General features: G+C 45.2%; 2 protein-coding genes across 5 annotated transcripts in view; one reads left to right on the top strand and one right to left on the bottom strand.

Moving 5' to 3' along the window:
- The first annotated feature begins 9,132 nt into the window (after nt 1–9,132).
- NSG1 (neuronal vesicle trafficking associated 1) lies at nt 9,133–174,201 on the top strand. 4 transcript variants are annotated; one of them, XM_068277356.1, is made up of 7 exons: nt 9,133–9,379; nt 25,883–25,915; nt 53,136–53,243; nt 74,380–74,533; nt 104,504–104,620; nt 149,984–150,094; nt 169,490–174,201. In XM_068277356.1, exons 4-7 carry the CDS (start codon nt 74,405–74,407, stop codon nt 169,688–169,690), a joined length of 558 nt encoding a protein of 185 aa, XP_068133457.1. In that variant the 5' UTR covers nt 9,133–9,379; nt 25,883–25,915; nt 53,136–53,243; nt 74,380–74,404; the 3' UTR covers nt 169,691–174,201. The 4 variants fall into 4 exon arrangements, with proteins under 4 accessions (XP_068133457.1, XP_068133467.1, XP_068133476.1 ...); XM_068277366.1 differs by lacking the exons at nt 9,133–9,379; nt 25,883–25,915 and having other exon boundaries at nt 53,135–53,243; XM_068277375.1 differs by lacking the exons at nt 9,133–9,379; nt 25,883–25,915; nt 53,136–53,243 and adding an exon at nt 59,536–59,580.
- Nucleotides 174,202–187,089: 12,888 nt separating this feature from the next.
- STX18 (syntaxin 18) overlaps nt 187,090–230,163 on the bottom strand; it is a 205,193-nt gene continuing 162,119 nt past the window's right edge. The window contains exons 8-11 of the mRNA XM_068277321.1: nt 215,116–215,174; nt 202,799–202,868; nt 192,616–192,696; nt 187,090–187,443 (exon numbers count right to left, since the gene is read on the bottom strand). Coding sequence (XP_068133422.1) covers nt 187,348–187,443; nt 192,616–192,696; nt 202,799–202,868; nt 215,116–215,174 — 306 coding nt within the window. The 3' untranslated portion in view covers nt 187,090–187,347. The remainder of the gene's footprint in view (nt 187,444–192,615; nt 192,697–202,798; nt 202,869–215,115; nt 215,175–230,163) is intronic.

Below are 230,163 nucleotides of genomic sequence, written 5' to 3'. Positions count from 1 at the left end.
TGGTCACAGATGAGGGGGAATTAGACAGGTTAAACTCTCTAAGTAAATACAAGGTGCATTTATCTATGTTTTCCTTCTGTCCAGTGCAAGAGTTCAGGTCCACTTTAAAGGGAACCAGAGGTGAAAGTGATAAGGAGGCTGCCATATTTATTCCCTTTAAGGGCCCGTTTCCACTATCGCGAATCTGCAAGCGTTTCCTGCATGCAGATTCGCACAGCCAATACAAGTGGATGGGTCTGTTTCCACTTGTCAGTTTTCCTGAGCGTTTTTCTGTGCAGGATTTTTCTGCACGGTAGAGCCCTCAGAATTCACCTGCGTGTGGAATGCATGCGAATCGCCGCTAATGTATTTAATAGGGAAATCGCCTGCGGCTTTGGCATGCGAATTCGCATGGAAATCAATGGAAAAGCACACGGGCACTGCCATGGTTAAATCCGCATACAGTGTCATCCATGCGAATTTTCATGCGAATTCGCACAAAAATTCGCATACAACCGCATGCGAGATTCGCATCCGCATGCGAATTTTTACCGCGGCGATTCGCACCGTACAAGTGGAAACGGGCCCTAAAACAATTTCAGTTGCATGACAGTCCTATTGATCTTCTTGCATCAGTAGTGTCTGAGTCACAACCCAGAAACAAGCATGTGGATAATCCAGTCCGACTTGAATCAACTTATCTATAAGCTTATTCATGGTCTATGGATAAAGGCTCGTACACACGCTTGATTTTATGGAACGATGGGTCCGTCAGACCCTCCCGCTAGGCGGGCGTTCCAGCGACAGTCCGGCCTGTGTACAGTCTGTCTGGCAGACTGATAAGGCTGTTTCTGAATGATCCGCGCATTCCAGCATTCCGGATCGATAAAAATCATTAAAAACGGGAAATCCAATTGGATTTTTCAGTGTAATGAAAAAAAAGCTTTCAATTTTTCGGGAGATCCGATCATATTTATCAAATTGCTGTAAAATCGGATCATTTTATTGTATCGTGTGTGTGGCCACCTTTAGGCTGGGTTCACAAATGACATAGCATGAAAGACTGCATTTTATGTCATGGTTTATGTTAATTTTCTGGGCTTTTATTTAGCGTTTTTATTGTGTTTTTGGTGCGTTTGCAATGCATTTTGTATGCGTTTTTCATGCGTTTTTATATTTCCATTTAGGCGATTAACTTGGAAGGCTACAAGAACCGAACATAGAGCAAAACATTTTTTTTTTAGAAAAACGCATACCATTGCGTTCCCATTGACTGCGTTTTGGCAGTGTTCCTGCATAATATGCAACAAAACCAGCATTTTTAAAACTCATAGAAAACGTATATGCGTTTTTATATGCGTTATTTCCTTTAGCCCATAGACTTTCATTTAAGGCAAAATGCAGTGTTTTCCGCAACACTAGCGTTTCTGCTATGTGTGCATATTGAAAAGGAAATCTATATGGCAGCCCCCGTATCCCTCTTACCTCAGGTTCCTTTACAACAAAAAACTTGGAGATGTCTCAGTGGTATATGTGTCATGCTGTAGTGTATTGTTGTAATGTTATTAAAACCTCTTTCAATCTCAGTTTTCAATGCAAACTCTCTGAATAGTATACCAGGGAAATGTAATTGCAAGATGTGGGCCTAAGGACAGCCATTTTAAGGTACAATTTAAAAGTGTACTTTAGTGTTTTTGCTGATTCCCCCCTCCTCGAATCAGTTATATGCGAAGGGGTGTAACTATCGCCCACAGTGGTGAATTAATATTGATGTGAGCTAAATAGGTCACCAGTTGTACTGTATACCAGATAGATTCAAAATAGGTTCCATACAGCACAATTTCTGAAGGTTCCACCCTCAAGAGTGAGCAGAAGTTTCTGGGCCCCACACTGGGCAAACCTATTGACCCACCCTCATGCCAAATCACAATCGGTGGAAAAAAGCTCTTCAAAGGCCTGAACACACGGGCACGCTTGTGTCCACTTTTCATCATCTGTAACATTGATGTGTTGCTGAAAAGCAACCTCACTCAGCACACGTCAGTAAGGGCAGCCAGAGCCAGACAGGCACCAGTTCGCTGGGCCCATGGCAGGTTCTATACTTTTTGCTGCCTGAAGCAAATATTATAGTAGGCGCCCTATCTATATATATATATATATATATATATATATATATATATATATATATATATATATATATACAGAGTTCCCAGCCAGCTTTCAGGCTTTTTGCATGCTCTGTGATGCGCATGGACATATCAAGCTTTTATATTACCATGTTTCCCCGAAAATAAGACACTGTCTTATATTAATTTTTAACTCAAAATATGTGCTATGGCTTATTTTCAGTGAGGTCTTATATTTTGTGGGGGTAGCCAGATCCCCTTTTAGTATTTAGCCAGATTCCCTCTGTATACAGGCTGATCCCTCTGTATATAGGCAGATTCCCCCTATATATGGCCAGACCCCCCTGTATATAGCCTGATCCTTATGTATATGGCCAGATCCCCCTGTTTATACCGGTAGGCAGATTCCCGCTGTATATGGCCAGATCCCCCTGTATATGGCCAGATCCCCTGTTTATAGGCAGATTCCCCCTGTATGTGGCCAGATCCCCTGTTTATAGGCAGATTCCCCTGTATATGGCCAGATCCCCTGTATATAGGCTGATTCCCCTGTCCGCTCGCCCGCCCGACCGCTTTACCTCATCTGTACCGGCTGCTGGCTCCCTCGTTAAAAAGTCGGATCCCCCCGCTATTCATGCCCAGCATAATTAAAGCCGCTGATCAGCGGTGAAGGCAGCTAATGCAGTCCAGTAAGCACTGCCATATACAGGAATTGATCTTTGTTTACTTCCTGTACAGGGCTGCGCTGTTACTGGACTGCATTAGCTGCCTCTTACTGCTGATCAGCGGTTAGAATTATGCCAGGCATGAACAGCGTGGGGATCCGACTTTTTAACGAGGGTGCCAGCAGCCGGCACAGATGAGGTAGCATGCGAGTGAGTGGGGGTGGGGAGGGGGGTGGTGAAGTGAGCAGGACCCCAGCGCTGACCATGTCCCCACCTGGTCCACAGCCACTGGGCTTATTTTAGGAGGATGTCTTATATTTCAAGTATACTCGAAATATTAGCTAGGTCTTATTTTCAGGGGATGATTTAAATTCAGGGAAACACGGTAACCTGCATTTCTATCCACTGCATTACCACATGACAAGGCACATTTTTACAGATGACACACTTATCTCTTGTGTTTCTGGGCTGTTTGCAACTGAAAATGAGTTCCTTTTTTCAAGAGTACAATGGCACTGGGAGAGTCTCAAAACACCCGAGGGACAATGCATTGGCATGTGCATTACAAGTGTGCAAAAACAGCACAGTCATCTGTACATACTGTACAGAGCACACAAAATGCAAACACACATACTGCATGCATTTGCATACATCACACATGCCAGTATCTCTCACTCATTTTCTCCCTGACCTGTCTAATTCCTTTTCATCTCTGAATTCCTTATCAGCTTGGTTCAGAGCAGTAGACAGCAAGGAGGAGCAGATCACTTTTCAGTTTACTATGCACTCCCTTAGTTTGGACCCCATTGTCAATCTCTACACACTGGTAGAATCACATATACAAATGTAAACAGGAGGTACAAGCAGAGAGCTTACTATCTGCCAACAGTCTCAGCACTGCATTTGGGGAACGGAGGCGACTCAAATGAATAATGATGAGAAGATGCACTTGCACAACATTGGGGTCCAGAGAGGCCCGTGTGAGAGACTTCTACTATTGAATGACATTTAGAATCTATATTACACCAGCAAACACCCCCCTCAAAACTTGCAGCTTTAGTCGAGTGTCTGAAAAGTGCCTTCATGTGCTTCACTTTGCTTCATGGTAGGGACCCCCTGGCCAGGCCCCAGAATCCCAGCAGCCCTGAGTGCGTGATACAGGTGGTTGACCTTCGCAAAGTACAGAAGTAGCCAATAGCAGTACTCTGCTTGCATGTGCAAGCACGCTTAAGTATATGCATCTCCCACACTGCTGAAACCAGGGGTGTTTCTAGGGTCCTTGGAGATCGGGGGCACCTGTGGGCACCAGGCGGGGAGGTGCGCGCGCCGCAGCAAAAAAAAAAAAAGCGTGGCCATGAGGTGAGTGGGCGTGGCCATGGGTGGGGCCAAATGTACATGAACTTAGCAGCGGTGTAAGCTACAGATAACGGGCCTGCCCATCGAAATATTGGATGGAGCCCCGTGTCCTTTATTTAGATAATTTACAATCCGTATAAGCATAGATCAGAGATGTATACGCACATACAATTTTGATTGGTCAATCACTGACCCCCAATTTTACCACCCCCGCCGTGCAGTAAGTGGGCCAACAGACAATGAATTTTATGAACAGAGCTAAAATTGGCTAATCAAAATTGTATGTGTGTACCAGGCTTCACAGCTAATACTGTACATACTGAAAGTAGCAGGGATCAGCATACAATATAGCTGGTTTACAATCAGTAAAGGCACAGAGTAACACCTTACACTGTACACACTGGAGGTAAATCAGCACACAGTGCAGGCACTAGAGAACAGCGTATACTGTACATACTGTAGGCAGCAGAATTCAGCACACTGCAGCTTGCGTGCCAAAAATATGAGGATCACGTTGTGCAGCGTGCTTATCGCGCCGCACCGAAAAATGGGTGGGCCATGGACCAGAATATAGGTGTGGTAACGGGTGGAGACAAATTTACATGAACCTAGCAATGGTGGGACATTAGATTATGACAGTGGTGGCGAACCTTTTGGAGGCCGAGTGCCCAAACTGCAACCCAAAAGTCACTTATCTATCGCAAAGTGGCAACAGCAATTTAAACTAAATACTGTACAAACGTTTTAACTCATACATGAACATTATGGAAAATCCAAGTTGAAAATAAACTGTGAAGATAAACAAATTTCATCCATCCTACTCCTGAAAAATGTATTCAATTTTTTAGAACCTCCCAGTTTTATTTTCTGTTTTAAAAAGCTTAAAAAGTAGGTTTAATGCTATTGTCTCATATTCCCATAGTCTCGCAGTTAGCAATCATGTGACCCCCAACAAGACAAATTCAGCAATCATGAGGCCCCCAACAAATCATGAGGCCCCCAACAAGACAAATTCAGCAATCATGAGGCCTCCAACAAGACAAATTCAGCAATCATGAGGCCCCCAACAAATCATGAGGCCCCCAACAAGACAAATTCAGCAATCATGAGGCCCCCAACAAATCATAAGGCTTCCAACAAGACAAATTCAGCAGTCATGAGGCACATAAATAGACAGCATTTCACATAAATAGGCAGAATGCCCCCTTAATATGGTAGCCCCCCAAGTTAGGTAGTGAGTGACAGGGACCCCCAGGTTAGCTAGTAAGTGACAGGCGCCTCCAGTTAGGTAGTGAGTGACAGGGACCCCGATAGTGAGTGCCAGGGAGCCCCTTCAGGCAGTGAGTGAGTGCCAGGGAGCCCCTTCAGGCAGTGAGTGAGTGACAGGGAGGCCCTTTAGGTAGTGAGTGAGTGACAGGGAGGCCCTTTAGGTAGTGAGTGAGTGCCAGGGAGCCCCTTCAGGCAGTGAGTGAGTGCCAGGGAGCCCCTTTAGGCAGTGAGTGAGTGACAGGGAGCCCCTTTAGGTAGTGAGTGAGTGCCAGGGAGCCCCTTTAGGCAGTGAGTGAGTGCCAGGGAGCCCCTTTAGGCAGTGAGTGAGTGCCAGGGAGCCCCTTTAGGCAGTGAGTGAGTGCCAGGGAGCCCCTTTAGGGAGTGAGTGAGTGCCAGGGAGCCCCTTTAGGGAGTGAGTGAGTGCCAGGGAGCCCCTTTAGGGAGTGAGTGAGTGCCAGGGAGCCCCTTTAGGGAGTGAGTGAGTGCCAGGGAGCCCCTTTAGGGAGTGAGTGCCAGGGAGCCCCTTTAGGCAGTGAGTGAGTGCCAGGGAGCCCCTTTAGGCAGTGAGTGAGTGCCAGGGAGCCCCTTTAGGCAGTGAGTGAGTGCCAGGGAGCCCCTTTAGGCAGTGAGTGAGTGACAGGGAGCCCCTTTACGCAGTGAGTGAGTGACAGGGAGGCCCTTGAGTGAGTGAGTGACAGGGAGCCCCTTTAGGGAGTGAGTGAGTGCCAGGGAGCCCCTTTAGGCAGTGGGTGCCAGGGAGACCCTTTAGGCAGTGAGTGAGTGCCAGGGAGCCCCTTTAGGCAGTGAGTGAGTGAGTGACAGGGAGCCCCTTTAGGGAGTGAGTGAGTGACAGAGAGCCCCTTTAGGGAGTGAGTGAGTGACAGGGAGCCCCTTTAGGGAGTGAGTGAGTGAGTGACAGGGAGCCCCTTTAGGGAGTGAGTGAGTGACAGGGAGGCCCTTTAGGGAGTGAGTGACAGGGAGGCCCTTTAGGGAGTGAGTGAGTGACAGGGAGGCCCTTTAGGGAGTGAGTGAGTGACAGGGAGGCCCTTGAGTGAGTGAGTGACAGGGAGCCCCTTTAGGGAGTGAGTGAGTGACAGGGAGCCCCTTTAGGGAGTGAGTGAGTGACAGGGAGCCCCTTTAGGAAGTGAGTGAGTGACAGGGAGCCCCTTTAGGAAGTGAGTGAGTGACAGGGAGGCCCTTTAGGGAGTGAGTGAGTGCCAGGGAGCCCCTTTAGGGAGTGAGTGAGTGCCAGGGAGCCCCTTTAGGCAGTGAGTGAGTGACAGGGAGCCCCTTTAGGTAGTGAGTGAGTGACAGGGAGCCCCTTTAGGCAGTGAGTGAGTGCCAGGGAGCCCCTTTAGGCAGTGAGTGAGTGCCAGGGAGCCCCTTTAGGGAGTGAGTGAGTGCCAGGGAGCCCCTTTAGGCAGTGAGTGAGTGCCAGGGAGCCCCTGTAGGCAGTGAGTGAGTGCCAGGGAGCCCCTTTAGGCAGTGAGTGCCAGGGAGCCCCTTTAGGCAGTGAGTGAGTGCCAGGGAGCCCCTTTAGGCAGTGAGTGAGTGACAGGGAGCCCCTTTACGCAGTGAGTGAGTGACAGGGAGGCCCTTTAGGGAGTGAGTGAGTGACAGGGAGCCCCTTTAGGGAGTGAGTGAGTGCCAGGGAGCCCCTTTAGGGAGTTAATGAGTGACAGGGAGCCCCTTTAGGGAGTGAGTGAGTGACAGGGAGCCCCTTTAGGGAGTGAGTGAGTGACAGGGAGCCCCTTTAGGAAGTGAGTGAGTGACAGGGAGCCCCTTTAGGAAGTGAGTGAGTGACAGGGAGGCCCTTTAGGGAGTGAGTGAGTGCCAGGGAGCCCCTTTAGGGAGTGAGTGAGTGCCAGGGAGCCCCTTTAGGCAGTGAGTGAGTGCCAGGGAGCCCCTTTAGGCAGTGAGTGAGTGCCAGGGAGCCCCTTTAGGCAGTGAGTGAGTGCCAGGGAGCCCCTTTAGGCAGTGAGTGAGTGACAGGGAGCCCCTTTACGCAGTGAGTGAGTGACAGGGAGGCCCTTTAGGGAGTGAGTGAGTGACAGGGAGCCCCTTTAGGGAGTGAGTGAGTGCCAGGGAGCCCCTTTAGGGAGTTAATGAGTGACAGGGAGCCCCTTTAGGGAGTGAGTGAGTGACAGGGAGCCCCTTTAGGGAGTGAGTGAGTGACAGGGAGGCCCTTTAGGGAGTGAGTGAGTGACAGGGAGGCCCTTTAGGGAGTGAGTGAGTGACAGGGAGGCCCTTGAGTGAGTGAGTGACAGGGAGGCCCTTTAGGGAGTGAGTGAGTGACAGGGAGGCCCTTTAGGGAGTGAGTGAGTGACAGGGAGGCCCTTTAGTGAGTGAGTGAGTGCCAGGGAGCCCCTTTAGGGAGTGAGTGAGTGCCAGGGAGCCCCTTTAGGCAGTGAGTGAGTGCCAGGGAGCCCCTTTAAGTAGTGAGTGAGTGCCAGGGAGCCCCTTTAGGCAGTGAGTGAGTGACAGGGAGGCCCTTTAGGTAGTGAGTGAGTGACAGGGAGCCCCTTTAGGGAGTGAGTGAGTGACAGGGAGGCCCTTGAGTGAGTGAGTGACAGGGAGGCCCTTTAGGTAGTGAGTGAGTGACAGGGAGGCCCTTTAGGTAGTGAGTGAGTGACAGGGAGGCCCTTTAGGTAGTGAGTGATTGACAGGGAGGCTCCCCCTCTAGCCGCCGCCATCGCTCCCCCCTCACCTGGCAGACCTCAGGATCAGCGGCGACCCGACCAGTACCAGCGGGCGCCGGACGCACCCGCTCGATATGCGGAAGTGATGTCACTTCCACATATCAGTGCGGGCGCTGGGTCCTAGCGGCCGCACGATTGGTCACCGGCTCGCCGCTTGATCCTGAGGTCTGAGTGACGCGGTGGCGGCGGCTGGAGGGAGCCGCTGACAGAGCGGCCGGGCAGAGATCCGTGGCACCCCAGGACAGATTGGGGGCACGTGCCACCCCAAAATAGGGCTAGCGACGCCCCTGGCTGAAACCTATCAATCAACTAATAGACAGCTATCAATTAATTTGCCATAGGAGAGCTACAGGGTGCAAAATATAGACAGGAACTCTGAAAAAACTTCTACATGTTTCACCCTGAAGGGCTTTGTCAGGAAGTTCAATATACAGTGTACAGTGGTAACAAATATTTACATCACCCCCACCACATTATACAAAACAAAAGTTTGCTTTCTTAAAACAGAAAGAATTTGCGATAATTCAGGTTGGAGTGAGCTTGAGATGTCTCCCAGTGCATCACTGCTGAATATATGCAAATTAACCATTAATGCCCTTAGAAGCTAAACACACCTCCAGATCTGCTGGAAGGCAATGATGTGTCAGTTTGTTAATTTGCACAGAGCCATAATAATCCAACATGCATACGGACTGGTTCAGATTGTTTGATCCTCATCAGTGCATGGCATGGATTAATTTGGCTCTATACTCCAATGAGTTCTGGTTCACCATGAGCTTGCTGGCTAGTCCGTATCACATTATACAAAAAGTGTCACCATATTTTGGTGATATGATATATGGGGGCTTTGCTATTAACCGCTGAAGTTGGCATAAAATTACACAAAAATTAAGTAAAATTGTCTCCGGGTTGTGTCACTTCTATCTCCACAACAAAATACAAATTTACCTAACTCCCGACATCGTCAAACTCCTGGCCTATGCTCTGGTCACCTCCCCCAGAATTACCGGTAAACTTAAACTGCTCCGCCTGGCCTACAAATCCATCCACCCCTTCATACATCTCCGATTCTGTCCAGAGATACTAACCATTCTGCTCTCTTTCTGCTTCTCCAACACTCTATGGATGTCCACCCCGATATTCTGGCACCTGCTGATAATTTGGCCTAAAGCAATCCCTGCAAAATCACAGGTTAGGGCACATGGCGCCTAATCTTCTCAACAGTGTGCGCTGGAGCCTCCTGCTTCCACATTCCCTGCCCTGGGGATTGAGACGACCTTGACAGGTGAGTTTTAGGCAAAACTAAATCAGAGTTTTTACTTTGGCTCCCTAAACTTTCCCTACCTTTCGCACAATACAGATATTCCTGGCTGTGGAGTGGATAATTAATTTGATCAAGTGCTTCTGATAAAATGAGATACGCAGCTCCCCTCACAGCTAATTTCTCCTAGTGTTCTCTGACACGGCCATTTATTAGAGCTTCCCAGTAGACGGAGATAGGAATTATGCATATATCATCCGCTCATTTGCAAGCAATTTAAGTATTTATGTGTACCTGTAGGAAGAGAGATGATGGATGAATTTAATGCAAAATAATGAAATGCTTTGTGTAGATATACTATCCCCTTAGCATAGAAAAAGTTACCTCTTTACTAAAAATTCTCACTTAAATTGGCAGCCAGGGCATCATCTGCATGGCATTTGTAGGTTCTTCCTGTGCCTGTGTGGATTTCCTCCAGGCACTCCCGTTTCCTCCCACATACCAAAAGCATACAGATAAGTTAATTGGCTAAAAATTGGCCCTACAAATATAATGGACACATGACTAAGGTATGGATTAGATTGTGAGCTTCTCTGAGGGACAGTAAGGCCCCATTCACACCTAAAACCGCAAAACGCCGGCGATTACCGCTAGCGTTTTGCGGGAGTGATTTTTCCACGATTAACACGGAAAAATCACTGGACACTGCAGCGTTTTGGGAGCGATCCCGATTAGCGGTGCTATGCATGCTAATAGCGAATCGCCAGCAAAACGCTGCATGTTACGCGTTTGCGGTTAACGCTAACCGCAAATGCGGCAGTGAGAACACTGCCATAGGCTTACATGGGCTAGTGGTTTTTTACAAACTGCTAGCATTTTGCGGTTTCCGCTCAAGTGTGAATGGGCCCTTAGATGACTATATACAGGATCTTCTCAAAAAATTAGCATATTGTGATAAAGTTCATTAGTTTCTGTAATGTACTGATAAACATTAGACTTTCATATATTTTAGATTCAAATACACACAACTGAAGTAGTTCAAGCCTTTTATTGTTTTAATATTGATGATTTTGGCATACAGCTCATGAAAACCCAAATTTCCTATCTCAAAAAATTAGCATATTTCATCCGACCAATAAAAGAAAGGTGTTTTTAATACAAAAAAAGTCAACCTTCAAATAATTATGTTCAGTTATGCACTCAATACTTGGTCGGGAATCCTTTTGCAGAAATGACTGCTTCAATGTGGCGCGGCATGGAGGCAATCAGCCTGTGGCACTGCTCAGGTGTTATGGAGGCCCAGGATGCTTCGATAGCGGCCTTAAGCTCATCCAGAGTGTTGGGTCTTGCATCTCTCAACTTTCTCTTCACAATATCCCACAGATTCTCTATGGGGTTCAGGTCAGAAGAGTAGGCAGGCCAATTGAGCACAGTAATACCATGGTCAGTAAACCATTTACCGGTGATTTTGGCACTGTGAGCAGGTGCCAGGTCGTGCTGAAAAATGAAATCTTCATCTCCATAAAGCTTTTCAGCAGATGGAAGCATGAACCCACTTTTGAACCAGAAACAGCGGCAGAAGCGCCTGACTTGGGCTACAGAGAAGCAGCACTGGACTGTTGCTCAGTGGTCCAAAGTACTCTTTTCGGATGAAAGCAACTTTTACATGTCATTCGGAAATCAAGGTGCCAGAGTCTGGAGCAAGACTGGGGAGAGGGAAATGCCAAAATGCCTGAAGTCCAGTGTCAAGTACCCACAGTCAGTGATGGTCTGGGGTGCCATGTCAGTTGCTGACGTTGGTCCACTGTGTTTTATCAAGGGCAGGGTCAATGCAGCTAGCTATCAGGAGATTTTGGAGCACTTCATGCTTCCATCTGCTGAAAAGCTTTATGGAGATGAAGATTTCATTTTCAGCACGACCTGGCACCTGCTCACAGTGCCATAACCACTGGTAAATGGTTTACTGACCATGGTATTACTGTGCTCAATTGGCCTGCCAACTCTTCTGACCTGAACCCCATAGAGAATCTGTGGGATATTGTGAAGAGAAAGTTGAGAGACGCAAGACCCAACACTCTGGATGAGCTTAAGGCCGCTATCGAAGCATCCTGGGCCTCCATAACACCTGATCAGTGCCACAGGCTGATTGCCTCCATGCCACGCCGCATTGAAGCAGTCATTTCTGCAAAAGGATTCCCGACCAAGTATTGAGTGCATAACTGAACATAATTATTTGAAGGTTGACCTTTTTTTGTTTTAAAAACACTTTTCTTTTATTGGTCGGATGAAATATGCTAATTTTTTGAGATAGGAATTTTGGGTTTTCATGAGCTGTATACCAAAATCATCAATATTAAAACAATAAAAGGCTTGAACTACTTCAGTTGTGTGTATTTAAATCTAAAATATATGAAAGTTTAATGTTTATCAGTACATTACAAAAAATAATGAACTTTATCACAATATGCTAATTTTTTGAGAAGATCCTGTATACTACGTAAGAGCATTGGAAGATGTCAGCACTATATAAATACTAAATAATAATAACAACAAATATTTAATCAACCTCTTGAGCTCCAGAGGTTTATAACCCCCTAGTGACCAGGCCATTTTTTTACAATTCGGCACTTCACAGCTTTAACCACTTAACGACCAGCGCTGTTTTGTATGATCTGTGCTGGGTGGGCTCTTCAGCCCCCAGCACAGATCAGGTGGCAGGCAGGGCGATCAGACTCCCCCCCCCCCCCCTTTTTTTTCCCACTATGGGGATGTCCTGTTGGGGGAGTCTGATCGCCGCCGCCTAGCTGTGCCTAGCGGGGGGGGGGCTCCTCAAAGCCCCCCTCCGCAGCGATATTCCCCCTTTCCCTCTCCTTCCCTCCCTCCCCTTCTCAATATAGGCGGTACAGGACAGCGATCCATCCTGTACCGCCTCAGATAGGCTTCAGCGTATCAGATGGCAGCAATCCTCGGCCGATCAGAGGCTGGGGATCGCCGATCTCCTTTACGGCGCTGCTGTGACAGCAGCGCCGTAAAATGTAAACACTGGGGATTAAGTCCCCGGGTGTTTACGTTTAGCCTGCGAGCCGCGATCGGAGGCTCGCAGGCTGTTCACAGAGCACCCCGCCGTGAACTGACAAGAAACGGCTATGGAAACACAGGTGGAACCAGCCGCGGCGGTGGCTGGTTGTTAAGTGGTTAAAGCCTCTTTCACAGTAGGACGTTGTGTTTCAGTGCGACGTTAAGGTCGCACAATGCGGCCCTAACGCAACACATATAGACTTTAACTTGGATGTTTTCTTTATGCGTCTCTTGGTGCGCCGTTTTCGCCACACAGTGATGGAATGAAAACGGCGCATACGTTACTTTTTTTTTTTTTAAACAGTACTGAGCATGTGCAACACAAATAACGCAGCAGATTCATTGCTAAACGCACAGCATGCAGCCCTTTCTAATGACGCTACACGTTACACACAAACGCAACGTGTGCACTGTGAATGTCGCACAGACTTAGTATTGCTTGCGTTAGTCTGCATTGAAACATTTTCTAACGTGCAACTTTAACGACGCACTGTGAAAGAGGCCTAACAGTTTATTGCTCGGTCATACAACTTAGCACCCAAATTAATGTACCTCCTTCTCACAAATACAGCTTTCTTTTGGAGGTATTTGATTGCTGCCACTATTTTAAGTTTTGTTTTATATTAATTAAAAAAGACTGCAATTTTGTAAAAAAAAACATACAGATAAGTTAATTGGCTTCCCCTTAAATTGGCCCTAGACTACAATACATGCACTACACGATATATACATAGACATACAGGGGCAAATCCAGGATTTTCAAGGGGGGGATTCCTAAAAGCGGCATGTGGGCGTGGCCAAAACATGATGTGCGTGGAGCCAAATACTAGCAGTTTCTAGGCTAAATTGCACCCAGGGGAGGGCATAAAATGTGCCCCAATGTGGAGACAGGTATAGGTGCCCACAGTATAGGTAGCCAGCCGAGTATAGGTAGCCCATATAGTTGCCCCCAGTATAGGTTAGATAGGTATATGGCTCCAGTATAGGTTAGATAGGTATATGCCACAGTATAGATTAGCTAGGTATATGCCCCAGTATAGATTAGCTAGGTAAATGCCCCAGTATAGATTAGATAGGTATATGACTCCAGTATAGGTTAGAAAGGTATATGGCTCCAGTATAGGTTAGATAGGTATATGGCTCCAGTATAGGTTAGATAAGTATATGTCCCCCAGTACATATTAGATAGGTATATGTCCCCCAGTATAGATTAGATAGGTATATGTCCCCCAGTATAGGTTAGATAGGTATATGCCCCCCAGTATAGATTAGATAGGTATATGCCCCCCAGTATAGGTTAGATAGGTATATGACCCTCAGTATAGCTTAGATAGGTATATGCCCCAGTATAGATTAGATAGGTATATGACTCCAGTATAGGTTAGAAAGGTATATGGCTCCAGTATAGGTTAGATAGGTATATGGCTCCAGTATAGGTTAGATAAGTATATGTCCCCCAGTACATATTAGATAGGTATATGTCCCCCAGTATAGATTAGATAGGTATATGTCCCCCAGTATAGGTTAGATAGGTATATGCCCCCCAGTATAGATTAGATAGGTATATGCCCCCCAGTATAGGTTAGATAGGTATATGACCCTCAGTATAGCTTAGATAGGTATATGCCCCAGTATAGATTAGATAGGTATATGCCCCAGTATAGGTTAGATAGGTATATGCCCCAGTATAGATTAGCTAGGTATATGCCTCTCAGTATAGCTTAGATAGGTATATGCCCCAGTATAGATTAGCTAGGTATATGCCCCTCAGTATAGCTTACATAGGTATATGCCCCAGTATAGGTTAGATAGGTATATGCCCCCCAGTATAGATTAGATAGGTATATGTCCCCCAGTATAGATTAGATAGGTATATGCCCCCCAGTATAGATTAGATAGGTATATGCCCCTCAGTATAGCTTAGATAGGTATATGCCCCTCAGTATAGCTTAGATAGGTATATGCCCCAGTACAGGTTTGATAGGTATATTCCCCAGTATAGGTTAGATAGGTAGGCGGGGGGAGGGGGAGTGGGGAGAGAGGAGTTTTCACTTACCTGCCTTCATCCTGCACGCAGCTTCTACCTTCTGCTTGTCCCGGCGCGCATCGCATCGGTAAGAGCCCCCCCCTGTGATGACATGCGGTACGTCATCACAGGGGGCGCTGTTACCATAGCGACAGACGCCGGGACAGGAAGTACATGGAAGGCGCGCAGGATCCAGGCACCGTAAGTGTAAAGTCTTCTCTCCCCGCAGCTCTGCCTTACGCCCGCCGCCAGCAGCAACCGAGGCCCTCGCAGCGCCTCACACATATCCTTCTGGTCGCGGGGGGGGGGGTGTCCCAGACACCCGGAATACCCCCTTCGGTGCGCCAGTGACATATGCCTATGGTAGGGAATTAGGGATTAGATTGTGAGCCCCTCCGAGAGACAGTTAGTGACAAAACAATATACTCTGTAAATCGCTGCAGAATATGTCAGCGCTGTGTAAATACTAAATTAAACAGCCAGCGCCGATCATTGGCTGGCAGGGTGAATGCTGGGGATCGCTGCCTACACTGATGGGAGTTCATGCGAGCACGAGCTCCCATCAAATCTCGTTCCTTGCGAGATGACGCATATATGTGTCGTGGAGGAACAACAGAGCTGCAGACCCGCCGCCATTCTGCATTAGGTGGTCGGAAAGGGGTTAATTGTGCCCCTCATTTATTACATATTTTCAGCTTATACAAGTACCTTATACTGATCAGGCAAAATAGAACCATCTGCTTAATATTTAGCCAGTCCACCTCCTGCCACCAAAAACAGCTATGATCTATCGAGTCATCCGTGGACTCCATAGCATCTGTGAAGGTGTCCTGGAATATATGGCACCAAAGCATTAACAGCAGACCCTGTAATTTGTAAGGTGTGTCCTTTGTATATTGGACTTATTTTTCTAGCACATCCCATAGATGTTTGTTCAGAAATACTTAGCTCTCTATATTTGGAGAACTTCACAAGACCTCCATTGACTGCCAGTTACCCAAAGGATTCAGATCAAACTCCTAACCCTATCATGCAAAGCCCAAACAAATCCAGAAAGTCCGCACACTCCAACGTTACAAATCCATGTTTATTCAAAAGTCGTGACACATATCCATTCTATAACCAATGATTTGTTTCGGGGCCACAGAGGGTCCCCTTTGTCAAGGTAACAATACATAATTCGTTTCAGGATTTGTTTGGACTTTTGCAACTGGTCCTGCACCTCACCAGTGGTGTGCGACTCTTACTCTGCATATGGACCTATCATGCAAAGCTCTCCATAAGCTGTGTCCTCCATACTGCCCTTATTAATCTCCAGATTCCATCCCAGGCAGAACCTTCGCTTCTCCCATGAAACCTTCCTGCCCTCTAGCCTTGTTCGCCTCCTCTCACTCTTGCATCCAAGACTTCTCTCCACAGCTTGTTCATCATGCTCTGACCTCTTTTATGTAATCAGTAGTGTGAAGCTGAAGATAAATAAAGGGAAACCATAGTGCAAATATGAGTAATGTATTCCCCAATAATGCATGCGAAGTCCCAGAGACCCCTAAAGTGTGTCGCACTATTCCACTATCCTCGAACAGTATGTTGCAGCTTTGTCACAAAATGTGATGGATCTGGGCTGCATAGTAAATAACAGGCTAGCACTTTCACCTTGAAGAATCTATCTGCATGGGGTTGGTATGTGTTCTTTGTGTTCACGTGAGTTAAGTCCAAGCACTTTGGTTTTCTCCCACTCCCCCAAAACTGACCCTAGACTTTGATAGGGACAAAAGATGTATTCAATGGTGTCTGGAAAGTGCAGTAGAAACGTCAGCACGATATACTGTACGCTGTAAATGCAAACTAGTAGTAAAAATAGTAACAAATATAACTAGCGATGTTGCTACAGACTAGACTATGGCTGAAGCATTTAATAGATCATATTTAAAATAATTTATTTAGTGCAATTAGTGGGTCATTTTAGCTGGTCGCCCTGCAGAAGCTAATTTGTTTTTCCATGGCAACCAGCTGAAAAAAAGAACAAAGGTCGCAACCGCAGTTTATTGTCTTTCTTCTGAAATTGTATTTTTCTTGCAAAAGGATATTTTGAGGTTACTGGGATGCAAAGAAAAGGAGGGAGGAGGTGAAAAACACTTACGCTTTTTGTAAGTCCAGGCAGCAAAACATTTTCTCTATTATAGCCGGAGTAAACTCTGTTTTTCAAATGATAAAAAAATGAATTCTACATTGATTAACCACTTAAAGAGTAATTGTTAGGCAAAAAAAGCTAATTTAAATCTCTATTCTCCTGTGTTAAACAGTTTGGAAGGAAGCCAAAAAGGCAATACTGTAGTTAGAAAGCTATCTTACTTTTTTGTTGGCTGAATAGCAATCCTATTAATTGAATCCAACACGAGCTGTCTAAAATTACTACTCTTTTATTCAGGATACATACATTTGCAGAATTACATCCAAACCACAATTGATTAATTGATCAGTTCCACCTACATTCATACCACATTCAGACACATACCATAGAAGGGCCCTTCTAAAATAAAAACAAAAGTTGTTCCAATTAGATTGGGTTAAAAATGATTGAAGGTACAAGGATCCTGCTAAAGAAACCTCATCACAGTAGTCTCATATAGAGAGCCTCACATGAGGCGAATTCCGTCCTATTAGACCTCTTAGACCAATGTTCCGTATTTTGGAAATTCAAGTAGAGCCAATTTGCATGCCAGGGATAAGTTTACTCACAGTTCACCACAACTGTCTCCGTGCAGTCCTTTAGTTCCTGTCAGTAATCCTAGCTTCCACCACGATAGCGGGACCTTATACTGTCAGCCGCTCACTCGATCAGTCCACGCTGGCTCTCCAGTACGGTGTACGTCACTTCCGTGTACAGGTTACAGTGACCCACTAGCCGCACTTCCGCTCAGCCTGTTCTAGTTCGTATTGGTTGATGTAGGTGACGTCACCACTTCAAAGGACCTCTGGAACTCTGTTTACAGGTGCCCGCTAAGCGCTTCCACGGTACACCTTTCGTCCACGGCCTTCACCATATACCAATGCTCAATAAAGAAGAGAAACCTCAACGCGTTTCTGCCATTAAACGATGGCCTTTTTCAGGAGGGATTTTTTGCTGATCTAGTGCTGCAATCCTGGTCACTTCCTATATACTCATCCTCGGAGCGTCCAACCCCCTTATTAATGGGGTCATAGTTCATAGGACCATGTCTCATTTTAATTCAGATTAAGACCGTATATTGGTAATAACCTAATTTTTCCTGTATCCACTCAGTCTCTCTAGTAATACTCCATATAAGGACAAATAGTACAAGAAAATGGGGCACAAGTTAAAAAATAAAAACAAATAAAATCAGATACCTATATTAAGCGTCATCCTTCAAACATACACACACACTCTGCTCACAAATGATATTTCCCCCCAATATTAATAAGTAATGGTTCAACTTCAGTACCCATAATCTTGGGGAGGGGGGCAATCAGTCTCCATATCCTCATGGTGTCACACTCCAAGTTCCAGAGATCAAATTTTATAGTCCCCGCTTACTACCTCTATCTCCAATTTCATTCAAAAAAAGCAAACATCTCCATTTCACTATTTAGACCCTTTGGGATGATTGTGTTCAACTGCAAAATCCACTTTGATTCATTACGTGACATTTTCTTTATGTAATCCCCCCCTCTCCCACATTGTTCAATGACTTCAAGACCAAAGAATATTGTCCCCCTTATATTCCCCCCATGTTCCTCTTTGTAGTGTTTAGATAGCGGGTGACCCACACATTTCTTCTTTATATTATTAAAATGTTCCCCCACCCTACTTTGGAGAGACCTCTTAGTTCTCCCAATGTATCTCTTCTGACAGGGGCACTGAATGCAGTAAATGACCCCCTTCGTAGTACATGTTATAGGGTCCTTAATTCTGTATTTCACTGCATCCAGTGCCTCAATTTCTATTATTCTGCCCGGATTACTGGTCCTCCTGCAGTTCAGGCATATCCCACATCTGGTGAACCCTGCTGCCCCCCTCCCTCCCCCACCATTGGTACCCCTATTCTCATTCGCTGCTGTTGCAATAGAGAGCCCTAAATTAGGTGCCTTTTTGAAGACCACCTTAGGGACACACGGTAGTTTGTCACCTATAATCTTGTCTTCCTTCAATACGTCCCAATGTTTACGTATAATATTTGTAACTTTATTTGATTGGGACGTATATTGCAGGACAACACTAAAATCATTATGCTCCCATTTTTGTTCCAATCTTGGACCCAATAGACTGTCCCTCTCTCTCTGTCTAATTGCTGTCCTGGATTCATCAACGTGTTCCTCTGGATATCCCTTTTCTAAGAGGCTGTTCACGAGTTGTTCCGCCTCCCGGTCGTAATCCACTATATTGGTACAATTCCGGCGGAGTCTCGTGAACTGTCCCTTGGGGATATTGTTCAACCATCTCGGTAGGTGGCAGCTGGTATATAGTATATAACTATAGTATTTAACATCCACCGGTTTGTGGAATGTTCTAGTCTTCAAAGTGCCATCCTCCACATACAATTCTAGGTCTAGAAAACTTACAGTGAGCACACTAATTTCCACAGTGAATGCTATCTTCCAATCATTCCTGTTAATGCTCTCAATGAATCTGTGCAATGATGGGGCATCACCCTTCCATATCATCAACACATCGTCGATGAAACGGCGCCATAGGACCAGGTCCGCACCCGGGACATGTTCTCCAAAAACATAACTCTCCTCCCATCGTGACATAAATTAATTTGCATAGGCGGGTGCGAACCTGGTCCCCATCGCCGTTCCACCGACCTGTAGGTACCAATTTTCATCAAATTGAAAATAATTATGTTGTAATATAAATTGAATCAATTTCAGAATATATTCCTTCTGGATAGTATCCAAGGTCTCGTCTTTCTCCAAATAAAAGCCCACCGCCCCCAATCCCCTTTCATGGTCAATTATGGTATATAGGGACGTGGCGTCCCAATGTGCACATAATCCATCCCTCCTCCCACTGTAGATCACCCAAGGTATTGATGACTTGCTTAGTATCTGCGATATAAGCTCTTGTGTTCTTCACAGATCTTTGTAGAAACATGTCCACGTATCTGGAGAGGTTCGCTGTCAGCGAATCCACCCCAGACACTATAGGTCTACCAGGGGGATTAATCAGACCCTTATGAATCTTTGGCAGATGGTAAAACAATGGCCTGCGTGAGAATTTTATGCTCAAAAACTCGTATTCCTTCATGGTCAGGATTCCACAACTAAGTCCCTCATCCAATATTATTTTTAATTGCTTTGCAAAATCGATTGTTGGATCATGGCCCAAGACGCGATAAGTCTCTGGGTCATTCAGCAGTCTATACGCTTCAGCTTTATAGGCTTCTGTGTCCTGTATCACAATCCCCCCACCCTTTCCTGCCGGTCGTATGGTGATACTCAAATCGCCTCGTAATTCTTTCAAGGCTTTCCTTTCGGCACTTGTTAGATTGTCATTTGCAAATTTGTTGGTTTTTATACGTCTGATGTCTTTCTCTACCAGATTCTCAAATGTCATTGCATCACTATACTCCGTTTGCGGAAAAAAGGTGGAGGGATTCTTCAGAGAGGTGTGTCTAAACCTCGAGTTTTCACTCTCCCTCTGTATGGGATTTTTTAAGAAAAATGTCTTTAGACAGAGTTTCCTCAGGTGTAAGTCATTGCCCCCCCCCCCCCCCCCAATAATTAGTACACAGTCAGAAGAATGTACCTGAGTGAACCTGAGAAAGAGGAAGTTGTTTTTTCGTTGATTGCAATTTTGGAACAGTTTTGGAGCAACTGTGTTTTTCAGGCAGGAGTGAGCTCAAGATGGATGCTCACCCAAGATGAATAGAAAGAAGAGAAAAGTATTAGCTGCATCTTTGTTTCTGGTGTGATTCAGACACTACTGCAAATAGATCAGCAGGGCTGCCAGGCAACTGGTATTGTTTAAAAGGAAATAAATATGGCAGCCTCCATACGCTTCTCACTTCATGTTCCCTTTAACCACTTCATCACTGAAAGGTTTTTCCCCTTATAGACCAGAGCAATTTTCACCTGTCAGGGAGGGTGGGGGAGGTAAGGAGTTAATTTAGGTATGTGTAGGTGATTGTATGTATTGAAATGTATGTAGGTGTAATTTTACTGTTTGGCCACAAGATGTCCTCACACTTTTTCTTCCTGCCGCATACTGTTACCATGTAAACAGGAAGTAATGTGTGCATGTGGGCGGAGCTACAGGCGTACTAGGCTGGCGAGGAAGAGCTCTGTTTGATACATGCTTGATTTTACTTTTTACATGTGAGTGCACTACTTTTATGTTCTTAATAAATGTAAATGGTTTTACGCTATGTCAAGTCCTTTAGTTGATAGGCTGACATGAGGAATCTGCTCTAATGGAGTAATACCGTTTGGGAGACTTGCTGGGGACGTTTCGTTTGAGACACTGAGCGCTGTTGCTGTCTTATAATCTGGACAGCCAGGAGTGAGGTGAGAGGCCACGCATGATCTGGTGGATACCTGCATGCTCTGGGAGAGTGTTTATGGTGCTGGTTTGCTGTCTGTAATTCGGCAGTCATTTCAGAGGACCTGTATAACCCTATGAGTCGTGGTGAATGTGTATGGGATAAAGGCTGCAGCACTGGGTGGTGTGAAAAACAAACTGAGTGAAGCAGTATCACACTATGTTTTGTTTCCTTTGCCTTTTCTCTTTTTCTTTGAGCGATTCAATATGAGAAGATTTGAGGCACATGGGAGCGCAGCATTTTGAAAAAGGAATCTGATTACATCATATGCTTGGTGACTGATGCAGCGATCCATGGACACATAACTAATCTGTTTGGACTTTGGTGTGCGTACGTCAAATAAGGGCGTTGGGAAAAAAGGGCGCCTGGTGTAAACCTTATCAGCAAATAACGTTTAACAAAAATTAAAACCTATTTTGACGATTAATTATAAAGTTTATTCAAATTAAATCATTAATTTATGTTTATCGGTTTTCATTTGCTGGAAACGCTATTTATCGATTGTTGTACTGAAGTATGTGTTTCTTAGTAATTCTTGTAGAATTTTTTTTTTCACAATTACAATGTAGAGGATTTGAAAAGATAATATGCAAAAAAAGGTTTAGTACGTTAACAATACTACAATGATAGGCAAAAGCCATAACTGTATCATGTATGAGTACACTGTCAACTAGTCAGCCATTGAAGAGGTCTTTTGTGAAAGTGAGTCATGTTAGTATTTGGAATATCAGGCCACACATACAGTTACATTGTCATAGATGTTTAAGTTCTGGGTAACACAGAGGAGAAGAATGTAATTATGTAAAAAAGTAGGTTTGAATTTGACACAAAAATGGGAGGTGTACATGTATGCTATAAAGGGAGATATAAGGACATGAATTAGAGTAACCAGGATAAACTGACATTACACAATAATAGAGTCCAAAAATTATTAGGAGGATAAAACAAATAGTAACAAGTGACAAAAGGAGCACAAAGGTTTACATACAAGATGAACACTGAAGAAACACAACTACAAAAGGGGTACTAAAACGAGGGACATAAGGTGAAGTAACATTATGAAATTGAAAAGTAAAAAAGCTGCAATACATGGAAAAAAAATTACACACAAAAATGAAATCGACAGAGTTAAAGATGAAAATATTTATAACAAGAGTGGAAAATAAATGTGTCACAAGAAGAGTGGGCACTGAAAATTAAAAGTTTAGGAAAAAATTTTATCACAACTAATATACCACGTATTTCGTACATTATATAATATTGGATTTGTAATTTTGTAAAAAAATTGTACTTACAAAACTTAGATAACGATTTATTATAAATTATTCTTCATACATCGATTAGTAGCGTACATTTGTGCAATAGTGATTTATTGTAAATATGAAAATGAAAATTAATTGGTGGACAGATTTTGAAAATGTTCATATAATGATTAAACAGATATAGTATATAAACGCTAAAATAGGTATGTAGTTAAACATATATGTAAATTTGCAATAGTAAATGAGAAATAGGGTGTAAAAATGTATGAAATACTATTTAAGGTTTATTAGTTGTAGAAACTCTATATTAACATCTGCACCCTTTTTTCATGGTTGAAATGAAAAAATTAAGGTTTATGAAAATAATGCTTATGAACTGATTTATAAGGTGTTTTTTAAATCATTAACTGAATATTTGTTAATATGCATGAAAACAGTAATGTATATGTTTGTACACCTAAAAAGAGGATTAGTGTATGTATAAAACCTATATTAACACGGGCGCCCTAATTTCCCCTTAGGTGCCAGATAAACGCTAATTAATATGGCCGTCTATGGCGGCGCCCTTTTTGTCCACTAGCCCCATGCGCCCAAATTTCCCAGCTCCCTTTGGTGTATGGACTATTACATGTTTGCTTAGGTTTAAATATACGTTGAGAAGTGAGCGCACAGTACAAGGTTTTTTCATGTGTAACTTAGTTTGTTACAATGACCGCAGGCATGTCATTGGTGCCGACGATCATTGACACGGGGACACTGCATTCCCATTCACTGATCTCCCTACTAACCGGCAGCGACAAGAACGATCGGCGGGGAGCGTGCACAGCGGCGGGAGGCATATATCTATGCCTCTGGAACGGAAACAGTCCTCCCGCTGGGCGTAGATATACTGCCTGAAAATGTGATTAACTTCCCGATCCTGATCCAAAACTGCATGAGGCTGATCAAATTCAAAACCAGAAGGTGCATTGCTGATAGCTGATTAAAGGACTGACCTGAGAAGGGATATGGAGGCTGACATATTTATTTCCTTTAAATAATACCAGTTACCCGGCTGTCCTGCTGATCTTTCATGCATTAGTAGTGTCTGAATGATGTAATGGGTAAGGGCTCTGCCTCTGACGCAGGAGACCAGGGTTTGAATCTCGGCTCTGCCTGTTCAGTAAGCCAGCACCTATTCCGTAAGGAGACCTTAGGCAAGTCTCCCTAACACTGCTACTGCCTACAGAGTGCGTCCTAGTGGCTGCTGCTCTGGTGCTTTGAGTCCGCCAGGAGAAAAGCGCAATATAAATGTTATTTGTCTTGTCTGAATAACCCACCTGAGACAAGCATGTGGCAAATGCAATCAAACTTAAAGAGGAACTTTATCCCAGGATTGACCTTCATCCCGATCAGTTTCTCATAAGAAATCTTTACCTTTTCTCGAATCGATTATCAGGAACATCTGTACGGCTGATATTGTATTGTGGTGAAACACTGTGATGTCAGGGCCATGGCACTGACAGTTTGCTGTCTGTGAACCTGGTTGCATTGTGCAGCACGGTGGCATAGTGGTTAGCGCTCTTGCCTTGCAGCGCTGGGTCCCCGGTTCGAATCCCAGCTGGGTGCAAGGAGTTTGTATGTTTTCCCTGGGTCTGTGTGGATTTACTCCGGTTTCTTCCCACACCCCAAAAACATACAGATAAGTTAATTGGCTTCCCCCTAAATTGGCCCTAGACTACAATATATACACTACACAATATAGGCATAGGACTATGGTAGGGACTAGATTGTGAGCTCCTTCGAGGGACAGTCAGTGACAAGAATATATACAGCATACTCTGTATAGTGCTGTGGAAGATGTCGGCGCTATATAAATACATAATAATAATAATTGTGGGAAAAAAATGTCTTTTTCCAACTGCCAAGCAATATCTCCCTTTGTGTAAACTCCGCGTAATAGCTTGGTAAATTATCAATGAACTGCCATACAGCCACACCATACAGATTTCTACTTCATGTGGTATCTCATTCTATATTTTAAAAGGCCACTAAAGACTGAAAAAAATGTGTTTTACTTACCTGGGGCTTCTACCAGCCCCCTGCAGCTGTCCCGTGCCCATGCAGTCTCACTCGGATCCTCCTGTCCCCGCCGGCAGCTACTTCCAGTTTCAGCGACAGGCCCAACAGGCCTGAGAACGCGAGTGATTCTTCACGTTCCTGGCATAGCAGTATAGAGGGCGCTATTGCGGCCAGGAACACAAAAAATCACTCGCGTTCCCAGGCCTGTCGCCGAATCCAGAAGTAGCTGCCGGCAAGGACTGGAGGATCCGAGTGAGACTGCGTGGGCACCAGAAAGCTGCAGGGGGCTGGTAGAAGCCCCTGGTGAGTAAAACTCTTTTTTTTTTTTCAGCCTTAAGCGACCCTTTAAGGAATCATTATCGTAAGAGAACAGAGGCGCCAGCAGGATAAAAGGTAATAAAAATTTTAAAACTTGCTGGGAGGCAGTGGTGGACTTACCTCCGGAAAGCAGACTCAAAATACTGTCTGAATTAAACAAATAAATTTATTATTGGTACCCCAAAAGATGCAACGCGTTTCGCAGGCACAGCCCGCTTCATCAGGCAATAAGATAGGGGACAAACAGTAGAGGTGCCATTCGTGCTACTGACGAGCTACTGTTTGTCCCCTATCTTATTGCCTGATGAAGCGGGCTGTGCCTGCGAAACGCGTTGCATCTTTTGGGGTACCAATAATAAATTTATTTGTTTAATTCAGACAGTATTTTGAGTCTGCTTTCCGGAGGTAAGTCCACCACTGCCTCCCAGCAAATTTTAAAGTTTTTATTACCTTTTATCCTGCTGGCGCCTCTGTTCTCTTACGATAATACTGTGTCCACCCCTGGTGGAGGGGTGACCTACCCCCACTTTCCTGATCTACAGAGAGCGACATCTTAATCCTGAGTGAGGACAGGTCTAATCTCCTCACCTGCATCTACAGTGGTTGCCTAAGAGGTAACCCATGTTTGTGAGTATATTCATCTCACACTTACATTTATCCACGGTTTCCAATACATACTACACTATATTGGGCTCTCGGTGTCTCCTATTTATCTCTCTTTAAGGAATCATGTGGTACTTCATTCAGCATTTGTAGAATTATTGCAGTACATTGAAACTGAAAGCCAGATCTGATACAGAAAGCATCTTTTATTATACTGACAAGTGCAAGTTCAAGTTGCATAAAATTAGAATTACATTTTCATCAGCTCAACAAATGCATAATATTTTAAATAGCGTCACAATAAAGTTGTGGTTTACAACACATTGAAAAATTGCGCGCCAGAAATCACTTGCGTTTCCTGATAATACAAGTGTGAACCCTTCCTCTGCCCAATGGCTTAGGTCCCGTTCATATTACCAAACGCAGATGGCTGTGCGATCGGAACGCAATGCGCCTTCCGCACGCGTTGCCGAAACATGAACGTCAATGCGTGCAATGTGAACAGGGTCTAACTGCCTAAAATAATAGCAAGGGTTTACACACAAGGGTTTACACACAAGGGTTATCTTATGTGTTATATTGAGTAATGGAAGATTGTTTTTAATTCTGTCTACAGTGCAGACTGCTCTTCCAGAAAGTACTACCTGAGGTGAGTTCTTTTATTACTTTTATGGCCACTAGGTGTCACCATTTTCCCCAAAGTGCTTCATCTCCTAGCACTGGGGAACCGTGCAGAGCACAGCATTACAGAGCCAGAAAGCATATTTCATCATTTTTCACTCTACCCACAAAGTAAGTAAAACATAGCTCCCAACTGTTCCTCTTTCAGAGGGACAGTCCCTCTTTTTAAGCCCTTTTCCTTCTTTCCTCCTCATTTGTCCCTCTTTCTATGTTAAATATATATATTTTTGTAGAAAAAAATGTGTTTGACTCTAAACTTTATTCCCATCCTTTAAATTGATATATTACTAATTTTAAAATGTTAATATGAAGGAAAATGAACCAGGATAGAAAGGAACAGTGTGGTTTGAATTATAAAACAACATATTTTTCTTATTAAATCTTTATCGTATGCATGACTAGGGGCGTGTTGGGGGTGTGATTAGGGGTGTGGCAGAGGTGTGGCTTAAGTGTCCCTCTTTCTCATCTCAAAAAGTTGGGAGGTATAAGTAAAAGGTTGAGAGTGACTTAAAAATGTTAGTTTACTCAAAATGAAGCATGCTTAATATGTATGCAGGGCTTGGCAGTCTTACTAGTCTGGATGGCGAAGACGGGTGGCGTATAATGATCTCCCTAGTCCCTAGGTTATCCATTCAGGCTGGTTGCAGCGCGTTATAGTCGCAGTGCAGCCATTAATAAAATAAAATGTAAAAATTAAGACAAGAAGGGTTTTCTCCCGGGAATGGGAGGTTAATATACTGCAGCTTCTGCGTTACCCTGCGACGTCCGGAGCAGTTGGCGTCACTCCACATGAACTGTGGCCTGTCAATGTTAGAGACTAATGGCCACTGTAACGAGCTTCATTGGGACAGAGTACCACGATGCCACATGTGTGGCAGGGGCCTTAGGGCCCTTTTACACTTAATCAGTTGCTCTCAGTTAAAACGGAAAGAAAACTGATTTTCAAAGTAATGCCCATGTTTTCCTATGGCTTTCACACTTAACACGTTTTAACTGAAATCTTTGTCACAATGCACTGCTATGGAAGAAACGCGTACTAATGCATACCAAGGAGTACTAACGCACACCAACTGATTAAGTGTAAATGGGCCCTTAGGGATTTGTTTATGTCCTGATGTGGGCTTGAATCGCATTGTGATTTAACAAGGGAAAAAGGTGTGCTTTCACGCACATCCGAGCAAAAAAAAAAAAAAAACCTGATCTACATACCGGGGGCTTCCTCCAGCTCCTGGCAGTCCAATGGAGGGATCCTGGGAGCTGCGGCGAAGGCACTGCCAGGGGCTGGATGAAGCCCCAGGTAAGTAGATCTGTTTTTCTTTTTGCTCGGACGTATCCTTTAAGTGGGGCAAGGCTTTCAGAGGCTTCTTTGGTGGTGGCAAATTTGGGTAGGATGCACCAACCTCAGTACAAATCACCAACCTCAGTACAGATCACCCCCTAGAACAGGACTCTAGCTATCCTGTTGGCTGCCTATGTGGGAGTGACTAAGAGGAAAGTTCATGCAATGTTTTAGTATGATTGGTACCTGGTACTAGCCTCCAGTGCAAATTGGGCAAAAACTGTGCTGGAAATGTGGGCGCTGCAATAGAACATAATTAATGTTGATATGAATTAGGGCTAAAGCGGTGCTCAGTGAGTATTTGGGCGCCATCAAAAGACAGAGCCCAAATTACAATATAAACAGCGTAATTCAGCCGCCAGCAATACCTGGCAGCCAAATTGAATCTTACCCCAATGGCGGCCTGTAGGGGGAATAGTAATTGATGCCGCCAGGACTTTTGCAGGAACAGGGTTCACCCTGCGCCCAAATTTCCCGCTACCTTAATTACATGTATGCCTCCAGGGATCTTCCCCTAGTTGACCTTTAGGCATTGGGTCACACTGCAGGCGTTTTGCCACAAAGCGAAAACAGAAGCAATGCTTTCCTATGGGGCCTATACGTTTTTCTTATTGACAGTGTGTGAAAGTATTGTGGGCCAGATTTATCAAAGCATTACCCACAGTTTTTTCTTCTTAAACTATTCTAGCTAGCAGATGAACTGTTCTGCATAATAATAAGAAACTTCTCAAATCCTACATAATATCAGCAGTTTAGCATAGATTTCTAGAACTGCACTACAGCTAAGAAAAGTGCAAATCCATCCTTAACTGTTGCAGATTAAGACGTGCTTAATAGCAGTTCTGCAGCAGTGCAGGCTAGACATGATGTGTGAAGTGCTCACCCTCCTCCCCCCAGGTGCCAGGTGTCCTGTGAAGCTGTTCTGTGTTCAACCCTTCCAGTGCTGGGCATTGATGCAATACAGCAGAGGTATTGGTCACCTCAGCAACAGCAATTTCCCTCTCACACTGCACTGTCTGAGAGACCTTCCTAACTCCTCCTATTCCTAACAGTTTAAGAAGGAATCTGCACTATTTAGTGATTTCTTAGGATGTCTGAGACAGTTCTGCACGGATTTCTAAAAACCTACTAATATTATGTCTCCCACTCTTGATAAATTTCCGCGTGAGTGGTGTGTCAGCTTACAGGCCAGAAGCATTTGTTTAGTTTCCAAAAGCAAATAGCATTTGCAGTAGCACGGCCCAGAGTGTACTCGGCAGTTTCTGCCAAAGCCCCAAGTGGGTCCGTGCTACTGTGCACGCACAATGCAGCCGCCCTCTGAGGTATCAATGCTGGAACAGCCCGGAGTGAGCTATCTGCGTGTGTGCAGCAGCACAGACTCGATCGGGCTTGGCTTTCTCCTCCAAAGCCAGAGTGGGTTCTTGCTACTGCACAGGCACAGTGCTGAGTGCAGCCGTGCTGGTGGAGGACGACGGGAATAGCCTCTGGAGGATCCCTCTGCTGAGGTAAGCATTGTTATTTTATGACAGATATTAGATTGTAGTCTGTTGATATGACTACAAATAACCAATTCTAATGTCAGTGCAAGGCTTCATTGACGGTACTTCCAGCTCCGTTCAATGCACAAATTCAAATATACCATGTAGGCTGTAGCAGCTATGCAATCAAAGTGCATCATTTTTTTCTGTTCCTGTAAGGGAGGTTCCTGCACAATATGTGTGTTGTGTGCATTTTAACATATGTATTTTTTGCTGTGATTTCAATGACAAAAAGAAGTGTGTGCGGAAAAGTTGTGTAGGTTGTAACTTTTTTTTTTAACGCTATGCAGAATCGCAGCTGCCGTCTGAAAACAAAGCGGCCCCATAGACAATCATTACATGCACTTTCGTATTCATTTTTGAGCTGTGGAAAAACACTGCAGATTTTCCCAAGTGTGACCCCTGCCTAAAATGAGGTTTCTGCAGCTTAAAGTGGGATTGTCAGTCATAAAGTAAACCAGAGACGTATTCAAGTAAAGCTTGATACTTACCCGGGGCTTTCTCCCGCCCGATAAGCACGTCTGAGCCCCTCGCTGTCCTCCCGCGGTCTGCTGATCAGCCGCAATCAGTCCCGGGAACTGGCTCAGTTGCGTCAGTGGACGTCAGTGGCTGGATAGCGTAATGGTTAAGGGCTCTGCCTCTGACACAGGAGACTTGGGTTCAAATCTCGGCTCTGCCTGTTCAGTAAGCCTGCACCTATTTCAGTAAGGAGTTTCTTGGGCAAGTCTCCTTAACACTGCTACTGCCTACTGAGTGCGCTCTAGTGGCTGCCTCGCAAGCGCTTTGAGTCTGACAGGAGAAAGGCGCTATACAAATACTGCTATTATTATTATGCATATACGCGGACCTCCGGCACATGCGCAGAAGACCCCGACTGATGCGACTGAGTACTTAAATGCATCTCTGGTACACTTTAAAATCAAATTCAATTTACCCACTGCTCTATGTTTATTATGCAGTCTGCATTGCAAGCTTTCCAATATAATCATAAATGTTTTTGCTGTAATAAATCTTATTTCAGTCAGATACTCTATTCTGGTATGTTGCCGGTAGAAGGAGGCTTGTTATCTCCCCTTCCATATTTCTGCTCCTCACTGTTTGGCTGAGGGCAGTTCACTGTGACAGGAGGCTGAGAAGGGAAATATACCTCACCCCTCTGCAGAAGCTGCTGAAATACGATCTATGCTTTGCTCACATGTGTTTACAAAGCAAGCTAGATATCACAGTGCAATTTCTACAGAGCTCAGTGGGGAGGAGGGCTGGCAATGCATACGCTAGACAGAGGCAGAGGGAATCAGTACAGTAAAGAAATCAAAAGCGCACAGCCTGCAGCTCTGTAAGCCAGTGCTTACAGGAAATGGCTTGAGAGGGGGCTCTTGACCAGGCACTTTGAAGATGCTGAAAAGTTCATAGCCACATATGAACAAGCTGAGCTTCTTAGAGGCCTGGAGTTGTTTTAAGTTACCTGCACTGAGACAATGAGGCCTCTGAGCCATTATTAACAAGGTCCTGCTTGCTTGGAACAGCTCCTGGTAAATCAGTACAAATAAGGTGGCTGTATTTGTTTCCACAGGTCTGCGTTTCTCTCATGTCACTCTGATAGGGCATTGCATAAGTCGCTGCGTGCTTCTGTGCTGAGAGGATCTCTCTGGGGAGATGACTTTATTAAAACCATGAAACTCAAAGGAAGATGAGTTAGCTGATTAACTGCCTGGGATGAGCTGGAGCGGCAGAATACAAGGGAAGGGCAATTAGTAGGAAATTGTATGCCAGACATGCTTTAAACTGGCACGAGTGCTTTGTATTCACACTTTGCCTTCCATTATCAGTCGGTAGCACAAACCACATTATTGCGTGACTTGCTTTAGTCACAGAGAGCTGTTTAACTAACTGCAATGTGCTATTTCTGAACACCTCCTAAACAATGTGTCATTCTCTCCAGCCAATCCTCCTGTTATTCCAAGAGCTGTATATACCCCAGCCAAGCACAACATAATCACAAGGGGGTCGATTCAGGATTACTAACGTGCTGACATAGCTCGAGTAATCTCAGCTTCCGTGCACTAATAAATTACTGCTACTTAATGATCCCCCAGCACGCTATGTGCGCTAGTGGCAGCGTAGCGTGCGTTCCTAAGCAACGGACGATACTTTCAATAGACACGTGGTAGTGGCGTTTCGCTATCGTTATAATTTTCCAGCGCAGCTGTAGCGGCCACATCAGTGAAGTGTCACGGTAGCGATAAGTCACTACTACGTGGCTATTGAAAGTATCGGCCGTTGCTTAGGAACGCACGCTACACTGCCACTAGAGTGCGTAGCGCGCCGGGGGGATCGTTAAGTTGCGCTTATTTATTAGGACGCAGAAGAGGAAATTTCTTGCGCTATGTCAGTGCATTAGTAATCATAATTCAACCCCAAGGCAGTGGCATAACAACAGGGGGTGCAGAGGTTTTGGCCTGCACCAGGGCCCTTGGGCCAGAGGGGGCCCGAGACGCCCTCCCTCAACCACAGTATTAGCTCTTTATTGGTCCTGTGCTGGTAATAATCACTTCTGTAGATGCTTTGAGCAGTAGTAATCATTAACAAACTGTTCCCCGTCCTCTTCTTCCACCTCTGACACTTTGGTTGTCCTCGGCAGGTTTTGGTGCGCCGTATCGGTTGTTATGTATAGAGTGCTTGTGGGGCCCAATGTAAAACTCGCACTGGGGCCCACAGCTCCTTAGCTACGCCACTGTCCCAAGGACACTCATGCTCATATGCAATTCACTTCTTAGTTTTCTCCTAGGAGAGAATTTTTCATCTTCAGCTTAAAATAACTTTTCAGCACTTTCTCAACATTTTATTAGTATGTACCCCTTTTAAAAACCTGTATTTCACCAAGTACCCCCTTCACCAAGTACCCCCTAGCATAGTAAACATTATCACAACAAGTACCCCCTGACAAATATATATGTAATCCTAGTACATGATAATTGGTTCCAAACCATTTCCAAGCATTTACTATTGCTTTTAATTAGCTAAAACACTAATTTGGTGTTGTTTAACCATTTCAGCCGCCCAGACGTGAAGCACATGTCCGGGCGGCTGCTGTGCTGCGCTCCCGCTGTTCGGCGCGATCGCGGGCACGCCCCCGTGTCCCCGTGGTGTCCGGCGCTAGCCCTGGGATCAGTGAAAGGGAACATGGTTCCCGATCACTGATCCCTGTCCCCGCAGAAAAACCAAAGCGCTCACGCGTGAGGCTTCAGTTGTTCTGCCCGGAACAATTTCCGCATCCCCCTTGTACTTCCGCTTAGCGAGAAGTACAAGGAGGGAAAACAGAAATGAAGGTGGCCATCTTCTGGCCAAATAGTAAAACTACAACTACACATGTTTTACATTACACTCTACACATTTTAACCACTTAAGGACTGCAGTCATAAAACCCTTTAAAGAGAATCTGTATTGTTAAAATCGCACAAAAGTAAACATACCAGTGCGTTAGGGGACATCTCCTATTACCCTCTGTCACAATTTCGCCGCTCCTCGCCACATTAAAAGTGGTTAAAAACAGTTTTTAAAAGTTTGTTTATAAACAAACAAAATGGCCACCAAAACAGGAAGTAGGTTGATGTACAGTATGTCCACACATAGAAAATACATTCATACACAAGCAGGCTGTATACACCCTTCCTTTTGAATCTCAAGAGATGGTTTCTTTCCCCCTGCAGCTATCTTCCACTGAAGTGTCAGGCTGTTTCTTCCTGCAGAGTGCAGACAGCTCTGCCTGTATGTAATTCCTCAGTATGTGAAAGCCCAGCCAGCTCAGAGGAGGATTTATCCAGCTTGTAAAAGATAAGAGAGAAGAGAGAAGCTGCCCTAATCTAAATAATACACAGGCAGTGTGCAGAGAGGGGCCTGGAAGGGGGAGTTCATAGCAGAACCACAACACTGAAGAACTTGGCAGCCTTCCAGACACAGGCTGACAAGTCTGACAAGAGAGAGATAAATTGATTTATTACAGAGATGGTGATAGTAGAACGTGCTGCAGTAAGCCAGAACACATTAGAATAGCTTTTGGAACTTGTAGGATGATAAAAAACAGGATGTAATTTTTGTTACGGAGTCTCTTTAAGGACCAGAGCCTTTTTTTCCATTCAGACCACTGCAGCTTTAACGGTTTATTGCTCGGTCATACAACCTACCACCTAAATGAATTTTACCTCCTTTTCTTGTCACTAATACAGCTTTCTTTTGGTGCGATTTGATTGCTGCTGTGAGTTTTACTTTTTATTATATTCATCAAAAAAGACATGAATTTTGTCAAAAAAATGACTTTTTTTACTTTCTGTGCTGACATTTTTCAAATAAAGTAAAATTTCCTATACATTTGAGCGCGAAAGTTATTCTGCTACATGTCTTTGATAAAAAAAAACCAGTGTGTATATTTATTGGTTTGGGTAAAAGTTATAGCGTTTACAAACTATGGTGCAAAAAGTGAATTTTCCCATTTTGAAGCATCTCTGAATTTTCTGACCCCCTGTCATGTTTCATGAGGTGCTAAAATTCCAGGATAGTATAAATACCCCCCAAATGACCCCATTTTGGAAAGAAGACATCCCAAAGTATTCACTGAGAGGCATGGTGAGTTCATAGAAGATTTTATTTTTTGTCACAAGTTAGCGGAAAATGACACTTTGTGACAAAAAAAAAGGGAAAAAAAAGTTTCTATTTCTTCTAACTTGCGACAAAAAAAATTAAATCTGCCACGGACTCACCATGCCCCTCTCTGAATACCTTGAAGTGTCTACTTTCCAAAATGGGGTCATTTGTGGGGTGTGGAAAAGAGAAGAACCGAGAGCCCAATATGGTGTAGTATGTCAAGTTAATTGGATAATTAGAAAGAGTATGAATTATATACTCACAAACCTTTGCCAAATGCTCCTTTGCAAGGTAGACCACCTGCACATCCACAACCCCACCCAGTACCACTAATGAGCCTCACCATACCTCCACCCCCCACTAGATATCCACCCCCGCCGTTTTTTCCACCACCACCGGTCCCACTACCAACCAACACACCTAATATCACCCCCACTCCAATTATCACTAATACAACAGCGATAATCACAGCTAAGAAATTCACGGCTTCCACACCCCCTCCGAACAGTTTCAATTACAACACAGGACCAACAACATCAGCGAAACCACCACGTCAAAATAAAAAACCAACCACTACCAGCACACACCCCAAACAAAACAAGTCAATTACCTCGACCCCCCGTACTGGAGGTGACAAACCAGTCACTCGGATACCTCTAATGAATCCAAACTTCAACTTCTCCGGAAAAAATGCTCCATTGTCCTTGTTACCCACAAATTCATCCAAAACAGTTGAACCCAGGATGAGTGACAATCCCTCCCCTACTATACTAGAATCAGAGCATAATTCACCAATCCGACCTTCACAGTTAAGCATATACGACTCCGAACCTACCACTCCCATCCCCTCCTTAAGCAACAGTCCCCGACTAATCCCAATGACTAATCAAGCTCCTATAACCCCTCACATTGAAAACAACAACAGTTCAGAACAACCAACTACATTTACTCAAACTTCCATTGAAACCTATTTTCAACCCAACATGAATGGCCCCACCACCCCACACACCACCAACACCAATGCTGAGACTACCCTAACATCCTCTTTTTTAGACCTACCTACCACACTATCTGGACATACTGCTGGTAAGTGAATCCTTTTTGATGCTTGTTTCATTATGTTTTTTCTCTAGTTTGCTCTGCATGTCTTCCTTAGACACCCAGTACACTGGCTCTATCCCTGAACTCCTTTGCACTATTTTATATAGGTGAACCGCTCTTAATACACATATGTGTGTGTATATATATGAATTATGATACTGTTTACTGTGTGTTAGGATAGTGTCTCGCCACATGCTTGAGATCAACGTTTTATTTTATTTATGAATATTAATGTTACGTTTTTTTATTTATATTTAATGCAAAAAATTACCATTATTTTTCTTCCCCCTAAAACAAACTCTCCCCCCTCCCTCTTTTTTCCTCCCCCCCCCCCCCATTTCCCAATCTCCAATCTTTATTATCACTCCCCTTTCCCCACCCCCCCAGCCCTCCGCAAACCAAACCTCCCCCCCCTTCCCCCCCCCTTCCCCCCCCCTCTTTTTTCCTTCCACCCCCCAAAATATAACAACTAGCCACCTTTTTTCCCGTTAACTTAAATTACACCAATGAATTCCCTCACACAAATATTTATGTTTAGTTATATGCAGTATGTTCAGGAATTGTACAAATGTGTTGCCTCTTACCCCCAGTTGTGTGCTCCTTCCTGTAATTGCCTGATGAAGCGGGTTTGACCTGCGAAACGCGTTGCAATCTTTTTTGGAGTATACCAATAAATGTCCCTTTTGTGAATACACAGTTGTTGTCTGCTTGTGGGAGGTGAGTCCACCACTGCCTCCTAAGCAATAATTTTAAAACTTTTAAATATTGTTTTTATCCTTTTGACGCCTCTGTTCTCTATCATAATACCATTTGTGGGGTGTGTTTACTGTCCTGGCATTTTGGGGGGTGCTAAATTGTAAGCACCCCTGTAAAGCCTAAAGGTGCTCATTGGACTTAGGGCCCCTTAGCGCAGTTAGGCTGCAAAAAAGTGCCACACATGTGGTATTGCCGTACTCAGGAGAAGTAGTATAATGTGTTTTGGGGTGTATTTTTACACATACCCATGCTGGGTGGGAGAAATATCTCTGTAAATGACAATTTTTTTTATTTGTTTTACACACAATTGTCCATTTACAGAGATATTTCTCCCACTCAGCATGGGTATGTGTAAAAATACACCCCAAAACACATTATACTACTTCTCCTGAGTATGGCGATACCACATGTGTGGCACTTTTTTGCACCCTAACTGCGCTAAGGGGCCCAAAGTCCAATGAGTACCTTTAGGATTTCACAGGTCATTTTGCGACATTTGGTTTCAAGACTACTCCTCATGGTTTAGGGCCCCTAAAATGCCAGGGCAGTATAGGAACCCTACAAATGACCCCATTTTAGAAAGAAGACACCCCAAGGTATTCCGTTAGGAGTATGGTGAGTTCATAGAAGATTTTATTTTTTGTCACAAGTAAGCGAAAATTGATTTTAATTGTTTTTTTTCACAAAGTGTCATTTTCCGCTAACTTGTGACAAAAAATAAAATCTTCTATGAACTCACCATACTCCTAACGGAATACCTTGGGGTGTCTTCTTTCTAAAATGGGGTCATTTGTAGGGTTCCTATACTGCCCTGGCATTTTAGGGGCCCTAAACCGTGAGGAGTAGTCTTGAAACCAAATGTCGCAAAATGACCTGTGAAATCCTAAAGGTACTCATTGGACTTTGGGCCCCTTAGCGCAGTTAGGGTGCAAAAAAGTGCCACACATGTGGTATCGCCATACTCAGGAGAAGTAGTATAATGTGTTTTGGGGTGTATTTTTACACATACCCATGCTGAGTGGGAGAAATATCTCTGTAAATGGACAATTGTGTGTAAAACAAATCAAAAAATTGTCATTTACAGAGATATTTCTCCCACCCAGCATGGGTATGTGTAAAAATACACCCCAAAACACATTATACTACTTCTCCTGAGTACGGCAATACCACATGTGTGGCACTTTTTTGCAGCCTAACTGCGCTAAGGGGCCCTAAGTCCAATGAGCACCTTTAGGCTTTACAGGGGTGCTTACAATTTAGCACCCCCCAAAATGCCAGGACAGTAAACACACCCCACAAATGGTATTATGATAGAGAACAGAGGCGCCAAAAGGATAAAAACAATATTTAAAAGTTTTAAAATTATTGCTTAGGAGGCAGTGGTGGACTCACCTCCCACAAGCAGACAACAACTGTGTATTCACAAAAGGGACATTTATTGGTATACTCCAAAAAAGATCGCAACGCGTTTTGCAGGTCAAACCCGCTTCATCAGGCAATTACAGGAAGGAGCACACAACTGGGGGTAAGAGGCAACACATTTGTACAATTCCTGAACATACTGCATATAACTAAACATAAATATTTGTGTGAGGGAATTCATTGGTGTAATTTAAGTTAACGGGAAAAAGGTGGCTAGTTGTTATATTTTGGGGGGTGGAAGGAAAAAAGAGGGGGGGGGGGAAGGGGGGGGGACTTTGGGCCCCTTAGCGCAGTTAGGGTGCAAAAAAGTGCCACACATGTGGTATCGCCATACTCAGGAGAAGTAGTATATTGTGTTTTGGGGTGTATTTTTACACATACCTATGCTGAGTGGGAGAAATATCTCTGTAAATGGACAATTGTGTGTAAAAAGAATCAAAAAATTGTCATTTACAGAGATATTTCTCCCACCCAGCATGGGTATTTGTAAAAATACACCCCAAAACACATTATACTACTTCTCCTGAGTAGGGCAATACCACATGTGTGGCACTTTTTTGCAACCTAGGTGTGCTAAGGGGCCTAACATCCTATTCACAGGTCATTTTGAGACATTTGGATTCTAGACTACTCCTCACGGTTTAGGGCCCCTAAAATGCCAGGGCAGTATAGGAACCCCACAAGTGACCCCATTTTAGAAAGAAGACACCCCAAGGTATTCTGTTAGGAGTATGGTGAGTTCATAGAAGATTTTTTTTTTGTCACAAGTTAGCGGAAATTGACACTTTGTGAAAAAAAAAACAATATAAATCAAGTTCCGCTAACTTGTGACAAAAAATAAAATCTTCTATGAACTCACCATACTCCTAACGGAATACCTTGGGGTGTCTTCTTTCTAAAATGGGGTCACTTGTGGGGTTCCTATACTGCCCTGGCATTTTAGGGGCCCTAAACCGTGAGGAGTAGTCTTAAACCCAAATGTCGCAAAATGACCTGTGAAATCCTAAAGGTACTCATTGGACTTTGGGCCCTTTAGCGCAGTTAGGCTGCAAAAAAGTGCCACACATGTGGTACTGCCGTGCTCAGAAGAAGTAGTATAATGTGTTTTGGGGTGTATTTTTACATATACCCATGCTGGGTGGGAGAAATATCTCTGTAAATGACATATATTAGATTTTTTTTTACACACAATTGTCCATTTACAGAGAGATTTCTCCCACCCAGCATGGGTATGTGTAAAAATACACCCCAAAACACATTATACTACTTCTCCTGAGTACGGCGATACGACATGTGTGACACTTTTTGCAGCCTAGGTGCTCTAAGGGGCCCAACGTCCTATTCACAGGTCATTTTGAGGCATTTGTTTTCTAGACTACTCCTCACGGTTTAGGGACCCTAAAATGCCAGGGCAGTATAGGAACGCCACAAGTGACCCCATTTTAGAAAGAAGACACCCCAAGGTATTCCGTTATGTGTATGGTGAGTTCATAGAAGATCTTATTTTTTGTCACAAGTTAGTGAAAAATGAAACTTTGTGAAAAAACAATAAAAATCAATTTCCGCTAACTTTTGACAAAAAATAAAAATCTTCTATGAACGCTTCATACACCTAACAGAATACCTTGGGGTGTCTTTTTTCTAAAAAGGGGTCACTTGTGGAGTTCCTATACTGCCCTGGCATTTTACGGGCCCAAAATCGTGAGTAGTCTGGAAACCAAATGTCTCAAAATGACTGTTCAGGGGTATAAGCATCTGCAAATTTTGATGGCAGGTGGCCTATGAGGGGGCGAATTTTGTGGAACCGGCCATAAGCAGGGTGGCCTCTTACATGACAGGTTGTATTGGGCCTGATCTGATGGATAGGAGTGCTAGGGGGGTGACAGGAGGTGATTGATGGGTGTCTCAGGGGGTGGTTAGAGGGGAAAATAGATGCAATCAATGCACTGGGGAGGTGATCGGAAGGGGGTCTGAGGGGGATCTGAGGGTTTGGCCGAGTGATCAGGAGCCCACACGGGGCAAATTAGGGCCTGATTTGATGGGTAGGTGTGTTAGGGGGTGACAGGTGGTGACAGGAGGTGATTGATGGGTGTCTCAAGGTGTGATTAGTGGGGGGAATAGATGCAAGCAATGCACTGGCGAGGTGATCAGGGCTGGGGTCTGAGGGCGTTCTGAGGGTGTGGGCGGGTGATTGGGTGCCCTAGGGGCAGATAGGGGTCTAATCTGATGGGTAGCAGTGACAGGGGCTGATTGATGGGTGATCAGTGGGTGATTAGATGGCAGAACAGATGTAAACAATGCACTTTGGAGGTGATCTGATGTCGGATCTGCGGGCAATCTATTGGTGTGGGTGGGTGATCAGATTGCCCGCAAGGGGCAGGTTAGGGGCTGATTGATGGGTGGCAGTGACAGGGGGTGATTGATGGGTGGCAGTGACAGGGGTTGATTGATGGGTGATTGATAGGTGATTGACAGGTGATCAGTGGGTTATTACAGGGAAGAACAGATGTAAATATTGCACTGGCGAATTGATAAGGGGGGGTCTGAGGGCAATCTGAGCGTGTGGGGCGGGTGATTTGGTGCCCGCAAGGGGCAGATTAAGGTCTATTCTGATGGGTAACAGTGACAGGTGGTGATAGGGGGTGATTGATGGGTAATTAGTGGGTGTTTACAGGAGAGAATAGATGTAAACACTGCACTTGGGAGGTGATCTGACGTCGGATCTGCGGGCGATCTATTGGTGTGGGTGGGTGATCAGATTGCCCGCAAGGGGCAGGTTAGGAGCTGATTGATGGGTGGCAGTGACAGGGGGTGATTGATGGGTGGCAGTGACAGGGGGTGATTGACAGGTGATCAGTGGGTTATTACAGGGAAGAACGGATGTTGGAAGAACGAATGCACTGGCGAATTGATAAGGGGGGGTCTGAGGGCAATCTGAGCGTGTGGGCGGGTGATTGGGTGCCCGCAAGGGGCAGATTAGGGTCTAATCTGATGGGTGGTGATAGGGGGTGATTGATGGGTGATTTATGGGTAATTAGTGGGTGTTTAGAGTAGAGAACAGATGTAAACACTGCACTTGGGAGGGGATCTAATGTCGGATCTGCGGGCGATCTATTGGTGTGGGTGGGTGATCAGATTGCCCGCAAGGGGCAGATTAGGGTCTGATTGATGGGTGATTGACAGGTGATCAGGGAGGATAGATGCATACAGTACACAGGGGGGGGGTCTGGGGGGGTTTGGTGGAGAATCTGAGGGGTGGGGGGTTGATCAGGAGTACCCAGGGGGCAGTTTAGGGACTAAAAAAAAAATAGTGTTGATAGATAGTGTCAGGGAGTGATTGATGGGTGATTAGGGGGGTGATTGTGTGCAAACAGTGGTCTGGGGGGTGGGCAGGGGGGGTCTGAGGGGTGCTGTGGGCGATCAGGGGGCAGATCAGTGTGTTTGGGTGCAGACTAGGCTGGCTGCAGCCTGCCCTGGTGGTCCCTCGGACACTGGGACCACCAGGGCAGGAGGCAGCCTGTATAATACACTTTGTAAACATTACAAAGCGTATTATACGCTTCCTATCCGGCGATCGTCTGGTTAACAACCCGCCGGCGCTTCAGATTGGCTGGCGGGTTGACGTCGCGGGTGGGCGGAGCCTATTGCCGGCGGATGCGCGCGCATCCCAGCGCGCGATCCCCGGCAAAACAGTGCCCCAGGACCTGACGCCATTCTGCGTTACGTGGTCCTGGGGCTGCCACTTTGCCGCCGCCAATATGAAGTAGGCGGTCAGCAAGTGGTTAAAACATTAAACATGACCTGTTTATGTCCCACACCAAAATATTACCCAAATAAATTTTTAAATGGAAAAAAAGAAAAAAATACAATAAAAAAAACAAAAAAAACCATAAATAGTTACCTAAGGGTCTGAACTTTTTAAATATGCATTTGAAGGGGTATACTACAAACATTTTTTAAATTATAAGCTTGTAAATAGTGATGGACGCAACAAGGAAACAATGCACCTTTATTTCCAAATAAAATATTGGCGCCATAAATTGTGATAGGGACAAAATTTAAATGGTATAATAACTGAGACATATGGGCAAATAAAATACATAGGTTTTAATTAGGGTAGCGTAGATTATTTTAAAGCTATAATGGCCGAAACCTGAGAAATAATGAATTTTTTTCATTTTTCTTCTTATTAATCCTGTTAAAATGCATTTATAAATAAATACTTCTTAGCAAAATGTACCACCCAAAGAAAGCCTAATTAGTCTAATTAGTGGCGGAAAAAACAAGATGTAGATCAATAAATTGTGATAAGTAGTGATAAAGTTATTAGTGAATGAATGGGAGGTGAAAATTGCTAGTGATGCATAAGGTGAAAAATCCTAGCGGGCTGAAATGGTTAAATAAGATTTATCATTTTCTAAAACTCCAAATTCGTTATTCTTGGTTAAGCTTAACATGCCTGAGTACCCCCTGGAACCATCAGACGTACCCCCTGGGGTATGCGTACCACACGTTGAGAACCTAGGACTTAAAAGGCATTATATTAACAAAGACTGAAAATAACACTTAGGGGAAAACTCAGGAGAAAAAGTGAATTGCATATGGGCCCCATTCTGCAGACTGCACTGAGATAGGGTGACCAGAGGACCTCCAAAAGGAGGATGCGTCCTCTTTTTGGCCCCTTTCACAGAGGTGTGTTGCGGCAGAGGCATATCTAGGGAAAACCGTGCCTATGACCAACACTGAAATCCACCCCGGGGCACCATCTAAAAAATGTAAGGTGTAGTTTCAGTTGAATTGGTTGTATTCAAGTTGAAGTGAAGCAAGGCCTGTAAGAGTGAAGTATGGCAATAGATCAGCCTGTACGTATCCCCAATTAAAAATTAGGCAGCTTTTCCCCCCAAATAATGTAACTACTGTAGGCGGCAGGATTTCCCAGATAAAAAGTAGACTCTGTATGGAGAATGCCAAGGATGCTACGGAGCAGCGCCCCCAGTACGAGGCGCCCATGGCACATGCCATACCTGCACCCCTGTATATATGCCTCTGCGTCGCTGCATGGTGTAACGGCCGCTTTGTATTGTGGCTCACTGCACTGCAATGCACCACCTATGCAACATTCACAGTGCAGTGGGTGTGTTGCGGTATGGTAATTCACTGGTAAACACACGCATTAAGAGTAGAAGTGAACCATACTTTCATTGACTGCATGCTTCCCTGTATGCAACGAATGCAGCTGTAATGTGCAGTCAGATTTTTTTTTTCATTGTGATGCGTTCCTGTTATACAGGGAACACAATCCAACGTTCCTCTCTGAACGTTGGCTTTTAACATGGTTTCCTTCATCCTCCAAAATTTGTGAAAATGATCTCCTTTTCATTGAATCACTAACAGAGGTGATCATTACATAACAGAGGTGACTAATTACATATGATATATACCAGGCATGGGCAAACTTGGCCCCCCAGCTGTTAAGGAACTACAAGTCCCACAATGCATTGCAGGAGTCTGACGGCCACAGTCATGACTCAGAAAGGCAAATGCATTGTTGGACTTGTAGTTCCGTAACAGCTGGAGGGCCGAGTTTGCCCATGCCTGAAATATACTGAGATTAAGAAGCCTTTGGCCTCTCTCGGTTCATCCGTGTGACATTACGTTATTTTATTTATTGCCAACATATTATGCACTAGCACGTTATCAATAATGATGTCATCAAGTAGTGAGCGAGGCAACACAGTTTTATTGTCTAGTTCCGCCTGTCAGGGGTGTTTCTACCATTGGGCGCAGGGGGGCGAGGCGCACCGGGTGACTGACAGCCAGGGGGGGTGTTGCCATGACCCCCCATGGTGGCAGAGCAGGAGGGGAAGCAGCGCAAGAAAGAGAGGACAGCAGCGGGGAGGGAGACAGATCCTTCCTCCCTCACCTGGGTCCCCTCCTTCTGCACACTCCTCCTTCAAAATGTGGCGGCAAACAGGCAGGGCGGGTGGGAGGAGACTAACTCACCTCACTTCCGCATTCCAGCCGCTGGAACACTGTGTCGCCATCACGTGCCACTTCTGCGCCTTCAATGCCGGTCACTGTGCTTCTGCTCATAAGGAAGCACAGTGACCGGCAGCATTGAAGGCGCAGAAGTGGCACGTGATGGCGACGCAGCGTTCCAGCGGCTGGAATGCGGAAGTGAGGTGAGTTATTCTCCTCCCACCCGCCCTGCCTGTTTGCCGCCGCATTTTGGAGGGGGAGACTGCTGAAGGAGGGGACCCCTGCTGCCTCTCCTTCTTGCGCTGCCCACCCCTCCTGGGGTCACTATACTAGCTACACTGGGGGCCACTATACTGGGGCCACTATACTAGCTATACTGGGGGCCACTATACTAGCTACACTGGGGGCAGCTACACTGGGGGCCACTATACTAGCTACACTAGGGGCAGCTATACTGGGGCCACTATATTAGCTATACTGGGGGCCACTATACTAGCTACACTGGGGGCAGCTACACTGGGGGCCACTATACTACTTACACTGGGGGCCACTATAGTACCTATACTGGGGGCCATTATATTAGCTATACTGGGGGCCACTATACTAGCTACACTGGGGGCAGCTACACTGGGGGCCACTATACTACCTACACTGGGGGCAGCTATACTGGGGCCACTATATTAGCTATACTGGGGGCCACTATACTAGCTACACTGGGGCAGCTACACTGGGGGCCACTATACTAGCTACACTGGGGGCAGCTATACTGGGGCCACTATATTAGCTATACTGGGGGCCACTATATTAGCTACACTGGGGGCAGCTATACTGGGGGTCACTATACTACTTACACTGGGGGCCACTATAGTACCTATACTGGGGGCCATTATACTACCTATACTGGGGGCCATTATACTACCTATACTGGGGGCCATTATACTACCTATACTGGGGGCCACTATACTAGCTATACTGGGGGCCACTATACTAGCTACACTGGGGGCAGCACCTATACTACCTACACTGGTGGCAGCAGCTATACTACCTAAACTGAGAGCAGCTATGCTACCTACATTGGGGGCAGCAGCTATGCTACCTACATTGGGGGCAGAAGCTATACTAGCTATACTGGAGGCAACTATACTAGCTACACTGGGGGCAACGATACTACCTACACTCGGGTAACTCTACTAGCTATATTGATGGCAACTATACTACCTTCACTGGGGGCAACTAGCTACCTATACTGGGGGCAACTATGCTAGCTACCTATACTGGGGTCAACTTTATTGCATACACTGGGGCAACTATATTACCTAAACAGGGTGCAGAGGGCACCTATAACTGGCATTACCCGCCGTGGCGCGCTTAGTATGCCACACTCGCTCCTTTCCTTTTTTTTCTGAGGGGGGTGGTGGTCTTATAATACCCAGCACCGGGTGTCAAATGCCCTAGGTATGCCACTGCCGCCCGTGGCCCAACAGCTCGATGGGCAGAGGTTAGCGTTTAATTGTCTAAAAAAAGGCTTTGCCACACAGAAGACAGTGCTCTTTAGGCCTGGAACCCACTACAAATCGCAAATCGCTAGCGCAATCGCTATTTTTTTTTTTACAGTTTGCAGTAATTTAAAATTGCACACAAATCGCTATGCCAGCGATTTGCCAGTGCTTCAATACTTTACACTGAAACCCAAACGCTCCCAAAATGCTGCATGCCCTGCGACTGCGATTTTGCTAATCGCAATCGCTACTGTGGAATTTGTTACATTTATTTACATTGACAAAGCGTTTAGGGAAATTGCTAGTTATTTAAGCGATCCCTAAACGCTCAAAAAAGTGCTCTAGTGGGTTCCGGCCCTAAATGTTTGTATTTTAAGGGAGGAGGTAGTTATTAAATGTATTTACAAAAACATATATAATTTGGTACAGTACAGTATGTATATAATTAAGCAGAAGAAAGTGCACACACTGAGTATATTGCACATACACTGAGTAGTTTCCTCAGGACAATCCATCAGAATTATTGTCAATTCTCACAAAAGGAGACACAATTTGGTTGTGGATTATTTGCAATTGGGCAACTTCTCAAATTCTTTTCTCATTTTGCTTTTTTTCCCCCTACTTCTTCAGAAATTGAACAAGTGTTACCTTGTGTTCCTAAGACACCTGGCAAATAAGAAACGAGCGGTTTCAAACAGTCTGTGTTGCCAACAAAAATCAATTGCATTTCTCCAATTCCCAAAGCAGTGTGGACTGTCCGAGACAATTTTCTTCAGGCACTGCCCTAAATGAGGCTAATTTTGTAATGAATTGTATTTTAGTGAACCTGTCATTGTAGTAGGTGCTGCAAGGACAACTCTCCCGATCTCCTCAGTGCAGGCTATGCCAGCTACATTCACTGTGCAGAAAATGAGGCTGGTGGGTGAAATTTGGGTTTCCATAATCCAGCAACTGCTCAGGATTAGTTACAATTAAAGATGAGGAAAGGCCTGTTTTGATCAAAGTGATTGCATTGACCAGAAAAATCAATATGTGTATGGCCTGCTTTAATCTGACATGAGGGATCATTGACTGTATTGCACTGCATCGAGTGGGTTGATTGATTCGAGATGGGGACCATATCCTTCAGTCCCTGTACATTCACAACGTAGCCTTGGCCTGGTTTTCCTCCTACCTCTCCAATTGCTCCTTCAAGAACGCCTTCAACAGCTCCTCCTCCACCCCTTCATCCCCCAGGGCTTTGTTCTTGGCCCCCTATTGTTCTCAATATACACCTCCTTCATTGTCAAAGTCATCTCATACCTGGGCTTCAAAAACCACCTGTATGCTGTTGACACCCAGATATTTCCGCCACCACCATGGACAAGGTCTCCTCCTGCCTCTCAACTAGATTCCTGGAGCTAAACCTAGACAAAATGTCACTCCTGTTTTGTTTTTTTTGTTTTTTTTTTGGGGGGGGGGGGGCCCGCGCAAAATCCTTCCTCACAGATATTTACTTCAGGGTTGACAACACGACCATTCGCCCTATCTCCCAAGCCTGCTGCCTGGGTGTCACCCTGGACTCTGAACTCTACTTTGCATCCCACATCCAAAATGTTACCCAATCCTGAATCTCCCATCTCCAAGATCCGCCCCTTCCTGACCCTGGACACCTCCAAACTCCTCATTCATGCCCTTATCATCTCCCGCTTCGACTATTGCAACTTCCTCCTTCTGTCAGGCCTCTCTTTGAACCACATCACCCCCCTTACAGTCTGTCATGAATGTGAAAGCCAAACTCATTTGTTCCTCTCATCGTTCCCCTCCACAACTCCCCTCTGCAAATCTGGATCAGTTTAAGTGTCTGTGCCTGACTTTTAAATCTGTACACAAGACCTGCCTGACTTACATCTCTGAACTAGTCCACAACTAGCGCCCGATCCTGCAAACAACGACCTGCGCCTGACCTTCCTACGCATTTCTTACTCTCATGTGTGACCTAAAGACTTCTTTAGAGCTGCCCCCACTACTCACCCTCTGGAACACCCTTCTACCACCCATCAGATGCACCCATTCCTTCAACACCTTCGAACAAGCCCTCAAAATGCCAGGGCTGTGGAGTCATCCGACTCCGATTCCTCATTTTATGAAACCTCCGACTCCAGGTACCCAAAATTGCTCCAACTCTGACTCCACAGCCCTGCAAAACGCACTTTTTTAAGATTGCCTACCCCCACATCAATGCCCTAACTTACTATAATGCAGTTGTTGGGGCCCCATGTAAAACTCACACTAGGGCCCCAAGCTCCTCCGCTACATCACTGGCCCACGGTGTCAGCTTCATGAAGAAAAGGTCTGTTTGTATGTAAATCAAGACCTCATCAGTGTTATTCATTACGATTGAATTAGTGGTAGGGATGGTCGGAAATGCCGTTTTACGATTCTGCAGAAATTCCGATTACCACCAGTGCCGGTTACCGATTCCGGGGATTTCCGAATTCGGATTTCTGAGTAGTGGTTTTTTTTTTTGTGCTTTTTTGGTAAATTTTTTGCATTCTCTGATTAGCCAAATCCTTCCGATTTGTTTCTGCATTCTCTGATTGGTCCAATGCTTCCGAGTTCTGTAATTGGGCTAAAATTACAGAGTTGCGGTAATGCAGTATTTCCGCAGAAATCAGATTTCCGAGTTTCGCTTCCGAGTTCTGATCGAAAATTCGGATTTCCGATCAGAAATTTGGAAATTTCACTTCCGCAAAAACCAGAATGAGCAATTGAACCGACAAAGGAAATATTTTTTGTATTTTTATGCAACGCGGAGTGAAACAATTAATGGCTGTGGTATATTGAGAACTACGCTATATCATCCTCACAAATACATCGAGGCATTGAGAGTTCACATGTTGTCAGTTCATAAAATCTCAGCTTGCACTGCTATGCATGGCACTGAGTTATGCTAGGTACATACCATACAATTTCCTGTTAGATTTTCTGTTAGATATACCTGTCAGATAGATTTTTTTCCAAGTTTTTCCATGATTAACATGTTGGAAAAAATCTATCTGGCAGGTAAATCTAACAGAAAATTGTATGGTGTGTACCTAGCAGCCTTTGATAAATTGATGCCACACCATACAATTTTCTGTTAGATATACCTGCCAGATAGATTTTTTCCAAGTTTTTCCATGATTAACATGTTGGAAAAAATCTATATGGCAGGTAAATCTAACAAAAAATTGTATGGTGTGGCATCAACTCATCAAAGGCTGCTAGGTACACACTATACAATTTTCTGTTAGATTTACCTGCCAGATAGATTTTTTCCAACATGTTAATCATGGAAAAACTTGGAAAAAATCTATCTGGCAGGTAAATCTAACAGAACATTGTTTGGTGTGTACCTAGCATTAGAGTCGCCACTCATCACCTAGAAAGTTGATGTGGTTGATGAGCATTAATATTTCATGAACTGAGACCATTCACACAAAGGGCTTGATTCACAAGACAAATAGCATGCCTTATCAGAGATAAAACGCCTTAGTAACGTTAACACGCCTTATCAGAGTAGCATAGCGAGCGCTACGAACCCGCAGGGGCTTAGGGCAGGATGAGTGGAGTTGCCAGTTAGCAGGCATAAGTTTGTAGCGCTCACTGTGCTACTCAGATAAGGCGTGTTAACTTTGATAAGGCGTGTTATTTCTGATAAGGCATGCTATTTGTCTTAAGGTGCGTACACACGTCTGATTTTTCCAAACGACTGGTAGTTCAGCCCGGTCGTTTGGACGTCAAGTCAGTCGTGTGTACAAACCATGGTTCAGCTGATAAGACTGTCGGTCAAAACCAGTCTTATCAGCTGAACGATCGTCCAAACGACCAGTCTGAATGACCGGTCATTTGGAAAAATCAGACGTGTGTATGTACCTTTAGTGAATCAAGCCCTATGCCTGTTGTGGACTTGCTGTATAACTTAATGTTTAACCGCGTAACCATGTGTTGTAATGATTTCACAACCAAATCAGTGCTGGAGTCCCGAGTTCATCCTTCAGACAGAACACTGTCTGCATGGAGTTTGTATGATTTTATCTAACAATCCAGAATCCTACAGATTGGTTAACTGGCTCCCCATAACCCTTACCTCCCAACTTTTTGAGATAATAAAGAGGGACACGTTAAGAAGCACCCCTAATCACGCCCCCACCACAACCCTAGCCACTGAAACCACAAAGAATTCAGAAGGAAAAGACAAAGTTTTACAATTCAGACCACACTGGTCCTCTCTACCATCATTTGTTGGTAAATTAAATTAAACACATTTTTTTCAGTAGAATACACATATTTACATAGATCTGTACGAGACCTGAAAAAGGGACAAAGGCATTTAGTTCCCAAAGAGGGACTGTCCCTCCAAAAAAGGACCAGTTGGGAAATATGCCTGCCCAAAACAATGACCCCAACATTAGGAAGATTAGAGTGTGAGCTTCACTGGGAAATAGCTATGCCACTTGTTACTTGCTGTCTGCAATATACAGTAGAGTCTCATTATGGTAAACTCTGATAAAATAAACCTCTGGCTATAGTAAACTTATGCTAGGTAGACACCATACAATTTTCTGTTTTGCTGGGAATACACAATGTGTTTTTTTTGGCAGATAGATGGTTTGATAAATAATTTTCAACATGTCGCATTAACTGATGCTAAACAAAAATACTTTGCTGCCTTGATCGGATCCCAAGCCTCCAACCCTCGGCGCCTCTTCGCCACCTTCAACTCCCTCCTTAACCCCACCACTCCTCCCCCCACCTCCGCCCTCTCAGCCACTGATCTGTCCACCCACTTTACCGACAAAATAGCCAGCATCCGACGGGAAATCTCATGCCTCCACTCCACCACCTCTTCCTCCCCCACCAATACCTATTCCCCACCCCACCCTCCACTCACTGCCTTTACTCCTATCACAGAGGACCAAGTCAGCTGTCTCCTAGCCACTTCTCCTGCCACCTCCAGCCCCCTAGACCCTGTGCCATCCAAATGCCTCCGTCCTCACTTCCCTGTTCTGGCTCCTGTCCTCACCACTCTGTTTAACCTCTCCCTCTCCACGGGTACCTTCCCCTCTGACTTCAAACAGGCCACTGTACTTCCCCTACTTAAAAAACCCTCACTAGACCCCTCACTTCCATCCAGCTACCGTCCTATCTCCTTACTCCCTTTTGCATCTAAACTCCTAGAGCGTTTAGTCCACCAACGCATGACCCATTACCTTGACTCCAACTTCCTATTTGATCCCCTACAATCAGGATTTCGGGCAGGCCACTCCACCGAGACTGCCCTCACCAAGGTCGTCAATGACCTCACTCTTGCCAAGACTGAAGGAAAATACACTATCCTTCTCCTCCTAGACCTCTCATCAGCATTCGACACTGTTGATCACTCCCTGCTACTCCAGTCCCTGCAATCTGTGGGTATCCAAGACCGTGCCCTAGCATGGTTTTCCTCCTACCTCTCAAATCGCTCCTTCAAGACCTCCTTCAATGGTTCCTCCTCAACCTCCTTCCCACTTTCAGTTGGGGTCCCCCAAGGCTCTGTTCTTGGTCCCCTGCTGTTCTCCATTTACACCGCCTCCATCGGAAAACTCATCTCCTCTCTGGGTTTCAACTATCACCCATATGCAGATGACACCCAGATTTACCTCCATACCACTGACCTCTCCACCACCACCATGGAGAAGGTATCCTCTGGTCTCTCAGCTATTTCATCGTCGATGTCTGCCAGGTTCCTAAAATTAAACCTGGATAAGACTGAGCTCCTAATCTTCCCGCCCCGTGCTGCTTCACCCCCCACTGACCTCTATGTCACTGTCAATGGCACAATCATTCATCCAACCACACAAGCCCGCTGCCTGGGTGTCACCCTAGACTCGGCCCTCTCCTTCACCTCACACATCCAAACCGTAGCTAGAGCCTGCTATTTCCACTTACGCAACATCTCCAAGATCCGGCCTTTCCTGACCCCAGACACTACCAAACTCCTTGTCCATGCCCTCATCATCTCCCGCCTGGACTACTGCAACTCCCTCTTGTCAGGCCTTCCTCAAAACCGCATCGCCCCCCTAAAATCCATCATGAACGCAGCAGCCAGACTCATCTACTCCTCCCACCGCGCTGTCTCCACAACTCCCCTACGCAAATCCCTTCATTGGCTTCCAATTCACTGCAGAATCAGCTTCAAGATCCTATGTTTGGCATACAAATCCTTACACAAGTCCTGCCCAACCTACATCTCTGACCTGGTCAGCAGATATACACCTGGCCGCCCACTTCGCTCCTCCAACGACCTCCTCTTAACCACCCCACGCATCTCGCACTCCCATGCCAGACTGCAGGACTTCACTTGAGCTGCCCCTATCCTGTGGAACTCTCTCCCGCTGCCCATCAGGCTCGCTCCCACCTTCAACACCTTCAAAAAAGCACTCAAAACTCACTTCTTCAAGGAGGCCTACATCAACTCAACACTACCCTAATCCTTTCTACCAATAACTTCTTGATGCACCCCCTCCTTTTGTGTCACCAGCCCCTCCCTCTAGATTGTAAGCCTTTGGCAGGGCCCTCTTTCCTTGTGTATCATACTTGACTGTGTGCACTTTACCCAGAATTTGGAACTGGTAATTTTTTACCACTACCATTACAGTTTATGATCTGGCATTGTACTATTATCTGCATTGTGTTGTGTATCTTATTGCTATTACCTGTATTGTTGTATCTATGGTCTGTTACCTGTATTGTTCTGTCAACCCTGTTATCATTGTCTGTAATCCTATTTATTGTACAGCGCTGCGTAATATGTTGGCGCTATATAAATCTAATAAATAATAATAAATAATAATAATGTCCGATCTTACTTTTGATCGATTTACCGCTCGATTTCTCATAGAAGAAAAGATAAGAGAATCGAGCGGGAAATCGAGCGGAATAACAAATCGAAAATCGATTGAATGAAAACATCTTTCTGGCAGGTAAATCTAACAGAAAATGGTATGGTGTGGCATCAAATCATCAAAGGCTGCTAGGTACACACTATACAATTTTCTGTTAGATTTACCTGTCGGAAAAAATAACATGTCGGAAAAAAATCTATCTAGCAGGTAAATCTAACAGAAAATCTCGTGCTAGGTACACACTTTGAGATTTTCTGGCACATTTTCTGTCAGATCGATTATTTCCAACATGTCCGATCTCATTTCCGATAGCCGTGATTGGAAAACAGCCGGAAATCGTTTGGAAAATGATTGGAAATCGATCAAAAATCAGATCGAACATGTTGGAAATATTTGATCTGACAGTAAATCTGCCAGAAAACCTCATAGTTAACAGAAAATTGTATGGTGTGTACCTAGCATTAGTCCCCATGACCTGCCCATGCACCTGTATAAATATATGACCAAATGTGATATAGTAAACTTCTGATATAGTAAACTACTTGACCTGGTCCTTTGATGTTTACTACAGTGTAAGGGGATTTTATAATGTACTGCAGAAAAAGTGTCTTTCCTACATACAGTAAATGTCTACTAATAATTTATAAAGATGTGACAATTTCTGTTTAATAAAAGGCAATGCGGGATCTGTGGGGCTAAGAGTGACATTTCCAGACAAGTGCAATGTGACAGTAACTGCAAATGGCTCATTGATTCTCTGAGGTTGTAGCCCAAGGCATGCTCAAATCATGTTGTAGAAGAAGTAGTAATTGAGATGGAGAGACTATACTGCAGATATTCATGTAGGTTAGGTTAGAGGGCGCTTTGTACTTAACATTGCAATGTACAGATCAGTTATATATCCAATGTACCTCAATTTGTAACATTTTGGCAAGTAACACTACTGGAATCTCACTAATCACCCTACAGTTTTCAGAGTGACTTGAAATGACTCTGTATTTGACCTATGCTGTCTCCTCTCCACTCCACATAGACAGCATGAGTCATGAGAAGGGGAGGGACGAGGACTGATCATGTGAGAGTCAGCAAATCAATTATCTTAAAGCAAACCTGTAACTCTCATGGAGGGACAAGTCAGATGCGTACCTCAGTAGAGGGAAGCGTGTAGATACCAGAAACAGTGAAATACCGACAAATTGTAGCACATACTCGCCTGCAACCGCCGTCCGTGCCGCACGTCGGGAGTCACAGGCCACCCACTCTTCTGTCTCTGTTTCTGTGAGCCGGTCAGGAGCCGCTTTTATTGGCTTCTGACCGTGTCTATCAATCTAAGCCAATGGGAGCTGCTTACATTGGTAGACAGGGTCAGGAGCCAATGAAATCAGCTCCTGAGCCACTCACAGGGCTCTGTCGTTATAGAGATGGCAGAGTGAGTGAGCTGCGGCAGGGAGATGGCGACGAGATAGGCGGGAGCGACAACTAAGTCATTGAGTTGAAGTCTTTGCCCTGGCAACCACAGCAGCATCAAAACAGGGCGTACTTTTCAATTAGTGCCGTCCTTAAATGGTTTAAACAAAAACATTTCTTTGTTACAGCTGATACAAATCCTGCAATAAATCTGCAATGTGTCTACTTCCTGCTTTCATGGAGGCAGACATAGGGTTACCACGTTTACAAATTAGCTGCTCTGTCGAGACAGTCAGCTGACACAGCTTAGAGATGGTGGTGATTAGTCACAGATCAGGGGGAATTTGACAGGCTAAACTCTCTAAAAACACATAGGGTGCATTTCTCTCTGTTTTCCTTCTGTCCTGTGCAAGAGTTCAGGTCCACTTTAAACAGTATCTAGATTCTCCAGATTTGGGGAGTTGTGTTGCTGAGTTTTAGTTCTTTTGCTTCTTCCTCCTCTTCTTGGTTTGTAGGAGAGGACTAAGTTACGGTGACTTACTGGTTATGCAATGTGCTGACTGAGGCGTTCTCTTTTGTTCTAATCTTTTAATCACAGAGGAATTTTGTCATGGGGACAGAAATCTGCAGAATTCTCCTGGGGAGGAAATAGAGAGAGTAATTGCGTAAATGTGGAGACCAATCTCGCTGAAACATAATCATCCAGGTAATTATGGAACTTGTGTTGCAAACTCTGCCTTTCCTAGAGGATTTGTGGAAGGAGATGTTCGGTAATGAGGTGGCCTGTTTGCCAGCATAGCGAGCTTGCACTGCATTTTTCTGGGGCAAGCAAACTGTTCTATCTTAATTGTATTATCTGGTATTTTAATGATTCTCTTCTCCGCGGTGTTCGATTCCTGTACACTGAACACACACAAAATTCACATTAGGTCTAACAACTTGGTGAAAATCATTGGACGGCTTCCCAGACATCCCAACTTTTTGAGATAATAATGAGGGACACTTTAAGACACGCCCCTTTTACACATCTAGCCACGCCCCCACCACACCCCTAGTCACACATACCAAAAAGAGTTCAGAACCAAAAGATGCAGTTTTATCGTTCAAACCACACGGGTCCTTTTTTTTTATTATCATTAGTTTTTCTTCATTTAAAAAAAAAAAAAAAAAAATCAATTTAATTGATGAGATTAAATTTGCAAATACAATTGATCTCGTATAGTCATTCGTAATTTCGTGTAAAATTTCACGCAATTTTTGCATAATTGCGTGCCGAATTTAGCAGTGAATAGCAAAGACCCCATACATGCGATTTACACCAAAATTGCTATATATGGTAAGGAGAATAGTGGGTATAAGTCAAAAAAGAATTTTCAAAAAAGACCTTGTAGTTTTTGAGAAAATCGATTTTAAAAATGCAAAGAAAAAATGTTTTTTAAACTCAGAAAAATGACAGTTTAATAAACATTTTTCTTAGCATTTTTAACTGTTTGCCGACCGCGTCACGCCAATGAGAGTGGCCGCGGCTGCAGCCCCAGGACCACCAAACGCCGATCGGCTTAAGGTCCTTGGGGCTCGCTTTGCAGGAGATCGTGCGCGCCGATGTGCGCGCATCTGCACTAGGTAGGCGGAGCTCTGCTCCACCTTCAGCCTCCCAGCGGCAGTCGCCGCTCGGAGACTGTTAGAGGGTGAAACCGCCGTCTAATTACCTTGTACTGCACTGCGATCTATAGCAGCGCTGTACTGGTGACAGCCGTGTGACACGGCTGTCCCCCCCAGGGGAGCAGAGGTGATCGGCTGTCATAGGCTGAAGCCTATGACAGCCAATCACAGTGATTGGCTGGCGGGTGTGTGTGTGTGGGGGGGGGGGATAAGGACATTTATTTAAAAATAAATACAATAAATATTTATAAAAAACAAACAAACACTGGGTGAGCGATCAGACCCCACCAACAGAGAGCTCTGTTGGTGGGGAAAAAAGAGGGGGGAATCGCTTGTGTGCTGTGTTGTGCGGCCCTGCAGCGAGGCCTTAAAGCTGCAGTGACCCTTTTTAAGCAAAATGGCCTGGTCTTTAGGGGGGTTTAACACCGTGGTCCTCAAGAGGTTAAATCGATTTTCTCAAAAACGACAAAGTCGTTTTGGAAAATTATTTATCTGACTTGTACCACTATTCTCCTTAACATAGGTGGCAATTTTGGTGTAAATAGCATGTATGGGGTCTGTGCTATTAACTGCTAAAGTCAGCACGAAATTATGCGAAATTTCACTAAAATTTACATTAAATTATTTACTATTACTATTACATATAAAATTAATTTCGATTTTCTCTGAAATTTCGCATTACGATTACGATGCGTAATTGCACATTTCGATGCCAGCCCACCACTGCTGGAGCCCGACACCTGTGCCAAAGAGGGACTGTCCCTCCAAAAGCGGGACAGTTGGAAGGTATGCGGTTTCCACCTAATGTGGAAAATTGCGTGTGTTTGTGACCAGGAAAAAATGTTGTGCCTGCAGCATTTTCTTGGACAACACGTGCATTCCTCCAAAGAGGAACATAGATAGCACCACCCTCCACAACATGCATATGCTGAGATGTAAGCATGAGTCATCTGTAATGCCGCATCACATTCAGACCGCCCCTAGTGCAGTGCTGTCCAACTTCATGGACATGGAGGGCGAAGCTCCTGGGAGTCTTGGTAAGGAGGGTGCAGTGCAGGGAAAAGAATAGTAAGCCTGGCAACAAACACGGAGAGGCAATGAATTCCAGCTGGTGGCGGTTCCTGTGAGCAGATTGTAGCTGGAGGTGGAGCCGAGCAGACCACGGAACCATGCAGCGGTGTTGGTGCGGTGAAAAAGGCAATGACCTGGCCAGGGGCGTAACTACAGGGGAGCAGCCCCTGCGACTGCCGGGGGTCCAGATTTGCGGGGGGCCTCAACTACTAACCTTCTCTCTCTCCGATACTCCAGGTCAGGTGTTTTGGGGCTACACATGTAATGGGTTTGAAGATCCTGGTGGCCACACTTGTGTTATGATCGTTGTAAGGTTGGACCCCATGCTTTGAGGGTAGGCAAGGAATGGGGTGTAAACATTAAGGGGGGCCCCATGAAAGTTTTGCTGGAAGTCCCACGATTTGTAGTTAGTTACGCCCCTGGTCCTGGCTTTGGGGGCTGAAGTGAGTGGAGAGAAAGAGGTTGGCCTGGCAGAAGTAATGAGAGAGGGGCAGTGACACAGCAAACAGATGAGCCGTAGCAAGAGCTGACAGTTGCCCACTACCTTAGTGTAAATTCGCCCTATAGGAAAGAAAAAAACCTGCTTTTGGCACTTACCCTAAAATTGCTTTCTCTATTTTGAAAACAAAACAATATGGTTCAATACCCCAGCAGATCATTACAGCCATCTTGCAGCTCAGTGATGAGTCCCACTAATGGCCTGAAGCCTTGTACGCACGCTAGATGAATCTGTCAAGGTGGTCGGTGGTAGCCTCTGCTGAGAATCTAGAATGTGTAGCGCAGCCCATGACCTCCCTTGGCATCTTGGCCAGTGATTACTCTGATAGGTCTACTCAGCTGAGTGCTCACTGGGGACATTGTTCTCCCCACTCACCCCACCCGCTATGTGCACTCCATTGTGAGCAATCCAGCCAGTGACAGACTTTAACAGGGCTAATAGCAGCACAATGGAGGGGATCCGGAAAACACTGAGGGAGCTGTAAGACTATGGGTGATAGAAGAAGCCCCGGGTTAGAAAAAGACAACTTTTTCCCCCATCTCAGGTACTCTTTAAGTCGTCATTAAAATTATTTCAGTGGCCATAGTAGAAAGAGGTTTAGACAGCAAGAAACATGACCAATTCTGCATATAAACTCCTTCAGGCAGTGAGTGCCCTGGGCACTCACCTATTTTACCCCCATCCTAATCCCCACCATATAGATGTTTCAATAATAAAAGTCCTAGACTGTGGTGAACACTATTAAACTCTGTCCAATATTACTCCACTTTATAGTTGCTCTGTAAAGTGGATCTAAACTCAGAACTTCAGCTTTAAAAGATTACGCACAGCATGATAACCATTGGGATAAAAAAACATTTGTTTATTACAATTTCCGAAAAAAGCCTAAAAACCTGTGAAGATTTAACTGGATTCATTTTCAGGGAGCACAGAAAGGGTTAAAGTCATTTCTGTAAGGGCAGAGCCACATCTACTGATAAGACTAATTACACTCTGTTTTAGGCACAGTGCACACCAAAACCGCTAGCAGATCCTCAAAACGCTAGAGGTTTCTGAAGGAGATTTTCAAAACGATTCTAGGTATGTTTAGAGAGGTTTTCTAAACATGCCTAGCGTTTTCTGGAGCGTTTTTGTGTAGCAGATTTCATAAATTGTTACAGTAAAGCTGTTACTGAACAGCTTCTGTAACAAAAATGCCTGGAAAACCACTCTGATCTAGCATTTTTCAGAGCGGGTTGCGTTTTTCCTATACTTTACATTGAGGCAGAAACGCTTCTGCAAACCGCAAAAGTGCTGCAGGACCCACATTTGCGGTTTGCTAAAAACCGCAAACCGCTGGTGTGCACCATCCCATTGAAATACATTAGCCAAGCGTTTTCACAGGCAGAAGCGGTTTGCGGAACGCTTCAAAAACCGCTCGGTGTGCACAAGGCCTTATACATACTGTCATTAAAGTGAACCTCCGGACTAAAAATCGACTCAGCGGCACTGAAAAGGCTTGGTGTTTCTTTAACAGTTTCACAGCATCAGAACTTTGTTTCTCTTATCCAAGCCTCATTTTTAGCTGCACAGAAGAAAACTGCCCGGGCTTTTTTCCCCTGATGCTGTGCAAAGCATGATGGGATTTCTGATGTTGTTGCTCTCGTTCTGCTGTTTTGGTGCAATTTTTTTTTTTTTTTACATTTTGAATTTGACATTTGAAGCCTAGCACGTGCAGCTGGGAGGGGTTATCAGGACACAGGACAGTTGGAACGGTGTCTCCTGCTCCTTGTCACCTCCCTTCAACCTAAAAGATGGCTGCCCCCATGACAAAGATGGCAGCCCCCATGAATCACAAACATTTGCCTGTTCTTTTAAAACAGGGTGGGTAAAAAATTATATTACCTATCTATTCTAATTAACATAACTAATGTAACTTAATGACAATATGTTTGTTTAGGCTGAAGTTCCCCTTTAAGTTACATTAGTTATGTTAATTAAAATAGATAGGTAATATAATCTCTTACCCACCCTGTTTTAAAAAAACAGGCAAATGTTTGATTTCATGAGGGCAGCCATCTTTTTGGTTGAAAGGAGGTGACAGGGAGCATGAGACACAGTTCCAACTGTCCTGTGTGCTGATCACCCCTCCCAGTTGCTAGGCACTGTGAATAACAACATCAGAAATCCCATCATGCTTTGCACAGCATCAGGGGGAAAAAGCCCGGGCAGTTTTCTTTGATGGGTCGAGCTTAGCTAAAAATGCAGCTAAAAATGATACTTTGGTAAGAAAAACAAAGTTCTGATGCTGTGAAACTGTTAAAGAAACACCAAGCCTTTTCAATTCTGCTGAGTAGATTTTTAGTCCGGAGGTTCACTTTAAATATAATCTATATTACTTAATTTCATTGGAGTTGATTCACAAAATTGCAGTAATACCGCCGCATAGCACGACCGTTGCTAAGGTAATGCACGCTATTAATGAGCATTAGCATTAGTAACTCTTGCAACGTTTGCGCTACTCAACTAACTCAGGTCGCACTAATAGCGTAAATCGCAGTATTTGTAGCCAGAAATAAGGGTAATACTGCCTTCCGCTGTCTGTGCACGGCAGTATAATCGCGATTTTGTGAATCAACCCTATTGTGTGAAATGGTGAAGATGGTACATTATCTATAAATGATCATATCCCGGGACCCATGATGTGATCATGATCAGACTGCTCTGGCTTCACTTCAAGCAATCTATTTATACACAGTTCTGATTCCAAAAATGAGCCGAAGGTAATTTTCCCTGCAACTGACTTTCCTGGACACTAGAGCAAATGGCAGATCAATAAAGGTAATTTTCCAAGTGTGCAATTAATCCAGAAGACAGCTATTTGCTACAGAGGCCATCAAGTGCTGGACTCACAAACAGAACATATCCCCTGATTATAGCATCAGCACTCCCTTCCCGCAGCACGCCTGGTGTAACAACAGCTGTTAGATTGAGCGGGTCTTACTGTCCTGTTAATGGAAGGCCAGTAAAGTACTGCAGGGTTCCATTAGAGGAGGCAGAGAGGGGAAACGGTGTATCGAAGGAAAAATAGTGTCTATCGTAATCACTGGAATTTCAATACAAAAATAAACCACACAGAGTATGTAGTTCTATGCACTATGGTGAAAAGTGGGTATAGTTAGACTTCCTTGACTTCCGGCATCTGGCCCTGCTTCCGTTTCTCCCCGCAAGAGAGGGAAGGCGAGGCCAGGCGCAAGAAGTGGAGTGATGCGGGGTCTTCGGGACGGCTCCATGGGACAAGACATCGCAGGTATATATAACTTTTCTTTACAGCAAGGCTGCAGGATATTGTTAATTAGGATGGAGATCCGCTTAAAAGAACCACCATCACATCTGTATGTAGCCTAGTCATTTGTTATCGGTGCCTGCAAAACTAATTGATGTAGGCCAGTGACATAACAATAAGAGCTGCCGCCCCTGCCCCTGCGCCCCAGGGCCGTTTTGGGGGGCAAGAGAGGTCGCAGCATGAGGGGAGAGCATGCCCACCTACATCGGCGGGGAGGGGCCACACCCCCCCCTCACCTCGGGCTCTCCCCTCAGCGCTCCCCCTCCAGCATTAATAGGTGGCAGCAGCGGTGGGCAGGAACACAGGCATACCTCTGTGTTTTACCGCTGGAAGTTCCGCTCTCTAAGCGTCTGCTGCTACTTCCTGTTTGTCAGGAAGTAGCATGTGGCACTAAGAGATCAGACCTCCGTGGTGAAACACAGAGGTATGCCTGTGTTTCTGCCCATCGCTGCTGCCACCTATTAATGCTGGAGGGAGAGTCCTGAGGTGAGAGCCCGAGATGAGGGGGGAGTGGCCACCCCCCTCCCCGCCGATTTAGGTGGGCATGCTCTCCCCACATGCTGCAACTCCTCCTACCCCATCCAAATTTTCGCAGGAGGTCCCTAAGATTTATACTTACGCTGGTGATGTAGGCTACAATTCCTTTTCACAAGATTGGGAGAGGAAAAAGGTGCCTTGCCTGTGGCACCACAATGGCCAGAAATGGCCCCAAACCAACCAATAAACCACTCCTTTTCCTCTTGTTACACCTCTTACAAAGTGGTTGTCCTTGAAAAGGTGGTCATGGTGGTCTGTATCATGTGACTACTATAAATGCAGAGCTGGGGGGGTGGGGGGCTGTGTAGTATTATCCCGAGAGCCCATGGTTCTGCAGCCTGCACCACTGATAGTGCTACATAACAAACGGAGACGGAGTTATTAATAAGCAGGTCGAGGTGACCGTCCACCAGCACAGTGCACACAAAGTGAGATGCTATATTGATGCTGCCCTGCCTGCCTCCTGACAAGATGCCAAATGAATGCGTCTGGCTCTCTGAGAGTAAAAATCACCCGCCTCAGAAGGAGAAGACATCTGGTGTACATGCAAATCTCAGAGCGCATGCTGAATGGCTACATGCCAGATATTCCACCGTATCAGATTAAAGGTTGATTCTTGGATGGCTAGTATTATTCAAGACAAATGACAAACTCGCTACAAAAAGCAGCTGATACATAAAAGGTAGTGATTGCTATGTACTGTTCCCATTCATCAGGACAGCAGGCTGCTGAGAGGAGCGATGGAGAGGGGGGGGGGGGGGGAAGGTAGAATGAGAATTACACAGAGGTCTCCGCTATGCCACTTGAATGCACAAACAGTGCCGACAGGTTGCTGCCAGCGCTCCGCACGGCGGCTGTGATGGCGCTTTAACCCCCACAGTGACAATGACAATGAAGGGTGTGTGAAGTCTTCTCCTGCGTTACATCACGACGCTGTGCAGAGCAGGCTCCTTCCTGGCTTGTATTATTTTTTTTTTAAACTTTTGTTTTTAGGGAGGAAGCCAAGGTGACTGCATGACAAAGTAAACCGTTTTTTTCGCTGAAGAGAACCGGTTAGAAACATTGTATGTATTTTCAACAACCTAAGGCCTAGTTTACACGACAAAGTGCAGGCCATAATCACTTTTGTGATCCATTTTGTGAAGCTGCTTCTGGCAATTTTCGAGGGATTTACATTTTTTTGCAAGCACTTTTATATGCGTTTTTTTGTTTTGCAATGTTGTGTGTGTAGCCAAACAGTTAGTGCACTCTTTGACCTGGAACTGATTGTCTTTTAAAGCAAATTTGCTTGAAAAAATGCTCACAAAATTGCTGTTCAAAGAGCTATTAAAGAAAAACTGTAACCAAGAATTGAACTTCATCCCAATCAGTAGCTGAAACAAACTTTCCCATGAGAAATCTTTTCCTTTTCTCAAATGGATCATCAGGGGGCTCTGTATTGCTGATATTGTGGTGAAACCCCTCCCACAGTGTGATGTCAGGACCATAGTCTTGACAGTTTCCTGTCTGTGAACCTCACTGCATTGTGGGAAATAGCTGTTTACAGCTGTTTCCAACTGTCAAAAAAGCAAGCAGCATCTCCTTCCAGTGACCTCACCAGCTAGCAGTAAAAATGTCACCATGTGATAAATGTCAGAATGTAAATCAGAGAGAAGAAAGATTTTAAAATGGGCAAACACTGACTAAAACATTTATACATAATTATTGTAAAAATGAAGCACTTTTTTATTAAATTTTCACTGGAGTTCCTCTTTAAAGCAATTTGCAATTTTTCATATACCTTGCATGGAAGTGCAATCATCCAGAAAATGGTGCAGGACCCACGTTTGTGATGGAAAAAAAAAGCTCATCGCTCATATGAGAACACACATAGGATTTCATTACACAAGCGCTCTTAGGCCTGGTGCACACCAAAAACCGCTAGCAGATCCGCAAAATGCTAGCAGATTTTGAAACGCTTTTTCTTATTTTTCTGTAGCGTTTCAGCTAGCATTTTGCGGTTTTGTGAAGCGTTTTTGGTGTAGTAGATTTCTGATATTGTTACAGTAAAGCTGTTACTGAACAGCTTCTGTAACAAAAACGCCTGCAAAACCGCTCTGAACTGCCGTTTTTCAGAGCGGTTTGCGGTTTTCCTATACTTTACATTGGAGGCAGAAACGCCGCCGCAATCCAAAATCTGCAGCAGCCCGGGAGTATGCGTTTCTGCAAAACGCCTCCCGCTCTGGTGTGCACCACCCCATTGAAATACATTACCCTAGCGTTAACACATCTGCAATCAGATCTGAAAACGCTGCCGAACCGCTCTGGTGTGCACTAGGCCTAACAGAGCTTTTAGAAATGCTAGCGATTAAAAAAAAATGCAAAGTGCTCTACACATAAGAATTGATAAGGAGCATCAAAACCTGCTAAGGGCAGCTGCAGTGTCAGAGAGGTGTATGCTGGGGAGAAGAACAGTCTATTAATGGTGACATTAGAGATGATCATTACCGGCTTAGCACCAATAACAAGCTCGTAAAGCATTTCAAGAAGGGCCCCTACTGGGCCTCTCTGGTCAATGGGCCCTGGTGTGGTCACTACCTCTGCTTCCCCTATTGCTATGCCACTAGCTTCATCATCAGTCTGTGTGTCCATACCATATTTACCTTTATACATAATTTGTTGACATCAGCAGAAGGCTTATTGGGTTTCATCTATTAGCTGGAACTGGAGAGAAAAAAAAATGTCTTTTGAAACCATATCACTTCTTGACTAGCTGATGTGGGGAGATCCTTTTTTTATTCTAGGCTTCATTGACCATTAGCCAGTATGTAGACCGACAACATGGCCATCGGGAATGAGCACAATGTCTTTTTATGCTTAACCAAATTAGCATTATGAAGACTTGAGTCACTTGCAGCTGAGGGCCATTGTCACCTCAGCAATCTGTGTACTGAGCTGCACGGCACTGATTGCTTCAGCTGGGATCTGTAGCTGTGAATGGTTGCTACAACAATGGTAACCCTGTGATCCCGGCAACCAGTTCTCACATCCTTACTGATCATTTAAGGACCATGTATTGCTGTGATGTTACTGATAATCTATGCCTGGCATATTTCAGGCTAGATGTTTGGCCAATTCCTGCACACACACACACCACATTCCATTTCTTCCTGTGTTACACAAGATAGATTGTAGGGCCAGGCAGCTGTTCCAAAGAAAAAGATACTGCATGCAGTGTACAGGTTGCAGCAACTGCATATGTATGGATGGGCTGTAGTGTTTTATTGCAGTGGTCTATAGAGTTCACTGTGAAGGGGTGGTATAAGCAGGGCCTGTGCTGCCATTAAGGCAAAGGGGGCAATTGCCCCAGAGCCCCTAACAGCTACCGGGTACCTCTGTGCCACTGGAACTCCAGGTGGTCACCCCGCCGGACTGCTCCCACGACCCCTACAATGTAAATGCTGGGGATGCGTAGGCTACATGATGCGTCCACAATTCAGCCCCTTGAATCGCCTACTGCTCATACCAAGTGACTGCTCATTGGCCAGGAGCTGTCACCTGGTATGAGCCATAGGCAATGCAATGGATTGTGGGGTTAGTAGTGCATTCATGTGTGGCTTCCGCATCCCCTACACAGCGCTGCAAGTGTATTGCAACTGCTGTAGTGGATGTGCAGCAACCAGATTGGGGCCCCAGGGGATAACCTTGGTGTTGGGGGGTCCCAGGTTACCTCTGCCCTGGGGCCCCTGAGCATCATAAACCAGCCCTGGGTTTGAGAGCTGCCTCATAGCCATTAGAAGCCAGCTTGCAAATGCCTGGAAAGTTTTCCAGTTGTTTTACAGCTTAAGGACACCATGCAATTTTCCTGTCAGAGCGATAGATCGAACAAAACAATGATTTCGGGGGGGGGGGGGGGGGGATTTAGGGTCAGGCAGGTAGTGTGTGTGTGTGTGTGTGTGTGTGGGGGGGGGGGGGTTAGAATTAGGTATTGAGTAAGTAATTGGCGGGGGGAGGGGTAGGTGTCAGGGGAGAGGGTTCTTTGTGGGAGTAGGGTTAGGTTTAGCCATCGTGTAATATCGGTATTAAATACCAATATTTTACTATAGCCATTACTGGGTGCCCAAAATTCCATGCACCTTTTTTTGATGTACGCATTGGAGGTAGAAGTGGAGTTAGGAAATGAAAGTATTAAGAAAATTGGGACTTTAGGACTGTGAAAAAAATGAGAAAGGGAAATATGATTGGCTGCCTCCAGAGCCAACCTTACCTGATGTATGGGATGTATGGTCATCTCAGACCTGTGTAAGGGATTCCATTTGTTTCTGCTGTGTTATGCATACCTCACATTAACACACAGTGGCGTAGTTACAGATCATGGGACCCCATAGCAAAACTTTCAGTGCCCTCAGATGTAGGCACTCATAAGCAATGCCACCTGCCCCGCCCCCTATGGATATGAGTTAATTGGGCAATTTACATTCACATCCAATCAACACTGCGTATAGTTCATGGGCACTGAGACACAGTCAGAGGGTGGAGAACACAAGAAAGTTAATAGTGAATACATTAACCATTTCAGCCCACGGGTATTTTTCACCTTATGGACGAGAGGAATTTTCACATTTCAGGGCTCCTCCCATTCATTCCCCAATAACTTTATCACTACTTATCACAATCTCCCCCTGCTCCCTGTAACAGCGTGATCGCAGACATCTGCCCGCACAATCACCTGCAAACCCCCCAAACTGCAGGGACGTGACTAGCGCATCCCTGCGGCTCTAGCAGCTGCCACTGTGGACGTGAAGCTCATGTCCGCGTGGCATAAATAGTTAATGGACACCCAAAGCAAAATTAACTAACTAATGAAATAAATGATTTTTTTCTATCTTCCTTCTGCTAAAAATGACTTTTTAAGACATTCCACAGTTTTATTTTATGTTTAAGGCCTTTTTCACAGTGGGACGTTTGATGCGACGTTAAGGTCGCATAACATGCCCCTAACGCAACGCATTGAAAGATATAACTTGGACGTTATTGTGATAGAACGAAAATGGCGCATGCCTTAAAAAAAAAAGAAAAAAGAAAACATTACTGAGCATGTGCAAACAGTCTAACGCAGCTAAAAACGTGTATAACGCATAGCATGCAGCACTTTCATTTAACGTGCAGCGTTAGACACCAACTCTGAACAGCCCATTGATTTTTCATTGCTGTAAATTATTATTCGTTACATGTTGTAACGTGCGACTTTAACATTGCACTGTGAAAGAGCCCTAAATCTACTTTTTAAGTTTTAACAGTTTTATTGTTTTTGCTCAATGACACATTCATTGAAGTATGCCAGAGCTAAAATCTATGAACTATTGACCCTTTTTATCTCTTTCCTGCTCTCAGAAGACATTTTTCGCTAGGAAAGTGTTTTATAGTTGGAATTTCTTATCAGTGAGGGTAAACTGTAGTCACTTCCTGTCTCAGTCAGGACTGAGTCAGCCACTTACATACCTGATATTTAACTCTTTCAGGCAGAGGAAGGAAAAAAGAAACACAGCTTAGTTATTTGTGTGCTAAGCACAGTACATACCCATGTCTATCTCATCATGTCACCTCGGGTATCCTTAAGTACCATCTGGGACCCCTATGCTTCAGGGCCCCATAGCACCTGCTATGGGTGCTATGGATACTGCTAGGCCCCTGTTAACGCACTAATCACCGCCTGTCCTCTCCTTCTCCCACATTTGCTTAAGATTCAGCTTAATTGCTAGTGCATGCTCTCATCATATCCCAACATGATTAGTTCAACGTCTTTCTCTGTGACCTACCAGTGAACCCATTAGAACAATGTCAGTCCAGTCTTGACTCTGCTGCTTGACCCCATTCACCCCTCCTTTCTATCTGCTAAAATATTGCTCTCTACCCAATCACTCACCCCGCTGGCTGACTATCACACAAATGATTGAATTCTACTTAGGAAGACAGGAAGTGGACACACTGCAGATTTATTGCAGGAATTTGTATCAGCTGTAACAAATATTTTTTCTTTAAAGGTTATTATGCTATTGCTTATCCTTCAGAGTAGAGAGGAAGTTCTGAATTCAGGCCCGCTTTAAAAGAAGGAAAAGGGGGGAGGGGGGGGGGGGTTGCGCATCCCTTAAAACATGCTGCAATTGACTGGTTAATCGCTCAGGCTTGCACCACCTCTATTAGGCTAAAAATGCATGCCCTGCGTCCAAAACAAATGCTACATTTATTATGCTATGGAGGAACTTTGGCTCCCACTATAGTTTGCATGCAAAGTATAATATACTGGACACTTGCACCACGGTGAGGTAGACCTCCGGGCAAGTGGCCTTTAACCAGTCCATTGCAGCATGTTTTAAGGGATGTGCAACCCCCCCCCCCCCCCTTTTTTTTCCTTATTTTGCTAGTATGTAAGCTGCTCCCAGCCCCTACTTCTGAGTTTCCTGTTTGCATAGTAAGTAATAGTAGTTATGCATATGTTTTGCATCTGAATTGAATGCATATTGTGCAGATAGCTTATTAGAGGTGCTGCACATGTGAGCTGTTGGTCATTTCAGATGCAGCCTGTTGTGGTATGCGCTGGCCCTCCCCCCGCTTTAAAAGAAACCCGAGGCGAGAGCCATATTAATTTCCTTTTAAACAATACACATTGCCTGGCTATCCTGCTGATCCTCTGCCTCTAATACTTGTAGCCATAGATCCTGAACAAGCATGCAGATGAGATCAGAAATCTGACAAGATTAGCTGCATGCTTGTTTTAGGTGTGTGATTTAGACACTACTGACCAGAAAGATCAACAGGACTGCCAGTCAATGTGCATTGTTTAAAAGGAAAAAAATATGTCAGCCTCCATAAGTCTCTCACCTCTCTTTACACCATCCGATACTTAACTGCCAATCTCAGATCAATATTTTCCATTAATCCACTCTAGTCACCTCTCCTCACTGCTGCACACTGGAATTTTCTGTTTTGGGGTACCCAGTTAAACTACAATGAGCCTAAGTCAAAAGTATTTTCTATAGTGTGTTCATTGCTCAAAAGAATATTATTATATATTTGTTGTATATAGCATGACATCTTCTTTAGCACTTTATAGTCCATAGTCTGGACCTCTAGTGTTAAAATAACCCACACTATTAGCACGGGCAGCAGGAAAAAATGTGATGACTTGTGCCATGAAATCCAGGTTTTGTTGATTAGCTGTGCCCCCTTTCTGAAAAACTGCCATGGCAGTTTTCTGCCAGTGCAAAGACTGCTAAGAGACGGTGTCATTTGTGGGTGGGAGGAGCCTCATAGTGTGGCCTGAGGGGTACTCTGCTTCTACCTGTGCCACTGAGAAATCCTTTCAAAGAGAAGAGGGGTGAATAGATAAGTAGTGCAGTATCAGGCCAATCAGAGTTGTCACAGGGCTTTCCTGCTGCTTAATAAAGTAGTCAGCCATTGCTGCAGTAGGTAAAGAAAAGAAGAGGAACAGTCTAAAGGTCGCCATTGATGATACAATCACGCAAGCAATCAATTGTTTCCAGTTGCAGCAGTAATCAATCAAAAACAATTGGTGGTGCTCATTAATGGTTAAATTCTCGCTAACTAACGTGATGGGATCAATAAAAAAAATTGATTGTTTACATTAATCTGATCGAATTGGTAAGCGGGAATTCCTCTGGGCACAACTGATCCTTTCCGGAAACAATCGATCAATTGTATCGTATGGGATTGTATCGTTAATGGCCACCTATGGTAAGTTCAATTCTGGCTCTTTTTCACTTTAACATTTTCCATCGGAGGTCCACTTTAATCATCCCTCACTCAGAGGGGATTACATTCTATTGCCTTCTGTGGGCTATTAAATGTCCCTAACCTAGTCAAGCAAATTTTGGAGGGAACCTTATCAGTCTGTTTTGGGAATGTGGGGTGAAATCAGAGTTCACAGAGAAAACCCACACAAAGTCATACAATATCCAAGCAGATGGTATTCTCCTGGCTGTGGTGGTGTTTTTCGTAGTGCTTTACCTGCAGAGACAGGTCCTTTTTAAAGTGGTCCTGAACCAGGGGGCATAACAATAGACCCTGCAAGGGATGCAGCCGCAGGGGGCCCAGAGGGGAGAAGCTTCCTTTTCCTTTCCTGAGAGACTGACAACTAAGGGCACGGAGGCACTGCTCTCTGCCCAATTTTTTTAATGACTGCATCTGCTCTGCCACTGATAAGGAATCATACAAAGTTTTGACGACAAAGATTTGTAGGCAGTCCTTATTTAGTGTTCAGCCAGTGCTGGGCCGAAATTACGCATTAGCGTAATTACGCATCGTAATTCACTACAAATGCACCGTAAGCATTACGTGTAAGGTTACGGTATTACACGTAATTAATTACGCGTAGACCGTAGGTGACGTTATTACGCGTAACAAATTACGCGTAAGACCGTAAACTCCTATTGAAATTACACAGTCTGCCGTAATCGCGTAATATTACGCTCCCGTATAATATAAAAAAGACGCCGACTTTAAGGGTTAATAGCAAAGCCCCCTTAAGTGCTAAGAGCCTCAAATTTGGAGAATATATTAAGGAGATCAGAAGGAATAAGAGGAAAACAATTTTTTTCAAAAAGACCTTATAGTTTTTGAGAAAATCGATGTTAAAGTTTCAAAGGAAAAATATATACATTTAAAAACCCGCCGACTTTAACGGTTAATAGCAAAGCCTGCTTAAAATTTAGGAACACCAAATTCCCAGGGTATATTAAGGGGATCAGTGGGAATAAGAGGAATTTTTTTTTTTCAAAAAGACCTTATAGTTTTTGAGAAAATCGATTTTTAACTTTCAAGGGCAAAAATGTCTTTTAAATGCGGAAAATGTCAGTTTTTTTTGCACAGGTAACAATAGTGCATTATTTTTATAGATTCCCCCAAATGGGAAGAGTTTTACTCACTTCGTTCTGAGTGTGGGAAATATAAAAAAAAAAACGACGTGGGGTACCCCCCTCCCAGACCTCTTTAACCCCTTGTCCCCCATGCAGGCTGGGATAGCCAGAATGCGGAGCACCGGCCGCGTGGGGCTCCGTACCCTGACTATACCAGCCCGCATGGTCCATGGATTGGGGGGTCTCGGAAGGGGAGGAGCAGCCAAGCTTTCCCCTCCCCCTCCGAGCCCTTGTCCAATCCAAGGACAAGGGGCTCTTCTCCACCTCCGATGGGCGGTGGAGGTGGAGGCCGCGATTTCCTGGGTGGGGGGGGTTCATGGTGGCATCTGGGAGTCCCCTTTAAAAAGGGGTCCCCCAGATGCCCACCCCCCTCCCAGGAGAAATGAGTATAGGGGTACTTGTACCTCTTACCCATTTCCTTTAACCTCCTGAGCGGTCTGGACGAGCTCAGCTCGTCCATCACCGCCGGAGGCTGCCGCTCAGGCCCTGCTGGGCCGATTTTTATCAAATAAAGTGCAGCACACGCAGCCGGCACTTTGCCAGCCGCGTGTGCTGCCTGATCGCCGCCGCTCTGCGGCGATTCGCCGCGAGCAGCGGGCGAAAGAGGGCCCCCCTAGCCGCCTGAGCCCTGCGCAGCCGGAACAAAAAGTTCCGGCCAGCGCTAAGGGCTGGATCGGAGGCGGCTGACGTCAGGACGTCGGCTGACGTCGATGACGTCACTCCGCTCGTCGCTATGGCGACGATATAAGCAAAACAAGGAAGGCCGCTCATTGCGGCCTTCCTTGTTTATTCTGGGCGCCGGAGGCGATCGGAAGATCGCCTCCGGAGCGCCCTCTAGTGGGCTTTCATGCAGCCAACTTTCAGTTGGCTGCATGAAATAGTTTTTTTTTTATTTAAAAAAAACCCTCCCGCAGCCACCCTGGCGATTTAATCAGAACGCCAGGGTGGTTAAGAGTTAAAAGTAAATAAACACACAAACACTTAGAAAAAGTATTTTAATTGAACAAAAAACATAACCACGAAAAAAGTCCTTTAATATTGGAGGACAGCGGGAGCCGGCGCGGACTTAGCGTCCTGCACGGACGCGTAAGTGTATGCGGCGGCTGAGCGGCGAGTGACGTCGGGTGCAGCGTAGTTACAATGTAACAAAGTTGTTACATTGTAATAACTTTGTTACATTGTAACTGATAGAACATTTCCGAGGCTATTGCGAGGGATCATTTATTTAAAGGGACAGGTAAGTATTAATGGTTAAGGGCTCGTTTCCACTGTTGCGACGCGATTTCGCCGGCCTTCCCACGCTTGTAAAAACGCATGCGGATGCGTTTCAGCATGAGTTTTTACACGCGATTTCGCGTGCGATTTTGCATGGCAGGGTGCCATGCGAAATTAACCATGACACTGCCAGGGCAAAATAACATTGAAAAAGGTGCGAAATCGCATGCGAATCGCGGGTAAAAACGCATGTAAAAACGCATGCGTTTTACTATTAAATACATTAGCGGCGATTCGCACGGATTCCCGACGCAGGCGAATTCGGTGGGTCCCGTCGTGCAGATTTGGCCCGCCGCCAAATCGCTCCCGCATGCCGCACATGTGGAAACAGCCCCGGCCACTTCAGTGTACCAAGCGAATCCGCATCTCGTTGCCGCATGCGGATTCGCTATGGTGGAAACGAGCCCTAATTAAGAATATTAAAGGACTTTTTTCGTGGTTATGTTTTTTGTTCAATTAAAATACTTTTTCTAAGTGTTTGTGTGTTTATTTACTTTTAACTCTTAGGCTAATTTCACACCAGGACGTTGCGTTAGAGGGGGCGTTAAGGTCGCATAACGTCCCCCTGACTCAACGCCTGGTGGTGCTGGATCTGGACGTCAGAGTGAGCCGCGTTGTGCAGCTCACTCTGGCGTCAGTGATGCCGTGATGCGCACTCTTGTGCGCATGCGGCATCACGTGGTCCCGCCGGCCAATCGCCGCACAGAGCGGCTGCTCCAGGAAGTAAACACTGCACGTCATAACGTGCAGTGCATATTAATTAGCCATGTGCCTGGCCGCTCTCCGCTCCTCCCCAACATTACTGAGCATGTGCAAGCAGTCTAACGCGGCTCAGCCGCGTCCAAAGAACTGCATGCAGTACGTTGTCTTGTGACGCAGCGTTACAATGTAACGCAACGTCCGCACTGTGAACAGCCCCATTGATTTTTCATTACTGTGCGGTGGGCTGCGTTACAGGCTGCTCTAACGTGCGCCTGTAACGTCCCACTGTGAAACCAGCCTTAAAGGAAATGGGTAAGAGGTACAAGTACCCCTATACTCATTTCTCCTGGGAGGGGGGGTGGGCATCTGGGGGACCCCTTTTTAAAGGGGACTCCCAGATGCCACCATGAACCCCCCCCAGGAAATCGCAGCCTCCACCTCCACCGCCCATTGGAGGTGGAGAAGAGCCCCTTGTCCTTGGATGAGACAAGGGCTCGGAGGGGGAGGGGACAGCTTGGCTGCCCCTCCCCTTCCGAGACCCCCCAATCCATGGACCATGCGGGCTGGTATAGTCAGGGTGCGGAGCCCCACGCGGCCGGTGCTCCGCATTTTGGCTATCCCAGCCTGCATGGAGGACAAGGGGTTAAAGAGGTCTGGGAGGGGGTACCCCACGTCGTTTTTTTTTTTATATTTCCCACACTCAGAACGAAGTAAGTAAAACTCTTCCCACTTGGGGGAATCTATAAAAATAATACACTATTGTTACCTGTGCAAAAAAACCTGACATTTTCCGCATTTAAAAGACATTTTTGCCCTTGAAACTTAAAAATCGATTTTCTCAAAAACTATAAGGTCTTTTTGAAAAAAAAATGTTTTCCTCTTATTCCCACTGATCCCCTTAATATACCCTGGGAATTTGGTGTTCCTAAATTTTAAGCAGGCTTTGCTATTAACCGTTAAATTCGGCGGGTTTTTAAATGTATATATTTTTCCTTTGAAATTTTAACATCGATTTTCTCAAAAACTATAAGGTCTTTTTGAAAAAAAAAATTTCCCTCTTATTCCTTCTGATCTCCTTAATATATTCTCCAAATTTGAGGCTCTCAGCAATTAAGGGGGCTTTGCTATTAACCCTTAAAGTCGGCGGCTACCTAACATTGATCCATGCGTCAACTTTTTCGCTTGGGAGCATTGCCTTACGCATTAATTGCTAGTAAGAAATTATGCGTAAGCCAATAATGTAAAAACCTGCATTATGGTATTCTTACGCGTAATTGCGTAAGGGCCATGCGTAATTACAGACATGAACCGTAGATAAATGTCTACGCCGTAAGCGTAATTCCGTAATGCGTAATAGCGTAAAATTACGCGTAATGATCCGTAAGCGTAGTTTTTTTCCATTACGCCCAGCACTATGTTCAGCAGAGTCTTGTGTACAGCGCTGCTCTACCCCCAGCCTTTCTACCCCTCCCCAAGTGCTGTGTACCGTAGTGATGCTTGAGGAATCTGGGCATGGAGAGCAAAAGCTTTCTGCTCTCTGCACAATTGTTCTAATGACTGCATCTGCTCAGCCACTGATAACGAATCATACAAAGTTTTGTAGACAAAGATTTGTAGACTGTCCCTATTCAGTGTGCAGCAAGCTCTTGTGTACAGCGCCAAGCCAGCAACCTCTCTACCCCTCCCCAAGTGCTGTGTACTGTAGTGATGCTGGAGGAGTCTGCAGAGCCAGTTCTGCTCCAACAGAAATGGACAGAGGGAGTGTAATAAGCTGAGGCTGGAAGCACACACATTTATCGGTTTTCTGTATGCGTTTTCTGCACGCCATGTGTGTCTGTATGTGTGAAAACATGCATGGTTTATTACAGATGCTAATGTAATTGATAGAGAAAATGTCTGCAGTGCTTCACTGCTGTCTGTTCAATATGTCTGTTTCCATGAAAGCAGGAAGTAAACACACGGCAGATTTATTGCAGAATTTGTATCAGCTGTAAAAAAAAAGATGTTTTTCTTTAAGGGTTATTATGCTGTTGCTTATCTTAAAGAGCAGAGAGGAAATTCCGAGTTCAGGTCCTCTATTAAACCCCCTCTGCCAGTAATTGCAGTGAGTGTTTTGACCAATCTGATTATCCTAGCAGATAGTCATTCTTGCCTATAGTTAGAGAAGAACGGAAGATGTAATCAGTCCACTTGTGCAGTGATCATATCCCACTGTCAGAAATGATCAGTTTGTTATGGCTATTACCATAAATGGTCTGCCGCTAACTAGTCCTGATGTTAAAGGCTGGACATTCTCTGTTAAGCGCTGTGAAATATGATACAGTAATAAAAAAGAAAGAAAAAAAAAAGAAGTAATGGCAACCAGGATAAAAAGATTGACGGCATCAGAGCTGAAGGGGTTAAATTAATGGATTCCCATAGCCAGAAAGCCCCCAGCCTGGCCACAATCTGGCCATGAAGCTTGCAGAACAAGGTGCTGAGGAGGTAGGAGATGGCTGGGGATGGTTTTGCACCAGATACCAGGGAGGGACAGGAGGAGGGGAGGAGTTGATGGTGGCCTCCAGGGGGCTTCTTTGTGTTGGATTCAGTAGCAGCAGCAGCATCAGTAGCAGCCTCCAAGCTGCAAACCCATGGGTCCATGCAAATCCAGCTATCATTAGGTGTCAAGCCCTGCACCCTTCCGTCTCCTGCTCAGCATCCCCTGTACTCAGAGACTGCGTCAAACAGATCCCTCCACTCCACTGCTGTGCAGACCTCACACAGAGACATTCAATAATCCATTTACACCAAGAGGGCTCCGAGAGCCCCTAACACCCCTCTCAGCCGCTCTCTGCCTTCCTGGAGAAGAACAAGAGGAGGGGGTCTGTGTGGAGCAGCGCAGGTACCAGCAGCAAACCTTCCTTTTGGTAAGTGAAGCAGTAAAGCCTCCATTTACTACCGTAGTGGTGATGCAAGTGATTGGGGAGGCAGAGGAATAAGTGCTTAGCATTTAATCAATAGGAAATGCATTATCTGAAGGTAGATCTATCAGTTACAATCTGTCCTGCTGATAAAAAGGGCTTTGAATTATTAAAATCTGCATCATATCCAGTGCTCAGGAAGGGCTTGCTCCCAGCGCCAAAGCACTAGCTCTGTTTTGTGGGATCACAAGAAAAATCGGTACCCCGTGTCCCTTTTATACACCTCCGGTCTGGTAATGACCGCTGGACTCTTGTAATAGGCTTAGATTACCTCTGTGCTATGTAACTGTACAGGACAGGATGCTGGGCACTGAATGACACTGGCAGGTGGATATAGGAGGAATATCAATATTTAGTAGTTCTAATTATTGCATTGGCATCGCTGTTGCGTTTCAGTGTTCCAGCTACAGAATTGGGGTCAGCTGGAAACTGCTGCTTACTCCCTGCTGCTACCACGCTCACAAAGGAGATCAGAGTAGGCAGAAGGTGATAATGGGGTGCAGGTCCTTTCCATACCACCGCATCTCCCCCATTCACACCGTACCAATCAGAAAAGGGTATTGGCCCATACAGAGCTGCGGCCAGCTTGCTGCTTGTGTCCTGGGTGTGAAAATTCTGAAAGATCGATATGAAAAGAATTTGAAAGGAGCTTTGGAGTGCTTAGTTGTGAGTCTTGCAGCAGATGGCGTACAGGGAAGCCAGTTTTTATGTTTCTCCAGAATACGTGTGATCAGGTCCCCCCCCCCCACCTCCTTCTGATGCGAGTGTTACTGCTTTTGTTCAGCATCTGGGAGCTCCTCATTAGTGTAATTCATTGTACACATCCCTAGTGGCAGAGGGAGGAGGAGCCGCTTCTCGCATCTCTGGATGATCGTGTGGCTTTTTTTGCTTTGCAGGGGTACTCAGCGGTAGTCCGGCAGAATGGTGAAACTGGGCAATAATTTCAGCGAGAAGGGGGCAAAGCCCCCCCTGTGCGAAGATGGATTTGATACCATCCCCCTGATGACCCCTCTGGACGTCAACCAGCTTCAGTTCCCGCCGCCAGACAAGGTATGTACAAATGATGGGTGGGGAGACTGGCAGCATGGCACAATGCTGGGCACTGCCGCTGGGCTGCTTATATACAACTTTTAAGCTATGAGGATTTTTTTTAAGCTCACAGCTGTTGGTAAGAACAGGTACAAACTATGATTATTTTTAATCAAATAAATGTAATGCATGCTAGAGAATTTATATGAGCCAGCTTCATACAATAAATTCAAGGGGCTCTTATTTGACATGTATTTCAATTAATTGAGTTGTTTGAAATAAGGGGGTTGTTTTGCAATGCTTGCTAATTTTCCGCCTTAACTGTAAGGGCCCGTTTCCACTGGCGATTAGGATGCGAGGCGATCGCTGCATCACCTCGCAACCCTTCGCAGGTACTTCCGGTTGTCTTCCGTCATGCGGCTTCCCATTGGCAGCTATGGGGACTCGGATGTGTGCTGCAGAAAACTGCAGCATGCTATCCATAATTTCCCAGCGTCGCATTGCGCCGGATCATGTAGGTAAATTTGCGTCAATGGAAACTACTCCATTGACGTGAATTGGTTGCAGTTTCCTTGCGATGCGGAGCGGTTTCTACATTGCAACACGTCTAGTGGAAACGGGTCCTAAGTAGAGCTATTGCATGAGATAAACAAATAAGAAGAGATAGTTCGTGAGATAAACAGAAAAGAAGAGATAATTCATGAGATAAACAGATAAGGAGAGAATTCAAGAGCTAGCCAGATCTTGAGTTCAGTCAGATAAGGAGAGATAGACCATGAGTTAAAGGGGAACTTCAGCCTAAACAACCGGGAACAACAACATCAGAAATCCCATCATGCTTTGCACAGCATCAGGGGAAAAATGCCCAGGCAGTTTTCTTCTGTGTAGCTTAAAATGAGTCTTGGGTAAGAAAAACAAAGCTCTGATGCTGTGAAACTGTTAAAGAAACACCAAGCCTTTTCAGTGCTGCTGAGTAGATTTTTAGTCTGGAGGTTCACTTTAAGATAGTTAAGGAGAGATAAAGCATGAGTTAAGCAATTTACACATTTCACTCCACAGGCTGTTTTACTCTTCCCGCCAAGAACAAGTTTCCACTTTCATTGCTTCTCCAATTCATTCATAACTTTATCACTGCTTATCACACCTAAATGATCTATATCTTATTTTTTTTTCTGCCACAAATTATGCTTTTTGGGGTGATATGTGTGTTCAGTAATTACTTTACTTGGGGAAAAACAAGGAAACAAATAAAATTCTCCAATTCCATCACCTATAGTTTTAAAATAAATAATTCTAATGTAGATAAAACCTACACATTTTATCTGCCTATTTGTCTTGGTTATTGCAAAATTTTAATTATACCCCTCGTACAAATTATGGTGACAAGGCCATTTTTTTTCCACCAAATTAAATAGTGTCATTCTTTCTTATCAAAGTCCCTGCAATGTCCATACAAGTCATAAATGTCACCATTCTGAAAACTAGAGACCCAGGCTTATTCAGATATTAGTATTTTGTAACATTTGCAGTTTTGCTGAAATTTGACCATAACTTTAAAATTGGCATTTGTTTTACAGTTTTTTTTACTGCTTGTCATTAAAAAGAATTCACATGACATAGGCCTCAGACCTAAAACACCCCAAATGTTATTCTCTTCACCATATACATAATCAGAAAGCTTTTGGGGCACACAGCCGCCTGTTAACCATGAGTATCACCAAAGGCTTTTCAAGGCCACTTTTTTCACCAAAAGTAATGGTGATTCTTTCTTAGCAAAGCCCCTGGAGCAGACGTCTAAACATTGAAAACTAGAGACCTAGGCCTACTCAGGTAGCTGTATTTTGTAACATTTGGAGGTTGGATTGACAGCAATCTGAGGTGATAGATGAGCTGGGAGAGAGAAAAACACATTTATTTACAAACTTTTCTGAGAATAATCATTGTTACTGGTTTATACCAATAATCATTCCTTATACTAACGCTGGATTGGCTCAGGGAACACATGTTCCCGTTCACCAATCACAGATGAGTTAGTCCCGGCAGGAGCAGGCGTGCACGGTGCTAACAGCGAGCAACGCATTAAAATGTCCTGTTTGCAGCAAGGAGGGGCAAACGGGATGTTTTAATGCATCCGCATTGCAGCAACGGGTTAAGGAGAGCATTAATTAAGAAGTAAGGTAAAATAATTAAACAAAAAAGCTTTGTGAATCAGCCCCAATGTGAGTTATACAGGTGTATTAAGGATGCTGAAATGTGGGGAGACGAAATATTACTAAAGCATGAAGGTCTTGGGAGTCTCCTAAACTTAGTAAATCTTTTGTTAGCATAAAGCACTGAGATTTGATACGTCTGATATTCACTGAGATTTGGCGCACTCTATGACCTATAAAGATGTGTGTACACATGCAGAAGTAATGTCAATCAGGACTCCATCCACTGGGCGACAGTTCAGAGCCGAGTTCTGTACAGAGTGATGCGTACTGTTGCTATGGAGCAGAAAGTTGGGATATTGCATGGCGCATGATGGAGTGTGAGGGGTAAGGAGGTGAACAGTGCCTTTGTCCTTGTCTGAGATGATCCAGTACTCCAGATCTCTCGGCAACATATCAGGAGGGACTGGGGGTGCTGTATACACAATAGTTTCCTGGCTGTTAGTGACAAGACTATATGTATACTCTGTATAGAGCTGCGGAAGATGTTGGCTATGGTAGCAATAATTCCCCTCAGTATAAGTAGCCATAATTTCCCCCATTATATGTAGCCATATCCCCCCTCCCCGGTATGGGTAACCCTAACCCCCCTCAGGATAGATAGCTTAGTTTCCCCTCATTATAGGTTGCCAAGTGTCCACTCAGTATAGGGGGCAGTGGTGGTGGCGGTCCTGTACCTAAAGTATGCAGAAAGCACAGTGGAGCCTTATTATACATTACTTGCACCCGGCGATTGAGTCTCCTCTACATCCTGGTTAGTTAGTAAGTGCTGAATCTGCCTGGTGATTGGCTGGCTGCACGGCACTTGCTAACTAACCAGGAAGTGGAGGAGATGTGATCGGCAGGAGCAGGTAATGTATAATAATGCTTCTGCTGCACTTTCTGCATTATTACATTGGGGGGCCTGCCGACTGCTGTGTGGGCCAGTAAAGTGCAATACTTAGCGAAGTTGCGCACTACTGCACATGCACTGGCCCGGTGGCACACTCCATGATTGTGCTCTCGAGGCCAGGAGAATTTTGTGCATTTTTGGATACGAGTCTTAACATCCTGCTCATGTGCAGAATGCTCCCAAGCATGACGGTTCCATCAAGGAGGCACGCTGCTGGGCCATGCATGCGCAGTAGTGCGCAATTTAGCTAAGCCATGCACTTTACCAGGCCGCACAGAGGATCAAGGAAGAGGACCGGGAGGAAAGCGAGGGACCTACAAGACTACGGGGATTGGAAGAAGCCCCAGGTAAGTAAAAGAACAGTCTATAGTTTCAACTCGGGTATCCTTAACCACCTTAGTGTTGTGGACGAGCTGAGCTCGTCCAGAGACGCCGGAGGTCACCGCTCAGGCCCCGCTGGGCCGATTTGAATAATTTTTTTTTAAAAAACACGCAGCAAGTACTTTGCTTGCTGCGTGTCCTACCTGATCGCCGCCGATCCGCCGCTACCCGCCGCGATACAGCCCCCACCCCCCCCCCCCGAGATCCCGCGCGCTGCCTGGCCAATCAGTGCCAGGCAGCACTGAGGGGTGGATCGGGACTCCCTGTGACGTCACAACGTCGATGACTTCACTCCGTTCGTCGCCATGGCGACGGGGAAGCCCTGAAGGAAATCCCATTCAGAACGGGATTTCCGGACGGGTCTTTGCGCCGGACCACTTGGACCACAAATCTGGTGTAAAATGAATACGTTTATCCTATAGCTCTCTTTAGAATCCAGTAAATATTTCCTACCATTAGGATGTGTGCACTTTAAGTGTTCAAACACAGGTCAGATTTTAACAACTTGGAAGTAAAGATTTAAACCAGTAAAGCACACACACAAAAAGTTAAATCTCAAGATTTGCGGCTTTACCTCTCATATTCAACTAAGCTCTAAAATCCACAATTTAACATTCATACTGCAAATTAAGAACTATCATCCAGTCCATTTTAGAAGAAGCAGGATTTACCCATAAGAATATTTCACTGCATTAAATACGTGGCTGCAAGTTCAATATCATTGCTGGCCCATCACATTGAGTGTCTTCAGCTGTGGATATGTTAATAGCTGGCTTGTTACTGGCGGTTTTCAGGCTGGCACTGTGTAAAAACATCTAACATAGTCTATATATAAAAAAAACAAGCCTATTGGATTGTTAGGGGGTGTGGTTATAGATAATGGCAGTTGGCGCTGTCTGTTTTTTTGTTCAGGTCTGCCAGTAGTAAAGATGATTACATGCAGGCTGATTGTGGATCAAACAATATGTACAAATTACATGACGAATATTAATCATTTCTTGACCTCTCTTTTATTTATTAACTTCTCACTTTGCAATGTATTGATTTATTTTTTTCCCTAAAGTCCCTCTTTAATGCTGGGAATACATGATGAGATTTTTCAGTCGATTTACTGTCCGATCTTATTTTTGATTGATTTTCTGTTCGATTTTCTGTTCGATTTTCTTATCTTTTCTTATCAATTTCCATTCACTTCTATGTAAAATCGATCAGAAAAACAATCGAAAATAAGATGGGACATGTTAGAAATTATCTATCGAACCATCTATCTGCTGAAAAAACTTATGGTGTATTCCCAGCATAAGGTTAGGCGTGGGGGTTCGGTAAGGTTAGGCATCAGGTAGTGTGTTTGCACAGTGAGGTGGTTAGGGGTCAGGGGGGAGGGTTCTGTGTGAGAGTAGGGTTAGGATTAGCTATAGTAAAATATTGGTATTTAATACTGATATTTTACGATCCTTCTTTACACTTTAATAGTAGAATATCGGTAAATTTGCCGATATTCTACTATCCTCTTTCCTGGGCGCCCAAATTTCCAGGTGCCCTGTTATTAGGTATGTACCAATCACAGGTAATTTTGGCTGCTTGGCATGTCTAGACAAATGAAAGGATATTACCAATTAGCTATTGTTTTGTATGATGCACAGTTGCTCAGTGCTGTTAATAAATGGCTCTTGAAGTCAACATTCAGTTCTTCTGAAATATTTGTTGTATCTGATAAGTGCACAGCATTTGGACTTACAGGTACACCTGATTCTATGCCATATTTATTTCTGTTAAAACAATACTTGTTGTCTGGCAACCTTGCTGGTCCTCTGCCTCTAATTCATTCAGCCATAGACCCTAAACACATATGCAGCAAATCCAGTCAGTCATCAGTCAAACATCTGATCAGCATGTTTGTTCAGGGTCTATGGCTAAAAGTATGAGGGTCCTTTCACACCAGGGTGGCGTGGTGCAGTATTTTTACCGCACCCACCACCAGGCAATGAAAAACTATTTAGACTTTTATACTGCCACGTGTACTTGCATTGCTCTGTGTCGAACTGGAAGTCATGTTACTCTATGGTGACGCGGGGATTTTAAAAGTAGTGTCGTTGCGGCGCGCATGTGCAGAAGTGTATTTTAACTATACGCTTCTGTCCACTTTCCTATACCCGAAGCAGGAAGTGAGGGCAAGCGCGCGTCACTTCCTGCTTGGCTGGTGGCCAGACAGGGAACATTTTGTAGTAACGCGGTGTTTCCTGAAGGCCTGTTTCTGGTGGTGTGATGCTGTGCGGCGGGCGAGCGTGATTATCGCTGCCGCCAGTTTGCGGTGTGAACCCGGCCTTTGAGGCAGAGGACCAGCAGGGCAACTGGGCAATCTAGACATGCTATAAATATGTCAGGACTTGGTCCTCCAGAACCCACCAAAGTGTGCCCCCCCCCATCCCTCCTGCCCCAGCCGTCACACACTGATTACTATTAGACTAAGAGGTGCCCCAGGGCCCCAACACCGTAATCTCTAGTTGTCCGGCTTGCAGTCACTGCCATGTATCTCCTTTTCTTATTTCTTTCTGCTTCATGCACAACAGGGGAATGATAGCTGAGTGACTTGTAGACACCCTCCTACACTGCGCCTTGAGGCTGGAGCCTCTCTCGCCTCTGCCTCTGCTCGTCCCTGGTCTCCAGGACCTTCTCAGTTCAGGTGTACTTTTATTAATGCACTACAGACATTAGCCAAAACCTATGCCAAAAATCAGCTTTGTGATCTCAGACCTAGGAACTTGAATGTCTCTGCATGCATGTTTTACATTGGTGCTAGTGTGTAACTGGGAGGCCTGAATTCAGCTTACTGAAATAGCAACTTGTTAAAGGACAACTGAAGTGAGAGGGATATGGAAACTGCCATATTTGTTTCCTTTTAAACAATGCCAGTTGCCTGGCATCCTCGCTTCAGTTGTCCTTGAAAGTGAAACTCCACTTTTGCTATTGCTAAAGAAAAGGTAATCCCCTTCAGTTCAGCTACACACTGCAGGGACTAATGACAAAAAGGGGTGGACGAACTTGTTCTCTGGAGAATAACGACAGTTCGCCATTATTTTTTACAGCAAATTTTCACGTCCAAAATCTGTAGTGGCAATGGCATTTAACATTGAAGTCAATGCCTGCTGACTAGCGGTTAATGGCAAAGCCTCTGTACACATGCCAGGATCACCAAATTCGGAGGGTGTGTTAAGGAGAGCAGTAGGAATAAGAGGGCATTTTTTTCCCAAAATACTTCAAAGAAAATGTTTTTTAATGTCAGCAAAATGACACTGTGCAGCAGAATTCAGTGGTCTGGGGTTTGCGCTACTTAGAAAAACAAGTCCGGGGCTGGGAATGGGATCGACGTGTGCGGTGCTGTTTGTCAGTCCCCATGGCATTGATCGACACGTGGTGTTCTACGCTGTTTGTCGGGTATTGAGGGTATATGGCGCTGGATTATTTCTGAGGATACTGCCGTGGGAGTAACGAAAGGTAAGTATTTAGGTAGTAAAGGACCTTTTCCGTGGTTGCGTCTTTAATTTGTGGGGAAAAGGGTAAGGGGTACATTAATACCCCTATACTCATTTCACCTGGGGAGAGGGCAGGTATCTGGGGGTCCCCTTCTTAAAGGGGACTCCCAGATGTCACCATGATCCCCCTCCCCAGGTTGACGATGCCCCAATCTCCTCCTGGGCACTGGAGGTGGAAAAGAGTCCATGGATTGGGCAAAGGCTCTGGGGGAGAGGGGAAGGCTTGGCCACCCCTCTCTTTCAGAGCCCCTCCCCCATACCATGGGCCATGTGGGCTGGTATAAGTCAGGCTGCAAGCCCCACACGTTCTAGCCTCCACAATCTGGCTATCCCAGCCTGCATGGTTAACAAGGGGGTTCGGGAGGGGGACTTTAAAACAAAAAAAAATCGAATCACGGTTAAATACAAAAAAATGATGTGGGGAATCTAATGGGAAGGGGGGGGGGGGGGGTACGTGAGGTAGGCAAAGATTAAGTGTCTAATGTGGCCACAAACACTTTAGCAGCACCCCTGCTCACGTCATGTTAGGCAGCACAGAACAGGTGGAGCTCCCATCCCGGGACTCAGAACACTGATCACATTCTACATTGAGGAGGTTGTCTTCCTCTGGGGAAGTCGGTGAGCCTCACACATCCGGGTGCTGAGATTGGACCATGGTGGGCTCACCCTTGAAACAATAGATCTTACAAGTGAAGGTGTCCTATGGCCCAACAAGAAGCTGGATTCCCCAGCAGTGTATGCTTTGTATGCGACTGTGGTCACGTTGTTGGTTAGTTAGCACATAACTGTGATTGGAATGGAAACGGACGGACTTTGGCATATGTCTCTACAGCAGCTGCTACTAAGTTGCAGCATATAAGGTGGCCTGATACTGCTGTATTTCAGTTACTATGTACTGTACAGCATAAGCAGCAATAGGTGAGAAAGAAGGACAGCTTTGTGGCTGGTTGCTGCTGGCAACTGATAGATTTCTTCTTTTTCTTCCATTTCAGCACTGATAGTATCATACCAATATTTCCTACTGTTTTTCTGTTTATTGTAATTAAATACTATTGAATGTGTTTGCCAGCTCTAGCTCCTGTGTAGTGTGAATGTCATGCAGTGATAGTGGATTCCCTTTTGCCTCTATGTATGCTGATGATGAGTTGATGTCGGGAACCTGTACATTATAAGCTGTTATCACTGCCTTCTCCAGCGGCCACAATAGCATTACTGTATGATCAGGCTATTGCAGCTGAAATGCAGTCCTGGCAGGGTCCGCTCACTTATTTATAACCTTGGTGATGTCACCCAGTGCACTCACCACAGCCTGTGCATTTCAATGGGCAGCGCAGTCACTGCTGCAACTGAATGAAGCACACGGCCGTGGGATGATGGGATACCACGGTCTATTGTTTCTGCTGTGGGATGATGGGATACCACAGTCTATTGTTTCTGCAGATCTGTTCACCCTCGCCTGTGATCACTTCAAATACCAAAACTACGTTTGGGTGACAGTTCTGGAATTTTATTCCCACAACTGAGATGAGGCAGCACAGGTGACAGTGTAAAATACCTCTATAGTAAATTAGATCTATTGCATTGGCTGTACAGTAGTGTGATGATAACAGCATATTTATAGGATGTGTACTTTTTTTATCTTAACATTTAGGACCCTTTTCCACTGCAAAACGCAACTGCAAACGCATGTTTGCGTTTTTGCCAATTTTGATGTGCGCTTTTTGTGCGTTTTCTATGCGTTTGGGTTTTCCGGTTTTCTGACTGGCAAGTGGCAAGTGTTGTCTTGAAAATAGATACTAGTGGTTAAATCAATACAAAATGCAAAATGCGTTTTTCATGCGTTCCTATACTTTACATTGAAACGCAAAATGCATCATAATCGCACAGACATGCGTTTGCGTTTTTAAAAAAATCGGAATGCAGCAGTGGAAAAGGCCACCTAAAATTCTTATTTTAAACAGGCTGGTCTTCAGAATCAACAAATGTTTACGTTTTCCATGCATAAGTAATGAGGTAGGTAGGAACCCACATCCTACAGCCTATTGCCAAGGTATCAGGTACATACAGCATAATATATATATATGTATATATATATATATATATATGTATATGTGTATATATATATGTGTGTATATATATATACATGTGTGTATATATATATATATATATATATATATATATATATATATATATATATATATATATATATATATATATATGTGTGTGTGTGTGTGTGTGTGTGTGTGTGTGTGTGTGTGTGTGTGTGTATGTATATGTATATATTTATATATAGACCTCTATATATACAGTATATATATATATATATATATATATATATATATATATATATATATATATATATTAGAATGCAGTTTATTATTCAAGATACCCACTTTTACATTAAATATTCTGATTTCAGCATCAGAAACAGTTCCTGTAGCTATATATTAACAATATTATTTCTATATTGCTGTATATTGGTATGTAGTCCCGCCCTCCCACTAAAGCTTAACCTAGGGGCTTTTCATTATGTGGAATTCTCCGACCCCCCCCCCCCCCCTTCCCCAGCATTTGGGAAACCACAGATCTTTCCTACCGACTTTAGAACTCTCAGTAAACAAACATTCCACAGAGATCACCTGCCAGTACTAAAGACGTTGTCGTCTGTGATAAGTTTCAGAAAGTAAATTAGGTAATGGTAAGATTTTACAATGGGCAAACAATGGCTAAATAATCTATAAATTAATATTGTAAAAAATAAGCAATTTTATTTGTTATTTTGGCTACAGTTCCTCTTTAAAGAGAGTTCGAGGTGGGCTCAAAAAATAAAAAAAGCAGGCTACCTGATCCTGGGAGCTAAGCGGATCAGGTCGCCGAAAAAAACGCTGCTCCCCGCCGCTGCTGTGGTCCGCACTGGCCCACTTTCACTTGCGTGACCTATAGGTCACGACGCTGCACGGGGAGACTGTGTGTCTCTGGCAGCGTGCAGGGAGGCGGGGGAGCAGCAGGGGGCATGGCCGGGAGAGAGAGCTGCCCTGTGTTTACCTCCGAGATAGCGACAAATATTGACGCTGATCTCGGGGGGCTATAGCGCGTTGGGGGGGGGGGGGGGGGCAGAGAGCGGCAGTGTGGGGACACAGAAGCATGTCATGAGGCAGAGAACATGCCTCTGTGTCCCATTTGCCCCCAATCTGCCCACCTCCGGTTCTCTTTAATAAACTGGTAGTCTTTATTTAATCCAACTTGTTTTAAAGAGGAACTCCAGTGAAAATAATGTAATAAAAAAAGTGCTTCATTTTTACAATAATTATGTATAAATGATTTAGTCAGTGTTTGCCCATTGTGAAATCTTTTAAATCCCTGATTTATATTCTGACATTTATCACATGGTGACATTTTTACTGTGGGCAGGTGATGTAGCTGCTGCTTGCTGTTTTGGCAGTTGGAAACAGCTGTAAACAGCTATTTCCCACAATGCAACAGGGTTCACATACAGGAAACTGCCAAGAGTACGTACTCAGAATTTCTTTGTGGGAGGGGTTTCACCACAATATCAGCCATACAGCGCCCCCTGATGGTCTGTTTGTGAAAAGGAATAGATTTCTCATGTAAAAGGGGTATCAGCTACTGATTGGGATAAAGTTCAATTCTTGACTGGCGTCTGCTGACCAAATAAAGGCAGGAGATTGCTCTAGCTGGTAGTTAGCAATTGTGTTTGTTGCAGTTAGCATTGAGTTTAGAGGTGGTGGGGGTGAGTTCCCTGGAGGTGAGAGGTCCAGGGCTTGCCCACACTTCCCTTTAGGTATTGCATGGTGGTTTTGGGGCCCCAGCTAGTAAGAGAGACCTGGGGTCCCCGGCTGTCGTGTGAACCAGTGTTTGTGATTTTAAAGTTCAATTCTTGGTCGGGGTTTCTCTAAGTCTCTGGCCATCTCCTATTTTTAATTTTATTAGCCAGGAAGGCTAGGAAGAAGAAGTTCATCCCCTCCTGCTATTCTTTACTGCTAAATCCATATCTTCAGAGATCCCCCTTGAAATGTCTGCACAAATGGTGGCAAGATCTAGATGAGTTATCAGATGATGAATGGAGGGAAATATTGCAATCAGTACCTTCTCTACTAATGCATCTCAAAAACAATTCCAGCTTTAGTATCTTACATAGGAGCCGCCTGACCCCAAAACAGGAGGGAGGGCTGGTGCACACCGAGCGGCTTTTTGGGCGTTTTCAGATCCGCTTGCGGCTGCGGATCTGCTTGGTCAATGTATCTCAATGGGGTGGTGCACACCAGAGCGGCAGGCGTTTTGCAGAAACGAAAAATGCCTGGGTGAGGCATTTTTTGGATTGCGGATGCGTTTCTGCCTCAATGTTAAGTATAGGAAAAACGCAAACCGCTCTGAAAAACGGCACTTCAGAGCGGTTTTGCAGGCGTTTTTGTTACAGAAGCTGTTCAGTAACAGCTTTACTGTAACAATATATGAAATCTACTATACTGAAAACCGCAGCAGCAATCCGCAAAACGCTAGCAAAACGCCTCATAAAAATAAAAAAAAGCGTTTAAAAATCTGCTAGCGTTTTGCGGATCTGCTAGCGGGTTTTGGTGTGCACCAGCCCGGAGAGAGGATTTAGCCATTTATGTAAGCAGACTTGCAATGTACCCAATGGGATCACTTTAACTGAAATTCTTTGATAAATAACGGGCCAAATAGTCATCCCTGACTGGGAAGGCTGCACTAAAACAATTTAAAAGTGGTGATTCAGGCTATAGTCAATGCCAATCCCTTGTGGTTCTATTTAAAGGACAACTGACCATAGGGTAGGAACTCACTAGGCGGAAACGCTAGCGTTGCAAAAAATGCTAGCATTATTGCGTATAATGTAAGTCAAAGGGCCAGATGAAAAAATGCATGTGTTTGCGTTCTGCAGTGTGCATTTTTAACCACTTGAGGACCGTGGAGTTAAACCCCCCTAAAGACCAGGCCATATTTCTGAAATTGGGCCACTGCAGCTTTAAGGGCTTGCTGCAGGGCCGTACAACTCAGCACACAAGTGATTCTTCCCCCTTCCCCCTTTTCTGCCCACCAACAGAGCTTTCTGATGGTGGGGTCTGATCGCTCCCCCCATGTTTGTTTTTTTGCCAGATATTTTTCTTATTTATTTTTTAATAAAAATTCATATTTCTTAAATAATTTCCCCTCCCTCCCCTATCACTGCGATCAGCTGTGATAGGCTTCAGCCTATCACTGCCGATCGCTTCTGTGTCCCCCAGGCGGACAGCCGTGTCACACGGCTGTCCCCAGTAAAGCACTGCCTTAGATCGCAGCGATGTACATGTATATTATACTGAAGGTGGAGCCTTCCAAGTGGAGATGCGTGCGCGCTGATGCATGTGCACTCTTCTGCTAGCCCCATAGAAGGCCATTCACGCCACTTGGCGTGGAACGGTCGGCAAGAAGTTAAAAACGCTGAACTTGCTGTACATTTTTCCAAAACGCATCTAAATGGCACATAAGGTATGTCAATGATAATGCAGAGGTATAGCGTTTAATTGCGGTTTTTATGCATTTAAAAAAAAAACAAAAAAAAAAACAAGTTTGATGATGTATCTCTGCTTCCTGTTGACTTCCTAGTGATGAGCATAAAATGCAGATAAAATACGCATACAAAACACACAAAAATGCACTTGCAATTTATATGTGTGAAATGCAAACACATTAAAATGCAAGCAAAACGCATGTATGAAACGCAAATGTAGTATTTAAAGCACAGGGATATATTGCACAATTTTAAGAATTTTATACTCACAAACACAGGTTACCGCAAAGGCAACCACTGTAATCGCAGATGGGGAGAATTATAACCTGACCCCACTCAGGTTTAAGAAGTGGCTCTCTGTAGATAGGAAGGAAGATGGGGTAGCACAATTTCTGAAAAGAGGTGTCAAAATAGGATAAAACGTCTAAAAACCGTTTAAAAGGGGGGGAAGCGGTGGACTTACCTCCCTCATGATTAAACAGACAGGGATTCGTTATTTAAATTAAAAATAACATTTATTGTACATACACTCCACTTTGCAACGCGTTTCGCGGGCACATTCACGCTTCATCAGGCAATAAACGGAGAAACTTCAAAATGTCTGTAGCGTGTAGAGCGCCTCTGTCTTGATACTCTCTTGATCATGCTCACATCGCTGGGAGCATTCTGCGCATGTGCTCATTTCTAAAGCATGAATCCCGCATGCACAGAACACTGATGGCAATGGGAGTGCGATCAAGATGATGGGTGCGGATGGGGCTGCGCATGCACAGTCACTGTGACTGCCACTCAGATTGTTCATCTTATAGAGCTGCCAGCATGAGAACAGAGGTGATCCGGAGGACGCAGAGGGACATCACGGACTAAGGGGGGCTGGAAGAAGCTTACATAAATAAACTAGTGCAGATTTCAATCCAGTTCAGGGTTCCTTTAATAATTCCACACTGCACTGTAAATATTGTCAATAAAAGTGCCATTTGGGAATTTTAATTCCCCCCACTGCTTTTCAGCCTAATAGGGAGGCCAGACATGATGAAAACAAAGGAATACTCAGGTCTGGATTTATATCACAGGAGCCTATAGGCACAAATGTCCTGGCACCCTAGACTTCACCCTCCATAAACCTACAAACCCCCACCTAACCGCACGGCAAGTGTGCTGGCTGTCCCAGCTGTCACTTCTCCCTTACTTCCCTTGCCCATCATAGGTAGCTACAGGTGTCCCTTAGTATTTAGTAGACAGAAGTACCCTGAATATTAAAGAGACTCTGAAGCGAGAATAAATCTCGCTTCAGAGCTCATATTTAGCAGGGGGACGTGTGCCCCTGCTAAACCGCCGCATACGTGCCGCTAACCGGGCGGCCCTTCACCCCCAAACCCCCCACTTCGACACTTGGTCGCAGGCTTGGTCGCTCCTGGAGGCAGGGCTAACGGCTGCAGCCCTGCCTCCATTCGCGTCTATCAGCCGCGCATCGCCGTCTCTCCCCGCCCCTCTCAGTGAAGGAAGACTGAGAGGGGCGGGGGAGAGGCGGAGATACGTGCTGACAGACGCGCGTGGGGCAGGGCTGCGGCGGTTAGCCCTGCCCCAACCAGGAAGCGCTCCCCCGCATTACGGAGGGGAGTTGGGGGACAGGGACTCCCGTTAAGCCGCGGGATAGCGGCGGTTTAGCAGGGGCACACGTGCCCCTGCTCTATATGAGGTTTAGAGGGGTGCAGGCATAGCTCATGCCATGGGCGCCACAGCACCATGGTTGCCATGTCTGCCCCTGTGCTGTGCCTCATGCCTGCCCCTGTGCTGTGCCTCATGCCTGCCCCTGTGCTGCGCCTCATGCCTGCCCCTGTGCTGCACCGCATGCCTGCCGCTGTGCTGCGCCTCATGCCTGCCCCTGTGCTGCGCCTCATGCCTGCCCCTGTGCTGCGCCTCATGCCTGCCCCTGTGCTGCACCTCATGCCTGCCGCTGTGCTACGCCCCATGTCTCCCTGTCACTCAGAACTAAGATCAATCCTGTTATCTGGAGAACATGGCTACTTAATTTATGTATGTAGGGCTCACTTGGCTTAGTGTAAAGAGGACAGAGAGGAAATACAAGATATTACTAAAAAAGTAACTTCAGCAATATCCGAGCCAAAAAACAAAGGCAACCATAACACATGGACACAAGAGAGGATGCAGCTTTTGGAGGGAAAGGGGGCTCCAACCAGGGGTGGGGGCACAATTTCAGTGTTTGCCATAGGCTCTATATTACCCAGATACGCCCCTGATGAGGTCTGAAGCGAGATTTATTCTCGCTTCAGACTCTCTTTAAGTAGCTAGAGGTGCCCCCAGTTGAAGGGAGATCTCATCAGTGGAATGCTGAGTCGGGTGAGTAACCTTTCATTTACACTGACCTTGGGACTCTATAGGGAAGAAGGGAGGGAGGCACTTAGGAAGGGGAGTGAGCCACCTTTCCATCATTAGGCGCCTGTAGGCACGTGCCTATAGTGTAGAGTGACCAGACGTCCCGGATTCGGGTCCGCTGTCCCAGGCAGCATGAGATCCCGGGAAACGTCCCACTTTCAGCAGCGGGACGTCCCAGCCTCGGGACTCTGGCCACTCTATCCTCATGAACTGGCAGCGGCGTCTATAGACGCCGTGCCAGTTCATTGCCCGCAGCCCCGCTCCAGCCTACTTCTTCCGGTGTCTGTTCCGACACCGGCAGGTGAGCAGGACTACGGCAAGATGGCTGCCGGAGCCCTGTACTGGAGACTATTTGTGTCTCCAGTACAGGGCTTTGGGCGCCATCTTGCCGTAGCCCTGTCAGCGCGGGAGAGAAGATCAGCAGCAAGATGGTTCCGGGAGCAGCGCGCCAGAGGCCGGAGACTTCTGCCAGGTGAGTACGGTAAATGCTTTCTTTTCCAGGTGAAATGTTTGCCCGCATTGCGTTTTTTTTTCCAGGTGAAATGTTTGCCCGCATTGCGTTTTTTTTTCCAGGTGAAATGTTCGGCCGTATTGCGTTAATTTTCTGGTGAAATGTTTGCCCGCATTGCGTTAATTTTCTGGTGAAATGTTTGCCCGCATTGCGTTAATTTTGTACTGACATGTTGACCGCATTGCTTTTATTTTGTACTGACATGTTTGCCCGCATTGCGTTTATTTTGTACTGACATGTATGCCCGCATTGCGTTTTTTTCCAGGTGAAATGTTTGCCCGCATTGCGTTTTTTTTTCCAGGTGAAATGTTTGCCTGCATTGCGTTTCTTTTCTGGTGAACTGTTTGCCCGCATTGCGTTTCTTTTTTCTGGTGAAATGTTTGCCCGCATTGCATTAATTTTCTGGTGAAATGTTTGCCCGCATTGCGTTTATTTTGTACTGACATGTTGGCCGCATTGCGTTTATTTTGTACTGACATGTTTGCCCGCATTGCGTTTATTTTGTGCTCACATGTTTGTCCGCATTGTGTTTATTTTCTGGTGAAATGTTTGCCCGCATTGCGTTAATTTTCTGGTGAAATGTTTGCCCGCATTGCGTTAATTTTGTACTGACATGTTGCCCACATTGCGTTAATTTTGTACTGACAGGTTGCCCGCATTGCGTTTATTTTGTACCAACATGTTTGCCCGCATTGCGTTTATTTTGTTCTGATATGTTTGCCCGCATTGCGTTTATTTTGTACTGATATGTTTGCCCGCATTGCGTTTATTTTGTACTGACATGTTTGCCCGCATTGCGTTTATTTTGTACTGACATGTTGCCCGCATTGCATTTATTTTATACTGACATGTTGCCCGCATTGCGTTTATTTTGTGCTGACATGTTGCCCATTGCGTTTATTTTCTGGTGTCCGGGGTAAATGTTACTGCATTTATTATTTAATGGTCATAGATGGCTATGTTTGCTGCTTTGTGGTTACGGTATACTATTAGCATCACACAGTTTCTGCACACCCATGATGCAAAGTCTCGTTTGTCCACATCATGGCGTAAACACTGCGTTCTTATGCCTCGCTGTTACATCATTACGTTAGCTCCGCCCATACAATGTCATGGCCACGCCCATTTCTCGCCACGGCGCGCTGCGCGTGCCGCCCCCCTCTCCCCCTTCCCCATCCCAGGTTGGACCCACAAAAATCTGCTCACTCTACTATAGTGCCTTATGGTAAATCCGGCCCTTGGAATACTGCATGACAATGGGGGAAGGGGGCGGAGCAATAAGTTCACTATTAGCCTATCAAAACTTCTTATAAGGTAAACAGCAATAAGTGCTACACTAGCCATTTTGTCATTTCCATTTCAGCTGTAAATTTCATTTGTGTTGAGAAAAAAGCAAGTTATTAATACAGTGACTTTGCTCTGTGTTGAGCTGCCTTCTTGATTCGACCTTGTGTTTCGGGAAGTATTCTCCAGAGTTTGAAAATAGTCACATCTCCAATATCCTTCACATTCCACATACAGAAGCACTATGCGTGTATCTAATGATGTCACTTCCCTACAATATATCACTGGCTGTAGTGTGATGTCACCACTGCTAACATAATTGCTCATTGACATAAGCCTGTAACTGTCAGCTAAAGAGCTTGTGAAACCAAACGTGATGATCTCACTTCTGTGTCACTTCGGATAACTCTTTTAGCGTCTTATATGCCTGGATGTGCATCATAGCTGCCAGCTGTGACCTGAGATGTCAGGGGCGGTCCTATCTTATTAAAGAGGAACTGTAACCAAGGATTGAGCTTCATCCCGATCAGTAGCTGATACCCCCTTTCCCACGAGAAATCTTTAGCTAAATAAATATCAGGGGGGTCTGTATGGCTGATATTTCCTCAGTGTGATGTCATGACCATCGCCAAGACCATCTTGCTGTCTGTGACCCTTGTTACATTGTGGGAAATAACGGCCTTTTTCAACTGCCTAGCAACCCTCTGTGCATAGAACTCTCAGTAACAAATATTCTGTAAAGATCACCTGGCAGGACGTAGGGTCCATTCACACTGAATTAGTTGCTGTCAGTTATAACTGAACGGACAACTAATTAGCAAGGCAATGTCTGTGTTTCCCTATGTCTCGGTTCACATTAGATGATTGTAACTATCTATGACCACGTCACGCCAATGGGTGCGCTGTATCAATTGTCATGTATAGAGTGCTTGGGGGGGAAGGGGGCACAGTGTAAATATTGCATCGGGGCACATAGCTCCTTAGCTACGCCACTGTGTAGCATACATTTTAAATCGGCGCCGGTAGACTTGGGCGCAGGATACAGCCAGTATATGGCTGATCCTGCTTCTGCACAAGTCCGGGCCGTGTTAATTACTATTCCCCCTCCAGGCCGCCATGGATAGTGGGGGAATGATGTAAATCGGCTTCCAGCGATTGCTGGAGGTCGAATTATTGTGTTTTTAAAGCAACCTCGGCTCCGTCTTCTGACAGCGCCGACGTTACTCATTGAGCACTGCTCAGTTGTGATTCCTATTGTAGCCTATGGTGGGGCCGGCTGCGCCCAAATCTAGCAGCGCTGAAAAGCACTGCTCCAACTGTGTATGTGTTCTGTCCCCTCCAGGGTTCATGGCGAATGCCGCATGTTCACTTGTAACGCTGGTGCGAATCCTCCCCTCCCCTGGTGTCTTTTTCAACACTCCCTCTGGGGGCGGAAGCAGCTCCAACCCGCAGGACAATAGATTTCATGCTAAATTCTATTGAAAATCTGCCTGTGGTGTGTGGGCAGGCAATAGATCCCTCTCTGATCAGATCTGATCAGTGATGGATCTATCTATCCGATGGTCAATCTGGTGGCTGATCTACAGGTGTATGGCCACCCTAATACAGGGATATTTTACTGGTGAGACCTGTGGCTTCACCCTCCATTGGATCACTTATATGCTTCACATTATGGATTTGGCAACAAGAGAAATGAGACTGCTGAAGAAAAAGGGTTGAGAATCCATAGTGGGAAGAGACAATTCCATGACCTCTGGGGTTTTTGTTTTACCACTAAAATGTCCTAGATATATGGAAATTCAAAGGGCGATTCAGGGCACCAGTAATAGATCATTACTTAATTAAGGTTTTTGTGTGGACCGACCTCAAAGTAATACATTCTTACATGTTGATTGGGGTAAATTAGAAGTATTACCTTTGAAAACTGAAATAAGAAAACCCCATTTCGACAGACTCCGCCAACCTTGTAGTGAGATGAATATGGAAGAACGTTGTCAGGGGCGTAACAAAATCCCCTGCAAGGGATGCAGCCACAGGGGGGCCCAGAAGCAACAAGGGGCCCCGTGGGGGGCGAAGTTTCTTTTCCCTGTCCTGAAAGACTGACAAATAATTGCATGGACTTTCTGTTCTCTGCATAATTGATGACTAATGATGATTAATGACTGTGTCTGCTCAGCCACTGATAAGGAATCATGCAAAGTTTTGTAGACAAAGATTTGTAGATAGTCCCTATTCAGTGTGCAGCAGGCTCTTGTGTACAGCGCCCAGCCCCCAACCTCTCAACCCCTCCCCAAGTGCTCTGTACTGTAGTGATGCCTAAGGAATCTGCAGAGCCGGAATTCTGCTCCATCAGAGGTGGACAGAGTGAGTGTAATAAGCTGAGGCTGGGAGCATTGTCTATGTGCGCTTTTCTGTATGCATTTTCTGCACATTATGGGCTTCACTCACTAAGACAAATGGCACCCTTATCAAATAACGCGCTTTATCAACATTAACGCACCTTATCAGAGTAGCATACCGAACTTATGCCTGCTAATGACGAGAGCTCCACTTGTCCTGCCCTGAGCCCCTGAAGGTTCGTAGCGCTCGCTATGCTCCTCTGATAAGGCGTGATAACTTTGATAAGGCGTGCTAACTTTGATAAGGCATGCTATTTGTCTTAGTGAATCAAGCCCTATGTGTGTCAGTATGTGGGAAAACCTTTTAGTTTTATCACAGAAGCTAATGTAATTAAAATTTGCATCTGTCTGTAAAGTATGCGAATTTAACCATGTGAGTGCCTGTGTGCTTTTACATTGATTTTAGGCGAAAACGTATGCGAATTCGCATGGAAAATTGGCATAGCGAAAACGCAGGCGAATTTCCTATTAAATACATTACAGGCGAATTGCACACTAGCCTTGCGGTGTGCGAATTCTGATGACTCTGCTGTGCAGATTTTTTTCTGCACAGCCCACCGCACAGAATTTCTGACAAGTGGAAACAGGCCCATTGATTTATATTGGTTATGCGAATCTGCATGCAGATTCACTCTAGTGGAAACGGGCCCTCAAGGTCTGAAGAAGGCTTACTAGCTGAAAGCTTACTGTCTTTCTTTTAAATTAGCCAATAAATGGCATTATCCTGATTCAAAACTTCCTGTCTGTAAAATATAAGCTTCAGTCTCCAGCAATGATTAGCTACTAAGATATGGAATTACACACACTACAGTGTTTCTCTTCCTCCTGCCTCTCCCCACTTCCCTTGCTTGTAGAGTCATCAGACACACGCTGGGGCTGGAATGATTTGTCTGTCATCTGTCCACGCGGGCAGCTTGGACATATGCTAGCAAGTAAGGATTAAAACCAGGGCTGGTTGTAGATTTTTTTGCCGCCTGAGGCAAACTTGTGAGGAAGCTGGTACCCCCCCCCCCCCCATAGGTAGTATAATTGCCCCAGTATAGGAAGCCTGAAGGTAGAGTGACCAGACGTCCCGGATTGCCCGGGACGCGTCCCGGATTCGGGGTCCGCTGTCCCAGGCCGCATGAGGTCCCGGGAAACGTCCCGCTTTCAGCAGCGGGACGTCCCGGCCTCGGGACTCTAGCCACTCTCTCCGCATGAACTGGCAGCGGCGTCTATAGACGCCGTGCCAGTTCATTGCCCGCAGCCCCGCTCCAGCCTCCTCTTCCGGTGTTCCGACACCGGCAAGCGAGCAGGGCTACGGCAAGATGGCTGCCGAAGCCCTGTACTGGAGACTATGTGTCTCCAGTACAGGGCTTCGGGCACCATCTTGCCGTAGCCCTGTCAGCGCGGGAGACCAGAGCAGGAGGAACAAGACGGTCCTTGCCTGGTGAAATGTTTGCCCGCATTGCGTTTCTTGCCTGGTGAAATGTTTGCCCGCATTGCATTTCTTGCCTGCTGAAATGTTTGCCCGCATTGCATTTCTTGCCTGGTGAAATGTTTGCCCGCATTACGTTTCTTGCCTGGTGAAATGTTTGCCCGCATTACGTTTCTTGCCTGGTGAAATGTTTGCCCGCATTGCGTTTCCTTTCTGGTGAAATAATTGCCCGCATTGCGTTTCTTACCTGGTGAAATGTTTGCCCGCAGTGCGTTTCTTACCTGGTGAAATATTTGCCCGCAGTGCGTTTCTTGCCTGGTGAAATGTTTGCCCGCAGTGCGTTTCTTGCCTGGTGAAATGTTTGCCCGCAGTGCGTTTCTTGCCTGGTGAAATGTTTGCCCGCAGTGCGTTTCTTGCCTGGTGAAATGTTTGCCCGCAGTGCGTTTCTTGCCTGGTGAAATGTTTGCCCGCAGTGCGTTTCTTGCCTAGTGAAATGTTTGCCCGCATTACGTTTCTTGCCTGGTGAAATGTTTTCCCGCAGTGCGTTTCTTGCCTGGTGAAATGTTTGCCCGCAGTGCGTTTCTTGCCTGGTGAAATGTTTGCCCGCAGTGCATTTCTTGCCTGGTGAAATGTTTGCCCGCATTGCGTTTCTTTTCTGGTGAAATGTTTGCCCGCATTGCGTTTATTTTGTACTGACATGTTGCCCGCATTGCGTTTATTTTGTACTGACATGTTTGCCCACATTGCGTTTATTTTGTACTGACATGCTTGCCCGCATTGCGTTTATTTTGTACTGACATGTTTGCCCGCATTGCATTTATTTTATACTGACATGTTTGCCCGCATTGCATTTATTTTATACTGACATGTTTGCCCGCATTGCATTTATTTTATACTGACATGTTGCCCGCATTGCGGTTATTTTGTGCTGACATGTTACCTATTGCGTTTATTTTCTGGTGTCCGGGGTAACTGTTACTGCATTTATTATTTAATGGTCATAGATGGCTATGTTTGCTGCTTTGTGGTTACGGTATACTATTAGCATCACACAGTTTCTGCACACCCATGATGCAAAGTCTCGTTTGTCCACATCATGGCGTAAACACTGCTTTCTTATGCCTCGCTGTTACTTCATTACGTTAGCTCCGCCCATACAATGTCATGGCCACGCCCATTTTTCGCCGCGGCACGCGCCGCAGCCCCCCGCCCCCGGTCTTCGGCGCTGCGCGCTCCTCAGTCCTCCCCACTTTTCGCCGCGGCGCGCTGAGCGCGCTGCCCCCCCCCCCCCACGCCCCCCTCCCCGTCCCAGGTTGGACTCACAAAAATCTGGTCACTCTACTGAAGGGCGTAACAGCCAGGAAGGGGGGCAGCGGGCACAGCTGTGGGGAGGGGGGGTCGGATCCCCCCCACTCACCTGGGTCCCCCCGTCCACTCTCTCCCTCCAGCTATGAGCACAGCGTGTCCCAGTGTGTCAGGCAGCGGGTGGGTGAAGTAATTAATCACCTCTTCCTCACTTCCTGCAATGCCGCCCAATGTGCAGTGGGCAGCACTGCAGTAAGTGAACGAGCGGTGGTACGCACGCTGGAACGCGGAAGGAAGAGGTGATTAATTACTTCACCCACCCCCTGCCTGACACACTGGGACACGCTGCACTCATAGCTGGAGAGCGGACGGGGGGACCCAGGTGAGTGAGGGGGGGTCCGAACTCCCTACCCACTGCTGTGCCTGCTGCCCCCTTTCCTGGCTTCTACCCCCTCCAGCTCGCCCCTCCCCCACACCCACAGCCAGGTGGGAGCCCCCCCCCCCCACTTCCGCCGCCTGAGGAACCTGCCTCACCCCGCCTCATGGGTGGCCCGAGGCTGATTAAAACATGCTAGCCAACTAGTTAAGTACATATGCAGGTAACTTTTCTTCCATAATAGCACCATCATTTGGACAATCTGCTCTGCTCAAAAGTCTGTTTATGATATTTATATTTGGTTCCTACCATTGCGGAACTAGTTAGTGTTCATTTTATCACCTGAGCTAGGCAGAAAATATCTAAAGCTTGCCATACAAATACCGATTTTGATCACCTAGATGTGCCCCGCCAGCCAGCCATTGTGCCCCCTTTTGCCCCTCCCCCCCAAATGTGAAGCTGGAGCTGCTGCCACTAGTTTGATGGCTTTTAGTGGAGAAGAGCAGTGTTAATTTAATGTTTAGGTGAAGGAAAGCTCTAATGTCATGATAATTTAGCCTTACCATATGATATGCGTCTCTCTCTCTCTCTCTCTCTCTCTCTCTCTCTCTCTCTCTCTCTCTCTCTCTCTCTCTCTCTCTCTCTCTCTCTCTCTCTCTCTCTCTCTCTCTCTCTCTCTCTCTCTCTCTCTCTCTCTCTCTCTCTCTCTCTCCTAGTTTTTGTTAACAAATTAAAATGTGATAGATAGCAGCCGATTCCTGGCAGAAGTGCAGCTCTTACCGATAATTCCTTCCTACGTGATGCGCATCTTTGGCACCAGGAAGTGCGGATGGACTGCATGGCTTGTGTGAGGACTCCGAGGAGAAGGCTTGTGAGAGGAGAAGGCTTGTGTGAGGAGAAGGCTTGTGATAGGAAAAGGCTTGTGAGAGGAGAAGGCTTGTGAGAGGAGAAGGCTTGTGAGAGGAGAAGGCTTGTGAGAGGAGAAGGCTTGTGAGAGGAGAAGGCTTGTGAGAGGAAAAGGCTTGTGAGAGGAGAAGGCTTGTGAGAGGAGAAGGCTTGTGAGAGGAGAAGGCTTGTGAGAGGAGAAGGCTTGTGAGAGGAGACGGCTTGTGAGAGGAGACGGCTTGTGAGAGGAGACGGCTTGTGAGAGGAGACGGCTTGTGAGAGGAGAAGGCTTGTGAGAGGAGAAGGCTTGTGAGAGGAGACGGCAGGCTTGTGTGAGGAGAAGGCTTGTGTGAGGAGAAGGCTGTTTAGTAAAAAATGAGCACAATGAGGAAATGTCAAATGGAAAGATGGACGGAAGCACTGATTGTTGAATTTCTGCTGCAGATGAGGCATAATAACGTGGCAGGACATTGGCCTCAATTCACTAAGCTTCTCTCCTGTCTAATAATGTTTCTGAGTTGTTTCTAGTGTTATCGCCATGGTGATAAGGCATGTAGTATTCACTAAACAATATACCTCAGGCAAACCTAAACTTAACTCTTCTGTCATTAAAGGAAATCAGAGATGAATGCTTTGGCACAACATAAGCATATCCCCCGATAGATTTTACAAAATAAATATTATACCTGGTATTTTCGCCGCTCTGCTGTGCCTTTTTTGCGTTTTTTACTAAAACTCCATGCAAAACACAGTTCATCAGACAAGCATATTATTTAGTGGTTAAGCAAAGGTGGGGGGAAAGGCTGCGCATTGGTGGTCATTTCAGATGCAGCCTTAGTGGTATGCGCTGGCGTTCTCCTCGCTGTTCAACAAAATGTAAGTTACACATTTTTTTTGCTTAGCTGCTCCCAAGGTTTTAAATTTAGGTTAGGTCACTTGCCCGGAGGTTTGCCTCACCGTGGCGCAAGTGTCTAGTATAATATACTTTGCATGCAAACCATATTGGAAGCTAAAGTTCCTCCTAGCTTAATAAATATTAGCACTTGTCTTGGATGCAGGGCATGCAATTTTCAGTCTGACAGAGGCGGTGTATGCCTATGCGATTAACCATTCAATTGCAACATGTGTTTAGGGATGCGCAGCCTTTCCCCCCACCTTTTCTTAACTTTGTAACTGTATAACTATCAGGTTAGCTGCTCCCAGCCCCTCCTCCTGAGTTTCCTGTTTGCATAATAAGTAGTAGCAGATTTGCATATGATTTGCATCTGAATTGAATGCGAAGTGTGCTGAAAATCTATTTAGGTGCTTCACACTGAGCTGGTGGTCATTTCAGATGTAGCCTTAAAGGGAACCTTAACTGAGAGTGATATGGATGTTTCCTGTTAAACAATACCAGTTGCCTGGCAGTCCAGCTGATTTCTGTGACTGCAATAGTGGCTGAATCACATCCTGAAACAAGCATGCAGCTAATCCAGTCTGACTTCAGTCAGAGCACCTGATCTGCATGCTTGTTCAGGGGCGTTGGCTAAAAGTATTAGAGACACAGGATCAGCAGGCGATTCAGGCAACTGGTATTATTTTAAAAGGAAAAATCCATATCCTTGTCAGTTTAGGTTCCCTTTAATGGTATGCGCTGGCGTTCTCCTCGATATTATTTAGTGGGCTGTGTGCAAAATGAAATCACCATTTCTAAAAACCTCTTATGACTAACAATTATAGATAAAAAAAAAACATTTTTCATAGCTCCTTCCTCCATACCAGCAGCTCCTCCCATCTCATCACAGCTCTCTGTAATGCTGCAAATATACAGAACAGGAAAGCAGAGCCAGAAGGGGGCAGGCTTGGGCTTGAAAAGACATCAGAGAAACAGACTCAGCTATAATGATTCCTGCGCAAAGCCAGACTGATAGCTCAGACATTGCTGCGGCGACATCGGGACGTGGTTGTGGTGGTGGTGTGAGGAGCATAGCGGCTGAGCCCTAGCACCGTTTTTCAACAGGCGGGCTTAGTTCTAGTTATAATAATACTTTGTCCACCCCAAATTTTCTTGTGGTTCAACCCCCATGTACAGTACAGCAGACACCCTTGCATTCTGTGTGTACAGCAGACACCCTTACATTCTGTGTGTACAGCAGACACCCTTACATTCTGTGTGTACAGCAGACACCCTTACATTCTGTGTGTACAGCAGACACCCTTACATTCTGTGTGTACAGCAGACACCCTTACATTCTGTGTGTACAGCAGACACCCTTACATTCGGTGTGTACAGCAGACACCCTTACATTCGGTGTGTACAGCAGACACCCTTACATTCTGTGTGTACAGCAGACACCCTCACATTCTGTGTGTACAGCAGACACCCTTACATTCTGTGTGTACAGCAGATCCCCTCACATTCTGTGTGTACAGCAGACACCCTCACATTCTGTGTGTACAGCAGACCCCCTCACATTCTGTGTGTACAGCAGACACCCTCACATTCTGTGTGTACAGCAGACACCCTCACATTCTATGTGTACAGCAGACCCCCTCACACTCTGTGTGCACTACCCCCTGTTCGTTTGGCTTAGTCCTCTGTTTCCTTTGCAGCACCTCCCATCTTCCACGTGTAGCTCCCTATTGGCAGCCTCCCTTTTTTCATTTGCAGCAACCCATCTTCCATGTCCAGCCACCACACTGGGTAGCAGCTGCTCTGACCCTAGCCTGTCCAATAATCCTGCCTTGCCCTTGAGCAATAATCATTACTCTTGGCCATACTGAAGAAGTCCTGAACTCTCTGGTATTATACTTCTGGTCTTGGTAGATGCCTTTTTTTGCCAAGAATTTGGGTATGGCCGACCTAGAATGAAGAATGTGGACATAGCAGACATCTCTTGGTCCGCTGTCCCCAGTGTCATTGGCATACCCTTCAGTTATCCATTGTGTTGGATCCCACTCGGCCTACCCTTATTGCAGTTCCATTGTAGTTCCCACAGCAGGAGCCCTCCTGTTTCTTCTCCCCTTCTCTCTCCATAGAGCATAATAGGCTGCTTTGCAGATAGGAGAGCAGCAAGTCTGTACAGCCAGAGCAGGATCATCCACAAGGCAACCTAGGCAGGTGCCTGGGCCCCAGTAAGAGTCAGGGGGCCCAACTGCCATTTTGTCTGACGCTTCTCTCATCTTAGATTACCAACAACCATAAGGAGGAACCAATGCTACTACCTTGCCTAGGGACCCCTGTCATCCTTATCCAGCTCTATGTAGGCCCAATGCAATGTGTGTGACCGTTATAAATTACTGAGCCTTTGTAGTTTGGATATTACTCTGTTAATTTACTGAGTTTATCTGTAGCTCTCTTATACCCCCAAGCCTGCTGTTTTTACTTCAGTGCATCAGCTGGTTTATCAAAACACTATCAGTGGGAACCAAATGCGCAGCGTCGCACGCGCACACCAAGCACTTCAGCTGTGTACGCATCTAACATTCCTGTTGCCTGAAAACATCCATCTGTTAAAACCATTCATAGATACATTCACTTAGGTGTCCAGGGGTTTAAATCAAGAACATTTAGCTGTGTATATAGCGATTTTATTTTCAATTGGTAGATGCCGAAATGCATCCATCTGTGGAAGTAGATATTCCTGTGCTTATCATTGTTAACCCATAGAACAGAACACCCATGCTGCACACTATTACTATCCTCAGGTCATCTTTATCCGGGAGCCCCCTCCCCCGATACTCATATATAGGATGACACCTAATTTCAGACCCGCTTGCCCCTTCTACTTTATGGATATTCTGAATCTTCATGCACGCCTACTTGCAATTATCTGCCTCTGAAGAAGTAGCTGAATTAGTTGCGAGACGTGAGTTTGAGTTAGGCTACACATTGTATAGCTGTACTGACATGATGAGGCAATTGTGTTTTTACTGATGACTGTATACCTGACTTTTATATCCTAATCATTGAAAGTTATGTTTTATACATATGTGATGGACTTTGACTAGGCCCTGAAACCCTACTTACTTTCTTTCTTTCTTTGCTCTGGTTTGAGAACACCCATGTGTTTGATACCTGAGGAAAATGGACTTAGGCCTGGTCCTATGTAGTGTTGATCGAACAGTGCTCGGCACTGTTCGTTATTTCCCGAACATTGGCGTGGCAGGCAGCCAATAATCGGCGACGATGCTTTTTCCACAGCTATGGTCACAGCCTAGCTGGCTTTGACCATAGCTGTGATTGGCCGAGCGGGTCACGTGTTCAGGTATATAAATACCCGAACGTGCAGCTGGCTCCGCCATTCGCATTGGGGTTTAGCTTGGGGTAGGTAGGACTAGGAGACAGAGCTAGCGGTTAGGTGCCAGCACTGCCAGCCAGGCCAGCCACAGTGCCCCAGCCTCACCACCACTGCCAGCAGCAGCCACAGTGCCCCAGCCTGACCACTGCCAGCAGCAGCCACAGAGCCCCTGCCTCACCACTGCCAGCAGCAGCCACAGAGCCCCTGCCTCACCACTGCCAGGCATTGGCATTTTGCAGCAGCCACAGTGCCCCAGCCTCACCACTGCCAGCAGCAGCCACAAAGCCCCAGCCTCGCCACTGCCAGCAGCAGCCACAGAGCCCCTGCCTCACCACTGCCAGGCATTGGCAGCAGCCACAGTGCCCCAGCCTCACCACTGGCAGCAGCCACAGTGCCCCTGCCTCACCACTGCCAGCAGGCACTGCCAGCCCACTGCCAGCAGCCACTGCACCCATTTTTTTTGTTGCCAGGTCAGCCACAGTGCACCTGCCTCACCACTGCCAGCAGGCACTGCCAACAGCCACCGTGCCAATCATATTTGGTCCCAGGACAACCACTGTCAGCGTGTTGGTGCCAGGACACTGGGAGCAGCCTTTTTCCCAGCTGCCAACTGCAAAAACTTGTGCCCATCATAAAAAGCACAGTTTATTGCATTTTACGGTTACTTTGTGTTGTTAAAAAAAACAGTACTTTCAGTGCCAGCTGTGAAAACTAAAAAAAAAATGTGTTTTATTGGCAGTCAAGTATAATTGGCGCACTGCTCTGCTCTGTCCGTTGTATGTCTGTTGCAGTGTTGTCCAGTTTGGTCCGCTGCATACAAATATGGCCAGGATTGCATTTCCAGATAGTGGACTGCATTGCTATTCATCCAATAGCGGTAGACCCTGCAATGAACCTGAGGGTGGTATAGCGCATCCATGCAAAATAGATAGCCGTACCTAAAATGCAACAATTAATAATACCGATTTTGCAATACAACTTTTGCATTAATAGACAAAGTTAATGGCGTTTGAAGGTAAAATGACAAAATATTTCTTCTTGGCACCAAGGTGTGAAATGCCATTTGGCATTTTCCATGAATGTGTATGCACCTTTAGTTTCCATAGAGACGGGGGTTACCTGTGTTTGGCGAGCTCACCATTCTCTAAAGAAGACCATGCAATGATGGCAAGGGCAACAAATTTTGCATGTTTTTAAAAATACAGTAACATGGTATGATTCATATTACGGTTTATAAAAAACAGGCAACAGAGTTTCAGGCACTTATAATGGAAGCAGGAAATGTGGGCACCTGCGGCAAATAGACTATTTGGACCCCCATAGGCGCTAATGAAAAATATCGGTTATTGAGTGCCAAAGGCAGAAATTTAGGCGCCCGATTAATGGTGGACACCAAGCCCATCCAACGGAAATTTTTTATTTGAAGAATTATTGGTTTGAAAATTATAATTTTGAAATTCATTTTGAGAATTATCATTTTGTAAATTATCATTTTTAAATCTGTTGTAGACATGCATCGTTTTTCGAATTAACATTATTTGGTGCAGAGGGAGGGGGTTTTAAAGTTAGGTGTCAGAAAGGGGAGTTTAGGGATAGACATCAGAAAGCGGGGGGTCAGGGGTCAGGAATGGGGGATTTAGGGTTCTGCATCAGGAAGATGTATTTTAGGGTTAGGCATCAGAAAGGGAGGTTTTAGGGTTAGGCATCAGGAAGGCGGGGTCTTAGGGTTAGGTGTCAGGAATGGGTGGGGCGGGGGAAGTCTTAGGGTTAGGCATCAGGAAGGAGAGTCTTAGTGTTAAGTATCGAAGGGGGGAGGGTTCTAAGTGAGAGTAGGGTTAGTAGAAAAATATTGGTGATACATTGGGATGCGAAAGTTGGGGCAACCTTGTTAATCGTCATGATTTTCCTGTATAAATCGTTGGTTGTTACGATAAAAAAAGTCAGTTAATATATCATATAGGAGACACGCACAGTGATATTTGAGAAGTGAAATTAAGTTTATTGGATTTACAAAAAGTGCGCAATAATTGTTTAAACAAAATTAGGCAGGGGCATAATATTGGGCAACACAAAAAAGAAATGAGATCAATATTTAGTAGATCCTCCTTTTGCACAGCATGATTAACAAGATTGCCCAAACGTTCGCATCCCACTGTATATACCAGTATTTTACAATCCTCATTACCACGGTAAATATTTTTTGTGTTAATTTATCACCCAAAATACAACAGTATTTATCATTTACACTGATTTCAACTTCACCCCACACCCTTTTAATAATGTTATTTTACCATATTTATTAGTCTAACAAGATATTCACAAAAAAATGAGAAAAAACATTGTTGTATAAGCTATTTTGCAATTTTGGCTTCACCCCGCTCCCTTTTAACACCGCTATTTTAACATATCTATTATATCTAATGGAGATAAAGATGAAGAAACCATGAAAAACATTGTTATAAGCCATATTTTGAAATTTCAGCACCACCCCACGTCCTTTTTTCCTCGCACCCTTATTTAATGTATGCCTTATAACAGCAGATCCACTTTATTTCGTGATGCAGATTAATCATTTTTTTCCCTTTTTACAGGTTGTGGTGAAAACAAAGACGGAGTATGAACGAGATCACAAGAAAGGGAAATTCCGTCCTCCGAAGATCGCAGAGTTCACGATCAGCATCAGTGAGGGGGTGTCTGAAAGGTTCAAGGTAAGCAATATTATTTTAAATAGATACTAAAGTTTCTCAGCACCCCTAAAACTGTCAGAATGCGTGATGGCCTCAGACAGACATCTGCTAGACAAGAGTTACAGCCGTTCCCCTAAACAGCCATATGCTGCAGCGCATTCTCCAATTATTATATGCAAATGGGGCATCTGATTATGGGTAGATGTGCTAATCTCTGCTTCGGCAGAGATGTGCTGCAGTTTGAATCTTTGGGGTTTAGGAGTTTGGGTTAGCTTTAATCGGACCTTGAATTTAAAAGATTACACTTAACAAACAAACAAACACAGAACATTTATATCGCGCTTTTCTCCTGGCGGACTCAAAGCGCCAGAGCTGCAGCCACTAGGACGCGCTCTATAGGCAGTAGCAGTGTTAGGGAGTCTTGCCCAAGGTCCTCTACTGATTAGGTACTGGCTTACTGAACAGGCAGAGCCGAGATTTGAACCCAGGTCTCCTGTGTCAGAGGCAGGGCCCTTAACCATTACACTATCCAGCCAATTACCTGGGGCTTCTTCCAGCTCAGGGTAGGCGGCAAGGTCCCGCGGTGTCCTCCTGGCTTGTCGGCGTCACCCGGCGACACCTGGGCCTGGTGTCGGCCGACTCTTCCTGATTAATGACGCTATGCGTCATCATGCCGGCCGCTTCGCGTCATCATGGCAGCCAACGTGACAGGTCTGCGCATGCGTGGGTTTTCCAGGTGACTCCGATAACGGGGGGGGGGGGGGGGGGCGGGCGGCGGAGGCACAAGGAGAGGAGCCAGGAGGACGCCACGGGACCTCGCCGCCTACGGTGAGTTTTTATTAGTCACAGATCAGGGAGAATTGGACAGGCTAAACTCTCTAAATACATCAAGGGTGCATTTTTCTATGTTTTCTTTCTGTCCTGTGCAAGAATTTAGGTCTGCTTTAAAGGGGAAGCATGCTTTCAGTTTATTGTTGTGTATTGAATATATTTACCGTATAACAAACATTATTTCAGTTTGCGTACGCTCCCTTCATGTGCCTATACAACATGGCCAATTAAAAAGTGTGTCTAGCGAAACTTCCAGAAGGGTTTGTCACAGCCTGCTGTGTGTGTCAAAACTTGCTGCCTCAGATGTGCAAAGAGAATAATAAGGCTTATAGGCTTGCTCTGCAGTGTGCGCAGTGTTGTGAGTGACTGCATTGCTGCAGTATGTACAGAACTGTCATGTGTCGTATTATTTGCAGAGGTCGGTTGTTCACTGTGAATTGTTCGTATGCAAGGGTGATCCTGGGGTGCATGGCACCTGGGTGCAAGATTTTCTCTGGCGCCTATGGGAGTGGTTAAATTAACCACGCCTAACCACACCCATGTCCTGCCTAATCACACCCAAACCTTCCACCTCTTTACGCATGCATGCGATACCCCATTCCTACCCCTCTTCCATGGGCTTGCTCCTGGCTGGCTTTGGCTGCCTGCAAGTCTGCTAGTCTCTGGACTGACTCAGGCTGAGAGGCTCTGCGAGTGCAACGCAGTCACACACTGCGTATTTATGGCTGCCTGCGGCCACCCTACTCTTGCTCGCTGTCGTCAGCTCCTCCCCCCCCCAAGCCCAAGCGTGAGGTGGGCTGCCTGTATCTTTCCCGTTGCGCCGCACAGCCTGCCAGTGTTGCCAACCTTTCAAGTTACTTTTTACTGACAATTACCTAAAAATTTACTGACAAAAGATTTTTACTGACAACATTTCCCCACTAAATGCACATAAGAGACAGCGTTTCACCAGTAAATGCACGTAATGACAGACAATCTTTCATCAGTAAATGCACATAATGAGAGACAGCTTTTCACCAGTAAATGCACATAAGAGACCGTTTTTTTCACCAGTAAATGCACATAACAAGAGACCGCTTTTCACCAGTAAATGCACATAATAAGAGACATCTTTTCACCAGTAAATGCACATAATAAGAGACAGCTTTTCACCAGTAAATGCACATAAGAGACCGCTTTTCACCAGTAAATGCACATAATAAGAGACAGCTTTTCACCAGTAAATGCACATAATAAGAGGCCGCTTTTCACCAGCAAATGCACATAATAAGAGGCCGCTTTTTACCAGCAAATGCACATAATAAGACACAGCTTTTCACCAGTAAATGCACATAATAAGAGACAGCTTTTCACCAGCAAATGCACATAATGACACACAGCCAGTGTCCCCAGTATATGTAGCCAGGGAGTATATGTGCCCAGTATATGTAGCCAGGGGGTATATGTGCCCAGTAGATGTAGCCAGGGGGTATATGTGCCCAGTAGATGTAGCCAGGGGGTATATGTGCCCAGTAGATGTAGCCAGGGGGTATGTGTGCCATATTCACCAGTAAATGCACGTAATGACAGACAATCTTTCATCAGTAAATGCACATAATGAGAGACAGCTTTTCACCAGTAAATGCACATAAGAGACCGTTTTTTTCACCAGTAAATGCACATAACAAGAGACCGCTTTTCACCAGTAAATGCACATAAGAGACAACTTTTCACCTGTAAATGCACATAATAAGAGACAGCTTTTCACCAGTAAATGCACATAATAAGAGACAGCTTTTCACCAGTAAATGCACATAAGAGACCGCTTTTCACCAGTAAATGCACATAATAAGAGACAGCTTTTCACCAGTAAATGCACATAATAAGAGGCCGCTTTTCACCAGCAAATGCACATAATAAGAGGCCGCTTTTCACCAGCAAATGCACATAATAAGACACAGCTTTTCACCAGTAAATGCACATAATAAGAGACAGATTTTCACCAGTACATGCACATAATGACAAACAGCCAGTGTCCCCAGTATATGTAGCCAGGGGGTATATGTGCCCAGTATATGTAGCCAGGGGGTATATGTGCCCAGTATATGTAGCCAGGGGGTATATGTGCCCAGTAGATGTAGCCAGGGGGTATATGTGCCCAGTAGATGTAGCCAGGGGGTATATGTGCCCAGTAGATGTAGCCAGGGGGTATATGTGCCCAGTAGATGTAGCCAGGGGGTATATGTGCCCAGTAGATGTAGCCAGGGGGTATATGTGCCCAGTAGATGTAGCCAGGGATTATATGTGCCCAGTAGATGTAGCCAGGGGGTATATGTGCCCAGTAGATGTAGCCAGGGGGTATATGTGCCCAGTAGATGTAGCCAGGGGGTATATATGCCCAGTAGATGTAGTGAGTGACAGGGACTCCCTTTAGTTAGTGACACCCTCCCTCCCTCCCTCTCCTCCTCTAGCCGCCGCCGCTCCCCCCCCCCTCACCTTGCAGCAGCGTTAGACCTCGATCAGTGGGCGACCCGACCAGTAAGAGGGCGCCGGACGCACCCGCTCTATATGCGGAAGTGATGTCACTTCCGCATATCAGTGCGGCGGGCTAGGTCCTAGCGCTCGCACTATTGGTCGCTGCCTGATCGAGGTCTGACGCGGCGCCGGCGGCTAGAGGGAGAGAGAGATTGGCGGCCACAGGGGGAGAGCGGCGGCTGGGCGGCACCTCTCAGAGGCAGGCGCCTTGGTGCCTTGCACCCGCAGCACCCGCCCAGGCTCGGCCCTGTTCGTATGCAACAACTTTTACCTAATCTATGTACTTAGCTTAAATTACAAAGCTTGCAGTGTTCCTACTTCCTAACACCCCCATAACTAATTTCAGATACCATGTAAACCAATCTCATACATTTCTATATTTCCTCTATCAGTGTTCTCCAACCCTGTCCTCAAGGCCCACCAACAGTGCATGTTTTGTGGAAATCCACAGAGGCAGTTAATCAGCTCTGCTGAGACACTAATTACCTCACCTGTGCATGTTTGTGGTTTCCTGCAACATGTACTGTTGGTGAGCCTTGAGGAAAGGGTTGGGATACTCTGCTCTAGAATACCCTTCTATGGACCCATTCACCTATGTATGATTTTAGCATGTCCAGTTTTGTCTGTAGTGTTACCACAATGGACAACCCCAACACAGCTGTGATTTTCTCCAGAGAGAATGTACAGGTGTGGGGGTGGTCAAATGACCCCCTGGAGGGAAAAACAAACACAGAGACAGCGGAAACCCAGATGGTGCAGTAAGTCACGACAGAAAAAGTATTAAGCAAAAAACTAAATGTATACTCACAAAAGAGGGTTGCAGAAGGGCAAGCAACCACTGTAGACAGGTGGAAATTTATAAGCCACTCGGGTGTCCAGGCAAGCTGGGTGTGGTCGTGCTCTTGGTGAAAAAAAGAACCGGATGGGCGTAAAGGTAGCTAGGCTATGTAAAACCCTTTGTGTCTTTCAGAGAGCGTACGTGTGAGATCAACAGGTTCTAATAATCTAGTCATACCCAGAGTCCACTTGGAAACTTTTGGTCCCAGAGCCTTCTGTCATGCTGCCCCTACGTTTTTGGAACTCCTTACCTCAACAGATCAGGACAGCTCCATCCCTGGACATGTTTAAATCCAGACTGAAAACCCACCTGTTCAGTTTGGCATTTGCAGAAATATAACTTTTGTTGTGTGAACACTTCATCCTACTAATTACTGAATCTGAGAGAGCCTAAGAGCTTTGAGTCCTATGGGAGAAAAGCGCTATAGAAATGTTATTGTATTGTATTGTATTGTATTGATAAAGTGGCACACATCTGCTCAATCAAGTGAGGGAAGTAAACATAAAGTGTACTTGAAGGTATAAAAGTGCACCAAATGGATGCTTATCTCAGTAGAGTGAAGCCTCTGGATAATCCCAAGGCTCCCCCACCCCCCTCTCCTCCACCAATCCAGGGACAGGACCCCAGTGCCTCTTCGCTTGTCAAGGAGTGCACATGACCGGGCTCCTGTCTGTGAACGAGCACAGCCACACTGCACAGGATGCTTATTCTGCTGAGCTTGAGCGACTCAATGCCACTGCGCAGGTGCATGACATTCTGCACTGTGTGGCCTTGCTTGTTCCCAAACTTCCAGAGGGTCCCAGCGCGGAATCCGTGGTCTGGAGGAGGATGTGGCTTACTTAATTGATTGCACTGTAGAAACAGTAGATGGTTGAACTGTGTTAGTAAAAGCAAGAAGTTTTGAATCAGAATGATACAATTTATTGGCTGACTTAGAGATAAACAAAAACCCAGGACTGAAAGGTAAGAGTGCTGTCCACTACGCCATTTCCGTGGTGCCCAGTATGACATATAATATGAGCAGTGATTGGAGCTAAAGACAGGTGCGATTAAAAATGAAGGTATTATCCAGTTCAATCAAGAAGTTGTGAATCAGGATGATACCATTTATTGGCTAACTTAGAGTTAAATACAAAGTAAGCTTTTGGCTAATAATAAGCCTTCATCGGACTTGGTTCCTGCATATACTGACAAGATTTAAAAAAAAACACAGCTTATATACATTGGACATAAAGAGGAGAAATATTATTTTGCAAACATAAATAAATGTAATTAGATGCCTTAATTGCTAATTCAGGAGTGTTTTGCAGGCTTCATTCGGAGTCGGTTGTATGTTATGCTTAGGTAACTGGTGATCTTATCTATTTAGCTAGAATGCCTGTGAAACACTCCTGAATGAGCAATTAAGGCATCTAATAACATTTATTTATGTTTGCAAAAGAATATTTCTCCTTTGTATATCTAATGTATACAAGCTGTGCTTTTTTAAATCTTGTCAGTATATGCAGGAATCAAGTCCGATGAAGGCTTATTAGCCGAAAGCTTACTTTTTATTTACCTCTAAGTTAGCCAATAAATGGTATCATCCCGATTCAAACCTTCTTGATTGCACTAGATAACATCTTCAATATTGCTTCATTTTTAATTGCACCTGTCCTTAGCTCCATTCACTGCTCATAGTATATGTCATACTGGGCACCACTGAGGTGGCGTAGTGGACAGCACTCTTACCTTCCAGCACTGGGTCCCTGGTACAAATCTGGGCAAGGACACAATGTGCATGTAGATTGTACTGTATCTTCCACCCGTGTTGTGTGGGTTTCCTTTGGGCTCTCCCATTTCCTATCACATCCCAGAAACCTATAGACAAGTTAACTACCCCCTTCACTCCCTTTACCACTAAAATTGGCCTTATGGTAGCCATACACTAGCAGATGGCCACCGGATTTAACCAACAGATAATTTTTTTAATAGGTTTCATCTTGAAATGTAATAAAAATCTAATAAACCACCTGTAACTGCTGGGCCCCCAGGTCTCCCCTCATCCAGTGCTTCCCTAGGGCCCCTGCAGGGTGTTGGCAGTGGTGTGCTCTCATTTGTCCGCTGGAGCGCTGCCTCCAGTGTCCTGTCTCCATCCTGCCTCTTCCCCGTGATCCGGTGGCATTTCTGTAGTCACGTAACGTACATGCTGATGTCTCACAGAGGACGGGACAGAGACAGGACACCAAAGGGAGCTTGTGGTGGATTGGTGCTCTACTGCAAACACTGCAGGGGGAGCACGATCTTAGTTAGGGGAGTACCTGAGGGGAGGTCCATCGGTGGGTCATCAGTCTACTGCCACACCCTCTTTCAGGCAAAACCTTTCCTAAAATGATTGGTCATTTTGCTCAATTTCAGCCACAGATTGATTGAAATTACAATCGGGCAGCCATATTGGGGCATCAATATCTGGCAGATTGAATCACAGTGCTTGAATCTCCCAGGGACAATCAATAAGTGTTTAAGCACCCCTAGACTATGATAGAGGCAATACACAATGATTGTTTAGGACTGTTTAGGATTTAGGACTCGTCTATGCAGAGATGGATTATTTAAGATGTAATGGGGTCCTAGACAAGGTAGTAGATTTGGCCCCCTTGTGGTCTTTTTGGTAAAGAGTTGGAAAAGCTGAAGTCATCCATGTGTGTTAGGTACAAACTAATTTATAAATAATACATTTTGTTGACAAAACTGCGAGACTTCACAGGCCTTTTTACTGTAACCTGCGTATGGAATGCAGAGGACTTATTGCTTTCCCAGAATGCAGTGCACCAAATGAGGGAAGACTGCTGACCACAGACAATTGACAGATATATATTTCTGTGTATCCTCAGGGGGGATAGAAGAGTCTGGTAATTACAGGGATATCACACTCGCTGAAATCATCACTTCCGGCAATATCCAGGTCAGCCGAACAAAAGAAGCCCCCACACACACGTCAGCCCCGTGTATAAGGCCATTTGCAGCATTAGCTAATATACTTTTCCGTGAAATGGCATATTTGATCGGGTGCCCCCAGACATTTGTGTCACTTGATTTCTGGCTGCAGATTTGTCAGCATCCTATAATTTACTGCACAAAAGGCTTGTGATATTGATTTGCCGAGGAGGGAAGGAAACAGCCGGGGATGTAGTTATTAAGTAACATGGCTGATCATCTACATCTCAGGTATATTTTCCATCTTAATACAATACTTTAAGCCCGATGTGGCATATTTAGCACATGACAGTAAAGTATCCATATGCAGATAGCACCGGGGCCGGTGACATGAAAGATAGTGCAACTTGTAATATTTTGCAACTTGCTATACAGCGCATGGGGGGGGGGGGGGAGGGTTATTAGTTGCACACCATATCAATTTTGTTGCTGGTCTCTGCACCTGCTCTAAAACTGCAATATCTTTCCTGTAATGTGGTGCCCAGAACTGAATTCCAGTTGTGGCCTTACTAGAGAGTTAAACAGGGGCAATATTATGCTAGCATCTCGAGTTTTTATTTCCCTTTCAATGCATCACAAAATTTTATTCGCTTTAGCTGCAGCGGCTTGGCATTGAGTATGATTATTTAACTTGTTGACGATGAGCACTCCTAAGTCCTTCTCCAAGTTTGATGTCCCCATCTATATCCCGTTTATTTTGTATGGTGCTAGACCATTGGTACAACCAAATTGCAGGTCTTTACATTTTTTAACATTGAATTTTAGCTGCCATTTATGTGCCCATATAGCCATCCTATCCAGATCCCGTTGCAATATATCACTATCTTCCAGAGAGTTGATGATTCTGCACAATTTTGTATCATCTACAAAAATAGCAACATTGCTTACTACTGCATCTACTAAGACATTAATAAATAAATTGAAGAGCACTGGACCCAGTACAGATCCCTGTGGGACCCCACTGCTAACAGTCTCCCATTTTGAAGAAGTTTCATTGACCACAACTTTTTGTTTTCTGTCCATTAGCCAGTTCCCTATTCATGCATTATCCATGTATTATCACCCTGCATCATTCCATTTTGATCAGATTTCATTAGAAATCTAATCAAACATTGATGAAACCACTACCACTCAAGGCAGTTGAGTAGAAAGTTATGCAACCATTGATCTCCTGTCACTCCACGTCCGCTTGACATAAATGTACCACCACACCTGATTACAAGCAAACAGGAAGAAAATCCGGGCACCAGCTCTGCAGTGAAGTATACACCTTTGTTGCATCCCCAGCATCCCCATACACAAAAGCGAAAGTAAGCCTGACAGCTGTTTCGCAGGCTCAAAGACCCGCTTCTTTAGAGGCTCTGAAGAAGCAGGTCTTTGAGCCTGCAAAACAGCTGTCAGGCTTACTTTCACTTTTGTGTATGGGGATGCAATAAAGGTGTATACTTCAATGCAGAGCTGGTGCCCGGATCTTCTTCTTGTTTGCTTTAAATCAGTTATCCTTTCATCTGGGGGCACAGTTCTATCACTGGATACCCCCGGAGCCATCTGGCATCTAGTGCCGATCCACTCTTCTTTGGAATTACACCTGATTATACTGGTTAAACTTTTGTCCTAAATACATTGGAAGTTTATCGATCAGCTACATGGGGGTCATTAGATTACTGGCAGATTGGACTATATTACTTGAATCTGCCAAAAAGTCTCAGCCTGCAAATGTCCACCTTATAAGCAAATCATTTTTAATGAATTCTGGACAGATTTGCTGGATCACTTATGTCCTCCAGGCTGATACAGCGTAAGCAGGAAATTTGGGCGCATGATGCAAGTGGACAAAAATGGTGCCGCCCTTCACTCCCATAATAAATATCGTTTGATGGGCGACGAACAGGAAAAAAGGGCGCCCTGAGATTATTAACGTTTTCCAACTGCGCTTGTGATCATTTAAGTTTACAAAATGCACCCGTGATGAATAACGTCTACAAATACACTAAACATATCTATCGTTTTTAACTAAATCGTTATTTAAAAATGTATCACTCGCTGTTTGTAAAATATTATTATCCACCTAATAAAGTGATCAGTAAGTAAATTGTAATATATTTTGTCAGTCACTATTTGTAAACATTATTATTCACACAATAAAGCGATCACTAAGGGAGGTCTTAGGGTTAGGCATCACCAGGGGGGATTTAGGGTTAGGCACCACCAGGGGGGTCTTAGGGTTGGGCACCACCAGGGGGTCTAAAGGCTCATACACACGGGGTATGGCCGTCACCGCAACCACGTGGCATGCGCGTGTTGCGGCGACAGGTTGCCCGTGTGTATAACGCGCGTGCCCCGAACCGTCGCCCGTCGGAGCTGTCGCCAGGCGATTGACATGTTCAATCGCCGGCTACAGCTGTCGCCGCAACTTCGCCGGAACTGTCGTTAGTCGCGCATGTGTATGCGGGCTAGCGACAGGAAACCTACGCGAGTGAAATGAGCATCCGGCCAGGGGATGCTCCATTCACAAACAGCTTCCGCCGCGTCTCTGCCTTTCTGGCGAAACGTGTGGACAGCTGTCGCCGGCAGGCGCGCATGCCGTGCGCGCATGCAACAGGGGGACAATTGTTCCCCGTGTGTATGTAGCTTAAGGGTCAGGCACCACCAGGGGGGTTGTCAAAAACCTGAGCAGTTCTTGCCTTTTTCATGATTGCTAACTCAGTAAAGGACCAGCCCTTAAAGCGTTGCTATCATATAAATCCAGCATAGCGAGGTCTGAACCCTCTATAACAGTAATTATAGATTGATGGTATACCTTGAAATGAATCCGAGCACTCAGTATATGATTTTATATAAAAAATTGTATTTGCTTATCATACAGCATATATACAAAATATGAACAGTTCCAAGTAGTGTTTCCTTCTAACCAGTGGTGCTCAAATACCCCTTTTTAAAATTCGAGTTTGGTCGAATTCGAATAGTAAATTATTCGAGGTCAGTCGAATATTCGAGTCGAATAAATTTTACTATTCGATTCGACCTCGGACTTCGAGCTCACTATTCGAGTCGGTATTCGAGCTCATTATTCGAGCTGACTATTCGAATTGGCCTTAAAGTGGATCCGAGATGAACTTTTACTCATTGCATAATTGTGTTCCTTACATATAGTTTATAGGGCATTCCTCAAGCCAAATACTTGTTTTGTTTTGTTTTAGTACCCTAATTTCCTATAAACTAAATAAGCCACACCCACAGCTTCTCCAGAGTGCCTTGGCGCTTGCAAGGGATTGTGGGATTTCAGTCTGGGCAGGTGAAAAAGGTGTTACTAGCTATAGATTTCAGAGGCAGAGTTTTCACAATCTGAGAGCTGCAGTGCAGATACAGATCAGTTGCCTGTGTAATGGAGGAGATAAGAGTGGAGTTTTCACAGAATATGCAGATTAGCATGCCTAGATACAGATAAGCTTGCCTGTGTGTGTGATTGTGTAATAGTGACAAGCAGAAAACATGTCTGCTCCCATTGTATCACAGGAAAAAATATTAATATACTGTTGAAGCTGTTTGAAGATAGATTTGCTGTGTAAACTACCTAAACTTTAGATAAGATATATAGACAAGTCACTTGTTATATTTAGTTTTTCATCTCGGATCCGCTTTAAATAGCTTCCCAACACTTGTTTTGAGGGTGAATGATGCAAGAAACATATTTTTTTCCAAGTAACAACAGCAAGTGATTATGTGGGGATGTTCCTTTAAAAAAAAAAAGGTGAAAAGAGAAGTTGTGTCCAGAATTTTGTTCAGTACTGTATATACTTCTTCTTCTTCTTCTTCTTCTTTATCTTCTATATCTTCTTCTTCTTCTTCTTCTATATCTTCTTCTTCTTCTTCTATATTGTCTTCTTCTTCTTCTTCTTCATCTTCTTCTTCATCTTCTTCATCTTCATCTTCTTCATCTTCTTCATCTTCTTCTTCATCTTCTTCATCTTCTTCATCTTCTTCTTCTTCATCTTCTTCATCTTCTTCTTCATCTTCATCTTCTTCATCTTCTTCTTCTTCTTCTTCTTCTTCTTCTTCTTCTTCTTCTTCATCTTCTTCTTCTTCATCTTCTTCATCTTCATCTTCTTCTTCTTCTTCTTCTTCTTCATCTTCTTCATCATCTTCATCTTCTTCTTCTTCTTCTTCTTCTTCTTCTTCTTCTTCTTCTTCTTCTTCTTCTTCTTCTTCTTCTTCTTCTTCTTCTTCTTCTTCTTCTTCTTCTTCTTCTTCTTCTTCTTCTTCTTCTTCTTCTTCATCTTCTTCTTCTTCTTCTTCTTCTTCTTCTTCTTCTTCTTCTTCTTCTTCTTCATCTTCTTCTTCTTCATCTTCTTCTTCTTCATCTTCTTCTTCTTCATCTTCTCCTATATCGTCTTCTTCTTCTTCACTTATTTTTTTTTTTAAAGAAATGCAGCTATTTTTGAGCGTAACAACAAATAGCTGGTGGCGCACGCATGTTGGAAGCGCCATTGTATGTGCTCCCTTGGCAGTGGAAACACACAGACAGCAGGAGGTAAATTCAGCAGCAGGAGGAGGAGGATGAGTGTGTGGCAGCATGCAGTCAATGAGGCAGGCAGCGTGACATAATAGCCCTGGTACCTAGCGGTGATACCAGGGCTGTAAATAAACACAACAGGAGGTCCCAGACAGCGGTCGTGCAGCCCACATTGTGTCCAATACACAACTGGGACAACACAGTTTTCAACCCGGGCACCTCAGAAAAATTAAACCTTTTTTTGTAATGGTTTTGTAGTTTTGGTTTTACAACCAATTACACAGATATATAGCTATTTTTTGACATAATAGCTGGTGGCAGAGTGGCAGCAGAAGGTAAATCTGTGTACCCTGGCGGTGGGAAACACAGACAGACAGCAGCAGCAGCAGGAGGAGGAATGGAGGAGTAATTATGTGAGCAGCTATTGTTTGACGTAATAGCTGGTGGCAGTGTCGCAGCAGAAGGTAATTCTGTGTACCCTGGCAGTGGGAAACACAGACAGACAGCAGCAGCAGGAGTAATGGAGGAGTAGTGTGAGTGTGGCAGCAGGTAGACAGCGTGACATAATAGCCCTGGTACCTAGCGGTGATACCAGGCCGTAAATAAACACAACAGGAGGTCCCAGACAGCGGTCGTGCAGCCCACATTGTGTCCAATACACAACTGGGACAACACAGTTTTCAACCCGGGCACCTCAGAAAAATTAAACCTTTTTTTTTAATGGTTTTTTGGTTTTGTTTGTAAAAGAAATTACACAGATATATAGCTATTGTTTGACGTAATAGCTGGTGGCAGAGTGGCAGCAGAAGGTAAATCTGTGTACCCTGGCGGTGGGAAACACAGACAGACAGCAGCAGCAGCACACAGCAGCCCACTGTAGGTGTAAAATGTGTGGCTGCAGGCGACGTAATAGTCAAAGTGAACCAGGCTGGCTTAGTGAGCAGGAGCCAGGAGGTGGTAAAGGGTGGTAAGGCACATTAACGATGGTTCTTAGCCAGTTCATGTCCCCCTCTCGCCGACAACAGGGGCCAGGAACTCGCCTTCCACCCACGCCTGGTTCATCTTGAGAAACGTCAGTCTGTCCACAGACTTGTGAGACAGACGTGAGCGTTTCTCGGTGACCACGCCACCAGCTGCACTGAAGCAGCGCTCGGACAGCACGCTGGAAGGGGGGCAGGACAGCACTTCCAGGGCGTACTGCGCCAGCTCGCTCCAGATCTCCAGGCGCTTGACCCAATACTCCATGGGATCAACAGGGGCATCGCTGTCAAGCCCGCTGTAGGACCCCATGTAGTCAGCCACCATGCGGGTCAGGCGCTGGCTGTGACCGGAGGAGGATGCTGCTGCATGCACCTCCTCTCTAGTCACTGCTGCCGGAGCCTCTACAGTCCTGTAGAGCTCGTGGCTGAGAGACAGCAGGTCTGTGGGGCGCTTGCTGCTGCTGGATGCAGGCACCTGCTGCTGCCTCTGTGCTGGCTGCTGGACAGTGGGGGTGGAAGGCTGGGGGAAGGCTTCCTCCAAGCGCTCAACAAGGGCCTGCTGCAAGCTCCTTATTTGTTGCGCTGGGTCTCCTCCTGCAGGCGGCAGGAACTGGCTCAACTTCCCCTTGAGGCGTGGGTCCAACATCATGCTGATCCAGATGTCCTCCCTCTGCTTCATCTGGATCACCCTGGGGTCCCTGCGCAGGCACGTCAGCATGTGCGCTGCCATTGGGAAGAGGCGGGCCACGTCTGCTGGCACATCGACGGCAGTGCTGCTGTCCTCATCCTCCTCCTCTGCCTCGTCAGCCTCATCCTCTCTCCACCCCCGCACCAACTCAGCTGCACTGTGCTGCTCCCCCTCATCAGCAGCAAGGTCAGGGACCTCCACCAAGTCCTCCTCCTCCTCCCCCTCAGAGGTGGACTGTGCAGCTGCTTGCCGCTCCTGCTGGTCCAAGGCTGCCGCTCCCTGTTCCAGCAAAGCATTGAGGGCCCTGTTCAGCAGACAAACCAGGGGCACCCACTTGCAGACCATAGCATGGTCCCTGCTCACCATGTTAGTGGCCTGCAGAAAGGGAGCCAGCACTAAGCACACCTGCTGCATATGCCTCCAGTCATCATCGGGGACGATGGACGGGATGTTGCTGGTCTTGTCCCTTCTCTGAGCGGCGGAAACAGTGGCCAGGGCAAGGTACTGGTTGACAGCGTGCTTCTGTTCAACCAGACGCTCCAACATCGCCAGGGTGGAGTTCCAGCGAGTCGGAACGTCAAGGATCAGCCGATGGCGTGGCAGATCCAGCTCCTTTTGCACGTCTTCCAGGCTCGCACAGGCTGCAGCCGAGCACCGGAAGTGACGCACAACGTTCCTTGCCGTTTCCAGCAGTTCGCCCATCCCCTGGTAGGTGCGCAAGAACTTTTGCACCACCAGGTTCAGCACATGGGCAAGACAGGGGATGTGGGTCAGGTTTCCCCTGTCTATTGCGGCAACCAAATTGGCCCCATTGTCGGCCACCACCTTTCCGACTCTGAGGCCTCTGGGGGTCAGCCAAATCCTCTCCTGCTCCTGGAGTTTGGCCAACACATGGGTTGCCGTCAGCTTGGTCTTCCCAAGGCTGACCAAGTGCAGCAGCGCTTGGCAGTGGCGGGCCTTCACGCTGCTGCTGAGGCGGGGGGTTTGGCCAGGTGTGCCGGAGGATGGCAGAGGATCGGAGGAACCTGCTGCAGTTCCCCTGACCCTGCGGGGTGGCACCACCCACTGTGTTGCTGCTGCTGCTGTGCCCGCTGCTGCTCTCCCATCCTCACCCCCTTCCACCAAGCTGACCCAGTGGACAGTGAAGGACAGGTAGCGGCCTGTCCCGAAGCGGCTGCTCCAGGAGTCCATGGTGACGTGGACCCTTTCACCAACCGCGTGCTCCAGCCCTCTCTCCACATTGGCCATCACAAAGCGGTGCAGTGCAGAAATGGCCTTGCGGGAGAAAAAGTGTCTGCTGGGGAGCTGCCAGTCTGGGGCTGCGCAAGCAAGCAGCGCACGAATGTCGCTCCCCTCCTGCACGAGCGTGTACGGCAGGAGTTGGGAGCACATGGCCCGTGCCAGCAAGCCGTTCAGCTGCCGCACGCGACGGCTGCTGGGAGGCAGAGCCCTAACCACCCCCTGGAAGGACTCGCTCAAAAGGCTCTGGCGTGGCCTTTTGCTGGCACGGGAATCAGCAGACACAGCGGAGGAGGCCACTGAGGACTGGCTGCCAGAACAGGCCTCAGTGTCGGCGGCAGGAGTTGCAGAGGGGGGAGGAGCAGTGCGTTTCCGCACTCCTGCTGGTGCTGCTGGAGGAGCAGGAGGGCGGGTGGCTGCTGTTGCTGCTGCTGCTGCTGCTGAAGGCTGTGCAGTGATGGGTGTGGTGCCACTGCCAGCACCAGATGCCTTCAGCCTCTGGAACTCCTCATGCTGGTGGAAATGTTTCGCAGCAAGGTGGTTGATGAGCGAGCTGGTGCTGAACTTTAAGGGGTCTGCACCTCTGCTCAACTTCCGCTGACAGTGGTTGCAAGTGGCGTACTTGCTGTACACAGTGGGCATGGTGAAATATCGCCAGATTGGTGACAGAAACATCCCCCTACGGCATGGAAGCGCTGCTGCCTGTCTCCCTGTGGTGGTTGGGGGGGGGGCTTGGGTGCGGCTGGTGGTGGTACTGGCAGATGCTGCTGCTGCTGCTGCTGAGCCTGAGACACCAGCTGGCTGTGGGACCTGCCTACTGCTGCCAATGCTTGCAATGATGCGCCTCCTTGCAAGGCCCACAAGCGCATCCTCCTCCTCCTCCTCAGAGCTGCTGAGGACGACATCCCCTGGAGGTGGTGGCACCCAGTCTCTGTCTGTCACCGGGTCATCATCATCCTCCCCCTCCTGAAACATGTCCTGCTGGGATGATGACCCCCCAAACTCCTCTCCTGATGCATGGATGGGCTGCTTGACTGTCGCCACAGTCTTGCTGTCCAATCCCTCATCCCCCAAAGTGCCCATCAGCATCTCCTCCTCAAGATCGCCAACAACAGCAGACAATTTACTCATGATGCCTGGGGTCAAAAGACTGCTGAATGACAGGTCGGCGAGTGACGGTGAACTGGCCTCCTCCCCAGACCCTGCTGGGCGGCTGCTGCGAACAGGGGTGGTGGTGGTGGTGGTGAGGGTGGAGGCCTCGGATGCAGAGCTGATGGCGGGCTGCTCATCCTCCGTCATGAGTTGCACCACAGTGTCTGCATGCTTTTCCTCAATGGGACGTTTCCGACCCGGCTGGAGGAAAATCGGAGCAGGTGCTACACGCTGCTGCTGCTGTGTCTCTGCAGCGTGAGTTGCAGATGCTCCTGCTGGGCGGCGCCCAAGGCGTCCACGGCCAGTGGCTATGGGAGGAATGTTAGCCACTGACGCTGCTGCTGCTGCTGCGGAACTGTGCATGGTGGCGCGGCCGCGGCCTGCCACAATGCTGCTCCCTCTCCTCCTGATTCCCTTGCTGCCCTTCCCCTTGCCCAAACCGCGCTGGCTGCCACTTCCAGACATCTTCGATGTTTTGGGCGTATAGACAAAAGTTTTTTAAAAGGGCGGGTGAAAAGTGGGGTACTTTAATGGAGTGGGTTGGTGGGTGAGGTGACTGAGTGAGTGTCCCTAGTACAGTAAGTAAGTAGTAACAGTCAGGAAGTACAACTAACTAATTACAATAAGCAATCAGTTATCAGAAGGAAATAGAGTGTGTGTAGTGTGTGTACACAGACAGTGAGTGCACACACGCAGGAGCTAGTAGCCTATGAACAGTGACTGAGTGTCCTAGACTCCTAGTACAGTAAGAGTAACAAGTAGTAACAGTAAGTAACTAACTAATTACAATAATCAATCAGTAATCAGAAGGAAATAGAGTGTGTGTAGTGTGTACTCAGACAGTGAGTGCACACACGCAGGAGCTAGTAGCCTATGAACAGTGACTGAGTGTCCTAGACTCCTAGTACAGTAAGAGTAACAAGTAGTAACAGTAAGTAACTAACTAATTACAATAATCAATCAGTAATCAGAAGGAAATAGAGTGTGTGTAGTGTGTACTCAGACAGTGAGTGCACACACGCAGGAGCTAGTAGCCTATGAACAGTGACTGAGTGTCCTAGACTCCTAGTACAGTAAGAGTAACAAGTAGTAACAGTAAGTAACTAACTAATTACAATAATCAATCAGTAATCAGAAGGAAATAGAGTGTGTGTAGTGTGTACTCAGACAGTGAGTGCACACACGCAGGAGCTAGTAGCCTATGAACAGTGACTGAGTGTCCTAGACTCCTAGTACAGTAAGAGTAACAAGTAGTAACAGTAAGTAACTAACTAATTACAATAATCAATCAGTAATCAGAAGGAAATAGAGTGTGTGTAGTGTGTACTCAGACAGTGAGTGCACACACGCAGGAGCTAGTAGCCTATGAACAGTGACTGAGTGTCCTAGACTCCTAGTACAGTAAGAGTAACAAGTAGTAACAGTAAGTAACTAACTAATTACAATAATCAATCAGTAATCAGAAGGAAATAGAGTGTGTGTAGTGTGTACTCAGACAGTGAGTGCACACACGCAGGAGCTAGTAGCCTATGAACAGTGACTGAGTGTCCTAGACTCCTAGTACAGTAAGAGTAACAAGTAGTAACAGTAAGTAACTAACTAATTACAATAATCAATCAGTAATCAGAAGGAAATAGAGTGTGTGTAGTGTGTACTCAGACAGTGAGTGCACACACGCAGGAGCTAGTAGCCTATGAACAGTGACTGAGTGTCCTAGACTCCTAGTACAGTAAGAGTAACAAGTAGTAACAGTAAGTAACTAACTAATTACAATAATCAATCAGTAATCAGAAGGAAATAGAGTGTGTGTAGTGTGTACTCAGACAGTGAGTGCACACACGCAGGAGCTAGTAGCCTATGAACAGTGACTGAGTGTCCTAGACTCCTAGTACAGTAAGAGTAACAAGTAGTAACAGTAAGTAACTAACTAATTACAATAATCAATCAGTAATCAGAAGGAAATAGAGTGTGTGTAGTGTGTACTCAGACAGTGAGTGCACACACGCAGGAGCTAGTAGCCTATGAACAGTGACTGAGTGTCCTAGACTCCTAGTACAGTAAGAGTAACAAGTAGTAACAGTAAGTAACTAACTAATTACAATAATCAATCAGTAATCAGAAGGAAATAGAGTGTGTGTAGTGTGTACTCAGACACTGAGTGCACACACGCAGGAGCTAGTAGCCGATGAACAGTGACTGAGTGTCCTAGACTCCTAGTACAGTAAGAGTAACAAGTAGTAACAGTAAGTAACTAACTAATTACAATAATCAATCACTAATCAGAAGGAAATAGAGTGTGTGTAGTGTGTACTCAGACAGTGAGTGCACACACGCAGGAGCTAGTAGCCTATGAACAGTGACTGAGTGTCCTAGACTCCTAGTACACTAAGAGTAACAAGTAGTAACAGTAAGTAACTAACTAATTACAATAATCAATCAGTAATCAGAAGGAAATAGAATGTGTGTAGTGTGTAATCAGACACTGAGTGCACACACGCAGGAGCTAGTAGCCGATGAACAGTGACTGAGTGTCCTAGACTCCTAGTACAGTAAGAGTAACAAGTAGTAACAGTAAGTAACTAACTAATTACAATAATCAATCACTAATCAGAAGGAAATAGAGTGTGTGTGTACAAGACTGTGAGTGCACACACGCAGGAGCTAGTAGCCTTAGCCTTAGCCTATGAACAGTGACAGTGAGTGTCCTAGGCTAGCCTAACTACAATACTAAATACAGAATCAATCAGTAGTAAAGGACAGCAGCAGAAATACTGGTATAGATTAGAGAAATATACTAACAGAGGACAGGAGAGAACAGCTGCCCACACAGGCAGGCCCTGAGGCCTAAAGCTGTGTAAGCCTGCAGCAGCTGTGTCTCTGTCTATGTAACACAAAAGCTACTAACTAAAATACAAAGTCTATCTAACTAACAACAATATAGGTGTATATAGGAGGTGTATGTGAGCAAAAACGCTAGGTAAATGACCACAATAGAGCTCTTGCTAAGCCAAAGCACAAAGGAGCAACTCTCTCTCTGTACAAGTCTCAGGCAAGCACGGAGAAACCTAACATGGCGGCCGCTATTTATAGGGTAGGGGCTGGCCAGGGTCCCCCTCTGTGATTGGCTGCCGTCAGAGGGCCTGGGAGCCCTCTGATTGGCTCTAAGGACATCAATCTGGGCTATGACGCTATTCGAGCTCGGTACCGAGCTCGAATAGCGCCGTTTTGCTCGAATAGCTCGAATAGTGAATGGGCTATTCGAGTGTACTCGAATACCCCATTCGAATAGCTCTAGCTATTCGGAGCTCGAATACCGAGCTCGAATAGCTGAGAAAGAGCTCGAATATTCGAGCTACTCGAATATTCGAGCTCTGCTGAGCACCACTGCTTCTAACAGTATTCCATCTCATTAAGGCTTTATTGCCAAGCAATCATCAATCTTCTAAGTACATTCAAAAAAGAATATAACGGTTGTGTTATGTAGAATAAGATCAAAAGTAGTCTCATCTCTATCAATAGCTGTGTATCTAGTAGCTGTGTAAAACTTGTAGTAATCTTCTCAAAGAAATAGCATAAAAAATAGCTTCTAAAAAAACTTCTTGCTAATATCTTAACAAAACTTACTGCTGAAAAATGAATAAAGTAAATCACCAGAATATTAAGCAGATTACCCCTTCTCTGTCATCTCTTCAGCATCTAGAACCACTTGTGGGAAGGTAGCTTCTGCCTCATGTGTCTTCTCAGGAGATTGTTGGGCTTCTGCAAACTATGAGCTTTCAGTTCCTACTTTTATAGGGATAGGAAGCAATATGGCTGCCTAATCTGGAATGTCCCTAATTCCCAGGTTCTGAATGGCTAAAGCTTCCATGCGTAGCTCGCTATCTTTGTTTTGAATACTGTAAATAGTTGACATTTAAAATAACCATAACATTTTTGTTTATAAATTCTGATTAGGTAATTTCTGACGCAGTTAATTAAAAATGGATGTCACCAGCCATCTTATCTGCTGGCTGACTTTTTTGCCCCAGACATTGAGACTAAACAATGTCATTCATGACGCATTTCTGATAAAGTGTTCTCTGCTAATTAGGTTGGAATGTCTCTGTACTTTCCCAGACCTAAGATTGGTCAGGTTGACACTGTAACCAGACCTGTGAGAGTCTTCAGCAATTTAGGGCTTATTGAAACATACAGGGCTTCTAATATACTTATTTCAGTATAAAGCTTATTATATAATTCTTAAAACAATTAATCATATAAGAAATAATTGCATATTAAATCTCAATAATATAAAATCATGTTCTATATATTTGTCTTTCTTATGAATAAATATAATGACTTCAACCGGCAGAGGTCATGATCTCATCATAAATAACAATCTATAACAATCTATTTATAATATTGTAACGATCGGTGTAACACAGAGAGGGTCTGATTACCGGTGAACTGCAGTCTCACCAGGAATACAGAATATACCCGATTATTGGTGATCTGCAGTATCACCGATAATCAGATATATCTACTAACCTCTGGACACCAGGGAGAACAAGTGAGTGTTTATGCAACAGTATACTTTGAGCACTTCTCCAGAAGTGGGTTCCTTCCTATGGCCTAGACCCTCCAGGAGGGATGGGCTAGGCTAAGGGTAGGAAGGTCAGAGCGTGAGTGACACCCAAGAGGGAGGGTGTCACTAACAGGTCTGGGAAATGCCTCTAACAGTAAGGCCAGTTCTCGAGGTCGGCAAGCCAGGTCGTTAACACACAGACAGATAAAGTACAGAATCAGGATGCAAATACAGAGTCAGGAACGAGCAGAGTTTGGCAACAGGATATCAGAAATAGCAAGGTACAAGATCAGAGTTCAGAGGGATCGTCAGACAGACGGAAGGTCATAACAAATAATACAATGCAATGTTCCTAATGCTAAGGTGTGAACGCCTTGATGTCAACACCTTTGGAAACTATGCTAGAACACAGATACAAACAAGGTCTGAGTGCTACCACGTTGTGATCGCAACGGCAGACAACCAGAGAATGCCCAGCACCCAGTAAATATAGTAAGGTGCTCTCCGGCGCCTCCTCTAAGTGCTGGACCAATGGCAAGTGGTGAAATTGTCAGCTGACCAGCCTGGTCAGCTGACCCTTTTCTGGCTGTCATATAAGCTCTGCCTCTCAGCGCGCACGCGCGTCCTTCTGAATCTGTGTGGACTAGCAGTCCCAGCCACACCAGACATGTCTTGCAATGTAATCCCTGACTCAAACGCGGGGACCGCCACCCCGCTCTCCAAGGGAGCGGCGGTGTCCCCGCATCCGGCTGCACTGTCAGTCGCTCTGCTATCTGTGCAATCTGCCGCCTCCAACGCGGAATCCGCCGCTCTGTCCATGCGGCAGGCGGCGGTTTCTCCGCGTTGTGCCGCCATGTTGGACGCGGAAACAGCCGCCTCACTCTGAGCCCTTGCGCCGGCTTTTCCGCGTTTCCTCACAAATATTAATTTTATAAGACTATGAAACCGCCAGGTGGCATAATTTGTCCTAAATACGGGACAACCTTACAAAGTTCAGTATTTACATTCCAGAATTGTCTCATAGTCAAAACATGGCATTATATTCTTGCTGTCTGTAACAGCCTTGTAACAAGTACGTCAACAATCTTCTAGCTTACAAGTTAAAACAATCTTATAAAAGTTTTACTTTCTCTAAATATCACTGACAGAATCCAGCATTAAATGTTATTCAAAGTATTCAATTATATTATAGATTTTAACAATAATTATTTCTTTCTTTGGAAGGACGGTATTGATTATTAATATTTATATATACAGACACATATGACAGCTTTTCCTGCATAAATAAAACCGCTAGGATTCTGACAGGGTTTTAGTGTTAGGCACCACCAGGGGAGATTTAGTGTTAGGCACCACCAGGGGGGTCTTAGGGTTAGGCACCAGCAGGGAGGTCTTAAGGTTAGGCACCACCGGCGGGGGTCTTAGGGCTATGAACCACCAGGGGGGTCTTAGGGATAGGCACCACCAGGGGGGTCTTAGGGTTAGGCACCACCAGGGGAGATTTAAGGCTAGGCACCACCAGGGGGTTCTTAGGGTTAGGCACCACCAGGGGAGATTTAGGGTTAGGCACCACCAGGGGGGGTCTAGGGGTTAGGGCTAGGTAGAGGGAGGGCTCTGTGTGAGAGTAGGGTTAGGTTTAGTTGTAGTTGTAGTAAAATATTAGTAATATTTACTAATGTTTTACTACAGTTATTACAAACGTATTTATGTTTTTTATTCATTGTTATAAACAATATTTTACGATTGTATAACATGAAACAATAAATGAAGCTTATACACAATATTACACAATTATAACGATTATACATCTATTATCGTTTTTTAATAGACATAATTATAAGTTTTACTTTCAAAACAGGGAAAAAGCCAGCACCTATTCAGTAAGAGACCTTAGGCAAGTCTTCCTAACACTGCTACTGCCTATAGAGTGCGTCCTAGTGGCTGCAGCTCTGGCGCTTTTATAAACGCTATTACCACTTATCGTTTACACCACGCACCCTTTTTTCCCGACGCCCTTTTCGCATGGACGCGATACAATCTCTGTGAATGTATTGCCCAAAGCATTACATTTGGGAGCATGCGGCAAGTGGACTGATTGGGCACCGCCATAGGCGCCAATGCATGTTAACAGTATTTGGGCACCGCAGTGGAAATTGGGGTACTGGTAAATAGTGGCTTTCGGCCACTGCAGGCACCCAAAAGCTGATATTTGTATAGATGCTTTTGGCACAGAGGTAGGCTTTTTTTTTGGGGGGGGGGGGGGGGTTAAGGGTTAGGCGCCAGGGAGGTAGTTTGTGCGGGGAAGGGGGAAAAGTGTAAGACAGCTAGTATGTGCATTTAAGGGCGTTTTAAGACATAGGCATGAGGCAGGTAGTTTGTGCAGGTAGGGGGGTTTTAAGGGTTAAGCATCGGGGGGAGGGGGGGATGGTTCAGTGTGAAAGCAGGATTAGATTTAGCTATAGTGAAATTTTGGTATTTAATATAGGTATTTTACTATCGGCATTACTGCCAGGCGTCTTTATTTGATGTACACTGTATTGCCATCGTATATATATATTTGAGACATATTGAAATCATCTCCATACATGGAATGTCTCTGTACATCACATTTTCGCAGCCTTTGTATGACAGTTATGCCTTGTAAATGCTTTGCGAGCGTGTTGTTATGATGATGTTATGTGTTTGAACGCGTGCCCATGCCTGTCAACGTGGGAGTTATTGGGCCTCCCATGTTGCTAGGATGTGCTGCTAGGTAACAGCATCAGCACCCACTGGATTCAGCAAGTAAATGGAATCTCTGAGGTTGGAAGCAGACATCCTCTGTTCCATCCTATAAACCTCTCCTGCACATGATGGAGGAAATGGATGGCGTTGCCCTTCTCTGGGCTGAAGACAAGCCAGCCATGACATCGAAAAAATGTCAAATCTTCTATGAAAACGAGGCACTGCGGAGCACTCAGCTTCTGTCACTGCCAGCCTCATCCATTGTTCAATTCCCCACTCTAACCAACAGCAGAGGATGAATAATGGATGGTGCTTCATAAATATGGTAATTAAAAGGGGTGTCGTCTGCAGCTACCTCCTGGGTCCTGCTTAATTGAGACTCATCATGCTGCTGCTGTTGTTGTTGATTTCAAGAGACCTCAAGGATGTTTTTTGTAACAAAGGCAAATATTTAGTGTAATTAAATGAGGCGTTCAACTTTAACTACATATTTGCGTTTTGTCAGCTGCTGTGTAATCCCGGATCGTGTTTACTGGATTAATCCTCTCGGTCTGCCATTGGCTTCCTGTCTTATATTGGATTATGGCAGTTATCACTTTTATTCTCAGAAGAAATAGTCATGGGTGGATTCACGATCTGTGTTTCAAAGAACGCCTGTAAAAATACACAGATAAATTGCCTAGACGTTGAGAAGGAAGCCATTTTGAGCGTTGACCTGCCACGTTCAAACCTAGTAAATAAGGGGGTAAAGAAGTAGGAAATGTCGCCAAAAGTTGCAGGTGGCATTCCAAAACAAGTGGCACCACAGATTTATATCTCTCTCTTTGTTATGTCCCACATCTTTATAGTGTACACATGCATTCTATCTGGACACATGTACACACCCAGTATAAGCAGCAGTGAATCAATCTGGATGTGTATACGCATCTAGTGTCATTGTGGCAGGTGCACTCTCATGTCCTAAAACTTGTTCACAGCGTGATTTATATGTCAGCGATTGGTGAAGGGGAGCATGTGTTCCCCAAGCCAATTGAATTGCTTTAGAATGAATAAAAATGCCTTGAATCATATTGATTCATAGAAGTGAAACAAATGTATTAAAAAAAAACAAAAAAACACTACTTAGTAAATTCCAGGATAGTTTATAGCACCATCTATTGGCCAAAAAGTAAAATTAAAGTAAACCAGTGACCGTTAAAAAAAACAAAAACATGTATAGTTACCTTAGGGTCTGTGCTTTTTAATATGTTTGTAATGAGGGTATATTACTGTTATTTTTGCAATTAAGGGCTTGTAATTATTGATCAGGTACAAAATATACCTTTATTTCCAAATAATATATTGTTGCCATACATTGTACTAGGAACATAATTTAAATGTTGTGATAGCCGGGACAAATCGGCAAATAAAATGTGTGGGTTTTTATCTATGGTAGTGTCACGATCGGTGTAGCAGAGAGGATCTGATTCTCGGTGATCTGCAGTATCACTGGGAATACAGATATATATCTGATTATTGATGATCTGCAGTATCACCGATAATCCGATATAACGCTAACCTCTGAACACCTGAGTAGTGTGAGTGCTTGGTGCAACAGTAATACCGTGAGGACTAAGCCTCAGAAACAAGTGCCGTACAGTATGAAGTACTGCAGCAATACAGATTCCTTCCGAAGGCCTGGCCTCTCCCGGGGGAGGAGTCAGGCGGAGCGTAGGAAGGACAGAACGTGAGTGACACCTAGGAGAGAGTGTCACTAACAGATCTGGGAACTGCCTCTAACAGTAAGGTCAGTTCTCAAGGTCGGGCAAGTTAGGTCGTAACACACGGACAGATACAGTACAGATTCAGAAAGCAGAGGCGGAGTCTAATAAACAAGCAGGGTTCGGCAACAGGGTATCAGAAATATCGGGGTACAGAATCAGGAGTCAGATGCAGAGTCTAAGAGCGAGCCGAGGTTCGGTAACAGGGTATCAGAATGACAAGGCACAAGATCAGAATACAGAAGAATAGTAACAAGCTTGGGGAACCTGAGGAGCGAGTTCCCAATGAATACAGGATGGGCCCTGAGGCAGCAAATACAGAGCTGGCCCTGTGGAGCAGGTGCCCAACAAATACAGAGCTGGCCCTATGGGGCAGGTGCCCAGCAAATACAGAGCTGGCCCTGGGGAGCAGGTGCCCAGCAAATACAGAGCTGGCCCTGTGGAGCAGGTGCCCAGCACATACAGAGCTGGCCCTGTGGAGCAGGTGCCCAGAACATACAAGGCATGAACTATCTCCTAGCGATAGAGACAGTTCTCAGGGTCGGGAAGGCTCTGGGGAGCAGGTGCCCAGCGAATACAGAGCTGGCCCTGTGGAGCAGGTGCCCAGCGAATACAGAGCTGGCCCTGTGGAGCAGGTGCCCAGCGGATACAGGGCTGGCCCTGTGGAGCAGGTGCCCAGCGAATACAGAGCTGGCCCTGTGGAGCAGGTACCCAGCACATACAGAGCTGGCCCTGTGAAGCAGGTGCCCAGCACATACAAGGCATGAACTATCTCCTAGTGATAGAGAGAGTTCTCAGGGTCGAGAAGGCCAGGTCGGCCACTCACAGACAAACAAAGTACAGGATCAGAAGACAGAGGCAGAGTCAGGGGCTAGCGGAGGTTGGCAACGGAGAATCAGAAAGGCAAGGTACAGAGTCAGATATCAGGAGAGTAGTCAGACAAGCAGGAAGTCATAACAGATAATCACAATCAAACTAGTACTTTAAGCTATCAACAGAATCTAGCTAAGTGTAGGATTACAGCTCCAGCTGGTCCCAGGCCCACTTAAAGGGAAGGTTCAGGGAGGGTGGGTAAAAAATAAAAATCAAATTCTACTTACCTGGGGCTTCCTCCAGCCCGTGGCAGGCAGGAGGTGCCCTCGCCGCCGCTCCGCAGGCTCCCGGTGGTCTCCGGTGGCGCGCCCGACCTGGCCAGGCCGGCTGCCAGGTCGGGCTCTTCTGCGCTCCAAGGCCCGGAACTTCTGCGTCCCACGCCGGCGCTCTGACGTCATCGGACGTCCTCCGTGCTCTACTGCGCATGCGCAGTAGTTCTGCGCATGCGCAGTAGAGCCCGGAGGACGTCCGATGACGTCAGAGCGCCGGCGTGGGACGCAGAAGTTCCGGGCCTTGGAGCGCAGAAGAGCCCGACCTGGCAGCCGGCCTGGCCAGGTCGGGCGCGCCACCGGAGACCACCGGGAGCCTGCGGAGCGGCGGCGAGGGCACCTCCTGCCTGCCACGGGCTGGAGGAAGCCCCAGGTAAGTGGAATTTGATTTTTATTTTTTACCCACCCTCCCTGAACCTTCCCTTTAAGGATCTGACTACAGGTCTGAGTGCTCCCACATATGTGTTCGCAACGACAGGCAACCAGCAACTGACCAAGCAGCAGAATATATAGTTGCTGGACACTGCCACCCCGCCCGAACCATTCAGCCAATCATGAGTCCTGCAGGAATCAGCTGACCTTCCTGATCAGCTGACACTTCCCCTGCTGGTATAAAGGTCCTGAATTCAGGCCCTCGCGCGCATAGCTCTCCATCTGCCTAGGTGCACAAACAGACCCAGCCACACCAAGCACACGCTGCTGCATGCAAACAGCCGCTTTGCTGTCAGGACATGCGGCGGCTTTTCCGCGATCCACCACACAACCAGACACGTGCAAACCGCCGTGTAGGACGCGGAGTCAGCCACCTAGCTCTTGGCACATGCGACGGCTTTCCGCGTTTCCTCACAGTTAGCTTGGTTTATTTTAAAACTATAGAGGATGGAATTGGAGAAATGGTGTATTTTTCATTTTTTTCCTTTGTTTTTCCCTATAAAATGCATCCTACCTAATAATATACAAGTGTCCCTGCGTCCTGTCCCTGTGTCAGTGCTTTTGCACTACTGCACATGTCCTGCACTGAAAGCCGTTGGGACAGGACGCAAGACAGGTCAAGCGGGCGGGTGTGCGCTCGTATGCAGTGGTTGGGCGCGTGCACGCGCAGTGGGAGGGTGCGCACGGGGGGGGGTGGTGACGGACCTAGAGACAGTTTTTAAATGGGCTTACGTCACTAGTAGAAAATAAAGTAATTACTGAAAACAAGTATTAACCCCCAAAAGCCTAATTTGTAGCAAAACCAACATATAGATTATTTAGAGGTGATAAGTAGTGATAAAGTTATTGGTGAATGAATGGGAGGAGCACTGACAGGGGAAAATTGCTTCTGTCCTGAACAACCCGCAGGCTGAATAGGTTAATTATAGTGCTTCCCATCCAGTGATGCCCTTTTTATTATAATCATGAACATCCATTGATTATAAAGTCCCTTTAGTGACCGTTTCAATACTGTGCCCCCTCCCCCATTGGTTCCCCTTGTAGCAGGATTGAGGCAAGGTGAAGCTACTTGCTTAAAGGACCACTATTGTGAAAAAAATGTTAAATGTAAAATACAGCATGCATACATATAACATGTACATTTTGCCCTAGAGTTAAATGCACTATAAATTACCTTTTCCCTATGTTGTAGTCACTAAATTAAAACTCTGACAGGTTTTTAAGTAGTTAAACACAGAATTAGCCTTCAAAGCCTAAAAACAAAAATAATAAAAACAAACTTTTATTGAAAGATCAAAGATAAAAAAAAAAGATAATCTGTGTTTAAATATTTGAATCAGGTGTGTGTTATGTCTTCAGGTTTTTAACTAGTACATCTCCTCCTGGAGGATTCTCAGTTGTTGTTTTTTTCATTTTCAAAAGCACTTCCTGAATGGCATTTGCTCAGGCCGACTCCCAACATAGGGCTTGATTCACAAAGCAGTGCTAACCTACTTAGCACGTCTAAAGTCTTTAGACGCGCTAACCAGGGTGCTAAGTAGGTTAGCACAGGATTTCTCAATCAGATCGCGTGCTAACTTTGCGCGCGCAAAGTTTTACGCGCGCAAAGTTTTACGCGCGCTAAGTCCCATAGGCTTTAATGGGCACTTCGCGCTGAGCGCCCTGCGCTCTGTGCAGTACACGCGTAAAGTTTTATGCGCATAAAGTTTTGCGCGCGTAAAGTTTTATGCGCGAAAAGCTTGTTTAGACGTGCTAAGGGGGTTTTCACAGGCGTGCTAACAGTTAGCACCGCTTTGTGAATCAAGCCCCTAGTGTGCAAATGAGTGGGGACAATAAGGGAAAGAGGCGCCCTGATTTGAATAAAAGCTTTTAAAACCAGTTTAAAAACGAAAAAGAAAAATGAGGTATCTTACCTCAATGACGAAATCTCTGTAAACTTACAAAAGATTTTTATTTGAGCACAGGCAACGCGTTTCGCGGGTCTGAGCCCGCTTCCTCAGGCCAATACAGTGCCAAATGACAGAAATCATGTAGCATAGGGAGCCTCCTGAGTGGGGAGGCTGGTCAGCATCTTTGTATAGCTCTATTACAGCGAGTGCTTTTGTAAAAAATATATGATATGCCAAGAACCCCCCATAATGAGATGGACTACTCCAAAATCTGACAGAGCAGGTAGGTTTTTATAACCTACTGTAGTGTTGGCAACTCAGGGAAAAAGTTTAATATATATATATATATATATATATATATATATATATATATATATATATATATATATATATATATATTTTTTGTTCATGTCCTCACTTTTACGTACATTGGTGACAAAAGCCTGTACGGGAGCGTTGCTATTAACCGCTACACTCTGCATGAAAATACAAAAGGATTACACAAAATCAATTGAATTTCCAAATCGTAATTACATGTGGCTGTAATTGTGAAATTTCACTTACCGGTAATAGCAATTAGCAGATAATGATCATCAATAATGCTGGGTACATTTTCTAGCACATACAATAACTTTTCATTGAATTTGCTCTAGATGTATTGACCCCTGCAAGCTCGATCGATCAACTTCCAATCGTTTTCAAACGGTCAAATGCTTAATAGGGAAGAGTAGAGAGTCTTTGTTAAGCGGGAGCGGGAGCCGTAGGGATTGGACTGCTGCATTGTTAGTAAATCGATTACTACTCCCCCAGTGATTTTTATTCAGGGAGCAATTCATATTTTGAGTGGCTTTTGACCCATAGCTTTGTATGAAGTTTCTCGGCCGAGGCAGCCAGTGGGGACTGCCTCGTAATCTAGCGTGTGCACAGCAGCCACTGACACCCCACAATGCGTCAACTCAGCCAAGCGCTGGCATTGTTTTCTCCCCCGCCCGCTCCATGGCATGCTGCTCCTTTGCCCCCCCCCCCACACACACACACACACATAACAACAAAACTGTTGGCTAGCAACGAGTCTATACAGAATAGAGTCCTGATCTCTGTCAGGCAATATGTACGTGTGTACATAGCTTGTATATGGCTAGATTTATGACAATGGCACATGCACTGTCTGGGGTGCATTGTAGCAGCAACTGGAGTAAGTTTATAAGACATTTTGCTAAGAATTGGTTGCAAATGATACGTAATGCAGTTGATGACAATCATGATCTGCTGGACCAACTTGTGTATAGACATGTGTTCTTATAGCCAGCTACAAAGGTAGGTACTCTCCTACCTAGGACTGTTTGGCCACAGACCACCACTGACCACCATTTCCATCACCTCATACACAGTTTCCCTTTACCTACTTTTTTTTTTTTTTTATACTGTCCTATCTCTGAAACCATTAGACTGTAATGCCGGGTACACATGATGCGTTTTTTCGGTCGATTATCTGTCCGATTGATTTCCAATTTGATTTTCTGATCGATTTCCGATTCGATTCTGTTATCTTTTCTTATCTATTTCCTTTCACTTCTATTAGAAATCGATTAGAAAAAGATTGAAAATAAGATTGGACATGTCGGAAATTATCTATCGAACCATCTATCTAACACAAAATTGTATGGTGTGTACCTAGCACCTTTTGGCCAGGGCTCTCTTTCAGTTTCTCTGTATTATGTGCACATATCTTCCACCCCTGTGTAAAAATCTGTAGTTGATCTATTCAGTGCATGAGCGGTAATCCACCATTGTCTTGTATTAACTGTTGTATTGTTTATTTTGTATTGTTATATACTGTAGGCTGTTGTACAGTGCCACGGAAGATGCTGTCGCTATATAAATTAATAATAATACATAATAAGTCTATCATGTATGGTTTAAAGTTAATTTCCCCTCCGCCCCCCCCCAACAAAAAAAAACAGTTAGGTCCCATTCACACTTAAATGCGCAAAACGCCAGCGATTTTTTTTTTCCACGTAGAAAAATCACTGCACAGGAGCTATCACTTCTCCCTTACTTTCCTCCCCATCACAGGTAGCTACAGGTGCCCCTTAGCATTAAGTAACCAGAAGTACCCTCAATATTAAATAGCTAGAGATGCCCCCAAATATTAGGTAGCTAGCAAGCAGAATTTCAGTATTAAGTAGCTAAAGGTTCCCCTGACTGAAGGAAGCTCTTGTCAGTGGAATGCTGAAAGCTGGGTAAGTAACTAATTTAAACTCTTATCAGCACTCTGCATAGGGAAGGAGGAAGGGATGCGCTCGGTGAGGAGAGTGAGACGCTCTTCCATCATCAGGGGCCTGTAGGCACGTGCCTACAGTGCCTTATGGTAAATCCGGCCCTGGTGTGAAGCGTTTCCAGGCACATGATTATGGTGGGAGCCCCAAATCCCTAGCTACCTAGCTTTGGCCAGTCATAGCTCCCGTAGACTAACACTGGACAATGCATGATCATGTACTGAAGCCAAAATATGATTTGCCAGATGGACTGGTTTGATTGCGTACAAAGCTACTGATCTCCTAGTATTTTCATGCACAACAGCCTCTAGAGCTTACACAATATGTTTCCAAGAATGAAAAATATCCAGCGAAAGGCAATTCTATGGAATAGAAACACCTTGTGGTGAGAGAAGGCAGAGCAGACTGGCCAGACTGGAGCAACTCAGACAATCACTCTTTACAACTGGGTTGGACAGAAAAGCATCTGAGAATGCACAACCCATCCAGACAACTTCTGGTTCAATTACCACCAACCAAAAACAGAGAGATGAGCTGCAGAGGGCACAGGCTCAACCAAACTTGGCACATGTTGCCTCATCTGATGGATAGTGATTTCCTTCTGAGGCACACAAGAATTGGACATCTCCAGTATGAATCAATGGACCTGCACTGCCTTGTGTCACCAACCTAGGCTGTGGTGGTTTGGGATGTGGCGGCGAGAGGGATTCATACTATGAACATGCCAATGACCGTTCTGCTGGCACTGCATGAAGCAATCATGTCAACATAAACCTGAATATTTAACTACCTAAAGACCGCGTCACACCACCGGGCGTGACTGCGGCGGCAGCCCCAGGACCGCCTAACGCCAACTGGCGTCAAGTGCTGGGGCCGGCTATTGCAGGAGATCGCGCGCAGCTCCACTCCGCCTTCAGTCTCCCAGCAGAGATTGCCGCTCGGTGACTGTTAGACGGTGAAACTGCCGTCTTTTTACTTAGTACAGCACTGCGATCCAGGCAACGCTGTACTGGGGACAGCCGTGTGACACGGCTGTCTCCCTGGGGCACAAGAGAGCGATCAGCTGAAGCCTACGACAGCCGATCGTCATGATTGGCTGGCAGGGGGTGGGCGGGAGGGAGAAAACGAAAGAAAAAATGTTTATTTATTAAAAATAAATGACAATAAATATTTGTAAAAAAAAAAAAAAACAATTGGGGGACGATCAGACCCCACCAACAGAAAGCTCTGTTATTGGGGAGAATCACTAGTGTGCTGTGTTGTGCGGCCCTGCAGCTTGGCCTTAAAGCTGCAGTGGCCTATTTTGAAAAAATTAGCCTGGTCTTTAGGGGGGTTTAGCACCGTGGTCCTCAAGAGGTTAAAGTAAGGTTTCCAATGTCCTGTGCACTCCAGGCCCAACACACTGAGGCTGTTTTAAAGGCAGAGGGACATCCCTAACCCTATACTGGTTAGCGATGATCAGAAATGCTGATTATTCTGCATTCCAAGTGTCTTTTGAATTTCTGTAGAATTTCGCAGAAATCTGAATTAACAATTTCTGACTTTCCAATTTCCGTGATTTTTTTGTTGTTGTTATTTTTGTCAATAAAGTTAGTTAATTGTAAAAAAATAAAAGAAAGTTTGTAGAAATCTGTTATATATTTTGATATACGCTACTGTGCGTAATCCACATTTCCGATTGGCAACCGTGGTAAACTTCCGTATTCTCTGATTAGTCTTATACTTCCAAGTCTTGTGATTGGCCTAAAAATTCCACGGTATTCTGGTTTCCGTGGTACAATGCTGATTCTCTGATTGGTCCAATACTTTCGAGTCTTCTGATTGACTGACAATTTCTGAGTCTCGGTAATGCGGTATTCCGCAGAATTCAGATTTGCACATACTGATTTTCACCATGAAAACCCGATTTCCAATCAGAAACTTGGCAATCAGAATTCTGCGGAATTCCAAATCTCATCCCTTGTATCGGAATAGCGTATAATAGAGTGCGCCCAGTGAGCGTACATCAGCTTATAAGATGCAGCATAGCCACTGTGGTAACATCCAGAGTAACACCACTCCATTGTGTAGCATGAGCAGGTTGTGTTCTGACACAAATCTATAGATGTTTATGGATCTGCTAGCAGGAGTCAGGAGATCAATAATTGTATTCCCTAATGTCTATTAAATTCACATATAACCCACAGAGCATTGGCAGCTCTCACATCTGCAGAGGTTGTGCCTGTGAGTGACATGGAAATATTCCTTGCAGTATACAGGGCCTGCGCTACCATAGAGGCAAAGGGGGCAACTGCCCCGGGGCCCTGACTTCTACTGAGGCCCCGCAGCGCCAACCCTGGCTGCCTACTCCCCCCGCTTGCACTGCTCCCAGGGCCCTGAAAGTATATTAGTAGCAATAATTAGCTATCAGTCCCGGGGCGTGAGCGGGCGGGCAGCAGCTGCACTTTGAGGTACGCTGTCTCCCTCCCACTCTATGATCTGGCGCATCATGTGTAAACACACACCAGGTCATAGAGTGAGAGAGAGACAGCGTGCCTCAAAGTGCGGCTGCTGCCCGACCGCTCACACGCCAGGACTGAGGTAATTATTGCTTCTAATATACTTGCAGGGCCCCGAGGAGCAGTGGGGTAATGGCGGGGAAGAAGCTGCGCACTGCGGTGGGGGCCCCCAACCCTGCAGTTTGCCCTTTCCCCTTATACCGGCCCTGGCAGTATATAATGTGTGTGTGTGTGTGTGTGTGTATATAATATACAGTGTGTGTATATATATATATATATATATATATATATATATATATATATATATATATACTAGGTGATGGCCCGGAGTTGCCCGGATATGTATTTGGCTGGTGTCGGCTCTGCCCACTTTTTCTAACCCTAATGCTGGGTACACACGATGCGTTTTTTCAGTCGATTTTCTATCCAATCGATTTCCGATTCAGTTTTCCGATCGATTTCCAATTCGATTCTGTTATCTATGTCAATTCACTTCTATGAGAAATCGATCAGAAAAACGATCAAAAATAAGATCGGACATGTCGGAAATTATCTATCGATCCATCTATCTAACACAAAATTGTATGGTGTGTACCTAGCATAACACACAATTACTCAATTACCAAGTTTGTTAGCTTTGCGGATTTTGGCATCAATAATTTGCGTTGAAATGAAACCGATCTGATTGGCTGTTTGTGGCTCCACCCCCTTTGCTGAATATTAACCCCAGTCACTCACTCACCAACCGTACCAGGTTTGAGGCTTGTGCCATTAACAGTGCAAGAATGGCAGCAATGAAATATTCCCCTTGAAAATCAATAGGTGAATTTTGATTGGCTTTTGTAGGCTTTTCTGAATATTGATCTCAGTCACCCAGTGACCAACTGTGCAAAGTTTGAGAGCCCTGCCATAAACAGTGTAAGATTGGCTGCAGTTTACATTTCCCCACTGAAATTTGTAGATGTCTCTGCCCACTTTTGGTTGTGGGGATAAAATGTGTCATATATGTTATTCCAGGTAATGTGCCAAATGTGTGTGCCAAATTTCATTCAAATCCGGTCAGCCATTTTTGCGTGATCGAGTAGCAAACATCTAAGCTTCTGAACATCCAAATGTTCACATTTATAATATTAGTAAGACTAATATCTAATATTAATATCTACTCACAATTGTCCAGAGATATATCAAGAAAAAGTTAGACTTTGGAACAGTTTGTTGGACATTAACAGAGGAATTCAAATAGAATTAGAACAAAAATGGCTCCTCTGCTTCGGCAGATTTGCCTCATCTCTGTAACGTGTAAAAACAATGAAAAAGTACTTGAAGAAGTCTGCACAGGTGCCGTGCCCTCCTGATGACGTGGGCGTGTACGTGTGCTTGTACTGTATGTACCTGCACATGCGCAGAAGGCGCATTGGGGGTCAGCAATCCTCACAGGATGCCAAGCAAGACCCCAGAGAGGCTGTAAATTAAGTCTAACAAATTCTGAGTTTAAAACGCATCATATATAAACTAATCTTAGTTAAAGTTTACCAGAGATCTAAAAATAGCAAGAATCAATACTTACCTGGGGCTTCCTCCAGCCCCATAAACACATCTGTGTCCCTCTGCGTCCTCCCGCGGTCTGCCGTTCAGCTGTGATCAGCCTCGGTAACTGGCTCAGTTGGGTTCAGTTTGGGTCTTCTGCGCATGCACGGACCTCCCACGTAGACCCTGACTGACGCTACTGAGCCAGTTACAGGGGCTGATCGTGGCTGAATGGCAGACTGCAGGAGGACCTCGAGGGACAGAGACGTTTTTATGGGGCTGGAGGAAGCCCCGGGTAAGTATCGATTCTTGCTATTTTTAGATCTCTGGTTTAATTTAAAGGAAACAAGAGACGGGATAATGAAAACGATTTTATAGATATCTGGGGCTTCCTCCAGCCCCATGCGCCTGGATCGCTCCCACGCTGCCGTCCTCCAATGTTTGCAACTATGAGAACCGTCTCCCATCACTGACTTCATCGGAGCCAGCTACGCCGAAGAAGCGGCTGCTGGAGCGATACACAAACAGCGCACTTCACTTACGCTTCGACTGGCTCTGACTGATGGCAGTGCGGGGACCCGGGTTCTCGTAGCTGCAGGCAGCGGAGGACGGCGGCGTGGGAGCAATCCAGGCGCATGGGGCTGGAGGAAGCCCCAGGTGTGTATAAATCTTTTTCATTATCCCGTCTCTTTATTATCCCAGAGTGCGTGGCATGCCAAGGTTCCCACAAGGGGCTACATAACCAAATAATGTTGAGAAATAGTGATGATCGTTATGATTGGGCAGAATTTGGCATACAGTTTCCCATTTACATCCATACGGAATAGTGGTTTTGAAATTCACTTGATTTTGTGTAATCTATTCAAAATGTTGCATAATTACGCATCATTTTGTGGCGATTTTAGCAGTCAGTAGCAAAGCCCCCAGACGCTGCTTCATATGTTAGGGGGAATAGTGGGAACAAGTGAAAAAGTTGAATTTTTCGAAGAGACCTTGTAGTTTTTGAGAAAATTGATCTTAAAAGTGCAAAGGAACAACGGTTTTTAAACTTAGAAAAATAAAAGTTTTTCGAAATCAACAAGGTCTTTTTGAAAAATCATCTTTTTGACTTATTCCCACTATTCCCCTTAACATTTGCAAAAAAAAAAAAAAAAAAAAGTATTTTTTGGCAGATTTGCTCTTGCCTATCTATACAAGGCGGCCGGAGTTATACTTTTTGTGTCCCTAGGCCGAGTATGTTGTGACTCCGCTTAACTGTGCAGCAGTGCCCCTCCCATTCCATATGTAGCCCCCTCTTCCATGTGTAACATCCATGTACAGCAGCCCCTCCCATTCCATGTGCAGCCCCCTCTTCCATGTGTAACATCCATGTACAGCAGCCCCTCCCATTCCATGTGCAGCCCCTTCTTCCATGTGTAACATCCATGTACAGCAGCCCCTCCCATTCCATGTGCAGCCCCCTCTTCCATGTGTAACATCCAGGTGCAGCATTCCCCCATTCCATGTGCAGCCCCTTCTTCATGTGTAATATCCATGTACAGCAGCCCCCCCCCCATTCCATGTGCAGCCCCCTCTTCCATGCGTATCATCCATGTACAGCAGCCCCTCCCATTCCATGTGCAGCCCCTTCTTCCATGTGTAACATCCATGTACAGCAGCCCCTCCCATTCCATGTGCAGCCCCCTCTTCCATGTGTAACATCCAGGTGCAGCATCCCCCCATTCCATGTGCAGCCCCCTCTTCCATGTGTAACATCCATGTACTGCAGCCCCTCCCATTCCATGTGCAGCCTCCTCTTCCATGTGTAACATCCATGTACAGCAGCCTCTCCCATTCCATGTGCAGCCCCCTCTTCCATGTGTATCATCCATGTACAGCAGCCCCTCCCATTCCATGTGCAGCCCCCTCTTCCATGTGTATCATCCATGTACAGCAGCCCCCCTCTTTCATGAACAGCCCCGTTGGCAACAGTTTCCCTTTTTCATATTGTGCCCCCCCATTTTCAGCCTCCTCCTTTCATATGTAGCAACCCCTCTTTCAGGTGTCCTGTCGGGCTGCAGCCGCCCAAGGCCCGAGCCTTTGGGGCCTTTCCAGGAATCCGGCCCTGTGCTTATACCTGACTACAATACACAACAATTTTCCCTGTTAAAAACAACAAACAAAAAAAACAAATACACAACAATACAGAGCAGGTGAAGTGTTGCAGGACACACCATACATGTCCCTGTGTCTGCAGCAGCCTGTTGGTTTTGAAGCAGATGCCTCAAGAGGTTTCACTTTTATACATAATACTGAACATGTGAAAGGTGCTGATTAGGGCCAGTTCTAGCTACAATAGGGCCCTGGGGCAAAAGTAACTTGGGGGCTCCCCTAGCACAGCCCCCCCCCCCCCCTCCCCACAGCAAATTCACCCCCTGGGCCCAAAGCATTGTTGGGGTCCCCATCATTCTTCTTTTTCTTTTACCCTACAAATGCAGAATGTACACATAGCAGAATCATATCTAATCCAGGCAGGACTCCTTCTCTGCCTCGTTCCTTGCAGGCATGATTAGGGTCACCATAGCTGCAGAGAAGGGGGAGGAACCTTGGGGGCCCCTACAGGCTCTGGGGCCTTGGGGCAATTGCCCCCTTTACCTCTACGGAAGCGCCGGCCCTGGTGCTGATAGTTACTCCGCTCTCACCACTCTGCAATGTACTTTATTTTATTCCTTGTTTAATAAAACAGCCCTGGGTGCCTTTCTATAAATCACATACATTTATATTAAGTACATTTAAGTGCCTGCTCCCATTACACAAGTAATATAGTCCATTCTACATGGCATCTGCGGTATCTGTGCCTTTGCTGGGGCGGGACTCACTTATTTACTTGGCAGTAAAGCTGTATTCTGTAAATGCTGGGCAATTTGACTGACAAAAAAATGGCAGCTCTGGGATAATGTTATGGTAACAAAATATCCAGTATCTGTAAATATGTGGCTTGGTTTTATTGCATGCAGTTACCAGGTCTTTTATTCATATTCGCGGCAATACATATTTATGCGCCAAGAGTCAAGGAGCAGATTCAGCGAGAGAATGCTGCAAGTATGAATAATATATAGATTTTAGTTCCTATGGAGATAAAAATGTACCTGTTTGTATATGGCCTTTCTTGAAACCGTAAAATATACTGTAATGGTGTCGTACGTGACTGTGCATCCGTCAGAATGATTTAATAGAAAAGAGTGGATTGTCACCGTACCAGGCTTATAAAAAATATAAATTTTTTTCATTGGTTCTTAACCTCTCAGAAGCCATTTTCTGCCAGTAAAGTGTTTTATGGTTGCAATTCCTTATCAGTGAGGGTCATGCTATAGTCTGACCCAGTCCCGACCCGAACAGAAACTCTCATTAGCATACCAGGGGCTTGATTCACAAAGCGGTGCTAACTGTTAGCACGCCTGTGAAAACTCCCTTAGCACGCCTAAACAAGCTTTTCGCGCACAAAACTTTATGCGTGCAAAACTTTATGCGCGCAAAACTTTAAGCGCGCCACTCCGCGCGAAGTGCCCATTAAAGCCTATGGGACTTAGCGTGCATAGAACTTTGCGCGCGCAAAACTTTGCGCACGCAAAGTTAGCCCCGCGATTGGATTGAGAATTCCGGTGCTAACCTACTTAGCACCCTGGTTAGCACGTCTAAAGACTTTAGACGTGCTAAGTACGGTAGGTTAGCACCGCTTTGTGAATCAAGCCCCAAATGTTTAACTCTTTCAGGCAGAAAAAGAAAGAAAAGGAACACAGTATAGTTATTTGTGTGCTTGGTGCTGTACATACACATGTCTATCTCATCATGTCACATGTCACCTCGGTTATCCTTTAAGTAAAAAAACACTTTATAGTTTAAAGGGACCCTAAGCAGACGCCGTGGGTATGCATATAAGCATACCCACGTCTATTTGGTAAAGAGGGCACACTCACCGGCCCCTTATCTAAGTGCTCCTGGGCTGGCCGCTATAAATTACATTGTAATTGGCGACTCTGACATAAAGTCGCGCTGTGACCCGGAACAGGAAGACGCGGGTCCTCTCTGCGCATGTGCAGGCTTCCTGGCTTCTTCCCCCTCCCTCTGATGCATGTAATATTGCCGTGCACCCGCGGAGGGGAGGAAGAAGCCTGTAAGCCTGCACATGCGCAGAGAGTGCCCCGCAGTCTTCCTGTTCAGGGTTACAGTGCGACTTTATGTCAGAGTTGCCAATCACATCTAATTGAACCGGGAGCTGGATCACTTACCTAAGGGGCCGGTAAGTGTATCCTCTTAACCAAATAGCAATGGGTATGCTTATATGCATAATAATCTAATGAAGTAGATAGTGCTGGGATTCTTCAGTAGTTTTAAAGCATTTTTTAATTGGTGTTTAAAGAGACACTGAAGCGAAAAAAAAAATATGATATAGTGAATTGGTTGTGTACTATGAATAATTACTAGAAGATTAGCAGCAAAGAAAATATTCTCATACTTTTATTTTCAGGTATATAGTGTTTTTTCTAACATTGCATCATTCTATAATATGTGCACATTACACAACACTCAGCATTCAAAATGAATCTTTCAGAGCAGTCTGTGAAGTAATGACCTCTCCTCTAGCAGAGGAAAAGTAAATAGTCCAGGAACAGTTGAGATAATAAAAGTCAGATAACAGCCCTCTCCAAGACTAGGTAGCCATACACTGGCCGATTTGCCATCAGATTCGACCAACAGATAGATCCCTCTCTGATCGAATCTGATCAGAGAGGGATCGTATGGCTACCTTTACTGCAAACAGATTGTGAACCGATTTCAGCCTGAAACCGTTCACAATCTGTTGTGGTGGTGGTGCTGCCGCCGCCGCTCCCCCCGCCCGCATGCCCTCATACATTACCTGCTCCGCCGGCGCGAGTCCTCCCGGTCACCGCTGCTCTGTCTGCGCTCTGGTCTCCAGGTCCGGCATGCTTTGCTTCTTCCTGCCCAGCAGGAAGTTTAAACAGTAGAGCGCCCTCTACTGTTTAAACTTCCTGCCGGGTAGGAGGAACTGAAGCATGCCGGAGACCAGCGCAGACACAGAGCAGCGGTGACCGGGGGTAGTCGCGCCGGCGGAGCAGGTAATGTATTGCCGCTCTATTGCGTCGGTCGGCGGGCAATCGAACGCCGCTAGCAACGCACTCCCTACCCGCGGGCGATCGACGGTAATTTTCCACACGGAGCGATCGACGGGATCGGACGAAATGGATCGAAATTCGGCGTGTAGTGCGAACGATTGGCAGCAGATTCGATCCCAGTGATCGAATCTGCTGTCGAAACGGCGGCAAATCGGGCCAGTGTATGGCCACCTTAACTTAGTCGGAGAGCTTAATGGCTTGTTTGCATAGAGATAACAACTGGAGTTTCTCAACTCTTCCTGTACTGGAAACAATTATGCTGGGAATACACGGTTCGTTTTTGCCTTCGTTTAAACCTTCGTTTCGATTGTGCCTTTTGTCCTTTTCGATCCCGAAATAATCGGTCATACGGTTAATATCACCACCCACGGTTTCGTTTTTTTTTTCGATTCTGATGGTTTCGTTTTTCCAATGATCGAAGGCTGCAAAGAAACGAAACGAAAATCCCTTTTTACAGGGACGGACTAGCATAAACGAATATATAATCGATCTGAACAGCCATCAAGCCTACCAATGGCTCGATTAGATGGATAAAGAGAGATAATATCAAACATGTTCGATCACTAGTCGTTCGTTTTTGGGGTCTATTAATCGAAACTATAATGAGATTATGACTATTTTCACATACGTTTTCAACACTCGATTCGTTTACCGAACGAATCGAAGGTTTAAACGAAGGCAAAAACGAACCGTGTATTCCCAGCATTAGACTGATGTATCTGATCTTAATGTTTTTTTTCTTAGCTGTGCTACACATACAAATCATAATATCATCATTTTTTTTCGCTTCAGTGTCTCTTTAAGTGCTTTAAAACTACTGAAGAATCCCAGCGCTACCAACTTGATTAGATTACACTATAGCAGGTATGTCAAACCGGTCCTACGAGGGCCGAGGTCCTCACACATTTTTGATACAGCTCAAATGAATTGATGGGTCTGAATCAGGAAAGGTGTGGTCCATCAGGTAGAACACATTCCTCTCTTTCTCAGTCCATCCTAAACACAGGCATGGATCTGGCCCTCTAGACCTGAGTTCGACACCTGTGCACTATAGGAACATTGGGGATAGTGGGGACAGGGCCGGCGCAACCAGAGGCAAAGGGGCAATTGCCCCAGGTCCCCAGAGCCAGTAGGGGCCCCAAGGTGTCCTCCCAACATTACTTTTGCTCTCTCGGGCTCCTGCAGTGTCTTTGGCAGAGTAGAGTCTCATCTGTGCTGGCAGGCACGCTCCGCTGTCAGTCTGCAGCTCCTTTCACTCCCGTCTTCATCCACCTCTGGCTGCATCTTCTTTGTGACCTGCGGCATGTTTTATGTAATAACATGTGCCGGGTAACTGAGAAGAGGCGCACCTGTAAGGATGAAGTGTAGGAGTGCATGAAGCCACAGACTGAGAGAGAAGCATGCCCGCCAGCACTCTGCAAAATAAATTGCAGGGGCCTGGGGAGCACAGTTAAGTTAGGGGGTGATTGGGGTGATGGGGGGGGTCACCATCCAGCTCAAAGACCTGGGGGGGAATTTGACTGCAACAAAAAGCACCTAATGCCGCTTTTTAGTTGGGGGGAGTCTGTTGAGTGGGCCCCCAAGGTTAATTTTGCCCAGGGGCTCCGTTGTTTCTAGAACCGGCCCTGAGTGGGGACCCCGATACGTTGGTAAGCTGCGGGTGAAAATTATAAATCTCACCCCACCGAGCGCCCTCCACCTTACTTATGCTTATATGCATACCCACGGCGTCTTCTCAGGGTCCATTTAACCTCCCTGTGACCATTAACCTCCCTGTAACCTCCGTTATGATTATTTCCAGATTTAGGGCCTAAAAGCCAGGCAATTTTATCACAAGCTTTTAGACCCTAAAAACTAGAAAAAAAAAACATACCACAGAGAGATCTGCAGCAGCTCCTGCATATAACTAGCTCAGGCACGGGATATCCACTCTGAGCTGTGAATTCCCATCCTGAGCCTGACTCCGCCATGCGCTTTACGTACCACCCAGAGCATTGGATGGGGTATTTTTGCACACTTGAATACTGCCAGTTTTGCGGGTCTTGAATGTAAAACTGCCAGTTTTCCTCCTCTCTAGCCAAGATTTACTGCATACTATTGCTGCATAAGCTACGTTATTTGTGTATATTTAATATTCGCACCCTACGGGGCCGATCGCATTATACAACAATAAATTGCGATCGCAAAGCAGAAATAAAACTGAACACAGTAATTACTTGCTAGAAATACACATATATTATGGCTAGCACAAATGTACATTGTTATAATGAAGAAGGCCTATTAATGACAATATCTGGTGTGTCGTGCCTGCCTCTGTTTACAGTTAATGAGAAGAGTATAAATCGTTGACAGTAAATGTGCCATTGCCATAGAAGTGGCTGAGAGAGGCAGCGCTGTTGGTTTCTATGGTTTGGGAAGAGGATGTTTACAGGTTGCTTAGGTTGTGTGGTGCATGTTGATATTATGTCATTATAAACAATCATAATTGCTATGTCTAGCTGCCAGCTGCACCCATTCACTCGCATGTCTAGCAGTCTCCTCATTGCTGTATTAAAGAGGCCCTGTAGTGACATATAGCTGAATGCAGTAAATTATTCAGGATACCCACTTTTACGGCAATTTTCCTGCTTTCAGCATCAGAAACATTTCCTTTGCGTATTTATTGCTGTATATTGGTATGTAACCCCGTGCCTCCCAGTGATGTTTACCCTAGGCCAGGTGTGTCAAACTTAAATACAAAGTGGGCCATAATTGAACACTGGGACAAAGTCGCAAGCCAACCTCAATGTCTAGTGGCCAACTCCCTCCCTTATAATGTTCTCTGGTGTCTAATGGCATCTGTACCTCCTCTATACAGTTCCCTGGTGTCTAGTGGCCCTCCACCCTCCCCTATTCAGTTCCCTGATGTCTAATGCCTCCTCCCTTATAAGGTTCCCTGGTATTTAGTCGTCCTCCTTTTCTCCCCATACAGTTCCCTGGTGTCTAGTGGCCCTATTCCTTCCCTATACAGTTTCTTGGTGTCTAGCGGTCTCCTCCCTCCCCTATACAGTTCACTGGTGTCTAGTAATGCCCCCTTCCCTCCCCCAATATGGCGTCCCTGGTGTTCCCGGGCTTCTCCTCCAATATAGCTTCCCTAGTGGTCTAGAGTGGGCCAAACATAATGTGGGGAAACCACATGTGGGGCACATTAGATGGCTCTGCAGGCCAGATTCGGTCTAGGGGCCAGAATTTGACATGTAGGCCTAGGATGGTTAGCTATGTGGAATCCTCCTCCAAGAGCATTCTGGGAGACCCAAAAATTTTTTTCTACTGGCTTTAGAACTCCCAGGAGACACACATTCCGCAGAGATCACCTGACAGGACTAAAGATGTCACCCCTAGTGATAAATTTCAAATTGTAAATTGAGGAGAGGAAAGATTTTACAATGTGAAACCACTGACTAATTTATAAATGAATACTGTAAGAAATATTTGTATTCGTTACATTTTCTCTACAGTTACTCTTTAAAGGGAACCAGAGAGGAAGCACCCTTGTGTATTTTACCATGTATATCAGTAAGAACATTAGAGAAAACACTTACCATGCTCTCTGTTTCCTCCTCACTGCTAAAAGTGTCTGTTAACAGCAGTCACAAGAATCCCAGACTGAGCAATTAAATCTGGCTTTGCTGGGAATGATTATTGCTGAGTCATTATAGCAAAGCCACAAGGGGGCAGGCTTGGGCTTGAAATAACACCACAGAAGACAGACTTAGCTATAATCTTTCTGTAGCAAAGCTAGACGGAGCAGCCTGACTTCTCAGTCGGGGATTCTTATCAGACGTGATAACAGTCAGATTACACAGAGAACAATGAAACAAAGGGCAGATTAGGTGTTTACTGTCATGTTCCCACTGATTTATAAGGTAAAATACAAGAGGGTGCTTCATCTCTGGTTCTCTTTAAGGGAAGGTCAATGTGATGCAAATAGTTACATGCAGGATTATGCAAATATTGTCAAATGTATGCAGCTTAAAAATGGACCAATTAAATCCTGCCAAAGTAGTATTCAGTTGGTCCATTTTCAAACTAAAAAATGTGAATACAAAATGTGCATACTCCTGCATCATCCTGATCATCCCTAGTCGCATTGTTACCCGCTGATAATCACTTGAGTTTGCACAGTGTTTGGTCACAATGTACAGTGGTTCTGTACTGTAGTGTACTGCATGTTTGCACACCTGTCAACTATCTGACCATTTACATAGTCTAGACCTACAGTCAGTATACAGTCTTTTAATTGGACAAATGGGCAGTGGGCTTCATTACACTGGCAAAAAGAAAAAACACCTTCTGTGGACTGATCATGTGGTTATGCCTCATCAATGCTAATGCCTCATCAATGCATGCTGGAAGATTTCAATAAAGACTGCAGCCAGTCCCAAACTCTTTGTAGCTTTGCAACTATTTAAATATTATTATAAATTATGCAGGATACCCATTTTACCTTATTATCCTTATTTGATCTTTTTGAATTATTCATATCCTATATAAACCCCCTGTGTCCCTGCGTCCTCTCCTGTCCCTGTGTCCGTGCGTTTGGGCTACAGCGCATGTGTGGCACGCGGGCGGACGTTGGAGAGAAGGAAGACAGGTGCAGGGGGAGCGCGGCAATGCACGTCGAAATTGCATGCCGGGCAAGGTGGTGGTGAGGGGGGTCCCGGCTGAGCCCTAGCGCCCGTTTTAAATGGGCAGGCTTAATGCCTATAGCTCTATATTAGTATATAACTATGCCCTCCCACTGATGTTTAGACTAGGATATGATGTCATGCAGCCTTCTCCCGAGAACATGTGATGTTCCTTCTCACTTCCCAAATGGAAAAAAAAAACATTCCACAGTGATGCATCTTGCCAGCAGTAAAGATACTAGAATCTCTGATAAATTTAAGAACGTAAATTAGGGTCAGGTAAGATTTTTTAAATGGGCAAACATTGACTACATCATTTAAGAATGAATATTGTGTGCATAGGATGCATAGAAGGTGTAATATACTCTGATATACATATTAGATCTAGATAGACAATCAAATCTGAGCTTTTGAAAAATGCACAATACAATATATGATGGAGGCTGTAATTCTCGTAGGAGTGCAACTTGGTCTTAGGATAAAGGGGAATGGCCTAAGGTAGAGCGTATGCTTGTCGGAAAAAGTGAGTTTTGAGAGAGTATTTAAAGATATCAAAGGTTGGAGAGTGACAGATGTGTTCTGGAAGGGCATTCCAGAGGAGGGGTGAAGCAAGTGTGAAATCTTGTATATCTGAATGCGAGGAGGTAATTCGATAGGAGGACCAGAGAAGGTCTTGTGCAGATCTTAGATTACGGTTGGGTTGGTATCTGAAGACTAGTGAGGAGATGTACAGGGGTGAGAGATTATGGAGAGATTCGTAGGTTAGGGTTAAGAGTTTGCACTAAATCCTCTGGTTAATTGGCAACCTTCATATCCCTCTCATTACAGAGTCACTTTAAAGTGTGTGTGTGAAAGTAAAGCCCTTGGTCTGGTTCCCTTCTTTAAAATTACCCAGCAAAATATCTAAATTAGATTCATTCTTTTCCTTTATCTGCGCTGATTGCTGAATGTAGATTCAAGCGTATTGCAAGTCTCTCATGAATTCTGTCTCTTGCAGGTCACCGTCCTTGTTCTGTTTGCGTTGGCATTTTTGGCGTGCATCGTGTTCTTGGTAGTCTACAAGGTGTACAAGTACGACCATGCCTGTCCTGAGGGATTTGTGCTGAAGGTAAGACCTATACTGCCTTATCTTAAGTGAAATTGTGAGAATCCTGTGCAGAGCTGGAAAAGGACAGCACTAACCGCACACAGTCTGCTGATCCCAGGTCTTGTTCCTCATTTCTCTGGACAGCAGAACAATCTTTGCAGTATCCTTGCAGTGTGTATTCTCCTCTGCAAAGAAAACCTTGTCAATTTTAGCATTGACCTGAAAGAAAGAACAAACTTATAATGAATTGTATGTGTAGTACGGATGATTAATAGGACATTAATAGCAAAGAAAAGAATCTCATATTTTTATTTTCAATGATATAGCTTTTTTTTTTTTTTTTTTTATAACATTGCATCATTCTCTAATATTTGCAGTTAAAAAACGACACTCTGTATTTTAAACTATGAAACAGAGCAGAGGGAATGACCCTTTGAACTTCTCTGCAGTAAAACCTTATCTGAAGCTGTCTTTCATTGTTTCTTTGATGTATAAGTGCTTCAGAAAATAGGGCTGTCTCTGACCTAAGCTGGGTCGGAGAGCTCAGAGAAGCTCTATTGCATAGATAACAACTGAAGGTGTTTAACTCTAACTGGAAAACAATATGAGACTCTTTTCTTTGCTTCTAATGTTCTATTCCTTAGCTGTACTACACATACAAGTCATTATATCATAAGTTTATTTTCACTTCAGGTTTGCTTTAACTAACCTATAGTACTCACATGAATAACATACATTATTGCCACCCAAAACAAACATTAATGATGGCTATGGGTGACAAAAGTCTAGAGTGAATAAAGAGCTCATGCTCTTAACAGTCAGCCGGTGGTACATGATTTAGGAGTTGGGGAAACAAGTTTGCAATACAATCACATCAATGTTTGGTAAAGGACTGACAACACACACTGGTACCCTAAAATGTGGTCATGGCAACAGCAGTTTTTTATTTATTTATTCATATTTTAGCTGCTGGGTTGTTTAAAGTCAGGACAGAAACCGTAAACCCTAGCATTCAAGTGTGCCCCCTGCAGGAGAAGAGCCCGTGTTACACTGATGGTGGGACTGAAGCGAAAAAAAAATATATGATATAATGAATTGGTTGTGTACTATGAATAATTACTAGAAGATTAGCAGCAAAGAAAATATTCTCATACTAGCCGACCCGCGGCGTAGCTTACGCCGCATAAGAGGGTAGAGGGCAGGAAGGGGGTATTGGGCACAGCAGCGGGGAGGGGGGTTGGACCCCCCTCAACTGGGTCCCCCATGTGTGCTCTACCTCCAGCTTAAGCTCAGCAGGAACCCCCCCTCACCTGGGTCCCCCATGTGCACTCCCCCTCCAGCTTAAGCTCAGCAGGAACCCCCCTCACTTGGGTATCCATGTGCACTCCCCCTCCAGCTTAAGCTCAGCAGGAACCCCCCCCCCCCTCACCTGATTCCCCCATGTGCGCTCCCCCTCCTGCTTAAGCTTAGCAGGACCCCCCCCCCCCTCACCTGGGTCCCCCATGTGCGCTTCCCCTTCTGCTTAAGCACAGTAGCAGCCACCACTATTAGTAAGAGGCAGCGGGCGGGGATGACTCACCTCTTCCGTGTTCCATCGTGCGTTTCACTGTCATCACTTCCTGCAATGCCGCACACTGTATTGGTGTAATTTGCCTTTTAAAAACAGAAGGAAATCTGCAATAATTCAGCTATAAGTGAACATTTGTGGTTACCCACAATGCACTGCTACTAAATATGCAAATGACCCCTTTTCCCCCTTGGTAAGCCAAGCAAGCATCCAGAACCACTGGTGTATAGCAAGCATCTAGCTTTAAATTTTACACAGACATATCAAACCCACATGTGACAGCCTGTTTCAGACTTTTGGTCCTCATCAGTACATGGCAGGGATTGATATGACTGTATGAGATAGGGCTTGGACCAGTACACCAGAGTAACCAAGCAGCTCAGGGTGACCCAAACCCCTCAGAATGTATAGGGGGATAAAAAGGACTAAAAAGACCTCCTACTAAAAAAAAGCAAAGCTTGGTGTAATTTTCCTTCCTAAAACAGAAGGAATTATGCAATAATTCAGCTATAAGTAAACATTTGTGGTTACCCACAATGCACCACTACTAAATATGCAAATAATTCATTTTCACCCTTAGTAAGCCAAGCAGGCATACAGAACCACTGGTGTATAGCAAGCCTATAGCTTTAAATTTTACACAGCCATATCAAACCCACATGTGACAGCCTGTTTCAGACATTTGGTCCTCATCTGTACACAGCAAGGATTGATATTGCTGTATGATATAGGGCTTGGACCAGTACAACAGAGTAACCAAGCAGCTCAGGGTGACCCAAACCCCTCAGAATGTATAGGGGGATAAAAGGGACCAAAAAGACCTCCTACTAAAAAAAGCAAAGCTTGGTGTAATTTGCCTTCCTAAAACAGAAGGAAATATGCAATAATGTAGCTATAAGTTAACATTTGTGGTTACCCACAATGCACTGCTACTAAATATGCAAATAATTCCTTTTCACTCTTAGTAAGCCAGGCAACCATCCAGAACCACTGGTGTATAGCAAGCCTATAGCTTTAAATTTTACATAGATATATTAAACACACATGTGACAGCCTGTTTCAGACTTTTGGTCCTCATCTGTACATGGCAAGGATTGATATGGCTGTATGAGATAGGGCTTGGACCAGTACAACAGAGTAACCAAGCAGCTCAGGGTGACCCAAACCACTCGGAATGTATAGGTGGATAAAAGAGACCAAACAGACCTTCTACTAAAAAAATCAAAGCTTGGTGTAATTTACCTTCTTAAAACAAAAGAAATCTGCAATAATTCAGCTATAAGTGAACATTTGTGATTATCCACAATGCACCTCTACTAAATATGCAAATTATTCCTTTTCACCCTTGGCAAGTCAAGCAAGCCTAAAGCTTTAAGTTTTACACAGACATATCAAACCCACATGTGACAGCCTATTTCAGACATTTGGTCCTCATCAGTACATAGCAGGGATTGATAAGGCTGTATGAGATAGGGCTTGGACCGGTACAACAGAGTAACCAAGCAGCTCAGGGTGACCCAAACTACTAAGAATGTATAGGAGGATAAAAGAGACCAAAAAGCCCTCCTACTAAAAAAAGCAAAGCTTGGTGTAATTTTCCTTCTTAAAACAGAAGCAAATCTGCAATAATTTAGCAGTAAGTGAACATTTGTGGTTACTCACAATGCACTGCTACTGAATATGCAAATTATCCCTCTTTGCCCTTGGTTTGATATGACACTACTTCTTCTTCTTGCTTGGACCAGCCCCTTCTTCTTGCTTGGACCGGCCCTGGGGGCAGGGCGCTACTTCTTCTTCTTGTTTGAAGTTACTCTATTATATATATAGATTTTTATTTTCAGGTATTTAGTGTTTTTTCTAACATTGCATCATTCTCTAATATGTGCAGATTACACAACACTCAGCATCCAAAATGATTCTTTCAGAGCAGTCTGTGAACTAATGACTTCTCCTCTGGCAGAGGAAAAGTAAAAAATTAACTAACAGTTGAGATAATAAAAGTCATAAAACAGCCCTCTCCACGACTTTGAAAGTCGTAGAGCTTAATGGCTTTTTTGTATAGAGATAACAACTGGAGTTTCTTAAATCTTCCTGTACTGGAAACAATTAAACTGATGTATCTGATCTTAATGTTTTATTTCTTAGCTGTACTACACATACAAATCATAAGATCATAATTTTTTTCCCGCTTCAGTGTCTCTTTAAGGTGTCCATACATCTAGCGATGATGGGCAGATTTGACCTAGAGACTAATCTCTCTCTGATCGAATCTGATTAGAGAGAGATCTGTCGGCTGCCCATACACCGCAGGCCAATTTTTCGATCGATTTCAGCATGAGGTCTCTTGGAAATGGCCGAGTCCACCGCTTCGCCGTTGCCCCGTATGTGCACATGGGGGCACATTTATACACTAGGGGGAACAGCATGGGGGTGTTTCTTCGCTTGTCCCGATATCACGCGCCGTTACTACCACCTGATCAACCATAATGGCCCGACATCTTGCACCATGCCCTATTGATGCATGGAACCAATTTCAGCCCAGAATTGGTCACATCGTTGCTCAGGCATTATCTTGGCGGCACAGATGTTCATCCGATTCAATCATAATTTTCGAATTGGATGTTGGAGAGATGTATGGCCACCTTTAGGCATACCCCTGGAAATACAGTGGTTTGCAAAAGTATTTGGCTCCCTTGACGGTTTCCACATTTTGTCACATTACTGCCACAAACATGAATCAATTTTATTGGAATTCCACGTGAAAGACCAATACAAAGTGCTGTACACATGAGAAGTGGAACGAAAATCATACATCATTCCAAACATTTTTTGCAAATCACTAACTGCAAAGTGGGGTGTGCGTAATTATTCAGCCCTCTGAATCAATACTTTGTAGAACCACATTTTGCTGCAATTACAGCTGCCAGTCTTTTAGGGTATGTCTCTACCAGTTTTGCACATCTAGAGACTGAAATCCTTACCCATTCTTCTTTGCAAAAATGCTCCAGCTCAGTCAGATTAGATGGACAGCGTTTGTGAACAGCAGTTTTCAGATCTTGCCATAGATTCTCGATTGGATTTGGATCTGGACTTTGACTGGGTCATTCTAACACATGGATATGTTTTGTTTTAAACCATTCAATTGTTGCCCTGGCTTTATGTTTAGGGTCGTTGTCCTGCTGGAAGGTGAACCTCCGCCCCAGTCTCAAGTCTTTTGCAGTCTCCAAGAGGTTTTCTTCCAAGATTGCCCGGTATTTGGCTCCATCCATCTTCCCATCAACTCTGACCAGCTTCCCTGTCCCTGCTGAAGAGATCCCCCGAGCATGATGCTGCCACCACCATATTTGACAGTGAGGATGGTGTGTTCAGAGTGATGTGCAGTGTTAGTTTTTCGCCACACATAGCGTTTTGCATTTTGGTCAAAAAGTTCCATTTTGGTCTCAAGTGCCCAGAGCACATTCTTCCACATATTTGCTGTGTCCCCCACATGGCTTGTGGCAAACTGCAAGTGGGACTTCTTATGCTTTTCTGTTAACAATGGCTATCTTCTTGCCACTCTTCCATAAAGGCCAACTTTGTGCAGTGCACGACTATACTTGTCCTATGGACAGATTACCCCACCTGAGCTGTAGATTTTTGCAGCTCATCCAGAGTCACCATGGGCCTCTTGACTGCATTTCTGATCAGCGCTCTCCTTGTTCGGCCTGTGAGTTTAGGTACACGACCTTGTCTTGGTAGGTTTACAGTTGTGCCATACTCCTTCCATTTCTGAATGATTGCTTGAACAGTGCTCCGTGGGATGTTCAAGGCTTTGGAAATCTTTTTGTAGCCTAAACCTGCTTTAAATTTCTCAATAACTTTATCCCTGACCTGTCTGGTGTGTTCTTTGGTCTTCATGGTGTTGTTGCTCCCAAGATTCTCTTAGACAACCTCTGAGGCCGTCAGAGAGGAGCTGTATTTGTACTGACATTAGATTACACACATGTGCACTCTGTTTAGTCATTAGCACTCGTCAGGCAATGTCTATGGGCAATTGACTGCGCTTAGACCAAAGGGGGCTGAATAATTACGCACACCCCACTTTGCAGTTATTTATTTGTAAAAAATGTTTGGGATCATGTATGATTTTCGTTCCACTTCTCACATGTACTTTGTATTGGTCTTTCACGTGGAATTCCAATAAAACTGATTCATGTTTGTGGCAGTAATGTGACAAAATGTGGAAAACTTCAAGTGGGCGAATACTTTTGCAAACCACTGTAGCTATCTTATTGGACCAAAACGTGCCTTTGCAGGGCTGCCAGTCCTCTGTACTGTAGAGTTATTATCTGGAACTTTCCTGAGAGGACTTCATATTGACCCCCTGGCTTTGTAATTGCCTCTTTTGCCTCTCACTTCTGGCCTCCATGCACTTACCATTAGGAATCCCTCAAGTCATGCCGTTTTTGTGACCTGTTATTGCCTTTTCAGAGAATGGATTTTGGAGGTTTTAAATGTACTTTGTATTTCGTAGTAAAAAATTGCTTCCTCGGTGGAGGTTGTATTGTGAGGCGCGCTGTCGGGAGGAAGGAACACCTGAAATGTACATTTTATTATGCAGAGAATAGCTCAGCATGCTGTAGTAGTGAGCTCAAAGTCATGTCTCAATTATACCTGGATATGAAAGCGATATCACGATGTGCTGGACTCGCTGCGCAGTTAATAAAGAAATGTGTGTTGACTCCGGTAATTAAATAAAATGGTTTCTGGAACAAAGAGAACCGTTTCTATTTAGGGAAATGGAAAAATCATGACATTTCTCAAGCAGCAGATTAGATGTGAGGCGGCAGACTGTTAAAGGGAAATTCCACCTTTGTTTAGGAATAAACAAGTTCTTCAGTTCAGCTTTACGCATTGCTCGGATTAATGCAGTACTACGTTATTTCAGCTGCACAACTAAATTCTGCGCCCACAGTCACCGAACCTCCCCATCATGACTACAACACAGCTTGTCTGCTTGGCAGTATCCAAGCTGATGACTGCCACATGGTTAGTGTAGGTGTTAAAAACTGCTAGCAAGACATCCTGCTTTGTGCGACTATTTCTGCTGGAAGAAGAATATAATACTAGTATGGGCTTTACATATATGAAAACACAGTCTCCGAACCTCCCCATTATGATTACAACACAGCCTGTCTTCTTGAGAGTTTCCAAGCTGCTGACAGCCACATGAATAGTGTAGGTGTTAAAAACTACCAACATTGCTTCCTGCTTTGTGCAGCTGATTATTTCTGCTGGCAGATGAATATAATACTAGCACAGTGGGCTTTACATATAAGAAGACACAGAGTACTGACTTCAGGGTAAAAATAAGAGCAGTTTGTGATTACAGTAGGTCATTTGCCTCCAGCAGAGCACACAGATATCTAGACTGGAATGGTTCTAGTTCTGTAGATCCACAAGCCATTGCTCCTTAACGACTCCCCCCCTCCCCCCCCCCTCCCATCTGTGTAGAATGCACCATCACAGCAGTCCAAAGATTTTTCCATGTGGAGCGCGCTCCCGGCTACAATGCATGCCGGGAGCTGTAGTAAGTAGATGTGAGTACATCTCCTGCCAGGGAGATGTACGCACTATAGCTCCTGATATACATTGCGGCACGGATCTCCTGGCATACATTGTGGAAGAAATTGCGGAATAATTGAAACCAGAAACCAAAGTGTTGTCAGTGTGGGTGCATGTCTCTGATTGCAAACACAGACTTGCTGAAGATGGCCATCCAATATATGAAAGCTGCCTACTCCAGCAAACCAACAATTACTCCCCAATCAGAAAGCTATTAGGGAGTGCTGATTATTATACGGCCTTGCGGCACTCCATCATAATCCGATTTCAGCTGAAATGAGGAAAAACTGATTGCACTGCTTCCCTGCTAGCTATATACCGATTGCTGCTACGCACAGGTATGTGGCCATGGATCCCCCGCTGCTCTCCCACCCCCTGATTAATATGATCACAGTTCCCAATCCATAATCAAATGGCATCTCATTAATTAGCTTGTGTAGTCCTCCTCCACAACCATAGTAACAGAAGGCATTGCTGGCCTCCTGTAGGCTAGCAACGCATCTGTATAGAACGCAGATGAAACTATTTCCATGAGGCTAGACTCCCGATGCCTGCCAGGCACATCTAATGCTACATACACACTTAAAAGATAAATGAAAGATATCAGACCAATTTTACCCCCTTCCATGTAGTATGAGAGCCATACTCTACACAGTCTATTCTATTGAGCTGAACTCCCCATCAGATAAAAATCTTTGCAGGATGCTCTACACAAAGATGCCCGTACACATTCAACAGATCCAGTGGCGTAGCTAAGGAGCTGTGGGCCCCGATGCAAGTTTTACAATGGGGCCCCCCAAGCACTCTATACATAACAATTGATACGGCGCACCAAAATCTGCCAAGAACAACCACAGGGTCAGAGGTGCAAAAAGGGTATGGGAAACAGTTTGTTAATGATTACCACTATTCAAAGTATCTCTAGAAGATATTATTATGAGCACAGGACCAATAAAGAGCTAATACTGTAGTTGAGGGAGGGCCGTTTGGGGCCCCTCTGGCTCAAGGGCCCCGATGCTGTCGCTACCTCTGCACCCCCTATTGCCATACCTCCCAACTTTTTGAGATGAGAAACCGGGACACTTAAGCCACGCCCCCAACCACACCCCTTGACACACCCCTAGTCAAAAATGTATAGATGTATAGATATATAGATATATATAGATGTATATATATATATATATATATATATATATATATATATATATTATTAAACGGGACGGTTGGGGCCCCTGCCTATTGCTACGCCCCTGAACAGATCAGTATCTGCAAAAGATCTGTTCCTGCAAAAGATCTCTTCCTGCCCAATATCTGTTCCTGCAAAATGCATTCATAGTCTATGAGATCTGCAGATCCTCATACACACCTGGTTTAACAGACTTTATCTGCATATCTGACATTCATCTGCAGATCAGACAATCATCTGCAGATCTGAAAATCCATCCTGGAGGATCTGATCTGCAGATGAATGTCTGTTAACCCTCTGGGCGATACAATTATATCGCCCAGGAGGTGGCGCAGCACTATTTTTTACATTTTTTTATTTTTTAAATCATGTAGCGAGCCCAGGGCTCGCTACATGATAGCCGCAGCGCAGCGGCATCCCCCCACCCACTCCGATCGCCTTCGGCGATCAGAGTAAGCAGGAAATCCCGTTCAGAACGGGATTTCCTGCTGGGCTTCCCCGGTCGCCATGGCGACGGGGCGGGATGACGTCACCGACGTCATGGACGTCGTGACGTCAGAGGGAGTCCCGATCCACCCCTCAGCGCTGCCTGGCACTGATTGGCCAGGCTGCGCAAGGGGTCGGTAGGGGGGGGGGGCTGCACGGCACGGCGAGCGGCGGCGGATCGGCGGCGAGCGGCGGCGATCGGAAGTTACACGCAGCTAGCAAAGTGCTAGCTGCGTGTAACAAAAAAAAAATTATGCAAATCGGCCCACCAGGGCCTGAGAAATCCTCCTGCGCGATATACCCCGAGCTCAGCTCGGGATTATCGCTCAGGAGGTTAAACAAGGTGCGTATGAGGATCTGCAGATATCATAAACTATGAATGCATTTTGCAGGAGCAGATCTTTTGCAGATAATGATCTGTTGAATGTGTACAGCATCTTTGTGTGCAGCATCTTGCAAATATTTTTATCTGATGGGGAGTTCAGCACAATAGAATAGACTGTGTAGAGTATGGCTCTCATACTACATGGAAGGGGGTAAAATTGTTCTGTGATCTTTCATTTATCTTTCAAGTGTGTACACACCATAAGCCTCGGAAGAAGCTACTACAGTGAAACGGTCGTCCAGGCCGTGCACCAGTCGGCACCCACTGCCCATCCCACACACCCTCCATCTTATGCACGATAAGTATTATCCTGAAGGTCAAACAATGCCAGTTGCCTGGCTATCCTGCTAATCCTCTACCTCTAATACTTTTAGCCATAGACCCTGAACAAGCATGCAGCAGATCAGGTGTTTCTGACATTACTGTCAGAACTGACAAGATTAGCTGCATGCTTGTTCCTGGTGTTATTCAGACACTTTTGCAGCCATATAGATGATCAGGGTTGCCAGGCCACTGGTATTGTTTAAAAGGAAATAAATATGGCAGCCTCCACATTATTTTCACTACAGTTGTCCTTTAAACATAGGCAATCATTACAGTAGCTGATGACTTTCAAAGACAAATCGCATGCGGTATGTGATTAAGTAATGCATGTATAGAGTTGGGCCGAACGGTTCGCCTGCGAACGGTTCCATGCGAACTTCAGTGGTTCGCGTTCGCGTCCCGCAGGCGAAGTTTTGCGGAAGTTCGGTTCGCCCCATAATGCACCATGAGGGTCAACTTTGACCCTCTACATCACAGTCAGCAGGCCCAGTGTAGCCAATTAGGCTACACTAGCCCCTGGAGCCACTCCCCCCTAATAAAAGGCAGGCAGCGGCGGCCATTACGCTCACTCGTGTGCCTGCGTTAGTGAGAGTAGGGCGAGCTGCTGCAGACTGTCTCTCATAGGGAAAGATTAGTTAGGCTTAGCTTGTTCCTGGCTGCATACCTGTTCTGTGAACCCACCACTGCATACCTGTTCTGTGAACCCACCACTGCATACCTGTTCAGTGAACCTGCCACTGCATACCTGTTCAGTGAACCCACCACTGCATACCTGTTCAGTGAACCCACCACTGCATACCTGTTCAGTGAACCCACCACTGCATACCTGTTCAGTGAACCCACCACTGCATACCTGTTCAGTGAACCCACCACTGCATACCTGTTCAGTGAACCCACCACTGCATACCTGTTCTTTGAACCCGCCACTGCATACTTGTTCTGTGAACCCACCACTGCATACCTGTACTGTGAACCCACCACTGCATACCTGTACTGTGAACCCACCACTGCATACCTGTTCAGTGAACCCACCACTGCATACCTGTTCAGTGAACCTGCCACTGCATACCTGTTCAGTGAACCCACCACTGCATACCTGTTCAGTGAACCTGCCACTGCATACCTGTTCTGTGAACCTACCACTGCATACCTGTTCTGTGAACCCACCACTGCATACCTGTTCTGTTCAGTGAACCCGCCACTGCATACCTGTTGTGTTCAGTGAACCCGCCACTGTATACCTGTTCTGTCATTCAGCTACATCAGCCAGGCGACCATATGGGCTGTAAAGCCACCAAAACCTGCACTCTCGCCATGGTGCGCACCAGTCCAGCACGGCCGTCACTACACAAACAGCTGTTTGCGGTGCGTTACACGGTGAGTTTGGTGTGTCAGTGTGAAGCAGTACCTTAATTACACTACCTGATTGATGTATACACATGCAAGATGTTTTATAGCACTTTAGGCCTGTCATTTAGCATTCAATGTGATTTCTGCCCTTAAAGCGCTGCTTTGCGTCAAATCCAGATTTTTCCCGGGGACTTTTGGCATGTATCCCACTCCTCCACCTGGGGGTCCAGGTGTTAGACCCCTTGAAACATCTTTTCCATCACCTTTGTGGCCAGCATAATTTTTTTTTTCAAAGTTCGCATCCCCATTGAAGTCTATTGCGGTTCGCGAACTTTTCGGCGAACCAAACTTTCCGCGAAGGTTCGCGAACCCAGTTCGCGAACCGAAAATCGGAGGTTCGGCCCCACTCTATGCATGTACTCCGTTTCAAAACGAAACAAAATCACACCCCCAAAATGCAGAGGTTTCCTGAAATCACATTAGGCCAATAGGAAAACATCATGTACGTTTTTGGATTGCGGCAAAATGCATGTGGTTTTACCAAGTGTGACCCCTGCCTGAAAGAGGCCTAAGAGGGATGGGGTATAGTAATAAAATGAGGACAGCCTGGACCAACATGCTTGGTTCTGACAGGTTGCATTCCCTGAAGCAGAGGCCAGGGTTATAATATACAGTTAGGTCCATAAATAATGTATTTGAAGCAAAAAAGTGGAATATTCTTGAAGGGCCAAGTCAGTCATCTGATTTTAACCCAAGTGAGCATGCATTTCACTTGTTGAAGACTAAACTTCGGAAAGAAAGGTCCACAAACAGCAACTAATAGCCGCTGCAGTAAAGGCCTGACCGAGCATCAAAAAGGAGGAAACCCAGCATCTGGTGATGTCCATGAGGTCATTGCCAGCAAAGGGTTTTCAACCAAGTGTTAGAAATTAACATTGTCTTTCCAGTTGTTTAAGTTGTCCAATTAGTTTTGAGTCCCTGAAATGAAGGGATTGTGGTAAAAAATGCTTTAGTTGCCTCACATTCTTATGCAATTGTTTTGTCCACCCCAAAGAATTAAAGTTGAAAGTCCAGTGGTGTAGCAATAGGGGGTGCAGAGGTTGCGACCAAACAATGGCCTTTGGGTCAGCGGGGCCCACTGAGGGCCTGTATTGATCCATGTTATTAGCTTTTCACCACCAGGGGTGTAGCAATAGCCAATGCAGGCATACCAGCGGCTAGGAGGCCTTGGAGCAGAGGGGGCCCAGGAGGTAGTTCATGTTTTTACCATTTACTTTCTGGCGTTTCTCCATCCTCTGACTTTGTCTCAGTGCCCACGAACTATGTGCAGTGTTGATTGCAGGAGATTGTAAATTGTCCAATTAACTCATATCCATAGGGTAGGAGCAGGTTAATGAGACTCTGAAGTCCCTCTGAAGTTTTTTTCCCCTATTTTTTAAATGTAATCTTGTTAAGCATTATATTCTAAGTGGAATCGCTGCAATCCCGCCGCAAAACGAGTGTTTTTTAATCGAGAAAAAAGCCCAGCAAAGTTCCAGGGCTTGCAGGGCTTTACTTCCTTGAAGGGGCAGAGCTTTGAGCTATAGCTCTGCCTCCTCCGCAGTCAATCTCTGCAGATTGCCGCCTCTCCCCGCCCCTCTGTCTTCTTCCACTGAGAGGGGCGGGGAGGAGGCGGAGATCTGCGGAGATTGATTGCGGAGGAGGCAGAGCTACAGCGCAAAGCTCAGCCTCTCCAGGGTAGTACAATCTGCGACCTGCAAAGTCGTGGAACTTTGCAGCAGGTCTTTTTCTCTATTAAAAAACACTTGTTTGCACCCCAAGCACCTTAGTTTGTGAAAGTCTGCACTTCAACTGCATTTTTTATTTAAAAATCATTGTGGTAATGCATAGAACCAAAGCTAGAAAAACGTTGTCTCTGTTCAAATATTTATGGACCTAACTGTATGTGCCACTGTTGTGTATGGTGACTGCTACACCTCAAACATATGTTCTGTATTTCAATTCAATCTGCTAAAATGATAAATTATATAACAAAAGGTGCGATCAATCAGCTCTTGTAGAATTAAGGATCTTTCGTACAGTATGATGTATCTGTGATGCCTTATATTATATACCTGCTCCCTCTTCCAGTCCAGCTGATCCACTCAGTAGACTCCAGATATGTCCAGCCCTAACTGCTCCATAACCTTTCAATCCATCAATGTCACATGAACCATTTCTGCAGAGCTCAGTCTATTAATCAGCAGTCTCCAGCTAATGAAGCTCAGGCAAGCTGCTTGTTATCAGACACACTGCATGGAACGGCAGGGAGAAACCACACAGGTGTGGTAATGAGGCAGCAGACCTCCACTCCATAGAAGAAATACACAATTAGCAGAAAAAAAGCTATAAAACCAAGCGTAATCCCAGCACATCAGCCTCACTCCTATGCGAGCCCTGGAGGAACATACAGACATCACAGCATACTTTGGCTGGGTCTAGCACCAATTTGTTTCTATAGCCTGCACAAATAGCCCGCTGTCCAACTGCAGTTGAGTAAGGAGAAACTGGTTGGGAGGCATATTGAGTAAGAAGAAACAGTATGGGAGGCAGATTGAGTAAGAAGAAACTGGATGGGAGGCAGATTGAGTAAGGAGAAACTGGTTGGGAGGAAGATTGAATAAGGAGAAACTGATTGGGAGGCAGATTGAGTAAGGAGAAACTGTTAGGAGGCAGATTGAGTAAGGAGAAACTGTAAGGAGGCAGATTGAGTAAGGAGAAACTGTTAGGAGGCAGATTGAGTAAGGAGAATCTGGATGGGAGGCAGATTGAGTGAGGAGAAACTGGTGGGAGGCAGAATGAGTGAGGAGAAACTGGTGGGAGGCAGATTGAATAAGGAGAAACTGGTTGGGAGGCAGATTGCTCTGGGAAGAAGAATTGATCTATCCTCTATCCTTGTAGCACTCAATGCAGTACATGTGGCCGTTGTTTACCGCCACCCCTCTCCCCAACCAACTTGATGTCAATTTACTGCCTCACTGCCTTTTTGAACAGTAACTGTCCACAATCAACCAAATGTTGATTAATTACAGTTGGGGGCAAAAATGGACTTATGTGTTGCCAGCTTTACAGCTCTCTGTCAGACAGCTCAGTGAGGCACATCTGTTACATAGGCCCCAATGCCAGAACAGATAATTTTGTGCCCTTTCTTGCTGTACTATAACTATACAGTGGCTGCACTGTTCTATGACCTCACACTATGGGGTCATCAAAGGGGTAGGGATCCTAAGGGGATGTGCACAATTTGTAGTAACAGCCCTGCAGCTTCCATATCTCTAAGGCCTGGGACACACTAGGAATCGCTGCAGTGCTTTAAAATAGCCACAGTGCTATGTGTAGTGATTCCTAAGGTGTTTGCAATCACGATTACCCATTGCTTGGAAGTGCTGTACAGTACTCTGTACAGCACTTCCAATTTGCGATTCACTTTTATTTATTTTTTTTAAATAAAACTTTATTATACTTACCAGGTGTCCTTCTTCCATCTGTAGCCCCGCCTCCTAAAGAAAGAGGTGATAGGTGCTTCTCTGTGACTAAGTTAGAGAAACGCCTGTGACCTCTTCCTTCAGGGGGCGGGGCTACGGACATAAGAAGGAAATACAGAGACCCGGTATAATAAAGTTTTTTTAAAAGCTAATCGCTCAGCCCCCCAAAGAGCTGCATAATCACTTTGAAACACGATTTATGCAGCACCTATATACTTTGCATTGAGCACAAATGCACTCAAAATGCTGCATGTCCTGTGATTGCCCCTAATTGCAATCGCACTAATGGGTTCAATTCCACTCCCTTTCATTGGAGAAATCAATTTTGGGAATTGTCGGCAATCCCAAAACGCCGCCAAAAACGCCCTAGTGGGTTCCAGCCTTCACTGTAGGTTTCCTTTAAATGTAGTCCGTGTGAGCGTATTAGCCACCAGACCATGAGATTGGAGCTGACTCACTGATGACAATATTAAACCCAGTCAATGGGAGCATGTACTCTGAGGTTAGCCATCACAAATATCCTTTCAAGACTGCAAATCAATGGAGCGCTGCCGCTGTGCATGTACTGGAGGAAATTAATTAGTTCAGATATTTTAGGTGCATGTCAGAACATTCTGTACTAATTAAACCTATTTTTAAAAAAACAAAGTTAATGTTGTGCGGAGCGCTCAATGCTGTCTGCTGCTTGCTTTTCATCAACCCCAGTGAGAGATGAAACATTTTCTTCAAAGTGTCTCATTAATTTAGAAGGAAAAACAAAGTTTGGCGCACGGGAAGCCATAATAAATCCTCTATTAACGGCATTTTGTGGATTGTTTATAAAGGATGAATGCTGGATTGTTTTTAGTATTCACCCTTTATTTCCCGTTCATTCTAAATGGAAGCTTTAATGCAGACCACACATGGCACAATATGACCAATCTTTTGTGACCTGAAATATCTGGATTTTCAGTGTCGAAATTTCTACTACATGGGTTATAAGAAGTGGCGTAGCTAAGAAGCTGTAGGCCCGCGGGTGAGTTGTACATTGAGCCCCCTAAGGACAATTTACATAACAATTGGTATGGAGCACCAAAAAACCCGGTAAGGTGTATACTGTAGGTGCCCATACATCATCTGATGTATGGGCAGTTTGACCAAGAGACAGATCTCTCTCTGATCAAATCTGATCGGAGAGAGATCTGTCAGCTGCCCACACAGCACAGGCCGAATCCTGATCAATTTCAGCATGAAATCGCTCGGGAATCGGCCTTGTGACCCCACTCATAGTGCAGTCTCCATCAATGTTAATGTGCCCCTCGGTGGCCCATGCAGTATACTTTACCTGTCGATGTCCGCCGCGGGATCCGTCCTCATACTGTACATGCACCTCATGTGGTTGCCGCCATAATGCGGGCGCGTGACATTCCCCATGCACCCACGTATTAAGCCATCAGCCACATGGGGCGCATGTAAGAGGATGGAGCACAGTGCCAGTGGCGGAAGCCAACAGGTAAGGTATGCACATAGAATTTCATCCAATTATAATATAATAATCGAATTGGATGGTGGATCGTCCACCAAGTCGCCTGATGTTTGGTCACCTTAATTAGAGGAAGGTTGACTCTGCATCACCCAGCCTGGCATGGGGGTGAGATCACTTTCCTGCCTCTCTGCCTGCATTGTGGGACCTTGGGGGGAGGGGGGGGAGGGGCAAGTGATGGTTATGAGGAGGAATAACAGAGCAAGCAGTGGACAGGCTACAAGAGCTCTGGAAGGCCGCCAGTTGGACAGCACCATCGTAGAGAACAGTAAAAATGTCACCATGTGATAAATGTCAGAATGTAAATCAGGGAGAGAAAATATTTTACAATGGGCAAACACTGACTAAACCATTTATACATAATTATTGTAAAAATGAAGCACTTTTTTATTACATTATTTTCACTGGAGTTCCTCTTTAAAGGTAACAAATAAGCAACAACATGTGTTAAGTCCTAACATTGAGTTTTGTCCCAATTTGACTTGGAGCAACTGGGCTGTATGGCATCTAAAGGCATAAATAAGCGTATATCTATTTAGGTGGGGTTAATGATAGCTTGAGGTGCTGGAATATTACCATAGGTTTTACCACCATACTGATATGCTCAGGTGCAAAAATACTTGAGATGATTGAGAATTATGCTAATTATACAAATCTAAAATGTTAATACTAATCAATTAATTTGATTGGTCCATTGCTGCCTAGATCTGCAGTAACATTTGCATAATTCCGCATCAACAGAGTTATTTGCATACTTCAAGTCAGGTAGAAAGTTTTGTATTGAAACGCCTTTTGACGTCCGTGGTATTTGGATGTGGAAACACAGAAATGCCTATAGACGTCTGCGACAGTCTAAGGGTTAAACCTACGCATGGTAGTGTGCCATAAGGCCTCAGATAAAAAGCCTCACACTAGGGCTGTATCTTGTGGTTATGGACATGGGCGTCCGCAGAAAATTTTCCAGGGTGGGCAAAAATGGGGGGGTTGGAGGCTTAAAAATGGGCGTGGCCTGGAGGCAGAAAAATGGGCGTGGCCACCTGCGGAGCCAAATTTACATGAACTTAGCAATAGTGGGACATTAGACTAGGGCTATGGTAGGGATTAGATTGCGAGTGCCTCCAACACAGGTGCCCCCCCCCCAGTTTAGGTAGTGACAGGGAAAGTTAAGCCATGCCCCCTGTGTGGCATTAAGCCACACCCCAGATTTTGCAGGAGGGTGAGAGTGGGTGGGAGAGGGTGACACTGGGCAGGAGCGGGGTGCCAGTGGGTAGGAGGAGGGTGCCCGTGTGTGGGGAGGGCCTTAAAAAGGCAGAGAGAGAGAGAGACTGCAGAGAGACACAGATGAGAGGGAGTGTGACAGCTGAGAGGCAGAGAGAGAGACAGCAAAGAGAGAGATAGAGCAGAAAGGCAGAGAGTGGCAGCAGGGAGGCAGAGAGAGAGAGCAAGAGAGAGAAAGAGACAGTAGAAAGGCAGAAAGAGACAGCAGAAAGACAGAGAGAGAGACAGCAGAAAGACAGAGAGAGAGAGAAAGAGTGCAAGAAGAAAGGCGGAGAGAGATAGACAACAGAAATGCAGAAAGAGAGAGAGACAGCAGAAAGGCAAAGAGAGAGACAGCAGAAAGGCAAAGAGAGAGGCAGCAGAAAGGCAAAGAGAGAGAGAGCAGAAAGGCAGAGAGAGAGCGTGAGCAGAAAGGCAGAGAGAGAGAGAGAGAGAGAGAGAGAGAGAGCAGAAAGGCAGAGAATGAGAGAGCAGAAATGCAGATAGACACAGAAAGGAGGGAGAGACAGTAGAGAGGCACAGAGAGAGAGACAACATATAAGCAGAGAGAGAGAGAGAGCACAGAAAGGGGGAGAGAAAGGCAGAGAGAGAGAGAGAGAGAGACAGCATAGACGCAGAGAGAGTGGAGAGAGAGAGAGCGCAGAAAGGCAGAGAGAGAGTGACAGCAGAAAGGCAGAGAGAGAAAGAGAGCGAGCAGAAAGGCAGAGAGAGAGCTGAGAGGCAGAGAAAGAAAGGCAGAAAGAAAGAGACAGCAGAAAGAAAGAGACAACAGAAAGGCAGAGAGAGAGAGTGACAGCAGAAAGGGACATCAGAAAGGCAGAGAGAGTATAGTTGCCCCCAGTATAGTTAGTATAGTTGCCCCCAGTGTAGGTAGTGTAGTTGCCCCAGTATTAGTATAGTTCCCCCCAGTATAACTAGTATAGTCACCCCCAGTACAGCTAGTATAGTTGCCCCCCAGTATGGGGGAAGCTTGGAAGAAAGGACAGCCACAGGGAGGCGGGCCAGACCCCTCCATCTCCCTCACCTGGGTCCCCTCCTTCTGGCGCTTCTCCCCTCCAAACTAACAGCGGCAAACAGAATCGAGCATCAGCGGGCGGAGAGGAACTGCCCACCTTCTTCCTGCATTCCAGGCGATGGCGCATAGCGTCATCGTCACATGACACTGGTCTCCGACTTCTCTGCCGCTCACTGTGCTTCCGCTAATCAGGAAGCACAGAACGGTGGAGAAGGCGGTGACCAGTGTCACGTGACAATGGCGCTGCGTACCATCGCCTGGAACGCAGGGAAAAAGTGAGTAATTCCTCTCCGCCCGCTGATGTCCGCTTCTGTTTGCCGCTGCTAATTTGGAGGGGGGAAGTTCCAAAGGGAGGAGACCCAGGTGAGAAAGGTGGGGGGGGTCTGTCCCCCCTTCCAGCCACTGTTCCCGCTGCCCTTCCTTTTGTGTTGATTCCTCCGCCTGCGGGTTCGGGTGGCAGCAGCTGACCGGGGGGGGGGGGCGCTAGGAGGTATTGGGTGCATGCCCCATTTTGCCCAATGTGCGGATGCCCATGGTTATGGATTTTCTCATTATATGTTCAGCTTGTTTGATGGACGGGTCTGACTCAGCCTGATGGACGGGTCAGACTCATAGCCTGATGATGGATGGGTCAGACTCATAGCCTGATGATGGACGGGTCAGACTCATAGCCTGATGATGGACGGGTCAGACTCATAGCCTGATGATGGACGAGTCAGACTCATAGCCTGATGGTAGATGGGTCAGACTCATAGCCTGATGATGGACGGGTCTGACTCATAGCCTGATGATGGACGGGTCTGACTCATAGCCTGATGATGGACGAGTCAGACTCATAGCCTGATGGTAGATGGGTCAGACTCATAGCCTGATGATGGACGGGTCTGACTCATAGCCTGATGATGGACGGGTCTGACTCATAGCCTGATGATGGACGGGTCTGACTCATAGCCTGATGATGGACGGGTCTGACTCATGGCCTGATGATGGACAGGTCTGACTCATAGCCTGATGATGGATGGGTCAGACTCATAGCCTGATGATGGACGAGTCTGACTCATAACCTGATGATGGACCTGTCAGACTTATAGCCTGATGTGGGTCCCTAACTCTTGTGGGGTGAGTTGACTGGTGTTCACAATACTCTACTGCTACTTTTTTTTGTGTGATTCCAGAACAATCGGTGCATCCCTGCAGCCCTGGACAACTATTACACGGAGCAGGACCCCAGCACTCAAGGAAAGTTCTACACAGTCATCAATCACTACAACCTGGCCAAGCAGACCATTACGCGCTCCGTATCGCCATGGATGACCGTGCTGTCAGAGGAGAAGCTATCCGAGCAGGAGACAGAAGCCTCCCAGAAAGCTGCCTAGCTGCCCTGCTACATCCTCTCAATGTTCAGTGAACTAAATAAGAACTTTAAGAAAAAACAAAAAATCACTTCTCTGCCGTTCTGGCAGTTAAGTAGTTAAGGTTCATTTAGAAATTACTTGTATTTATGTTCGAAACGAAAAAAAAAAAAGTGCGCTTCTGTTTACTGGTATCGCTGTGCATACATACCTGTACAGATTATTAATGGTACATCGATGGCTGGCTAATCAGTCTTAGCTAATTAACAACTCCATAACATGGAAGCTTGCTTATTATTACATCTTTTCTAATAACTATTTGAAATAATTTGGCTGAAATTTGGTGGAAAACCATTATTTATGGCAGAAAGTGGCCTAGATAGAAGCAAAAACAGGTGTATTCTTTTCATCCACTACGTAGGCTGACATGGCGGTGGAGGGCCAGACCAAGGTGAAACATGGACTGTAGCAGCCTCAAAAATGATGGCTATATGTTGTGTTTACTTAAAGTGGAACTGAATAATCTCCTCTATCAGAAAAAAAATAGAATAATTACTTCTGTATCCCATTCTGCCCCATGCGTACATTCAAAAACAGCACAGGTAATGTTGCACGAAGGGTAAAGCTAAAAGAGGACCCATCCAGGTCTAATTATATTCTTGCCCTCAGTCTAAACTATTCCCTTACTGACTACCTATTTACAGTGGTTTGCAAAAGTATTCGGCCCCCTTGAAGTTTTCCACATTTTGTCACATTACTGCCACAAACATGAATCAATTTTATTGGAATTCCACATGAAAGACCAACACAAAGTGGTGTACATGTGAGAAGTGGAACGAAAATCAAAATGTGGAAAACTTCAAGGGGACCCGAATACTTTTGCAAACCACTGTATCTGCCTATATAATTTGGGCTCCAGCTATTGACCGTGCTTGAATTACCCAATTTTTTTACTGTAATTTGGGCTCCAGCTTTTGCCAGCACCCAAATTAGCCATTGAGCACCGCTATAGCCGTAATTCACATTACGGCCTACAGTGTTGCCCAAATTAGCTGTCTCGCCAATACTTGTCAATGCCCTTCACAGATGCGTTGCTGACAAGTTGGAAGATATGAATAAGTGAGTGTTGATAAAAGTTAGACATTGGAGAGCATGACTGATCCAGCAGACCTGGAGTATAAATGTGTCCGTAATTAGGTTCCAAAGTTGTTGCTACCCTGGTAAGGACCATAGGAAGATATAGTGGGGTTGCTGAAAAGTTACACGGTGGTATGACTGGAGTCACATGCACTCAATACAGAATGTGCTCAAAAGGAACCTAAAGTAAGAGACATTTGGAGGTTGCAGTATTTATTTTCTTTTAAACGATACCAGTTGCCTTGCAGTCCTGCTGATCTGTTTGGCTGCAGTAGGGTCTAAATCACACACCTGAAACGTGCACACAGCTAATCTCGTCTTGTAATTTTTGTCAGAAACATACAGTATGATCTGCATACTTGTTCAGGGTCTAAAGCTAAAACTATTAGAGGCAGTGAATCAGAATGACAGCCAGGCAATGTGCATTGTTTAAAAGGAAATCATTATAGCAGCCTCTATTTGTCACTCACCTTGTGTTCCTTTTAAAGGACAACTGAAGTGAGAGAGCTATGGAGGTTGCCATATTTATTTCCGTTTAAGCAATACCAGTTGCCTGGCATCCTTGCTCATCCTCTGCCTCTAATACTTACAGCCATAGACCCTGAACAAGCATGCAGCAGATCAGGTGTTTCTGACATTATTGTCAGATCTGACAAGATTAACTGCATGCTTGTTTCTGGTGCGATTCAGATACTACTGCAGCCAAACAGACCAGCAGGGCAGCCAGGCAACTGTTATTGTTTAAAAGGAAATAAATATGGCAGCCTCCATATTCTTCTCACTTCATTTGTCCTTTAAGATTGTGCGGAGCTGGCATTATAAACATGCTGACTGTTGCTGGCATGCCGGATCATTAACTACTTCTGGACTGGGTTAATTGAAATCTATGCCCTGTTTGGGACCGGTTATCCCTGCCAGGGCGTAGATTTAAATTACCGTGTCGCACGCTCCCGCTGCTGCAGCCTACTTGCTCTGCCGTCGGTATGACAGCAGAGTTCCATGAGCCGATCAGAAGCAGATTTCATTGGCTCCTGACCCTGTGATCACGGTGAGCCAATCACATTAGCTCACCATGATCACAGGGTAAGGAGCCAATTAAATTGGACCCTGATCGGCTCACGGAGCTCTATTGTCACAGCGACGGGAGAGTGGCGCAATTGGCGGTAGCAGCTGGTCCGTGCAGCATGACATTGGTGAGCCCTGTTTTTTTACCCAGAAGTTTCTGGACCTTTAAAGGCCAGATAGCCAGATACTTCTGGCCCTGAAGTGGTTAAGCACTCTCGGGACACCTCAAGGGACATCTGTACACACCTTGGATTATAAATTGAGATGCCCTTGATTGAGAACAGTCTAGGATGCGTACGAGGCTTAAGAAATGTGCAAACAAGGGTAATGGTTGTATAAAAGATCTGGATTGCGTTTGCTGCATGCAACTGTAAATAACAAATGCTGCATTTCACTAGCCTTTCAGCAATGCTTACTGTATTGTAAGAAGACCCAGGCAAGGGTTACCAATCTGCACTTATCTAGTACAAACAATTGTTTAAAAAAGTAAATCTAGGTTTCCTGGGTCGCTCATGTTTTCCATTGTTGTCTGCTATTCTTGAGCCTCGGTGCCTGAGCACAGTAACGCACTTCTGTCCACTTTTCAGCAAAACGGCAATGTAATAGATGCTAAAAAGCGGACACAAGCACCTTCATGTGCTCAGGCCCTTGGTCAGTCAACGTCATAGCTTTGGAGTCCGTTCAGAGAAAACTGACCAATATTTACAAAAAGTTTCCACTAAAGCAAACTTTGAACAGATGCCATTTTCTGTTGCAGGGGATGGACCCATCTTACCTATCAGTCTGAGTATGGGGTGAAAAGAATATCCTGTGTTCACTACAAGACACACAAACCCAACCTTGGAATGTAAAACACTTGATTAGTTTGGATGTTTTTATACTTTAGTTTAGTGTAGTAGCAGGAACATTTCTCTGTGAGTGGTGGTTGTGACTATAGATAAAAGATGTGTCGCTGGTTGTGGTTTAAGTAAAATTGATTAAAAAAAAAAGATTACTATGGGTTTTTTTGAGATTACCTGGTGGTTAACAATTTGAGCTTTGCTGTTTATTTGAATACTTCTATATCTGTATGAGGCAGGACTTTGACTTGGAATGACCTCTGTTAGGGGCTCAATATTCAATGCATTCACGGATCAGTTTTAGCTGATGGAATAGCATGACTATTTGTAAGGGCCCTTTTCCACCTGCAATCGCTAGCGTTCACGCTGAACGCTAGCGATTGCTGAATCGCAAAACCGGCGATTCCCCCGACGTTTGCGGCCGCGATTTTGCTATGCTATGCACTGCATAGCAAAATCGCGGCAATTATCGCTCCGCCGCGCGTTCGCGTTCCCCGCAAAAACGAATCGCGGTAGTGGAAATGACCTACCGCGATTCCCATGTTAAAAAGCAAACCGTAGCGATTGTAAAATCGCTAGCGGTTTGCGTTTTTGCGATTCAGCATCGCAAACGCCGCTAGTGGAAAAGGGCCCTAACAGTCTGTTTTGATCGCCATGATTAAAGGTAACATTATTACAGGTGGCTTTTCCAGTGATAATATATTACAAAAGAAGCTTGTTTTTAAACTGAAAGATCATTTCTTAAAGCAAGGCCCCTGGTTTCCCCGAGAAACCACTCTAGGTCCATCATCCTCTTGCAGCTTCCATTGACTTGGAAGACCACGGTGGTCCTTATCCAATTCACTTTTTCTCCGTAGTTTTATCCCAGGTGATAAACCTCTTCCATTTAAAATTAACTTTTCAGCACTCTGCAATTGAAAAGTACCAAAAAATAGGTGAAAAAGTACTGGCAAAATTATTGTGAGCATTTTGTTCCTTGCTGGTGGCTTAAATGGCATTTTATTGAGAAGGTGTGCAAAAAAAGTGAATTGAATAAGGACCGTTCTATCTGGATGGAACTGCAGGCAATCTTGTATTGCATATTTTTGTACAGCAAACATGAATTCCAATGAAGCAGAAAGACAAAGTCCCCGCAGCAGTCAGACAGGGCCACGACCTCACTAGTTCTGTAGCAAGCTGAAACTGTCTAAGACGAGACTCGTTTATCAAAATGTCAAGGATGAGATGATCATCATCCAATTTGTCTGATTAGTTGGTCGGTAAATGATTATGGCCAACAGATCTAAGAGGAAGAATCTATTTATCAAGATGGATTTTCGAAGCCAATTGCAACTGTTCCTCCAAGGTCAACACTAGATATGTTTTCCCAGTGAAGGCTGAAGGCTTGACAGATCCAGTGTACAGCAGTTGTAAAAAAAAGTTATCAAGTGGTTAAAGCTTTTTATTGTCTTCAAAGTGGAATTCCATTTTCAATAAAAAAAAAAAATACTGATATATTCATGAAAATTAAGTAATTTATTTAACTTTATAAAATGAGCTTTCCGTTATACATATGCAACCATCATTGACTAAACTTTCTCTGTAAGTGCAATGTTGTGTACAGAATGCTCCCACCATCTTCCTGCATGAGTAACTGCACAGAGGAAGCCTTGTATTTTCTACATGGGGTGACGTGATTACAACAGGCTAACGCTCCCATTTAGCATTGCTTTCTTTAGTTGGCAATTAACTGTATATAAAAACACCTCATAACAACCTTTTCTAAAAATCACACTGCTGTAAAATTGTGACCGTGTGTAAAGGATCCACCTACTTTTTTGGTAGGTTTATCTGCAGAGATATCGCCAGTCTCCAAGATAGTATCCTGACCACTGTAGCCATATTGGTAGCGCTGTGATGTTTCCTGCTGTGTGGCACTAATTACTCATACAGGAAGAGGGGAGCTACTGGGCAGTCTGTGCAAAAAGTACACTAAAAAGTAATGATTTCATAGTCTGACATTAATTCGAGCTTCTAGAAACTTAGATTTTATAGCTAGCTACAAATTAGTATGGAAAAGAAATTTTGAATAGTTCAGTGCCAATAATATTAGAACTATAGCATGTTTTTGAATGAAGGTGGAATCTCACTTTAATTGCACCTTATAAAAGTTGAAACCTGCTAAGTTTCCCTGGTTTACTGTAAGTTGTGTTATTTAACAATCTGCACTCTGTCCTACAAATTCAATAGCTGGCAACCAGAAACTGCTTAAAGAGGAACCTTAACCAAAGATTGAACTTCTCCAGTCAGTAGCTGATACCTCCCCTTTACCACAAGAAATCTTTAGATAAATGAATATGGAATTCGGGAGCTAGTAAGTTCTATTTTAGGAATCCTATATGGTGATAATTACAGAAAAACTCAAAAACGTGGGGCAAAAAGCAGTTCAGAGACTGGTTGGTTGCAGAAACAAGGATGTCCAGGAAAGCAAGGGAGAAGTTGTAGCCAAAACACTGGAGGTGGTTTGACCAGAGCAAAAAGCAGTTCAGAGGCTGGTTGGTTTGACAAGAGCAGAAACAAGGATGTCCAGGAAAGCAAGGGAGAAGTTGTAGCCAAAACAAACACTGTAAGGCATGTGTATAACATACAAGAGTGAGGGAGATGTTATAGGTAGGATACTGGAAGGTACGGAGATAGCATGAGGGAGGGAGACGTTATAGGGGAGTGGGGAGACACTGGAGAGTATGGGGCAAACCATGATTGGGAAAGACGGTTTGGTGGGCCACTGGAATGTACATGAGTTAGGGAGAAATTATATGTGAGACACTGGAGGATACCATGTGGGGGGGGGGGGGGGAGAGAGAAATTAAGGGTGAGACACTGGAGGGTACAGAGATAACATGAAGGAGGGAGAAATGCTTTGCAAGACACTGGAGGATACCATAAGTGAGGGAGAAGTTATTGATTAGGGCCTGGATGACATGAGTGACAATTTGTAGGCAAGACACTGGAGGGTACGGGGGATGACATGAGAGGAGTTACAGGTCTGACACTGGTGGGTAGGGGATAACAGGAGTAATGGAGGAGTTATAGGTGATGCACTGGAGAATATGGCGATAATGTGATGGGAGAGTTATAGGTGAGGCTCTGGAGGGTATGAAGGATGACATGAGTGAAGGAGAGGTTATAGGGAGGCACTGGAGAATATGGAGATAATAATGGCCTAAATTCACTAAGCTTTATCAAACACTTTATCAAACGTTTGCTAATTTACCTCATGGTTAAAAACTTATTTTGAATTCACTAAGGTGTTATATATTTATCGAATGTTTTATCAATAAAATGTTCAATAAATCTATAACACCTTAGTGAATTCAAAATTATATTTTACCCATGAGGTAAATTATCAAACGTTTGATAAAGCTTAGTGAATTGAGGCCAATGTGAGGGGAGAGGTTAGAGGAAGGCACTGGAGAATATGGAGAGAACGTGAGGGGAGAGGTGGAGAATATGGAAATAACGTGAGGGGAGAGGGAGGCACTGGACAATGGCCTGGCTGTACACCAAATGGGTAATTCCAGGAATACTCCATTTACATCATGAAAAATAATCATGGAACAAGAGATTACCTGCAACACCTGAAATCATAAGAATTTAGCTTTTATTTACTGGGAATATTTCACGGGCTAATTTTCAATTTTGACTCAAGTATGCCTTTAAAGCATAATCTTTATAACACATTATATATAACGGCACTCATGTAGACAGTAGATGGTAGGTTTATATAAGCGTAGGTAAACACATTCACCCACCATAGTACAAGACAGGGCCTCACACTCCTGTATGTGAACAGACAACTATCCTACATTCATTATCACCACACAGACATCACCACACAAGTAGCCTTTCCACTCCTCCCACACACACCGCCAGACAATAGCAGATTAGGGAACTATGTGGCGGCCATTATGTTACCTTCATGCTGACTGAATGTTTTTCTTTTCTTGAATTGCCAGTGAACACTTTGTTCTATTCTTTATTGTTAAATAAAACGTGAAAAATAAAACTGCCTGACCATTTAATGTAATCTTAAACAGAAACACCATCATGAACCTCTTCACTTCAATTAGGCACTAGGGCGGCTCCTTTTTGTGGTGGAGAAACAAATTGCTGCTTTTGCCTGGCTGGCCCAGTACCAGAAACTGGAAAGATGAGAACACAGGACTTCAGAGCTGTATTTGGAAGCACACAAGGAAATATGCCAATGGGGGGAGGGAGAAAGAGATATGTCTTGTGTTGCATTAAATGATGTTATGAAAAATACATTTGTGTCATTCCTGTATGGAGTGCGGATGATTCTTATGCATCTCCATGAGCCTTCAACCCTAATAAGCAAACATTCTTTGACATGATTGTATACGGAGACATCTCATGTTGTTAAATGGAAACCTTTTCATCAGGAAATATAACAAAGCCCCTCAGATTCTTGGTTCACTTCCATGGGCAGCAAGAAAAAGGAAAAATGATGGGACTTACACAAAAGGACTGTGGGGTTGGGGGGAGGGGTCAAATACTTAAAGAGGAACTGAAGTTTCACTTACCTGGGGCTTCTGCCAGCCCCTTGCAGCCATCCTGTCCCGCGCATGTCCTCCACAATCCCCCGTTCCCTTGCTGCCAGCTAGTTTCGATTTCACAGACAGGCCACTGCGCCTGCGCAGCTCTGGCCATGTGTAGCTTCACTCACGTTCCCATCCGCAATAGCACCTTGCACCAGCGTAGCACACTACTGCAGACAGGAACACGATCAAGGCTACGTCTGGCAGGACTGTGCAGGCACAGTGGCCCATCGATTTAAAAGTTGACCTAAGCGAAACTAGCTGGTGGAGGGAGAATGGAGGATTGTAGAGGACCAGCGCAGGACAGGATGGCTGCAAGGGGCTGGCAGAAGCCCCATGTAAGTGAAACTCTGTTTTTTTTTATCTATTTTCAGTTCTGCTTTGAGGTCAGGGAAGGCTATGGAACCTATAGAGCCTTCCTGGTCCTTTTTCATTCCAGCACCATCACCCCCATTGAAGTTATTTGACCAACTGGTGGAATACCCCTTCTGGGATCCTCAGGAGTCATCAGAACAGGCTTTCACAACCAGGGTTCCCCGGACCCCCAGGGTTCCTTGAGTACTCTGCAGGGGTTCCTTGGCATTTTGACCCATCGTGGTGGAAGTATAATAGAGCACACAATAATAGGTGGTACCAGAGGCGGGACAAGGTCCTTCAGCACCCAAGGCTGAGACAGCAAAGTGCACCCCTCCATCCCTCCCACCCCAGCCTTCACACACTGATTGCTATTAGACTAAGAGGTGCCCCAGGGCCCCCAACACCTTAATCTCTAGTTATCTGGCTTGCAGTCGCTGTCATGTATCCCCTTTTCTTATTTCTTTCTGCTTCAAACACATTTGGGAATGACAGATGAATGAATTGTGCGCCCCGAGGCTGGAGCCTCTCCAGCCTCTGCCTCGGCCCTGGGTGGTACTAAAACAAGAAGCACTAAATTGGTGGCTCAGGAGACAGTATAAGGAGTGGCAGTGTAATGGGGGGAGTGAAATAAACAGCCACACATACTTTTAAAGGCCGTGCCTCCTGCAAAATAAATGCAGGGGTTCCTCAAGATAAAAAAATTGTTTGCAGGGGTTCCTTGAGATCCAAAAGTTATTTGCAAGGTTCCTCCAGGGTAAAAAGGTTGAGAAAGGCTGCATCAGAAGCACTCATGTCCCCGAATGATCTTGAAGATGGACGGCTCCGTACTGGGCATGTACGAGTGCCCATATTTGGAAGCACTTGGGGACATGAGTGCATCTGAAGCTTTCCCAGGGGCTCCCGCTGGAATGAGGACTAGGAAGACACTGTGACATGCAGAGCCTTCCCTCTCCATAGGTAATTATCTGCCTTTTTCCAGTCACTGCAGTATTGCTTTAAGCTGCATACACACATACAATTACTGTATCCCATTGGGATCAGGCAATTATCTTAGCATTAAGGAGCACTTTTACACACACATTTGACACCTGATCACATGCTTCTCAGCGAGCTGTAATATACTGCTACTCACCTGTAAGGTTGCATGTGTGTGTAAATTGGTGCTGCTGGGATTTTGCAATTTGTAATCCATTATCTATAAATTGCATGTACAGTGAGATGCGAACGTTTGGGCAACCTTGTTAATCGTCATGATTTTCCTGTATAAATCTTTGGTTGTTACGATAAAAAATGTCAGTTAAATCTATCATACAGGACAGGGTTTCTCAACATTTTATTGGTATGTACCCCTTTTAAAACCCTGTAGTCACCAAGTACCCCCTAGCATAGTAAACATCACAAGTACCCCTTGACAAATATATATTCAATTATAGTACATGATAATTGGTACCAAACAATTTCCAAGCCTTAACTATTGCTTTTAATTATCTAAAATACTATTTTGGTGTTGTTTATATAAGATTTATCATTTTTTAAAACTCAAAATTTGTTATTCTTGGTTAAGTATATCAAACCCGAGTACCCCCTGGAACCATCAGAAGTACCCCCCGGGGTACGCGTACCGCATGTTGAGAAACTAGGATATAGGAGACGCACACAGTGATATTTGAGAAGTGAAATTAAGTTTATTGGATTTACAGAAAGTGTGCAATAATCATTTAAACAAAATTAGGCAGGTGCATAAATGTGGGCACTGTTATTTTATTGACTCCAAAACCTTTAGAATTAATTAGTGAAACTCAAATTGGCTTGGCAAGCTCAGTGACCCCTGACCTACATACAGAGCAGGGACAAGGTCCTCCAGCACCCAAGGCTGAGACACCAAAGTGCGCCCCCCATCCCTCCCACCCCAGCCATCACACACTGATTGCTATTAGACTAAGAGGGCCACAGGGCCCACAACCTCCCCAACACCTTAATATCTAGTTCTCTGGCCTGCAGTCACTGCTATATATCCCCTTTTCTTATTTCTTTCTGCTTCATACACAATTAGGAATGACAGCTGAATGAATTGTGCGTCCCCTCCTACACTGCGCCCTGAGGCTGGAGCCTCTCCAGCCTATGCCTCGGCCCGGCCCTGCCTACATACACAGGTGAATCCAATGAGAGAGTATTTAAGGGGGTCGATTGTAAGTTTTCCTTCCCTTTTAATTTTCTCTGAAGAGTAGCAACATGGGGGTCTCAAAACAACTCTTAAATGACCTGAAGACAAAGATTGTTCACCATCATGGTTTAGGGGAAGGATACAGAAAGCAGTCTCAGATTTCAGCTGTCTGTTTCCACAGTTAGGAACAAATTATAGGAAATGGAAGGCCACATGCTCAGTTCAAGTTAAGGCTCGAAGCGGCAGACCAAGAAAAATCTCGGATAGACAGAAGCGATGAATGGTGAGAACAGTCAGAGTCAACCCACAGACCAGCACCAAAGACTTACAACATCATCTTGCTGCAGATGGAGCCACTGTGCATAGTTCAACCATTCGGCGCACTTTACACAAGGAGCTGCTCTATGTGAGAGTGATGCAGAGGAAGCCTTTTCTCTGCCCACAGCACAAACAGAGCAGCTTGAGGTATGCTAAAGCACATTCGGACAAGCCAGCTTAATTTTGGAATTAGGTGATGTGGGCTGATGAAACTAAAATTGAGTTATTTGGGCATAACAAGGGGCATTATGAATGGAGGAAAAAGAACACAGCATTCCAAGAAAAACACCTGCTACCCACAGTAAAATATGGTGGTGGTTTCATCATGCTGTGGGGCTGTGTGGCCAGTGCAGGGACTGGGAATCATGTCAAAGTTAAGGGACGCATAGATTCCACTCAGTGTCAGCAGATTCTGGAGACCAATGTCCAGGCATCAGTGACAAAGCTGAAGCTGCACCGGGGCTGGATCTTTTAACAAGACAACAACCCTAAACACTGCTTAAAATCCACTAAGGCATTCATGCAGAGGGACAAGAACAACCTTCTGGAATGGCCATCTCAGTACCCAGACCTGAATATAATTGAAAATCTGTTGTGTGAGTTAAAGAGAGCTGTCCATGCTTGGAAGCCATCAAACCTGAATGAACTAAAGATGTTTTGTAAAGAGGAATGGTCCAAAATACCTTCAACCAGAATCCAGACTCTCATTGGATCCTACAGGAATCATTTAGAGGCTGTAATTTCTGCAGAAGAAGGAGGATCTACTAAATATTGATTTCATTGGTTTTTTTGTGGTGCCCAAATTTATGCAGCTGCCTAATCTTGTTTAAACAATTATTGCACACTTTCTGCAAATCCAATAAACTTCATTTCACTTCTCAAATATCACTGTGTGTGTCTCCTATATGATATATTTAACTGACATTTTTTATCGTAACAACCAACGATTTATACAGGAAAATAAGGAAATCATCAGCAAATCCTCTGGGTCCTCCAGCAGCGCTGTATGCCTTGAAAGATTGTCGAAAAGGGACTGCGGACGAGTGTGCATGCGTGTGCAGAAGAAACGGAGCCAGACTGGGTCCATGTTACTGTGCTGTGCCTGCTTCGTAGCACCGACCCGAGTTGGCTTTTTCTGGCAAAGGCCGGGTGGGTCTGCTATTGCCCAGGTGCAGATCTTTAGGGGTCTCTCAGTGCTGGAATGGCCTAGTGGAGGAGGATGGGGAATACTTCTGGAGGACCCAGAGGCTTCCCCCTGCCGAAGTATCTAAATTGGGATTGCAAACATCACAGGTTTGCCTCCGGGCACTCCGGTTTCCTTCCACATCCCAAAAACAAAGATACGTTATTGGGATTCCCCCTAAAATTGGCCCTACACTAGGATACATACACTCCACAATACACACAGACATAGGACTATGGTGGGGATTAGATTGTGAGCCCCTCTGAGGGACAGTTAAAGTGAGAAGACAACATGCTTTGTACAGCGCTGCGGAACATGTCAGTACTATATAAATACTAAATAATGGTAATAATAATAACTTAAGCTGAGCCCACAGAGACGTAGCAGCGGTACAGTTTTGACATTTTGGACTGAACTGTGCAGAGATATTGACCTGCAATGGATGTTACTAGAGAATGGTCAAAAAGATGCCAATACGAATGTCAGTTTTACGCAGCTTGGACCTGGACCAATCAAATGAAGTAGCTGCTCATTTTCATTTGTCCAGTGCCAAGCTGCATACATTACATAAAGTTAAAAAGAATGATTAAGATCTGACTGGCCATTACATACGGTAGTCTTCTAGGCATGTGTATTGGAGACCTGCATTGTAGTATCAGGTATTGTAAGATTTCTGCACACAAAGCCAACACTGTATTAATATAATGAAGACCAACAAAAAGCAAGCAGTCTGAAAACGAGTTACATACAAGGATATCAATTACCAGCAGTGGATAAATACACTCCAAACCCAATGTTTTAAACAAATGTCATTTTATTGAATGAATGGGGAATTCTACATGGAATTGCATTTTCACATTTATTAATTACACTTAAAGTCAGGTACTTAATTAAATACAAAACTGGGACTGGAGAAAAGCAGTGTGATTGAAAAAGCAAGATATTGGTTTAAATAGAGATCAGCAAATAAAAGCAGCAGGAGTGTTCCCAAATGTAATATGCTGCCCCTCCCACCCTTTCCCCCATTTATAATGATGCATCATTGAGGTAAGCTCTTACTATTTAAAAAAAAATAAAAAAAAATTTTTGGGGGGGGGGGGGGGGGGGGGCTGCACCTCCTCCCTCTCACTGTTTGTCTTCCCCCTGGTGGGGCCAGTGTGATAACGGTTTGATAACCCATAATTATTGAATCTGATTGAAAGGCGACCCGTCTACGGAGAATACCACACCTGAGTGAGGACGGGCCTTTCTTCACAGGCCATTAACTGTTGTTGTCAAACTTGCAACCCAGGTTTGTGAGTACCGCTCTTTTTATTGTATTTGTGATTTACTTTCTATTTTTTTTTTTAAGAGACTCTGAAGTCTCTTTTTTACCTTCTTTTTTTAACAATCCTCTTCAGCTTTAATGGCAGAGTTAAATCGCCGCATCCCCGCAGCAGAGGAGTGATTTATTACCTAGTAAACGCCCTGCAAAGTTCTACGACTTTGCAGGCCGCAGATCATGCTGCCCTGGCTCGCAGGGCTTCTCCTCCTGGAGAGGCTGAGCTTTGAGCTGTAGCTCAGCCTCTCCACAATCTCTGCAGATCTCTGCCTCCTCCCCGCCCCTCAGTGAAAGAAAATTGAGAGGGGTGGGGAGAGGAGGCAATTGGCAGAGATTTACTGCGGAGGAGGCAGAGCTACAGTGTAAAGCTCTGCCTCTACGAGGAAGTGAAGCCCTGCGAGTCCCTGGGGTTTTGCAGGGCTCATCTCGGATAATAAATCACTCCTCTGTCATTAAAGCTGAAGTGGATAGTTAAAGAAAAGAGTCTAAGTCCTTGGAAGACTTTTTCCTCCCTGGCGGTCTATTATTTTAAAGAGAGCGATCCACCCTCCGTATAAGCAGCCAGAGTGTGTCCGCCCCGTATAGGTAGCCAGAGGCAGAGAGTGCCCCCCTCCCTCCCAGTATAGGTAGTCAGAGCATGCCCCCCAGTAGCTAGAAAGCGCAGAGGAGAAGTGAATATCTTCCCTCTCCAGCATCCAGCAGACACATGTGACCATCTTCATCTTCTCCTCCTAGCTGCTCCATCTCTGTAGTGTAAAAGCAGTCTTTGGGCATGCGACAGATGGCGCTCGCACCATAGAGACAGAGCTCCTGGGAGGGGTGGATGAAAGTGATTTGCCTGTGGCCGGGTCCTGGAGAGGGGAGATGTTCACCCCTCCGCAGCGCACTCTGCATATGGCCCTGCCTGCCACAACTACAACCTAGGTATAATTATATTTATCAAAAAAAAAAAGAAGAAGCTAATTTTCATACCTGGTACTGGCTATTACACCATTATTTTTATTTATATGCTATTGCTAAATGGAGGTAGAGGCCCGATGATTACTGTAATACTCTTTTGCTCTCATGCTTCATATTCCTTTTGAAGGTTTGTCTAATACAGGTTTTGCAAATTGAAACATACTGACTAATCAATGAGATTTCCTCGCTTGTTCAGGGGTGGTCTGTCCCCATCTTGACCCCATTTTTGCACTAGAGAAGAGGCTTATGGTAGTGGACAGACTTTTCAGTAAACTTAATAAACTGAAGGAGGTTGAACTAGAACTAGAATTATCAGGGGATGTCTAGCAAATTAGGCGAAATGTGTCATAAATAAACTCATCTTTAGTCGCATTTCTTGTTTTTGGACAGTTTCCCAATTGGAGACAAGACTGCAATTGGTTTTATTCTTTAAAATATTTTATCACCTTAGGGTCTTTCTTCCATTTTAACCACCAATGTATACCCCACTTTTCAAGAGTATAGATACCTATTCTTGGTTTGTAGTCCCTTTACAGCAGGCCCGGCCCAAACATCTAAGATAGACAAGGTCTTCAAGAAAACCAACCACAAATGGGGCTTTGGAGATGGTTGCAAACAACTCTGAAATTCTAACACTGGTTGTCTTACTGGTGATTAATTAAGGGATGCCCATTTCACTTCCTTTTAGTATGCATGTGGAAATAAAATACACTGTGGCACCTGAATTGTATTTAACAGACTAAAAACTGTACATATGGCAGTACTCAACAACTGCCAAACACTTTTCACTGATCTTAATGGAAAACTGAAATCTGATTGGTCACTATGAGGCATCATAAATCTTATTGATCTGATATTCTGTAGGCATCACAGTCTGTGAAATAACAGAGGCCGTATTGCTTTGTATTAGCCAAATGTCCATGATAAGAAAGAAAAAGCTGTCCGACGGCTAGAGTGCTAATGGTTTAATATGGAGCAAAGAAAAAGAGTAAAAACATTAAGATTAAAGGAAGCATCCCTTATATCTTCACACTCCCTTTAAAATTAGGTACGTAGTACCAATCCCTTATTCTAAAATATGTTCAACCATTCCTGAAAGTGTCATACTCTGTGGGAAGAGAAGCTGATATTCTTCTTCCCAAATGGTGCCATTCCTCCTCTCCTGTGTCCTCAGGTGCTTTGTCCATGGAGTTGGGGAGATTTCTTAGGTGACCAGTCAGTGATATCTATCCACCTCACAGCACTGGTAAATTGGTAGTGTCTCTGTCAACCAAACCCGTTGCAGATGACTTGGAAGTTGAGAGCTGTAGTACCTCACTGCTGTGACACAGTGGGGAAAGAGAAATAGGACCAGGAACCAGACAAAGTAAATATGTGGGGGGCTTTTTGCCCCCCACATATTTACTTTTTTTATTGGGGGGGATGGAGGGGCTGGGGTGCCAGCAGGCTCCACAGGATGTCTCCAAAGATCATATTCACTCCGATTTCAGCTCCATTCTAGCCCCGAGACATCTGTTGCTATGGTGAGCACCAGCAAAAACGCATAGACAAAAAAAACAAAAACCTGACTTGCTCTGTTTCAAGCTCTGCACATTCTTCAGGGGGCACTATGAAGAAGGTCTGTGAAATTTGAATTACACGTATTCATGTATGTTTAAGACCTAAATTTGTTTCAGATTAACCTCTTGAGGACCATGGTGGTAAACCCCCCTAGTGACCAGCCTAATTTTACATTAATTGGCCACTGCAGCTTTAAGGCCAAGCTGCAGGGCCGTATACCTCTGCACACAAGTGATCTCCCCCCCCCCTTTTCTCCCCACCAACAGAGCTCTCTGTTGGTGAGGTCTGATCGCCCCCCCTGTGTTTATTATTTTTTTTTAATAAATATTTGTTTGGGTTTTTTTAAAATATTTTTTGACATTTTCTTTTGTTTTTTTTTCTAAATCCCCTCCCTCCCCCCAGTCGGCCAATCACGGTGATCGGCTGTCACAGGCTTCTGCCTATGAGAGCCGATCGCTCTCTTGTCCCCAGTGCAGCGCTGCTGCTGATCGCAGCGCTGCACATGTAAATACACGGCGGTTTCGCCGTGTAACAGTCTCCCGAGCGGCAATCGCCGCTCGGAGACTGAAGGCGGAGCTCAGCTCCGCCCACCAAGCGGGAGATTCCCGTAAACTGCTGCCCCAGGACTTTCCGCCAATTGACGTTAGCTGGTCCTGGGGCTGCCGCCGCGGCCACGCCTACTGGCGTGACGCGGGCGGCAAGCGGTTAAAATTCACAATAAATTACTTTTGCACTATGCTGCTGGTACTTACGGTAAGTATTTTTAAACTGATGGTTCTGACCTCTTACCAACGGGTTTTTAACTAGCACATCTTTTATAGGGGATTTTCAGGGTTTTCTTTATTTTCAAAGGCATTTACGGTACTATAAGGGACAGCTACATAGACTTAGAGGAACTGTAGTGAAAACAATAAAATTACTTATTTTCTTACAATATTCATTTATGAATTATTTAGTCAGGGTTTTTTCCATTGTAAAATCTTGCCTCTTCCTGATTTACATTCTGAAATTCATCACTAGTGGTGTCATCTTTAGTCCTGCCAGGTGATCTGTACAGAATGTTCGTTACTGAGAGTTCTATGCACAGAGGGAGATACTGCTTGCTTGGCAGTTGGAAAAAGCGGTTGGATCCCACAATTCAACAAGGTTCACAGACAGCAAATTGTCAGGACCCTCCTGATGATCTATTGGAGAAAAGGTAAAGATTGCTTGTGGGAAAGGAGGTATCGGCTAGTGATTGGGATGAAGTTCAATACTTGGTTTAAGTTCCTCTTTAAAGTCATTTATAGTGCACATTGCTCTGGAACAAATGTAAATTGTATATGTATGTATGTAGGCTAAACAGCAACCAGCACAACTGCCATCTTCGTGTTTACTATTTCCCTGCATCAGTGTTTTACTTCAGCTAACATCTGGAAATATGCCTGAAGAAGGGCACTAGATCCCAGAAAGCTTGCATTATTTAAATTTATCAGTTAGCCATTAAAAGGTTAATTTTACAAGATGTTGTTTTTTCTACCTACATAATATGTATGTATGCATATGTATTTTACATGTTACAGTTTTCATCATAGTGCCCCTTTAACAGCTTCAAGCTCTGGTCTCCGAATCAGAATCACAAATTACTTTTTTTTTTCTTCTTTTTTTTTAATTCTTCCTTTATTTCTTTTTTCCCACCTTGTTCTTTCTGATGTATTTTCTTTACAGCGCAAAAATCCCCAACACTTCAAAAGATTGTTAGCATGCCTTATTGAAAATGAACACTATGTCACTGGGGGTGGGGTCTTCACGTGACATCACTGTAAGGGGGTCCACTTTCCTTGAAGACTTAAGAACATACGTTTTTACACCATCCGGAAGCACAGAGATCAAGCTGCATGTACGATGCACGAGGTTCAGCGTTTACTCAATTAGCCTTAGAATGTTTGACAGGTTAATGTCCCTTTAATAACTTCTTTATAAAAAGCAGACAGAGAGGCAGCAAGTCTGGCCTGGGAAACGCAAACAGCTCAATATCTTCCAGTTAATCTCTTGTTAGACAGCCCTCATGACCTCATTATTAGAAGTGACATTTATTAACATATCCAGGCTAATGTGGAGGAAGGACGTCGGAGCAGTGGCATTTTCTTAATGATTTAACGCTGTGCAAATGAAGTTGTGGTTATAAGGCTCTGATGAATTATTAACTGTCATACCAGTCCAGGAAGAGTAAAGAGAAGGAGCACATGACTAGGAAGAACAGGATCCATACTCTGAAGCCTGCGTTATTCTTTATGGCCTGCAAGGGAAAAACAAGACAATAAGCAGGACTGTCATCTGTCATATGGACTTCGGTGCTACTGTAGCCCGATCCCTACCATCAGTGTCCGACTATAGCGAGATTCCTATCATCAGTGTCCGACTATAGCGAGATTCCTATCATCAGTTTCCGACTATAGCGAGATTCCTATCATCAGCGTCAGACTATAGCAAAATTTCTTCCATCAGTGTCCTACTATAGCAGGATCCCTACCATCAGTGTCCTACTATAGCGAGATTCCTACCATCAGTGTCCTACTATAGCGAGATTCCTACCATCAGTGTCCGACTATAGCGAGATTCCTACCATCAGTGTCCGACTATAGCGAGATTCCTACCATCAGTGTCCGACTATAGCGAGATTCCTACCATCAGTGTCCGACTATAGCGAGATTCCTACCATCAGTGTCCGACTATAGCGAGATTCCTACCATCAGTGTCCGACTATAGCGAGATTCCTACCATCAGTGTCCTACTATAGCGAGATTCCTACCATCAGTGTCCGACTATAGCGAGATTCCTATCATCAGTGTCCAACTATAGCGAGATTCCTACCATCAGTGTCCAACTATAGCGAGATTCCTACCATCAGTGTCCGACTATAGCGAGATTCCTACCATCAGTGTCCAACTATAGCGAGATTCCTACCATCAGTGTCCAACTATAGCGAGATTCCTACCATCAGTGTCCGACTATAGCATGATTCTTACCATCTGTGTCCGACTATAGCGAGATTCCTACAATCAGTGTCCTACTATAGCGAGATTCCTACCCTCAGTGTCCTACTATAGTGTGATTCCTACCCATCAGTGTCCTCCTATAGCGTGATTCCTACCATCAGTGTCCTCCTATAGCGTGATTCCTACCATCAGTGTCCTCCTATAGCGTGATTCCTACCTTCAGTGTCCTACTATCAATGTCCGACTATAGCGAGATTCCTACAATCAGTGTCCTACTATAGCGAGATTCCTACCCTCAGTGTCCGACTATAGCGAGATTCCTACCATCAGTGTCCTCCTATAGCGTGATTCCTACCTTCAGTGTCCGACTATCAATGTCCGACTATAGCGAGATTCCTACAATCAGTGTCCTACTATAGCAAGATTCCTACCCTCAGTGTCCGACTATAGCGAGATTCCTACCATCAGTGTCCTCCTATAGCGAGATTCCTACCATCGGTGTCAGACTATAGCGAAATTTCTTCCATCAGTGTCCTACTATAGCATGATTCCTACCATCAGTGTCCTACTATAGCGAGATTCCTACCATCAGTGTCCGACTATAGCGAGATCCCTCCCATTGGTGTCAGACTATAGCATGATTCTTACCATCTGTGTCCTACTATAGCGTGATTCCTACCATCAGTGTCTGACTATAGCGTGATTCCTACCATCAGTGTCCTACTATACCGAGATTCCTACCTTCAGTGTCCTACTATAGTGTGATTCCAACCATCAGTGTTCTACTATAGCCCGATTCTTACTATCAGTGTTCTACAACAGCGCAAGTCCTACCATCAGTGTTCATTCTATAGTAGCGCTAAGAAGTATAGCAAGAATTTTCCTCAACCAGGAGACCATGTTGACTGAGATATCATATGAACGTTTCTTCAGCATGGTACTACCGTACATGAGCAGGAGGGATATGCTCGGCATGGTACTACCGTATATGAATAGGAAGGATATGCTCAGCATGGTACTACCGTATATGAACAGGAAGGATATGCTCAGCATGGTACTACCGTATATGAACAGGAAGGATATGCTCAGCATGGTACTACCATATATGAGCAGGAAGGATATGCTCAGCATGGTACGACCATATATGAGCAGGAAGGTGACGCTTATACTTCCCTATATGAGCAGGATGGTTATGCTCAGCGTGGTACTTCCCTATATGAACAGGAAGGATATGCTCAGCGTGGTACGTCCCTATATGAGCAGGAAGAATGTGCTCAGCGTGGTACTACCGTATATGAACAGGAAGGATATGCTCAGCGTGGTACTACCGTATTTGAACAGGAAGGATATGCTCAGCGTGGTACTACTGTATATGAACAGGAAGGATATGCTCAGCATGGTACTTCCCTATATGAGCAGGAAGGATATGCTCAGCATGGTACTTCCCTATATGAGCAGGAAGGTTATGCTTAGCATGGTACTTCCCTATATGAGCAGGAAGGTTATGCTCCGCGTGGTACTTCCCTATATGAGCAGGAAGGTTATGCTCAGCGTGGTACGTCCCTATATGAGAAGGAAGGATATGCTCAGCATGGCACTACCATATATGAGCAGGAAGGATATGCTCAGCATGTTACTACCATATATGAGCAGGAAGGATATGCTCAGCATGGTACGACCATATATGAGCAGGAAGGTTACGCTTATACTTCCCTATATGAGCAGGAAGGATATGCTCAGCATGGTGCTTCCCTATATGAACAAGAAGGATATGCTCAGCGTGGTACGTCCCTATATGAGCAGGAAGAATGTGCTCAGCGTGGTACTTCCCTATATGAGCAGGAAGGATATGCTCAGCGTGGTACTTCCCTATATGAGCAGGAAGGATATGCTCAGCATGGTACTTCCCTATATGAGCAGGAAGGATATGCTCAGCGTGGTACTTCCCTATATGAGCAGGATGGTTATGCTCAGCATGGTACTTCCCTATATGAGCAGGAAGGTTATGCTTAGCATGGTACTTCCCTATATGAGCAGGATGGTTATGCTCAGCATGGTACTTCCCTATATGAGCAGAAAGGTTATGCTCAGCATGGTACTTCCCTATATGAGCAGGAAGGTTATGCTCTGCATGGTACTTCCCTATATGAGCAGGATGGTTACGCTCCGCGTGGTACTTCCCTATACAAGGAACACTAGCTCAGCATTGTACGGAGGTATATGTTTAGCATGGTACATGTACCAGCAGGAAGCATAAGCTGCTGACGGTGTGTGGGATGCTCTGACTCTTCCAGGCAGTGAGCCGGTGAAGCAGCAGACCTCAGACAATGATAGAGTGGCTTCATCACACGTGGGACCACAAGCCTATTGCTGTATATCTAGACTTCTGATAGACGGAGACAGCTGTCAGCTCTGCAGCTCATTCATCCATCATAATCCATCCTCCACACGCCGCTTTTAAATAAATAAAGGAGAATCTTTTTTTTGGAAAAAGTTCTTTAAATTTCATGTGCAATCTTCAGTGCTATTTCTAGAAAGTAAACGATGAAACAAGAAATAGAGAGCGTCTAACACAATGCGACGTCTGCGGAGGAGTGCGATAGGTCAGCGATGCATTCCATTATGCTGAAAAGGTTTGGCATGGCCCAGAGGAGAACTGGGAATCTATCACTAATAACTAAACTGCTATTACATTCAGACCTGCAGACGTGTGAGACCTGCGAGATGGTAGCAGGAGGGAAAGGAAGCGGGGGCTCCCGAGGAAGATGTCAGTGCAGATCAGAGACAGCGATACTAGCTGGGAGTTACCGTACGTGATAGGTCTCTGTATTCAGTGGTATTTCTGGTCACTAGTCACTGCAGTGTACATGCTTCAGCTACTGAACTACAATCTCATTATCAGACGTGTCAGTGTGACCTCTGTGTAGCGGCTGTCAGCGATGAGTGGGGCTCTGGTTTTAGTAGGCTGAATATTTATTTGCATGGCTACAGAGTGTGTATGCTGAATCCCATCAGCACAGATGCAATGTACCGGATGAATAGATTCTAGAAGCAAGCTTTCCATATCTTTCCTAGGTGCGGTACAAGTCAGTGGTAGACCATGGCTCCCACTGCCCCTTTTTCGAAGGGACAGTCCCTCTTTGGGAACCCAATCCCTCTGTCTTCCTCATTTGTCTCTTTTAGGAATGATGTACAGATCTATGTGAATATACTGTATGTATTTCTACTGAAAATGTGTTTAAGCACCCCGGCGTTTCATTTCCTGCAATTGTTGTACCAAAAGTGGTACAATTTTTTTTTTAAAGCATTTCTTTATGTTGTAAGCATTTTTTGCGGACAGTTTGTAAGTTGTGGTCTTGCAAGCTGTCCGCAAGCATGTGTTCAATATCAAAGAAAAGCACTTTTGTCATGTCACCTGAAACAAGCATGCAGGTAATCCAGTCCCAGAAACAACGGATCTGCATGCTTGTTCAGGTGTATGGCTCAAAGTATCAGAGGCAAAGGATCAGCAGGACAGGCAGGCAATATGCACAAAGCAGGTAACTTCGTGGCACGGCGCTTAGCACTGAAGCTGGACATAGCAATGCTATGATAGCAATGCTATGATGCGCACAAAGCGCAAAAGTAATTTGGGAATCCAGCGATCGCCAGACCTTGAATTACACTTCTATTTAAAGGAACACAGAAGTAATAAGAATATGGAGGCTGTCATATTAATTTCCTTTTAAACAATACCAGTTGCCTGGCAGCTCTGTTGATCTATGTGGCTGCGGTAGTGTCTCAATAACACTAGAAGCAAGCATGCAGCTAATCTTGTCAGATCTGACAACGTCAGAAACACCTGATATGCTGCATGCTTGTTCAGGGTCTATGGCTAAAAGTATTAGAGAGAGGATCAGCAGGATAGCCAGGCAACTGGTATTGCTAAAAAGGAATTAAATATGGCAGCCTTCACATCCCTCACTTCAGTTGTCCTTTAATGTCGCCAGGGAGTTTAGCAGCAGCAGGGAGAGCCATCATTCTGCTCCCCATGCGCCTAACCCACTGGTCAGCTGTGCTATATGTACACAATTTGCTTTGTTCAAAAATAAATGCCAGGATGTCTGATTAGTTACTGAAGGTATGCACTGTGCCTGTGTCAGGTTTTTTTTTAATATATATAAGAGGCTTGGAAAGTAATGTAATTTTATGTTGTAGATAAGAGCCTAGCTTACTTGAAGCACAAACATGCACTGAGCTCCGCGACATTCTCCTGTACTGCACAATGCACTTCCAAGAAACCGCCATACGTCAAGCTAACTGGGTGTGCATAGAGGGGTTCAGGCTTTTATTATGTGGAGCACTTTCTATAGTGGCTGCTGTACGACAACACAGGAACACGGATAACACAAAAACACCCATAATCCACCACCACCTGGTCTTACTGACATACACACAATTACAGCTGATGGAGCTGCAGACAAGAACATTACCTCTCGTATATCTTCATTTCCTTCTTTGATATTTTCCGTGGCGCCCACAACGAGCTGATGGATATTGTCAATCTCCGTTTCCTGGTAGAAGGAGAAAAGCAGCAAGCATGAAACTTTCACATAACCAAGAGAATTACTCTCCAATGATTCTGCATGCCATAAACTCAACCAAAAAAAACAGGTGTTTAAAGGGACTCCGAACAGCGCAGAAACTATGGCAAGATGCATACCCATTTTGAAGCTCTCTTTCTCCTCTTTCCAACGATATATAAACCGCCCTAACTATCGAAAGATGCATACCCATTTTCAAGCTCTCTTTCTCCTCTTTCCAACGACACACAAACTGCCGCCCTACGCCTTTTAGTTTTCGCTATTTTCGTGATCGAAATCACAGCAAACGAGATTTCGACCGCGAAAAGGCGTAGGGCGGCAGTTTATGTGTCGTTGGAAAGAGGAGAAAGAGAGCTTCAAAATGGGTATGCATCTTTCCATAGTTACTTGAATTACACAGGACGACTTTTCTCCAAAGTCAGCAGCTCCATTCAGCTGCCGACTTTGGGGAAAAGTCGTCCTGTGTAATACAAGCAACTATGGAAAGCTGCATAGCATTTTGAAGCTCTCTTTCTCCTCTTTCCAACGATGTATAAACCGCCGGCCCTACGCCTTTTAGTTTTCGATATTTTCGCGATCAAATTAACGGCGGACGCAATTTCGATCGCGAAAATAGCGAAAACTAAAAGGCTTAGGGCAGCAGTTTATATATCGTTGGAAAGAGGAGAAAGAGAGCTTCAAAATGGTATGCATGTTTCCATAGTTTCTGCACTGCTCAGAGTCCCTTTAAAGCAGAACTCCGGCTTTTTAAACTCAGAACAACCACCGCTGAATACGGAGACTGGTGGAAAATATATATCTTCAGTCATTTTAGGCCTAATACTGCATTAAACTAGGGCTGCAGCAGGTGTAGAGTGGGCACACGTTTCTGTGTTATATTTGTGCTCAGGGGTGTAACAAAAAACCATTGAGGCTCTCCTGTGAAAAATGCCCCCCTTCCCCCAACACCCCCCTCCCTCCTGAGTAAGGCCCGGTTCACTTTGGCACAAAAAACAGAGGTGAACGGATCCTATGTTTATCAATAGGATCTGTTTACATTGCTCCGTTAGAACAGATCTTGTTCAGCACGTTCTGCCAAATGGACCGCCAGTTTGGATCGGACATGATTTTTCCAGACCGATGGAAAACTGATGCCAGTGTGAACTGGGCCTAAGTAGTGCAGTCTGTATCTGTTCCCTCCCTCGAGAGAAGGAAAGAAACATGATAGAAACCAATTCTTCGGTTAGGGATGAGCACATGCTGCAGCTACTTTTCCATCAGTATAAGCACACAGCTTTAGGTTTGGTCTACACTACACCAAACGCGCAATGGTGGGTTCACTATGTATCCTAAGCGGATAAGTTGCACCCTGTCAGTGTCCGGCAAGATGTTAACACTCACCACTGGTGTGTGCTGCCACTCTGGTCCTCCACCACTGTTGTGCTTAGGGGGACAGGTGTTGATACATAGATGAGTCTCGGCAGTCGCTCCCACTGTATGCTTCTTCTGACAGGACACCGACATATACTAACTCTTGTCCCCCCGAGCCCAGCGGCGGTGCCAGCAGTTGTGGACCCGAATGGCGGCAAAAGACAGATAGGTGAGTAGAGTGAACGGAAGGGAAAAACAGCCTAATGTGAATGCGCAGGGTCCGTTCTCATACGCTTGCATGGATTGCGTGAGCACCAGCATCTGCAGTGTCCGGAAATATCATGCTGGTCGGGAACATGCACTCCCCTCCATTTTAAGTGGCAAGTGTAAATGGACATGTGTGCTTCCGCCCCCTGAATCAGAGTGCATTTAGGCCTAGTGTGAACCAGCCGTTACTGTATATACCAGGACTGGCATGCTAGTTTTATAAAGTGAGGTTAAAGTCCGTCTAAAGGCAAATGCTAGACGGTCTGCATTGGTTTTCCCTAGTGAGGACATTGAACAGGGTCAGATTACAATTCTGGGAACGAAGATTCAATACTGGAAGACTGAGAATCATCATTAGAGAAACCAGAGAAATGTAGACTTGGAGAAATCCAATCACATCAAGCATTGGTGGTAGGATCTAAGCAGAAGAAATGCATGGACTTCCCTGGGTTACCTGAAAATCAGCAATGTCCTGGTTGAGCACATGCTGTCACATGCATCACAGCCTCTTGAATGGGAAGCAGACACAAATGGGCATCATGTGCTAGGTCTGCCAAGTTTTGGCAGGATTTTGGTGTGTGGTGTAGGCCCTGAAGTGAAAGGCACACTGGAGTGCATAAGAACCTCCTTGCAGCCGTGCACTCCTGTAGCTCTAGAGTGAGTTTCCTAAAATGTGTTCACTGTGCACGCCTCCTAGGTACTACAATCTCCAAGGACCTTACTTGGAAAGCCAACACAACTTCCACCCAGAGGAAAGCACAGCAGAGGCTATTTTTCCTACGCCAACTAAAACAGTTTGGTATGCCCCGGAAAAACTTCTGACGAGCTTCTACTCTGCCACAATTGAATCTGTCCTCTGCTCATCCATCTTGGTGTGGTACGCTGGCTTCTCCACCAGCGACCGACACAAACTACAGAGGGTCATAAGATCAGTGGGGAGAATCATCGGGAAACCACTTCCCTCACTGGATAAACTCTACAACTCCAGACTGTGTTCCAGAGCTCTGAGGATTATCAATGATCTGCCCCACCCAGGTTTCTGCTTCTTCAGTCGGCTTCCCTTGGGCTGGAGATTCCGGTACATCTACACCAGGACCTCAAGACACCGTAACAGCTTCTTTCCCTCGGCTGTCAACTCTCTGAACGCTCTTCCTCCGCCCTCTACAAGTAGCATTAGGTAGCACATTATTGCACTGTTGCACTCTGTACATTATTTGCGTTCGAACTCTGTGTCAATGTATATGGTTGAACTGCTGTATTTTGTATACGTATTGTATATGTACTGTATTTTGTATTCATATTGTTTTTTCTGTCCTTCCACACTAGCCCTGTACATGCTAAACCCAATTCCGGTCACAACCCAGTCGTGCTTGGCGAAATAAAGATTCTGATTCTAAAAGCGGAGTACACACCTTGAGAACTGGTGGTAGGTGCTTAAGGGATCCTCACTGCTGCTCATTAGGCTGCAAGCTGTGAGGGCTCATTCTCTGTGGTGCAAGCTTTGAATTAAAGATGCATTTATGTTATTTACGGAATAGACTGTACTATGGATTGTATTGATGTGAATACTGTGTTTTTTAATGAACTATAGACACTGTGATACATTGCCTGTGTCATCTTATATTGGCAGCTCCCAATATAAGTCATATTTTTCCTTTTTAGAGAGCCTGTACACTGTATTAGCAAGAGCTATGGCTCCTGTGAGCTGAAATATGTACCGGTACCTTTATTTTTCATTGAACAGAGTGTGGATTCATTGACAATTCATGCGTTTATATTGTGGAATTGGCTTTATGTTTAAGCATAATATGTATGATGTTTTTCTGTTACTATTTTTTGCCTTTGGATATAGATGTGTGCGCTTTTTTTGTATGTTACAGCCAGAACAAAAAAGTCTGGTAACTTTGGGCTCTGGCCATCCAAAATGCGAACTGACCAGGCTACTGTGGCCAATGTGCGAAACAAGTGTGTGCACAAGTACAAACTCTCATGAATAATCGCAAATACATTCTGTTTTAAAGAGGACCTGAACTCAGAACTTCCCCTCTGCTCTAAAAGATACACAACAGCATAATAACCTTTAAAGAAAAACATTTCTTTATTACAGCTGATACAAATCCTGCAATAAACCTGCACTGTTTCTACTTTCTGCTTTCATGGAAGTATTAACATCCTGTGCTTTCAAATGAGCTTATCTGCCTAATCTGCGGTGGCAGTCAGGTGACACGGGAGAGATCAAATTACAAACTTGTGATTAGACACAAATGATGGGGAATTAAAAAGGTTAAACTCTCTAAATAGACAGAGGGTGCGCATTTCTCTATGTATTCCTTCTGTCCTGTGCAAGAGTTCAGGCCCACTTTAAGAAGGCAAATTTCTGTTTTGTATAGCGTTTTAGTTCGTAGGTTTTTTGGTTCTTTTTAGCCCCTTACACATTCATGAGTTCTCATTCGCTATGAGCTCACTGGGCAATCTGTAAATCTGAATACTCCCCACCAGACGGGGCCAGCGACGTCCCCGTGACGAGCGTTCAGGGAAGTCAAGTGATCGCAGTACTTTGCTCGCAGTAGTCTAGGATCTTAAAGATCCTCTGTGCCGGTTATCGGCGTGCGTTGCTAGACGCCGCTCGCGTTCACCTGTAACCAGATGGAGAGACTGTGGAAACGACCGCTCATCACTCAAAAAATGTATTTAAAAAAACGCTGGTCGGCGGAAAAATTGAGGGAAAATCGTGTGGCGAGTACGGCCTTTACTCATGAAGGAAGTCAGTATTACCTGGCTACTCCCTATTGTCTGCAGGGTGGAAATCTACAGGACAGCTTGTCCAGTGCTCTCTCCCACCCTGCTGTGTGTGGAGTCTCTGACTTTTATTGCAGCCTGCGTTGCCAGCTTCTCATATTGGGCGCAGCAGCCCAACTACTAGGGGATTTGGTCAGCTGAAGTGGCCAGACTTCAGGTTCTGGTCATAACATGCATATAATAGCGCAATCAAATAAAAATGTCTACAAATCGCTATTGCTATAACCACTGATGAAGGGAGTCTCAAACTCCATCTCTTGAAAGATGAGGAAACTGCGGCTGTGCACTGAGGCAGACATAACAGCTTCACCACCACTCCTCCCGCTGTATGATGTGCCTGCAGAGGCAGACAGCAGAGATTAGTATTAGTCACTGCTGCTCTGCCTCTTCACTCCCTCCTTTCAGTAAATGGCTATGAATGATGCATGTGAATGTTCTGCTCAGATAAGATCAATCGCAAAACCTAATAGAAACTAACTGACAGGATGGATACGGTGTGATCTGTACATCCAACACTCAACCTGCACAACACCGGCTTGGCTGTGTGCTGCTATTGCCATAAGCTTATCAGCATGGGATGGGGGGGGGGGTACGCTCTCACTCTCACGTGAATGGGAACCGTGTTTTAAAAAAAAATGAAAGAAATATTTACCTAAGGAGAGGGAAGGCTCTGGGTCATATAGAGTCTTCCGTCTCCTCTCTCGGTATCCTCTATCCTGTGCTGGCTGCTACCCCCCGTTTCAATCCCTCACCAAAAGGGTATCTGGAAGTCTTCGGGAGCCGTGTCCTCCCAAAGACGTGCGGCTCCATACTGCACAGGCGTGAGCGTGTGCAAGAGAGCGTGCTTGCACAGGCGCAGTACAGGGCCGCCCTTCTTCAGGAGCACTCGGGCTCCCTGAAGACTTCTGAAGCCTCCTTCGGGCCGGGTAAAGCAGTATTTGACTAAATTAGTAAAATACTGCTACCAGGCGAGCCAGCACTGGATCGAGGGGACCAGGAGAGGAGCCGGAAGGCTCTATAGGACCTTCCCTCTTCTTGGATAAGCATCGGTCTCATTTTTTTAAATGCGGTTCCCATTCACTTTAAAGTGAATGTTTACCGTTCAAAAAAAAAAAAAAAAAAAAAAAGTCAGATACTCACCTAAGGAGAGGGAAGGCTCGGTCCTAATGAGTCTTCCCTCTCCTCTCCTGATGCCCGGTCCCGCGCAGGATCCCCTGTGGCAGTATTCTACCAGTTCGGTCAAATACTGCCACTTCCGCAGCCGAAGGGATGTTTCGGAAGCCTTCGGGAGCACTCGGGCTCCCGGTGACGCTCCATAGTACGCATGCGCGAGCGCCCTTTATGACGCACTCGCACATACGTAGTATGGAGCGGCCCGTCTTCGGAAGCCCGAGTGCTCCCGAAGACCTCAGAAGTCCCTGCGACGGCGGATGCAAACGGGGGAGTCAGCGCAGCACCGAGGGCACCGGGAGAGGAGAGGGAAGGCTCATTAGGACCGAGCCTTCCCTCTCCTTAGGTGAGTATCTGACTTTTTTATTTTTATAGCGGTACCCATTGGCTTTAAAGGCCTTTGGTTGAACTGGACATAGTGTGTTTATTATATGGCAAAAATACCTTCAAGCTGCACACACTGGAATCTGAATATTTTTAGATTGGAGTCAGCCATGCTCGTACCACCATTATTACTGCTTAAAGGACACCTGAAGTGAGTGGTATATGGTCACTGCCATATTTATTATCTTTTAGTTTGGTTAGTAGGTGGGGGGATGGTCAGTGTTAGGGTCCTTTTACATTTAATCAGTTGCTCTCAGTTATAACTGAAAGAAAATGGATTTTTAAAGTGATGCCCATGTTTTCCTGGTGCACAGTTCCCACTATACACGTTTAAATGAAATCTTTTTTTATAATGCACTGCTATGGAAAAAACACGTGCCAACACGTACCAACGCATACTAATGCAAACTAACGCATACTAACACATTGGGCTTGATTCACAAAGCGGTGCTAACCTAGTTAGCACGCCTAAAGACTTTTGGGCATGATAACCATTGCACTAAGTAGGTTAGCACCGCTTTGAGGGAAAAACTCGCGCGTAAAGTCCGATGCGCGCAAAACGTCGCATAGGATTTAATGTAGTTGCGTGCGTAAACTTTGCGCGCGTAAAAGTTTACGCGCAAAACTTTGCGCGCGAGTTTATTTTATCACGCCTAAACTGAGTTTAGGCGTGATAATGGGCTTTTCACCAGCGTGCTAACAGTTAGCATGGCTTTGTGAATCAAGCCCATTAAGTGTAAAATGATTCTCGGGCATTAAGGGGGAGGGCATGTAGTGTTTGGAGTAGCTGGCAGTGGTTAGTATTAGGAGTAGGTGGGAGGCGGGGGTTGATTAGTGTTAAGAGTAGGTGGGGAGGGGTCATGCAAGAGTTCTGGTACAGAGAAGTATAAAAGAATATTGGTAAAATTATTCAGTATAGGTTAGCCAGCCATAGTGCCTCCAGTACAGGTTAGCCAGCCATAGGTGCCTTCAGTATAGGTTAGCCAGCCATAGTGCCTCCAGTACAGGTTAGCCAGCCATAGGTGCCTTCAGTATAGGTTAGTCAGCCATAGGTACCCCCAGTATAGGTTAACCAGCCATAGATGCCTCCAGTATAGGTTAGCCAGGTATAGGTGCGCAGAGTATAGCTTATGCAGCAATAGGGTCCCCAGTATAGGTTAGGCAGCCATAAGTGGTATCCCTCCTCCTCCCCCCACCCTGCAAGCTGTATAGAGCTGGAGGTGGGAGCAGCGGCAGCACATGGGACTCAGCCGCAGGGAGAGGGAACTGACTCCTCCCTCTTCTCGGTTCCCACTACGTGCTCCCCCCTCCATTGAAGACGTGTGGCAGCGGGGTGTTGCTTTAACTCACCTTCTGGACTCCAGGTGATGTTCATGTATTGCCGGGCTCTCTGTGTACCTCTCACAGGAAGTAGTATCCCTCTCCCCCTGCGGAAGTAGAATCCCATGTGCTGCTGCTCCCCACTCCTTTACTGTGCCACGGGTGGTCACCCGCCCACCCCTAGAAATGGAGCTGTATCCCACTTATACTCAGATTCTTCCCTGCAGGAAGTGACATCACTTGTTACAAGACCAGCAGGAGACATCATAATAGTGTTTTGGATAGCACATTTGGGAGGCATGTTGTCCAACACAGGTTTCCTGCAGGCTATGCCTCTGTGCATCTAGGCCTGCAGTGCACCAAGAATGTGGATGTCACTATATATTGCCATGTCCAGTTTTATGCACAGAGCCATTGCTTGGGTCACGGCCCCATACATATTTTGCTATAGGGCCTCATGATTAGTAACACCTCAGCATGGAAGGCATCTGCAGTAAATGACAAAATGCAAAACCTTCTCCTGGCATTGTCTATGTAATAGAAAAGGATGTTGCTGTGGTGAAAGTGGAGCTGATTTCTGTGTGTATGCTGGAGGAGAGAGGTAACATGAGCAGGCAGACTTCAACAGCGATGCTGCAGCATTGTGATCCGCAGCTCTGAACATTACTTCACACACGCAGTTTGTATATGGCTCACTTACAGCCAATATGGGATTAATTTAGCAGTGCTACATATAGCAACGTCTTTCACCATTAAAAAGCACATAACTAGGTACCTCCAGCGGAGAGAAGGAAACGGTTTGATGCAGCAATTAGCAGAGTAGTTACGTGCCAGATGTCCATATCTGAGACTTCAGAGGGAAGAACTCTCCAGCTACCAGACTGCATGAGACACCATAATGAATGACGCTTGCCGCATTTGTGACAGTGCGGCCCAGAATGTAGTGCTGGATGTGAATGCTTAATGTGTACTTATGATATGTAATGGTTCATTAAACAGACTCAGTTCAGGTGTGCTGTGATGTCCAGTGAATGGAGGAAAAAGCATCACTGTTTGCATTGACTCTGTAGCCCTCAACCTTGCCATCCTCTAATCCGAGCAATTCAGAGCATAATTTGCCTTCTTAAAGCAGGAGGTACTTGCGATAATTTAGATTTAAGTGAGCAACTGTGGTTTCCCATGATGCATCACACCTGAGCATGCAAATGATCTCTTTATGCCCCTGAAGCTAGGCTTAAGGTGGCCACTAACTGTCCAATTTCTAGCAAAAAACCGTTCGAGCGATCAGAAATTCTGATCGGATTGGTTGATAAATAATCTCAGTTGGTGGACACAATCAATTATGAACGAGTGAAAAAAAAAATGTCGTCCGAATGAATTTTCGTCGAACCAAAATTTGGATTTTCCTGTTGGTTGTGATAGATCGAAGCACAGATTGGTTTGTTGATGGTGTAGTGAACAATGTATTACAATATTTCACTTCCGATCAGAATTTCTGATCACTCGAATGATTGTTCGCTAGAAATTGGATCGTTAGTGGCCACCTTTACACCTAGAACCTCTGGTGTATAGCGGGTCTGTAGCTAATACATTTTACAGAGCTACACCAATCCAGCCTGTTTCAGACTTTCTGCTCCTCATGAGTGCAGAAGGACGTTGGAGCGGCACAAGCGTGAAGTCACATGGCGGGATGGGGAGCGGTGTCTTCAAAGGAGTTGGCTACCCGTCGGGCTAGTTAAACCTTCGGGCGGATTGGTTGGGGGCTGCCATACAGACACTTGATTATCAGTTCCATCGGTCGTTATTGACCACCTCAGCCAACTTCAGTCAAGAGTGTTTATGAGGTTAGGGTCAGTAGCTAGTTAGGAGTCCTTGGGAAAGACACCCTAACACTGCAGGGTGGCCTAGTAAGAGTGCCCCTAGTGGCTGCGGCTCTCGAGCGCTTTGAGTCAGACAGGATAAAAGTGCTATTCAAATGTTAGGGTACTTATGCAACATGATTTTCTATTCACAACTTCAATTTTTTTATGCCATTTGTGTCTTCACACCCAAATGTATTTTATTGCTATTGCAGAGGAGTGTGTTTTGTGAGCCAATCCCGATCACAAGCGTGTCGCAAAACAAAAACAAAAAAACGACTGTAATAGAAACCAAACCGTGGCGACTGTTTCCATTAGTGTGATCTGCTTGTGGCATGATTTTTCCCCCAAGCACAGTCATCACTCTGCTGCATTTTGACTGATTCAGCTCTTATACTTGGTATAGAAGTGCAGGAAAATTGCATATCAAATCGCACCACTATGCTGACCAGAAGCTTCAGCTTGTAGAAACAGGCTGAGGTGTTCCCAACCTATCACTGATCAGTGCAGCACACATGATCTGCATGAACCAGTGATATTGTATCAGGTAGCTGATGTTTATGGTTGTCATGGTGAACCATTTATAGGATGGAGTAGCATTACATATGGCAAACCTCTGCTGAATTAAACAATTTGAGACTGTGTGTAGTTAAAACTACGTGCACTTGTGACTGCGTAAGCATGAGGCGGCGTAGTTTTTATACCGTTACTCCCAAACATGGGACATAGTAGCGAATCCCCACCGGCTCAGAACTCAGCTGACTAAAGACAGCTGTGCTCTGTAACTCGGGCAGGAGTGTTTTCATTGGCTCCTGACCACCTGATCAGAAAGCTGTCAAGTTCTGCCAAATGGAGAGACAGTAGCCCAATGAAAATAGCTACACAACAGTTATCACAGACCATCCACAACACTGACGACTTACCTGCTGCAGCACCTTCTCAGTGAATATCTCTTGCAGCCGGGATATTTCAACCACCTTCCCTTCTATTTGCCTGCAGAGAAAAGATAAACAGTCAATTTTCAGGTTAGAAAAAAAATAGGATCCAAACACTTTGCACACATTACCAGACTACCAATACTGCCAAACTCAGGCACCAAGGGATTACAAATACCCGAGATAATCCTCAATTCAGCTTCTACACACCTGGAGAGTGACTGGTACAATCTATATACCGATAAGCAGATTTGCCCCATTCTTTCTGGCACTCCAGCCCCAATGGTTCAACATTCTAATGCCAGAATTCTCAGTCTGATGAGACTCCAAAACTATGTACACATTTTGGATCTTAGTTGCCTGAAATGGTCGTATTTAATTGTTTAGTGGTGAGATCAGAAGAGCCTTAAAGAGGAACTATAGTGAAAATAATAATGAATAAAATTGCTTTTTTGTCAATATTCTTTTATAGATTTAGTCAATGTTTGCCCATTGTAAAATATTTCCTCTCCCTGATTTACATTCTGAAATGTATCACATCATGACTTTATTATTTGAGTGTATAGTAGGCATATCTAGACTTTAATGAAGAGAGGCGGCAGTACACAACGCAGCTGTAGCGGTTATGGAGAAGAGATAGATCCGTATGTACTTGTTTTGTGGGACATGACTATACTTTGCAAGAGAAAAATGTGCCAGTGCTTGTTCCTGGAATGGATGTGTATAGGGAGTCCAATCAGACTAGTCTTCACAACAGTTTAAATTAAAGGGGCACTATGGCGAAACATTTTAAAATTTTAAACATGTGCAAACAGACAAATAAGTACTTTTTTCCCCAGAGTAAAATGAGCCATAAATTACTTTTCTCCTATGTTGCTGTCACTTACAGTAGATAGTAGAGATCTGACAGAACCGACAGGTTTTGGACTAGTTCATCTCTTCATAGGGGATTCTCAGCAAGGCTTTTATCCTACCTAATAATAGGCAAGTGTCCCTGCGTCTGCCCGTGTATCAAGTGCTTTTTAGCACTGCGCATGTGCAGGAACAAGAAGCAGAGACACTTCCGAGAGCCAGAGGAGGACGGGGCCAGAAGGGGCGGTTGTGTAGGTGCGCGCAGCGGGCAGCGTGCACGGCTTATTACTGAGAGACCTAGCCCGTTTAAAAATGGGCTAAGGTCACTAGTTCTTTGTAAAGATATTCCCTAAAAAGGATTTAAACAATGATGCTGGCCAGCTTCCCTGCTCGCTACACAGTTTTTTTGGCAGTTGGACAGAGGAACTAGGTGCTTTTCAGTTAATTCACTAAGTGCTTTTGAAAATAAATACATTCCTGTGAATCCTCCATGAAGAGATGGACTAGTCCAAAACCTGTCGCTTCTGTCAGATTTCTACTACCTACTGTAAGTGACAGCAAGATAGGAGAAAAGTAATTTATGGTTCATTTTACTCTGGAAAAAAAAACTACTTATTTGTCTAGGTTTGCACATATTTAAAAATTTACAATTTTTCGCCATATAGCCCCTTTAACATCCTTGGCGGTAACCCCGTGTGCGACACGGGGTAAGCCGCCGGAGGGTGCCGCTCAGGCCCTGCTGGGCCGATTTACATAATTTTTTTTTGCTACACGCAGCTAGCACTTTGCCACTTTGCTAGCTGCGTGTGCATAACGATCGCCGCCGCTACCCGCCGATTCGCCGCTATCCGCCGCGCCACGCCCCCCCCCTCGGACCCCTTTCGCTGCCTGGCCAATTAGTGCCAGGCAGCGCTGAGGGGTGGATCGGAACACCCGCTGACGTCACGACATCGATGACGCCGGTGACATCATCGTGATCGTCGCCATGGCGACAGGGAAGCTCATACAGGGAATCCCGTTCAGAATGGGATTCCCTGCAGGGTAAAAGCGTCGGCGGTGATCGGAGGGTTGGAAGGGATAGCGAAGGGAGGGGGGGAAGCATGTAGCTAGCGCTAGGCTAGCTACAGGCTTTAAAAACAAAAAAATAAATAAATTTTAAAAAAAAGTGCTGCGCTGCCCCCTGGCGGATTTATTGTACCGCCAGGGAGGTTAAGAGAGGCAAACATTAGTTCTCCGTTATGCTCGGTCAACTTATTTTCAAATGTGTCCATTGTGGTAGTGGTGGTGGGGTTGGCATTGGGATTGAAAAGGGATAGAAAAGAAAGCACGAATTACATATTTAAACCTCACTGTTGCACTCAAAATAAAAGGACAGTGTGAGTGATATGGAGGCTGCCATATTCACCTCCTTTTAAACAATACCAGTTGCCTGGTAGTCATGTTGATCTATTTGGCTGCAGTAGTGTCTGAATAACACCAGAAACAAGCATGCAGCTAATCTAGTTAGACTTCAGTCCCAGCACCTGATCTGCTGCATGCTTGTTCAGGGTCTATGGCTAAAAGTATTCAAGGCAGATTATCAGCAGGACTGCCAGGCAACTGGTATTGTTTAAGTGGAAATAAATATGGCAGCCTCCATATCCCTCTCGGTTCAGGTGTACTTTAACCACCCTGGCGTTCTGATTAAATCGCCAGGGTGGCTGCGGGAGGGTTTTTTTTAAATAAAAAAAAAACTATTTCATGCAGCCAACTGAAAGTTGGCTGCATGAAAGCCCACTAGAGGGCGCTCCGGAGGCGATCTTCCGATCGTCTCCGGCGCCCAGAATAAACAAGGAAGGCCGCAATGAGCGGCCTTCCTTGTTTTGCTTATATCGTCGCCATAGCGACGAGCGGAGTGACGTCATCGACGTCAGCCGACGTCCTGACGTCAGCTGCCTCCGATCCAGCCCTTAGCGCTGGTCGGAACTTTTTGTTCCGGCTACGCTGGGCTCAGGCGGCTGGGGGGACCCTCTTTCGCCGCTGCTCGCGGCGAATCGCCGCAGAGCGGCGGCGATTAGGCAGCACACGCGGCTGGCAAAGTGCCGGCTGCGTGTGCTGCTTTTTATTTGGTGCAAATCGGCCCAGCAGGGCCTGAGCGGCAGCCGCTGGCGGTGTTGCTGAGCTCGTCCAGACCGCTCAGCTGGTTAAGCAGTCAGTGGCTCTACAGAAAGGAGGTGGCTGCGGGGAAGACTGCAGAATATGAGCAGATTCTCCGGTCCTGTCTGATGTTAGGAGGAACGCCAATAATGGCAGAATAACATTGCATGAATCAAGTAATAAGCGTTCTGCTCTCCAAGCACCAAAGACGCACCACCCACACTATTCCTATTAATAGCCCGTCAGTCACGTGCTGCTATTTTCATGTTCTGCACGGCTTTTCTTAATGGAGGCCATGAATTATCTCTTGTTTTATGAGATAGAATAGAGGTGGGAAGGCATTGGGTGAGGTGGTGTGGAGAGGACAGAGGGGATGCAGCATATGGTTCTCAGTGGTCAGTTTATGCAATATAAAAGTGATAAAGGACCCCTACAATTAAAGGTGTCAGCGTCTATCATCCCACGGCAGATCTTACCTGCACCAGAAACTGACGGATGGAATCTGACTGTTATACATGAGCAGCGTTCATACATGAGCAGCGAAGGACCGGTAACACGACCGGAGCTCATGAAGCTGTGATCACTGAAGCAGAGCCAAGAGCCGGAGGCTGGTTTCCTATTGCTGAAGGCTTTTTGCTGCTGCTTTCAGGGTTCACTGAATCCTCTTAGCAAGGGTTTCACTGGGCATTTCTTAACAAAGTGGACAGCAGGTAAAAAGGATCTTGTCTATCAGAAAACACCATCTATATACAGTACAGTACATTTCAGTAGAGTTCAGTGAACTCAGAGGAGCAGGTGGGAGGGAAGCTCCAACTATTTCTCAGCATTCTCCAAGTACTGAAAAAGGGGATTTACTCCCCATGTATACATCTCATAATGTATGCTTCATACAGTCAACTGTATGAAGAGAGATTAAAAGAGGAAACTGTACAAAGAGGGATTAAACTGACACAACCTTCAGTAAAAACGTGTTTGCTACCTTTTATTACCCATACAGTTACCGTAATGCCTTTTGTGCGCAAGTATTATTGTCGGTTTACAAATTACAGTTTATCTGCACTGAAAGCTGCCATTGTAATGTATTGCATAGCTGCTGTATTTATACTGTATATTGCAATGTATCCAGGAAGAATGCGTCTTCTCCTGCTTACATGTTTGGCTTGTATTATCTTGCTTGTTCTCTTATCAGCTACTATTGTAATCGCTTCCTCAAGCGTTGAGATTCCCACTGATGAAGAAATTGCTGTGTTTAACTGTTTGAATGCTGTTCTGCTACCGATTTTTTTATTTTTTTTTTCCATGGCAGTACCTTTTTTGCTGTAAAGAATCTTTTAGAGCAAAGAAGAAATGCTGAGTTTCATACTACTTTAATAAGGGCTTATGTACATGGTTTTCCATTTCAATCGTTATTATGCAAAACAAAAACATCCAATACACAAGTAGCATTGTTATTTTAAAAGAGGTACAAAAAGGAAAAGGCTAATATTCACTGTGAAAAAGACCTCTGTAAAAGGTGATCAGCAGTTACTTATAACATACAACAAGCGCAAAGGCATGACATGCACGTTAGAGGCCTGCCGTGGGTTCCCCAAAATGTGGGTCGGGTTCAGGTAACAGTTTTGATTTTAATCGGGCTGCGGGTCAGGTGCGGTTAGCGGGGCTGCAAATGTGGGCCAGGTGTGGATGTGAAAACTTAGACCCGCACAGGGCATCATGTTGGATACCCAAAATGCGGGTCGGGTTTGGGTACCAGTTTTAATTTTATTGGGTTGTGGGTCGGGTACGGGTAGCAGGTCGGGTGTGGTTACCAGATTCACCAGAAATCTAGTTGCGGGTCGAGTGCAGATAGTGGGGCTGCGGGTCTGAAAAATTAGACCCGCACGGGCCTCTAATGGAGGCCTTTTCAACCCTGTCCTCAAGTACCACTAGGGATGATCACCGGTATGCAAATGTTTCAGAGTTGATGCAAATTTATGCAAACACTTATGCAAATCTATGCAGCTTGAAAATGGACCAATTAATGTAAACCTGGGTTTAAATTCATTGGTCCGTTTCCAAACTGCATACATTTGCATAAAAATTTGCATAAGTTCGGAAAAAATTGCATAATTTTGGAAAAATTTGCATCTCATTGATCATCCCTACGTACCACCAACAGTGCATGTTTTGTGGAAATCCACAGAGGCAACTGCCGAGCAGCTCTGCTGAGACACTAATTACCTCACCTGTGACTATGTGTGGTTTCCTGGAAAACATGTACTGTTGGTGGTACTTGAGGACAGGGTTGAAAAGCCCCACTCTAATGAACATAACCCAAAGCGTCAAAACCGTACATAATCAGAACTAAAAGTCATATCACTCTCTACCGCTCCAGACTATCAATAACTTCGGAATCTGCTTATAACCCTGTGAGTCTTTATAGTGTAAAAAAAAAGGTCCATTTAATCATCGGCTATCAATAACAGTTCCTCAACTTCACAGAGTCTTTCCATTCTGCCAATTTATTGCTTTAAAGAGGAACTGTAACGACAAAACGGCCCCTGGGGGGTACTCACCTCGGGTGGGGGAAGCCTCCGGATCCTTATGAGGCTTCCCACGCCGTTCTCCATCCGTCAGGGGTCTCGCTGCAGCCCTCCGTGCAGCGGTGACGTAATATTTACCTTCCTGGCTCCTGCGTAGGCGCTCTGACGGCTGTCGGCGCCGAAGTAGGCGGAAATACCCAATCGCCGTCGGGTCTGCTCTACTGCGCAGGCGCAAGTTTCCGGCGCCTGCGCAGTAGAGCGGACCCGACGGAGATCGGGTATTTCCGTCTATTTCCGTGCCGAAAGTCGCCACAGCGCCCCCGCTGGAGCCAGCAAAGGTAAATATTGAACTGACAGTCGGCACAGTCGCCGGCTGTTCGGAGGGCTGCAGCGAGACCCCCGTGGGACAGAGGACGGCGTGGGAAGCCTCATTAGGATCCGGAGGCTTCCCCCACCCGAGGTGAGTACCCCCCAGGGGATCTTTTTAATGTTACAGAGTCTCTTTAACATGGGGCAAACTGCTGACTTCAGGAGAGCTTGAATACATGGCCTGGTTGGATTTATCAAGTGTGGTAGTAAAGACTGTTTATATCGGTTTGCTGGCTTGGTTGTATGGTGTAGAAGGAATGTTATAGGGCTAAAGTGCATCTCCAAGCCTGTGATCTTGAAGATGCACTGGACTACTGCAATGTTCTCTATACAGGCCTTCCAAACAAAGACCTGCACTGCCTGCAATTAGTATAGAATGCCACTGCAAAGCCGTTAACAAGCCAACCCCACCATTGCCACATAACACCAACCCTTTACTCACTCTACTGGCCAATGATGAAATTGAGAATACTGATTGGCTTAATGACATTCAAATACTTGCACAATCTGGGCCCTGGATACCCAAAGGACTTGTTGCAACTGCATCCTCCTCCCCCCCCCCCCCCCCCACACACACAATCAAAAGGATCGACTAACTTGGTCACCCCCAGAGTCCACCTCAAGACCTTTGGAGGCAGAGCCTTTTGTCATTCTGCCCCTACACTTTGGAACTCCATGCCACACCCAATCAGGACATCTCCATCCCTGGAAGCATCTCAGTCTAAACTGAAAAGCCACCTCTTTAGTCTGGAATTTATGAACACCTAACTATTTCCTATGTAACACAGTCCAGCCTTATAAGTTAATTATAACCAATCACATACCAATTGATTTTAACATCCGCAATTCCGATCAAAATAATTCGGCAGAACAATTATGCAATCGTAAATAATCGATCATGACCACCAATGACCACATTATGCTCTCCAATTTAATCGAATTGCGACTGAATCTGTGGATCTTTTTACACAAAGTTTTACGGTTAATGAGTAGCATTATACTACACTAGGCATAAGCCCGCCCAGTTACAACGGGTGCTATGGCACAGCCGCGACCCCCCTCACCACCACCTTGCCCATACCGCGAGCACAGCCGCGCTCCCTCTACACCCATCCTACTGCTCTCCAAATGTCCGCCCATGTGCCACACATGTGCAGTAGCGCAAAAGCACAAGTACAGGGACAGGAGAGGCCTCAGGGACACAGGGGGTTTATTATAGAGGATTATGATCAAAATTTGATGAGAACACCACTACTGCTATCAGCATTAAAGCTACATGATCATAGTTCACCCGCTGCTCTCCTTGTGCTCCCGCCCAGCTCGACTCATAAAAGGACGCCCTTGTCCAATCAATGCTCAAACAACTGTTCAGCCAAAACCAATTGAGAAAATACCTATTTTTTTATTTCATTCAATGCACTTATTTATGTAGTACTGACATCTTCTGCCACGCTACACAGATTATATTGTCTTGTCACTTAACTGACCCTCAGAGGGACTCGCAATCTAATACCTACCATAATCATATGTCTATGTATGTATCCTAGTCTAGGCGTCTTATGGACCTATTCCCCCTAACTTGTCTCTAAGCTACTCTGCCCAGCTACACTACATTAATCCCTCCTGGCCCCACCAGTTACATAGACTAACCCCTGCTGAGCTACACAACACTGCGCTACACAATATACAATACAACACTACACTAACACTACACAAGCAATGAGCTAACACTACACTGACATTTGCATATTGCACCTGATGCTGCAGCTGCGTTGCTTTCCCCCTCATGTAGGCAGGCATCTCTTCTCCGCTTGCTACAGCCACCGGGACACTGTGCCGCCTCAGCTCCTCCATGCTTCCTGCCACGCTCAACTTCTCCCTCTCCAGTGGACTTCAATTAGCATAAGCAGACTCCTCTTACGGCTCCTCTGTGCATCGCACGTGCACTGCAGTGGTTACCGTAACAACCATTAAATTGCGGCAGTTCAGAAGACTGAAGAATGGAGGAAACTGAGGACTCGGCGGGAGGAGGAACCAGAGAAGCTAAGGCGGCTGCAGTGTCCTGCTAGCTGCAGGAAAAGGAGCATATGTAATTCAAGACCACTGGAGAAGAAGAAGAGGAGCGTGGCGGTGGCAGGAAGGACCCAGAGAAGCTGAGGCGGCCGCAAGAGGAGGAGAATAGGAGCGCGCTTATCCTAATTGAAGACCACTGGAGAGGGAGAAGGGGAGCACGGCACTGGCAGGAAGCATGGAGGACCCAAAGAAGCTGAGGCGGCTGCAAGAGGAGGAGAAGAGGAGCGTGCTTATCCTAATTGAAGACCACTGGAGAGGGAGAAGGGGAGCACGGCACCGGCAGGAAGCATGGAGGACCCAAAGAAGCTGAGGCGGCTGCAAGAGGAGAAGAGGAGCGTGCTTATCCTAATTGAAGACCACCGGAGAGGGAGAGGAGGAGCACGGCAGCGGCAGGAAGCATGGAGGACCCAAGGAAGCTGAGGCAGCTGCAAGAGGAGGAGAAGAGGAACGTGCTTATCCTAATTGAAGATCACCGGAGAGGGAGAGGAGGAGCACGGCAGCGGCAGGAAGCATGGAGGACCCAAGGAAGCTGAGGCGGCTGCAAGAGGAGGAGAAGAGGAGCGTGCTTATCCTAATTGAAGACCACCGGAGAGGGAGAGGAGGAACGTGGAAGCAGCAGGAAGCATGGAGGACCCAAGAATGCTGAGGTGGCTGCAAGAGGAGATGAGGTGCCTGCTTATCCGAATTGAAGACTACCGGAGAGGGAGAAGGGGAGCACGGCAGCGGCAGGAAGCATGGAGGACCCAAATAAGCTGAGGTGGACGCAGGAGGAGGAGATGAGGAGCCTGCTTACTAGAAGATGACTGGAGCGAGGGAGAGAGGAGTGCGGCGCTGGATGGGTAAGTGCCCCCTACTGCTATATACCGTATCTTCGGACTATAAGGCGCATCCACTTTCAGCCCAAGTTTGGGGGGGGGAAAATGCATCTTATAGTGTGGAAAATACAGTAACCTATCTGTATGGGTTTTTTTTTGGATGTGGGAGGAAACTTGAATGCCTGAGGGAAACCCACGTAGACACAAGGAGAACATACAGACTCTGTGCAGATAGTGCCCTGGCTGGGATTCGAAGAGCGCTAATCACTCCGACACTATGCTGCCCATACAAAAATATGTAATAACAAAAAACAGTGCAGTGTATTTTGTACATGAAGACAGCTTGGTATGAATGAAACATGTCCAATGAGAGCACATATATGGTAGCCATAAAACAAGCGTGGATAAGTGTTCATGAGGATGCGCATAGCTCACTGCACTGCAGACGGATATTGCTGTGTGTGTTTGTACACAGGTAACTGTAGATTTCCAGTAACTGGCCAAACACCATGTTTATTTCTATTTCACAGAGGCAAGCAGAGGAAAACACTGGGTGGGTAGCAATAAGAGCTGGCCTAGGAGCTGATGTAACCTCTCCACTCAGGGAAGGGAGAGCGGCCACATCCAGCATCCATCAATGCCTCGGTCACCAGGGAAACTGGCTTTGTTTAAAAATACCTGCACTTATCTGATATTTCCACAGATGTCAATTACATTCACTACATTGACTGTGGCTTAACCCCTTCACTATCACTCCTGAGACTACGAGTGGATCTAGTAAAAAAACAAAAAAACAAAATAAGCATCTAATGGATTGTATTTTGCTGGCCTGCAGCCTATTACTATTAAAATATTCCCTGCTGCACACTTTATTCATTAAGCAGAACTTTATAGCGCAGCTGTGCTAGAACAACAACTCCGTGAAGGTACATTCCAGGGTAGTATAATAGCCCTGGGTGGATCTTATTGTTTTTTATTTTTTTGTGCGTGTGTGTTTTAAAGGGGCACTATAGCAAAAAATTGCAAAATTTAAACTATGTGCAAACATATACAAATAAGAAGTACGCTTTTCCAGAGTAAAAATGAGCCATAAATTACTTTTCTCCTATGTTGCTGTCACTTACAGTAGGAAGTAGAAATCTGACTGAACCCAGCCTTCAAGGTTGGTAAAAAATATTCAACTTCTTTGGAGCATTTTCTTGCTTGATGGGGGATCTAAAAGTATTTTACTGATAATTCAAGTGAAAAGTTAATTAAAAATGGGCCAATGGGTTTTATTGATTGATCTGGGAAACTTTTGCTTTGGTTTTCTTAGCAATGTTTTTTTCTGGCCCTTTGACAGCAAAATGAGTTTTAACACTGGAGCTGGCGGTGCATTGCATTGAATTATTGTTAAAAGCAAACAATTAGTCCCCACATACCCCCAAGTAAATACTATTCCTCTCCATGTCATGGCCATCCCCTTGTACCCAATGTAAAATGCTATTTCCAAGAGACTAAGTTCACAGTGGGAGCTGCGTTGTGTTCCCTGTAAAAACAGGAAAGCAAATGCAATGGAGGAGGAAAGTTGCGTTGCGTACATCAATGAAAAGTGCACGTTATGTGGTAATGCACTGCATGCAATGGATAGACAAGTCCATTGGATCACAATGCACTGGATGCACTCTGAGCATCACAAAGACATACTATTGCAGTGCAATTTTGTACGTCAATATGCCTTAATCATATAAATTTCATTCAGGAAATGGTAGAAATAAGATTTACCAAAATGGATAAAATCCATAAGTAGGTCTTCACCTGGGCCTCCTGGGCAGATTGTCTAAGCACGGCAGACTATCAAAATCTCCTACTAGCTGGATAAGGCATCTGAACCAAATCATTGCACTTTTCTTTTCTTTCCATCTGTTTTTCTTTCGTTAATTGTCCTTCTTTTCCTATGTTCACTATCAAGAGAGGTCCACCTGAAGTTAGAAAGCTGGGAATAGTTTGTGAAGCTGCCCTCAAGTTTTTGCTTCTCTTTTTTACGGAGTTGGTAAGACTCTTATAATAAATCCTAGCCCAATTTTTGCACACCATCAGTAGTTATGGCTAATCCCATATATTTGTGTATTTTAGGTGTATGGGATGTGTACTTTATTTCTTCCTATGTGTAGTTATGACATGTTATGCATGTTCGTTTACTATTTCATCTTACTATTATATTAGGCTGTATATCGATTAGTGTATGGTTATTTGCACTGCTCTTTCCCTTAGCTATAATTGTGTAAATATGTTTCTGCATATTTTAATTTCTGTTTTATATGTTCATTGGATAAATAAAGCTTTGTTTCTGTAAAAAACAAAAAAAAACCCAAACCAACAACAAGCTCCATTAAATTGTACTGCAACGCCCCACTGTGAACTTAGCCTTAGGGTACGTTCACGCTGATGGATCCAATGGGTGGACAGTCACAACAGATCCAATGTAAGATCAGCATGGGCAGCATGGTGGCGTAGTGGTTAGCACTCTCGCCTTGCAGCGCTGAGTCCTCAGGGCACTATCTGCACGGAGTTAGTATGTTTCCCCCTGTGTGTGTGGGTTTCCTCCGATCATTCTGGTTTCCTCCCACATTCCAAAAACATCCATATAAGTTAATGGACTTCCCCCTAAATTGGTCCTAGACAACAATACATATATAGACATCTGACTATTGTAGGGATTAGACGGTGAGCCCATCTGAGGGACAGTTACGTGACAAGACAATATACTCTGTACAGAGCTGCGGAAGATGCTGGTGCTATATAAATACTAAATAATAATCTGCTGTGTATGTGATAATGGATGTGTCATAGACACCATGCCATGTATGACATGTCCGTGTTCCATGCGGCGTCCACAAAAGTCATGCAGTGTGTGTCACTACATGTCTGTCCGGTGTGGAAAATTGGACAATTTGGCTCCTGGTGTCAACCTTGCCAAAGTACAGTATGTGGGCAAAGACAGATTAATAGTAAGCATCAATGTCAGGTCAAACTATGCAGAAGCTGAACATCTCAGGTAGCACAAGCCTTCTCCTACTTGGACAACCAAGTATTTCCTGTTTACTTAGCATTTCAGGATGTGCTTCTGGGTTATAATTAATAATTTTAAATTATTTCACATACAAAACATAAGAAAGAATAAGAAAGGGTCATGAAAACTAGAGTCATAGGAACTGCCCAAGTACAGGAAATGAATACTGCTGCTGAGCCATGATGGCGGCCACCTCTGCATTCTCTCCCATAATCCCCTGCTGCAGAAACCATATACCTGATCCTGTCACAGTACACTGTAGGAGTCTCCTCCATGTGATGCCCAGCAGAGCTGCAGCAACAAGCAATACTCTGGGATCGAGACAACAAACATTTATAATACACCTACAGCCCATGAATTTTAAACGTCCATTAAGGCTGTGTGCCTGGGGAATATCTTCTCTGCCTGGCAGAGCAGCAGAATCTGTCTGAACGTAAACACGGGCCACCTAAGCAATTAAGAAGTGAAGGTTCTGGGGCTGTTTACCTTACTTCATCGAACAAAGTGTTCATCTCGCTGACGAGCCTCTGGTTTTCCTCTTCAAACTGTAAATAAAACAAAACAATAATGTGAATGTGTGAAAAATATTTTATAAAGTAAATTCAGGTTTGTAAGACTCCAATTAGGATTATTTCTGCTTGCTGCACCGGTGTGACACACACAAGGCAAGGTTTTAGTTATTTAGCACCAAGCCTAGCTCACTCTCAGAGTTTAAAGTGAACCAAGCACTATTTTTAGCACCCAGGGCATCCCAATAGCACATTTAATATGCATTCCAAAAACGTGCCTCATTAATAAAAAAAATAAAAAAAAACCTTCAATGTTCTCTCTAATTTTTGCATTTAAAAATTTTAGCATTGCTCTTTACTAGCCCTAATAAACCTCCTACTTCCGTGGTCTGCCCACAGAAGTTTCAGGCACATAAGGACTGTTTTATTGCACACCGTACAAAAAGCTTTTGATCAGCGGGGTTGCGTGAATAGGACACTGTGCTTCAAAGAGTTTAGAAAAGCCACAGATGCTATTTTCATACCTTCTCCTGGATAAATAATGGGCAGCTAGAAAAGGAGGGGGGAACATGGCAGCTCCTATAGCCATTAGAAACCAGGAAACAAAAGTGGTGCTTGGTTCCCTGTAAAGGGCCACTATAGCGAAAAAAGTAATCACTTCTATCTTACCTGAACTTTGTGTGAATAACTACTGCATAGAGAAAAATCTGGCATATACAGTAAACACTCAGGTATGTTGTAAAAAGAACCTGGACCCAGAAAGTAGCACAAAAAGAATACCAACCTTCCAGAGTCTTTATATTGGTAGTTTTGTGGTACACTAAACTGCAAAGGGGGTTTTTAAACCATTTTTTACAATTAAGTGAATCTGGTAAGAAAATTTGCATTTTTTGCTTTTCTACTGAAATAAACCTGTAACTAAAAAAAAATCCCCTTGGGGGTACTCACCTCGGGTGGGGGAAGCCTCCGAATCCTATTGAGGCTTCCCCCGCCCCCCTGTGTCCCACGGCGGTCTTGCTGTGCCCCTCCGAACAGCGGGGATGTAGATATGTACCTTCCCGGCTCCAACACAGGCGCAGTATCTGCTCTCCGCTTGGAGATGGGTAGAAATAGCCGATCGCTGTCAGTCTGCTCTACTGCACAGGCGCAAGTCTCCTGCTTCTGCGCAGTACATCGGACCCGACAATGATTGGCTATTTCTACCTATATCCTTGCTGAGAGTCGCAACAGCGCCCCCACTGGAGCCAGGGAAGGTAAATATATCAAGCCTTGTCAGGCTCGTCGAGCCAGGATTGCAGGTCGCTTCGGGGGAGCCGGATTGCCTGCAGCTACAGGGGAGGGGGAAGCCTCATTGGGACCCTGAGGCTTCCCCCTCCAAAAGGTAAATACCGCCCAGGGGAACTTTTTTTTTGTTAGAGTCTCTTTAAAGCGGACCTGAACTCAGAACTCTCTCCCTGCTCTAAAAGATAAGCAACAACATAATCACCTTTAAAAGTAACCATTTCTTTGTTACAGCCGATGGCAATCCTGCAATAAATCTGCAGTGTATCTACTTCCTGCTTTCATGAAGCAGAAATAGGGTTAAAATCCTGCGTTTACAAATTAGCTGCTCTGCCGAGGCAACCAGCTGAGAGATCAAATTATAGTGGTGATTAGTCACAGATGGGGGGGGGGGGATTAGACAGACTAACGCTATAAATACATACAGGGTGCATTTCTCTCTGTTTTCCTTCTGTCCTGTGCAAGAGTTCAGGTCCACTTTAAATCAGTTTTACACGAATAGCTGGTTCATCGGTATACAAAAATAATTTTAAAAAGTGGGAATGTGTAGATCTAAATAAAAAGAAAAAAAAGTCATTACACTTTCCCTTTGCGTTTACAAAGTTGAAGAATAAATCGCACACATAAAGCCATTTCTTTCTGCGCGTACGTCTCGCTAAACAAGCGTTCGGCAAGGACAAGTGTTTCTGGCTGTGAATGCCACTTGGAGCAGAAAAAAGCACTCGGTTGCGTCTGGGTGGTGGAAAAGCAATCAGCGCTGGTGACAGCAGCCACTATTAATCTTTAGAAATCAATTTACTACGCAGGATTGGTCTGCGGAGAGAAAACGGATATCCAAAAAGGGGAGATTCTTCATCTAGAAGGACGGCTGTGAATGTACGAGGAAGATGTATCAGCCTTTGATAGAACATATAATCTTTACATATCCACTTCCAGCTCCAGCCAGCCATGACAAGACATTGTATTAGTAATAGGCCTGTAGAGCGCATCATTTGTATATTCTTTTACCAAGCTGAAATCGCCATCTCTATTACAGCAGCTATATGTATATAAACAGGGAGGCAAGGCCATTTTTTTAAACAAGTTGTTATCTATAGCAGGATATCCTTGTTCTGACAGAAAAAAGGTTTAAAGGCGCCCACCAACCAATCAAGTGGTTTAGCAGCACGGTGCTCAGCGCCAAACCTCGGTGCCGCCCTAGCGCTATAATACACATCTTTGCGCGAGGTTAGTTCGGGGTATCAGCAATCGATGGACCTCAAATGACTTCTTCCTCCGAGTAGCTCCGACTCAGTGGGGAAAAAGTACTTAAGTCTACCGGAAATTTTAGTGGCAGCAGGGTGCGCCATCATTCAGCTCACTCTGCACCCAGCTTGCTGGCGGCGCAGTCGTACGTACGCGTCCATCAAGCCCATAGGACAATTCCTTTCATCATAAAATCACTATAAAACTTGTAATGTAGTCAGGCTGTGTACATTTGAAAAGGGCCCTGGGGAAAGCCGCTAGTGAATATTGGTAAAATTACTGACATTATACTATAGTCAGTGGCTAAGTCCGATAGCAATTCATCAGTCAGTTTTAAGGATATTTTACTAATATCTAACCTAACCCTCTTCTAACATCTGCCCTCCCACTACCGAAGGCTAAAGGCCCCTACCCACCGATTTTGTCTGCGATTCTTCCAACAACCAGCATTTTCTTTTACATAATTTCTGCAGTGTCACGACATAGGTACAGGCACACTTTTAGGGGAATGACGCCATGCAATGCATATCGATAACCATCACGGTGGATCGGATCTTTAAGATCTGTGACAATCCCCAACAACTCCCACGTAAAGTGCCTCGATCGTTTGAACTTTTGTTTTGCTGTTCCCGCAGGCAGGAAGTTGGTTAGGAGAAGCTTGTTTGTTGGGAGGCGTCGCTATGAGGTTCCCCCATCCATCAGGTGAGCATTCAGCTTTACTGACCCTACCTGCTGCCATCTCTGATAATATAATAATAATAATAATCCGAACATTTGTATAGCACTTTTCTCCTGTCAGATTCAAAGCGCTCAAGAGCTGCAGCCACTGGGACATGTTCAAGAGGCCACCCTGCAGTGTTAGGGAGTCTTGCCTTGAACTCCTTACTGAATAGGTACTCACCCTAGCCAGGATTCGAACCCTGGTCTCTCATGTCAAAGGCGGTGCCCTTAACCAGTACACTAATATTTATCGCCTAACCCTAACCTAGAGTTAGAGACTCTGAAGCCTAGAAAAAAACAACAGGTTTTTACTTTAAAATCCTGTTTAACATAATTGCCTCGCCTGAAAAGCTGCCTCCCCGCGACTAAAAGCCCCATTAAATCACCACCAAACTCCCTGGGGCTAATTGTGGGGAGCGCTTCCTAGTAGAGGCAGATTTTTGGGTTGCAACTCTGCCTCTACTCCCATCAATCAGCGCGGATCGCCGCCTTTCCCCGCCGCTCTCAGTCTTCCTTCACTAAGAGGGGCAGGGGAGAGGCTGAGATGCACGCAGATTTACTCTAGCAGAGGCAGAGCTACATCACAAAGCTCTGCCTCCCCAGGGAACTGGGGGCAGCAAAATCCACGACCAGGAAAGTCATTGATTTTTGCCCAGGGAGTTTGGGGTGATTTAGGTGGGGCAATTATGTTAAACAGGTTTTTAAAGTAAAAACCTGTTTTTTTTCTAGGCTTCAGAGTCTCTAAGCAATTTTGTTGTGTTACACAATAACAAAGTGCTTGAATCTTGCCTATTCTGACCTTAACCCTCCCTCTACCAATGCCTAACCCCAACCGACCCTCCCTCCAAAACACCCCGATATTTCCGCTATCTGCGCCTCCATCACCCCTTAATTCACCCTCTCTTCCCAAACTTCTTGCCCAAGTTTCCTCCGGGCAATGTTATAGCCGCAATTATTGGTCTGTGTAATGTCCATCTTACCCCAGTGCCTCTGGCACCCAAATAACCCGCTTTGAGTAATACTAGCTAGTGGCAAAGTTAAAATAAATATAAATGAACAAATTGTCCCTGCCAAGATATTTGTAATTGTACGCAGCCCATTTTGTGACTCGCACATCCCTACTGTATCATTCTGTGACTCGCTCAGGCCTATTATATCGCTTTGTCACCAACACGTACCCTACTATATCATTTAGCTGCATCGTGGCACCTCAGTTCAACCTGGAAGCTCTGTACCAGTCCTGGGAGGCAGGTTCCGGTGCCCATCTACTCTGCCAAACACTAACCTTCACTACTAGTTCCCGCTGTCCTCTGATAGCTACATTCACCGCCGGCTAGTTCCTGGTGACGTCAGACGTGCTGGCTCCACCAGGGATGCTGAAACCTGCCTTCCCCCACGAGGGAACATCGCTATTAACTGTTACATGCTGTTAAAACATTCTGGATACGTAAGTGCAATAGCTGAGGTGGCTAAAATCTGGTGAGTGTCCACAGTGTGGTGACCACTCAGTGATGAGCAGTTTTTATAACCCAACACTCTGCTACAGTTTTACACTATGCCTAGCTTTTGTTTCTACATGCAGGATTTATTATAGTGGTGAACGCAGCTGAGATTCGACTATTATTACCACCCCCACCCCCTAGTGACCAGGCATTTTTTTTACAATTCAGGCCACTGCAGCTTTAAGGCTTCACTGCAGGGCCGTACAACTCAGCACACCAGCAATTCTCCACACCCCTTTTCTGCCCACCATCAGAGCATTTTGTTGGTGGGCACTGATCGCTAATGAAATGTTTTTTTTATTTGTTTTTTAATACATTTTTGTATATATTTTTCGCCAATTGGCGTTGTGCGGTCCTGGGGCTGCTGCCGCGGTCAGTGGTGTGGAGCAGTCAGCAAATGGTTAATATATAGGTCTAGGAAGTCTTTCTGATGCTGAAACCAGGATAATTCACATAAAACTGGGTATCTAGAACAGAATGCATTCTTCTGTCACAACAGCGCTTCTTTAAAAATGAACTGCGCAGACTAGTTAATCTTAATACTTCTTTGTTGAACATATTTTCCCTTCACGCAGACTTGTATCTTTATAGCCTGTTTCTGAACACTTGCGCTCTGGAACGCCTCTGTGAATTCTGAAGGATAAAACTATGGAAGATGACACAGATAACATGAAATACAGGCTGTGAAAGTCAAAGTGAGAAAATAAAAGAATTATTTATACGCAACTGCCACAGAATTGAGAATAGCGAGGTTTTCTTCCCCCCTCCGTGTCTATCAAATACTGAACATCATGCAGCTTAGTACGTGGCAAAGCGTTCTTCCTCGGTCTTCCAGCGCAGATTTGCTGGGCGGCGGGATAACGAGGATTACATGAAGGGTCACCAGCCTTCAGTGACACCGCGCATTACCAGTGCTGACACTGAGAAAGAGCAGATTAAATAGGAGTGGAAGATGATCTGGCTGCAGTCACACACTGTAACCGCCACCTTCATCACTTGGCAACTCGAATAGAACATGAAGTGTGTGAGAACACAAGAAAACACACCAGACGCGGCTCTCCCTGCAGGGAAGTGTGTGCGCTCCCAGTCCTAACAGAAATACAGGACTGCTGGTAACTAACGGAGACAGATTTAATGTTTAAAGAATGGTCCAGGAATTTCTCTTCACAGGAAGGGCAATGGCTATAAGAAGATTGCAAACCTGTTAAACATACCAAGAGACACCATAGGAAGCATAATTCGCAAATTCAAGGCAAAGGGCACTGTTGAAATGCTACCTGGTCGTGGCAGAAAGAAGATGCGGACTTTGACTGCTGTGCGCTACCTGAAGCGCAAAGTGGAGAAAAGTCCCCCGTGTAACTGCTGAGGAACTGAAAAAAGATGTTAGATGCGGGTACTGAAGTTTCAGTTCAGAAAATAAGGCGTACACTGCGTAATGAAGGCCTCCATGCCAGAACTCCCAGACGCACCCCTTTGCTGTCTCCAAAGAATAAGAGTCGACTGCAGTATGCCAAAAGTCATGTGGACAAACCACAAAAGTTTTGAGATAGTGTTCTGTGGACTGATGAAACAAAATGATAACTGTTTGGGCCCATGGATCAACGCTATGTTTGGAGGAGGAAGAACAAGGCCTATGAAGAAAAGAACACCTTGCCTACTGTGAAGCATGGCGGGGGGTCAATCATGCTTTGGGGCTGTTTTGCTTCTGCAGGTACAGGGAAGCTTCAGCATGTTCAAGGTACCATGAATTCTCTTCAGTACCAGGAGATATTGGATGAAAGTGTGATGCAGTCCGTCACAAACCTGAGGCTTGGGAGATGTTGGACCTTTGAACAGGACAATGATCCCAAGCATACCTCCAAGTCCACTAGAGCATGGTTGCAGATTAAAGGCTGGAACATTTTGGAGTGGCCATCGCAGTCACCAGACTTAAATCCGATTGAGAACCTCTGGTGGGACCTAAAGAAAGCAGTTGCAGTGTGCAAGCCTAAGAATGACTGAACTGGAGGCTTTTGCCCATGAAGAATGGGCTAAGATACCCGTAGATCGCTGCAAGACACTTGTGTCAAGCTATGCTTTACGTTTAAAAGCGGTTATAACTGGAAAAGGATGTTGTACTAAGTACTAAGAATGAATGTCACTTGGGGGTTGAATAAAACTGATATTGATGTGAGCACAGAAAAGACATTTGTGGTTATTTCATTATAAATGTTATGTTATATTTGTCTGACTTACAAGTGCCTATTTGATTTAATTGTAAACAAGATGACTGAAATGATCAAAATCAATGTCAAACTGGCCAAAACACTCAATTTCAGTGGAGGCTGAATAATTTTGAACACAACTGTAACTAATAACTACCTCTTGGATGGTGCTGTCCTCATTCTACAGTGAGACTGGCGAGCACATTGCACATCCTGTGACATTGGTTGTGTGCATTCTGACTCCATTGCATTTGACTTTTAAAGGATACCCGGGGTGACATGTGACATGATGAGACAGCCGTGTATGTACAGTGCCTAGCGCACAAATAACTATGCTGTGTTTCTTGCTGTGCATGACATCAAATCGAAGTAACCATCATTCACACAATCAACCATGCATTCCCTCCAGTGGGAAGGTACCCATCTAAAGTAGTACAGTACACTTAATAGCAACAATAGCCATCCAGATGTGCGTGCAAGATTAGTTGTTAGTTGCACCAAGTAGCCTCAGGCAGTCTTATCGATTGATGTCATGCAGGGCTGAGTCGATACTGGTTTTAAGGGGGGATAAGGGAGTTTTTCTATGATTGCACCTTTGGAAATGCTTGAATAAATATTGGTCTGTTTTTGAAGACGTTCTGGAATTGGTTGTTTTTGTCAGCTGGTTGTGGTTTTCCAGAACGGCTCCCTCTCATTTTGGTGGGCTTTACAGACCAACTCAATGGTCTTAGCGCTCCTCATTACTGTATATTGGTGTTCCAGACTAGAAGAGGAAGGGAACTTGGGCTTAGGGCCCATTCACACTATAAGCGACACGGTGCTATTCACACTCAATGGGCTGTGCTGCAGTCTGGTTAGCAAAGTGCTGGACGCAGCATTTCTGGCGGCTTGTAATTAAATGGGTCAGTTTTGACAAATCATGCCTGGCTCAAAATTGACATGAAAAAGTAAAACATTGGTTTGTGCATCCTTTGTATAGGTTTGTACCATTTTGTTTAGCAAAAGTTTATGCATGTAAAAGTGTCCCCACAGTTCCTAGATCATCGCCAGGCAAACTACGGCCCGTGGGGCGGTGTACTGTAAATCCGGCAAGCCACAGGATTCCTCTACCCCCTCCCAAGTCGTGAGCGGAAGGAAACTGAGGGTTAACACTCACCTGCTTGCCGCTTCCTGCATCGGGTCTCCATGACCACAGAGAGTCACGTGACACACCATCAGGAAGTGCCAGAATATTACACCCTAGCACACGTGACACCCTGTGGCCATGAAGACCCAACAAAGGTAGTGGCGAGTAGGTGAGTGTTAACCCTTGGTTTACTTCCGTTTAGGACTTTGCATGGACGGGAGTGAGGAAAAGAATTTTAAGAATGTGGCCCACCTTCTGCAGCATGCGGCCCAGCCCATGCAAAGTTTGCCCAGCCCTGTCCTAGATCCTCAGCAACAGACAGTTGTCTGCTCACACCCAAACAGCCTGAAACATCCCTTTAGTCGCTTGGGTGGTGGGAGGAGTTTACATGTTTTGCACACTTTGGTTAGAGTTCCTCCACCATTCACGTATTGCATCTATTTATTCCAGCTTGTAAATACAAATCCAGAAGGAAATGTGCTTTGCTGCTTCACAAGTGGTTAAACAGATAAAATATTACATTTCCAGCTTTCCCCAAATTAAAATCACAGATAACCATCGCCTGCTTAGCATTGTGTGCTCCGGCTTCATACACTACAAAAGACATCCTCGGTGAAAGGCAGCTGCTTCCACAAACCTATTCTCTTTGTGGCAGAACAATAGGAAGGGAATTGGAAAAACGCAGCGGATTTGTGTGCTTGTACAGATAGCTGCCACACCAGGAATGATAAAACAGCAAGAGGAGATTAAAGGCAAATATCCAGTCCTAATGCATTTAAAAGCGGCAAATGGTTGTATCTCCTTCCATGATACCACCCTGGGCACCGAGGCGGACAGGGAGACCTCTCACTGAGAGACAGGCAGTGAGGTTTGTATATGCGAGGAATACACTGATCACCTACTGACTGCATGTGACTGACATTCCTTAGGTGTTGCAGAGTGATGTCAGTCGCACAGCTAACAAATGCTCTGTGTACAGAATCCAGTGCAGTGCAAAGGAAAACTCATTACTGCCCACTGAGGCCCACAATATACAGCCTCATATTGCATGAAAGCTTGGAGTCTTTAACCCTTTCCTACCCCCCAAAAACTCTTTATTACTTTGCTTGTGTCCACACAGCCGTGGTGAGCCAATACACATTCAGAATGGGTGGTATAGGGCAATGTCTAACACACTTAAAGGAAAACTACAGTGAGAAGAATAGGGATGATGTCACGTTTATATCCTTTTAAATAATTCCAGTTGTCCGGCATCCTGCGGATCTTTCTTGCATCAGTAGAATAGCCATAGTAGCAATAGCCATAGCAGCTGCTATAGGGCCAGTGGTGTAGCAATAGGGGGTGCAGAGGTTGCAACCGCATCAGGGCAAGAGGGGTCCCAAGGGGCCCACTCAACCGCAGTATTAGCATTTTATTTGGTCCTTTGCTGGTTATAATCACTTCTATAGATGCTTTGAATAGTAGTAATCCTTAACAAAATGTCCCCATCCCCTTCTTGCACCTCTGACACTGTGGTTGACCTTGGCAGGTTTTGGTGTGCCATATCCAATTTTATGTATAGAGTGCTTGAGGGGCCCCAATGTAAAACTTGCACAGGGGCCCAGAGCTCCTTACCTACACCACTGTATGGGGCCCTGGAGATGAGAGGGCCCAGGTGGTACTTAAAGTGGATCCGAGATGAACTTTTACTCATTGCAGAATTGTGTTCCTTTCCTATTGTTTATAGGGCATTCCTCAAGCCAAATACTTTTTTGTTTTTGTTTTAATACTCTAATTCCCTGTAAACTAAATAAACCACGCCCACAGGCTTTCAGAGAGCCTTTGCAGTAGCAAGGGCTCATGGGAGCTCAGTCTGGGCAGGAGGAGAGGGAGGTGTTAATAGCCATTGATTTCAGAGGCAGAGGGGGGAGGAGGGGGGGGGGATTAGTTTTTTTTCACAGGCTTAGTGATCAAGATACAGATAAGCCTGCCTCTGTGTAATGTTTACAAACAACATGGCTGCTGTCATTGTATCACAGGGAGAAATAATCATTTTCTATTAAAGCCGTTTGCAGTTATATTTGCTGTGTAAACTAAACTTTAGATAAGATATATAGAAAAGTTACTTGTTCTAGTTAGTTTTTCATCTCGGATCCACTTTAATGTATTCTCCATTTACGTTTCTCCATCATCTGACTGTCTCAGTGCCCATGGACTATATGCAGTGTGGAATGCATGAGAATGTAAATTTCCCAATGAACGCATATGGTGGGGAAAGGTGGCGGTTGCTCAAAAGTGCCTACATCTGAGGGCCCCATGAAAGTTTTACTATGGGGCCCCATGATCTCTAGCTACGCCACTAATCAGTAGTGTCTAAATAACGCACCTGAAGCAAGGACACCATGGAACCATTTTGCTTTTTGCAAATTCGTTCTTTACATCCTTTCGAATTTACTTTGACAACTTTGGATTTGAACATATAGTATAAAATATGTTTTTTTGGGTTGTTTTTAATGTGCTTCTAATTTTTTTTGTAACCTACTTACAACAGTTTATACAATGCTGTAATATCAAAAATAAAAACATTCTTGCTTATTTTGTACATGGAGACAACTTTGTATGTATGAAATGTAAGTAGGGGATTGCTTGTATCTGTACAGGCATCCCTCCATCTGCTGTGCCCAACATTGCTCATGTTGATTTTGGCTGCTTTTACAGTGGGACGTTATTACAGGTGCACATTAGAGCAGCCTGTAACGCAGACCAACTCACAGTAATGAAAAATCAATGGGCTGTTCAGTGCACACGTTGCGTTGGAGTATAACGAGTATAACGCTGCACGTTCAGTGAAAGTGCAGCGTGCTGTGCGTTATACTCATATTTGGCTGCGTTCGAATGTGTGCACATGCTCAGTACTGTTTTTTGTTTGTTTTTTTAATTTGCCGCATGCGCCGTTTTTGTTCGATAGTATGCGTCAAAAAGTATGCATCACGGACGCATCAAGAGACGCATAACGCGGCTCTATATAACGTCCAACTTCAATACTAACATGCGTTGCGTTAGGGGCACATTATGCGACCTTAACGTTGCATGAAACACAACGTCTTAGTGTGAAAGAGCCCTAATACAGTGTTTTATCTCCTGCAACAGGAAGCCTCCTCCCTCCCCTTCCTGTCCATACAGTACTGCTCGCCGCTCAGCGGATTCCAGCATGCCGAATTGTCAGAAACTTGGGTGACAGATTAATGTCTGTATAGTAGATTAGAGACTTCTTTAAAGAGAAACCGTAACAAAAAATTTAACTTCATCCCAATCAGTAGCGGATACCCCCTTTCCCATGAGAAATGTTTTCCTTTTATCAAACGGATCATCAGGGGGCTCTGTATGGCTGATTTTGTGGTAAAACCCCTCCCACAGTGTCATGCCAGCGGCTCACATCTCTGAGGTCCTGACATCACACTGTGGGAGCCTTGTTGCATTGTGGGAAATAACAGTTGTTTCCAACTGCCAAAAATGCAAGCAGCATCTCCTTCCAGTGACATCTGCCAGCAGTAAAAATGTCACCATGTGATAAATGTCAGAATGTAAATCAGGGAGAGGAAAGATTTTACAATGAGCAAACATTGACAATCATTTATGCATACAGTTGTGTTCAAAATTATTCAACCCCCACTGAAATTGAGTGTTTGGCCAGTTTGACATTGATTTTGATCATTTCAGTCATCTTGTTTACAATTAAATCAAATAGGCACTTGTAAGTCAGACAAATATAACATAACATTTATAATGAAATAACCACAAATGTCTTGTCTCTGCTCACATCATTATCAGTTTTATTCAACCCCCAAGTGACATTCATTCTTAGTACAACATCTTTTTCCAGTTATAACAGCTTTTAAACGTGAAGCATAGCTTGACACAAGTCTCTTGCAGTGATCTACAGGTATCTTAGCCCATTCTTCATGGGCAAAAGCCTCTAGTTCAGTCACATTCTTAGGCTTGCGCGCTGCAACTGCTTTCTTTAAGTCCCACCAGAGGTTCTCAGTCTGGTGACTGCGATGGCCACTCCAAAATGTTCCAGCCTTTAATCTGCAGCCATGCTCTAGTGGACTTGGAGGTATGCTTGGGATCATTGTCCTGTTGAAAGGTCCAACGTCTCCCAAGCCTGAGATTTGTGACGGACTGCATCACATTTTCATCCAATATCTTCTGGTACTGAAGAGAATTCATGGTACCTTGCGCACGCTGAAGCTTCCCTGTACCTGCAGAAGCAAAACAGCCCCAAAGCATGATTGACCCCCCTCCATGCTTCACAGTAAGCAAGGTGTTCTTTTCTTCTCAGGCCTTGTTCTTCCTCCTCCAAACATAGCGTTAATCCATGGGCCCAAACAGTTCTAATTTTGTTTCATCAGTCCACAGAACACTATCCCAAAACTTTTCTGGTTTGTCCACATGACTTGGCATACTGCAGTCGACTCTTATTCTTTGGAGACAGCATGGGGGTGCGCCTGGGAGTTCTGGCATGGAGGCCTTTATTACGCAGTGTGCGCCTTATCTGAGCTGAAAACTCAGTACCCGCATCTGCCAAATCTTTTTTCAGTTCCTTAGCAGTCACACGGGGACTTTTTTCCACTTTGCACTTCAGGTAGTGCACAGCAGTCGAAGTCTGCATCGTCTTTCTGCCACGATCAGGTAGCATTTCAACAGTGCCCTTTGCCTTGAATTTGCGAAATGATTCTTCCTATGGTGTCTCTTGGTATGTTTAACTAGAGTGACCAGACGTCCCGGATTGCCATTCGGGGTCCGCTGTCCCAGGCTTAATGAGGCCCCGGGAAACGTCCCGCTTTCAGCAGCGGGACGTCCTGGCCTCGGGACTCTGGCCACTCTCTCCTCAATGAACTGGCAGCGGCGTCTATAGACGCCGTGCTAGTTCAGTGCCCGCAGCCCCACTCCAGCCTCCTCTTCCGGTGTCTGTTCCGACACCGGCAGAGCAGAGCAGGGCTACGGCAAGATGGCTGCCGAAGCCCTGTACTGGAGACTATTTGTGTCTCCAGTACAGGGCTTCGGGCGCCATCTTGCCGTAGCCCTGTCAGCGCGGGAGACTGCAGGAGAAGTAAGACGGTCCCAGGAGCAGCGCGCCAGAGGCCGGAGACTTCTGCCAGGTGAGTAAATCAATGCTTTCTTTTCCAGGTGAAAGGTTTGCCCGCATTGTGAAATGTTTGCCCGCATTGTTTCTTTTCCAGGTGAAATGTTTGCCCGCATTGTTTCTTTTCCAGGTGAAATGTTTGCCCGCATTGTTTCTTTTCCAGGTGAAAGGTTTGCCCGCATTGTTTCTTTTACAGGTGAAATGTTTGCCCGCATTGCGTTTCTTTTCTGGTGAAATGTTTGCCCGCATTGCGTTTCTTTTCTGGTGAAATGTTTGCCCGCATTGCGTTTCTTTTCTGGTGAAATGTTTGCCCGCATTGCGTTTCTTTTCTGGTGAAATGTTTGCCCGCATTGCGTTTCTTTTCTGGTGAAATGTTTGCCCGCATTGCGTTTCTTTTCTGGTGAAATGTTTGCCCGCATTGCGTTTCTTTTCTGGTGAAATGTTTGCCCGCATTGCGTTTCTTTTCTGGTGAAATGCTTGCCCGCATTGCGTTTCTTTAACTGGTGAAATGTTTGCCCGCATTGCGTTTCTTTTGTACTGACATGTTGCCCGCATTGCGTTTATTTTGTACTGACATGTTTGCCCGCATTGCGTTTATTTTGCACTGACATGTTTGCTCGCATTGCGTTTATTTTGTACTGACATGTTTGCCCGCATTGAGTGTACTTTGTACTGACATGTTTGCCCGCATTGCATTCATTTTATACTGACATGTTGCCCGCATTGCGGTTATTTTGTGCTGACATGTTGCCTATTGCGTTTATTTTCTGGTGTCCGGGGTAACCGTTACTGCATTTATTATTTAATGGTCATAGATGGCTATGTTTGCTGCTTTGTGGTTACGGTATACTATTAGCATCACACAGTTTCTGCACACCCATGATGCAAAGTCTCGTTTGTCCACATCATGGCGTAAACACTGCTTTCTTATGCCTCGCTGTTACATCATTATGTTAGCTCCGCCCATACAATGTCATGGCCACGCCCATTTTCGCCGCGGCGCAGACCCCCCCCCCCCAGTCTTCGTCGCTACGCGCTCCTCAGTCCTCCTCACTTTTCGCCCCCCTCCCCGTCCCAGGTTGGACCCACAAAAATCTGGTCACTCTAGTTTAACATCTTTGCAATCTTCTTATAGCCATTGCCCTTCCTGCGAAGAGAAATCACCTCTTCTCTTGTCTTCCTGGACCATTCTCTTGACTTCACCAGGTTTGTAAACACATCAGTAAATGTCTAGAAGGAGCGGAGTATCACAGTCATTTTAAATCTGCCCAATTGGTGGCATTTAATACGGTATTACAAAAACAATTGAATTTTAGTTGCATTTGGTTCTTTAAAAAGTCCTTGTAAGATTTAATCCTGAACAATTACAAATGTACACTAAATTCCCTAAAACCCTTTACAGCATTGGGGGTTGAATAATTTTGAACAACTGTAATTATTGTAAAAATTAAGCATATTTTTCATTACATTATTTTCACTGGAGTTCCTCTTTAACCACTTCCCTACCACGCTATTTTGTGCTGATCGGTGCTGCGTGGGCTCTCCAGCCCGCAGCACCGATCAGCTAGCAGCCAGGCCGATCAGACTTCCCCCCCCCCTTTTTTCCCCACTAGGGGGATGTCCTGCTGAGGGGGTCTGATCGCCGCCGGCTGCTTGCGCTTGCGGGGGGGGCTCTTCAAAGCCCCCCTCCTCAGCGCTTCCTGGCCTCCTTCCCCTTCCCTCCCTCTCCCTCCCCCTGTGAGCGGCGCAGGACGGATTTCTGTCCTGCGCCTGATGGGATAGGCTTTAGCCTATCAGATGCCGGTGATCCCCGGCCAGAGGC

The sequence above is a fragment of the Hyperolius riggenbachi genome, chromosome 1 (assembly GCF_040937935.1).
Source record: "Hyperolius riggenbachi isolate aHypRig1 chromosome 1, aHypRig1.pri, whole genome shotgun sequence".
Lineage (NCBI taxonomy): Eukaryota > Metazoa > Chordata > Amphibia > Anura > Hyperoliidae > Hyperolius > Hyperolius riggenbachi.
Note: the sequence above shows the minus strand (reverse complement) of the source record. Positions and strands in the feature narration are given on the sequence as shown.

Bases quoted from the DNA above. Each gene is read 5' to 3' on its own strand.
- NSG1 (XM_068277356.1), top strand. From the start codon at position 74,405: ATGGTGAAACTGGGCAATAATTTCAGCGAGAAGGGGGCAAAGCCCCCC. The intron at 104,621-149,983 runs GTAAGCAATATT...TGTCTCTTGCAG, and splicing joins GGGTGTCTGAAAGGTTCAAG to GTCACCGTCCTTGTTCTGTT. The intron at 150,095-169,489 runs GTAAGACCTATA...GTGTGATTCCAG, and splicing joins CTGAGGGATTTGTGCTGAAG to AACAATCGGTGCATCCCTGC.